At 40.7% G+C, this 288358-nt stretch overlaps 1 protein-coding gene across 4 annotated transcripts; it reads left to right on the top strand.

The window, feature by feature from the left end:
• Window positions 1–2103: 2103 nt before the first annotated feature.
• Window positions 2104–136164, top strand: LOC137260033 (talin-1-like). 4 transcript variants are annotated; one of them, XM_067797716.1, is made up of 58 exons: window positions 2104–2188; window positions 32304–32357; window positions 56404–56637; window positions 57712–57809; window positions 62069–62198; window positions 62866–63015; window positions 63249–63391; window positions 64489–64616; window positions 64735–64798; window positions 66407–66511; window positions 67269–67358; window positions 68083–68148; window positions 68767–68868; window positions 69469–69545; window positions 70197–70377; window positions 74061–74201; window positions 74744–74904; window positions 75398–75545; window positions 76358–76462; window positions 76888–77055; window positions 77976–78191; window positions 79263–79376; window positions 80090–80221; window positions 80826–80954; window positions 81269–81382; window positions 82164–82277; window positions 82567–82701; window positions 83193–83321; window positions 83782–83865; window positions 84333–84560; window positions 85543–85662; window positions 86126–86463; window positions 87673–87856; window positions 90896–91018; window positions 91436–91579; window positions 100267–100428; window positions 102171–102311; window positions 102942–103123; window positions 103688–103922; window positions 105107–105277; window positions 106387–106533; window positions 106989–107087; window positions 107495–107614; window positions 108293–108439; window positions 108820–108986; window positions 109103–109286; window positions 110803–110928; window positions 116629–116745; window positions 117399–117581; window positions 118076–118180; window positions 118304–118409; window positions 120284–120307; window positions 127568–127692; window positions 130235–130360; window positions 131090–131158; window positions 131983–132165; window positions 132557–132682; window positions 133283–136164. In XM_067797716.1, exons 3-58 carry the CDS (start codon window positions 56502–56504, stop codon window positions 133415–133417), a joined length of 7677 nt encoding a protein of 2558 aa, XP_067653817.1. In that variant the 5' UTR covers window positions 2104–2188; window positions 32304–32357; window positions 56404–56501; the 3' UTR covers window positions 133418–136164. The 4 variants fall into 4 exon arrangements, with proteins under 4 accessions (XP_067653817.1, XP_067653820.1, XP_067653818.1 ...); XM_067797719.1 differs by lacking the exon at window positions 120284–120307; XM_067797717.1 differs by lacking the exons at window positions 2104–2188; window positions 32304–32357 and adding an exon at window positions 40556–40639.
• The last annotated feature ends 152194 nt before the right edge of the window (window positions 136165–288358 follow it).

The raw sequence follows: 288358 nt of genomic DNA on the forward strand, positions 1-288358 counted from the left end.
CCCGTTACAGTTTTAAACTACAGTATAAATTCAAAAACGGAGAATCTTACCAAGCCAGTTCTACGGCTCTTTATTTTGGCATCGCCGCGAAAACATACTCAGAAAGACCATAACAAACAAATGAAAAACGGTTACAAATAGTAAATTACGAATGTGAAATATCGAATGTATTTTTCTGTTATTTCTGATCAAAATGAGAAAGCAGTTTCACAACGAATTTCGAAATGCATCGGTTTCAAGTGTTGCTAGGCGATAAATTTTGCCTACAGATGTAGATACATGTGTAATTATATATCATGCTTGTTAAGAATTGACTCTAATGTTTTTGTTGTTTATTTTCGCTTGTAGAAATATTCGAAAAATGTGCACTCCGCCTTTTAAAATTCATAACTACAAAATGCGCAAACGTTGTGTGTTATAAATAAATACGTCAATGATAATAAATAAATATATCAATGGTAATAAACACAATGCCTGCGCTCTAATGTCTAGCATACAGATTCTGTCGATTAACATGCAAAAATCAATTAATTGTTTATGCGAAGTAAAACAACGCTAGCCCCACCCATTTTGATAGCAGCCAATCATGAAACGTTTGTGTGTTAATTGGGCATTTTGCAAATCTGTTTACTGTTTACCAGCGATGTGTCAACGAGATAACTTGAATTTAGGTGATAAACCTTTATCAATAACAATGATAATGAACATCGTTATTATCATGCACACTCAGCTAGGGGAAAATGTACACAGAAATATCTGCGAGTCTTATATTACCTGACCGCTGCTACTACACGGTGTACATATAGAGAATCTCACCCACGTGTCTGTCCGTTACTGTGTAACATCATGTGCTGATAAAGTTATAAATATCCCAAGATAGCCTTAACAGGAAACCAGCAACAGCAGAAAAGAGTATACCGTATACAGGACTCTTTATTTAAATGTTATGTCTTTGATATTGTTTTAACACATTTTAAGGTATTTTAAGAAAATATTGAGAGTTGGGATGACTAATAAGTGCCCACCACTAATGAGTGGTGCTATTAAACTGCTTACTGAAAATTAATAAGTTTCCCTGATGCGAAGAGCTGTTGTTCCTAACTGACGTCACTATTGCGTATTGTCAACCCTGACAAGGCCACACGATCTGTCACCGACATTGCTGCCCCCTGACTCGTTACACCATGTACTTGGTTTCATTCAGTGTGTATTGTCCTGTGCTGCAGCAATCAATTTCAAGTTCATTGCTATCAGCAGGTACACTTGGCAGGCATCGGTGTCGGTACGGATGAAACATATGCCCAATAGTCGTGCACTTGTTCACATCAGGATGAGGTGACTGACACAAGAGTCTTACGCAACTTTAGTCGATGTATGTCAGGGTAGCAAATGTACGGATTATTTTGTAAATGAATGAATGGGTGAATGAATGATAATATAGTTACAAATACGTGACTATATGAAGGAATGACCAAAACATAGAAACAAACAAACAAACAAATACATAAATGAAGGGACGAACGAAAGGACGGATGGATTGGTGATTTGTATATAATTAGTTTTTTTCTGTAGATCGATACGTTTATGTTTGAATTCAGTGCTTATTCATTTTATTTGCAAACAGACGTTGTACATATATCTTAGGAAGGAAATAGAAATATCTTGGCCTTGAGTGGTCAAAAATGTCTATGGACTGATAACAATTAATAGTGAAATACATGGTCGCATCAATTAGGATTGTTTTCATTTTCTTCCTTCCATTATTTCAAACTATTTTGAGTAAAACTTACGTCGGTATGTTATTTATCTTGAAATATTAGTTTTCCGCTATATTTCATTCTGTGTAATCATAATGATTTGTAAAAATGGTTAAGGATTTATACGAAGTGTTTTGGGAATTTCTACCTGAAGCGTGGTTCATAAGTTTTTGAATTATGACTATACCATTTTTCGCTGTGTTATAGTAATTAATTATATGTCAAAGCTGTTTATATGAGTTTGATATAAAATTGTTCGTCTGATTTGTACATATCCGAGATGTTTGGGAGTGTCTTCCCTGCTGAACTCTACACACATGTGGAGAAGTTGATACCAGCTTCAAGCATTTCCGGTCGTGACGTCATAAGATCCGCCATATTGCCCGAGCGAGGGTGTGCCAAAGTTTGGCCGGTTACGAGAAAAGCATCGGGTAAGATTCCTTTAACTGTTATAATTTGATATCGATCATAGTTTCGGTACATTCCTATAAGTTGTCCCTTCGTGTCTAGATTATTTAAAATGCCTGTGCATGTGTGCAATGGACGCAAGCGTTGTTGAAATATGCAGGTGGGGAGCGATTGCTTCCCTTGACAGGCTTGAAGCTCGTATCACCAAGTATGGGCAATTTACAGGGAAAGCTCGACCGATTAGCGCTTTTGTTGAAATCACAATTTTTGTGGCAGGGAAGTCCCACGCTTCGACGTTTTGGTGTTAACATTAAAGATAATTGGCTATGGACTCATTATTAAGAGGTCAAACTCATCTCTCAAATCTGGCCCTCGAAAGATAAGATTTCATCTTTTGACATTTGACTCATGTTGGGTGCCAGATTTTGCATGGCTACTTCCTCCTTCATGGACGCGATCATGTAGGCGTGATATCTATCCATGTATCCTGCGTTGTAAATAATCTATGTGTGCATCTATGTGCTGCTGATCGTGTCACTCGCTTGAATCACAATGTAAACATACTGTCCTGAACAAATTCAGCCTATCAGCAAATAACCAACATAGTTTTTCCCCATTTTAGGCTACCACTCATTCATGACGTAGTAAAGGAGATCTGTTGGTGACAGCCAGATATTTTTCTTTAAGTTTTACCAAATTTCTGTTGGATATTTTGATTTGAGAGAGAATTAGTTATATAATACTTACCCACAAACAATGCAGCCCCAAGTCTCCCCCATTCCCCAACACACACACCCCCATCCCGACCTACACACCAAATAAGATACTAATAGTACGAATTAATGCTCATTATTATTGGTCTACTACTCATTGAATATACCATAGTATTGCACTTCAAGCAGATGGTGGATATCTGACCCAAAAATGAGTTAATCTTCAGTATCACTCTGCAAGGGAGAAGATTCTATGCTTCATTGTATAAGCCTTACCAATTAATTTACCTCATTATCACAGCTAATGAAGCATTATCACAAAATTATCACATCCTAGGCTTGCTGACCATGCAGTTTCTAACCCATAGATTGCAGTCATGGGTCCCCACCCTAAAGGACAAGAGCAATTGTGTGAAGTAGAATATTACAGTTGGCAGTACTGGCATGGCTTAAGTTTGTGTGGTGATGTTAAGAATATCTTCTTTGGTTTTTGTAAAAGCACAGGTGTAATTATATGACAGTTTTGTTTTGTGTCGTGACACGAAATGCTATTTTTCTGAATACATTACATTACAGGATTTGTAATTAGTAGATGTAAAGGAAACTGTGTGTAAGAATCAGATTTACACAGATTTTGTTGCATTTCCCTGTTAGCCATTAGTAGTAATGTCTCCACAGTGATCAACAGCAATAATGTCAGACGTTATCCTGTGCTCACTGAAATTTCAACACAAATTTTTGAGGGTTGTGAGTAAAACTGAGGCAGGTAACCTGGATACCGGTAATATGGATGGGTAATGAGTTGGACCTAGGTACCCATCTCGATTACCTGTGCCCACTTTAAACGTGTGAGTAATATGTAATATATTCTTAATGATCTAAGGTTTGTATTGCCTCTGCCGATTCAGACATAATTATAGTGACTTCTTTTGAATATAATACATGATTATGATATTGAAAAAACTCGAACTTGAATGGTGAAATAACAGACACAGATAACTATTTCTTTATGCTCTGTAGATCAGGGCTGTTATGATACACTCGCATGTTCGGTGAATCGAACCATAGCCCTTCATGAATACAATTCATTATTCATGGTCACCAGAACTGGATATGAATGAATGTTTACAGTTTTTCATCTGGGCATGTTTTATTTGAGCCCTTTTTAAGGTGAAAAAATGCAAGACTGGGATATGTGCTAGCATTGCAGTAGAGCTAGTCATGTTAATTTGCAATGGCTGCATACGGTACTGTTTACTTTAACTATTAATGTACTACATACCTCACTTGTATGAGTATATTCGTGATACATGTCATAGGTGCCACATAGTGTATTCGTTGCATCCCTACTGTAGATACTCTTTTTGAGTAGATTCAGGGTCGGCAACCTCATGCTGGACGTAACCCTTTGAGTCACCTGCAGAAAGGGATGTATGAATCTGTGATGCACATATACACTAGTAATGTATCAGGACATGGATATAACCCTTTGAGTCACCTGCAGAAAGGGATGTATGAATCTGTGATGCACATATACACTAGTAATGTATCAGGACATGAACAGTGCTGCATTCATATTAATATTTGTTATTCTGGTTACATATGGCCATACTGTAGTTCAGCCTTTGCTTATGGTTTGGTGGTTTGATGATGGTTCTGACCTAGGTTGTGGAAGAAGTGCCATGTATCCACTTGTCAGTGTTTTCTAATTGATGCCTGTTCTCATGGTCATGAATACGCAGGACAACTGGAGAAAGAAAGGAAGCTGGATTGGCGACATGGCTATTTTTCTTGGACTGGTCTTTATGGAGAGTTACATATCCGCCACGAGCCTGTATGGGTTTGAAACCATGCATTATGTGATGATTGATTGTTGCTCATACTTTCGACCATTGATTTGCTCTATGGTACCTGGCTGTCTTCATGCTGTTGTGGGGTTGGTGGGGTAGCCTAGTGGTTTCAGTAAGCTCATCAAAGCCACAGTTGCTAAATTGAGAGGCCCATTTCTGGTGTCCCCCATTTGTGATATTGCTGGAATATTTGCTAAATGCAGTGCAAAACCATACTCACTCAAGCATTATGAGTTTTGCTGACTCTCACTGTTATTTAAATTTAGAAACTTTTAACTTAAAACTACTTATTACTGTAGCCATAGCCTGTAGATGATAGAGTCAAGACATTCCATTGGTAGATATTATGCCAACTTTTCAGGCAATTGGGTCACCATCTCACACGTTCAAAATTTCGTCAGAGGGTATCGAGCAGGATGCAGAGGTTCATTCCAAAATCTCCAGGATGGGAGGGTGGTGGTGGTGGTGGTTGTGGGTTGTGGGGAGGGCTCACGGATCACAGACATGGATGAGCAGTTCACATGTCACCTGTTGACTGTCTGTACCTCCAGGGTCGAGACTCCCATTTTTGACTGTCAGTAGCTGATATCTACAACTTATCAATCATAGCCAGGTAGTAGGAAGTCATCAGTGTAAACAAGAACCAGGAAGAGGATGTTCATGTGTGTGTTGGGGAATTTGAAAAATCATTCACCAGCTCAGATTGTTGAACATGGACTGGATTGAAAATTGAAAGTGGTCTTCAGTAACCCATGCATGCTTAAAGAGGTGATGTCGTGGTCAGACTTGTTGACTTAATGATGCATCATCGCATCCCAGTTGCATAGATTGATGCTCATGCTGGTGATCACTGGATTGTCCGGTCCACAGGGATTGGGAAAGTCAGAGGCCATGGGCCATATAGCACATTAGAATGAAAAAATGGCCTATTAAAATTTTGAAGTTTACGATTGATACAAGTGCAGTTGTCCAATTTACTTTTGGAAAATGGCTAATAATCCTGAAAATGGCCCATTTTTCAATAAATTTTCTATCCCAGTCACTGGGTCCAGACTTGATTATTGACAATGCGCTTCCGTATAGCTGGAATATAAAAAAGTGTGGCGTTAAACAACTGTCTAATCTATGAAGAATACCAAATCATTAACTTATTTAATAAAAATGGTATCACACAACAAGTTGTGTAGTATCCTCTGTCACTTGTGCTGTAGGTATGCTTTTGGTATATTTGTGTCCCCTTTCACCTCTACCATATAGTGAGTGAGTGAGTTTAGTTTTATGCCACACACAACAATATTCCAGCTATATGGCGGCTGTCTGTAAATAATCGCATCTGGACCAGACAACCCAGTGATCAACAGCATGAGCATCAATCTAGGCAGTTGGGAACCGATGACATTTGTCGACCAAGTCAGTGAACCTGACTCCCCGATCCTGTAAGTCATGTCTTACGAAAAGCATAGTCACCTTTCATGGCAAGCATGGGTTGCTGAAGGCTTATTCTACCCTGGACCTTCACGAGTCTCTACCATATACTGGGTTGGTGGGTTGGCCTAGTGGTTAAAGTGTCTTCCTCTCACGCTGAAGACCCGGTTTGATTCACCACGTGGGTGCAAATTGTGTGAAGCCTGTGACTGGTGTCCCAGTGGTGGCGATGTGATATTGCAAAAAATGACATAAAACCATGCTCACTTCTCTGCCATATTGCCTGGATGAAGGTACTGACGTAGACAGACAGGTTATGTCATGATAATGGTGTCCACACTGAGCAATATTCCATCCATATGACATCTCTCTGTCAATAATGAAGTCTCTACCAGACAGTCCTGGTCCCAGGGGATCGCCAATTGCCTCTGATGATTCTTACCACTGGATTGACCTACCTCAACAGGTTAAAACTGTTACTGTGACCTGGAGTGTGTGCCATAAATAGAGAATACTGAACTATGTCCCATGTAATAGAAATATCATATATCTGAAATGAGTAAATGGTTTGGTATCTAACGAGCGAAAGCAAGTTAGATACCGATACCATTCACAAGTTTCATAAGTATGGTATTACACGGGATATAGTTAAGTATTTTATTCATCACTCTCCCAGCATTAGCAAAATAAAATTGAGCAAAGTAATACATAATGTGTAATAACTTTGTGAAGTTATTAAACAGTGATATCTTCATCGGTTGAGTAATCAAACAACAATTACACTCATTACTTTCAATAAACAGGGATTAATAGTAATACGGTCACCTGTGTTGCACTGAAGTGCACACTGCAGGCACATGCTCTTAGTGGATACTAAATCCTAGACGTTATTTCCAAGGGGTTCAAATTTAAAAAAAAAAATGGAAGTTTTAATGAAGTAACTTGTCCTGACTAATTTTCCACTTACCCTGATTATTATGACATTATATATCATGACTGTGAAATAGTGACATTATATATCGTGGCTGTGAAATTATGAAAGAATAACTCAACATGGTATTGGATGTTTATTTTTACTGGACTATTTTATCGAAACATGATACATAGTCAATAAAGATAACCCTACTTTATTATCATTGTGAAATGTGATAGATACATCTTAAGCAGATGTGAAATATAAACCAAGTTTATTTGCAGTTTAAAACCATAAGTGGACATGATGCAGTAGCCCTTGGACAAGTAAAATACCATTGATTGCCTTAAATGAAAACTGACTTGTCCCGGACATCTGGTGATGATATTTTTGAACCCCTGTGGTCGAATGTAATGGTCATAGTCATATGACTTATCCCACCAGGTACCCATTTCCTGCTGTATGAACAGAGGTAATTTTGAATAAACTTACTTGATTTAGAAGAGATCACATGCATCATGAACCGAAGTCCAAAAAACTCTCAGACTGAGTCAGGAGTCAAGCTGTCACCCATCCAAGGGCTTCGGTAGACTTAACGTTGTTTAACTTCAACTGATTCATAACCTGCTCTCTCTGCACAAGACCACACACCACCATGTGTGGTTGATGTCCTCAGTGGCTGATAATTGATGGGCAATCCATAGCAATTGTTGTAAGTAATCGTGCTGGAATTAAAAATGTCTAAATACTTGCAAACATAGATCTTGGTGAATAATGTTTGAGTCACTGTGACTTGGCGGACCTGGTCGAGGTGATTTATATTCCACTGAGTCTAGGGTTGGAAAAAAGGCATATTGAGGCTTCAATGGACATATTTATACTACAGTTTTATGCAATACATGAATGCGTGTCCAGAATCCACAAAATAGAGAAAAAGTCTACATTTGGCACCAAGGGATGCACACCAATATTCATTGTTCCAAACTTGTGAATAAAAGCTAGGAAGCAGATAGTTGTTAATGTACTCTTGAATAGCATGTTGATATCCATAAATTTCCCTTTAATGTGGATCACTTCTAATGCCTTTCAAATGTTTTTAGAGATACACTGTCTAAAAGGAACCATTGGTATCAAGGGGTGAAAGTAACCATTGGTGTTCAGGGGGAAAAGTAACCATTAGTGTCAAGGGGCAAAAATAACTGTTGGTATCGAGAGACTACAGTAACCATTGGTCTCAAGGGATAAAAGTAACTGCTGGTGTTGGGGGGCAAATGTATCCCTAGGTGTCAAGGGGCCAAAATAACTGTTAGTGTCAAGGGGCAAAAATAACCATTAGTGTCAAGGGGCAAAAATAACTGTTGGTGTCGAGAGACTACAGTAACCATTGGTCTCAAGGGATAGAAGTAACTTCTGGTGTTGGGGGGCAGAAGTATCCATAGGTGTCAAGGGGCAAAAATAAGTGTTGGTGTCAAGGGGCAAAAAATGACTGTTGGTTGGCGTTGAGGAAAAATTGCCTATGGTATCAATGGGTGAAAGTAACTGTTGGTGTTGGGGGCAAAAACAAGCATTGGTGTCGAGATAATAATGTAACTGTGGGTGTCAAGAACTGAGGGTGTGGAAGTTCTTCAGATCTAATACTGTAACAGATGACTTCAACAACCCTGCCCCCTCCAGTATGGAGACCAGTTATTCCTGGTGGCGTGGCTACATCTGGTGACAGATTACAGCATTGTGTGGTCGTGTGTTTGTCAACATGATGGGGAGTCCATTTCACCAAGTGCAACACCATGTCCTGTTCAGAGTTGCCATCCCTCAGTTCAGATCGTGGTTAATCTTACCTAACTAGACTTGTGTACAAAACTGTTCCTGTTCAGATTTTCTGGTCTCTTGGACTTGCAGAATCAACGCTACATTTAACTGTGCATGGACATATTTTGAATATCAACATTTTATTAGAGTAGCTGGGGATGGTTGAGGTAGTCCTGTGGAGTCAGTCAAGTGATCTGGGTTAGAATCTAATACCAGAGTGGGATGGGATGGGATGATTCTTGTTGATGGGGGCAAATTCAGGTGTAATATTGTTTTGTCAGGTAAGTTCATAAAGACTCACATACTGCGAACAAAATTGCAAAAAAATGTGATAATTTGTTGCCTTGGTGAGGTCAGTGTGACAGTGAGGAGGAGGAAGAGGAGGGACGATGCCACTGACGATGAAATGCTAATTTCAGGATTTCTTCATTTTTGCACTCACAGGCAAGAAGTAAATTTACAATTTTGATGGCTTTCCACATTGTGTTATCTTAATGACAAGTATTGATTAAAACATGTTGCTTAAAACTCGAGGTTTCAATGAATTTCTTCAATGGCCTTTTCTTGGCAATTTTGACAATGGAGCTGCGAATTTCCCGGATAGACTCATTCCAGGTAAAAGGCTAATGTGTCCAGTTTTAGAGATCAGAGGATTAGGAAGAAATGTGTTTGAAATTAAAGAAAACCGTGATCACTTTTTCTCGAAGCTTGTTGCAAATCAATACATTAAGTGCCTGTTGGGAAGAGTGGTTGTAAGGGAGATAACTCTCATCCTCCATGTTGCCCAAAAACTCTATTGCATAACTGGACAGAATTTCCCATCTATCAACTGTCAGACGCACACCTCATTAAACAGATGGTCTCAACGCTTTTGAAATTACATTGGCTAGGTTTATTTAAGCATGATTAGGACCTGTTAGCAAATGGATTGTATTGCAGTATATTGTGATACGTGTTTGCTGTGAGGTATGTAGTAATATATTTGGAGCTACAATGACATCTAGGCATCATTTGGCATCTTATTGACAATCATGGTGACAAATGTAGTATTGTATTGGTGTATGAGAGCCTTCATGGTCAGGTGGACTAAAGATTTGAGGATGTTTAAAGGAGCTGTTTGATTTAATTGAGGCACTCTCATAATGTCATATTAAAAGGGATTTAAGAGCACTCACTCAACTTAGTGTAAGCGGGGTTCTGACTTCATCTCAATGTATTTTGAGATTTTCCTTAGGCTCAGAGATGTCAAATCTTACAGGGCTCCTTTTCAGCATTATTTGAGTCTATAACTAAGGGGTGTATGGGACTGTGGGGTAGCCTGCTGGTTAAAGTGTCCACTCATCGTACTCATCACGCCGAAGTCCTAGGTTTGGTTCCCCATTTGGGTCAATGTGTGAAGCCCGTTTCCCTGCCATGATATTGCTTTAATATTGCTAAAAACAGCGTAGAACCATACTCTCTTTCTTTCTCACTCAGTCACTCACTCAATTTGATTTTCTGAACTCACTTTGAGGCTTCTATTTAAGGATTCTATTATTCCATTAGATTCTTGTGACTTTGACCTGAGGACATGGATCTTATATTTTGTCTAATGCTCTTTTTTTCGTATTAAGTTGAAAAAAATACTTGACTTTTGATTATTCCTGCCCTTTTATGTATGATGTGAATGACTAATGAGCACGAACATTCACCCAAAGGTGCATAGTTTTGTTCGGATGTTATTGGATTCTCCTCACAAGCAGCAGATGCAACACCACAATAAATCAGTTATAAGCCTATCATGTATATTGATCCAAGTTAATTTCCAGCATTTGAACGATGTGTTATCTCTGTCAAGCGTTACAGCAATATCAAAGGTTTGTGGTGTAATGTGCTGCCTCATGGAGGGTTCAAGTCGGCCTGACTGTATGCTTTAACATCCCTGGTGGCATATCGATCATATTGGCTGTTGCATCTTGGGACATCTCCCAAAGAGCAGACGGTGTATGATAACAGCCCGTCATCTCTAGTCTTTGTGTATTGGCCAATGTACAGAGTAAACAACACATGAAATGTGGCATGTGCTGCAAGAGTGTGTTTACTCTACGTGTTTGATTTGTCCTTGATTTGTGTAATGATACAGTAGTCATTGGGTGGTTAAAGTGTTAGCTCATCAGCAGAAGTTCCAAGTTCGAATCCCCACAAGGTTAACCCTATTTCGGATGTCCCTCGTTGTGATATTGATGGAATATTGATAAAAGCAGCATAGAACTAACAAAACTCACTCACACACTCCATCTGACTCTCAGGATGAAGCTACCAGGTAATTTGCAGCTAGAGTTGATCTCTAGAAGATATATTCTGAATAGTAAGGACTAAGTATAATGTTTGTATGTAGGTTCCAGTTTTGTGGAGGTAGATTTGATCTGTTGAAGGTTATATCCTACTTGGCTGAATAGTAAGTATTCTTGTGTGTTGGGACAAAGGTGGTGGTGTTCCGAAACAGATGTGATCTATGTTAGTTCATCTGTGGAAGGTTCTGAATAATGACTAATGGTGTTCTGGTATTCCTGATTTTTGGATATTTGTTTTAACTCTCCACACTAGTTTTAATTGTAACTGTGATATTCAGGTTGTTTTACTGTCCTTTGACGACAGGTTTTTATAATGTGTACATATTTCATTTCAGTATCAAAATATTCTCGTCACGGTATGCTGAAATATTGCCGATATGACGTTAAATATTAACTCACTCTTTTTTCTGTTTTGGGACAGGCAAGGTATTTGGGATAAGATTTGATCTCCTCAAGGTTATATTCTGAATAATGCTTTTATGTTTGATGACAACAGTGTAAGGTACTAGGAGAAAGATTTGATCTCTACAAGGTTATATTCTGAATAATGTTTTTATGTTTGATGACAAGGGTGTAATGTACTAGAAGAAAGATTTGATCTCTTCAAATATATTCTGAATAATGTTTTTATGTTTGAGGACATGTGTGTAAGGTATTAGGAAAAGGGTTTGATCTCTTCAAGGTTATATTCTGAATAATGTTTTTATGTTTGTGGACAAGGGTTCAAGGTATTAGGAAAAAGATTAGATCTATGGAAGGTAATATTCTGAGTAGTGATGTAATACTAATGGTGTGTGTTGGGACACATTTGCAAGGTGTTTGGGACATTTTATCTGTGGAATGTTATATTGTGAATAGCAAGGACTGACTAGTATTCTTATGTCTTCGAATAAAAAGGTTTATTGGGATATCTGGAAGTTATATTCTGTATTGTGACTGAATAGTACTGATATATTTTGGAACTTAGGTGGAATGGTACTGGAAACTATGCTCTATTCGTAAGGATTAGAAAGTGAAAACTGGTGTTTTGGGACAAAGATGGGAGTGTATTTAGGACCAGTTTTTATCCCTGGTATCTTCACTATAGTCATAAGGATTGGAAGTAAAAACTGGTGTCTTAATACAAAGGTATGGAGGCATGTGGTGCAGATTGAGACTGTAGAAGGTTATGTTATGAATATTAATGGCTGGCAAGCGTCGGCGTTCTGGTGTTCAGGATGAAGCAAGCATGGGATTTGCATCTAGATTTGATCTCTGAAAGGTTGTATTGTGAATAGTAATGACAGTCACAGAAGTACTGTGTTAGGTGGGCAGTACCAGGGGGCTCGGAGCAAGGACTCCCTAGAATGTTATATTCTCAGTAGAAATGGTGGATAAATTGACCAGGGCCATTTTCAACATTAGGCTCAGCTGTGCTAAGTTCCACAAAGTGATCATTAATTGATTCATTGTTGAAAGTAGAGCTATGATTCTTTTAGCACTAATGTCTCCGTTGAGGGGGGACTGTGTGTAGGAGAGGGAGGCAGTGAGGGAGGTTTATGTGATGCAGCATCAGTATCGGTGACAAGGAACGATAGTTTTGGAGAGTGTTTGTGCCACTTGACTATATTGATTGATTGTTTGTTGTTTAATGCCACATCAGCAAAATTCCAGCTGTATGGTGGCTATAATTGAGTCAGGACTGGGGAGTCTGGTGATCAACATCATGAGCATCGATCTATGCATTTGGGATATGATGGCATGATATTTCGGTCCTAAGGAAGGAGGGAAGTACTAAAATGTGACAACCAGACAATCCAGTGATCAACATCATGACCATTGATCTACGCATTTATGATGTGATGACAAGATGCTTCGATCACAAGGAATTAGGGCAACTACTATAATGTCATCAACTAAATCATGTTGGTTTGGAGACAACTAACACAGATTCTGTGAAACTTTCTTCTTTGAAAACCTTCATGACATTTTAAACTAACAATGTTTGTTTGTTGTGTCACCCCAAGAGATGAACAGTCAACCCTCCAAAAAATAATAATAATAACTGAAAAATCATTATAATGGAGCTTCATGACTATAGTCTGTTAATAATTGAGTCTGGACCAGAAGGTCTGAAGACAAAATGGAACTGATTCTGAAATAACACGAAAGGACTAGGAGTGGACATTTATGGGCATTGTGTTCATAAGGAGGTTCAACGGTTTCATCACACCTGAAGCAATTTGAGTTCATCATAAAACATTTCAAGAGCATGACACTTGTGTTGTGTCAGACAGTATTAGTTGATTTGTCCAGTAAGTGTGTCAGTGCATACCACCTTGCAGCTGATGACTTTGTTAACTTGCTTCATGCATTCTTTGTGTCAGATCTGATCAACATTCACAGATGCAATTTAATTTGCAGATGCAACCAATTTGGAAGCTGCTTTCTGGCTTGTTTACAAAAGCAGTAAATTTCTAAATGCAAAAAATATTTACTGGCATATATATTTGGAGCGTTTGAATATTTCCCATAATACTTTGCAGATTGACCAAACTGATTGGCTGAAATACTGTCGTGACTGTAGTGATGTGATTAACAAGCCTGCTCACAAATAGCGTGAAAAAACAGCTCCTAGTACACAATTATCCATTTAGGATAGTTGTGATAGTTATCAAATTGAGTATAATAAGGTAATGAGGCTGTAGCGCGGCAAGATGAAGAGAAAGCACCTCGCGCTGACGCGTGACATTTGTTGCAAATGTCGCGAGAATTAGGCAGAAATATCAAGCATTTGTTTTAAAGTTCAGTTTTAATGAGAGTATCCGCTGATAGTGAATCATGTCTGGATGTGTGTCCTTCAGTCCTCAGTACTGGTTTTTGTACTTTGTACTGCTGGTTGCCAGGGAAATACTGTATGATTGAGGAAAAGTGAAATTTTAGAATAAAAGAGCCCTCACACGATTGAATCTTAGCCTTATGAGAATTGCACTGCCAGTGTTTAAATCAGAGCTGTACAAGCAGAGCTAAACAATACACTTTGTTTATTCCAGTACTTAAATGTAGGTTTAAAATAGTGTAATTTGCTGTGTGACAGGCAGCCCTAAAGTACATATAATCACGCTGTTTTTGAATGGGCTTTTGAGCTACATATGTCATATTTGGGATTTCACTTTCTTAGTATGTATGACATATGTTGCATTTGACCACTTTCTAAATGGCATTGTGTAATCATGGCTTTTGAGCTGACTACCAATACAGACCATACACACCGTCACACTTGCAAATCTAGTCACGACTGTTCCGTCAGGTAGACTCCGCTACTAAATACCATTAACTGATCATATGAACGGAACAGCCTTGGAGCTGTGACTTTCACAAGTCTATGATAAAGCAGTTATGATTACCCTACCTCTATTAATGCTTTGTAAAGGAGCACCCAGTTCTTTAAATATGCTAAGAAAATCGTTTATTCATTAAAATAATTTGGGCTCAGATGCAATTCTTCCTTTGAAAATATTCCACCCTTCTTTCACATTTTTGAAATCTGGGTACATACTGTTGACTGTTAAACAGCTTTAGAAGTGACAAATGTTTGGATGTCCCTGTTTTCAGTTCATTTGGAAATGTTTGGGCAAAGACTGCATGTCAACAGTTGATGGAGCTGATTGGTCTGAACTGCTTTACACTACTTTGTCTTATCCATGTGTCAATGCGTGGGATGAGTGGTACTCAGTACTATGAAGTACTCTGGTGCTCGTTGGTGCCAAACATGTCAGAGTTCTTGCACTGATCCTGGTATTATTATTCCCAGTATTTATGGGTGGGGTAGCAGTGTGGTTTAAGTGTTCACTTTTCATGCCTTAAGGTCCAGGGCCTCCTTCCATGAAGCAAGGTTAACATTTACTCCCATTCTTTAACATTGCACTAAGGTTACCTTAGACCTAGGACCTAGGTAACCTTAGTGCAGTGTTAAAGAATGGGAGTTACGGTTAACCTTAGCAAAAGTTGCTTTGTGAAAGGAGGCCCTGGTTTGACTCCGTGTGTGTAGCCCATTTCTGGTGTCCACCTGAGGTCATGTTGCAGGAATATCTCTCTCCCTCCCTCTCTCTCTCACTCACTCCCTCCCTCACTCACTCACTCTATAAGGAAGGAAATCAGCGCTCACCTGCTTGCACGGGCCTCTATTGTTAGTGTTAAAGGAGTAAGGTGCCAGTACAGTGACATGCTTTTGGCCATATGATATTTATGCCCATTCCAGTATTGGTCATTTTCAACTTAACTCAGTCATTTAGGTTGTAAAGTAAACAGTGTTTTCAAAAGTCAGTTTAATGTCAAGGTCAGTCTCAAGGCTGGTATCTTATAACTTGTTCTCGCCACTTTATGGCTCTGATAATGTACATAAGACATAAAACCAAAACGTAACCGGTGGTTCTGGGACTATCTCTTTCATCTTAAAACAGAAACTAAGGTAAGGTCTGTGGAAAAACTTTGCTTGCTTAAGCTTCATCGGTGTTTAAAGAAATTTCAGCGAATATTGAAACCCCTTTGAGGTCATGCATCACAATGATGTTTAACTCTGGTCTAAACCATGGTTCTTAATTGCACAAATGCTGTCGATCACTGGATTGCCTGTTCCAGACTTCATTATGTACCTAATACTATCTGCCACTACATAGCTGGAATATTGTCCACTGTGATGTAAAACTACACTCACCAAATATGGTCCAGTACAAGGATGTTCTATGTATCTGTTCCTCTTTAGCTCAAAGTTAATCATTTTGGGTCCGTCAGTTTATCTTCTACAATTTCAAATGCTACCAATCCCCCCATATATCCCGTCTGGTATTGATACGGCTTGTATTTACTGACATGTGTAATCAAACACCCAACATGCAGCACACTCACACAAGATGATTCCAGGGCTTTGTTGTTGCATACGTATCTGGTGTCTGGCCAGCATTGATTGGCCTTGATCTGCAGGTATGATACTCCACCTGTGGCCAGACAGACAGCACCTCATCTCAACACTCTTCTTAGCTAGGAGGCGAAGTTACATTGTCTAAAGCCAAAAATCATGTAACACACTGCATTGTGTTTTCTGCCACTTTTAGCAGAATTTTCCAGCAGTATCATGACAGGAGACACCAAAATAGGTTCCATACATTGTGCCTGTGTGGTGAATTGGAAGCGGGCTTTCGGACGCTGATTTTCAGTAATCTGTCAGGAGCAGTGGAATAACTAAGTGGATGAGTGTTCCCTAATCGTTCTGAAGGTCCTGCTTTGATTCCACACTGGCAAAAGGCAGCCCATAGTGTCCCTCTTGGTGATATTGCTGGAGTATAATATTTCTAGAAGCGACGTAAACCCAAATCACTCACTAAGTGATCTATTCATATCCTTTCTATGTCAGTTTTCTTTGTTCACTAAACAGAATTTGTTTCCATGCACAGTGATGACTTGGTCTTCTTTACACTGATGATCTTCAGTTACTAGTGAATGTCTAAGGATCTGATCCTTTAATTTTCATGTTTCTTCTTTCATTTTGGTTGTTGCTAAATGTCACATTCAGCAATATTCCAGGTGTATGTTATTGGTCTGTAAATAATCAGAGAGTCCATTGAGCATTGATCTAAGCATTTTTGAAATGATGTCAAACATCCAGTTAGTTGTCTCTTACCACAAGCATTTGATGCTTCCAACCTGGACCTGCAGGAGTGGCACCGAGTGATTTGTTGCCAGTAGAGGTAGCCAAGTGGTTATTCGCTTACCATGCCGAAGGTCTGGTTCGATTCCCCACATGGTTGAATGTGTGAAACCCATTTCTGTTGTCCCCTGCCATGATATTGCAGGAATATTGTTAAAAGCAGTGTAAAACTAACTCACTCACTCACTAAACTCGAGGAGTAAACAAGATTAGTACCATAAAACTAACTTGAAGGATAGCAGGTGCTATTCAACAGCTTTATAAGCTATCGGGTCCTTGTTGGAAGCTGTTGCAACAGCTAGGATGGTGAATATTTAAATAATTCCATAGTGTAATCAACCCGGCATGGTTCTGCCAGTTAATGACCAGCCAACATTGGCGGTAATCGTTTGATTGCAGTGTGGCACTTAATGACTGTATTTACACAAATATTTCATATCAGAGTGTTGTAACATTGTTCTACATGTTGCAGATATTATTCTCAAATATACTCTGATCAATAAGACGTTCAAACCAAAAGAACTACAGTAGAAGCTGTCAAAACTTGCATCTGTCCAATCCGGCAAGTTGTCAACACTGACATATAATCTCAATCCCATCCATGACTGGTACATGTATCATCAGCTCCATGATCCGGCACATTGTCTAAGCTGGATTATTTCTCAGTGAGTCCTGGTTTAGACAGCTTCCACTGTACTTTCAAATGCTGTATTGGCTTAAAAACATAAAATGCCCTTGTAATTAATGTTCAATGAGGAAATTTGTAAATATTTAATGGCCTGCATGAAATTGTACTAGTGACAGAGTCTTGGGCCAGTGTGAAATTTTAAACCTTAACTTTTACAGGTTATCAATGTTGCGTGATCAGCAGAACAAAAGGGCTGTAAATGTTTGCTTGCATATTTAGTAAATTGAAGTGTTTCCGTAAATATATTCAAGTTATTTGTGATCACTGGAATCAAATATTTTATTAATTTTTTTATCAAGGAGTATTCTAACTATTTAAGTTGGGCTTTTCTTTTTATCAAAATGTGACATGAAAAATGGAATGTATCCTATCTCGGCAGGATAGTAATTTTTAATTTGACAGTGATGCGGTCACAGGTCACTGCTACATTAAATTAACACCACATTGTCAAAACATGTAAGGTAAATAGTTTGTTGAATATCAATGAATATCTTGAATAATACATCAACTTCCAGCTTGTTACTGTATATGCTGTCAAATATTTCTATTTGTTGTCCAATATTCATAATATCTATCATGTTTGTATCACGTCACATTGCCCAACAGCACAACCTCAAGAGAGTTTTTAGGAAGCTTGTTTATATCCTGTATTACTCACTGCCATTTAAAGACAGTGGAGGATATATATGTAATGCCAAGCAGTGCCACTAAATTCATATCCAGTGCTCGATATATTGTTTTATCATCCAAAATGTGTTCCGCATGAGATATCATTTGTTTGAGATCAGACAATATCTCCTAGAGAGATCGTTTTGACAGTAGATACTAGATTTTGTACAATGCCCTGACAATGCTATGACGTCATGAAGTTGATGACATCACAATGCTATGACATTGCTGAACTGCAAATCTAATGACAGTCCTGTGTTCAGAGATGTATATTTTTCATTGAAAACTAATGAAGAATGATTTTTGATGATAAATAAAATCTCACCCTCGTGTCTACTGATATCAGTTATATCAACACTCATTGATAAAGGTAAAAATGTTACATTGTCAACTCATGTTGATATATTTGATATCAATAGACACTTGGGTGAGATTCTCTATAAATTTAGGTGACACGGCCAATGAATATAAAAAATGCATGGCTGAAATATTTTCATGATGCGCTGGCGACATGCTTAGGATCATGAATATAATACTCACCATGGTTGATGTAATGAAAAAAATATGACTCAAACGTTACGAGGGCTCCTTTTCAGGCAAAATGGAGTCTTTGGTTGCTGTGAATGTTGTTCTCAAGGGTACAAGTTAGTGTAAGAGGGGCTCTGACTTCATCTCAATGTATTTTGAGATTTTCCTTAGGATCAGAGATCTCAAACCTTACAGGGCTCCTTTTCAGCATTATTTGAGTCTTTAGCTAAGGGGTATATGTGAGACTGTGGGGTAGCCTGCTGGTTAAAGTGTCTACTCATCATGCTCATCACGTCAAAGTCCTAGGTTTGGTTTCCCATATGGGTAGAATGTGTGAAGCCCGTTTCCCTGCCATGATATTGCTGGATTATTGCTAAAAACAGCGTAGAACCATACTCTCTCTCTCTCTCTCTCTCTCTCTCACTCACTCACTCACTCACTCACTCACTCACTCACTCACTCACTCACTCACTCACTCACTCACTCACTCACTCACTCACTCAGTTATATATTCTCCAGACTAAAAGGTAGTCCAGATAAGGATCTGACCTCATAACAATCCATTTCAAGGTTTACCTACGGTCCAAAAGTCATAAATTTGAGGGAAAATGGAGTCTTTTTTCTGTCAGTTATATATTCTAGATACTGAAAGTCAGGAAAGGTTTTGAGTGCATTACGATATATTTGATGGTGGGATTTGTCCACAATTGTGCAATGCTGCCCTGGTTGGTCCTCCTTGACCCTCGTCTATGAATGGTGATCGACTATGGAGATTTATGGATTTCTGCCTGTTCTCTGCTGGAGATGTGGATTGGGATTTGGTTTGATATTAACATGGCCTGTTGTTTGTATCAATATTGTGTACTGTATTCCATCAGTGGGAAGTAGATTAAGACTAAACAGAGCATCGTGTGGTGGCGCCCTGCGTCCTGCAATTGGACCACAGTGTTCCGTACTCCACAGCAGTGGCATAAACATGGAACATTTATAGCAGAGTTCCCATGGTGATATGGGTTGGAATTGGCCAGCATCAGCGTGGTTGTCAGCTGCGACCAAATAGAGTGGTCAGACTTCCTGAATCGGTTGATTACGTGTCATTTTACCTGATGGTGTGGATAGTTTCTGCAATATCTATCGCCAGATTGTCCAGCTCAAATTCAGGTATTTACAGGTGGTTGTTATAAGGCTTGGTGTTGATATAATATGCCACATTTTGTACTTATCCAGAAAATTAGCTTCATAAATTTGAATTCATCCGAGTAGTCATTAGTATTGATATCATACATGAATAATTTAGGGGCATGCCCTTAAGCGGGAAAAGAAAGAATCACTGGCTGAGGCTTGATGGGAAAAGAAAGAATCGTTGGCCAAGGCTTGGCAGGTAAAGAAGAAATCATTGGCTTGGGCTTGGAGTGAAAAGAAGGAATCATTGGTTAGGGCTTGGAGTGAAAAGAAGGTATCATTGGTTAGGGCTTGGAGTGAAAAGAAGGTATCATTGGTTAGGGCTTGGAGTGAAAAGAAGGAATCATTGGTTAGGGCTTGGAGTGAAAAGAAGGTATCATTGGTTAGGGCTTGGAGTGAAAAGAAGGAATCATTGGTTAGGGGTTGGAGTGAAAAGAAGGAATCATTGGTTAGGGCTTGGAGTGAAAAGAAGGTAACATTGGTTAGGGCTTGGAGTGAAAAGAAGGAATCATTGGTTAGGACTTGGAGTGAAAAGAAGGTATCATTGGTTAGGGCTTGGAGTGAAAAGAAGCAATTATTGGTTAGGGCTTGGCGGGAAAAGAAGGAATCATTGGTTAGGGCTTGGAGTGAAAAGAAGGTATCATTGGTTAGGGCTTGGAGTGAAAAGAAGCAATTATTGGTTAGGGCTTGGCGGGAAAAGAAGGAATCATTGGTTAGGGCTTGGAGTGAAAAGAAGCAATTATTGGTTAGGGCTTGGCGGGAAAAGAAGGAATCATTGGTTAGGGCTTGGAGTGAAAAGAAGGTATCATTGGTTAGGGCTTGGAGTGAAAGAAGGAATCATTGGTTAGGGCTTGGAGTGAAAAGAAGGAATTATTGGTTAGGGCTTGGAGTGAAAAGAAGGAATAACTAACAACATTACAACAAGTTTGTGGCAGCATTGTCAAGGAAAAAACATCCAACAACAGCTATCTGAATAACAAACACGAAGATACATTTGATGTTGTGAGATATTTCTTGTATTTAGACCAATTCAAAAAGCAGTTCAGATCAGGTGGTCAGATTCACTGACTTGGTTAACACATGTCATCGTATCCCAACTGTGTAGATGTTCAGGATGTTGCTCACTGGTCCAAAGTCGATGATTACTTACAGACGGCCAGATACAGCAATATTACTGGATGCAGTTTTAAACAACAGTATGTCAATCAAAAGAGTTCTTAGGAAATTGCATCAGACGTAACAGTTTTGCACAGACAGATCAAATTTGGAAATTTCATTCATTCATGTTTTCATAGAAGAATGCTGTGACCTTTAAGAACATCAGAATTAATATTAAACCCATGGATACTGACCAGAACATGTTTCAGGAGGTATTTCCAGTACTAGAGCGTTTCCTGATGTTCCCCAGTCTCTCCTGGCTTGTGACCTTAGTTTAGAGTCATTCCACATATTTTCCTACCATCAACCCCTACATATGAAAATGAACTGTACTAGTTGTGACCATTAACCTGTTTACAGGGCCATTACCATCATTTGAAGAGGGGGTAGTGTGTACTGGAATGCCATTTCTTGCCCTGACATGAGAGATCAGTTGCACACAGCTGACCCCAGGGTCCATAAATAACACTAGCCTCACAACAAGTTAGCACTCTCAAGAGACCTCTGCTGGATCTATCACACAAAGGCTCATTTAGAAAAAAAAAGCCAGAAGTGCATCATATTAAATTTACTGGAAAAATTCAATAGCAGTTAACACATATTTCCTCAATGTTTGAATGTATCTCAAATTAACACCTGCAGGAGGGATAGAAGTTAACAAAGAAAACTTTCATGAAGACTGATGAGGTTTAACAATCCCTCCAAGATATCTGGATTGAAGAATATACATTTTGCAATAAAAATATTTATGATGCATATAAACAGTTGCTTACGTTGCTTGGTCCAGTTGATATAAGTCATGATATGTCATCTTGGTAAATATTTTCAAATTGAGAATTACAACTTCCCAAATTCATGTTTATACAACATGTTTGGTTATAATTAATGTGATGGCTCCATGGAGGCGACTCATATCATAAGAATAAGAATAATCATAGCAAACATCTCCCGTCTTGCTTGCCAAGAACACTGTAGTTTGGGATCTCCCATAATTCTCCAGTGTAGTATAGTTTCAAGTTGGTCACATGTTTACTGTATCAGATAGTAATATCAAATTCTTCATCAGTGATTCAGGGATCGAGAAAGAGAACCATGACAATGGACCATTTTCAGGATTATTTGCCATTTTCTAAATTTAGAGTGGGCCACTGCCTTGCATCAATAGTAAGCTTTCAAATTTTAATGGGCCATTTTCTAATCCCAATGTGTGAAATAGCCCTTGGCCCTGCCTTTCCCAGTCCCTTGTGTTAATGAAATTTGATCAAAACTAGAACAATTTGTTATCTGATAGCTTGAAATTCAGTCAGTGATTTGCTGTAAACTCTTTCACTAAGTCCAGTAAATATTTGTTCATATGTCTGGCTATCTCATGATGGTTTTCTGGGAACTATGGGATCTGGACCATTTAATCCAGTGATTGATGTCATGAGCATGCTTGTTTAGGATACAAAGAAATGCATCAAGAGGAGTTAAAAAATCCCATCACCCCACGCCCGGGACAAGTCAGTTTTCATTTCTCGCAATCAAATAATGGTATCTTGCTTGTCTGTGGGCTACTATACAATTTCCGCTTACAGTTTCAAACTGCAAATAAACATGGATTTCATTTCATATCTGCTCAAAATGTAGTCATCAAATTTTGCTATGATAATAAAATATCGTTATCTTTCTTGGATATTTATCACTTTTCGATAATTAGTCTAGTAAACATTAACATCAAATACCATGTTGATTTATTCTTTCATAATTTCATCACCATGATTATGTCATAAAATCAGGGCAAGTGGAAAATTAGTCAGGGCAAGTTACTTTCTTCAAGCAAGGCACTTGCCCTGTGGCAAGTAGCTTTTATAAAAAATATTTGAACTTCTGCATCAATCAAACCATGATGACAGAACCCAATCTGACCAATGTATATATGTAATTAGTTAGAAGATAGTCACCCATAAAGAACAGGGCTAGAATTAACATTTATCATCCCATGCAACTAACACAATCAGGAGGTCTGGTTATCTGATTTGGTAATGCATATCATGATATATCAATTGTGTAGATTGATGTTGATCACTGGATTGTCTGGTTCAGACTCGGTGTTATCTACATGCTACTGTAACATTGGTGCAATATTGCTGTGTTGAACAATAAACGGAAGTAGTTCATGAATATAGGGTATTTGGATTAAATCCTTGCATAGTCCAGGTGAAAATAACTAGGGCAGCAGTTTTCCATGTGATTACCCAGGAGAATACTGTTGTGTTCGTCCCTCAGTGATCTTATGATCATCCCATTCAGGTGGATCCATTGTGTAAGTGTCTTTGAAGTCTGTCCTGGGCTGGTTACTCAACCGTCTCTCGATACAAAACTGTGACAGGTAAATACACACCTTAACACCTTCATGCCTGACTGGTCCTGTGATCAATGAGGACAGGGTCAGGTGAGGTCACAGTATCAGGTGTCAGTGCCTAGTAATGGATACAGGAAGTGATGTCAGGTGTAAACAAACTGATAGACTGACTATAAGGATAGATACTGCAAAGGAAGGAATGTCAGCAGAGCAGAAGCGGCACTTGACACAGCAGTGGTGGCACTTATCCTTGTGTAAACTTGACTATCTGTGATGAGATGATTATTTATTATAAAGAGAAGCTGTCAGGTTGTAATGGAATTTTGGTGAGTGTCCTGTCCAGCCATCATAGAGATGGGTTTATGGTGCTGGAGTGAGGAGTGAAAGAGGGTGTGATGCAGCATATGCACTTAGTTCATCTCAGACTTTGAGCCACCTGGATCCCTAATGCCCAGCCCATGTCGAGGTGTGAAACAGTAGCCTGAATACAGAATATAGCCCATGTGAACATTTTTCTACAACCTGATTTTCTTGTTGAACCTGCCCTAAAATACCTTCTGTTTTGATTTTTAACTTTCCGTATGATTTTATCCGCAGAATGAGAATTTGACACATTATTTTGCATGATATCACTCACTCACTCACTCACTCACTGATAAAGGCATGTCATTTCCCCTTACTAAACATACATTCTGGTACAGGACCTATGAAGGTCTGGATTAGAATTTGTCTTCAGTAGCCCATGCTTGTCAATATATGTTTTTTAAACATGGACTTTGTACCTAAAGCTGCTTATTGAAGATAAGATGATATTAAAGAAGAATCACTGATCTGATCACTTATGCCAACTCAACTCCTAAGAGGTGACTGATGTGACAGTGTGGCTTGTTGACTCCTTGACACGTCATTGTATCTCAATTGATGCTCTTGCTTTTGATCACTGGATTGTCTGGTTCAGACTTGATTGTTTTTGAATCTCCATATAGCTAGAGTTAAATATAGCTTTAAACAACAACCTAACAAACAAAACATGTCCTTCGTCTGACTCTCTGACAGATACGTGAATCTGGTACAGAAATAGTCGACACTGAACATTTTCAAGTCTGTGACATGCACTGACCAACATGTGACATTCTGCATGCAGCAATATGCACAGGCCATGGCGCCCAGATAGACAGCGCCGGTAATGATACGAGTGGTATTTACCCAGGAATGCAGTAACACTCACCGCTGTGTCCAGTCTCACTGTTCATGTATATAATAAGACATTGTTGTCATTCTTCTGCTACAACATCTCAACATACGGTCCAGCATCACACCAAATATTCATGTTATTCTGAGATCGGCATTCATTGATGTTTTGCTTATTCAGGGAAACTCTGAGAGCAAACAAGAAAGACAAGTTCACTGAAATAACCGAGAAACGTGGAAAAAAGATCTGTAAATTCAGTGCTAAGATTATTTAGCTTGGAGCATTCAGTTTTGTGATTGAGGGCTTAAAATGCCATCACTGTGAAAGCAGACAGATGTTGCTCACTTCGTGTTTCAGATGGTATTTCTAATCTTTCGGGAAGTAGTATTTGTAATTAAGTATCGAAGTCATGGTCTCTTTGTCGTAGACCTACAATATGGAATTTAGCAATGAGGCTCAGCGAGTGAGTTTAGTTTTACGCCGCACTCAGCAATATTGTAGACACCTGGGGGTAGTCTGTACATAATCAAGTTTGGATCAGTCCAGTGATCAACAGCATGAGCATCGACCTACGCAACTGGGTCCAATTTTCTAAGCTCTCTTAGCGCTACGACAGTCGTAAGTCAATGTTAATGGCACTTACGACTATCTTGCTGCTGAGAGAGCTTCGAAAATATCATGTCTGAACCAAGTCAGCATCCTGACCACCTTGTGATGTTAGTTGCCCCTACCAACAAGTATAGGGTAGTGAAGATTAATTCCTGCTTGGATCAGAATAAAACAATACCTGAAACTATCAATGTGTTGCAGATTTGTGCCGTATGAGAGTAGAAGTAGATGAGAATTGTAAGACACTAATGATATAATCCATGTTGTATGTATAATATCATTGTTAGTTTCAGTAGTCATCATTAAAATACAAAACCCTGAAAAACTTCCATAATTCATCAGACCATTCATAGTTTGCATTGACAGCGATGTAAATATCAATATATAAATAAAATATATCTTTAAATGTCGGGTTAATATCCCGGTATTTATGGAAAAGTTGATAATTATTGCAAAACTATAGCAGTTGGCAGTGTTTGCGGTAGGTTTTGTTACAGTGCGTGTGTGCTGAAATGAAATTATATATGTAATCCAAACTTTTGCATGTGAAATTTTCATTTCAGTCAAGAATTAAAATTTTTCAAAATTTTCTTTTTTGAATATGTTGCTGTTTTAGGGTACTTTTAAAATAGGCAAAGTAATTAAGGAGTGTTTTTGATATAATTTTTTTAGTGTGACAAAAAGCAGATTTCTTCGTTAACGCAAACACTTAGTAGGAGGTCTGGTACTGGAAAAGGCAGGGGCCATGGGCCATTTTGCACATAAGAATGAAAAATGGCCCATTACAATTTGGAAGTATACTATTGATACAAAGGCAGCGGCCCATTCTAAATTCAGGAAATGGCTAATAATCCTGAAAATGGCCCATTGTCAAAGTTCTTTCCCAATCCCTGGGAGGTTATTATCAGGGTTTGACACGTTTTTGTATAATACTTGTGTATATGAATCAGCTTATGATATAAATCGCTGGATTGCCTGGGCCCAACTCGAATATTTACCGACCGCCACCATATAGTTGGAATATTGCTCATGTGGCACTAAAAAACAAACAATCTATATAGTAAAATAGCATAGTCGTTAACCTGTAGTAAACATGCTGTGTTTTCACTCCAAAAGCCTGCTACGCGTTGATGTAACCGTACTAAATTTGTAACCCTGAGTGCAGCAGTGTGGCTATACTTATTTGAAACCTTTCAATGACCAATCAGAAGCAACTAACTTGGAACTGATTGAATTGTTGTTTTGCTTGAAAATTGGATATATATTTCTCTTATATATTCTCTCAAGTGTCCATCTCCATTTATGAGGTTGTCTTATATAGGAATGTAGTGAATCCGGTCCTCCATACTCCGTATGTATTTGTATATCTCATGACACAGACCCGGCGATATGGAGGGATACTCCCACCGTCACATATTGTCAACACGTTACCGTGGTAACAAATGGAAATTTACAATTTCCATATTTTCAGAATTCTGTGAAAAGCAATTATGCTCCACTTTGAAGTGAGAGCATGGAGAGCAGGGAAAGAGGGGAGTGATGTCTGCCATAGATCTGGAAAGAAATTTTAGGTATTGTGTTGCCTCATTTTGAAGGAAAATTTGAAAATGAATATAATTTAGAAAACTACTGTAATAATCTGACAGATATATAGAGAATCTCACCCAAGTGTCCACTGATATCAAATATGTCAACACAAGTTGATAAAGTAACAAGTATCCAAGGCTTGCCGAGGAGTAGTCTCCTCAATTTCTCAACAGTACCATGTGTGCATCAGATGAGAAAGAATTTGACTTTGTGTGATGGCGATTAGGTGACTCTTGAGGGTGCGGGTTCGAATCCTGAATGGGACTCAACCTAAAAAAGTACTAGAATTTATACTTTACTAAGAAAGTGAAATCCCAAACATGACATATGTTGGTTTACAAAATGTCTTGCATTTGTTGGTGAATGAAAAACAAATTTAAACTTTAGTGAGGAATGAAACTATTTTTTGATGAATATAACTCGATTGGCATAAAATCTGCTTTGTTAGTCAATAATGATAAAAAATCGTTCAAAATACAGGAAAATATACACAAGGTAGACAGGTCTGCACGAACCTCAAAAACCATCTTTCCTTATCGTTTCCCAATCAGACTTCCATGACTAAAAACAGCAGTATAAACTTGCAGCTATCTTTTAGTATTAACCATCATCACTGAGAACATCCTTGACTGTTCTTCCAGTATTGTTTATCATTGCAATCAACACGATTACCAGAGTCCTCATACTGATATATTCCGATTGTTTATGAATGGCAACAGGATGGTTGACAAAGCGATTGGTAGAACCCCAGATTTGGAAATCCTAAAATTATCCTTTAGTCAGAAGTTAATTGAGAAATACACTTTCATCAACTGAAGGAGCCTAGTATCTGTATTGCACATATTGTCGTTCAGACATTAGTCCTCTCAATGCTACTGTCGAACCCATGTTTATAAATCACTTATTTTATTCTGCTATTTTCATGACATGACATGTTTAAATAAACATAATAGTGCCATTTCAGTAAGACCTGTGATGACATCGAAAATATGACATCAACATTTTTTTTCAGAATTAATTTTGAATTTGTCTTCGTGCAGATATTTGCCAATACAAATATACGAAATTAAGGTAAGATACTTATGAAATCTCAGTGATAAGAATACTGAAATCGATTTGCGCCAAGTTGACAAGTTATTCGGTTCCTAATATAAAACACATCCAACAGTCAATTCAGTAATTCAGGTAAATTCAGGAAAATTTACTTTATTTATGTTTGTCTTGTAATTAACCTCTGTACATTTGAAATTATCTGGAAATATTTTGATAATAATGTTTATTTTTCTGTCTAGTATTAATGAGCTGAATATTTCTTCAGTTGTTCATTATTTAGTGACACACCCACTGTTTGAAATTACGGACCCTCTTATCAACGCCCTATGCTGAAATTAATTCACTTGGGAGACATGTTGTGAGGAGCCAGATTGTACACTTTCACACCTCAAAATACACTTTTTAGCCACCATGAATACACTTTGAAAGCAAGTGGGGTAGACAGGTCTGTTTGTGGTGTCTGAGTGGGTCGGATGGCTGACACTCAGCTGGCCATTATTTACCCCACTCAAATTCCAGAACGTACTCAACCAGAGAAAAGTCTAGAATCTTTACTTAACCGAGAAAATGTTATCCAAAATATAACACATGATATACATGAAACTTTTGGGATGAATGAAGTGGGCCCTTTCCTAGGAAATCATGGAATTGTGTGAAAATAATTTCCTTGATAGTGGTGCTACTGTGTGTGATGTGTTACTCACTGTGGAGGAATCTGCAAAGTATTATGGGAGCCGATCCAGCTGGATATTTATATCTGTGTTTACAGTGCCGGCATAATTAAGACGTGTCCTGATACACCCCCCAAACTCCCCATTCTTCCAATATGTACCAGGTAATGCTATTTCCAGGGTGATCAGGCAGATTAAGTGTGGGACTGATAGACGAGATAATGTGTGTATGGAGCATATAACTGAGGCATCTGACGCTGTGCACAGGGGAGGACTTGGTACATCTGAGGTACTAATGGTTATAGTTTGTTTCTCAGTTCAGGGCTCGTTGTAACCTACGTGCTCTAGGTGCAACTTAAGATAGAAACCTAGTTACACCCACCAAATTCCAGTTTCAACACAGTGTCTTAAAACGTCAGAGGTTTCGGTGCACATAAACATATTTCCCTGATGTAGTACCCATGAAACCATAGCAACACAGAGACACAACTGATCCCTGTTTCCAAGAGCAGTCACAGCTGAGACACGTCTATAAATAACAAAGTTTCAGTGCCATAGCTATTCAAAATTTAGAAGGAAAATGAGCTGACATATTTGTGATTATAATGGTACATTTGTTGTTGATTTATTTCTCAAAAACTGACTTGCCCCTTGTACAAGTTGGTCTCATGACTGGGTTGCATTTTGTCATATTGGGTTGCACCAGTGTAAGAAACAAAACACTAAATCGAACCCTGACAATAGTTTCCCTGCTGCCAAGCCCTCGGACAAAGTAGACTGTCTGATAGTCCCTGAACCACATTATTTTTCCTACTGCCTGGCCCTGCATGCAAAAGAGTCGGTCACACAGTCCCTGAACCCAGGGTTGGCTCAAGAGAGGGTTTCGGAGTGTTTTGACTCGTCAAATTCAGTGAGGACCCCCTCTATTTTACATCTGCCCATCTATTTAACATTGGAGGGGGTCCAGAAACGTTACTTTCATCAATTTGGACCCACTCAAAATTTCACCGAAATCTAACACATTATTTTCGCTACTACCCCTCCCTGCAATGTAGACTGTCTGACAGTCCCTGAACCACATTATTTTCCCTCCCTCCTAGCCCCACCTGCAATGAAAACTGTGTCACAGTCCCTGAACCACATTATTTTCCCAATTGCCCAGCCCTCCCTGCAATGTAGACTGTCTGACAGTCCCTGAACCTCATTATTTTCCCTCCCTCCTAGCCCCACCTGCAATGAAGACTGTGTCACAGTCCCTGAACCACATTATTTTCCCTCCCTCCTAGCCCAACCTGCAATGTAGACTGTGTCACAGTCCCTGAACCACATTATTTTCCCAATTGCCCAGCCCTCCCTGCAATGTAGACTGTCTGACAGTCCCTGAACCTCATTATTTTCCCTCCCTCCTAGCCCTACCTGCAATGAAGACTGTGTCACAGTCCCTGAACCACATTATTTTCCCAATTGCCCAGCCCTCCCTGCAGTGCTAAAGCCCAAAATGAAGCAAGTCTTGATTCCCTTACTGGGGCTCCGTTTCATTTAAATGAGTTTATTTGTTACTGTCAAAATTATATATTCAGAGACTAAGTTGTAGTTTGTAATGGTGAATGTGCTGCCTACGCTTACATTCAAGAAATGAGTGGGAGAGTTCAGTTTTAAGCCGCTTTTAGCAATATTCCTGCAGTATCATGTAGGGAGGCACTAGAAAATCTGCTTCAGTCATTTTATCCATGTGGGGAATCAAACCCAGTTATTTGGTGTGACATATCAGTGGTTTTAACCACTAGGCAACTCCACTGCCTGTCCAGAAATTATTTGAAATAAACTTTTGTCAAGGCATTCTTGCCACAATGATTCTTATACATGTATGCTTCAATATTAAGTTATGATTGTCCACAGGTAATACAGGGTTTGATTTGTTTGACATTAAGCAGGTGCAGCCTAAGATAAATACCTGGTTGCACCAGTCAAATTCCAGTTAGAGTCGTTTTATTACAATAAGTAATGAAAGAAATGTGCTATTAAATTATTTAGATGTTTTATTCAGACGTTCACCCACTCGAAAACAGACTCGTACTTGGTGAAAGTAGTCTATTAACTGGGTTGCATGTTGTGATATGGGGTTGCACTAGTGCAAGTAGCAAAGCAGTATGTCAAGCCTTCATCCCTATAGACACGTGACGGTCCGTGGTAGAAAATGCTTTCAGCAACCCACTCTTGCCATAACGGGACAGACGACCAACGGGATAGGGTGCTCAGACTCGCTGACTTGGTTGACATGTGAATTGTTCCAATGATTAATGCTCATGCTGTAGATCACTGGATTGTCTGGTCCAGACACCATTTTTTACAGACCGCCGTCATATAGCTGGAATATTGCTGAGTGCTGCATAAAACTCACTCACTCACACACTCTCTCAGTTTCATTGCTATAAACTTTGTATCTAAAGTTGACTTAAGGACGTGGGGAAATGCGGTGTCATGAAAAGAATTAGTGCTAAATGAAAGGAACTATCATTGGAAACTGGAACACGTCCCCCCATTTTGAAATATAATGAAGACAATGGAATGACGTCACAAATTTAATATAGGACGAGGATAATTTTAACTGACTCAGTCACTAGTGTTACACACCTGCAGGTGTAACTGTAGGCATGTGTGTCAGTGAGAGAAGGCTGACATGGTAATATGTTGATGAGATTATTACACCTGATTACAGTCGAGTGAATGATCTGGTCAGCACACTTGTGCTATGTTTGTGTGTCTGTGAATATTGCTCGTAGTGGAGCAACACTGCAATGCTTTCATGATTTGTAACAATATACTTATTTAGGTCTCTGTGTGTATTTGTTATTCTGTTTGTTCAGTTGATTTAATTTAGGTATGTATGCTTATTCAGTTATTGTTCCTTTGTAGACGTACATCTCTGTATATAGATTTTACTCATATTATTAGTTCTCTACACATACAAAAGTGTCCTGTGAAGGTCTGGGTTAGAATAGTGTCTTTCAGTAACCCTTGTTTGTTGTGAGAGGCACTCAGCGGGATCAGACAATCAAGCTTGCTCTCTTGGTTGACACATGTCATCAGTTCTCAAATTGGCATATCGAGGCTCATGTTGTTGGTCACTGGGTTGTCTGGTTCAGACTCAATTATTTACAAACCGCCGCCATGTAGCTGGAATATTGCTGAGTGTAGCATCAACCTAAAACTCTCTCACTCGCTTACAAAAGTTACACTAGTGCTATATACTGGTATAATATCTGTATGCAGAGATATATGTTCTCTATGCTTGAATAATATCTGTATAGAGTTAAAATTTCCATATACAGATATTAGTTCTCGGTAGTAATTTGTTACATAAGCTCTGAAAACTTGCATTGGCTTTGTATACTTATATGGTTTCTTGTCTCTTCTATATACATGTAGATATTTATCACTATAATCCCTGGCTGTGAAATACATTTAGAGTTATCTCCCTTCCATCTATTTGCATTCGCAAAACATTGGTAATTTGATAGCCATGAAACGTACATGATTCAATGTTATGTGAGATAAAAGCGTTACTACCACAAAGTTCCAAATGAGTTTGGGTTTCACAGCTGGGTACATAAAAATGTTACTTATAAGTGGGGTACATTGAAAACAATAGAAGAGCACTCAGTCAATCAGAAGCATATGTTTATGTGTGAGGTAAGATAATTGCTGACGTTGTCCATGTGTTTCAGGCCTCAAGCTGCCCATGGACATCTCCTACACACATGGGGCACTGATACTACACTGTAAGTACCACCACTTGCCCACAGCTTAGGATAGTAACATTATCATTGAAAGTTTGTCCTCTGTATATCATGGTATTGTGGAGAGTATTTCCTGTCTTGTAATTGAGATTTGTATCAGAATTTTTTCATGATACTGATGACAATAAATGTGCAGTTTATCATCATATTGAGTGTGCAGGATATAAATCAAAACCTGCTGCCAACACAACAGACAGTTGAAACTGTAGACTTCTCCGTTTTCATATGGATTGCTGCACTGTATGAACTGTGCCTCGCATCCTTGTAGATATTGGCCTGTCTGACTGTTGCTATTTCAGAATTGTCTGACTTGTTGCTATTCCAGAACTGTGTGACAGTTGCTATTTCAGAATTGTCTGACTGTGGCTATTCCATGACTGTCTGACTGTTGCTATTCCAGAAATGACCGAATGTTGCTATTCCAGAACTGAAGTACTTTACATTATTGCTAGTTCAGACCTATAGTATTTGGCAACCTTGGTTGTCTTCATAGAGATGTAGTACTTGAATTTGCTGTTATTCCAGTGCTGTACTATCCGACTGGACTGCTATTCCAAAGCTATAGTATATGTCAATTTCAGAGCTGTAGTATTTGGCTATGTTGCTATTCCAAAACTGCACTCTTTGACTGGGTAGCTATTTTAAAGCTGTAGTATCTACCTGAGTTACTATTCCAGAACTGAAGTATTTGACTGTTTTCCTATTCCAGGGATGTACTATGTGACTGTTGCTATTCCATAGCTGTAGTATCTGACTGGGTTGCTATTCAGTAGCTGTGGTGATTGACTGGGTTGCTATTCCAGAGCTGTAGTATGTGACTGGGTTGCTCTTCCAGAGGTGTTACTAAATGTCCAATTGTGTTGCTATTCCAGATCTGTAGTATTTGGCTGTGTTGCTATTCCAGGGCTGTAGTATCAGATTGTGTTGCTATTCCAGGGCTGTAGTATTTGATTGTGTTGTTATTCCAGAGCTGTAGTATTTGGTCATGTTGCTGTTACAGAACTGTAGTATTCGATGACGTTGCTATTCCAAAGCTGTAGTTTCTGAGCTTAAACATTTTTCTTTGACCATTAATGCATCCTGACACAAAGTACACACCTGATCAGACTAATTTAGAAATACCAGGAGTATTACATATCTGTCTGCAGACGTTCCTCCATGTGTTCAGCTAATAACACAACATTACTGACACAAAGATCCAGTTTGGTGGCCCGAACATGTTTTCTTCAAGTACACATTTTTTGGCGCAGAGTGATGTATTTATGAGTCCAGTAATATCTCCCAACACTGCAACACTGTGTGTGCCTGTGAGTGTTCTGTGTGCTTCGGTGAGTGTTCTGTGATGAACAGAACGTGGAGTCAGTTCTGGGTGCAGGTTCCTATAATAGCCAGGGAGGGGGAGCAGGTGAATCATGGCTGTAGTACGTAGATCCTGTGGTATACAACACTCGCAGGAATCTCCCCTCACTTCTTGGAATATGGTACTTACTGGTTCTGTTGACTTCTAGTTGGTGTGGAGTTTGGATTTAAATCAGTCACAGGTTTGTGTTGTGTTGTTGTCTCACGTAGTAGTAAAGTTTGACTGTATCTGTTCATTATGTGAGATAAACTTGATTATTGTTATCTTCTTGGATGTCTGTCGTGAAACAGGGCTGATTTTGCTGCTGCTGCTGCAGAATAAATAAATGTATATGCCGAGATATGTGAACAAATTGTGATGAATGCGATGTGTTGTGATCCTGTGATCGCCTGCACCAAGCTCAGCTGGAATGAAGGGTTCAAGGTCACACTTGTACTGGCACTCACTTGTTTCAGATTCGTTCAGTTTCTTGGACGTTGACTTATCCAGTGGATCCAAAAACTTTCTTCCAAATTTGTTAATGGTATGGGGGAATTTTCTACTCAAATCTGAGGATGACTTACTATCAGGCAAATAACATGTTCTAGGAGTAGGACATTGTTATCAAAAACAACCTGAAACCCTCTTTCAAATTTAGCTGTACTGAAGTAATGCCAACAGTCATCATCTGTCTCATATTTGTTAATGATACAAGATAAATTCCTACTCAAAGTTGTCATGTGCCATAAAAGTGCTCGTGGTTCAATTCCCACATTGGCACAATGTGTGAAGCCCATTTCTTGTGTCCCCCTACCTTGATATTCCTGGGATATTGCTAAAAGCAGCGTTAAATCATAGTCTCTCACTTTCTCAAATAGGTTGGATGGTAGTCCAGTGATTAAGCACTTGCTTGTCACGTTGAAGATGTACACAAACCACTAGTCCAAAATAAGCTGAATATATTGAGTAGTTGATCAATGGTGGCATGATATTGATGTTGTATTGGTTATATAATATTTGGATTTATTTAAGGATTGACTGTGTATTTCTTTCGTTGCATTGAAGTATGAAACTTAGCGGATTCTTACAAAAGTTTGCACCTTGGTTTTTAGTTTCATACTTCAATGCAACGAAAGAAATACAAAGTCAATCCTTATAATTAAATTCAGGAACAAATACTATACCCTGTCAACATATTTTCTTTAAACGTAATCAAATTCATGGAAACAGATATCTTTGTTACCACCGATTAACATTTTCGGTGTAAGAATTCGGTAATGACGTGACATGACTCACGTGACTCATCTACATAAAATGACATGCCTGCCAAACCATGAGCCAATCAGCATAGAGCACCCCCAAACAGCTGTCAATCAACCAAGCTAACATCGGTCGACGAATCAGAGTGGAACAACTCAACGTGACGCGTCCCGGTATCGGCAAAGTTTCAAGTTCAAACGTTTGAATTACTACCTGCGAACTGAAAGAGACAGTTTGAAAAGTGAGAAATGGAAATGAAGCTCGATGATATGAAGTTAGTGGAACTGAGATTGTAGTATTTGCGCAAGCAGAAAGAGGCTGTGATGTGACTGGGATTGCGATGCCATGAAGTGATGTTCCAACGTGCGCATGCTCTTGTCGAGGCGTTGCAACCTTATTAACGTTCACGGATAATTTTGAGTTGTTTGTTTATGTTAACCACAATGTATCGCTTCAATGTTTACCCAAAGTTCATTAAGGTACCCGAGTGCAAGGGAATTCCCCTGCTGTGTAAAGGGATTCCCCGACATTCCTCAGGTCCGAAAGTAGTCCGGTTCGGTGGGCGTGGCTTATTTTTTTCAGATTCATTGGGAAATGAAATCAAAAGAAATGTTCCCAGTTAACCAATCAGATTGCCAGAATTTTAATGAACACAATAAAAATTTAATTATTACCCAGTATTCAGGATGTGTATCATATTTGCCTCATAGTTGATTCGTTGGAGCCCTAGTATCTATGCCGTGTTTGAGTATTGACAGGGTGCTGTTTCTTGAATAGTGAACAAGACATCATTCACTTCTGATGAGGATAACCAGACAGATATTTGTGTATCACTGGAGCATGCATGTGTGTCAGGGATTCAAGAGTCTCTAAGTTGCATTACAGGAATTTCAACATCTGTGCAAGTCAGTCCTGAAGGGAGATGTGCAAAGATGAATTGTTGCCTGTGGCAGATGTCTAGGGCACATGGTATAGGTGAATGACTTGGTGAAGTGTGAACATCTCATGCCACTATAGTTGACAATATATTCTAATTGTTTTGCTAAGATGCTGAGAGTTGATGGTACTTTGATAGATCTGTAGATCTGGAAATATGAAGGTGCTTTGAAATAATGAAACTGTTTAATATACTGTGCCAGGGTTAAGTAATTCCCTTTATGACAGAAGAAAACATATATTCCTGGTGAAAATATTTGCTCAGTAAATATATTGTGTGTCCTTTCCTACACAATGTGTGTGTGTTTTGTGTGTATTCTATACATTGGTGCCTGCTTGACACATGTAATTATTTCTGCTAACACCCTGGGTGTGTGTATTAGTGTGGATGCTATGAGATGTTCCACACCCTCCTTGCTGAGATCAGTGACTGTACATACCAAGGTGAATCACACCGTATCTTCGGCCTACTACCTGGAGCTCAGTCACAGCCCCACTCGCCTGTACAGACCTCAGGCGTACAGATCTCTGGTGTACAGACCTCAGGCGTACAGATCTCTGGTGTACATTTCATGTCATGTTGCGGGTTGTAGAGTTTTGGTAGTATGTTTGGATGTGGTCCGTTCTGGTCCGTCTGGCACTGGGGTTGGCTGATGATGGGACTGGAAGCTTGGCTTCAGCCAGGTTGTTTATTCTTAGTGGAGTAAAAATAACTCCCAGCTGACTGAAAACAGAGCAGCTGACAACATCACCTCTACACTGCACAATGGCTAGACTAATAACTAGTCTATGAATGTATAGTTTTTGATAGTTAGGAAGACCTGAGAAGCAGAACCTGAGGAAACCTAGATTTGATTCATTTGGGGTTTTAGCATTGCAGGGATGGCTAGGCTGTCATGATATAGCTGCTTCCTCTTCAAAAGTCAGTCAGTCAGTCTGTCTGTCTGTGTGGTGTTCATCTTTGAGAGTAGGAATATGTACCTAAAACTGTATTGATTGACCTTAATGATGCTGTGTAAGAGTGTTTCTGTTTTACAGTCCTTAATTTGAGTGTCATTACCATTAAATATGGAAATCTCAACGTGTAATATTTTCACTAGTGGCATTCTTTACTAAAGTTCTACAAAAAATATTCTCTATGATTCATTTAATAGAAAGCGTGATGATTCTGATCTGTTTAGATAATTGAAAACCCACTTTTGGATCCCATCACACTATATATTGGAGGCACTCTTGATCTCACTACTAGAATTTGGAATGTCGGTGAACTTGACAGGAAGTCCAATTTTGGATGATAACTTTGTTCCTGGGTTAGTTAACCGTAGGACTGCAACGAATAACTATTTTGCGAATATAATATGTATCAAGAATACTGGGTAATGAATGCAAATGCATTGTTGTAGTTATGTTATTGATGCACAATATGGAACGCCCATGTTGATTTGTCACAGCAAGAACCAGTGATCTCATGACATTCAAATTTGGTATGTAATAGTTATAGTGCTGCATTGGCAAACTGACATGACTTGCACTACTGCAAGGCCAGTACATATTCCATTTCTGCATATCTAGCTTTGAAAAAAGGGCATATGTGTTCAAGTAATAAAAGGGTTTAAAAATAGAATAGAAAAATAGAAAATGGAATTCATGAAGGGCTGGGGTTCGATTGACTGAAAATGGGAGTGAATCGAAACAGCATCAGTTAACTTGTCTTGACAAATGAAACATGCATCATGATAATACTCAGGACATGCAGCTCCCAAGTTAGCAGGTTTACTTGATGTTTACTGATTTATTATCAATAAACCAAAATTTAATTGCAACATCAAAAGGTTTTGGAACACTTGTCTTCTAAACAGGCTCATGTATGCATCTGTCTGGGGCCCTTGGGACTCTGAAGAATAAGATTAATTTTGATGCCAAGGTTCAGGGGCATGAGTGAGTTTAGTATTATACTGCACAAAGTGTTATTTAAGCTGTATGGTGACAGAACATGTGTAAGGTTACCATGCTGAGAAAATTACCCAGTGACACTGATCAAGTGGATGGATAAATATTATCTGTCATTATGCAAGAATTGTTCAGCAGTTCTATATTTGGAAGTGCAGTGTGTGATGATGATGATGATGATGATGATGATGATGATGATGACGATGATGTATGAGGAAGTGCAAGTGGACTGACCTGTGTGGTCAAGGGTCAGGAGTTGGCTGAGGGTCGGTGGCAGTGGTCAGGGACAGGTGTAAGGTATTACTGAGCTGTCCGAATTCAGGCAATGTTCTGGTCAAGTCAGGGCCCTGCCCTGTGGAGCAGCTTAATTAGGTGGCAGTGTATCTTCTGTGTACTGGTCAGTCCAATTAGGCCTAGGTGTAACCTGTGTGTTGGTGGTTGTACCCATGTTTAGGTCACTGTACCCTGTGTTTAGGTCTCTGTACCCTGTGTGTAGGTCACTGTACCCTGTGTGTAGGTCACTGTACCCTGTGTGTAGGTCACTGTACCCTGTGTGTAGGTCACTGTACCCTGTGTTTAGGTCAGTACAGTCGCCCTGGTGTACCCTGGTCTATATCTTGACTCCTATAAAAGGTTAATTAGTGTAGGCTACTACTTCCATTGTGTGAGAATAGGTATGTGTTGTGTCATCACAACAAATACTGGATTAATTCTGAAGGCATTTTTAGGAAGAAGTACCTATGCATCCCAGGATATCATTAGAATGCAGCAGGAATTTAGTTATCTCGAACAGTACATATCCTCTCTGTCACGGGTTTGTTTGGTTCAGACTTATTTGGTTACATGTCACTGCGATACAGCTTGACCACTGAATAAGTCAATTTGTGTTCTCCGTCCCTCTGGTCTTCCCTGGGTGAGCTCCTCCTTGTATAAACACACACGCTCATAGTGTACTGCCTTCAACTCATCTGTAACCAGTTAGGTCCATTGATAGAAGATTGACAGTGTTCATTCCATTAGAACGTGTGTAAGTTTGAGTCATCGTCTCGGTCGACAAACCATGGACACCTGGAGTCCCAGATTATCCAGGAATTACAGTTTTGTTATCCTGTGTTGTGATGTTAATCTTGTAGAATGTTATCAGTTCTAGTGACTGTTTTCTGTCAGTGCACTAGGGCTGCAAGAATCTGCTGTGGTAAATGTGATGCTTATTGAGTCGCAAATACATATCAGGCTCTGAAAACAAGTCAGCAGGTTGTTTGATTTTTGTCATTCATTGAAACAGTAGGTGAATAAATTCTTTGACCATGTTCACAACAATGACCAGTAATTAACAAGTAATTAATTAATTAATTAACCAGTAATTACCGTCAGATTGAATCTGTAAACATGCTGGTTATTATCTTGTTTTGCTTTGATATGGTGCATAGCTCAGTTTGATAAAAATGATTCAAGTGAAAACTTTATTTTCAAAAACATTTATGAATTACTGTTTCTGGTGATAGGTAATAATGAATTGAATTCCAAAGGAGAAGTTCACTGAATACAGCAAAGCTGTTGTACACGAGTGAATCATGACAGGAAGTGAGGTTACCATCTAGCTCAGCCCGTGAAGATCTGGATTAGAATGGATCTTCAGCAACCAATTATCGTTGTAAGAGGCCACTAATGGGATCGGGTGATCATACTTGCTCACTTGGTTGACACGCCATCATGGTGCTCATGATTTAGAGACCCGTGAAGGTCCGAGGTAGAACGGGACTTCAGTAACCTATGCTTGCCACAAACGGCGACTATGCTTGTCATTTGAGGCGACTAAAGGGATCGGGTGGTCAGGCTTGCTGACTCCGTTGACAAGTCAACGGTTCCCAATTGCGCAGATCGATGCTCATGTTGTTGATCACTGGATTGTCTGGTCTAGACTCGATTATTTATCGATAGCATCTTGTGATGCATTCTGTGTTGGTGTGTCGAGCTGAGACTTGCTGTAATATATAAGATGTTGTGGACACAGCATCTCCCAGTGCACTTTCTGTGTGTTGCACTGAGGCTGCATCAGGGAGATTTGCTGTAGTGTGAGATGTTGTGGACAGCATCTTGTGGTGTGTTCTGTGTTGGTGTGTCAACCTGAGACTGTCAGGCAGATTTACTGTAGTATATAAGACACAGGATCTTGTAGAGGACTGTCTGTGTTGGGTTGTCATCCTGAGACTGTGTCAGGCAGATTTGCTTTAGTATATACGTAAATGTGGACACATCATATTGTGGGTGACTTACTGTGTTGGTGTGTTGTCAGGAAGACTTGCTGTAGTATGTGATGCGTTGTAGACACAGGATATTGTGGGTGACTTACTGTGTTGGTGTGTTGTCAGGGAGACATGCTGTAGTATGTGATACGTTGTAGACACAGGATATTGTGGAGGACTGACTGATGATGGTCCCTGTATCATTCAACCCTGAAGCTTTCTGATGATACAGTCCCTTTTACACTTTGCCTGAGCTCCTGTTGCATTCTGCCCCGGGGCCCTGTTACATTCTGCCCTGAGTCCTAGTCACATTGTGCCCTGCAGCCCTGACCCAACCATCACACACACACACACAAATCTCCTGACAGCCCACTCAGTGGGGAGGCCCAAGACGGAAACCGAACTGAACACACCAGGAAATGGCCTAGATGGTCTCGCTGTCAGACTTCCTGAATCATCCACACGCCTCGCATATCTCGCTTCATTACACAAATACTAATTAATAACCTCACAGGATAACGGCTGTCCACAAGGTAAGTTCACTGTGTGATGGTGGAACAAAATCACATTTTCACCTCATGTTCTGTTTCTTTTTCTTTTTTCTTTTCTCTGAAAATTGAGGAAAAATTGGTTTTGAATTAATTTCTTTCAGGAAGGTGTTTGTTGGTCAGCAATAGCTGTGAAATATTGTCAGTTTCTTGATGTATTGTTGATCAAAGGTATGACCCAGTTTGGATGAGGAAGGTTATGATGTGAGGTTTGATTCTGTTTAATGTTTGAAAGTTCTGGTTCATCTTTTGTTTGATATGCTGGTATGGACAAAGGTTTGTATGTCAAAGGTCAAAAGCTTCAAACTGTTGTCCGAGGAAGTGTGTACTGACCGTCTGTCCTGATCTGACAAAGTTGATACTGTTGACTAATTCTAGTAACAGAGTAAGCCCTGGATGTCAATGAGTGTCATATAGGCTTACTTATCACCACCAGTACCCTGCTGATTGACCGTTACATTTGTAATTCAGGTTAGCAGACCTTGTCTCCATGTCAAAACATGTGACACTGGTGCTTCACTTCACACGATCCATGGAAGATCAAAGCTTCATGAGGATAAGTGGGCCATTTTGTGTTGAAGTATAATGGAAGCTATCTAAATCAGCACTCTTCGGGACTGATGAAATAATCCAGTTTAGACAATGCGCCGGATTGTAGAGCTGATGATTAATGTACAAGCCACGGACAGGACTGTGATTTTATGCAAGTGTTGACAACTTGCAGGACTGGACAGATGCCGGTTTTGACAGCTTCAACTGTAGTCACTTTGTTTGTAAAATTTACTGTTTGGAACTGGAAACTGAATATCCGTTATTGACAGTCACTTTTCTAATGCAAGAGATTGTTTTTTCATGAGAATTGACCCGAGGTCGAAGTTTCTGGATATTTGGGGTCCGAGTATTCGTGGTCTCAGTATAAATTTAATGTTTACATGGATCCTATTTCAAGGCTCCAGATAAAACTTCAACATCAACATTTACTCCTTATTTTTTCAGTGTGTGAGTACTGGAAAAGCATAAGAGTACATATAGAGTACTGAGTGGGATTTAATGGTGTGTTACTGTGACAAGATGACCGAGTGATGATAGTAAGCACTTCATTCATTATTTGTCCAGCAAGTTGATTACTTTACCGTTTGCAAGTAATTGAGACACAGTCTCGTTTCTGAATGAGACTTGTCATTTGTTTCTGTGCTGCCATGTTTGCATACATATGCACAACAAGACGATTCGCTGTGGTACGATTCCCAAACTGCATCAAGGGAAACCACAGTGTGTTACTCCCGCATAAATGCAAATGTGGGACAATGTTTGAAATCAGATATGTTTTAGATAACAAAGATATGTCTGCAAACTCTTCCATGGCCATACACCATTACTGTGGTATGTTTCTGCTATGTTTTCAAAATGCTTTTCTTCCGTATCTTTCATATTTTTCATCCATATTTACGATATTGTCCTTGTCTTGAGCCCTGCTGTTTGAATATTGAGATGGGAGATTCAGAAAATGAACCTGATGAAATCTAGACTTGCTTCATTTACATGGCTTGACTCATGTTACCATGTGGGAAATCGAGCCTAGGTCTTCAGTGTGATGAGTGAAAATGACATAAGAAGAATTATTGCTATAGAGTCCTGTGCAAGTCTTTGTTGTTTTTCGCTGGTGTTGTTCATTCAGCAGCTTGTCATTGTGATGGAATGTTCTGACAATACAGTTGTAGTGATCTTGGTGATATTATACCCCAGAAACATGTGGAATACAAGTCATAACCCACACTCACTGTTGTTTTATGAGGTGGGAGCATTCTCCATCTGTGTAGGAATGTATGCCATGCTTGTCCTGGATCAGCTAACTATAGGCCCAATTGAGCATAAATGTTCTGTCATCATGCGATGCCAAACCTACTGCTGTGTTGGTCCTTGGATGAAACAAGTGCAGCTGTCAATGCATTGTCTCTCACAAATTGCTATGAAATGTTTTGTTTCAAATGTTTATATAGATCTTGGGTTGCTGAATGATCTAGATTGGTTTGGATTTACAAAATACATGTGTGGCTGTAGTATCCATTTGGCTCAAAGGAGCCGGGGTGGCCAAGTGATTAAAGAGTCCACTTGTCATGTGAAGACCTGGGTTCGATTCCCCATATGCGCACAATATGTGAACCCCATTTCTGGTGTCCCCCAGCCGTGATGCTGCTTGAATATTGCTAAAAGCGGCTCACTCACTTACTCATGTGGCACCAAGACACCAGAAATTGTGGGTTTGAATCCCAATTTTTCCTGTTGTAAGTATGTCATCACAATACCACTGGAACATAGTTGATTGGATGGTTGGGTAGCCTAGTGGTTAAGGCGTTCACTTGTAACACCGTGGACTTGTGTTTTAATCCCCACATGGGTACAGTGTGTGAAGGTTAGTAGTGTCTTTAAAGGTTTTGCTGATAAATTTCTTTCATTCACAGTGAAATCTACTGAAAGCATTATAAAGCAGCAAGTTAGTTTTAGATGTTATGTTTATTTTGTCACACTTTAACTTGGCCACAGGTGTGAATCCTTAGTCTAGTTGACTTCTGTGTGATCTTGTGCACTCAGCTTGTTATCATCATGATGCTAAGACTCGGAGCAATGTTTTGGGCTGGTTTGCTTGAGTGCTTTTTGTACAGACTGCACTTATAGCTCTGAGTTTGTCATGCTTTTTTTCTGAATCGTGTCCAAGGATATTATCCCAAAACCATTCCTGGTGTTCTTGATTCCTTGAGAATTTTTTGACAAAATGATACAGGTCTTATTTCTTTTATCTATTGCTCTGGGTTTTTTTTTTATGTTAAGTTAAAATAGCTTGACCCTTTTTGAATGGTGTTTGTAACTAATGAGCACGAACACTTACCCAAAAACGTTTTGAAAAATGCTCACAGTTTGTTCCTTGTTCATGTATACACCTTGGAGACTCAACATTATGATGTGTAGTTAGACAGCTAGTGACTCTAGTTGTGAGGGAGGTAGCTCCACCCAAAATCCTGCTGCAGGTCCAGATGGATATCTTCATGTCACACGGTCATGTGTCACGTCTGGTCACACGTACATTTAGCTGTACATTTGCATTTCCTTGACAGTGACAGGACAAAGGAAACTAGGATTGTTTATCAGACCTGCATTCATTGTCTTTCATTGTGAAGTATGGTTTCATTTTCAGTGACAGTAAACACATCACAAAATTGTGTTCAGTCTTTCGAGTTCAGAGAGAAACTTTCAAATTGTCTAGACTTGGGTTCAGTCCTTCAAGTGAAGTTATCTTGTTGTGAAATATATTTTCCAAAGAAATATAATACAAACAGAAGGGCAGGGAACAAAACATGGCCCATTAAAATTTTAAATTTTGCTGTTGATACTAGGGCATTCAGAAAATGGCTAATAATCCTGAAAATGGCCCATAGTCAAAGTTTTCTATCCCAGTCCCTGGAAGTCTAAATGATGCTTCATTCCGGACAGTGTTCACGTCAGGAATGAGACTCCAGCTGTTGCTTTGGTTGTTTTTTCCGTATCAGGGAGAAAGACTAAGGCTTTAGTTACAATAGTATTTGTAGACTTCCACAAAGGTAAATATTCAGCAGGTTGACACATCATTGTACCATGGCTGGGAAGATTGATGCTTATGATATCAATCACTGGGTTATGATGTCACCTTTTGATATTTTCCTGACCACCATCTGTACCTGGAATGTTGATAAGCACGAAAGAAACAAACACTTTCATAGGTGTTGGTGACAGCTCACTGCGTTTGGCGATTGTTTGTTTGTTTCTGGTTAACGCTGCATTAAGCAATATTCCAGTTACATGGCAGAGCTCACTTGTGGACAGTGTATGACAGTATTTAGATATGACCAATGTTTCCCACTATTGGCTTGATGCAGACACTCAACACAAACTCAAAACTGACTGACCTTTTCTCCCAATAATGGTGGACACCAGGCACAGTAACAAGTAGCTTCTTTTAAGGTGTTTTGGCATGACACATCTTTGGTTGGAACCTCAACCTGGGCAGGAGCTCAGTCCACATCGGGTTACTCCACAAAGTCCCACAATCTTCCATTCACTTATATTTCTACAAGAAGTAGATGTATTAGCAGGACCATATGTATCATGTTCTGTAGCTCCAGGCCACTGGTCCACGTTTGATGTAGTTGTTGGTGCCAGTGGTGATGTTCACAGCAAGGATGTTGCTGCACAATGAACAGGGGGATGACGGCAACTCTTCTCCTGAAAGAAGCATCAGCTGTAAATGTCAGTTGGTCTATTCATGGGTCGTGATTTGCTTCACATAGCTAGGAACTCATTCTGTCATTACTGTATTTACTGACTTGGAGTGGCGGAGATTTGCTCCCAGGCTTGTTATTAAACAACACATCAGAGTTGGTTCTTTTCAAAACAAAGTTGATTTGGATGAAAGTTAAAATGCATTTTTTCATGTGTTAACAATGAAAGATGCTGGTGACTACAGGTGCTTAAGGAAAAGACAAACTTAAGGGACCTCTGGACCTCTTTTGTCATAACTGCCTGGAGGATGTAGCCTGCGTTATTGACTGTCCCATACTCTCAGAACCTCATTATTTTCCCTTCTTCTAAGCTTCAATGATAAAACTCTTTTTGAAGCAAGTCTAGATTGTTTTTTATCACTTTGTTTCTTTTTACTTATTTTACTTATGCATGGTTGGCATTTTTATTGAAATGTACAATATAATATATATCTAGATAAATTATGTTCACAAGATTATGCAAAGAGCTATGGCAAGAGCAAGCCCAGAGTTCCTCGCCTTCTGAATCTTCCCATCTCGCTTTGATAGGAATTGCTGGTTTCTATTTGAATTAAACATCAGAGTTTTTCCGTGACCAGCAGAATACTGGGTCTGCCAGACCCCCAATTTCTAATTTCCACGATCCTTGTATGAAATACAAGAGTCATATGAAATGATGAATTTTGAACAGTGAGTTTTATTGTGCCTCTCAAGGGACACAGTGTGTTATATTTTCCTGTGTTCATTCTATACATTCTAACAAATAAAGATCCTTACGTAACCAATTCTTGTAATGAGAGACTCGCTGACATGGTTGACACGTCGTCATATCCCAGTTGTGTAGATTGATACTCATGCTGTTGATCACTGGAGTGTTTGGTCTGGAATTGATTATAGACTGCTGCCATATAGATGGAACAAAGCTGAGTGCGGCATTAAACAAAAAACAACCAACCAACCATCTAACCAACCAGCCAAACCAACCAACCAACCATCCATCTAACCAACCAGCCAAACCAACCAACCACCCATCCAACCAACCAACCAACCATCCAACCAACCAACCAGCCAAACCAACCAACCATCTAACCAACCAGCCAAACCAACCAACCACCCATCCATCCAACCAGCCAGCCAAACCAACCAACCAACCAACCATCCATCTAACCAGCCAGCCAAACCAACCAACCACCCATCCATCCAACCAACCAGCCAAACCAACCAGCCAAACCAACCAACCAACCAACCAGCCAGCCAATCAACCAACTAACCTGCTATGCATTCTATTCTGGCCACTTTTCTATGTCATATATAACTGTGTATGTAATCAGAGACCATGTGCTAGTGTATCTGTGACGTGATGTTTTGTGACCCTTGGCTGTTGATGCTGTGTGCTAGTAATGAGATAGTCATTATGCTTTGGCGACTATGCCTGTCGTAAGTGCCGACTAACGGGATCGGGTGGTCAGACTTGCTGACTTGGTTGACACGTCATCGGTTCCCAAATGCACAGATCGATGCTCATGCTGTTGATCACTGGATTGTCTGGTCCAGACTCGATTGTTTACAGACCGCCGCCATATAGCTGGAATATTACTGAGTGCGGTGTAAAACTCAACTCACTCACTCACTCATGATGATTTGGTCAACCCATACTAAATGTATAATGATTTACTCTGAGAGAAATGGACTTTAATTTCCCTGCAGTGGTGAATCACTTGTCAGATATGACAATGTAATGACAGATTTACCCACTGATGCTGTCCAATAAGGGGTTAGTGTGACAGCATTACCCAGTCCAGGACACATAGACCAACTCTAGGCCAGAACACACCGACTAACCCTTAGCCTCCAGAATTGGATTTCAGCAACCTATGCTTGTTGTAAGAGCCGACTAACAGGATCGGGTGGTCAGTCTCACTGACTTGATGGACACGTCATCTTATCCAGATTGTGTACATTAATGCTCATTCAGTTAATCACTTGCCTGTCTTGTCCAAATGTGATTTTTCACAGACCCCTCCTCTTTTGTTGGAATATTGCTGAGTGTGTAGTTAAACAACCAAGCAACTTAGTCTCTAAAGCAAATAGATCTATTTAAGCTGAAAAATAATCCCTAAGACTATCATGTAGGATCAGAAATAAACAAATTTTACAGGAAAAAATGGTTCCTAACTTATACTACTGAATGAAGATTAGCACAGACTTCGTCATTTTCAGAACCTGCTAACCTAGTCTTGCCACATTCCAGATTTTACCACTGGCCCACAAGCTCATGGCTAGTAAGAATCCAGTTGGGCCAGCAAATCTCCACAGTCACTGGCCTGACTGACTAGTAAATTTCTTTGGGTTTATTTGTAAGTATCAGGGATTGGGATAGATAACTTTGAAAATTTTCAGGATTCTTAGTCATTTTCTGAATTTTGAATGTGGTAACTGCCCATGTATCAGTAGTAAACTTCAAACTATTAAAGGACCATTATTTATTCTAATATGCAAAATGGCCCTTGGCTTTCCGATCGTGAATTACTCTGTGGGCTTGTAATATTTGAATCAATCTCTCCCTCTCTTTCTCTCTCTCTCTCTCTCTCTCTCTCACTCACTCACTCACTCACTCACTCACTCGGGCAGTACAGGGCTGGATGCATGGAGAGGGTCAGATAATTGGATTATTATTGTTGGAAATCCAGTCTGGTGGAGGGATGATGGGGGGTGGCAGGTTGACCTGGTGACAGTTAGTGAATAATTGTAGGAGGTGGTGGTTTAAATACCCTGTTTAAGTGGACTTTAATAGATGATTGGGTCGGGGGGGGGGGGGGGTTAAACACCCTGTGTAATTTGAACCAGGTGTGGGGTGGCAGGTTGGCCTGGTGATGATTGATAAATAATTGTAGTTGGGTAGGGATAGGGGTTTATGATTAATACCCTGTTAAAGTAGTTGAATGCTGAGGTGGCTTTGACAACTTGTTGGTCAGTTAGAGGGTGAATTTGACAGAGGTTTGAGCTCTGTTTGGGTGCTGTAGGGTGATACAAGGGTAGAGAAGTTGATGGGATGGGTGGGCATGTACTCAGGAGACAAATTGTTCTTTAACTCAGATACATTGTTAGATGTGATGTCGAGGGTTCATGGAGGCAGGTGCTACATTAGATATCATGGTAACTTGATTTGTGAGTGGAGTGATTAAATCAGCAGTTTTCTGACAATAATGGTCAACCTCTACCAAGCTCATGCCCATAAGTTCTGCTTGTATGTACCACTTCAAGATGCCGTTAAGATGGTCTTGTAGCCTAGTGGTTAAAGCGTTCGCTTGTCACACTGAAGGCCGTGGTTTGATTCCCCACATGGGTACAATGTGTGTAGAACGTATCTGGTGTCTCTTTGCTGTGATGTTGCTGGAATGTTGCTAAAAGTGATGTAAAACCATACTTGCTGACCCACTCAAGATGCTGTTGAAAGATTTTGTCTGTTGCCACTTGAAAGTGATTGCCTTCAGAAAGTACGGTGATAAGTCCAAGTCCAAGTTTATCTTTCTTTTTATCTTTATCCATTATCTTTCCTGTTTCATGTTCACCTGTTTTTGTTTTTTGTCCCTAATGGGTGGTGGTATTATTTGTCCAAACATACATACTGTCACTTTTCATACATGACTATGCAATGCTGGCATGTATTTTTGTAGAACTTTGGTTGAAAATCCTGTTTAAGTACTGATAGGGTGATGAAGTTGGATTGTTGGGATGTGGGTTTGGAAATGGATTTTGGTGACCTATAGGTGGATTGTGGTGATATAGATGTGGATTGTGGTGATCTATAGTTGGGTTCTGGTGATCTAGAGTTGGATTGTGGTGACGTAGAGGTGGATTGCGATGATTTAGAGGTGGATTGTGGTGATCTAGAAGGGTATTGTGGTGATCTAGCCGTGGATTGTGGTGACATAGATGTGGATTGGGGTGACAGAGGTGGATTGGGGTGATCTAGAAATGGACTGTGATTTAAAGGTGCTTTGAGAGGTGGATTGTGGTGACAGTTGGATTGTGGTGACATAGGGGTGGATTGTGGTGACATAGGGGTGGATTGTGGTGATCTATAGTTGGATTGGGTGATCTAGTATTGGATAGAGATGGATTGTGGTGACATAGAGGGCGAGTTATGCTATCAATGTAAACAAATTGTTGCTGGAAACAGTATAAACACCAGAGACCATGCAGTCAGATGCTAGTAAATAGTAGTTCAGCATGCTTTTTGTTTCAACAGATCCTGGCAGTGGGTTAGCCTAATGGTTAATATGGTCGCTCATCACCAAGGAGAAGTGCTATCTCTAACATACATATCGTCAGTGATGGATAATTACAATGTGGATGATCAGTTAATTAAGCTACATAACAATAACTGAAGCACAAGTAGTATCAATTTAATGACAGTAACTATGAATAGATAATTCTACCCCAATTCCTTCGATGGTCCTGTGGACTTGTGCTTGAGCATCTGCCTTCAGACCTGAGAGTTGCAGTTCCAGTGTTCCTAGGGAAAACATTTGCACTTTGAGCTTAATCTTGAACGACATTTTACAATTGACTTCAAACATTCATATATCATTTGAATGTTGATGTTTATGTGGAGTTGGGAGAAGATGATTGCTCAAAGTAAAACCTGTGAAGAGGAGTAAAACCTATCCCTCAAATGGGTTTATTCTGGGAAAACAAGAGGTGATGTAATGTGTAGTGAGAAGCAAACTTCAGTTTATATGTCTGTTTTAGCCTCAGCTAATGATCAATATGTTGGGAGACACCTGTACTGAAATGAATAGACAAGCAAGGACTGGTGGTAGGCTCATGGCTCTGTGTGTGTGTGTGTGTGTGTGTGTTTACATACATGATAGACAGTGGGATGAGGGTTGGGGGTAGACCAGGTATGTCTAGTGGTAGCCTAAGAGCTCTGTGTGTGAATATTAACATACATGATAGACAGTGGGATGAGGGTTGGGGGTAGACCAGCTAGGTTTGGTGGTAGCCTTAAAGCTCTGTGTGTGAGTATTAACATACATGATAGACAGTGGGATGAGGGTTGGGTGTAGACCAGATAGGTTTGGTGGTAGCCTAAGAGCTCTGTGTGTGAGTATTAACATACATGATAGACAGTGGGATGAGGATTGGGTGTAGACCAGCTATGTCTGATGGTAGCCTAAGAGCTCTGTTTGTGATAGGTATACATGATAGACTGTGGTGTGAGGGTTGGATGGTGGTGAGGGTTGGGGTAGATAAGCTACAGCTGATGGTAGCTACATGGCTGCATGTGTTGGTATTAACATACATGATGGACCGTAGGTTATGGGTTGTCAATGAAGTTGGGAAATTTTTGTGAGAGGGGAAGATTTAAGTTGATGACCAAAAGGTTTGGGGGATTTTAATGAAGGTTGGAGGATTGAGGTGTTTGGGGTCAAGTTAGGAGGGTTGCGGTGCTTGGGTGAGGCTTGGAGCATTCAGATGGGTCTGGGGTAGGGGACTGGGATAATTAGGGGTTAAGGGTGGGGCATTGGGTTGGGGAGCGTATGGATTTTGTTTGAGGTGAGGGAGCAGCAGAAGGTGGTTAAGATGGAGATGGAGGTGTGAGGTGGTGTAGTGGGAGGGGTGTTGATGGTCGATGGAGGGTCTGTGTCGGGTAGTAATGGTGTCAGGGTGAGGGGGTGAAGGGCATGAAGGTGTAAGAATTGGTCTCATAGTAGGGTTGAAGGGGTGATCAAACATTGCCTAGGTGAGTGGTTAGACTAGAGGTGTTGACGTGGAGGTGAAGGGTAGGGAGTGGGTGGTCAGGCTGTACAGGGAGGCTGATGGTGTTGATGTGGAGGCTAGGAGGTGCAGCAGGATTGAGTAGTGATGGACTCTGCCTCGTCATGTCACACAAAGGTTCATCATTGACTATGACAGCTGGTTCTAATGACCACTAGCGGAAATAGAAGCACAAGGATTGGGTTATGTTCACATAACCCGCCCATCCATCATCCTCTAAACACTGATAATTCCCGTCTCCTCACATAATTCCCCACAATTCCCACCCTACACGGCTCTTAATAGCCACCAGCAAGCTGCAGTAATTCATCTCAATGGCCAAATTACTAAATTGTTGAAAATTGTCGTATCCTTTGCTTGCTCGACGAGAGTTGATCTTTTGTTTCCTAATCATTTAGACGCCAAATTTATCTCATTACACCAGTAGCATTAGGCTATACGGACTCGCTACTTAAGTCCTGGTAGCAGAGTTGTAGTGGCCGAGCCCCAGGAGAGCGGGTATCAATTTGGAAGAGGATAATAGACAGAACATGATTGTTTTATTCAAATAGGGCAGGATATGTGGTCAGTTGGTTGAACAGAGACAGCCGATCCGCCGACCAGCCCGCATGAGCTGTAATAACCCTTGCTGGTTTAAAAGCTCTATCCATGAATGAAGTCAGTAGAGTGGCCTTGCTCGTACACCACGCTAGTGTTCAGCACTGCTGCATAGAAGATTACTGGGTTATTGCCAAGCTGGTGTATATCGCGTGACTGTGGTTGTCGTGGTGGTTGAGGAGGATGGTGAGGACGACGATGTGGACGGGATGTTCTGAGGCAGGTATGTGGACATATTGTTGGTGCTGGTGGGGTCACTGACCATTCCAGGACGGGATGCTTGATGTGGGAGTGTCGCATTCATGGAGGGAGCTTAGTGCCTGCTGGCAGATCTATGTGTTGGTCAAGTTGTAAGGTGGAGGAGGGACCACATGGTCATTGCCATGATGTCGTCACTTTCTCATATAACAACACTGATTTTGTTATCGACAATTGTACATTTTCATTACTTGACAGAGTTTTATAGGAATTCTCTTGGATGCTGTCACAGGGTTAGAACCAGTCTAAAACAGAGACCATCTGTCTTGATACAAACAAATTTAAGTTTTTTTGAAGCATCAAATATGCACCCGTAGTATCTCTATACAATACGGATGTGTTGAAAAGTGTGTTGATGGATGGAATCTTTTGTTAATGGCTTTTTATTGATTGCAAAGTAATTGTTTAGCTGCTGTGAAGGAAAGGGGTTTCATTATGTGAGCTTAGTTTTTGACAACTTTGAGAGACTTCAGTGAGACTGGCTGTGTGATATGCACTCAGTGGTAGACACAGCATGGCGATCACTGCTGGTGTGGAATATGATGCTTGAATGTGCAATATGGTGACAGTAGACGTGGAGATGATGGGGTGAGATAGTGTGATGAACTGTGATGGTGTTGGGTAAGATGGGCTGTGATGGTGTGTGTGTGTGTAGGGTGCTGATATGATAATTTAGGGTGGGGTGAGGATATGACGAGTAGGAATGCATTTGTGTAAGGTTAGGAATTTCATGATATTGAGTAGGTATGGGATGGCTTATGAAGGGGAAGGAACCACTTTGGTAAGGATGTAAAGTAAGAGTAAAGATGCAGATCTTGGAACTGATAACATTGCAAGATTTAGCTCTGAAAGTTGTACATAAGAGAATTAAGTCATCCATAAAACATGTCGTTTATTCACGCCAATGTGTTGGTGGAATATTGCTGGAATTTAACAATGTGCACGCCTTGCACTGTCCTTGTCCTAGTTTGTGAGTGAGTGAGTGAGTGAATCTATGAGTATGTGAGTGAGTTTATTAAGTTTGTTGGTAATTGAGTTGGTGAGTGAGTGGGATTTGGGAATGTGTGAGAGATTTGGTGAGAGTGCTTTGGTGAGTTTGGTAAGTTGGTGGGTCAGTTGATGAGTGATCAGTGTTCCACTTAGGGCGATATGTATCATCTTAATGAAAAAGAGAACACTCTTCCTCATGCACCGATGAAGCCACATGATTCCCTTTAATCTTACACATCACCCATTCTGTTTGCCCCTCCTTTCTATGACACCCTGCAGCCTTGTGACTGAAGGTTGTCAGTGACTTACAGAGTAGTTATTGATTATGCCGGGCCTGCCTTAAACTGCTTTATTGTTGTAGCCATAATGGACACAAATTATACTCCTCCTGTTCCCTGAGAGTGTATTTGCCTGTACCACTCCGTGTTTGTCAATTATACTGAATATTCCCCTCCAGCGGGCAGCCTGTGGAATAACGCCCGTATTTCCCCACTATTGGGACTCTAGTAATACAAATAATGGTTTTGTCCAAGCTTCAGTGCATTAGCTCATTGTCCTGGATGGTGCTGGAGCTTGTTTGGCTGTCATGTGATATGCCTGCTTAGTATTAGGGAATATGCCCCTGGGTCTTAGTAGGAGTTCCACCATGGTTCCCCTATTGGATGGAGTAGTTAGAATGACGGAGGTGTTAATAAGATATATGCACTTGTCATTGTCGTGGTGTCATCAGTTGAACTGAAGTTGGCGTTTGTTTGTTTGCTTAATGTGAAATCATATGGAAATTTAGAAAAGACTTAAGTGATGGTTGTGTCTCATTTAGATTTACAGTTGGTGTCAGATTGTTTCCTTGCATTGATGATTTGTTTTCAGCTTACATATTTTTGACTTAGCATTATTATTCACTGACCTTGAAAACTGAAAATGTGAAAAAAATTGACACTGACAGACTCAGTAGTTTTTTTATTTTCATTTTACAAATTAAAATAGATCTTCACAATGATTGAAATGCTTAACTAAGCATTATAATGAGGTGTGTGTTTTTAGCTTTAGTTAAAAAATTGAAATATGTAAAGTAAAACAGAAAATTTTATCATCTTGTATTGGGTCATGATATATTTATACAACTGTACTGGATCAGACAGTTTGTATACACTTGTATTAGTCTTTAGATCATGATATATTGATAAAACTGTACTGGATCAGTCAGTTTTGTACTCTTGTATTGGAGCATGATATTTTGATACAACTGTACAGGATCACAAATTGTACACTTGTATTGGACATGTTGATGAGACTGTACAGGGTCAGAACTTGAAGTCAGATAGTTTTGAACTTGAGGAAAGTATGCTTGATGAAATTCTTCACAATCTGTTTCTGTGACCTACTCTGACATTTTTTGATGGAACAAGTCATGGTCTGATAGCTCAAGTGCACGAAAATCTGAAAATGGTTTTTCCAAAAGATTCAATGAATTTTGCATGACATGAGTTTCTGAAGATGAAATTCTTCCAGATCTCATATAATGAGTTGTAAGTTTGAACTGTAGCATCTGTTGATGAAATTCTAATAGCCTTCATTGCTATGTAGTTTATGGTTAAGTTCTGAGGTATGTATTGTGCATGGTAGAGTCTGGACAAGGATGCCCTCAATGTGCATCTTCCTCTGACACCATCAGCAGCTGTTTGATGATGTTAGCATCATTCAGACGTGGAGTAATGTCTGGTTTAACTCTGGTTTAACTGTAAGAAAGTCATCCTTTCAGTGATGTTGATGCAAATCAGGCACCATTGCTTCCAGTGAAGCCATCAACAGGGAAATTTTGTGTCCTGCTTGTGTGTGGAGCATAACTCTCTTTGATGTTGCTGATGATAAAATGATACTGTAATGTTCTTCTGTAACACAATAATGCTGCACGTTATTCAATATTCCAATGTCAGTTTGTCTTTGATGGTCTGAGTGATGCCTACGAGCCAGTGTCACAGTGCAGCTTAATATTATTGGAGACTTTTTGTCTAATTGTAAATGTTATGATTCCTGAAGGAAAGATAGTGGAAGACTGCCGACTTCTTGACCTTGCTGTCAGTACTCCTGCTTGCTATTTGTTGCTTGTCAAAGACAAAATAGAAATGCACACACTCTGAGCAATAACTACTCCCTGGGGTACAGGAACCATTTTGGTGAATAATGAATGCTCCCTTAGCTTTTTGAGAAAATTGCTGAGGCAGTGAAATATGTGACCTCAGTGATAAGTCGAAAGTAGCTGTGAAGACGATGAATACTGACAGTGTTGAGAACTTGGGAGTTGTGGGAGATACCAGTTCAATATTCTTAGAATCTTTTTCTACAGGTTGTTGTGTAATTGTTTCGACAGTTAACAGTTAACTGTACTTGCTGGTCTGTACAGAGCCAAGTGGAGTAGCTAACTGGTTAATGTTATTCCCTCATCACCATGAAGACTTGGGTTCGATTTCCCTGTATGATGCCTGTTTCTCACCAGGTGTCCCGTGCCATGATATTGCTGAAATATTGCAAAATAATGCTGAAATATTCCTAAGAGCAACATAAGACTAAACTTAGGCTCTTGCTACTAACCACAACAGAATTTCATTTCATCAAACTCTGGTGTTTGTCGCAGTGTGTGTGTTGTATTTTGTTTGGAAGCTTGGGTTAGAATTGTGTTGTATTTCGGAATGGATGATTTCAGCGAGCTACTGTGTGTAATTGCGAGGAATTAATTTCGTCAACTTTGCAGAAGAGGATTTTCTGTGTGTATTGAATGTTTGCCAGACTGTTGCATGCCATTGTTGGTGACATCACATGGATCAAGAGGCCGGTTAGGGGTTAAAAAATCCCATTGCCCGATGCCCGCTACAAGTCAGTTTTCATTTCGGACAAATAATGACAACTTACTTTCCTGAAGTCACTTGCCCTGTGGCAAGTGGCATTTAAAAAAAAAATGGAACTCTTGCAGGTGTTAACACTTGTGGACTGGCAATGTGTGCTAAGTTGCAACAATGTCACATGTTTCACAAGGTGTGGAAACATGCACTGTTCCATTTTTGGGCACACAGACTGATGGTCTGTTATTAGAGTGGGTGTGATGGGGTGGGGTGAGGTGACGTGGGGCAGTATTGCTAATTGTTATTTATTACAGGTGGACTGCACCCACAGGATGATGACTGGTCAGTGAGGAGAGAGTGTGGTGAGGTTGGGTGTGTGTGATGAGGTGGGGCGGGATGATATGGGGTAGTGTTGTTAATTAAAGTGATGCGACTGTCACCCAAAGGCTGATGACTGGTCAGTAGGGTATCTTACACTTGTTTTTCCAATGAAGTAGGTGATTATTCTTCAAGAGGAAATTGTCTAGTAACTGGAGACAAAATCAATTATTCTGGCCAACCTGGTAACTTTGACGTGTGTTGACTGTGCGACAGTCCTGCTCTTCATAATAACCTGGCAGCTGTAGAGGGTAGACTCACAATAGGCTGCTGTAAGGGCTAGTTCCCAATAGGCAGCTGTAGAAGGTAGGCCCACAATAGGCAGCTGTAGAGGGTTGGCCCACAGGAGGCAGCTGTAGAGGGTCGGCCCGCAGGAGTCAGCTGTAGAGGATAGGCCCAGATTTGTTAACAGCATCATAATGTCAGAATGTAGTGTTATTATGTGTACCACCATCGCCAGAGCTTACAAGACTCTATTGAATTTTAATTGACACAGGTTTGGATCAAAGTCCAAAGAAGCGTTCTGCCTTTTTTTTGTGAGAAACTGAGCTTGTATATAAAAATGCACTGCACGGCATAGAGTTCTGAATTCATATTTGTGATGTTCCAGAGTTGCTTAGACTGCAGGAAGAGATAACTTGAATCAGCTGTAAGGAATCGAGGACTGACCACAGTAAAGCAGGCGGGGGTTGTCACCTAGCATGCAAGATGGCGACCCTATCGCTCAAGATCAGCGTTGTGGGGAGCAACATCGTCAAGACGATGCAGTTCGAGCCGTCCACCATTGTCTACGATGCTTGTAGAATTATCCGAGAAAGAATCGCTGAAACCATACAAGGAAACCGTAAGTGCTTGGAGATTATTGTGCAGATTCTGGTAAAAGACTGATGAGGAAATGAAGAGGAAGAGGTGTGTTGCTGTTCCAGATACTTGCATGTGAAGCCAACACAAATACCAAGCTTTCCTGACCTGTGACAGTCTGCTTTAGAATTGATCTCCAGTAACCCATGCTTGTCATAAAAGGCCATTAACGGGAGAGAGTAGTCATTGTCATTGACTCAGTTGATACATGTCGATACTGATGATTTTGATCCATGGATTATCTGGTCCAGGTTTGAGTGTTTACAGACCGCTGTCGTATGGCTGGAAAATTGCTGAGAGTGGAGTCAAACTTAACTCACTCACTCACCAACATTTCCTGGTGCCTTATAGTAATGAGCTATATTGTGGTGTTTAACCAAGGAGGCATGATAATTGCTTGACAAGGTCAGATCCATTTGTCTATAGTGTGTTTCTGGTGAGCAAAAAAAACCATATCATTAAGACTGACTCAGTACTGTGGTCATGATCACTGAAGTAGAGGGTTCGATGTCATACAGGGATGATTGCTCATTATATGAATCACTGGATTGTCTGGTCTAGACTTGATTCATTACAGGCCGCCGTCACTTGATCTTGTCACAGAGTGGCTGGAATGATGCCAGTGTGACGTAAAACCCAACCCAACCTATCTCAACTGATTCTACCTGTGTGTTGACCGGTTTAGCTTGAGCTGTAGGTTGCGGGCTCATAGCCAGATATAGCTTTAAAGCCCCTGTCACACTTTTGCTTGTATCACATGCTTATAAGTTCCTTATAAAACATTTTCAGTGTGCAGCCAAATGCTCAAAATTTACGTACTTTTTATTACTTCAGCTTGCATGCCATAAAACGTAAAACCATTGAGATGCTTACAAGGTGTGTATTGTGCTTACGACTGTGCAAGTCACGAGGAATTAAGATACGGAGAAGTGTGACAGGGCCTTCATGGACAGTTCTTGCAGCAGACCGAGGGGTTCAGATTGAGCTGTATGTTGAGGGTACCATATTAGAGGAAGAGTTTGCCCAGTAGGTTGTTTCATAATCTGTTTTATTGCAGATACAGATTTTGGACTGTTTCTCGCTGATGAGGACCCTAAGAAAGGGGTATGGCTAGAGCAGGGCCGCAGTTTGGAATACTACCTTTTGCGGAATGGGGTAGGTGTTGTAACAGTGCCGCAGTCATCTAACTAATATTACCCACAGGTCTTGCCTTTTCAACGGCGATGGGGTAGAGGAGTGTTTAACGTGGCATTTCTTTTTGGGCGCTAAAGACTTGGGTTTGATTCCCTTTGTCGGTATGACATAGGGACCCAGTCTCTTGTGTCCTGCTCCGTGATATTGATAGAATGTTGCTGAAGGTGGCATAGTACCATACTCCTGCTCTCTTATATCTATCAAGAGATTGTTAACCTAGGGACAGTGACATGTTGTTATGTGCAAATTAAACTGTTGAACAAAATGGTCACCAGATCGTCAGCAAATGAAGTGGGAGATTTAGCCCACTCAGCCAGTTTTGCTTCCAGATAAAGTTCAAGTTTGACCACCAGTTGTCATGTGAAATCTTTGAAGGGCATTTAGAAGTGAAATACATAAGAATGAAGATTTTCATGGATATCAACTTCTTTATTATGAGAACACGTTTCGGGGTTAATGCTTACTCCTTCATCAGGTGAATGAGAATGGGGTACAGAGCGATATTTATATATACAGGTAAACAATAACAAGTGGAATGAGTAAACAAAAGCTGGAAGCACTGATAACAATGAAAGAAGCCAGTGGTAAGATTATGTGGGGATTAAGGACGTACATGATTGGGGATTATGGAAGGAAGCCAATGGTGATGACATACACATGATTGGATGAGGATTAAGGATTATGTACATGATAGGGAAGATGATAAAGGATGTACACGGGTGGCTTGGCTATATATTGGCACACTGTTGTGTAAACACTAATGAATTACAATAGATTTAATGTACACAGATAGAAGAGATTAATTTATCAACAAGTCCCAGGCACATTTGTCATGTGTATGAGTGATTTGGTACCTCAATGTGACAATGTGGGTTTGAATCCTGGATGGGACGCAGCCCTAAATAGTCCTAGAGTCAGTACTTCACTGAGAAAGTATGATCCCAGATACGGCTTACATTGTGTCGGAGCACCTTCTGAATGATGGCGTTTATTCGCTTTTTGCTGATCTGATCCAGGCTGGCTGTGCATGGGCCGACTAATACATATACAACTGCTGATGTGAACATTGATTCACAGAGTTTCAGTATCTACATTCTTGCCAGCCTGTTACCACATGGTACATATGCCACATCAGTCAGGGTTAATGTACAGGGTTAATGTACAGGGTTAATCTAACCCTAGGTTCCCAGTCGTACCATTTCTCTGTCATCATAAAAGAAGTTATTTGTTGAACAAGTGTGTGTTGGGATTAATAAATGAAGACAACATGTTTTACTGTGCTTACATCTGGCTTCCATCCCACACTAAGTAGTGTGTCACTATTTGCTGACATCTTTATTTTGTAATGAATGATAATTGACAGTAATAGATATACCCTAAGTTGGTTTATTGATACAGGAAAGCAGGTTACTACAGAGCTGTGTAGATGCATGTTCTCAACTATCAAACAGACGGCCATCTGGTGTCTGCTATCTGCGTCTGCTCTTTGCATCTGCTCTCTGAATCTGCTTAACACATCTGCCATAAATATCTGCAAAAGGAGGAATGTTTCTGTGAAATGCAAGAAACAGGTATTTTGGGGATGGCTCCATGTTTTGAATATTGACTGCTTGTGTAAGGATGTGTGTTCTTGTTGTCTAAGTGCTTTAGCAGTGGTGAAGACATCATAGGAAAATGTCACAAAAAGGTGTATTACAGGAAGTACGGACAGAATTTAATACACATGTAGAACAAAAATGTCACGAATGAAACATGATGATGTTACCAGGAAGCTCAGAAGTGGAACTTTGTCTTTTATGACCATTGATGAATATGAATGGCAAGTGTGGTGTTGATGTCTCATCAGATTATGTTGGGAGTGCCTGCAGTGTCCATACTGAAATGTGGCAGTTTGAGTATTTTGTCAAAATCTGCTAGGATAATTCTGACTTCATGTTCACTTGGACAGAAATGATTTAGATAAATACAAAACTGGATGTTTCAGTATATGCTCTGATAAAAAGGTGCATTATTCTTTTCCAGTTTATGAAGGCTAGCAGTCACATCAGTAAACCAGGGACTACATTGTGTATTTCAGATTGAAAGTAGCACTGAAAGTACATTGATGCCTTTGGTGTCAATCACTGGTTTATCTGGTCCTGATTGGATTTTATCTTCACTGATGTCATTTTATCTGTAATCTTGTCGATTGTGACATTAATAGACAGGCACCAAGAGCAGGAATGGGTTTGCTTGAATTAGGGTGGTATTTTTCAAAGCAAAATGTGCAAAATGGAAAATATTGCAATTTTCATCATATTCCCATCTTCCAAATACTAATGTCAATGTTACTTGAGCAACAGCCATTGGACCACTGTGATAACAAAGGAAAAAATGTATTTTACGAAAAGTAGATCAAGGCTTGTTATCATTTTCGATCCCGGAGATTGATAATCATGAACTGAATTTTGTAATCCACTCACTATTCCACCGATGAACAAGTCTTATACTCTGGTTGAACCTTAAGTTCTTTGTTTTTATGCCACTGCCATATATGGCATGGATATGAGTTCCTTTTGTTGTTAACAGCTCAACTTGAAAACCATTTGATATCTTTTAACAGATATTGACAGATATATGAGACAGATCTTGAAGTGGTGTCTTTTGCTGTTTGCAGTTAATGGCATATATATTTTTCACGATTTCCACTGAAATTATTCAAACTTCAAACATTAAATAACTGTCAGATGATTTGTCCTTTCAAATATATGGGGGGCCAGGGGGATATGTCATCTTGTGATGACTCTTGTTCAGTTTCCTTGCTGAAGGATAAAACCCCAACATTTACATTAGTAAAAATCAATGAATAAAAGATTGGAGCTTGACCAAGAGGCATTAATTGTTTCCTCACCGTACCAAACAAAATATACTGTTAATGGAATGTAAAAGAAATCTCAGTTTCTTGATGAAATGATTTTTTTATTTGCTAGCCAAGGCTGCAAGATAAATCCCAGAGGTTAGAACAAATTAATCACAAGCAATAAAGGAAGACTGAAACTTTGCCAACTCTTTAGAGTAGTACTTCATTCAGCTGGTTTGCTGTCCTAAGTGTTGACCTGTGTGCAGCTTCTGACAGTAGTACTTCATTCAGCTCATTTGTGTTGACCTGTGTACAGCAATGGCGAATCCTACCATGTATTGAGGAAGAAGTATACAACAGTGACATTAATAGAGGATATCCTGGAGGACACATGCTTCCTGACCAACCATTGTTCTAGGCCATTGTTACACGTAAAATATGCTTTGAGTAGATAATATTTTTGACTGTTAGACAAGTGTCTGCAGTTTGCAAGTCTTGGCTGGACTTGCTGTTGTAGCATAGTTTAGACTTTAGTAACAGATACGAACATTTCTATGAATGGAGCTGACAGTGAGTGGAAAAATGGTACTTGTTGATAATGTGGAATGTGTTGTATATCGTTTGTCTCTGTGTGATTGTGTTGTCAGGAGTATATCGCTCATGGAGTAGTCAAAGCTGACATGTTTCATCCAGTACATGGGATGTGGCAACATTATCTGTTAGATACTTCTGTTAACACATACATTGGCTAACTCACCTGACTTGGATTATAAAACATATTGTTGATGTCACAGATTGATTTATCAGTGGATTGCTGTGATTGTGATGGCATTACTTGTAATTATGATGTTGATTCTGTTACTGATGATCTTTGTGTAGTTGATGCTGTTACTGGTAATGGTGATGTAGCTGATGATGTTGACTCTTTTACTGGTGATATTGGTGGTGTAGCTGATGTTGACTCTTTTACTGGTGATATTGGTGGTGTAGCTGATGTTGACTCTTTTACTGGTGATATTGGAGGTGTAGCTGATGTTGACTCTTTTACTGGTGATATTGGTGGTGTAGCTGATGTTGACTCTTTTACTGGTGATATTGGTGGTGTAGCTGATGTTGACTCTTTTACTGGTGATATTGGAGGTGTAGCTGATGTTGACTCTTTTACTGGTGATATTGGTGGTGTAGCTGATGATGTTGACTCTTCTACTGGTGATATTGGTGGTGTAGCTGATGATGATCATTCTGTTACTGATGATGTTGGTGGTGTAACTGACGATGATTGTGATTTAACTAATGGTGTAGGTAGTGTGACTGAGGACAGTGATGATGATGATGATGATGATGATGATGATGATGATCTAACTTGTCGGTGTTGTTGCAGGATCTGCTAGAGTACAAGAAGAAGCAGCGTATCCTGAAAGTGCGGACGCTGGACGGGGCCCTGAAGACCCTGCAGGTGGATGACAGCCACACAGTCGGGCAGCTTATGATCACCATCTGCACCAGGATGGGTGAGTTGCATCTTCTATACATGGACAACCTCTACTCGTGGGGAATGGATGGTCTGGGTGGCTTCGTGACATTTTTGACTGAACAACATTGCACCTTGACTGCACTGGACATTGTCATTTTGTCAAGCTTTGATTTGTCTGGTTTAGACTTGATTATTTACAGTCTGTATGCATCAATCACTCTATCACTCACTCAAACAGTCACTCGAACACTCGATCGCCCAAACACTCAATCACTCTATCACTCAAACACTTGATCACTCACTCGAACACGCAATCACTCTATCACTCATTCACACAACCACTTACTCAAACACTCAATCACTATCACTCACTCACTCAACCACTCACTTGCTCGCTCAAACATGCGATCAGTCTATCACTCACTCACTTGAACACTTGATCATTCTCTAACTCACTCGAAGACTCAACCACTCTTATGACTCACTTGACTCTTGAACTCTTGATCACTCTATCTCTCACTCATTCAAACACTTGCTCACTCACTCGCTCACTTGAACGCATGATCACTATCACTCTCAAACATTTGATCACTTGGTCACTTGCACAACCACTCACTCACTTGAATACTCAATCACTATCACTCACTCGAACACTTGATCACTCTATCACTCACTCACTTACACACCCATACTCACTGTTACAGGTATCACCAACCACGAGGAGTACTCCCTGGTGCGTGACCTGCCAGATGATGAAAAGGAGAAAACGCTGACACTGAAGCGAGACAAGTCCATCGCTAAGGACCAGAAGAAGCTTGAGGAGATGAAGAAGAAGCTCCACACTGATGATGAAAGTAGGTCAAATTGGCAGAGTGGCACATGTAACAGGCTCCTTCACTGTAGGCTGTCACAACTCGTAAACCCTTCTGGTTCATGGTAGGGAGTTCACTATAATAACATCAGAAAGAATAAGAACTCAATGGTCTGGCTTATCCTTGAGGTCTGTTGTGTAGGAATCTTAGAACTCCTAAACCTTATAGCATTTGTCACCATGGATATGACAAGGACTTCTCAACTTGCGTTCCAGTGAACTGGCTAGACCACAGCAAGACACTGAGGGAACAGGGCATCGACCCCAATGAGATACTGCTGCTGAGAAGGAAGTTCTTCTTCTCCGATCAGAACGTCGACGCACGTGACCCCGTCCAGCTCAACCTCCTCTATGTCCAGGTGAGGCTCTAGCTCTGCTCCAGTCATTTGAGAGATCACTAACATCTGTGAAATACATTATAAATATGACTGTATTCTGAAGTAGGTTCTTTCTGTGGCAGTATTTTGCAGTAGACATCCTGTCTTTATTCATATTTAAGACTTAGGCCAGCTAAGTGATTGGGTGTTCACTCATAACATCAAATTCCTTGGTCCCTGCAGGAGTACAATGTGTGAAGCCCATTTGTCGGATTCCTTCACATGATATTGCTGAAACATTGCTACAGATCTGACAAGTGGCTAAAACCTTTGGCTGTGGAGTAGACAGTTACTGGTTTGCATCCCCAAAAAGGTGGTACTTCTTTGTGCCTGGAAGCAGACATTGAAATATGAGTTAGCGACTGGGAGGTTGTATATTCTGTCTAAATGATGCATCCATGTTGAACTGAAGCACACTTTAATTGGCTTGCAGTGAAAAACAAGGGGTAGTTGTTGCCCTCTGGTTAAACATTCTGCTGTTCATACCAAAGGCTAAGGTCCAATTCTCTACATGGGTAGAATGTGTGAAGATCTTTTCTGGTTTTCCCTCCTGTGAATTGCTGGAATTGCTAAAAGTGGCATAAGACCATGCTCACTATAAAATCAAGAAAGTTCTGGACAAGTACAAACAGACACATCCAGTGGTATTGTTCAAGAAAGTTCTGGACAAGTACAAGCAGACACATCCAGTTGTTTTGTTCAAGATAGTTCTGGACAAGTACAAGCAGACACATCCACTGGTACTGTTCAAGAAAGTTCTGGACAAGTACGAGCAGACACATCCAGTGGTATTGTTCAAGATAGTTCTGGACAAGAACAAGCTGACACATCCACTGGTATCGTTTAAGAAAGTTCTGGACAAGTACAAGCAGACACATCCACTGGTACTGTTCAAGAAAGTTCTGGACAAGTACGAGCAGACACATCCAGTGGTTCTCATGTTGTTAAATGTTTATCTTACTGATTCTTGTTGATAGTGAATAATGTATCTCGGGGTAAGGATCTTTCCTAATGTAGACAAGTGCTGATGATATGTGGTATAGATGATGATGTTCACTATGATGGTGTTGTCTCCACAGTCCCGTGACGCCCTGCTGAACGGCACCCACCCTGTGAGTCAGGAAGAGGCAATACAATTTGCAGGGTTGCAGTGTCAGATACAGTTTGGTGACCATGTCGACTCTAAACACCGACCAGGCTTCCTAGAGTGAGTTGTTTTCTACTTTACTTCAATCCAAACACATGATGGGATGTTTGTATATGTAGATGACTGTGGAGGGCATTCAGTGATTACATTTACCTTAATATGCCATTTCTTGTTCCAGCCTGAAAGAATTCCTGCCAAAGGAATATATGAAAATCAAAGGAGTTGAAAAGAAGATTTACGTTGTAAGTAGTATGCTCTTTTGTTTCCGAAGATAGACTTACTGTGAGTAAATTTCTGAAGTAAATTGATTTCACAAAGCCATTTAGAGAGTGGTCAAATGTAACATCTGTCATATTTGGGCTTATACTTTCTTAGTAAAGTACAAATTCTAGTACTTTTTTGGGTGAGTCCCATCTGGGATTCAAACCCGCACCCTCAGAATCAGGCACCTAAGCCGCTCAGCCACCGCGACTTTCACGAAAAAATGGAAGTCAGACAACTGGTAGTCTAGACTGCATACTTTGTGTTCCCCTTTGATAACTGTAAAATGGCACGACTCCCACAGCCAAAAGCTATGATTACACAATGCCATTTAGAAAGTGGTCAAATGGAACATATGTCATATTTGGGATTACACTTTCTTAGTAAAGTGCACATACTAGTACTTTTTGGTTGAGTCCCATCTGCGACTTCCACAAAAATGGAAGTCGGACAACTGGTAGTCTTAAGTAAATTCTTTATCTGTAACCTGAAGAGCGATTGACAGGACTATGAGTACCCCATTGGACTCAGTTCTCATAATACTGTCAATTTGTCTTTAATCATGATCTCGAGGATAAAACATGCTCTGAACTCAAGTTAAGTCAAGTAAGAACTATGTTAGTTTGCCTATGGGATTATCATAACGTAGCTGATGTCTCTTTCCTCCAGCCCAAACCCAACCATTGTCTCCTACACCCATCCTGATTTAGCTTTTGAGACGACCCCTACTACCTGTTTTGTTTTATAGTGATACTGAGACTCTGTGGCAGCTACTTCCTTAATAGTTTCAGCATCAAAGTTATTATGTTTTACAACAGCTATCGTTCATAATGAAGTTAAGTCCAATTTCAAAATGGGGATTTAAGAACTGCCCATTGTAATGCAAAATCATTGCACACTAATTTGCACAAAACCATGGTCTGTTCCAAATAAGTACATTGCTCATTTTTGCACTAATTATTCCTCAGTAAAGTCCTTTTTTCACATTTCCTATCTCCCTACCCTGGATCTGTAGTTAGGCTGAATTTCCTTGTAACAGATATTTCACACTTTTGCATATTGACTGCACAAATTGTAGAGATAAACATGAATTTTTTTTTTTTTTCTATGTCCAATTGTACTATAATGCAACACCACTCCATCATAGGTGAATACGAAGTGAATTCACATACCTTTTTCTGAAGGGTGCATGGAGAGAATCCCACCCAACCATAGGTGAGGAAGACAAAGAGAACCCCATTCTGGTTGACATTCCCACACCACCATAACAGGCACCAACCCACCGACACCCCAACCCCAACGACACCCCCTTCTGACCCCACCGACAACCCCAGCACTCACCGACAATGTCACTACAACCCCACCCCAGCCCCACTGACAACCCACCCCAACCCGACTGGCAACCCCGACAACAACTTCAACGCAAGAAAACCCAAAGACAACCAAACCCCCACCAACAACTTCACCGACAACCCCACCCCATCCCTTCCTACAACCCCACTGAAAACTCCTCTGACCTTACTTTTAAATATGTTTGCATCCCTCATAAACTGTTGACACTGTTTCCTAACCTCACTGTGGTATTTCAGGAGCATAAGAAGTGGGCGGGCATGTCCGAGATTGAGTCCAAGGTCAAGTACACCCACTTGTGTCGTTCTCTCAAGACCTACGGTATCACTTTCTTCCTGGTCAAGGTCAGTGTAACTCAAACACAATTAGTTTGTAATATGTGAATCATAAAGAATCGATTAAATGTAATGATTGTTTCCTGGCTGACATTTTTCACCTGTCACCCGATAGCAAGGTTTCATTATTGAGTGACCAGTCCTCTAAGGCATGGGAATAGACTGTGTGGAGGTATGTCACTTGTTTTAATCTGCGGTTACAGTCTTCAGCAACCCATGATTGCTTTGCCGTAAGAGGCAGCTAACAGGACTTGGTAGTCAAACATGTGTTAGGATAAGTCTCAGTGACACATGCTTGTCAGGCTGTTAATCGCCTGTTATAACAAGCATGTGTTAGGATAAGTCTCAGTGACACATGCTTGTCAGGCTGTTAATCGCCTGTTATAACAAACATGTGTTAGGATAAGTCTCAGTGACACATGCTTGTCAGGCTGTTAATCGCTTGTTATAACAAGCATGTGTTAGGATTAGTCAGGCCGTTAGTCACCTTTTGTCACAAGCGTGGGTTATTGAGACCAATCCTAACTCAGATCACCCCATGTTGCAAGTGATTGTAATTGTGTTGATGTTCACGTTGCAAGTGATTGTAAATGTGTTGATGTTCACGTTGCAAGTGATTGTAATTGTGTTGATGTTCACATTGCAAGTGATTGTAATTGTGTTGATGTTCACGTTGCAAGTGATTGTAATTGTGTTGATGTTCACGTTGCAAGTGATTGCAATTGTGTTGATGGTCATGTTGCAAGTGATTGTGTTGATGTTGCAGGAGAAGATGAGGGGGAAGAATAAGCTGGTCCCGAGGCTGCTGGGCATCACGAAGGACAGTGTGGTGCGAGTGGACGAGAAGACCAAGGAGGTGGGTGTGTCCAGGATTCTAGGGTAGACAGTTTCCTACAAGCACAGAAAAGTGCATCACTGTCAGTCGAATTTTCACCAAAACCTTCAAGCTTGCCAATCTGAATATGTCACTATCCTTGTCATTCAAAGTGACTGAATGGAGTGGGAACTGTGTCATCAGGGCTTCACATGGACATGACAAAGCCTGACATTGGACATTTTTGGTCTTGGAAAGGCCCTTATTGCTGGGATTTGCTCTAAAAAGTCTCTACATTTTGCGTAACATGTCAAGTTATGATTACATTTGGTCATAATGTCAGTCACAGGTTTGTGTAGTTTGACAGTGGGATATTTATGTTTGTGTAAGTTTTTGATGTCATTCAGATTAGTGCTGTGTTAATGGCAGAATTCAAAATGAAAGGACCCCAAAATCATCAGACAGGGAAAACTAAACCAATTTCACAGGCATTGTCACAAAGTATTTTATCCAGTGTATCAGGTCATGTCTAGAGACATGGTAGCAATTAGAGTTACATAGGTACATTTTTGACTTGACACATTCACACGCTAATTTTCCTCACCAAAATGTTCGATTGTTTTGGAATTTTTACTAAATCTATGTCTGCTGCTACTGTAGTTTGGTGTCTGTGATCAGTATACCACCAGATATAAGATCTCATCTACAGACTCCATGGAGTTGTGTCCAGCTGGGTGTCTCCATACTCACTCAGGTTTTGTTTCAGATCATGAAGACCTGGCCGCTGACCACTGTCCGCAGATGGGCAGCCTCTCCAAACAGCTTCACCCTGGTCAGTACACACTGACCACCTGTTGTATCTCATAGCCTTGGAGCAGCAAGCCAATCTTACATAGGCGTCCATCTTTTGTTGGGAGTTATAAGGCTTGAATTTCATAACTTTATTGGAAGCAAATAGGAGTTTGCATCATTGTTATGGCTGGCTGAAATGATTGACAGTCATTAGCTGGAAGAATTATTAAGTTATTGACATTAAAATGGTAGCATCTAAAAAGTATGAAGAAATGAAATACCCATCTTCATGGATGACGGCTTTGTGTTTATTACATAGAACGACTTTTCAATGTTGATACATGCGGAACTTGCTCTGTAATGATGATTACACTTCATGAGTTTATTCTAGTCGCTGCTATCTTTGGTATTACCTATGAAGGAAGGAGGACATGGGGTGGCAAAGGCTGAACAATTATGTAATTAGTACAACTCAGGAAAGATAATCGTTCATTCCCCAATCCTACGTTACTTTTTAAGTCTTTTTGAGAGCTGAAAATGTTTGTGTTTCATAAACATCAGTGTAGGGAGTTGTTATGAGTTTTGATATATTCGCCAGTTAACGCCTGTAGCCAGGTGTTCAAGAGTTGTCCTGTAAAGTTTGTGTTGTGTCCTGCAGGACTTTGGTGACTACTCTGATACCTACTACTCCGTGCAGACAACGGAAGGGGAGCAGATCTCACAGCTCATCGCTGGATACATTGACATCATCCTAAGGAAGGTCAGTCTGTCTAACAGTAGTTGCAGCTGCCCTGACCCAAGGATTCAGTGAATCATTAACACTTTGAGATGTGCGTGACTTGGCTCTCTTGCATGAACTGACAGATAGCAGGGATTGGAAAAGAGAACTTTGATAATGGGCCGTTTTCAGGATTATTAACCATTTCCTGAATTTTGAATGGACCACTGCCCTTGTATCAATGGTAAACTTTCTAACATGCAAAATGACCCAATGCCCCTGCCTTTCCCAATCCCTGTGATAGGCTGAAAACTCATGCATTTGACACTCAGCAATTGTACACAACTTGAAATTATGCAAATTTAATATTGTAAGATCAGTTAGATCATGTAAATAGGGTTATATCAGTGTTTACATATAATAATGAAAAGGTTACCTAGTGATAATTTGAAAATATTCTTGTTGTCCTTCAGGAGAAAGATAGTGCTGAGATGTGCTTAAGGAATGGTGTGGTGATTAAAAGTGGTGTGGAAACATCAGTCGTGTTATGACCAAGTGTGGAACTGCACATTAGAAACATGTTGTCATGTGGGTTACTTAGAGGTGTATCATTTGTCATGGTAACGCTTTATTGATTTTCAGAAAAAAGCAAAGGACCACCTTGGTCTTGATGGAGATGAGAACTCGATGATGATGGAGGACAACGTACTTCCGGCAAAGTGAGTAACTGTGCCTACACCATGCCAGCTTTACTACAGCACCACGCCTACCACCACGCCTACACCACAACACCACCATGACCATACTACAACAGCATGACTACACCACAACACCACCACGGCTACACTACAACACCACGCCTACACCACAGCAGCACCACACCTACATCATAACTGCACCATGCTTACGCAACCCCACAACAGCACCTTGCCTACACAACAGCACCATGCCTTCACCTCTGTTGCATCACAACAGCACCTTTCCTACACCATGCCTACACCACAACAGCACCATGCCTACACCTTGGCTAGATCACAATACCATGTCTACACCTTGGCTACATCACAACAGCAGTATGCCTACACCTTGGCTACATCACAACAGTATGCCTACACCTTGGCTACATCACAACAGCAACAGCTCATCACTTCAAAACCATACATACACTGCACCTAAACTATGTCTAGGTGTTTTACCATGCATACACCACAACTGTACACCACAACTGTACACCATGCCTACACCAGTGTCTAGAGCACCACTGTTCTCTCATGTTATTGCTGTTGCCAGTGTGATGTTAACCATTATCTTTATCCCCCAGCGTAACAGGAATTAATACCACATGCCTGACTGTGTTTCTACTTTACCAGGGCAACCATCATCCAGCACCAGTCGTCCAACGTGTCCCACCCCCAGTCCGGGTCTGTGGCGATCCCTGCGGTGCTGCGTGACGGGGGACAGGGGGAGTCAACGTTTGGGATGGGGAGCATGCAACAGGTTCAGTCCTCGCACGTGACAAATCTCGCACATGCTGGACATGCCGCCCCTCATGTTAGTAGTCGCCTCTCGGGAATGTGTGTGTAACCCAGGCAGCCATGTCTACTGTTATGTATACATGGTAGGGGCTGGAGGGAGCTGACTCACAACCCTTACCATGGATATACTCATCAGTAGATCGGTTGCTCATTTTAACCCTCTGAGTGGATATAAAACTTTCTCTGTTAAATTTTACTGTTGAAATTCAGGCTGTTATTGAGAGAAATCTGTTAGGTTTGCTGTTTTGCAGTCATGGCTGTTCGAAAAATTGTATGATATCAGAGATATGTCTGACATGAAAATCAAGCCCACTCAGAGGGTTAGTCACTTGTACACAGCAAAACTCAGGCTGTCCTTCATTTTGGGAGTATTTGAAGCATATTTATGCATTTTCTTGAAACTGGTTTCCAAAATCTTTTTGTTGACCCTAAAATTGTGACATATCCAACTCATGAAGACATGATTCTATATCTTTGACCTGAGTCTTGTGTGTTGATTACTACTGATTTCATGCATAATGATGAATTAGACAATGTTCTTACAGATCTTCAGAAAAGTATCAACTTTCTTGTGAATATTGAAGTAGATGTGTTGAAAAACTGTGTTCATTTTCTCAGATGCTATGACATTCTTTTCTTCTGTTACGCTTTGTTTTTGAAATATTTTGTGTGTTGTTGCTTTGTTGGAGCAGGCAAAATGTGTTTGACTGAGATAAGTATATGATCATGAAAAGAGAGTTTAAGAATGACAAGTGGTTCCTGAACGTGGGTTAACACGTATCTTAGTGTTGGCTGAAAAGAGAGTTTAAGAATGACAAGTAGTTCCTGAAAGTGGGTTAACACGTATCTTAGTGTTGGCTGAAAATGTTGCTGCATATGTGGGCTAAAACATTGACCCAGAAGTTGAAATGTTGTCATGGACTTTGTTAAAGTTGCACAGAAAGTTGGCTTAAATGCCTTAATTGGGAGTAAGTGTGGTCTCATAGTGTCTGAAATTTTCCTGAGAAGTGGGATGAAAGGTTGTTGTAGATGTGGTCTGGAAGTTCACATTTTTGTCATAGACTTTGTTGGAAAGTTACATTAGGAGTGGCTTCAAGTTGCTCAAGATCTTGTTTGAAGTCTTGCATTTGGTGTAAAGGTTGCCCCCAAGTGAGTTTGAAATTTATCCAAAAGTGGATTTAAAAGTTGGCCCAAAGAGGTTTTAAAAATTATTCATAAGTTGGTTTAAAAGGTGCCTGAAAGTGGGTTTAAGAGTTCCCCCTAAAGTTGGTTTAAAAGGTGCCCAAAAGTGGGTATAAGAGTTCCCCCTAAAGTTGGTTTAAAAGCTCAAAAGTGGGCAAAGATACCCTTCCTGTGAGTAAAAAGGTGTCTTTATGGGCTAAAGAGTTTTCTAAAAGCTGGTTAAACAGATGCCATTGAAATTTTTTGAAAGTTGCCTTAAGGTGGGTTCAAGCAGCCAAGGCTTGACTTCTGTATTGGTAAACACAAGCTTCTGCAAGCTCTCATAGTGATCCAGGACATTAGCTTGCATATATCTATAGCTCTCTCTGTGGTAGGGGGAGTAACTCTGTCTAGCTTTAGCTTCCAGCAGCCTTCAGCACCATGTCTGGTAACCATGGAAACAGTAGCTATGTATTCTCTAGCTGTATGCCTGTGGTGTGAGTAACCTGCATGAATGCAGACATATATGTGACAGCTTCGTAGTTAGATGATGGACTTCTTGAGGGCCCTCTGCACAAAGTTGTTGTAGTGCTATGACTTTTGTAACCCTGTAAGAGTTACGTTGGATGTGGTGCAACAATTGCTTTCTGCAGGTGGGCCAAGATGGGATGTGCCCTTCAGAGGCATGTGCCTTAGAGAGGGAGTGCCCCACAGTGACATATCTTGATTATCCACCATATTAAACAGAGCTTGAAATTAGGAGTGAGTAGCTGAGTTTACTTTTATGCCATTTTTAATAATATTCCAGCAATATCATGGCAGGGGACACACGAAATAGACTTCACATACTGTACCCATGTGAGGAATCGAACCAGGAGTTAGGTATGACAAGCGAGCACTTTCACCATGGCTACCCTACTGCCCTCAATTGACCAGTATCAGGAGTGAATGGCTCCTTACGTTGCTTTATCCTAACTGAAACGTATTGTGAAGAAAGTTCTGAAAATTCAGTATTTGGCTGAACATGAGTCAAGAAGCATTGCCTCTATCTTTAATTCTCAGCCCAGCAGAGCTAAAATAGGTCCCAGTGACCTTGTTTACAGTTTTTCAGTCACATGCTGAGTGTTGATGCTCAGGATATCAATCACTGGATCACCTTAGCCAGTCTCAAACGCCATCATTTAGCTGAAAAACAACAACATTCTGTACTGTTTTAAAATTTGGAATTGTGAAGTAATGACAAGACAGTCAACCTTGATTTAATTCAGGTTAGAGTTGATCTACATGTAATTTGTTGCCTACTCTTCTGATGTGTGTCCTTGTAAGTCTTTCTTGGATACCCATGTTTCGTACCTTCACTCTGAATTGATACCCTCGTTTGGTACCAGTGTTTAATACCCTCATTTGGTACCTTCTTTAGGTTCCTCCCGGCTGTGTGCTTGACCTGTTATGAATGCTGTCTAACAAATGTTAATATGTTCAACTGTAAATCTGTTAACGCTCATGGACCATATGCACAAAATAGATATAGTTCTTCGATGTCATAACTCATCTACAAAACCTCACTTTGTACAGGTGGTGCTGTTGTATGGTAATGCTGAAGGGCCATGTGTACAAACATGTCATAGATTTTACAACATTATTACTTGTGTTTCAACATTCAGCTATGACCACTTTGTACAGATGGTCCTGTATGTGTATCAGTATTCATGGACCATATGCAGAAAGTGGTTATAGCTCTATGACATCATTATCCCCCTACTGCAATAGTTGTAGCTAGAATCACTTTGTGCAGATGGTCCTGTCAGTGTGTTGTTAAAATGTTGAGTGTACTACTACATCAGTGTTCAGAATGCCTGAAAGGGTTGTTGTGTTGGTTTTAACTAAGCAGAAAGTAGCGATGATGTTGTGCAGGAAGTAGCGATGATGTTGTGCATGGTGTTGATCTCGGTCAGCATGTGTGTTGCAAGTACATGTCAAATTCTGTAGAGAAAACATATAACTAATATAGAGCATTTAGAAAAAATGGTTCATTGTTGAACTCCTCCCCATTTGTACAGTCTGGTATCAGGGATTGTTCTAATATTATTTAGTATGATATAGCATTATAAAGACTTTTACGGTCAAAATGGGAAAAACTCAATTTGAACTCAAAGTTGTCTTTGATTTTGGGGAAAAAAGGCAAATTTTGTGTTCAGTTGGAGATTTTACTTGTGTTAGCTCCACTCTTAGATAGATCCCTTGATTTTCTTATTTTATTGTGAACAGTATTTAAGCATTTAAATATTTATTTAAATGTAGATCAAATTTGTGTTCTTTTTAGTGAAACTTTTTTTGTGATTGTAGATTTTGTTAAATTTAATTTTACTTTTCTTCCTTCACAAATGACGGAACTGAGCATTGTCTTCATTATGAGTAATGGATGTCTAGTGTCTACAATATATTTGTTTGTTCAACAGTACATGCTGCTACTTTTGTAAATAGATTGTGTATCCTGTGTGTATCTGGGGTGTACTGACCAGTTGCTGTCCACTGTAGGGTCAGAACGCCCAGCAGCACGGACTCAACCAATCCCAGAAGGCCTTGCTGACCACTATCGAGGAGGGTCTGTCATCTGTCAACATGGCGCAGACCGATTTACAACAGAGAGCACAGGTGCCCAAGCTCGGATCAGATGCGGTATGTACAGCAGTGCTGGTACCTTTTTGGCTAGAACTGGCTGGGGATAAAAGATCAGGTAGAGTTTAGTAATTGCTGCTGAGAGGAGTTTGTCAGTTTGACTCCTGACTTTCTCTGAAAATGTGCCAATGTTGCAGCATGTATATCATGCATGGTATGTTGGTATCTCAGCAATCTTGACGTGCTTGGTTTCTGCATATCTAGGGGTGTATATTTGAAATTCTTATTGATATATAACGGGACAAATTATTATAGACATGATATGCTTAGATAGGAAGTAAACTGTGGCTATGATGAACTCAAAGGAAACACTAATTTTAGTTCATAAACATAGTCCATTATCAGCAATATGAGTGGTATAAAATATGCTGCAAATGTCTTGGACAAAATAAATAAATGTTATGTATGTCAAATTCTTAAAACGCAAAGAGCAGGGGGAAAAAAACAGCATTTTGTTATATCCATCAGTTCGTTGTAATTGTGTTGTGTTATAAACAAGTAAATTTTACGTCATCTATTGATGAGGCTCCTGCTGTTGCTAGGCATCCAAGAAGTGGCGTGAGAACCAGCTGGATCTCAACAGACAGAAGGTTGGCTCCCAACTCTCCGCCATGAATGCCGCCACGGCACAACTTGTCACGCTCACCTCCGGCAAGGAGGATGAGATCGACTACAACGCTGTCGGCTCTGCCGTCCATCAAATGTGAGCACCGACTTAAAACAGTTTCAACTCAACTCAACTCAACTCAACTCAACTCAACTCAACCACAGCCTCACCTGCAACATACACGAATTTGCATATTGACAATGTTCTCTAATATTTTATCAAGGCCATTAGACACTTGATGCAGCCCTTGCCTTGGACAATTTAAAATAATATTCCCAAACTCCAGCGGAACCAAGACCACTCATATTATGAAAAATACGGAATCTCAAAACAAGTAGTAACCAAGGCAAATTGGACATGAAGGAGGAAGTTTTGTTTGGAAAAGAACAAATTAGCATTTTTTGGAAGGCCCTTAGTCCCCTTCCATTTTGACAAGGTGTCTAGAAATGGCTATTTAAAGAACAGAAAAACTGTTGCAAATGAAGGAATGCTCATGTTCCCGCATGATTTAATCACAGATAAGTATTGTCCTCATAGTCTCTGTCTTATCCCTGAAACTGTGATACTTACATTCCCCCTTTATGTCCAGTTCGTCCAACCTGGGCCAGTTCAGCCGGGATGTCAAGATGGTGGCTGCCCTGCAGGAGGAGAACAATGACAAACTGCTAGATGCAGCACGACGCCTCGCTGGTGCCTTCTCTGACCTCCTCAATGCTGCCACGCCCGCAAATGTTGAGGTAAATATACCCAGGATGCACTGCTTCGTACTTTCCTCCATAAATAGGCTCATTGTAGGCGAACTGACTTGAGTATGATCACATTATCCAATATAATCTATAACATCCATGAAGATCAGGGACAGAATTGATCTTCAGTAACTCATACTAGTCATAAGAGGCAACTAACAGGAATGGGTGGTCAGGCTTGCTGGCTCGGTTGACACGTCATCATTTCCGAATTGGATAGATCGATGCTCATGATGTTGATCACTGGATTGTTTGGTCGTGATTAAATTACTTACAGACTGGCACAGTATGGCTGTATTATTGCCCAATACGGTGTAAAACTAAGCAACCATCCACCAAATGTGGGGTCCATTTTTGGTGTCCCCTACCAAGATATTGGTGAAAAATTACTAAAAACGGTGTAAAAGACAACTTCCCCACTCACTCATTGTACAGCATTTGTTGTGTCAGCCTAAATGAATACTGTGTGCATGAAGCGTATTAAAGTCCACTGATTTGTCGTCTTCTTCCGATAGTCTACTAACAGCATTTAACACCTTGCATAAGAATATCGGTCCCAAATAATATTTGTCGTAAATGGTGCCTTACAGGATCAGGTGGTTGATGAATGTTATCCATGTTGTCATCTTGCATTGAACAGATTCATTGTTCTTAATGTCAATCATGGGAATGTCTGGCCCTCACATTATAATTGAGGACTGACATGAGTGAGATATGCTTGAGTGCATTACTAAACAGTAAACAAAGAGGCAGATCTTAGCTCACTTTTCAAAGATGAAGCTAACTGTGTGTGTGTTTTGCAGCCACGTCAGAATCTGCTGGCAGCAGCCAGTAAGATTGGAGAAGCCAGCCAAGAAGTCATGGATGAGGTTGGCGAGACCACCGAAGACCTGGACAAAGTCTTCCAGGTCAGTACACCTTTGACATGCATGCAAAGTACACCCTTAACATGCACATGAAGTACACCCTGGACATACACGTGAAGTACACCCCAGACATACATACAAAGTACACCATGGACATACATACAAAGTACACCATGGACATACACGCGTAGTACACTCTGGACACCTGGGATACCTAGGACAACCACCAGTCCCCATCATCATAAGCATATGGAAATATCAGAGTATAAGTTCTTAATTTTAACAGGGTTTTTTCTAATGAGCATTTTAAGGCATTGCCTTGGAACAGCAGTTACAAGTTCACTTCGATAACCTTCTCTTTACATCTCCATGATAATTTGTGCGAGTGATTAAAGTGCCTGTTGTTTATGTTCGTTCCATAATACAACTGTTAATTTCTGTTGAAAAATATGTGTGTGTTGTTGCAGGACACGCTGTTGTCGCTGGCCAAGGCTGTTGCTAACGCCACAGCGGCGCTGGTGCTGAAAGCGAAGAATGTAGCCTCCAAGACAGAGGACCAGGGTCTACAGAACAGAGTCATCAGTTCTGCCACGCAGTGCGCCCTCGCAACATCCCAGCTGGTGGCCTGCACCAAGGTACATCTCTCATCTTTACACAGCACTCAAATCTCATCTCACATGAAACATGACATCAGGGAACCAGCTGGTCTGTTACATACATGATCTACCCAGGGTGTGACCTGTGAAGGTCCTGGGTAGAATAGGCCTTCTGCAACTGATGCTTGTCATAAAAGGCGAACGGGATCGGGTGGTCAGGCTCACCGACTTGGTTGACATGTGTAATTGGTTCCCAATAGCGCAGATTGATGCTCATGGTGTGGATCACTAAATTGTCTGGTCTAGACTCAGTTATTTACAGACTGCCGCCAGTATAGCTGGAATGTTGCTGAGAGTGGCATAAAACTAAACTCGCTCACTCACTGCCAGGGGTGTAAAGACTGCTGGCTCAATCCCCAGCTGCATCACAAATCCCTACACAAAAGTTGCTAGAAGATAATCCTTGATGATACAGACTGGGACTTGTTTTCAGGGCCAAAATGACGATCCATGGTTGAATTCATCTTCCATAACCCATGCTTGTTGTAAGAGCCGACTAATGGGATGCAGGTGGTCAGGCTTGCTGACTTGGTTGACACATGCCATCATATCCCAATTGGGACATCGAAGCTGATGATGTTACGTTGTGTGAAGCCCATTTGTGGTGTCCCCTGCAGTGATATTGCTGGAATATTGCTAGAAGCAGTGTAAAACCACACTCACTATCTCTTTCACTCACTCACTAAGGTCCAAAACACAAACGCATTTTAACTTGGAGTAAGTAAGGTGTTCTTGATTTGTCTGAATATTAGAGTCGTAGCCCAGTAACACTGGAGACAGTGCTGCCCATTTCAAGCAAACAGAGAGAGAAACACCCCACACATATGCACCCACTTTGCGTGCTGTACAAGTACACTATGAATGACCACAATTTTAATGCCCATTTCTCGTCACTTTAGGTTGTTGCGCCCACTATTGGGAACCCTGCCTGCCAGGAACAACTAATCGAGGCTGCCAAGCTTGTTGCCAAGTCCGTGGAGGGCATCGTGGAAGCTGCACAGTCTGCTTGTAAGGATGATCACCTGCTTCAGGATCTGGGTGGCGCTGCCACAGCCGTCACCAAGGCTCTCAACGACCTCCTGCAACATATCAAGAAGGCTGCTGCACCAGTTAGGGTTAGTATGTGACTCCCAAGAAAATTGTCCCCGTGAAGATTCTCAAGTAGAATTTGTGCTCAAAAGACATAAAATTGGTGTCTGGTTATGTATGGTAATGTGTTTTGAGCTCAAGTCAAATCAGTTGAAGCTAAGTAGCATTGGTCACAAAGAGAGCTTTAATGGGAGACAGTGTTTGGCTGCTTGACTCCTGAGCATTTGTGGACTTCAGTCCTGCCCCACAACAACATGTTTTATGCTGCCCTCAGGCAAGTGAGTTTGTTCATATATGCCTCTGTTTACCCAGCTGTGAATGGGTACCCACTGGGATAAGTCATGTGACTCTGAATCTTCTAACCTCTCACATGCAGCTGGGGTTATAAGGGATGATAATGTGTTAGTCGTCGTTGCTATTATTTGTATTACTGTATTCAGCAATCTCTGCTTATTGTGAGAGGGGACTTAATGTGCCAGGTAGCCCTGACTTTGTCTCCAGTTTCTTTTGATGTAGATGATATTAATCACTAGATAGTCTTCTTCAGTCTTCATCAGTTACAAACTGTTGTCGTATAACAGAGTTATTGTTGAGTACATCTTTAAAGAAGGCAAAATATAACCTTGGATTTTTTAGCCTCAAGATATATGCTATGACTAAACAACTGTCCACTGTTCCAATCTGCCAAATGTCAGGTTGGTCAATCCGCTTTGTTAGACCCTGGGCCCCATTGTACAAATCACACAGAGCCCTACAGTCATTTGAGTGCATGCTAGGGAATGAGAGATTTAAGTTTAAGGTTGTTGACATCTGCCCTTTGGCTCACTTAAGTACAAAAGGGGCACTGGCGTAGCCACATGGTTAAAGAGTTTGTCTTGTGGTAGACCCATGTCTGTTCCCCACATAAGCCCATATCCCCTATTTCTGGCGTCCCGTGGTGTGTGTTATTGCCGGAATGTTGGTAAAAAGTGGCATAAGACCACACTCGCTCACTTTCATGCAAAAGTTTACAGTGCTGATCTGAATATGTAAGTGCCATCTTTCTAACTTCATGTGTGTTTGTTATGATTATATTATGATCCACTGTTGTATTGCAGGCCAGCGAGCAGCATGAGGAGGCAGTGGACCAGATTATCACCGTCACAGACAACCTATTCAGCAGTGTGGGCGACGCCCATGAGATGGTCAAACAGGCCAGACACCTGGCACAGGTGAGTCAGAATCGTCTCAGCGCTCGTCTTGTATGATGAGTATCAGTACCTCTAACCCGATTTAGAACCTTGTCTGTTTGTGACTGTGTTGATGACTTACCGTTGTTATCCTCTGAAAACAAGTGGCACAGACAGAACATTTTAGGGTGTTATCATTTTGCAGGATTTATGTTGACTGTGATGTTTAGCAACATAGAACATGATCTGTCTGGAAAGAATAGATCTGCAGAATGACCTGTCTGAATTTTACCCTCCCTTATTCCACCCCCAGTTTTTGTCGCAGCCCTGTGATGTATAACTGCCCTGTATTCCACAGCCATGTGTTTCATCACAGACATTTTTTATCCTTGCTCTGTTTTTTATTACAACCCTCTATTTTATCCTGGCCCTTTTTTATCCTAACCCTGTGTTTTATTACAACAGTACTTTTTATCTCAGCCCCTTGTTTTATCCCACCCCTATGTTTTATCCTGGCCAGGTGTGTTAGCCCTGCCCAGTGTTTTAGCTCAACTCTGTGCTTCATCCTGCCCTTGTGTTTTATGCCTGCCCTATGTTGTATCCATACCACCCCTGTGTTTTATCCCAGCCTTGTGGTGTATGCCACCCCTCTTTTTGTATCCCTGCCTCATGGTTTATGTCACCCCTCTATTTTATCCTTGCCTCATGGCTTGTGATATGATAAACCTTATGTTAAACCCTACATTGTGTTACAGGCTACGTCACAGCTGGTGAGTGCCATCAGGAACCAGGCGGAGACCAACACAGACTCTGACGTACAGAAGCGGCTCCTAGCAGCAGCCAAACAGCTCGCTGACGCCACAGCCAAACTAGTGGAGGCCGCCAAGGTGAGCAGCCTCAGTTTGTCCAGACAGGAGTCCGGACAGCAGCAGGAAAGACTCTCATCTGATTGCAGTTGTCATAGAACTGATAGGGAGTCAAATGTGTAGAGGTGGTTAACATCTAAACTATCAGAAATTATTTAGGGCCTATATTTTTTCTTGTTTTTCTCTTTGTATGAGGTGAAAGTCACATCAAGGAAATTTTACACATTTGGCTGCATTATTGGCTGAACGTAACAATTTATAATAGTACAGTGGTAGCTGTCTAAACCAGCTCTCATTGGAACCGAAGAAAAAATCTGGTTTAGTCAAGGTGCCAGATTGTAGAGCTGATGATAAATGTACAAATCATGGATGAGACTGAGATTTTATGCAGGTGTTGACAACTTGCCGGATTGGACATGGCAGCTTCCACCGTGTATGTTTCATGTTGTGAAAACAGGATCCAGCATGCCGGTTTTCTAGATCTTGAAAAGCACACTTCCACTTTAGTGACTCATATAGATTGCAAGGAGTAGCCTGATTCAAAGAAGTACCTTGTTGTAGAGGTACCTGCTTGTAAGATGTTTATAACTGTGTTAGACGCTCGCACTCTGTTCTTCACTCTCAGGGCTGTGCCTCCAACCCCAACGACTCGGACCAGCAGCAGATCCTGCGGTCTGCTGCGGAGGAGTTGCGGTCAGCCACCAATGCAGCTGCCAGCAACCAGTTGAAGAGGAAGCTTATCAACAGGCTTGAGGTATGGGATGAGCGTGGCTAGAGTACAGATGGATTTTTGTTATAAATTTGTTCCACCACTAAATATTATCCTGTACTATGTCTGGGTCTAGCTTAGAGTATATTAATCTTTCAGACTCATTTATGATATGATGAATGATCTGTCGTAACAGTAGTCTTTTAATACGCTGGGTAGTTCAATCGTATGATATTAAATCTAATGCATAAAAATTTGGACTTCTGAAGAAATTTGCCAAGCATGACCATTCCCACGTTTTCTGCCCCAGGCACTGTGTTGGATTTGTTAGATGTAGCGTTAACCATGTTGTGTTGCAGAATGCTGCAAACCATGCAGCTGCTGCCGCCACTCAGCTCATCAACTCCTCTTCCCTCGCCAACAAAACGAACCGTAACGCCACCACGGAGGCTCAACTCAGACAGCAGTGTGAGGTGGGTTGACCAGCCAGTAGAACTCTTGTGTGGTATTTACAAGCTTAATGAATCCAGAAGATGTGGGTTAGAAGTGATCTTCAGCAACCCATGCTTGTCGTAAGAGATGACTAATGGGATCTTGTGGTCAGGCTTGCTAACTTGGTTGATATATGTTATTGTATTCCAGAAGCTTAGATTGATGTTCATTATGTTCAGCATGGGATTGTTTGTTCCAAATTCAATTATTCACAGACCTGCTGCCATATAGCTGGAATATTTCCAGTCCAGTGTCAAGCAACAAACACAACAACAATACAACGGTTAATTTTGTATATGACAGTTTATTTCATAGCCTGTAATTGAAAGCCCAGTCATCCAATTTGCTGTGCAGAGTTATGTCCCTTGCGGGTGCCAGATTCTTATTGTCATGGATTGGAATTGGATATTTTATGCTTATCAATACCTTACAAATACACAGTTATGTCCTCTATCCATGTAGGTTTCATCAAAATGTTTGTGATGAAGGCAGAGCATGGAGGTATTAGATAAGAGATAAAGTCAAGTATATCTGAATATTCATTGTTATGGTGTATATGTGGCATGGGTAATGGTAGTCTATGAATAAGAGACAACTTTTAGCTTTTGGACTTGGTGAACAATATCGGGATAGGACTTAGGTATGCTTTGTGGCAATGTTCCTCTGTGAGGATGTGACTGGGGGTGTACTGGGTGAAGGATGTGGCATCAACCTGTTGTTGAAGCATCTGTAGTTATGTAGCTGTTACCTTGTGTGTTATAGGCTGTGAATGAGGAAATACCTCCCCTGGTTCACGCTATCCGGGCGTCACAGCGGAGTCAAGACAGCGCCACTGCACAGCTGTCTCTCATCAACGCCAGCCAGGACTTCATCCAGGTGGGACATGCATCATATATAAGTTACTCACGTCACAAACACGTGTCACACATACGTCAGACTGGCAAACATTACACACTCACATCTCACGTCACACACATTCAGATTGCACATGATTACGTCCAACATATCACACATGCTCATCACAGATTGGCTCGGGTCTACATGTCACAGACATCACACACACACTACACACACATACACTTCACACACATAAACTGTATCCCACATATTTAAGCTGCATCAAAGGTGTGTGGAACATAATTCTATATCTTGTATTATGTTGCAGCCGGCCAGCAGGATGGTGGCTGCCGCCAATGCTGCTGCCCCAACAGTGACAGACCAGGCTGCCGTCCTCAACCTCCACAACAGTGTCAAAGCCATGACATCGGCGCTAGCAGAACTCAGGACAGCCTCATCCAAGGTCAGGATAATGACTTGTGGTTTGTCAAAGTCACTTACTTTATCTAGACTGACAGGCTAAAGTGTACGACATAATGGTTAACCGAAAAAATGTGGTAAAAGACTAACTCTTTCTCTCATTCATAAGTGTTTGACCAAGCTGTTTACTCATCATCAAGTCAAGACTTTATTCATTCGTCCAGGGCTCCAGATAAATTTTTCAACATGAGGAGTATGTACACCTTATGTTTTCAATATAAGAGTATTGGGAAAAGTTAGAGTACAATGGAATTAAATGGTGTGTAAGTAATCGTGTATTCCGTTTCAAATATGCACCACAACATTGCTACTCTTGTGTAAACAGGTCAGTTCTTAACTGAGAAAGTGTAACCCCAAAGTGTAATCTTATATGTGCTATGTTCACTCACATTCATCAGTATTCGACAAGCTTCTTATTTTTCACCAAGTGCAGAAGACTTTATTCCCATGAAATCCTATCCCTGTGTTGTGTAGGCCCAAGAGGCGTGTGGCACTCTGGAGGTGGAGTCAGCCCTGGACCAGGTGCATGGTCTCAACTACCAGTTGGACGAGATCAAGAGAGCCACAAACGAAGGACGCCTCGTACCCCTGCCTGGAGAGACGGTACGTCATCACCTCCGCTGAATGACCATAGCATCACACAGTGATACAGAGTCTTTGTCAGTTCTTGTAGTCAAAATTATGGCTCATAAATTAGGCCCATGTTCATGTTAGTGGAATATTGCTAAAAACATCGTAAAACCATTCACTCACTCATATCCATGTATCAATGATGAAGGCAAAAGGACATAACATTTGCGTATTGAAAACAAACTTATAAGTAAAGGTTTGTTAGAAGTCAAAAACGTTATTTTCTTGTTAGTTTGACTGTACTTCAACATAACTTCAACAAAACATCCATAAAATTTGTTTTAATGTCCCAATTCCAAAGGTGACAATCAAATGTTTGAGGCCCACAAACTGTGTTAAACCACGAGAAACCATGAGAGTCCCACGACAGTACAGTGTAGTGTCTCCTCATGTGTGTATCATTTGATGATGCTCTGTAATTGTCTTCCTACAGGCTCAATCAGCTGCTCTCCAGCTGGGAACGACGTCGAAGACGGTTGGGTCCTCTATGGCACAGCTTCTTACAGCTGCAGCTCAGGTCAGTTATCTCCCCTGTCGTTGGTTGTCTTTCCTTGAAGGTGTCTGACCTTCAAATTGGAATATATTCCTTCAGAAGCCACTGGAGACAGATGAACATTGCTCACCATTACTGAAAACAGCATGCCTGTGAAGATCCAGGTGAAAATTGGTCTAAATTGGTCTTCAGTAACCCATGCTTGTCAGAAAAGGCTACTAACAGGATCTTGTGGTCAGGCTCGCTGACACTTGGTTGACACATGTCATTGTGTCCCAATTGTGAAGATAGAAGCACGTGATGTAATACTGCTGAGTGTAGTGTGAAAAAACAAACCAGCACAACAAACAGTAATACACAAGAGAAATTCAATTACAGACTGCCACCAAATAGCTGTAATACTACCGAGTGTAGTGTGAAGGAACAAACCAAACAATAAAACAAGAAACAGCACCAATGAGATTCATCTGTTGTCTGTGTTTATTGTGCAGGGAAATGAGGACTATGTGGGTATTGCTGCTCGCGACACTGCCAACGCGTTGCGAGTGCTGACATCAGCGGTGCGTGGCGTTGCTGCCACGACCACAGACCGACAGGTGCAACATGCCATCATCGAGTGTGCCCAGGACATCATGGACAAGTCCGTCCTGCTTCTGGAGGAGGCCAAGAGGGTGATGCGGGATCCAAGCAACCCGGAGAACATCCAGAGGCTGAACCAGGTATGTGTTCACTGCAGACAGAGCGTGAAGCAGATGCTAGTTGACAAGAGACAGTAGCCAGGGCCTGAAGCAGATATGTGTAGACAGAAAACAGTAGACAGTCATGACGTCATGAAGCAGATATGAGTAGACAAGAAACTGTAGACAGAACCCGAAGCAGATATGTATAGACAGAAGACAGTAGACAGAGCATGAAGCAGATATGCGTAGACAAGAGACAGTATACAGAGCCCGAAGCAGATATGTGTAGACAGTAGACAGATCCTTAAGCAGATAAGTGTAGACAGCAGGCAGTAGACAGAGCTTGAGGCAGATATGAGTAGACAAGACCGGGCCTGAAGCAGAAATGAGTACACAAGAGACAGTAGACAGGGCCTAAAGCAGATATCTGTAGACAGGAGACAGTAGACCGAGCCTGAAGCAGATTAAGTGTACACAGGAAACAGTAGACAGAGCCTCAAGCAGGTAAGTGTAGACAAGAGACAGTAGACAGATCCTTAAGGAGATATGTGTAGACAAGAGACAGAAGACAGAGCCTGAAGCAGATACGCGTAGACAAGAGACAGAAGACAGAGCGTGAAGCAGATATGTGTAGACAAGAGGCAATAGACAGAGGCTGAGCCATGTACATATTAGACAGGAGACAGTGGCTGAACAAGTTCATGTTGGCTGGATGGTAGACTGTCCCTGAACCATTCATGTCTAGATAGTAGGGGAGGCTGAATGAGGTATATGTTGTCAGTAGACGGTGACTCAGCCAAATCCTGGCTTTAATTTAATCTTAAGGTTCGCTTGTCAGTAGACACAGCTATAAAGTTGTCATTACCTCAAGTTGCAGCATAAGGAAATATCACTAGCCCTGTCTTAAACCTACTAGCCACTGGCCGGCAGACCTGTGTTAATATCAGCTTGACTATATTTAGTACACTTATGTGAACAGGCATGTTGTTTCCAGCCGAGTAATTCTATGCTTTGCTTCCAGGTGTCTAAGAGTGTATCTAATGCTCTCAACAACTGTGTGAACTGTTTGCCGGGCCAGAGAGATGTGGACGCCGCGTTAAGACAGATCACTGCCTCCAGCCAAACTCTCTCCTCGCCTAAGGTTTGTCATGTGTCCTACAGTGATAACTTACCTTCTCCTACACAAAGATAAAATATATAATTCACCTACGTGTTCTGAATTGCATTGTGCTTAAAGAACTCATTCTTTCTGTCTACTTACCAATTTAGCCGCCATCATACTGAATGCAGTGTTACACAAAAAGACAGAAAGAATGTAACACCTTTATATTTTGCTTGGTCGTTTAGAGTGGGTCTTCAACAGCCCATGCATGTTGTAAGAAGAGACTAACGGGATTGGTGGTCAGGCACACTGACTTTGTTGACACATTTCATCCTGCCCCAGTGGCATAGGTCAATGCTCATGATGTTTATCGCCAGATTCTTTGGTCCTGACTCGGTTATTTACAGACCGTTGCCATATAGCTGGAAATTTGCTGAGGGTAGCGTTTAGAACAAACAAACAAACCAAAACTATTGTATTGAAAATGTTACCGTTCATGCAGTTCCCCAGTACCGGCAAGTCGTACCAGGACGTCCAGATCGACATGAACAACGCTGCTGTTGGCTTGAACCAGGCGGCCAGCAACATCGTGACGTCGTCGCGCGGCACCCCCCAGCAGCTGGCAATGTCCTCCTCCCAGTATGGACAGTCCTACCAGGAGTTTGTGGACACTGGACTCACCATGGCCGGACTCTCCAAAGATGTGGAGACGCAGAACCAGATCGTGGGCGGACTGAAGAGTGTGTCCATGGTGTCCAGTAAACTGCTGCTGGCGGCCAAGTCTGTCTCTGCAGACCCCAATGCTCCCAACGCCAAGAACCTGCTGGCTCAGGCAGCAAGGTAGGGACTTAGTTGCATCAGTCGTCCCTCTGTGAAATGATGGAACTAGTTCTGAAAGGCATGCACAGTTGCTGAGACTGCCTACAATGCAGGCAGCTTAAAATGTTCCTTCTGAAAGGCAGCTAAATGGGTTGGGTGCAAAATTTGGTTGATTGTCGTCATTCTAAACGGCACTTCAACCACTGGTAGACCTGCCTACCTGGCTTAGTTAGTCGCATTTAGTTTGATTATACGTCCACATAGCAGATTGCATGCCAATTGAGTTGTAAATGTCAAGAAATAGTTTCATTACACACTGTGGTTTAACTTTCAGCATTAACCATTATTGAGAACGTCCTTGTCTGTCCTAGCAATATATTTGACTGACCAAGCCATTGACAAAAGCCCAGATTCGAAAATAAAAAAAGTATCCTTCGATCAAAGGTTTATTGAAAAATACACTTCCAGGTCAACTTAAAGGTACCACGTGTGTGAATTGTACATGTTGCCATACAAACATTAATATTGCCAATTCGGGAGACATGCTTGGAGGAACCAGGTCATATTGCTTGTGAGATTGTACACTTTCACACCTCAAAATACACTTTTTAGCCACCATGAATACACTTTGAAGGCAAGTGGGGTAGGCAGGTCACTTGTTACAAGTGCACTTGACAAGTGCTGAGACTGTTCTGATCACAGGCAGGTTCCGTTATAAATTGCTCATTGTAATAGGCAACAAAATGGGATGAGAGCAAACCCTCAGCAATGATGCTCATGTCAGCCTCTTGGTTTATATGTTTCAAGTTGTCAGACATAATGAACATAAAAACGACATTGAAATATAATTGATTCCCACATGTGACCTCCCCACTACTTTTGTTCTAGCCATTCTAACCACCTCCCCACTACGGTTGTTCTAGCCATTCTAACCACCTCCCCACTACGGTTGTACTAGCCATTATAACCACCTCCCCACTACGGTTGATCTAGCCATTCTAACCATCTCCCCACTGTGGGTGTTCTAGCCATTATAACCACCACCCCACTACGGTTGTTCTAGCAATTCTGACCACCTCCCCATTATGGTTGGTTTAGCCATTCTAACTATCTCCCCACTATGGCTGTTCTAGCCATTCTAACTGCTTCCCTATTTTGGTTGTTCTAGCCATTCTAACCACCTCCCCACTACAGTTGTTCTAGCCATTCTAACCATCTCCCCACTTCCAGGGCGGTGACTGAGAGCATCAACCACCTCATCAACATCTGCACCGTCTCCGCACCTGGACAGAAGGAGTGTGACAACGCTCTGCGCCAGATAGAGATGATGCACAACCTCCTGGACAATGCCAATGAGCCAATCAGTGATGCCCCATATTTCGAGTGCCTAGATGGAGTTATGGACAAATCAAAGGTGGGTTTCTCAAAATGTAATCACGAGGTTGTCAAGGGTTTTGCAGAAATACTTTTGGCTAGCAAATTTGTAAAAATCTTCCTTGCGCTTGAAATTTATGTATAAGTAATCAACCAAATTCTGAGCTATTTTCATTTTTCATTAATTAAGTAATGAGAAACTTTGTCAAACCCTATTTATCATTGTTGTCCCATATCATTGACTGGATTTTCTGGTCAAAATCTGTTCATTCATGGCACAGCTATGTCATTTAGGTAGAATACTAGTACTAGATGCCAAGCATGATCTCTTCAGTCCCCACACAAGATGGACCATTATGTTTAAGGTCACCATGTCTTATCTGTGTTTGTGAAGCTTTATGTTGTGCACCATCACTCATCACATTTCATGGCATGTCCCAGTGGACAGGTGATGTTCACATAAATGTAGGTGAATATGCAGGTTCAGTTCTTCAGGCAAGCCCAGATCCATGAATATCTGGGTTGGAATTGGTCTACAGTAACACTTCTTGTCACAGTGGCCTATATTGGGATCAGCTGGTCTGGTTGACACATTCATATCCCAAGGGTACCTCCATGTTGTTGATGACTGGAAGATCTGTTCAAGATACGATAGTTTACAGACTGCTGCCATGTTTCTGGAATACTGAGTGCAGCTTTAAACAACAAATAAAATCTCGGCAACCCATGCTGGGTGATTTTTAAGCATTCAACAAGTAAGCTCTGAGCCCCATTGTTGGTCATTATGACCTGAAAGATAATCATGATACTTTATCGGACAATAAATGCATCAATACTTCTTATGGGTATTGTGATGCATATCATTGACCTCAAATTGTTATTTGTCACTAGAAATTGACAGTTAAGTCAATATTTATGCTTATTTGATATCAAAATGAACATTTCAAAAGAAAATAACTGAAGGTAACATATTGTAATGTGTATTGAATCGTATCGTGTCATTCCAAGCTATCGCAATACGTATCGTATCGTGAATTTTCTATGTCGTCGCACCGCTAGTGCCAATACATTTCCCAATTGTACATCATGTGTAGTAGGAGGGTTACGGTGTATGGGTTGTGTTGTTGTTGAAACGTTTCCTCTTCATTTAGATGACCCAGATTTGATCTTCTGTGTCTTTCAATGTGATCCTACTGCAATAACCAGATAATATCCACCCCAAAATCAATAACCCTAATCTATTTGGCTACAATATTGCTGTGTACAGTACAAACTAAAGAAGAGATTCCTCTCTCCATCACCATCATTACATATCTGTGAATCTGTCATTGTTTCCTCATCAGCCAACTGGCGGCCATCTTGAGGTAAGAGTTTATTGTCCATGGCTGTCCTAGATTACACCATCTTCTTCATCCAGTCTCCCTCATTTCATCTACTGGTGTCGTCATTTTGTGTCAATTTCTTTTGTACTTATTATCACGTTTCATTCCTTACAATTTTTCATCATTGTTGTATCAGTGTTGCAATTCCATCCAGGTCTCTGGCCTTGTTTCACTCCTTCTAATCAGTAATGGTAGGTTTAGATTTACATTGCCTTGATAACTCACAGTTCCACTGTCAGCAGTCAGTTGCTGTGGTTAAAGCATTCGCTCATAATGCTGAAGACCGCATGGGTACATTGTGTGAAGCCCATTTCTGTTGTCCCTTGCTGTGATATTGCTGGAATATTGCTAAAAGCGGCTTAAAGCTGAACTCACTGCTGTTAATTTACCACAGTACTGTCTAATCCTCTCATCAAGATCAAGGTTAGAAATGATCTTCAGCAACCCATGCTTAGCATAAGTGGCAGCTAGTTGGATCGGACAGTGAAGATCCTTGACTTGTATGCTCATGAAGTCACTCACTGAATTGTCTGGTCCAGATTTAAATACTTAGAGACAGTTGTGATGCAGCTGAAATATTGCTTAGTGCAGCATCAAGCAGCAAACTGAACTAACAACAGAGTGCAGCTTTAGTGGCGCAGAACTAAAAAAAATCCAGCCACAAATTTGAATTAACAAACAATAGGTTGAAATGATAAAAGTTCAGGTTAGTAGATGATGTAGTTCCTTGGACAGACTAAGATTAATATTAGATTCATGGAGATTCAGAATAGAAAAGTCAGCATGCTTTTAGAAGACTATTTAAAGAAGAGGATCAGAGCCTTGTTTCAGAAAGCTAGGACTGTCTGAAGTCTTCTATTCTGAAACGGGACCCTGGTGATTATCAGTGATATTTGATCCTTGGAGATTCCAGAATAGAAGACTCAGTAGACTTTTAGAAGAAGATACATACAAGGAAAAGATCAGGTTGTTAAAGTGTGAAACCCAGCTCCCTGACATCTTCCCACAAAGTGATGCTCACACTACGAATCACCATTTTCCTGGCTCAGCTCTTCTTTAACTGGAGTTAATTTGATTTCATTTTCTCACACTTTACTTTTTATTTCAAAATTCTTTAAACAGATTTAAGAGAATCTAAGCTGAGTATACTAGAATTGTTCTATAATATTTTACTTTTGTGAGCCCTAAAGCGTTAACAACCACCATTACGGCTATGACAAGGAACCAAAACCAGCTAAGTTGATTTCCATTCCTTGATTACCTTTTTGTATTCAAATGAGTTTGAGAAGTGTTAAGAAGCTAACTGTTAATTAGTATACAATGTTTGTTCAATAGTACTTCAGCCTATCAAACCGTAAAGCCTTATCTTTCAGTATTAGAGCAAGGATCCAAGGCCTTCATGCTTAATTTCAAGCAGTGTAGAGTGATATTTGTCCCCAAGCCTGGTCATTATTGTTTCTATTCAGAACTACCAGTTCACATTCATGATGCATAAACTGTTTCCAGTTTTTAAGCACACGCGTTTATTGGCTGATTTAACTTGACAAGTAAGGGAGCATCTGATTTGTCTGTGTGTCCACACATCTGTATGTCTGTGAGTCTTTGCTGGTCTATATGTTGGTGGTCTGTCGCCGGGCTATAATTGGTCTATAGCTCGTCTGTGACTAGTCTAGCGAATGTCTGCCTCTACCTTTCAGAGTCTGGGAGAAGCAATGACAGGAATCTCGCAGCATGCAAAGAAAGGAGAAATCGATGAGTTCTGTGACTCAGTGCGGAATTTCGCCAACTCAGTATGTGGTTTGACAGAAGCTTCTGGACAGGTACGCTGTAACATTTATATCGCCTTATGTTCCATGGCATTGTTGTTGGTGGGAAGTTCAACAGTTTTTATGTTATTGCAGAGGATTCTCTTAAACCAGTGAAGATCCTGGTTTGAACTGATTTTCAGGAACCCATTCTTGTCATAAGAGGCGAATAACCGGAACAGGTGGTCGGGCTCACTGACACATGTCGTCATATTATAGTTGTGTAGATCGATCGTCATACTGTCGATCTCTGGATTATCTTGTCCAGAATGGATTATTTACAGGTCACGACCATGTAGCTGACTTCTTTATTGTGACAGTGTATTCTGATGATGTGATGCTCACTATATCGATCAGCCTTATGGCTGGAGTATTGCTTTGTTAGGTGCTATGCTTGTTTGTATGACCACTACATAAAGGTATGTGTTGCAGGCTGCCTACCTCGTAGGTATCGCTGACCCTGCCTCAGAGCCTGGAAGGCCCGGCGTTGTCGACCAGTCTCAGTTCTCCCGGGCCAACCAGGCCATTCAGATGGCCTGTCAGAACCTTACTAACCCCGCCAGCTCGCAACAGCAGGTAGGTGGCGCTGTGCTGTGCTATAACTATGTTAAACACTGCTGCAGAATTCAAGCTCCATGCAGGGTTGTGTTAAAGACATGACCCTTTTGCCACTATTGAATCATCAAAAAAATCATTTTTTTCAATGGAATTTCAGTTGAATGAGATGTTTTTCCAAATTATGCAAAGCTCAAAAACAAGCAACAATAAAACATAATTTTCCAGTAATTGTTGTATGTTAATTGACTGGACACTAATTGCACACAGTTATTGAGGGAGACATGTAGAAACCGAACATGATGGCTTTACATATGCAGGGATTTATCTAGACTGCAAAGTTGTCAGTATAAGCTGTTTTAAAGTGATTTTCCCCATTTTATACTGTTGTTTAAATTACTGATGTTATGAGGTTCTTGAGAGGCATTTAGAAGTTTTTACTTTAATTTAAGACAAATGCCAACTGACCAAGTGGCAAGGAATAGCCCAGACTCATTGTGTGAATAATAATGAAGAAGTTGACATCCATAACGTTGTCTTATATACTGATGTTACAGTTATGATGATATGATTATCAATACCACTGTTACTGACTAGGCAAAGTGATAATTGTTGAACTGTTTGCTGTTTGATCCATAAATATGTTCTCCACCCCGTATGAAGATCCGGGTTACACTTGATCGTCACAACCCAGGCTTGTCGTAAAAGGCTACTAACAGGAATTCGTGGTCAGACTTGCTGACTTGGTTGACATCATTGTATCCCAACTCTGTAGATCTATGCTTATGCTGTTGATCACTGGTCCAGCCTTTGTTTGATGATACTGCCATATAGCTGGAATATTGCTGAGGGTGGCGCTAATAAACTAACAAACACACATAAACTGCCTTAAATTTGAGTAAACAATTGTAATAATTCAGAAGTACTTAATTAAGTTTAAGATGAAACGTCATTATTCAGTGATTATTGGTCTGATTTATTTGTGATTCTCAAGTTGTAATGTTTTTTTCTGTAGTAAGCATGAGGCTTGTCTTGGGTAGTCATGTTCCGCCTTGCCTTGTTCATTCTCAACACATTTAACATCAACATGAACACTTCTACAACATGGTTAAGCAGAACATCCCTAGAGTGTGCTCGTCATAAATGGGAGGTAAACTAGGACTGTGCTGGAATGTGCACAAGCTGGTCAGTTTTGTAAATTTGCTAAATGCAATACAAGAAGCATTGTCGCAATGGCGTGCTTGTTTTCTTCCTAACCAGTTAAATACCCTGATTGTTGTTTTGGTCATTATAAGACAAAAGTATTTATGAATCAGCAGAGGCGGAAAGGTAGACTCGTGGTTAAAGCGTTAGCTCATTATGCCAGAGAACCCGGTTTGATTCCCCACATTGGTACAATGTGAGAAACCCGGTGTGTGAAACCCATTGTACCATGACCATGATACTGATTTGCTAAAAGCTGGACAAGATTAAATTCACTCCCTTGCTCATGAATGAATTAGTGAGTGTGGATAAAAATTGTGTTTTTCATGATTTACTGACTCGGTTGCCATGGAGTTCAGTCCTTGGCCCTGCAGTGACAGTTTGTTTCTTTTCATATGAAGATAAGTTTACAGTTATTGGTAAACGAATATACAGTATGCTTTATTTAATTAGCTCATAAACATTCCCTCAGAAATAAAAGGAAAAAGACTGAAGCTATCCCTAGTGGTATGCCTAAAGAGTTATGCAGTTATCTCCTTGGCTGTGATGTCACAGCATTGTTCTTTGTAAACCCCCATAAATGTTTTTCTGTATGATCCACGTATACACATATGTGATAAGTGCGAAGAAATATTGGAGGGTTTTGCCTTCAGTGCAGTGATTGATATTCCCAAGGTGACGAGCCTCTCTTGGATGTTTTGATGACTCGGATATGCCTGACTACAGCATGTCTGTTGTATGCTCTGTAAACTGCTGGACGAAACTAACACTTGCAACACTCCTACATGTTAGTTATAACAATTCAGTTTCATGATTTATAATTAAACACAGGTAATTTATTTGTTATTTCATATATAATAATTGTTTAAAACTTATAATCCAACACTAAAAATTATATGTAAGTTATTCATTGAAACAATTATTTTCTTTTTCATTGATTCATTTTTTCAAAAGTTAGGATTAACTTTTATTTTAAGCAAGTTACTTAACATTCATAGTGTTAATGCTTAGTCAGTGGCAGGTAGTTTTAAGGGGAATCCTGCTATCTTGTAACGGAAATGCATGGTGTGAACTTTCCACTTTGACCTTTGACCTAGGTGAATGTTCAAGCGCAGGTATGTGTTATAGACCTATACTTACCACCTGTGTTAATCTGTATTATTGACATAACCTCAATAATAATAATTGTTTTCATTGGTCAAGAGGGTCAACTCAGATGTTAAGTCAATGCTGATTGGTCCGAAGTTTTCTAAATATGTTTGAGAATTATATGCAGTATTTGATTTGAACCAGTCAGGATTGTGGTCTCTGAGTTGACCCAGCCAATGGGACTGCTCGTTATATGTTTGTTTAACAGTAACCTGGTAACTTTTTGTTTTGTGAAGTACTACGAGTCATGGGCTGTAAGATCAATGGTAAGCTGGCATCCATTTTGCCCGACACATCATGTCCGAGGTCATCGACCATCAATCGCTTCTGTCAGTTCCGCCCACAGTCTTCAGTTGTGTCTTGTCTTATGCATGCTTAAACAAGGCTGGTCCGGCCCCATGCAACATTCCAAATAGAGACCTCACTAGGTATAATCTGTTGGGAATGCTGAGGGACGTCATTTTGTATAAATAGCTTCCTCAATGATGTAAGGCTTGCACTGTAATCTGCAAAGGAATCTTTGAGTTTATGTTCTGTATAAATAGCTTAATTTTTAATCAAAGGTCTGTGATGTAGAGATAGCACTGTTATCTGCAAGGAAGTTTGAGGAATCAATTCTTTATAAATAGCTACAGATTCAAACAAAGGTCACTTCTTAATGTTGCATTGTTAAGTTTTGAAAAGCATTTGAAAGTGATACGCATAAAATTTGGGAATTTATGGATGTCAGCTGCTTTATAATGAGGAACACAACAGCAAGCTGGCTAAGACGCCATGCTAGTGATCCAGTGAGCTTGGCAGTGCGGAGATCAAGCCCACCTGTGTCTGGGAGTGAAAACGTTGGTATCAACTTTGTGTGCAGACTCTTTGTTGTCACAACCCCAAGTGTAGAAGACACAACCCTGTGCACTTGATATGACCCACAGTAAATGACCAGATGGTGTCCACATTATTACGTGCAAACACCTCGTACAGCAATGTGCAGTTGGACAATGTACTCTGACTATGTGTCCCATCCACCCAGCTGCGAACGGGTACCTTATGAGGACGGGAAGGCCACATTAACTCGGTGCGCCTGGTAGGCTGCAAGAGTTTTGTCTTCCAAGGGATCTGACATTTGAATGAACGATCTGCCATTGTGATGAACCTCCAATGATTGAGGGAATGACAAAATGCCTTGCGCAGCTGAACTGGACATCAAAGGAATACAAATATTAGGATAATAACAATAACATCTCAGATGTTACCAAATCAGAGTATACTCTTATTATACTATCTACTTTCTATAATATAGAAAGGAAAATCTTCTTCATAATAAGAAGTTGACATCTATAAATTCTTACTTTTCGTAACATTGTATGCATAACATGGCTGCAGAATGTAGGATTAATATCTATGACAACAGGTACATGTACAGATAGTGTAGGTGATCAAGTGTTAAAACATAAGCAGTAATGTTGTCAGATCTGTTCCTAAGAACAGCGAAGAGAATGTTATAAAGTGCGGGAATAATGATGGACAGTTTGCTGGCAGGGAACATAATGTCAGTAACATTTTTGTTTGCAAGAAATCTCAGAAATTGTGTTCCTCAAAATTTATATGTTATTGATAGTTTTGAAATTATTATCAAGAATGATCCAAAATGGTACAAATACAAGTCAGCCAAGTGCCCCCATTGTACAACTGATCCATTGAATTTTGTAACTTGCTTCAATCTGCTCTCAGGCATCTAATCAGGCCAGACCCATAAAGATCAGGGTTAGAACTGATCTTCAGTAAAACACATTTGTTCTAAGAGGTGACTTACGGGATCAGGTGGTCAGACGCGCTGACATAGTTGACACATTGCCTCGATCAGTGCTCATGCTGTTGATCTCTGGATTGTTTGGTCCAGAGTTATTTACCAACTGCTGCCAAATAGAATGAGGACTATGATTTATGGATATACAATTTCTTTTACTCAGTGAGTGTGACGTTTGGACAGATACTAATGTCGTCATTCTTCATCTACTCAACTTCTAGAATACCTACCAAAGATGCTGCCAAATAGCTGTGATAATGCTATGTGTGGCGTAAATCTGAACTCATTCACTTGCCGGGCCAGCCTGAGGTCATCGTGATGTACTGTGTGCCACATAGTAATCATCAGCGGTTGATTACTCGTGCATATTGTGCACAACTCTTTGGTTTTTAGATGTGCATTATCCTAATGTCTTCTCAGTTGCTGTTTAAGTTCATAGGTCGTGTCGATGTAAAGGCTTTTCATAAACACTGATTTTAGAATTGCTAATATTCTGTATCTGTTATGTGTATATATGTATATTTTATATGCAGCTTAGATGTATTTATGTTGTTTTCTATCACCTGAGGCCTTCTGTGACTATTGTAAATATTAGCAGTTTTCCTGTAGCTAGTGTCTTCCAGTAGTTGTTAAATTGCATTTTAAGCTGTTATATTTTAAATATGGTGAAAAAAGGTGTAACATGACTAAAATAAGTTGATCTTACATTTTATACCTTTGTGTCCAAACAATGTTAGATAATGGCTGGCCATGTTTCAACGATGTAGTGACTATAGTGTTATTTTATGCTTTATCGTTTTAGCAGCAGAGGCACAACATCTTTTTAAATGTGTCACAGGTTATTACCAATACATGAGACGTTAAAAATAAGTTTTTGTTGTACTTAACTCGTCACCAGCTCTGTTTGTTAGTTTTTGATTTTTCACACAAACCCTTTCAAAGGAAATACTCTGGGTCATATTGAAGTCTGTTTATACAGCTGCCATTACTTAAAAATACTAATAATACCGTTGTACTATATTAATATGCAGTTTCTCATTTGGAGAAAAACTCTATAATGGAAGATGATATTGATTTTATAACTTAACTCAATATTGTCCATCAAGTGATCAATGTGTTGGGGGGTGGGGGTCATATCTAACATAATAAGGGGAGTTAATTCCCATACAACTCTATATTATGCACCTGAACTGTGTTATGCATTTTTATATTGGTTATACAATGAATTAACATAAGTGTTTTCTAAATTATTATTTGCAGTGTTACTCAAACTCAGTAATGCAGGATTCCTAGACATTATTGAGAATATGCAGATAGAAATGCCTGTGCCTTGAAGAAAGGACTCCCAGTAATGTACAGAGTAACATCAAGAGCATTATTGACAAATAATGTTTTCCAGTGATGTACTCACATCATGGTAATGTTGACAATAACGTTCTGACCGTAATGGCATCAAATCACACCAAAAAATTACTCCCAGTAATGCACTTTTGGGCAAGTAATGTGTGCAATCAATGTTTTGACAATAATGCCCTGGAGTCAGAGTAATGTAGACAAATAATGTCAGTTACTAACATTACAGGTGTCTGCTTGTACATTAGATCGAGTCTTAATATTTGAAACATTCCTGTATTAGAAAGGTTGACACCCTTACACTGTATTGGATTTCAGCCTTAGCACTCACCTCAGATTAATACTCCAGGAAAACAATTGACATAAGAATGAAGGTTCTGGTATCCCTGGCTATACTTAAGTAGCATAGACTGAAGCATTCTGGGAGACCAACACTAAAAGGAATAATGTCTAAGCTTTGGTTTCCATGAAGTTCTCAATAATGTCTGGTATTTCTGTGTGTTTGCCGTTCCTTTGCAACTCCATGGTACCAGGGTAACAATTCAACCATGGATTGTATTAGTAACATTGTTTGGATGCTCCGGTGGGGATTCTGGTCCCAGGAACATCGTCTCATGAAAGTTGCCTGGTGGCATCTGGTTGTCAGACATGGCTGATTTTATGTCATCGTACCCATCCACGGATTGGTGTTCATGACATCAGTCACTGGATTTTCTGCTCCAGCATTAAATAGTTTGCTGTCATATAGCTGGAATACTGCTGAGTGCTGTAACAACAAACAGACCTGCATGTATTGTCTGAATGAGTTTCTATGGTTACCGTGAATCTCCTGATCTCTTCAGGCTGTTGTGCGTCTCCCATCCAGAGAGCAGGTAACACCACACAGAATGTTCATTGGGTGCACACTTCTCAATTGGCTTTCAACTTTGCCCCTGGAGGTGGAAACCGCAAAACTTGCTCGCCTTCACAATGCTGTCCTGGCCCCCTGCCTCAAAAACCCCACCCCTTCCCCCCCTCTCCATGGTTCAGTTCAGCCACTTGGGTCAGTTCGGTCAGTTCCTTCAAATCTTCCTCACCTTCACAATGACATCCTATCCCCTGCCAACCCCCACCAGATTCCACATGGATGAGTTCAGTCAGTTCCTCTGGGCAAGACCCTTTTAAAGTCTTAATTGGGATTCCAGGTAAACTGGGACAAATGTCTGATTCCAGGGCAGAATGTGTCCATGGCCTTTCATGTTCATTCTGATTCAAGAGCAAACCAGGTACAGTGCCTAAATGAAGACTGCAGGGCAGAATAGGTCCAAACTTCTTCACACTTAGCCCCTGCCCAGATTCTAAGGCAGGAAAGGGGCCAGTATTGTACTCTCTTCTCCTGTGCAAATTCTAGGGCAGAAGAGGTCCCCAGTACCCCATGCTTAGCTCCTGCCCAGATAAGAGCGGAACAGGTCCCCAGTACCCCATGCTTAGCGCGGATTACAGCAGAATAGATCCCCAGATTCTCATGCTTAGCTCCTGCCCAGATAAGAGCAGAATAGGTCCCCAGTATCCCATGCTTAGCGCCTGACTAGGTTACAGCAGAATAGGTCCCCAGAACCTCATGCTTAGTGCGGATTACAGCAGAATAGATCCCCAGATTCTCATGCTTAGCTCCTGCCCAGATAAGAGCAGAACAGGTCCCTAGTACCCCGTGCTTAGCTCCTGCCCAGATAAGAGCAGAATAGGTCCCCAGAACCTCATGCTTAGCGCCTGCCCAGATTAGAGCAGAACAGGTCCCCAGTATCCCATGGTCCAGTTCAGATTACAGCAGAATACGTCCCCAGAACCCCACTCTTGGCTCCTGCCCAGATTAGAGCAGAACAGATCCCCAGTACCCCATGCTCAGCGCCTGCCCAGATTAGAGCAGAACAGATCCCCAGTATCCCATGCTTAGCTCCGGATCAGATTAGAGCAAAACAGGTCCCCAGAACCCCACACTTAGCTCCAGAATGGATAAATGCAGAACAGGATCCAATATCCTATGCTTGTCTACCCCCTCCCGGTTGTTGGTCAAAATAAGTTTTGTAATACCCCACCCTTGGCTACAATGCAGATCCAAAGACAGGAAGTCCTGGGCACGATGGAGCCCAGTGTTCTATGCCTGTAATGGTGGCTGAATGCCTGTAATGGTGGCTGAACCAGTCCTTGACTGGGTGGCTGTCCAGAAGACGATGGTCGAGCCACAGTGTACATGATATGTACTCTTGATGTTTACACCATACCACCCTTTCACCCACGACCATTGCTGTGTATGTGTCCATTTGTTCTGCCAGTGTATGTGTCAGGAACTCCCTTCGAATACATATGTCAAATATGTCATAAACTTCTGTTAATCATTTCTTAGGTCGATCATTAAAAATGTCATGCTAGTTTGCCCACAAAACAAGACCGATAATTCTGACCTATCCACATACAGTTAATGCAATAATCAAATCTTCTGCACCAAATGGTTATCAACTGGTGCCAAACATCAAGCATTTTATATGTCAGTTAGAAATTATGTTGTCAGTTTCAGCTTTGTCTATGTTGCTTACGTTACGCAGCCTCCTGATATAACCCCCTACACCTAGCCCCAGTAGACACCCCTACCTACCATCCCCCCAAGAAACTGCATGACCACCCCCTTTCTTCACCAGGACCTATTTAGCTTCAGTTCTGCAAAAGCATTTAAGTTATAAATATTGTAATATTGTAATATTTTAAGTAAAAGATTGGTTAATGTCAGGTTTCTCTGTGACTATTTTTTAGTTTGTGTTCAGCTCCGTTGATTTGGTCACTGTGAATTGTTGCAGATTTAAAACATTCTCATGTATCTCCTTTGGGAAAACTTATTGGTAATGCTCCTCATGTAAATTAGTTATCGCATACTCTGAAATTTCACTGTTGCTTTATCTGCACTTTGAGAGTTTGGGCACATTTCTTCTTGTTGCTATTTCATGTTTTTCTTCTGTTGGGGCAGTTTTGTGTGTTGGCGAAGGTGCGAGCACGTTTCAGATGAAATTTCATCTTAATCATCTTAAACTGAAGAGTCTCCATCCATTTGTAACTAATTCTGTATATATGCATGACTAAGTATTTTAAATACTGGCTTAAAGTAAACCTGATCTTAGCGCTCAGGCAGTGTGGTGATGGCGCTTCATGATGTGATGATGTACAATTGCAGGTGCTGTCTGCTGCTACTGTCGTCGCCAAGCACACATCTGCACTGTGTAACGCCTGCAGGCTAGCCTCCTCCAAGACAACCAACCCAGTTGCCAAAAGACATTTTGTACAGAGTGCCAAGGATGTGGCTAACAGCACGGCCATGCTAGTCAAGGCCATCAAGGTGAGATTGCTGACGGGGTCGCAGATTGTAGATAGGTATCACAAATTGCAGACAGGACAGAGATCGCTGACAGAGGTCATGGATTGTAGAGGGGGACAGAGAATGTAGACAGAGATCACAGAGAGTAGACAGAGATCACAGATTGTAGAGGGGTACAGAGATTGTAGACAGGGAACACATATTGCAGACAGGTCACAGATTGTAGACAGGACAGAGATCGTTGACAGAGGTCATGGATTGTAGAGGGGGACAGAGATTGTAGACAGAGATCACAGAGTGTAGACAGAGATCACAGATTGTAGAGGGGTACAGAGATTGTAGACAGGGAACACATATTGCAGACAGGTCACAGATTGTAGACAGGACAGAGATCGTTGACAGAGGTCATGGATTGTAGAGGGGGACAGAGATTGTAGACAGAGATCACAGATTGTAGAGGGGTACACAGATTGTAGACATTGAACACATACTGCAGACAGGTCACAGATTGTAGACAGTGTTGGTGTTTGCAGGTTGTAGACAGGGGTCACAGGTTGTAGACAGTGAACACATACTGCAGACAGGTCACAGATTGTAGACAGTGTTGGTGTTTGCAGGTTGTAGACAGGGGTCACAGGTTGTAGACAGTGAACACATACTGCAGACAGGTCACAGATTGTAGACAGGGTTTGCAGGTTGTAGACAGGGGTCACAGGTTGTAGACAGTGAACACATACTGCAGACAGGTCACAGATTGTAGACAGTGTTGGTGTTTGCAGGTTGTAGACAGGGGTCACAGGTTGTAGACAGTGAACACATACTGCAGACAGGTCACAGATTGTAGACAGTGTTGGTGTTTGCAGGTTGTAGAGAGGGGTCACAGGTTGTAGACAGTGAACACATACTGCAGACAGGTCACAGATTGTAGACAGTGTTGGTGTTTGCAGGTTGTAGACAGGGGTCACAGGTTGTAGACAGTGAACACATACTGCAGACAGGTCACAGATTGTAGACAGTGTTGGTGTTTGCAGGTTGTAGACAGGGGTCACAGGTTGTAGACAGTGAACACATACTGCAGACAGGTCACAGATTGTAGACAGTGTTGGTGTTTGCAGGTTGTAGACAGGGGTCACAGGTTGTAGACAGTGAACACATACTGCAGACAGGTCACAGATTGTAGACAGTGTTGGTGTTTGCAGGTTGTAGACAGGGGTCACAGGTTGTAGACAGTGAACACATACTGCAGACAGGTCACAGATTGTAGACAGGGTTTGCAGGTTGTAGACAGGGGTCCCAGGTTGTAGACAGTGAACACATACTGCAGACAGGTCACAGATTGTAGACAGGGTTTGCAGGTTGTAGACAGGGGTCACAGGTTGTAGACAGTGAACACATATTGCAGACAGGTCACAGATTGTAGACAGGGTTTGCAGATTGTAGACAGGGGTCACAGGTTGTAGATGGGGGACTGAGATTGTAGACAGGAGTCACAGATTGTAGTACGGCAACACAGACTGCAGACAGGTCACAGATTGTAGACAGAGGTCACAGGTTGTAGACAGTGGTCACTTTATTGGTGATGTTTATGAAGGGCAATATGACACTATGATGTGTTTGTACAGGCAATATGACACTATGATGTGTTTGTACCGGCATTATGACACTATGATGTGTTTATACAGGCAATATGACACTGTAGTGACACTGTAGCGATATGACCTGTTTGTGAGGACATTTTAAGCTCTTTAACTATATTTTTACAGGCCCTTGACAGTGACTTCACAGATGCAAATCGGCAGCAATGTGCAGAAGCATCTCGGCCTCTCATCAGTGCTGTGGAGGAGCTCACCACCTTTGCATCGTCACCCGAGTTTGCCAGTAAACCCGCCAAGATTAGCCACCAGGTACCCACACATTACAGTCATCCTCATCTTTTAACCAAGGTTGTTTCTTGAAATCATATAGAAACAGGAAGAAGTTTGCCCTAACAATTTCAATGCTGTCCTTGTTTAAATGGACATAGATGTTAGAATAGTAAGGTCTGTAAGAGCTACTCAGAATGCTAGTCAGAATAAGTTTAGAACAACACACTTGATTGACTGTGTGTTGTAATGCAGAGTCATCATAGATTAACTGACTTCATAAAAACAGTATATAAGATGAAAATATTTACCTGCATCCCTTGCCGCATAGAGATCCGTATGATTAAATAATCTTGGGTGTACGGGTATCCTAGCGGTTAATGCATTTGCTTGTCATGCCATAGACTGGGTTTGATTCCCCACATGGGTACAATGTGTGAAGCCATTTTCTGGTGTCCCCACTGTGATACTGTTGGAATGTTGCTAAAAGCGGTATAAAGCTCAACTCATGCTCTCCCTACTTAAATGATGTAGGATAGAGGTGATTGTGAATGTAGAATGCCACAAGGTGATGTCACTAGTCCTTGATTTATAATTGGACTTGCAGATCTATGTGTATTTGAGACCTTGTATGTTGGTGACATGTTAGTGAACTGTGTGTGAATCTCGTAGGCACGTCGTGCCCAGGAGCCCATCACGATGTCAGGCAAGGCGATGATAGACGGCGCGTGTAACATGCTACAGGCCGCCAAGCAGCTGGCCATCAACCCCCGCGACCCACCCACATATCAGCTGTACTCCAACCACTCCAAGAGCGTGTCGGATGCCATCAAGAGGCTTGTGTCTGCCATTAAGTAAGTTCTCAATCTCACTTGCCAAGAGGTTGAAAATTGTAGGGGCTGTTATATTGCCTAGCAGTTTGATTCCTCACATGGGCACAATGTTGAAGCCCATTTCTGGTGTCCTCTGCTGTGATGAAGTCAATTTCTGATGTGATATTGCAGGAATATTGCTAAAACTCACTCCAAATTTGTTGAAAGCAGTCTAAACTTGTCTTGACGATGATTTTGTGATCTGGTTACCTGCATAATACTCCATTTACATTGATCATCGCATAATTCTCTTTGTGGTTAAACGCTACATTTGCGACTATGCTTGTCGTAAGAGGCAACTAACGGGATCAGGTGGTAGGCTTGCTGACTTGGTTGACACATGTCATTGGTTCCCAGTGTTGCAGATCAGTGTACACTGAATTATGCGGTGATATTGCTGATGTAGTCAGTGTGCACACTGGACCAGATAGGAATATGTAAACTCTCTTTGATTTTGTGTTTGTGAAGCAACAGTTAAATAAGATTGATATATGAGCTAATTGCTGTATATACTGATATTCTCCTCACCACATCTCTGACCCACAGGGACACTGCCCCAGGTCAGAAAGAATGCGACACTGCTATTGAGAAACTGAACCACACGATCCGTGATCTCGACCAGGCCTCACTTGCTGCCATCAGCCAGAACCTGGGTCAGCGTAATGACAAAACTCTCAAGGCCTTCCAGGAGCAGATGATCAACAGCGGCCGTGAAATCCTCGACACCATCGAGGCCATCCAGCGAGCTGCCAAGTGTAAACCAGAAAACCTTGGACACCTGGTCAGTAGGCTTCACACCTAGATAGCTTGATATTCCCTTTGACAGGATTTGGCTGTGATAATGACAGGCAAAGGGGGAAGGGTACTCCTACAGAATACCGGATACCTACCACCCACATTGTTTACTGTCATGTCTCCCTTCATCCTAAACCTTACCCCATTTTTTAACCGTGATGCAGAATTCGGCGTATTTGGCACACAAATTATCTCAAGTACGCGGTGAATTTAAAAGCTTTTGTCATTGTGAACTGCTTTATCTTGGTTCTTGATTGTAATTAAACTATCACAGTTGATGTCTTGATGAAAGTTCCATGCTGAAGTTGACTCATAAAAACATGATTCCCTCTCATGATACCAGGCTGTCACGATGATTCTTAAATTTTCATGTGCAGGGGCAACACTGTAACCCTGAACCTAAACCTAATCCTAACCAAAAGTAATCTGCTTTCAAAGATCTCAGAAGGTATCTATCCGGTATTCTGTAGTTTTTCCAGGGAAAGGGATGTGATGTTCCTGACTTGATGTAAAACATTATTTTCTATGATCTTGAAATGATTAACACTACACTGCAGCGGAAGTGTATGATTTTACATAACAAGATCATGGTTTTCACCATTGGTTTGACTTCTGTACACATCAGAATCAGTGTTCATGAATGGTGCTTCAAAGTAACATTAGGTCGAATGTCTGTCTGACTCACTGAAACTTCACAGGACACAGAATAACATTATACAATTAAAGCTGTCTAAGCCGGCACTCATCGGGACTGAAAAAGTAATTCAGTATAGAATGTGCAGGATTGCAGAGCTGATGGTAATTGTACAAGCCACGGACAGGACAGAGAGTTTATGCCACTGTTGACAACTTGCCTGATTGGACAGGTGCCAGTTTTGACAGCTTCCCTTGTAATTGTGAAATGCACGGTCGGACACTGGAGCTGGCAGGCTGTAGACTTCCACCAGACCATTGGCAAATCTGGCGTATTTGTCAGATGGTCAGACTCTAAACATGAACATTGCAGTGTAGTAATCTAATACCTTTGGTGATTGTTCTCCCATGTTTTACTGCAGACTTACGGCTGTCGTAACAGTAAGTTCACTTCATGGAATGAGATGTGCTGTTTACAGACATGTTTTGATGAAAAAGTGATGAAGTTTATCCTCAGCTTTGTCCTCTGTGTCACAGATCAACACCATGTCATCCTACTTTGAACCTCTGGCTGACGGAGCCATTGGCACAGCCTCCAGAACCCTCAACTCCAAACAACAGATGAATGTCCTTGACCTCTCCAAGACAGTTGCCGAGTCAGCACTTCAGTTCCTGTACGCTTGTAAAGAGAGTGGTGGAAATCCAAAGGTAAATGGAGAAAATGTATATGGGGTCTGTTGGTTTAGACAAAGAGGCATAGTAACGAAAGTTTTTTCAAGAATTTACTGTAAGCTCACTGATATGATGCACCCGTGAAGATCTGGATTCGAATTGGTTTTGAGCAACCCATGCTTGTCATAGGGTGTGGCAAGTAGGATCAGGTGAAGAGGCATGCTCACTCAGTTGCTGTGTGATTCTTTCCCAGTGGCGTAGATCAGTGCGCATGGTGGCAATCGGGATTGTCTGATTGACTTGATTATATACAGACAGCCATCATATGGATTGAAAATTGAGTGCTGTGTTGAACAGAAAACTGGGTTAGTGTATGTGTGTATTTGAGGAGGCTCTCTATGTGCTCGTTATCTGCCTTAATTTCCTAATGAGAAGAACATCTGAGTGGGCCAAAGAGTGGGCCTATGGTTCAATCTAGACCCTGTCAGACTGAAATATAGTCCAGCACTGTTGTGTCAAATGCTGATAACACAATATCTCAATTGTCTCGATATAGCACCCTTTTCTCTTGTCTCGGCAAACTTAATCTTAAACTTAATCTTAAACTTAATACTTGCAGGGAAACTCAATATTCTTATTTTTTGGGCAGGTATCCCTCTGAACTGAGGTTGTGTTTGCCCATGTTTACACACTGTACCTCATGAATCAAAGGGATTCGGTAGTGTAGGCTAATTAGGGCTGGTTGAGTTGAAGATATCACTTGTTTGCTATTTGATTAGGATTAATTAAGAAGTACCCAATGTTACGACTGATAACAGATAATAGTTTCAAATCAAAACACACTGACAATCCAATGGTTCTTTCATAGAGATATGTGATAATATGCCCTGGTTGGATGTCTCAAAGTTTGGATAACTTTGTTTTTTTCTTGTTTCTGCATGGATATCGAGACAGTGGTGCTGATTGTATGTCAAAAGGTACTTGCTAATCTGAATTAATGGAGAGAAGTGGGGTGGCCCAGTGGTTTGACCGTTTGCTCATTATACCGAAGACCAGGGTTTGAATTCTCACGTGGGTGTGTGAAGCCCATTTCTGGCATCCACTGCTCACTCACTCACTCACTCACTGTATGTCTGATGCTGCAGGCAATGCAGGCTCATGGCAACGTGGACGGTGCAGCAGAGGACATGAAGGACGTCCTTCAGGACCTACTGCAGACCATCGAGGAGGCCGCCTCCCAGTCTGGTGCTGTCAGCAGCATGATTGACAGCATCAGTAAGTCCATGGCACGGGTAGGTCTTGGTGTAGTTTCTGCCTTATATGGATTTCATGGGACTCATCGCCATGGTGGTTCCGGATTAGAATCGGACTCCATCCACCAACAGCTTTGACAGTTGTTTACAGTATGAATCACTGGATTATGTGCTTTGGTTATTTTTTATCTCAACAGTTTCACTATGGTTTAATTCATGGTCATCAACACACTTATTGGTCTGATCTAGTGATTATGTTAGCTGAATCTATTGATTGCATGATTATGTTGTTGATCACATACCTACATAGGAAAATATTTCTTTAAGAGAACTTGTTTCTTGGAACAATAGCAGCTACAGATTTTAATGAATGTTCTTAAATATTGTATGTGTCCCAGGTTTAGTGTTCGTAGATGTGAATATGTGTTGAGGGTTGGTCCAAGATTGTATTGTATAATGTCCTGCAGTAAGTAATCTCTGAGCTTTGGTTTCAGACTGATGAGATTATCGCCACTGAGGGAACATCGTTTGTGGACTATCAGACCAACATGGTGCGCCTCTGTAAACAGATCGCCAGATCTGCACAGGACATGGTGAGAACAGACCCTCCTGCAGTCTGTCTTGCAGATCCCCCAGCAGACCCTCCTGTAGATCCCCTGCAGATCCTCCTGCAGGTCCCATTGCAGTCTTTCTTGCAGATCCCCCTGCAGACCTTCAGAAGTCCTTGTATATCCGAGAGGGAATATCTGACTTCACGATAAACCTTGGTTTACTTGAGATGCTACTGAGTCTAGATCCAAAATGAGATGTTATGAGAACCAAGTAACCCTTGCATTGCTCGACAATAAGGATGCTTATGTTAGAAGGATTGTTGAACATCTTGTTTCTGGAATTTATCATACAACAGACACTATTAATGATTATAAATTATCGTTCAGCATGAGCCAATCAGAAATACAGTAGTCTTTACACCCCTGAAACGTCTCCTGATGTGCTTCAGATCGGCAAGTCCTCTACCAATGTCCAGGAGCTGGGTCAACTGGCCAACCTGTTGACCCGTGACTACAGTCAGCTCTCTAACAACTCCCGCGGGGCTGCCGCTGCCACAAACAACCTTGATGTACGTTGTGTTGTAGTTTACATTGTCCTGTGATGTTGTAGCTCTCTAGTTTTATAGTGTAGCTCACAATGGTTTAATGTTGCTCCTCACAATTCTGTTTTATTGTAGCTCAGTACAGTTCTGTAGTGTGAGAGCACAGTTCAGTTCTGTAGTGAGAGAGCTCAGTACAGTTCTGTAGTGTGAGAGCTCAGTACAGTTCTGTAGTGTGAGAGCTCAGTACATTTAATAAGTGTGAGAGCTCAGTACAGTTTTGTAGTGTGAGAGCTTAGTACAGTTCTGTAGTGTTGGAGCTCAGTATAGTTCATTCGTGTGAGAGCTCAGTACAGTTAATAAGTGTGAGAGCTCAGTACAGTTAATAAGTGTGAGAGCTCAGTACAGTTAATAAGTGTGAGAGCTCAGTACAGTTCTGTAGCGTGAGAACTCAGTATAGTTCTGTAGTGTGAAAGAGCAGTATGGTTTTGTAGTGTAGTAGCTCAGTATAGTACTGTAGTGTACTACCTCAGTATAGTTCTGGGGTGTGGTAGCTCAGTATAGTTCATTAATGTGGTAGCTCAATATAGTTCTGTAGTGTGGTAGCAAACCATTATTCTGTCCTCCTGTCATTAAGGTGTTGACTAGGACCATTTGATTTTTATGGAAGATGCGTATGCTGGTAACTGTTCCTCTGTATGTCTGCAGATCGGCAACCGTATCCGGACTGCCGTGCAGGACCTGGGACGCAGCTGTGTGGAGGTGGTGCAGGACGCCGGCAACCTCCAGGCCAACCCCACCGACTCTTATGCCAGGAAAGACCTGTCCGAACATGCCAAGAGCATCTCTGAGAAGGTAGGTGTCCAGACGATTTGTGTCAGTCTGTGTATCAGAGATGAGTGAGTGAGTTTTACACCACACTCAGCAATATTACAGCTAAGTCCTGGTGGTCTGTAAACAACAGAATGAGCATCGATCTATGCAATGGGATAAGATGACATGTCAACCAAGTCAGAGAGCCTAACCTGCTCCTCTTAGTCGTATCTTACGACAAGCATGGATCGCTGAAGATAAATTCTCACATGGATCTTTGTGGATCTCAGAGATGATTGATGTGACCTTGGGCCTTTCTGTGAAATTAGTGAGTCTTCCCATCTGTGGGCCTTTGTCTGAAAGTCATTACTGTCTTTTATCTATCTCCCTATAGTCTGACTTTTTTGGCCCTTCTGTTTTAGGTCTCGTTCGTCCTGGCATCTCTCCAGGCCGGATCTCGGGGAACACAGGCCTGCATCAATGCGGCCAGCACTGTCAGTGGCATCATTGGAGACCTCGACACCACTATCATGTTTGCTACAGCTGGAACCCTTAATGCTGATGGCTCCGAGTCCTTTGCTGATCACAGGTGGGTATGCTGTCAACACACCTGGTTAAGGAACCAGGTCAGTTATGTACTACGGCTGTTCACAGAAACAGTTCCCTTGAAAATAAATCTTGAACCATTCATTATCCATGTTCCAGGGAGAGCATCCTGAAGACAGCCAAGGCCCTGGTTGAGGATACAAAGACTCTGGTTGCCGGAGCTGCATCCAATCAGGAGCAGCTGGCGGCAGCAGCTCAGACGGCAGTGAAGACCATCACGAGACTTGCTGATGTTGTGAAGCTTGGCGCCGGATCACTGGGGTCTGAGCAACCAGAAGCACAGGTGAATAATGTTTGACTTTAGGTTTGACAATGATTAGTCTTCTTGACTCTTTCAACACCAGTCAACCAGGGGCATTTACTGCCATGACACCGAGTCAGCAGAGACCCTGAGGTCACAGTTGAAGGCCATGTTTATCAAGGAAAATATCAGCTCATAAATCATTATTGCTACTACATATTGTACATGATTTGAAAGGTATCATCCCACTGTTTATGAATATGGAATGTATTTTTATTATATTATTCAAATAATACAACTACAAAGTAAATATGTTAATATTTGATGAAAATTCAAACTTACATATTTATAATGGCCAGATAAACCACAAAGGGAGCAAACAATGCGGCGATTTTTCTAACATGTCATAGTATTCCCTTACCTTTTACTATTGACATTTTGAATCGGAAAGTTATAATAAAAAGATTTGAAAATAATATGTATGGTCGTCTATTTCCCGATGTCAGTGACTTTCCACTCTGTAATGCTATGCAACACATGGGAAATACCTCCTTTTTGTAGGTTTTGTATGAGTGATGTGAGGCAATTCATTAGATGGCGGGTATCACTTGAAAGCTCTGCGCATCAACATGATAACTGTACCCATGCCAAGAGTAGTTTCACAGTTGTAGGAAGTGATTTTATTGGATTGAGATGGGTTTCTAATGACGTTTTCTTGCCACATTCTGCTATGAGGAGCATGATTAGTCAAAACCAAACACGTGACCTTAGACACCCCATCATATTGCTGCAATGGATACCGACCTCCTAAGCGAAACCCTTTAGATTTAGACGAATGTTTTGGGTAAAATATCTCACTATTCTGAATGTGTTATGCAAAATTCACCATCTACACGTATATTATGGAACTTAGTGGACATATCGTACTAGGTTATGATCAGTGGCAAAAATGCTCCATGCATATATTTTAGCATTAAACAACGTGTCCAAGCGTGATATTCGAGGTGATAAAAGCCGAGATGGAAATAGTAAGTTATAATGTACATTTGACTACTGTCATTGATTTTATTTTTTAGGTTCTTCAACTTGTTTAATTATCATCTCGAAACATTGTTATTTTCCTCTTTCACAACTTTGAAGTGGCCCCGTAGCCAAAGCATGTGTTCGAGAATTACGTTTTTATAAAACCATGTGAAAATAGTTTATAATTCTAATCCTGTTGATAATGTATGGTCATTTGAAATTTGGTAAGTGTTTTCAGATGTTGTGAAAAGTGATAGAGTTGATAAAAGAATCGTATGTCAGTTAGGTTCCAAAAATTATCATATCATTTTGATGCGACTACTACCTGACATGTTTATTGGCCTACAGTGTTCAATGGGTTAAGCAAGAGACTTTCACCCAGCACTGGGTATCATCAGGAAGGATTTAACTCATGTAGTGTCTCCTTAAGCGAGAGACTTTCATCCAGCAGTGTATGGGGATAATATCAAGGTCTATTATAGCTGAATGGTTACAGTTTGGATCCAATTTCGGGCATGTCTATATCTGGCCACAGGTTCTGCTGATCAACGCCGTCAAGGATGTCGCCTCCGCATTGTCAGACCTCATAAGTGCGACCAAGAACGCTTCGGGGAAGAGTGTCAACGACCCCGCCATGCTTCACCTGAAAGACTCGGCAAAGGTAGGTGGTCTGTTTTGTTTGTGTGTCTAGCCCGCATGGCCCACCGCTAACATCAGCTCCATACACGGGTACCCTTACTAGTCAGGACTGGTCGACTAGCTTGCTTCACTCACTAGTATAACTGTGGCCTAGCCCAGTCTACAGGCGGAGTCTACCGGCCTGACAGGGAAACACATGGGGCTTGGTCAGACGCTAAGTCAGTGATGAATGTGGCACAACTTGGAGGGATGGAAACTACGGCTCAACTTATAAAGTGTGTCAGGTGGTATGGTAAATATATTTATTCACTATGTCCGTTCATGTGATCACAGTGAACTACTGTCAGTTCACACATGGTACCGGTGTGTCATTCTGTTTGTTGTTACTGATGACAAGAAGTTGTAGTTCACTGGTTAAAACTTACGTGATTCTCGCTTAGGGTTGATACCCTGCATCTTGCTGTGGTACGATGCTTATAAGCACAGGTGGTCAGGTATCAGGCTGATACATGTCATTGTATCCCAAATTCTCATTGTCTGACCCTCCGTGCTCTGGTCAATCAAGATGATGTCATAAAACTGGATTATGGCAGCTCTGTGCTGAACAAACCAACAAACAGACATTGTACAACTGACTTTTAAAGTGTTTCATTCATTAAATATGGCGGATGTGGAAAGGGAGATAACTATTGTGGAGAGCGAGACTTTGAGAAACTCAGGGACTCAGCTGTGGTTTTGTTCTGTTCAGGTTGTGATTATGATATCATGTTTTGTGAACTTGTTGGTTGGTTGGTAATTCATTTTATGATGTAGGGAAAACAGTACTTTGGATTGTTAAGCACTATGATTGTAGGCAGGATTTCTGAAGGGAAGGTAACTGTTCTGTGTTTTCCGAGGGGCAGATCTAGGAGGAGATCTATAACTTGTATGGTTTCTGAAGGGGGAGACAACTTTTGTGTGGTTGCAGAATAGGGAGTAAACTTGGTGGGTTTGATGGATGAGGCAACGTACATGGTTTATGAATGGGAGTTAATGCAGAGACATTCTTCAACAGTGTGTAAATGAAAACTTACAAGATGAGTTATGTTCATCAGATCAATTATAGTGGGTTAGTGGATCAGTTTGAAAGATGGAATGTCTAATCTCATGATAGTTGTTTGACTGACATTGAACATTGTATCATTGACATGGAAATTCCATTCTTCAGTGATAGAGACAAATTCTTCATACCTGTTATGACAGCTATCAACGTATCAAAAACATTCCATTCTTTACCTTTGAAGACAGATCCATTAACAATTGTGGTAGGAGCCATTCATGTGCCATGTGTTGACCAATCTGTTCAACTACACAAACTTTTCCTGGCACGAGTGTGGGTTCTTGTGACCCAGTGTGATTTCAGATTAACAGTTCAGTGTTTTGTGTTAGGTGCTTGTGTTAGACACAGATGAAGAGAGTCCTTGTGTTTGACACGAAAGAGGACTTTTTTGTCCAATGTTAGCCACCAAGACGAGTGTTGTGTGTTGGGTCTTTGTGTTTGAGAAGTTGTGTTGCAGCTGTAGAGGTTTGTGTGACCAAATTTTTAACTGTAGCCCAGCTGATGCTGAAGCCACCTTTCTGCTAACTCAGTCTAGAACACCTTGAGAAGGATGCTCAGTGCATGGTGATTTCCAATCCCGCATAGGAGTGTTGCAACAAGAAATTTTGAAATGACTGTCTGTTACATCAACCAGTAGTTCCAGCTGTAGACTCTCTATGCCTGTCCCAGAACACCATGTCATACTTTGACCAGAGCCTAGATTTTTGAAGCTCTCTTAGCACTAAGATAGTCATAAGTTAATGTATGGCACTTACACCTATCTTAGCGCTAGGAGAGCTTCGAAAATCTACGCCCAGGACGATTGTTTCTACATGAGGGATAGCTAAATTGCTAGTATGCAGTTTTGGCGTTCACATAATTGAAATCACTGATTTATATTTTCTGGAGATGGACAGCAGCCAGGCTAAGAGGATCACGTTTCATGTACATCCCAAAAAAAGCCCTGCCCGTTCATCAGTGCTAACAAACAAGGTGCCCTATTAGCTGTCAGTAAACATTTTGAAATCGATATAGGTTAAAGGTTTGGACTGCAACACTCCGAAATCCTCTTTCACACAGTATACTTCCAAGGTTTGTAGCTCTGATGCTGAATATGCTGTTTTATTTTAGTTTTCGTATACATGATAAAACTGCTTACAAACTTGCTTATTCAATCTGGAAACATGAAATGTGTAACCCTTCTTACATCTCTCCTAGGTAGGGTTCCGTAAGACTTTATTTTTAGTTTACTCTGTTTATGTTCATTTTTCCTTTCCGTGGTTGTTTCAGAGGTCAAGAGTTATTGACTCTGCCGATGTCAGGTTTTTACGTTCTTTGTTCGCATGAAGTGCGTGTGCGTTGCTACTGGCTGTCCGTACTCTGGTCAGCCGGCTGCTGCACTTCAGTATCTGTGTGTGGAATAGACCTGTCGTTGTTGTGTATGCTACCTGGTTCATCAATTAGATCAGATCATTAACATCATTTGTCTATAACCTATACCAAAGAACTATTCAAAAGTGCCTTGAATCCTTGTTAAATGAATAACTGCACTTGTTTGCCAGTTCAGCACCTGTAGAGTAATCTCCCCTAGGTATTGGATATTAGAGTTTAACCTTTATCCTCCCTTTATGAATGGTTGTCTTTCTTCATATCAGTGAACATCATTGGCTGAAATCAGTGATGCTGCCTATTCATTGGTTTTTAAGATGCACTGGAGCTGACGATTGCATGTTGTTAGAGCACGTAGTCGGACATAACAACTAGCCTAGAGATTGAGTATTCATGTGCCAGATGTGCACTGTTTAACAGAGGGCAGTCACATACTATATCAGAGTAACTAGAGGGTTTACTCAAAGTTGTAACAAATCTCTTTGGAGACCAGGCTAAAGTTTAATGCTTAATGACCATCATTTTGAGTTTGGATCCAGAAATTGGTTTCAGCCCTTCCATTGTATAATATTTTGGAAATCATATCCAAGAAGTATGAAAGTTTTGATTCAGATAGTTATATTTTCATATTGTAGCTCAGTTTTGACAAACAAATTCAAATTGCCGGCAGGTTTGGATAGAAACATTTTAGTTTCAAGTAGAGCATGCGTTGCATCAGCTTTCGTTGGTGTTTGCATGATTCGTGCACTACCTAAAAAATCATCCAAAAACATTTTTATTGTGTATCAGCTACCCAAGAATGTAAGTGTTAAAGTTTGGTTATATTTGTCCATATTTAAAATATTGATATTCCTGTGTTAGGTGAACTTGTGATTTTGTAATATATATTTGGAGCTGTTGGGAATAAAGTATATAGTTGATACAGATTATAATACATATCATTGGTGTAGAGATGTGTTGTGTAATGTCGACCGTTGTGATTCAGTTTCATTTAGAAATAGCATTCATCACTGCTTGAGACTACTTTTTTTACAAAATAATTATTCAGTTATTACAATTTTCCCAATGTATATCTCTAATTGATATCAAAACTGAAAAGTATTCTTGATCAAAATTTCAATTTTATGGTTGTCAATTATACTGTGTATTAGTTTTTGTGTAACAGTTTGTAAGCAGTTGTTCATTCTTAGCCTATGGAATTATTTTTCTGACTATATTGAGCTGAGTATTAATTTGTGTATTGTCATATAGAAATAAACGAACACTGTCCGTGCTTCGATGTCCTTGTTTTTTCTGCTTGTGTGACTAACAAACATAGATAGTGTGTCACACAACCTCACACCTGCTGACAGGCAATAGCAAAGGGATTGGTTGGTCAAAATGGCTGCTGATGGATGTAGCAGAGTGTCAGTGAAACAGGGTCCAGCTACACAATAAGCACCTGTCCATTTGAAACAGGTGACTAAATAGGGATTGGTCAAAATGGCTGCTGATAGGTGTAGCAGGGTATCAGTGATACAGGGTCCAGCTACTCAATAAGCACCTGTCCATTTGAAACAGGTAATGGAATAGGGTTTGGTTGGTCAAAATGGCTGTTGGCATCGATATAGCAGAGTGTCAGGGTCTAGCTGCCATCTTGTCACATGCGATGAAATAGGGATTGGTTGTCAAAATGGCTGCTGACTTGGATGTTCTCGCAGGCTGTTGATCCAGGAGGGATCAAGCTTTACATTACCGAAAGCACCTGTCATGTTATAACAGGTGATTCAATAAGTATTGGTTGGTCGCAATGGCTCCTAACAAGGATTCTCTTAAGATAGTGGTTGAGCTGGGATGGATCAGGCACCTTCTTGGTTGCTGATGTTGGTGTTCTTAAAGGCAATAGTTGACTTTAACACAAGCACCTTTCTTGTTGTAAGAGGCTAAAAATAGGGATTAAATGGTCAAAATGATATTTGTGTTGTCACGGCAATGGCTCAAGAATGGGAGTGATCAAGGTAAACTTCAACACAAGCACCTGTCTGTTGGCTGGTTGGTTGGTCAGCATGGCATCTGAAAAGCTTATTGTACAGGCAATAATTGAACTTGGATGATTCAAGCTATACCTAACCACGAGGACCGTTCTTGTTGTAAGAGGCGATAACATAGTGACTGTTATCATGGACATCTGTCTAGCCACTATTTCATGCCACAAGGGACACTAGAGTTTCATATCTATAGCATGATTTGTTGTGTTTGAGTCACACAATAGATTATTGTTTTCATATATATTCATAATGTGTTGTTACATGGCAATTTTTAAGAGTGAGTGAGTTTAGTTTTACGCCTCACTCAGCAATATTCCAGCTATATGGCAGAGGTTTTTTAAATAATCAAGTCTGCACCAGACAATCCGGTGATCAACCGCATGAACTCACTCACTCGAGTTGCGAACCAACGGGACAGGTTGTTGACCAAGTTCCACCAGACAGTGATTTTCCCACTGGGTATGGGGTGTTCATGAACAACCATATATGGGGCTATGGTAGTGAGGATTGTAGGGGTTATACTGAGGGAAGAAAATAAGGGATCAAACGAAAGTGCAAGCATGGAAAACCTGGAAAAAATATAAAGGTAAAAAAATAAAGGTACACTTGTCCTTACGTGTGACCCCTTATTTTATTCCGTCAGTATATATAGTCCACACCATTCTGACTTACAACAGAACCTTCACATGCTGAAACATCTTTATAAAAGTTGTACATCATTTAGGATTTCTGGGAAAAATGAAGACGCTTCCTGGCCGTGTTTCTTGTGTAGGTTCTCACACCAATCCAGCAATACCGAAACAGTTAGGAATCATGAATATATTCAGAAGATGTTTTTGAAATCCACTACAAAAAAATATCCATAATATTCATGATACCAAACTTTTTTATTTGTATGGTTCAGATTGTTACAATGGAGTGACTTTAATTATATTAAAGATATTTATGTTTATTTTCAGCCCAATGTATGTATTTGTGTTATCATTAAATATGTGATCAAGTATTTGTTTTTGTGTTTAACGTGATAGTAGAAGCTACATAAAATGAAAGCCAAGTGGGAAATATTCAGAAATATTTCAGAGTAATTTGTTTTCTATATCATGAACATTGGGTGTGATGCATTTTATTGTCATCTTCAGGCTTTGTGTTGAGGGAGGGGTTTGTTTTTGTGTGTTGATCACTGAGGGACCTGCTGTGACCACTGTTGATGTTGTCAATGTTGTGCCAGGTGATGGTGACAAATGTGACGTCGCTGCTGAAAACAGTGAAGACCGTTGAGGATGAGGCTGTGAGAGGAACGCGGGCACTGGAGTCGACTGTTGAGGCCATTGGGCAGGAGATCAAGGTAGGTGATGAGTGAGTGAGTTTAGTTTTATGCCGCCCTCAGCAATATTTCAGCAATATGGCAGGTAGGTGATGATGTACACAGGCTAGGAAAATCATGTATTGTAAAATTATCATTTACTTTAGCATCAGCTGACCTCTTAAAGAAGCATAACACACGAAAAAGAAAATATTCTGAAAAAGTGAAGTGATTCCTCTGGATGCTAAAAGGACAGGGAAGCAGAATTTCAAAAGGGGCCACCATATTCAAACAAAAGCATACAGAGATAGATGTCCCAGTATTACGTTACGAACACATATGATTCTTGAAGGCTCCAAGAGTACAGATATTTCATCCAGCTTTAACATGACATGCAAGCATCAAATATGGAGAGTTGGACTCTGCACCCTGAAAAAATGCTTAGGGGAAACACTAAGTATTACACATAGATTGTTCTGCTAAACTCAATATGCACTAACATTGATTGTCTTACACTGCTAGGTGTGGTGGCCTTGTGGTTAAAGTGTTCACTCATCTTGTGAAGGTTTGATTCCCCGCTTGGGCACAATGTGTGTGGAGCCCATTTCTGGAGTCACCCACTATGATGTAGCTGGAACATGCTACAATCGTGGTAAAAACTTACTTACATGTTACCTCTGTCATTGTTCCTCCAGGCCTATGACACTGCAGAGATCTTCAAGAAGGCCAATGCAGAGGATCTCATCCGCTTTACCAAACCCATCACAAACGCTACAGCCAAGGCTGTCGCAGCTGGTAACTCTTGTCGCCAGGAAGACATAATTGCGGCCTCCAACATGGGCAGGAAAGCTATCTCTGATTTGCTGAGTATCTGTAGGGTAAGCCATCTTGAACTGATTATTTGTAGGGTAAGCCATCTTGATCTGAGTATCTCTAGGGTAAGTCATCTTGATGTGAGTATCAGAGGAGTAAGCCATCTTGAACTGATTATCTGTAGGGTAAGCTTTCTTGAATTGATTATCTGTAGGGTAAGCCATCTTGACCTGTTGTGTAGGCCATCTTGAGCTGAGTATTGGGAGGGTAAGCCATCTGTGATTGTAGGGCATGCCATCTTTAATTCTAGGGTATGCCATCTTTTGTTGTAGGTTAAGCCATCTTTAATTCTAGGGTATGCTACCTTGAACTGTAGAGTAAGCCATCTTTAAATCTAGGGTATGCCACCTTGAACTGTAGAGTAAGCCATCTTTAATTCTAGGGTATGCCACCTTGAACTGTAGAGTAAGCCATCTTTTACTTAATAGGTAGGGTAAGTCATCTCAATCAGTTGAGTATCTGCAAGATATAAGCTGATGTTCTTGCGGCAATGTTGCAGGGAGCTGCTGCTACAGCTGAAACAGCCGAAATTCGCCAGCGTGCCATCAACGCTGGCCGAATGTGTGGTGTAGCCTACAGAGAACTTCTTGAAAGCGTCCATCAGGTGCGTTGCCCCACAACATTGGAACTTGGCATCACTAAGATACACATTATGACCTATGGTTTTCAGGACTATAGTGCATGTACCAATTTCCTTCTGTAAATGTTCATGGTTTTGTGTTGTTAGGCTGTGCTTCGACCAACTCCAGAAGCCAAGCAGCAGTTGATGCTGATCTCACGTAAAGTAGCCAATGCTGTCACCGAGCTGGTCCAGTCAGCCGAGGCCATTAAAGGTACGTTTCTGACCAGGTTGGGTCATGTTGAGTTGTGTCAGGGTGTGCTCTGTATTGTGTGAGACATCCATCTCTCAAACATTCTGAAACTTTCAAATGTTTTTAAACTCTACAAGATTTTTGTTTCAGAGAGATATAATTTCAGATATGCATTTTTAAGTAAAACTTGCATTAGAGTTTCACCATTTTTCCCACATAAATAACCGTTTAGCATGGTGAAGTGATACAAAGTTTGAAAGAGTTTCGTGTGAGTATTCTGCAGATAAGATCTACAGTCTTGTCATTAGAACTGAGTGCCTAGCGAATTGTGTCCTCATGCAGTGTGGGTTGTGGCATTACTTGATCTGGAAGCTGTTGTTATTTAGCTGAAATATTGCTGTGGCATAAAACAACATGCAGGTTGAAATCAGCCTTTAAAAGTTATATTTTGGAAATGTCAGTTACATCAGAAATAACTTGGAATATTCAAAGTGTTTTATGTTTTTACTAGTGTTGCAGCACATATTTTGGTCTTCTTAATTTTGATAGAAATTTTGAATATTATTGTCATACATCATATACATATGTATTGCACAATGCAATATAGCTGTCATGTGTCATGAAGAGTGCATCTTATATCATGTCACTTTCATTAATCTATGTTATAAAATGTATATCATATGTCTGTGTTATACAGGTGTATATCATTCATGTGTAGAGTAAAGGTGTATACCATCCATACATCGTATAAAGATGTTTGTCATCCATGTATGTTGTAAAAATGTACATCAAGCATATATGTATAGAGGTGTATGTTATCCATGTATGGTGTTAAGGTATATGTTATCTCTGTATAATATAGATACTTATATCATTTATGTTGTAACGATGTATATCATCCATGTATGTTAAGAAGCTGTACTGTAGGCTATAACATGTAGTTGTCAGTAGTGTACACAGGGCTGGCTCCAGGGTCGTCATAGAGATGTAACTCCTACAAGTCTGTTTAATGAGATTATTCGTAAACAAGCACTGAGATCAAGGTTCTTAGTGGGGCAGTGTTGGAGCTGCATCAAGTGAAGCACTAAGACCCTGTTACCAAGCTATCTCACGGGTTTATAAAGGTATTCCCTAGACAGCAAGATTCTATCCGTGAATTGTTTACAGATTTGGGGGCAATAATTTAAGGATGAAGGATGGTAGAAAAATATTGAAAATGTAATTATTAGTTGTTTCTTTCTACGTTTGAATATGTTGTACAAGTCTTGGTTAGTTTTCATTGGTTGATTTATGTTTTTTGTCACGCAGATGTACCATCATGTATTTTTTTGGCCGAATCTCATTATTTTCAGCAAAGTTGAAAGTGTTCTTCAGTTTGGGATTTTCAACTTTATGAGATTTTTTTATCAGTGATTACACGATGCCATTTAGAAAGTGGTCAAATGCAACATATGTCATATTTGGGATTTCACTTTCTTAGTAAAGTACAAATTCTAGTACTTTTTTCGGTTGAGTCCCATCCGGAAGTCGCGGTGGCTGAGAGGGCTAGGCGGCTGACTTTGTGTGCTGGCGATTAGGTGCCTGACTCTGAGGGTGCGGGTTCGAATCCCAAAAAAGTACTAGAATTTGTACTTTACTAAGAAAGTGAAATCCCAAATATGACATATGTTTTTTTATCAGGTTTAGTGAAATGCTTTAGGTGTAAAATGTGTCATATAATCCAGGGGAAAATGTAAACTTTGAAAGGCATTTCATGTTTTTCTGATAGTGAATACCTTTATATCACCTTGTCGTTGTTGTGTTAATTCTGCAGAGCATATGGCATGTTATTGTATATGTTGATCTTGTGCCACACATTGTCATGGACATGACCTGTTTCTGTCACGGATATGCAGGCCAGTTTCTACCATCGCTACTGGGTGAGGACTCTTCTGTATATTGAGATTGACCACAATGCCCAGGCCATGTAGATATAGTCATAACAAACCCCTCCTTGTAATACTGCCTTCCCTGCCAATATGTCTCTGTAGAGTCAGATCGCCTTCAATATGATACCTCGCTGTGTGAATCTTTGACAATCTCTCCATGTAAGGTCGCTTCAACTTGAGTGATCCTTGACATCCAGGAGACAACATTTGACAGTATATCCGTATAAGGACTTGTCATGTGGAACTTGAGTGAACTTTGCAACCCGATCTAAATGAAGGAGAGAAATTTCGTCAACCTCTCCAAAGAAGGCCTTCTCTTGTGAAACGTGAAGGAATGTTTGCAGCCTAGTCTAAATGGATGAGAGGACATATGACAGTGTCTCCATATAAGGTCATGTCAAGTTGAGTGATCCTTGACAACCTTATCTAAATCCAGGAAAGAAAGTTTGACAGTCTCTCCATATAAGATCATGTCACATGAAAGATGAATGATCCTTGACAGCCTAATCTAAATGAAGGAGAGAACATTCGACAATCTCTTCATGTGAGATCATGCCATGTGAAACTTGATAAACTTAGAGCATCAAAGTGAAGGGTGTATTGATTTTTGAGTCTGATGGCAGCATGTCAAATTGATTTATCTTCATCTGAACTTGGAAAAAATTTAACATCAAAAAGGTATCCCTGATATGGATATCCATTTTTTGGTAAGGTTGCCTTTGAAAACATGCGATATATGCAATATCCACAACAAAATGTGTCTACAGCCTTTTTTATTTGACTTTTGGACTAGTGGTTTAACTCTTTTTAGAAAGTGTCGCAATTATAACATTTGGTTGTATTTGAATTCATGAAATAGATACTTCTTCGTTCACTCACACTGGGAACCTCATCTGCTGATGAGGATGATTGTCTCGTGCTACCAAATATGGAAGGTTGCAGGGTTTTCACACACAGAGATATTTTATTGGAGAACAGATCTGATTTTAATGACATCCATACAGGTTGTAATACCACGGCGACAGATGACAGTGATTGACCATCATTTCATTCTTGGCCTTATAGCTCTGTGGGATTACCAGATACCCACCAGAGCTAATGTCACAGTTCATCGTCCCCATGTCACTGCAAGGTAGCATTTGACATTTTCAAAATTGCTTGAATGTTTACAAAACAGAACTTGAAAAAAAATTTAATTAGCAAAATATTCATTTAGAACAGTACATCCATAAAGAGATGGAATGAAAAATATGATAGATGTGTGGGCAGACAGGTAGCCTAATGGTTAAGGCATTCACTCAAGACGCTGAAGATCTTGTTCCATTCCCCACATGGGTACAATGTGTGGAACCCATTTCTGGTATCCTACTGTTGTGATATTACTGGAATATTGCTAAAAGTGGAGTTAAACAATACTCACTCACAATGTGCCTTCAGAATGATAAGGTGAGCTACAAAACCTGTGACTGAAACTTCAGTTGGTAGGATTTCATGTTTGATTGTTGCTTTGAAATATGGCCATGTTTATCATAGACCCGTTCTTGTGTTTGTATGTCAGGGTCGCATTCCTCAAGGCTATCATACAGTCGTAAGTCTATGTTGAAAGTATGGGAGTTACGATTGCCTTATGGTTACGATTGCTTTGAGGAACAGGGCCCTGACATCCAGAGTGCTCAGGAACAAGGCTGGTCACATCCATCTGCTTAGTGTTATATATCTGCTGAACTCCATGAGATGAAGCTGCTGAAGTCCAGTAGGGGTGAAATGGTACTTTCTTACCATGGTACGGTACATGTTGTGGTACAAAGTCTTCGGTTTGGTCCATTTCAGATCGGTATATGAGATAATGTAGAAAATTGACAAGAGTCAAACCTCAGATGGTTTAATATTGCCAGACAAATTTATTTTATTTCAATGTTTTATGGATCCCCTAGTCATATTTTTTAAGAAGTGAAAAGACAATCCCTTCTAACAAAATAAAATCCTAACATTTTTATTGGCCAAAAATGTAATCTTAAAAGATTTCTTTTAGATTTTTTTTTGCCCAATTTTCACTTCATGAATTGCCAGAAGTAAAGTACTTTTAGTATTTAGAAGGAATATTACTTTGACTAGTGATTGTATTTTGATTTTTTACCTCTCCTGCCTTCAGCTTTTCTGAGGACAAAAATCCGTAAAACAAGGAATAAAATTGGTCTAGCCTAACATGGAAAGAAAATAGCAGTAACGTTTGGTATTTTGGATTGCATTATGGCCTACCGAGCTGAACGCAGTATACTATTTCACCCCTCTGGTCCATATGATATGACTGCTATAGTCCATTACTATATGAATGTCTGCTTGTGTAGGTATATGTTGCAAGGTGACACATATGAATGTTGCACATGAGTCCAGCAGTTTTTGTGTTGCACATCAGTCATATTGTTATGTGTTGCACAATGTATTCAAAGCTTCAAAGAGTTATGCCCCCTGAATGACTCCTTTTCTGATCCGCCTCCAATGATAAACATGCTTTAGTACTTTCATCACCTTCTAACATGTTTAAAGTTGTCACACCTTAAGGAACTAATCTTGTGACATTAACTCATGAGAAGCCATAGCTTAATAACTGACTAGTTCTATTAACAGCAGTGTAGCCATACATTTTCAGTGAAAGAAACTCTTCGGAATCAAAGTCCAGAGTTGTCAAGGGTGGAGTAGGCTAGTGGGTTAGACATCCAGAGTTGTCAAGGGTGGAGTTAGCTGTTGTTGTTGCGTCTCATCAGAAAACCTGGTTCAAAACCTGGTTGTGCACACTGTGTGAAGCTTGTTCTGGGCCTCACAGGGCCTGGATTATAGGAGGGATTAATGGATTCATAATTGGAGAGATTAATGGGTTTATTGTTGGAGGGATTAATGGGTTTATTGTTGGAGGGATTAATGGGTTTATTGTTGGAGGGATTAATGGGTTTATTGTTGGAGGGATTAATGGTTGATTGAAAATTTCTAACTCCGAGTATAGATAAGACACATGTACCTATTTTAAACAAATTTGACTAATTAAAGTTATAATTTCAAAGTTTAAAGTGGAATTGTTTATACAAATTTGTTTGGGTTTGTTTTCGGAACATGTTTCTAATCTTTTAATCATTTTTTGTCACTGTTAGAATGTGTACCTGACTTAAGTGCTTGGTGGCCACACTGCTTATGTAAACTTGTGAAGTGTGGGATGCTTGTATTCTGCCGTGAAGAATTGTACGTGATTTTCATGTTTGACTGAGGCCGTTACATTGTTTGACTGAAGTGGTCAAAGGGTTTGACAGTTAGTGGGTCAGAATGATGTGATTGCCATGTTAGATGTAGCATTACTAACCCTCATTTCATCGAAGAACTGCTTTGTCATTTATGTGTAATGGATGTAATATGATTCATTGTCTTTCCTTGTTCATTGAATCTTTTTTCAGCTGATTATTTGGACAGATAGCTTCAATACCAGCATCCATTTTACAATACATCACTCACTCACTCACTCACTCACTCACTCATTCATAAGTGACCATGGTCCAGAAGTAGCCCTGGACTTCTAGCTGAAATATAGCTAGCACCTGTCTCTCACAACCTGGTCTGTTCATTCACATTTGACCAGGTGGAAGAGTTTGAGATAACACCTGTCACCAGTCACATGTTGTTTGTGTTACAAAATAGTTAACTCTGTTGTTTTGTCTCTACAAGACTCTCGGCCGCGGGTTAGACCGCGCGTACGATACCGAGGTGTGTGGCTTGTCTCTCTCACCTCTCATGTCAACTTGTCTTTCTCTAATGTCTCTCACATGTGTCTCTCACACCTGTAGCACATGTCTTGTATTTGCGCACTGTTATCCTCCAAACTAGGAACCACTTTTAGCTTGCTTTGTACAAATTAAAGCTCTGTGCATTTATTAGAAACTTTAAGAATAAAATAAAGATGTTTCTTTTCATTTTGATCCTGGAATTTACACGTTTATACATATGTGCTTTAAAACAGTCAAAAGACTTAAGATATGGTAAAATTTTAGAAACTAAGAGTTCAAGTCCTGAACTGATTTAAAATGTTAACTTTGACAATGAAGACCAACTGGTTCTTACACTTTTTAGTTGTGACTGCACAGAAACAGTGTTTCTTTTCTGTTTGAATCCATCAGCTAGCCACTACATAGCACATGGGCAACACATCTTAGTCCGTCTGCTCCTTGTTTTTGTTGTGTTTGTAGCTGTGTGTGGTGTGCTGGAGCTTTGTGACAAGATCTGGCCCAAATTACGGAACAGGACTAGCAGCTTTGGTCCTTTGGTTACCATATAATGATACTTGTTAGTTTCAATGACAACTATGAACATATGCTGCTGGTTTCCATGGCAACACAGCATCTTTATTGTTTTTATGGTTTCCATATAAACACCATGAACATGGTGTCAGGTTCCATAACAACACTCAATATATGTAGCTGTATATGTTGCTTGTTTCCATGACAACACTAAATTTATGTTGGCCATTTCCTTGACAACACTCAACACGTTGGTGTTTTCTCACAGACTCAGTAGAGATCCGCTGGTCTTATAACGTGCCAGGTAACGTGCACAGAAGTCGGGGAATGCTCTACTCTGTAACTAACCAGCCTCTTCATTTCAGACACTTAGTCAGATATGTCATCATTATTGTGGAAAAAACACCTGAATGTCTTTTCACGTTAGCCTCTTAGCCCTGCAAAGCAGCTCTTAATTTTTTGTGCTGTTCCACAAAGACCTAACTTTAAGCAGCATCATACACAACCTCTTAGCATTTGCTATAGGTAATGATGCTTGTATCTAGCTTACGACTTCGTAATTCAAAATCTTTTGCGAGAACATCCTAAAGTAGGTAGTAGGGGCTGGGACATAATAGTGCTAAGAGGGGTTTTTTTTTGTGAAAAGGCATCTGTTCAGACAGATAAAACTTTACCCCTGGTTTGAACTCTAACACTTGATTTAGAAATAGATCTTTTTTTTTGGCTTTTTCAATCTGTGATATAAATTTGTATATTTTTGAGAAGTATGAATATGGTGATTAAAAAGGCAAGGTTTCCATATCTTTTTGTCTTGTATATTTATTTTTAAATTTCTGAAGAATTTTGAAAACCCCATTTCTCCCAAATTGCTGCCTAACATTGATCCTTGTAGCATCCTAAACTATGGTTTCCTGTTGTTTACAGAGGCCTTTTGATCTGTCATGGATTAGATGTATGAAAATACATGCCTGTATTTTACCGAGTTCTTTGTAAATTTAAAAACAATTTATGTGGTGATGAAATTTGAGAAATCACTTGGATCAGATAGGATGTTTTCTTTTCAGACAGTGTTAGTGGTTTTCCACAATAATGTGTAGATTATTTTTATTTTATTTATTAAACAAATCAAGACAATTTTTAGATTTTATTTGCAGCATGGAGTGAACTAGGTCCTAGATGATACAACCCTGCAGATACATTAATCCTTGCATACACCTACAACCATTGATGCTTAGTGCCCTCAACACTGTCTGTTGGCAGACACAGTTGGGACAGTGGGTAGTGCGTCGCTTCATCTCACCACAGTGGTTCAAGTCCTATCATGGGACACTTAGGTCTAGTAGTACTCATGTCTCTGCTGTCTCTTGGAGACATCACAGTTCTCAAATCTGCTTTTATTGCTAAATATACATTTTTGGCAGGTCAGTGTTTATTGGTGATCTTTTCTGTTCAGTACCATCTTGACAACATTATGCAATACTGAAGATCTGTTCTTGTAGAGGTGGCTTGGTAGCCTAGAGGTTAAAGCATTGGCTCTTAATGCAGAAGTCTAGCGTTTGATTCCCTACATGGATACAGTGTGTGACTCCCATTTCTGGTGTTCTCCGCCGTGGTATTGCTGGAAAAATACTCACTCACTCTATACTTGTGAAGGGGCAATGGGGGTAGCCTAGTGGGTAAAGTTTAAGCTCGTCACAGCAAAGACCAGGGTTCAGTTCCCACATGGGTATAAGGTCTGTTTCTGATGTCCCCTGTCGTGATATTGCTAGAGTATTGCCAAACGCTGCATAAGACTAATGCACTCACTCATGGATTTTCACAACAAGATTTGGGATGGAAGTAAATGTTGATAGCAGTAAATTCGATGGAAGTATCTTACATAGTGCAATGTGGTGTGGTAACGTATTGGTTGAAGCCCAGAGTTTGAATCCCAACATGGTAGACATTATCTTCAGTAACCCATGCTTGTTGTAAGAGGTGACCAATTGGATTGGACAGACAAGCTTGCTGACTTGGTTTACTCATGTCATCGGTTCCCATTTGCATAAATTGATGCTCATGCTGTTGATCACTGCATTGTCTGGTCCTGACTCTGTTATTGACAAACTGCCACCATATAGCTGGAAAGAATAAAACTAAACTCACTAGCTGTGCAGACTCAATCATCTATACATTATCATGCTCTGATACTGTTTTCTTTGAGTTGTCATTGTTTTCAGATAATTCACTGTTTAGGTGTGATATAACAGTGACATTTGTCATGAATAGGCAGGGCTCACAATAAGTAGGCAGGTGTCACACAAGCGACGTGCATGGCCAGCGTTTAACCCCACTTCGTATAGACAACATTCTCCCTTTTATAGCAGGAACATTCTCCTGGAACATAGAACGTACCCCCTGCTAATCCAGTCATAAATTCCCAGAGACCGAGTCTCTCTCCCCCCCTTCCCCCCTGCATGGAGTGTTGCTACTGGCATGGTCCAAAGATGTTTTACTTTCTCATCCAATTAATGTCTCTCCACTTTGAGTTCATTCTGTTGGTTTAGTTAGTAAATTGTGTCACATGTAACTCCTCAGTTAAAATGTGTGGTTAAACCACTTATAATGACTAAAACTTGTCCTACATTTAACTACCAGTTTTAATGATAACATATTTATTCAACATTTTCATTGCTTATATATTCACCCAGTTGTAATGTTTAAGTTGAATGAATTAACAGTTAGTGATGATACTTAAGTGATGAGTTAGTTTGAATTTCTCAGACCCAGATTTGTGAAGGAATGTGACAAGCTTATGAATCGGATATTGAAAAACAAGAGAATATTGATCATGAATCCTGAGATAAGGAATGTAATTTTCGAAAGTTGATACAGATTTCACATTTCAACCATGGGTTTATGCATGATTAGTAATGCTGTTATCTTTATGTTGTTGTAGTGCTGTTTCAGTGTTGCTCAATTGTTGTTACAGGTACAGACTGGGTGGATCCTGATGATCCTACAGTCATCGCAGAGAATGAGCTTCTCAGTGCTGCCAACTCCATCGAGGCGGCAGCCAAGAAATTGGCCCAGCTGCGACCTCGACCTTCAGCCAAGGTGAGAAAAAAGGCCCTAGTGTTGCCATGACATTTTTTCGTAGACTGTAGTGTCAGTATAGCTCAGCAGTTTGTCATCAGTCCTTGCCAGTCAGTTTGGATTTCAACAAACTTTATCTTGACGAATGGGAATTTTTCTTCATTTTCCAGTTTATTTGTGAAAAGGGCTTGCGTACTGTGTGTAAGAGGTTATTGCACATTGAAGAAGTTGATAATCCATAAAGATATGTAATTCCAACTCTAAATTTTTTCACTTCCTCCAATAAGGTTTGGTTTAGGGATCACATCGTGTCTTATTTCATAAATGATTACTTTGATGCAGAAAATACCAGCACAGGGAACTTCTTATTTGGAGCTTGAAAATTTGGTTTTAGTCTTCTAACACTTATGAAACTGATTGCTGACTGTGATGTTGATGTAGGCTGGGACTGATGTAGTTGTTGCAGTAGCTGCACTGTGTTGTGTGTGTAGTGGAGCGGCAACTGTTGCAGATGCAGTCAGTCGTCCACCATGCTTGGATTCATTGCGATACAGACAACATGGCAAATAACAAACTCCAACATACATTGTGGAAACACAGACGCTGTATGCGGCTGGTTTGTGTCCTCAGTAACACAGAAATCATTTCGTGGTCAGTCTCCATTGATGATGTGGTAACCAAGTATAGCTTATGACATGATTCACTGGCTATTATATCTGAATTTCCTCAATTTTATCTGTCAATATTTTCCCCACAGTATCAAAAATACTTCTCTCATTATGTCAAAGGTATACTTAAGTTTTTTTGACATAATTTTGATATTCCTATCAAAACTGAAGAGGTACATAGATATATTTCAGAATTGAGAAAAGGGCCAATGTCTGACTTTGTTTACATTGTGTTGGTGATGAATAGCGGTTTTCTACAGTTTGGAGTTTGTTATTTGCATTGTTGCTTGGGGCTCACAGCTTCTTGTTTACCATGTTAGACATGTATGTAATGTTATTGTGCAGACACAAACCAGTGTAAACAACATTACAATACAATCGAATTCCAGACGGATTGAAATAAGATGGGATTATGATTATGATTGAAATAAGATGGTATTGTGATTATGATTGAAATAAGATGGGATTATGATAATGACTGAAATTAGGTATGAACATTATGTGTTTCTTCCTGTTCCTGAATGTTAAAAATGGGGATGTCGTCATAGAAAAGTTTTAGGTAATATTAAGAAAAACAACACACCCTTTTATATATGTATATAGATTTTCAGACCCAGCTCTCTTCCAAGTTAGAAAATTTGCAAGTTATGCTTATTATGTCCCAAAGTAAGGACAGTAAATGTTATGATTTCCCCCTACATTTATTTAAGAATAATATAATGAGAATAAGAAGAATAAGAATACATTAAAAATAAATACCTTCCCTATAATTTCTAACACCATAATTGTAATGTGTAGACAAAATGTTCATAATATCATGATATCCTATACAGTAATTGAATGAATTTGTAGAAAGGACTTCCCTTTCTTAAATGTGTGTGCTCTGTTTGTTATTTCTATTGTCCACCTATTGACGGAGTGTTGCACTAGGAGCAGACAACTCTTTCCTGCAGTGTGTGCCTGTCTTTCTGCCCACTAGTGAGTGACGTGTGCACCAGGGGTAGACAACCCTGTCTGTTCTCTGCCAGATATGTTTGATATATTTGGTGGTGAAATTGAAGCCACCAAGTATCAAACATGTCAAGGCAGAGGCGGGTATTTGCATCACCGTGGCATCGCTGCACCATCACCATAGCAACAGCTTCACCAACCGTGTTGTTTGATGAACAGCCAATAGACTGCTTCCTTCTCCTTTATTTCAGTTGAAGTATATCATTATTTATTTTGTTCTAGATCAATGTTCACATTTAGTCTGAAATATTGAACAATATTGAACAATGGATAACAACTTCATATAGTTAGTGAGTATGACGTTTAGATGCAGTTTGCAAAAAGGGCTCTCTTGTACGGTCTTGCTTGACAACGATGCATAAATTTGTGTCGAAATGCTTACGAAAGTTGTTATCCTCAATGTTTGTTCACTATTAAACTGGAACTACTTTGCCTTCATAGGAATCATGTATCATGCAATAACTGTCGTCCAAGAGGGTATACTGAAAAGCAATAGAAATGCAACTCTGTTCTTTTGTCAAGTTTTGAAATAGACAAACATGAACGCTTAGTTCTATGAGATTTCATTTTTCGAAACCTGTGTTTCTTTTGTTGTTCAGTATAGTTCAGGCTATTCTGTAAGCAAACAGCTACAAATTACTAGCTTTGTATTCCCGCACAAATTCTGAAGTTATTTCAGTAATTCAAATTATGTCTGCACACCATAGTCGTGATACTCTCTTACTGACCAGTTGCTTGATTGTACTGAAGGATTTTGTTCAATTGCATTGTTTAGAATTTCACATGGGGAACTACCTCACATCGTTGTTCTTCAGTTTCAGATTTATGTCACCATGGTGACACTTTTAATATATTCCTGATAGAATATTATTTTTAAATTCTAGCAAGCGGATGAGAATCTCAACTTTGAACAGCAGATTCTTACTGCAGCCCAAGCCATCGCCGCGGCAACAGCAGCCTTGGTTAAATCTGCATCTGCAGCTCAGAGGGAGCTGGTAGCCCAGGGCAAGGTAATAAGGGGGGAATAACTCTCAGTGTCATACTGACATCTCAGTCGGATCTGTTGGTTGATTTCATTGTCATACATTTATGTTGTAAATTGTTCCAGTTTTGACAACAATTCCAGAATAATTTGGATCAGTTGTGCAATATTACAGCATGTTAGCGATTGTAGATTGATTGGTAATTGCTTAGCTATCACTATGGTAACTGGGTGATCTTCCATCAGATTGCAGTGATATGTAGCACATGTTGAATTGAGCTATTCTTCAAAAGACACATTTTAAATATTGTATATTCAATATTTCTGATTATTGGTCTTCGTCATTCTGTGATGTCATAATGGTTCTAAGCAAATGGTCTGTAATCACTACTTCAAACCACAATTCATATCAGACTGAAAACCGGACATTTTTTTCTGACAACAAACCTGTCACCTTTCTTTAATCATTTGTTTAGGTCAGGTTTCAATTAAATGCTGTTTATTAATATATTTCCATCACATGTTTGATCTGGAATTACAAAACAAGAAAGACAGAAAGAACACTTTTAATGAATGTAGAGATGGACACAAAGTAGGCCAACGACACACGGTTAGTCATGGAGTGGAGACTGCCTTGAGTGGAGACTGCCTTTTACTGATTACAAAGACTCCCTCTCTGATAGAATGAGTTGGGGATGTGACTCTTGTGGTGTGACTTTGAGTCTTGTCCCGTCTGACTAATGCTGTGTATCTGCAGGTGGGATCTACCTTCCACAGACATGCTATGGACGAAGATGGACAGTGGTCTGAGGGTCTTATCTCGGCAGTAAGTACCAGATGTGTCTACTCTAGGAGAGTAGGATGACGTTACCAAAGCATGGAATAAGAGAGGTTGTGACAGTATCTGTTTGTTTCAGTGAATATTCCGCTGTCAGTCTCGTCGCTTATGGCTAGGAATATTGCAGGGCATGATTTAAGATATGTTACTACTTGCACCAGGTGCAGCCTAAGATATGTTACTACTTGCACCAGATGCAACCTAAGATATAAACCTAGTTGCACCAGCCAAATTCCAGAAGTTTCGGTACTCAGAAACATGTTTCTGTGATGTACCCATGAATGCATAGCAAAACAGAGACAAAGCTGATCCCTGTTAGCAACAGCTGTCAAAGCCTACAGGTGGCTATAAATAGCAATCTTTTGGCGCCACAGCTACTGGTATTCAAAGTGTAGATAAAAAAATGAGCTCACATACTTACTTATAATGTTAGGTTTGTTGTTGATCTATTTCTGACAGTGTCATGATGTCATGAAGTTGACGATGTCAAAATGCTATGACATCGCCCTAATGGCAGTAGTGCGTTCAGAGATGTTCATTTTTTTTATTGAAAACTAATGAAGAATGATTTTGAATGATAAATAAAATCTCAACCTGGTGTCTACTGATATCAATTATATCAACACTCATTGATTAAGGGAACAAATATGTTAAGCGAGCCACGTATATTTGTTACTTCAACTCATTCTTGCTGAAATTGGAAGATTGTTATAAGACTATTTGTTTTTTTCATTTAAAGGTTTTTTCTTGCTGCATTTACTGCAGGCATGTGTTTCTGAGTCTGAATCCTTTTTCTTTCATTTTTTTTCCAGGCTCGGATGGTGGCAGCAGCCACTCACAGTCTCTGTGAGGCGGCCAACGCCATGGTTCAAGGTCATGCCAGTGAGGAGAAACTCATCGCATCTGCCAAGGAGGTCGCGGGGTCAACTGCACAGCTTCTGATGGCCTGCAAGGTCAAGGCTGACCCAGGTTCAGTGGCTATGCAGAGGCTTCAGGTATGTTCCATCAGTTTTGTCACTGAGGACTTAATATCAGCTAACCAGGAATCTTTGGAATGATTAGGAGGTTGAATTGCCCTTTCATTTCCTTATAGTTATAAGACCTCTCTGAAGATGGGTTCATTAGTATGTCACTTGGCTCATTGTCATTGTTTCATAGTCAACATTGTTTGTTTGAATGTGTTATTTACCGTCTGACATGCTGTAGCTGGAAATATCAAAATCATCACTCATCAAACTCATTGAGTAAATCAGCGCTGTGCATCACAGTTGATGGACTCTTGAGTAATAGCCCTTTGAGAGAGTCAAGTAGATTCCACTCATTTGTCACAATGTGATGTTACATTAATGACTTTGAGAGACATAAGACATCTTCGTTCTTCTCCAGTCTGCTGGCAATGCTGTGAAGAAAGCCACAGAGGCGCTTGTGAGGGCAGCTCAGCAGGCTAAAGACTTTGTTGATGAGAGCGCCAGCCTTACTGTCAACAAGAGGATGGTGGGCGGCATTGCACAGGTAGGATTCTCTCAGTAGTGAAAAGTTTGTAGATGCTCAGCCTGTGGACATTTGTGGTTGTGTTTATTGTATAGTCAGACCCTTTCCACTCAACTGGAATCAGACTCTCCCCATCACGTTAGACCTTCCCACAAAATCAAGCCCTTCCCATGACATCAGGTATGATCGAGATCTTACCATGACATCAGGTCCTTGCGCTGACACATCAGGTCCTTCCCATCACATCAGGTTCTTCCCATGACATCAGGCCCTTCTGCTGACAGATCAGGTCCTTGCCATGACATCAGGTCCTTGCCATGATATCAGGTCCTTCTGCTGACACAACAGGTCCTTCCTATGACGTCAAGCCCTTCTGCTGACACATCAGGTCCTTACCATGACACCAGGCCTTACCACTTCAACAAGCTCAGGTCCTTCCCATGATTTCAGATCCTTGGTCTAAGGGTTCTATTTCCAATAACCTTTATTTCACCAAGAGGTACTGACACAATCAGTACTCCTAATCCGGAAATCCAAGTGTTCCTCATCATGTTTCTTAACCAGCGTATCTGAGTATTTCTCTCTAATCCCTATCCTGACCTGAGTCCGTCTGTGTTGCAGGAGATCATGGCCCAGGAGGAGATCCTGCGGAAGGAGCGTGAACTGACAGAGGCCCGCAGGAAGCTGGAGATCATCAGGAAGGAGAGATACAAGGACCGACCTCCAGAGGAGTATGATTCCTCTTCCTCCTTCTAGACCAGCACTGTAGTGCAGACGGATAACAGAGGACAGTGTACATCGTGCAGGGGCAGACAACTCATGCTGTGATCTCAAGATCCAAGCAGACTTTATCTCCAACAGTTGTTTTCTGTCTACACACATTGAGTCAGGCTGGCTTTGTTAGTGTATGCTGATACAAATAGCAAATGTGTGGTTTCAGCGTAGCATGAGTTGTGAATGAGAGGCATTGAGACTGAATGGCTGTGTCCTCAGCTTCTAGATTCTAGCTTAGACAGTGGACAGATAACACTCCAATGTACCAAAACAGACAGAAAGGTCAACAAGGACAAAACATCAGCCACATCCTTTCTGTTTCATGTATTGTAGATCATCAGGATTCAGATACCAAAGGATGTACGATGCCAAATTCAACAGACAGCAGTTTCTTTCCAAATTAAATGTGTTGTTTATGATGTTATTTTCTGCGATAGAAAAACAAATTATCCATTCTTAGAACTTGAACCATATGATACTGTTGGTGATTGTTAATGCTGTAGGTTTTCACTGTATGGGGCCAGCCAGTCTGTACAGGTTCTCTCCTGTGTTTGTTCGTCTCACTGCAGCCAGGGAACAGGGATGTCTTGTAGCAAGGAACAAATGTGGGACAATTTTTACCATGCATAATCTGAAAGTTGTCTCAAAGCCTTATTGAAGTTTGGGTTGGATTGTGGCTGCTTTGAGCTAGCTTCATGAATGTAGTGTGAGTGTAGACTGTATATTTACATGCTGCTGTAGAGGGGGAAGGAAGCTTGAACGATATCTCATAGTCGACCTTGCTTTGTTTTGTTGATATATTTCAATGAGGTGCTAAACAAAACCACATTGGTTTATTCTGCCTGTCGAGGTGTCTCTCTTAGATGACCTGTACATAGCCTGCAGCCATAGTGCTTTAAGTTTCCAACTCATTCGAGAGCTTTCTGCAGACTCCACTCATCTGTTGATTGGGGCACAATGTTGTTAGTTTCCTCCTGATCAGATTACAAACATGAGTCGGATTGATGAATGAAATAATATTTGCAGTAAGACAATTGTAATGTGCTTTGATTATATCACTGTCTGATTTAGAAGTTACTGTATACAAGTCATGTGATTCAATACTGAAAATGTTTACTGAGGTTCTGTGTGACCTTGAGAGTTGACATTTCACCCAAAGTGGGGCTAATCCAGTTTGTCTTTATTGAAACTACAAGATCGAAAAGGAAATTATCGGTGAGAATAAATAAATCTATATTTAATGTTTAATGATATCAAGACAATACTTTTAGTTAAAGCTTAATGTTGAACACGTTTACTGCCTTCTGTGAAACTACAAAAACATGACTTCACACTGAATTGTGTCCGTGGTGCGGCTCATGGTATTACATCCCACGTCGCCAGACAGGTGTAAACACACTATGTTCCACGAGTCTGCTCACAGTGGATGACAGCCTTAGTGGAGCCAGTCAGCTCCGTGGCTTGTGATATCTATTTGACAAGTAACTGTAGACACTGGTAGATATTGAAAGTGATTTTGCTTCCTATTTACAGCTAATCCCATGATACCACAATTTGGATGTGAAATAACGGGAAAATAATGTAGGGGCCACGTTACTGGACATCTCAGTCGATCATTGATCTTTTATCATGTTGTCATATAGCATAATACATAGATCTGTTCGGCTTCTCCAATTTTCTGTCTTCCATGTAAGAAAAGCTATATTTCTTTTGATAATGTTCTTCTGGGGTAGTGCATGGCAAGAAAGATATTTTCTTCTATTGTTTTGACTTTGTATCTGGTTTTTGACTTTCTGTGACAATTTATTTAAGAAACATCCTAAAATATCGCAATTTTTGGATATTTTGTTTTCATTTCATTTGCCAAAATGTTCTGATGATAAATGTTGATAAAATGTATTAAGAATAATTAGCAGATGCTGTAGTGTATGTGGTCGGTTCTTAAAGGGAGGTAACTGTTGCATGACAAGGGGAGGAAACCCTGGTTTTATCAGCTACATGCATATTATACATATCCCAGTATTGCCCCTGTAGGGGACCTGTATGTTACCCTACCTGTTCCTGCGTGTTATTTTGTACACCCTATACAGAACTCCTGGAACTCGGTCTCTATCTTCACTGGATGAGCAGTCCTGGGGCAGATACATACACAACTTGCCTTTACCTGTAGCATAGCAACGCGTCCTGAATAACAGTTGCCAAGATGATTATATTTTACTTATTTGGATTAGAGAAAGTTATTTTTAGAAATCATAATTTCTAATATTTCATGTTATAGTAAGTTTGCTTGTAACACTAAATATGTAAAGATGATTGACAGTATTTTGCAGGGTATTTTGGGGGACGGAGGGGTAGCCTCGTGGTTAAAGCAGTCACCTGGAGGACCTGGTTCTTCACATGGGTAAAGTGTGTGAAGCCCATATCTGGTGTCCACCACTGTGAAATTTCCAAAACAGAATCATATAGCTAAACTGGTATATTATCCCATGGCCTAAAGTTGGTGAATTTATGTGCACTGTTATAGCCTAGGTCTGACATTCCAGTGAAGTTGAGAGTGAGATATGAGGATTACTATACGGCTTATAGCATTATTGTGTATATTTCCCTGTACGTTTGTATATGCATTTATATACATACACTGCACAGGCGCAGTTATCATAAACATGTTTATGGCGAATGTATATTTCATAATTCATAATAATAATAACAATAAATGTCATATCATCCATGACCAGAGTTGAGTTTTGTGTTTCATGCCAAAGTAGGGTGGTTTTTTTTTGTTTAACTCTGTTCGGCAATGTTCTAGCTGTAAGGTAGTAATGGAAACTGGAAAATATTTAAGGAACACTTGAATTTCCTTTGCTCCTAAAGTTGTTTCTGTAAGTGTATATGATCGAGACTGGATCAGACAATCCAGCAATCAAAAGCATGAGCATCATCTATGTGATTAGTGGATACAACGACTTATGAATCCACTGGTGAATCTGACCACCTCTTCCACTAACATGAGTTGCTGAAGACCTAACGAAACCTGTGTCTTCATCATCACAGGGATCATGTTAAAGAAGTACAAGAGTGGTCATTAGGACTGTGTACTGCCAAATAAGTTGCACTGCAATATAGATCTGTTGAATTTCTAACTTCAGAGTAGTGAATTGCAATCGACAGATGAGCACTTTGATCTTAGATATTAATTTTTTGTAAACAATATTGGATCATATTATATGTAAACAGACGCAAGGGAGTTGGATGGTTCAACTCTCTCTACTTTCTTTTACTGTCGTGTGGCAGATGCAACTTTGTATAAACGGGATTTTAATACATTAGGGTTTTCTAGTCTGTGTACATAAATATTTATCAGTAGACTAGTTAAAACATAGGTCACCTGTCCCTCAAGCCTTTAACAAACCCAAGCCATGACTTGCTCAACTGATCGGTAAGCTAACTGTCCAAGTAAAACCTATTGTCTAACGATATATTTGAAGGGGTCGGGGTAAGATAGTGACAACCCACACATCGTGCTTTTTCCAGATAATTGTATTTAGTGGTCTCCAAGTCCAGTATTATTATATGCGCATGGGTTATCTCCCCTAACTTGGCAGCGTGCAGAGTTGCGTCATGTCCGTACTTAGTATAAGCCACACGCATGCGGTTCCCTTTTGGCAAGAACATGACAAGCCGCAAAATCCTGGCAGGACATGTGATGTCTGGCGGAGATGTTTTGAGAGTAATCTCCATCCAGAGCAGACTTGATGAATGGACCCATGATCCCAACAATGAAGGAACTTCTCAAGGAACTGATTTTAACATTTCTTGACATATAAGTGTTTAAAATGGTAATTATGCACTCTTTCTTTATTTCAAGTGGGTTATTATGTTCTTGCCAAACTGATCGGTTGATGAATTTTGATATTCCACAATCCACCCAACTTGGAAATTCTTTTATGTAAATTCTTCTTTTATGACTAAGCAGGTTATATGCACGTAGAAACAGATTACTTAAAAATTTGTATGATCTGGATTGTACTAGGGCTGAGATATACAACAAAATGATGGGTTATCATCGGATTGGTACAAACACAGTGTCACATTTTGAGGGATGTCACTCTATACTCACATCCTAAAAAATACAGATTACAGAAGTAATTTCGGTCTTTTTGATTAATGTTTTCTTACAAAAACTAATTAACCCTAAACAAACGTACTTTGTGCATAATGAACTTTTCTTTTTGCATGTTTTTGACACCTGATATCGAATAATGAAGAACAGTGGATTATTCCCTAGACTCTACATCTGGTTGAAAACATGTTAATTTCAATATAGATTTGTCTACGTCATGACGCCCAAACAATCAGCCATTAATGTTAGCTGAATGTGGATCAGACATGGAACAACATTCACCAATCTTTCTTCAATCGCTTAGTGTCTATGCATCATCGCTGTCAAGTCTGCATCAACGACAACAGTGGACTTACACGTTACTAAATTTGTGAACCAATTTTTTTGACACTACATTAATTTTCTTCTATGGCGTCAAGATGTATAGGTTTAAATCTAATACATTTTGGTATAATCCTGCCAACCGTTAAACAGTGATCACGAAACACACTACAGATCATGTTATTTTCTGTTAAAAATAGCATAACACCAAATAATGCACAGTTACTTCTTCCATTAGTATATTTATTTCCTCAAGAATGACACAGCCATAAATTTCCCTATTGATGTGTATCTGATATGGGTCAACACAAGTAGAAATATCGATCATTGAGCAAGAGTATGACAAGCTCATTTTGGCATAAAACTGATAACCAACACAAAATGTTTACAGTAGGTATCTTCAAGCACATAAAAACACAATTTCCTGCAAAAGAATCACATTGCGTCTTTTTTGCACACTCCCAAAAGTATAAATAAATACAACATATTTTTATTATGTTTCAAAAGTCACACTAATAATTTTCATGAATGACTAAACTTTCAAAAGCAGTTATCTCGAAAGTAGGAATTTGCGGGTTATCACTATCTTCTCCCGACGCATTCATTTTATTCAAATATGTTCTGGATAATGTGTGTTGCTGTGCTGGTCGACATCACACTGTAGGCTCATTGTTTGTATTGTCCATTTGAGATTTGTATAGAATATGTCATACTGTTTTGTACAATGAACTACAAGTATACCCATTATTTAAGAAATGTAATATAGATTAGTTATCATCCTACCCATTTACTACATGAGTACAATTTGTGAAAGGTTCATAATATTTTTGCAATTAGTATATTTACGAATATGTATTGTGCTATGTACTTGGCAAGATGGGTTGTAACCTTACTGTGTATTGTATGTTTATCTAGTCTGTTTACAACTACTAGTTCGAACTGTTGCACACTGATGATTTTATTATGTTTACTATTAATGTATCATTATTTCTGTAAAGACACGAACTTCCGGTTTGGCGTGAATGGCGAGACGTGCTCGTCAGTTAAATCTGCTTTAATCCACAAACATGGCTACAAATCGAAGGGGGAAAGGTAAATAAAAGTCCGACGACGTTCAGCGAGGCGGTTTGAGTGAATGTTTGACCGGGAGAGTGCGGAATAATCAAACAGGGGCTCTCTGTCACCGGACAGTGATTTGGATAGTCAGCCATCACATTCACAAAAAAATGTCAGACACTGAGGAAATCAAACGTTTCACCAACGAACTTCCGACATAATAGGCGGATTAAAGAACGATACTGCCGAATTGAGAGAATCTTGTGACAATCCTCGTGAGTCGTTAAGTTACAATTCAGGTGATTTTCAAGACAACAAGGCTGAGGTAAACAAGCTGAAGTCGGACATGGCCGAGATGAAGTGTCAGTTTGAAAAGAAGCTCCAGGAACAGGAACTGTACCGTCATAAGTGTAACTTGCTTGTCTATGGTATTCCAGACACGCGAGACCTTCCAGAGGCCTGCACCAAGTTGTTCAAAGATCTCGGCATAAACAATGCGGGGTATATTGACCTGGTTAATATTCACAGATTAACCCGTCATAGTACTAACCCAAGAACTGCTAACATGCCCAAAGCAATTGTTGTAAAGTTTGTCAAGATGTCTGACAGACAGGACATATTAAATGGCACATTTACCAAAGGTAAATTGCTGAGAGAGAAAAAAAAGGTCTCAATTCGTACCGACCTACCCGTGCCATACATACAGAGGAAAACTAGCCACAAAAGCTTATGATCTCCGTCACACTCACAAGGTGCAAAAATGGATCCTTGAGAGGGGAATTGATATCATCCTGCAATGCCGACAAAGTAAACAGTTTGCCTGGAAAGATGTCGGACTGGAAGATGAACTTTGAATATACTGAATGACATATCTGGAGAGTTATGCCCAGACTTTTTCCAAAACATCATAGATGCTATTGAAAAGATTGACAATGAGAAAATAATAGTATGTGGAGACTGGAATGTAGTGCAAGATCAATCAGCAGACACCTACAACTACAAACACATTCACAATCCCAATCCTAGACAAAAAGTATTAGACCTAATGGGAAATCTGGATCTTAAAGACTCCTGGTGTGAACATAAGTTTGGTGAGAGGAGATATACATGGCGGCAGCCAACCCCTTTGAAACAAGCCAGTCTTGACTTCTTCTTAATCTCCCATGAAATGCTATCAGCCGTTAGACACTGTGATATATTACCTAGTTTAGGATCTGATCACTCTCTCATAGAATTATCACTTACACTTTCAAATATGCCTCGTGGCCGAGGTTTCTGGAAATTTAAAAATTCCTTGCTGCAGGATAGACAATATGTGGAAGTGATAAAATCCACGATAAAGTCTACACTTGACCAATTACACATAACATATTCAGTTGATGTTCAATTACTGTAGGAAATTCTACTGTCCAAGAGCGGTCGTCGTGGTCGTCGCTCTCGGGCGGTAGTTTAAGATGGTGGACAAGAGACAGGGAGGACATGAGTCGGTGTTAGAGTTGAAGACAGCAGCGGCCGTGTTTTATTACTGTTTTGTCGAAAGATGGTCAAAATGGTAAATACTGTGGTAAAAATGTGTCTCCTGACTGACCATATCAGTCAGGTTTTTATACACAGGGCCATTACGCCACATTGTGCAAGGTCACTGGCCCATGCACATGTACATACGTAAGATTTGCCGACGTAGGGAGGTGTTAATTGACATGTATTGATAGCGTTTGAGAATTAAGGGTCCTGCCCGGAGGGGGGTTTATGATAAGAGGGGATACACCGAATGTTTGCCGAATACATTACATAGACATAGGGCCGGGGATAGAATTTCGGTGCACTTTGGACTTATATTGAAACAAATAGATCGTTTGAATAAATGAAGTTTTAAGGAAACTTATTGAAACGATTTAGTCTATGATACTACTATTAATGATTAGAGGAAAGGCAATTTATTATGCCTCAACTCAAAAGAAAATTATGCTGCATACAGAAAACAAGCTGGAAACACAATTAGCCTCAGACTAGATAAATCAGATACAGACACAGCAAACAATGATATGCTAAAAGAAATTAACTAAATTAGAACTGATTTAGAGGATATCAATGGAAAGGAAAAAAAAGGGATGCTAGTTAGATCAAAAGCAAAGTGGATAGAGCAGGGAGGAAAACCAGCAAAATACTCCGTGAAACATGAAGCCAGAATTTTTAAAAATAAATCCTTTGTACAGTTAGAAAAAGATGATGGAACAGCCCAAAATGATCTTGACACCATGTCAAAAAGAGGTGAAATCTTTCTATGAAAAATTGTATACAAAACAAGATGGAAGTTCAATAACTTTGGATGAACTTTTACAAGATATTACCATATCAAACCTACTGAGCAAAGAACAAAGAACAATAATGCCGAAAACAAGAGCCGAAGTTTTGACAGCCTTAAGAAATATGAAAAAAGACAAAAGTCCAGGTCCTGATGGTTTTACAGCAGAATTTAAAAAATCGTTTGGAATGATCTTGGTGAAGTTTTGATAAGATCTCTAAATTTTGCTTTTCGGACTGGAAATTTATCCGTCTTCCAGAAACAAGAGTTGACAACCTGTATTCCAAAAGGAAATAAGCCTAAACGGTTTTTGAAGAACTGGCGACCCATTTCGCGTCTAAATATATCATATAAGGTTGCTGCTGCAGTCATTGCCAATAGAATCAAGCCTGTTCTCCCACATATCATTAATGAAGACCAAAAGGGCTTCGTCATTGGAAGGTACATAGGAGAAGTGACTAGACTAATCTATGACCTTATGGAACATACCGAAACATATCAGATCCCTGGACTACTCCTTTTGATTGACTTTGAGAAAGCCTTTGACTCAGTTGACGTAAAATATAGACTCAATGTTCTTCTCAATTTCTATCATTTTGGACCAGAGTTGATCAAGCGGGTAAACCTCTTCTGCCATGATATTGAATCTAGTGTATTAATAAATGACTTTCCATCGCCTTTCTTTAAAATAATCCGGAGCTGTTGTCAAGGTGATCCTCTGTCACCTTACATATTTTTGGTTTGTGTAGAAATTTTGGCCTCAATGATAAAAATAATAAGCATATAAGAGGAATAAAAGTTGACAATATTGAATACATTATGTCACAATTTGCTGATGATACCACGATGACACTGGATGGCTCTGAAAAATGTCTTTATGCTGCTTTAAATACATAACAATTCTTTGCAAGATTCTCTAGGCGAAAAATCAATTTTGAAAAATCTAAACTAATTTGCATAAGATCCAAAAAGAGATCAAGACTAAAGTTATGTAAAGACTGGAATTTTGACTGATCCCGCACTGAATTTACACTTTTAGGTATTCACTTTGACACTGATTTAGTAAATGTGGTTGAGAAAAATTATGCAGATAAATTGTCCCAAATTACGAAAGAAATGAATACATGGTCAGCACGATCACTTACTCCATCTGGACGAAACACAGTTTTGAAATCACTTCAGATTCCTAAATTAAATCACCTATTTGCAACACTCCAGGATCCTCCAGACCATGTTTTAGATAAACTTCAAAAGCTATGCTTTAGATTTATATGAAGAGGAAAACCAGACAATGTTAAAAAGGGACATTATTACATTTCTTCCAAAACATGGTGGATTGAAGGTACCAAAAATTATAGAGACAATTGCTGCCCAAAGGCTATTACAGAAATCCTATAAGTGGGATTATCTTTTTCTTAGACAGATAACAGATGAAATGTACCTATGGTCTGCAGATAGTAATTATAACAAAATGTTATTACTTCAAGCTTAACTAATCCGTTTTGGAAGGATGTGTTACTTGCTTGGGCCTGGTTCGTATCTAAGCAAAAAGATACTATTACAAATGAATTTGAAATCCAGTCACAGTCTATCTGGTGAGTGAGTGAGTGAGTTAATAGTTATCGTCACATCGGCAATATCGCAGCCATATCGTGACGAGAGCAATGAAAAATACATGATACATATGAAGAATGTTTGAAACAATCTAAAAACTGTTAACGAAGAACAGCAAAACCACTAGTATATCACAAACATTCATTTAAAAACTAGTAATGATATCTAAAACAGTTTAATTACTGACAACAATACAAAATAAAAACGGGCTATAGATTGCCAACAACTGAAGGTAGATCACCATACTGGGTACCATGGGGACTTACAGTACATTTGCTTCCTGCATGGTCCCCAGCTGGATTTACACCGTCCCTTCAGCCGTTAGCAAATTCGTCATATCTAGCCATACATTAAAATTACACGTATGCTACAAGTAAAACAGTGGAAAGCTTTAATTTACTTCAGATGTTATGGGACTTACGTACCCTCTCAGGAGGACAATAATTTTACAGTACTTTAACCCCCCTTGAGGATACTGCCACCAACGATCTCAGTTACTAATTGAAACTTCCATTCGTAAAATATTTATCTATTTACAGCTCAGATAACAAATCTAACTCTTTTAAAAAAGCAGTAATTAAATGAGAACAATTATCAATAAAAAGATCCTTCAAAGGTCGTGATGAAAAATATTTATCCCTTGTGATGGAATATTCTACACAGTCAAGCAAGACATACCTGACTGTGATTCGTTCATCACAAGGGATACAAAATGGAGGATCCTCACCTTTCAATAGATGCCGATGTGTATACCTGGTGTGGCCAATACGGCATCGTCGTATGACGACCTCCTCAAATCTGGACTGACAACCCAAGTAGGTGTAACCAATATAGGGTTTTATTTCATGTAATTTATTGATACCTACTTGACTGTCCCACTTCTTCTGCATTATATCACGAATATATGATCTGATAACAGCTCTGTAATCAGAGTAGGGAATAAGAAGTGGTGTCACAGATTTATTGAGTGCTTCCTTCGCAGCAAGATCCGCCATTGTGTTCCCACTAATACCAACATGGATGGGTAACCAACAAAAGACGATGTCGTACTGGCCAGTAGCAAGATCATTATATTGTTCAATAATTTCTATTAAAAGTGGATGTTTACATGATACGTTTTTAATAGCCTGAAGGCATGAAAGAGAGTCTGAATAGATTATATACTGTTGATGGTTAGAGTGTCTCTGAATATATTGAAGAGCCGTTAATATGGCGTTTGCTTCAGCCGTGAAAATTGAACTGCTATCGGGAAGATATTGTTTTGGATCCAATGACAGTGGCACAAGCTACTGCGCCACCATCCTTGGACCCATCTGTAAATAAGGATTTGTAATTGCAATATTTATTTTTGATTTGATTATATTCTTGTTTATATTGTAATTCATTAGTTTCTGATTTTTTAAATTTAGTCAGTGTAAGGTCCACTTTTGGCCTCACCAACTGCCAAGGAGGAGAGGAAAACAAACGGGAGGGAGCTACGTTGTCTAGCACTATGCCAGCAGCAGAAAGGAAAGGTTTCACTCTTAGTCCAAGAGGCGGAACAAGGGAAGACTTCACGTTATACAAATCCTCATACAGAGGTTTAAAGACACAGTTAAATGCAGGGTTTGACTCGTTGGAATATAATTTTGTTATATACTGTAAAGATAATTTTATACGGCGTTGTTCAAGAGATGGCTCATCAGCCTCGACATATAGACTGTCAACAGGTGTAGTTCTGAAAGACCCAAGACAAAGTCTTAGACCTTGGTGGTGGGCAGAATCTAAAAGATTTAGGTTACTTTTGCAGGCTCCACCATATACTATGGAGCCATAATCAAGCTTCGAACGGACAAGTGATCTGTATAGGTGTAGGAGGGTAGTCTGATCACCTCCCCACTTTGAATTAGACACAACTTTCAATAAATCAAGTGCCTTCAGGCATTTAGTTTTTAGGGATTTGATATGCGGAAGAAAAGTTAAATGTGAGTCGAAAATCAGACCTAAGAACCTGGCCTCCTTGACTACTTCCATGGGAGTGCCATTTAAGAACAGTTCTGGGTCTTTATGCGGTTTGTATTTACGACAAAAATGTATGCAACTAGTTTTTGATTTTGAAAATTTAAAGCCGTTTTCAAGACACCATTTATCTATTTTGTTCAAACATAACTGCAGTTGGCGTTCAATGGTATGCATATTTTTCCCACGACAAGAAATATTAAAATCATCCACAAAAAGTGATCCATCAATTGAATCATTTAAAACCTTGGATAAACTGTTTATTTTAATGCTTAATAATGTGACAGACAAAACACTACCTTGCGGGACACCCTGATCCTGATTATAATGATCAGACAGTGTTGAACCCACTCTAACTTGAAATTGCCTGTCATTTAAAAAGTTGGATATAAATTGCGGCAAACGGCCTCGTAATCCAAAGTTATGTAAATCTTTCAAAATCCCATGTTTCCATGTCGTGTCATACGTTTTTTCTAAAAAAAAAATATGGACACTGCATGTTGCTTATTGATTATGACATTCTTAACAAAAGATTCCAAACGCACTAGATGATCGATAGTACTTCTGTTTTTACGGAAACCACATTGTATATCTGTTATGAGGCTATTTGTTTCCAAGTACCAAACAAGTCGATTATTTATCATGCGTTCCATGATCTTGCAAACGCAGCTAGTTAGTGAAATGGGCCTATAATTCGAGGGATCAAAATGATCACGTCCAGGCTTGGGGATCGGAACAACTATAGCATCGTGCCATGACGAAGGGAAAGTTCCAGTTGTCCAAATGTCATCAAAAATATGTAAGACTGTCTCCAAACATGATTCAGGTAAGTGTTTCAGGAGTTGATAATGGATGTTATCAGCTCCAGAAGCAGAGTCGTGGGCCTGATCAAGAGCAGTATGAAGCTCATGTATCGAAAATGTTTCATTGTAGTCTTCCCCATTATCTGAATTGAAATTAATAGCTTTCTTTTCTTGCTGTGTTTGATATTTTTGGAATTCCGATAGATAATTAGATGAGGAAGAATGTTTGGCTAACGTCTCTCCAAGCTTATTTGCAATATCTGAGTTAGTGGTTAATAACTGTTTCCCATCTTTTAGATGGTGAATGCTAGATTTAGAGCCCTTACCTTTGATTTTCTGGATCATGTTCCACACCTTTGATATCGGCGTACACGCATTGATTTTTGATACATAGTTTCGCCAAGATTGTCGTTTACTTTGCTGGAAAGTACGCCGTGCTTTAGCATTGATAATTTTAAATTTATCTAAGTTGTGGACCATAGGATGGCGACGGAAATAATGTTCAGCTTTCTTCCGTGCCTTCCTAGCCTGTTTGCAATCATCTGTAAACCATGGTTTTCGGACATGAGGAACTGGAGAGGACTTTGGGATACATTCATCAGCAATTTTATTTAATTTATCTGAAAAGCATTTTATGGCATCAGGAATATCATAAGTTCAGGTTTGAGTTTGTCAGTGCAGAGAACTTCATATAATGGCCAGTTGGCCTTTTTAAAATTCCATCTTGATGATGGAGGAACATCGGATGGCGTCACAGGCTTTAGTATTGTCGGGAAATGGTCACTTCCACAGAGGTCATCATTGACAGACCATTCAAATTCACTCAATAGGTTAGAATCAGTAATAGATAAATCAAGAGATGAATATGTTCCTGTGCCAGGGTGTAAATATGTATTTGAACCATCATTATAAATGCATAGATCATTATTTGTAATGAAATCCTCCAGTAATTTACCTTTCGTGTTGGTATTACTACTGCCCCAGAGAGGATTGTGCCCATTTAAAACACCCATGATTATACAGGGTTTAGGGAGTCCATCATACAGAGCCTGAAGATCAGCTTGCTGAACAGATGATGAAGGGGAAATGTACAAAGAGCAAAGGGTGACTGCAACATGCAAAGTAAGCCTTACTGCAACAGCCTGGAGATTTGTTTTAAGTAGAACAGGGCTGTGAATTACATCATTCCGAACGAGGATTGAAGATCCTCCAATGGCTTTATCACCCGGAGGAGAAAAACAATGATATGCACTATATTGACGTACTTCAAAGTGATCTGTCTGCTTGAGATATGTCTCTTGTAAGCAGAATGCTGATGGTGTAAAATCTTGAACTAAAAGATGTAAATAATTCAAATTTGTCCTGAGTCCTCTGCAGTTCCACTGTACTACGGGTGACGAAGTTATCTCTTCGGGGGATTAACAGGAGAACGACCCCTCGCTCTTCTCGAGGGTGACAAGCTATGTGTCCGCAAATGGCTGGTTTCAGACACATCCATGTCCTCGAGTGATCCAAACTTATTGAACAGTTGGACCTGATTATTTGACCCTTTTGGGGCTCTTCCACTAGGGTTCTGTTTTGCAGATTCAGCTTTAGATTTCGATTTAGTTTTTGTAATTTGTTTCACATTTGTGGCAGATTTGGACAATTGAGTTGAGTGTGATAATGACTGTACCTGAGTTAAAGATGAATCCTTATCACAAGACGCCTGAGACTGAATGATTGTTTGACTTGAAGGAATGGTTTGTGAACAAGAGCTTTGTTGAGAAGGCCTCGCTTGAACTGCTGTAGATATCAAAGTAGGTGCAGACGTCTTTGTCCATGTGTAATCAGTCTGGCAAGCAATTGTTTGAAGAGATGTATGGTTTGTCTTTGGGTCTGAAAGTCGTGTAGACACAGTGGTGGCATACGTAGATCCTGGCTGTTCTTGAGCTAGAACAATCTTTCGTGCTTCCAGAAAACTTACATTACGGTCATGCTTTATTCGAGAGATTCGCGATTGAAGTTTCCATGTAGGACATTCCTTTGACGAGGACGGATGGCTACCGGAGCAGTTGACACACGAAGGATTTGTACATGACTTGCCATCCTCGCATGTTCCACCACATCGATGACAAGCGGCTGGATTACGACATGACTTAGATCCGTGGCCAAACTTCTGACAGCTGTAACATCTCAGAGGATTCGGAATGAAAGCATCTACCCTTAAGTTACAGTATCCAGCCTTAAGTGATTCAGGACGAGCCGGAAGACCAAATGTAAACAAATATGTGTTTGTCTTGACCGTTTCATTTTCTTTCTTCATTGTAAAACGTTTCATGTCAATAACATTTTGTGATTTTAGTTCTGAGACAATTTCAGCTTCAGTCATGTCCGAGAGACACCGTATTGCATCCCGAACAATCCCCTTGCTGCTGTTCAAAGTCCTGTGAGGAGAAACTTGGACAGGAACATTCGCTAAAGATTTGGTGGAAAGAAGAATCTGTGACTGAATGTGTTTCCTGCACTCAATCAAAAGACAGCCAGAACGTAACATTTTAACTTCTTTAACTTCCCCAGCTAAACCTTCGATACCCTTTGCAATGGCAAATGGATTCAGCTTTAGAGGATTGCCATCAGTGGAAGACATGACTAGAAATCTAGACCAGTGATCAGAGTTCATTTTTTGTGTTGAAGGATCGTCATCTTCGGAAGAGAGTGAATCTTCTGGTTCATGAGTACGTTTTTTGTAAGGGGGTGCCATGTTAATAGTAGTTATGTTTCATCCATCTGGCTCCCCACCCACCACGGAGTGTCAACAAGGACGATGCCTTACATCTGTGGATCTCCAACAGATGGCACCAAGGATACCAGGTGGATATACTCAAGTAGAAACATATCTAAAAAAGATATATCCTACTAGATTGGCCCATGAGCCACCGCCTTCTGGCATAGGACTCTAGGCAATGTAATTCTGTGACACGATAGAACATACAAAGTCAAAATGGTCAAAATTGTCCTAACCCTTTTCCAGTAATCTTAAATAATATCCATGCACAGGGCACGGCGTGAGCAGCCGATTGATAGAATCGGGCCGATTCTACCACCCGTCTAGGTGAAGTAAGGGCCGAAGTGGTGTGTTGGGCAACAGGAACACGGTTCAGGCTCCTACTGCCCTCAACCACCAGACTACCGTCCTCCACCGACACGGGACGCAATCCACGGCAAACAGGTTGCCCAATTTGGTCGCTCCTTGCGACCAGCAATGGGGTGCTATGGACCTATTTGACCCGGGTCCACACGGGGGTTCGAACGGCTCTTTGTGTTACCCAGCACCCACCACGAGGAGGTGGCCGTTGACGGGTGCCAGTCTATCTGGTGTAATGATGACATATTGATAGATAACAAACCTGTTCTGTATAAATACTGGTATACCAAGGGAGCTGTATTCGTATCTGACATCTTGACAGCAAAATCGTAATTTCTATCCCTTGATGACGTTATGCATCTGTACAAATTAAGTTCCTGATCTACGAATGAGTGAGTGAGTGAGTTAACATTTTACGTCACATCGGCAATATCTCGGCCATATCGTGACGAGAACATTGAAATGAAATATGTGCATGTGGTAAAATCTGTCAACAAAGGACAGTAAAACAACCAGAATGTCACAATTTGAATTAAAACTAGCATGGAAAGTTAAAACTAATATCACTTTTTAGACAATACCATATAAAAACACTTTAGATCGCCAACAACAGAAGGTAGATCACCAGTTTGACCTACGAAGGGGTCAAACAAGCAATTACTACTTACATGTTAAAGGCAAATATTTCATATTTCACCACCATGAGCACACACCGACACACCCTTTTAATCTATAATAAAAACTAGGGCAGCTTGAATCTAATCCTTCTACCAAAGGACTAGGAACTATTTAACATTATCTCATGAAAATGCACTTATAGCACTGATCTAAGAAGGTTACAATACAGACTTATTCACAATATTCTACCTACAAAACAGCTTTTGTTTAAGATCAAGTACATAGCTATAGACTCTCCCGTTTGTAGTTTTTGTAGCTATAAAATTGTAACAATTACCCATCTCTTTTGGGACTGTGAAATTATTCAAAATATCTGGAAAAACCTCCAGTCATGGCTCTTAACTGACTTGCATACTCCGTTGTATTTCACAAAACAGAATGTCTTGCTTGGGATCCAAGAGAAAAATAATAATCCAATAAATGCCACACTACGTGTTGTGAAACAAGTTATCCTAAAACACAGTAGAAATTCTACTGTACCCTACATCAGTCATGTGAAAAGGCAGATAATTAAGTACTATGACATTACAAAATATGTTTATTCCTCCATCTACACACACACACAAACACAAACACAAACACACACACACACACACACACACACACACACACACACAGAGAGAGAGAGAGAGAGAGAGAGAGAGAGAGAGATACACACACATTAGCATGTTTTGGTATGGCGCTGCACGAATGGTGCCATCGACCTTCCGCTCTCCGGGCGGGCGCTCTAACCACAACACCACGGAGGCGGTGTATACTTAAAGAGTGATGCCAACGAGTACACGCAAGTCTATCGCAACAGATAGTCAATTTATGACTGTGTATTTTTAAATTTCAGGAAATGAAATTATTGTTTGTTTTGTGTTTAACACCAAGTTCAGCCATATTTTAGCTGTGTGACCAGACAATCCAGTGATCATGAGCATGAGTATCGATCTACGTAACTGGGATACAATCTCTCAACCAGGTCAGCGGGCCTGATCACCCGATCCCGTTAGTCGGGACAATTTCTCAAATTGTCAGACATTTGATGATTTACGAACTAGTCATTGTTTCTGTCCATCGTGACTGACGCAAACCAACGATGCAACGACAACGGAATCACCGGCCTTTGTAACTTCTCTATGCTGCAATAAACAAACAAACAAACAAACAAACAATAAATAAATAAATAAATAAATAAATAAATAAATAAATAAATAAATAAATAAATAAATAAATAAATAAACAAATAAATAAATAAATAAATTTTCAGGGCAGGAAGTCTCTGATTACTTATGTCACGTTTGTTTTGTGTATAAACGACTCCTGAATCAAGGCATGACATTTCAATACATCCTGGGTGGCGATGTCAATGACTTCGACATTTTATAAAAGTCTGTCACGGGTAGCGATGTTGTATGTCAACTCTGCTGCATATATACTGATGATAAAATTTGAGGCAACACCTGATTGAACGTGATGTAAATGAAACCATTCAAATGAATACATTGAATGAATAACAGTTTTCAGTGGTCTACATATTCGTCTCACCAGTTCAGAAAACAATATGCACGTGCATTAAAGGTCACATGCAACGTAAAACACAACTTTGCAGATTCTGGTACCTTCCGGTGGGCACTAACCGAAACAAATCATAAAAAATGCCAATTCAACCTATAAAGTTGAAAAAAACGCGATGAAAAAAAAGCCCGCGAAATCGGAGTTTAAACGTTTCACTAAATTCCCCCCAGCGCTGGGGGGAAAACTGGTTTCAGCAGCTGTGCTGCGCTGCGTCCATAACACATGCGCAGTGAATAGGTTCGCGGAGCTTGAAACAGTATGCATGCCCAGCGTCTGAGGTCGTGAGCAGTAGTCTAGTCTTGGTTGTGTACACAAACAAGTAAATAATCTACTCGTTACGTAAAACAACTTGTTGATTGTTGTAAGCAGTCTCTGTCACAGAGAAAGCTCAGTGTCTGGTTTATTCACACCTATATGTCTGTCTGCCTGTCTGCTAAAGACAACATGCAATACACAGCTTCAATCATTGACCACGTGCAATTTGAACTTAACACCTATCAGACTATACGACATAAAGAAAATAAGTTGATTTATAACTCGCGCTCCCGAGTCCCGTGTCTGCCACATTATGTAATTAGGCACGTGTGATACACATGACATGTTTTTATGTCTGTGGGTTGCAAACAAACTACATTCATTTTTTTCGGATGACTGGATCTGACGGAAACTAGTGCAAACTCTTGTCAGATTCAAGTCCTGCTTTGTACTTGGACGAAAGACAGATTCCAGCCACGCAGTGGTTTACCATCTCTACTGACATGACTTTTTTATTGGATCGAGCGCAAATTCAGAGAACATGTATTTTCCAAACCCAACATCTCTATATACATTCTTCATGGATAACGACTTCTTTTAGTGTATATAATTTTGTTTGACAACAGTATATGAATCCACACTGAAACGACGCATCAAGTACACAAAAAGAAGTTGTTATCCATAAAGAATCTTACTTTCTTGTGACTGACTATACTTCTGAAATGCCCATCAAACAGATCATCTTTCTGTACACACAATGAACCCTAAGCATGTCAGCAAATGAAACAGCCAATCGGAAGCCGCCGTTACACTTGAGTGCACATCCACACGCTATGACTGGGTTCGGTCTCCAACGGGCTTCGTTTCGGGGGAAGTAAGCCCAAGTACAAAATATTGCACATTTGAATCGCGATTGTACGCTTATAGTTTTGTTTATTTGTTTTTTTAAAAGCATCAATGTATATTATATGTCATGAATAAGTGATAAATGTGTTTTAATTATGTTTGATTTTTTGGTTGCATGTGACCTTTAAGTGTTTTGCCCGTGCTTGCAACTGAAATGGGTGCATGTACATATTTATCAGAACATTGTTTCGAGAGTAGTGCTGTGTGAGTTGACGATTCAGTAAAATGGCTCACAACCAGTTATCTGAGGCCACAAAATGGCAAAATGAGAGAAGGTGAGATGTCCTTGCGACTGATTACAAGACGTGTTAACATCTGTCACAGCGTCATCAGCAAGTTCGTGAAAGAAACACCACAAGACAGGTGAAGTCAAGGTTGTCGCTGGACGAGGTTGACTCAAAAAGGCCGATTTGATAGATGATAGATCTAGACGTCTGCTAAGATCCGGGTTTGATTCCCCACGTGGGTACAGTGTGTGAAACCCATTTCGGGTGTCCCCCGCTAGGGTGTTGCTGGAATATTGATAAAAAGCAACGTAAAACTAAGCTAACGCACTCACTCACTCACTCACACTATCAAATACACATGTATAACGTAAAGCTCACTTCTGCGTCTCTGTTTGCCTGCCACTAAAACGATTTAAAGGCTAATCCCATGTTTATAGGTGGGATTTCAGCATTATCATTCGTGACTTGATTACATGCCACTGATCACTAATTGGCTGTTTTCAAAATTTAGTTCAATGGATAAATATCCAATATTTACATTTACATGCATACATACAGTAAACGATACCGCGAATGTCAACATGGCGAGATTTAAGACGTACATTATTATTGCCGGTCATTTCAGCAATTGTATTTCACCCAAAAACAGCATGTTAGACAAAGTAACAGCAGTGGAGGAGATATAATTGTCTTTTTGCTATTCAGGACAAAATAAAACTGAGAAGTTTTGGGTGACGTTTGTTTTCAATTTATTTTTGTATATTGTGCGTTTAGTCACTGCAGAATGGGTGCATGTGAAACCCAACCTTGTTAAATCTTGCAATAATCAGCTGCACACTTCCATTCTCCTTTTGTTTGACGACATGGTATTTCAGTAACACTGCTTGTGTTCTGTGGCAGTGCGCCTGAGAAGACGGCCGAGCATCTCTGTATGTCTGTGACGTCATCAGCAGCGTGACGTCACTGTCATTGTACAAATGGCGCCACGTTAGCTGGGTGAACCTGAGCTCAGTCTGAGGTCACAGAGTGCAGCGACATGTAAACAAACAGTTTGTTGTTGTCTGTTTCACAATTCGCGATATTCACAGAATAGAATTAACACAGAATTATGTCAAGACAGGCGACGTTTCCGTACAATCACTCATAGTTTATGTTTACACTCACTGCACATTTTTTTTACCTGATCATGCGAGGTTCCAAACACAAAACATGACAAAAAGTCTGAAAATAATTTCATCAACTTTTATTTCTATTCAGAAAAAAAGGAAATCAAGTGAATTGTGACACACGACTACATGAAAGGCACACACCACGTCGGTGTCAGTAACGACATGTGCTCCGTCTCTGTCTATACCAACACCGACTTCAGTGTGCACCACGTGACACCAGGAGATCCACCACTCGTTGATGTCCCCAGAGTCTCGCATAGTCGGCCGCTGTCCACCCATAGTTGGTCCTGGCGTTGACGTCCACCACGTTGAGGTCCAGGATCAGCTTCACGATCTCCAGGTCTCCACGTTTAGAGGCGAAATGAAGGACGTTGCTACCGCGCCTGTCCACCAGTGACACATCAGCCCCTCTACCCACCAGGAACTCCACCACGTCACTGTGTCCACTCTCTGCTGCCTCCATCACCGGTGTCCTGCTGTTCTGTCCTCTATAGTTGATGTTCACGTGACCCGCTGCCAGGATCCGTTTCACTCTCTCCAGGTCACCGCGACTGCTGTCGTCGTAGAGGTCGCGGCCTGCTGCTGCTGATGGAGTCGCTGTAACACAAAGTAAACTGTGTACCCCAGACATCTTTGTCACACATCTACAATGTTTACATCATGTTGATAAGTGTCTCAGACATTGCTACGTCATTTAAACAATTCCATCATGGCTGACAACAATCCAACTTGACACGAATGTCAGCATGTGGTTTCTGGAATTAACGATGGTGTGTTTGACATGTAACTTTCTGTTAGAGTCAGATGTTGTAGCATTATTTTGTGTACGACTTGAGTGTTGACGTTTGTTTAACTTTACCAGGTGATAGTGTCAGTACATCCGTTGCTGCTGGGTTTTCCAACCTACCGTGGTGATCAGAGTCTTGTGTAGTCACTGGCGTCGGTGGAACTGTCGTGCTGGGTGTCAGATCCTGACTAGCGTCAGGCCGAACCAGGGGACATTTTGTTCAGAAGACGATACAAAGCACATAAACATTTTGGTTTCGCCTTTCTAGATATGTTTTGCCTTTCAATACTATGCATGATTAAATTCTAAGTACATATCTTATGGACAAAGTATTAACCATATATCATTCAATTTCATTGAAATAACTCTTAAAAGCACGAAAAACGTTACACATCCTAATATTTATTTTTACAGTTTGAAATTCTGCCCATCGATAGCGGGTGATATTCATCCCTCAAGTCAAAATCACCACTGACATATACATAAGTGAGGTAAATAAAGGGAGAATTAAAAACTGAGCTTCCTGCCTGCTGGGTTTTCCTACCTACTCTGTAGGTCTTGTGCCGTCACAGGTGCTGGTGAAACTATGTATTTCTGGCTCGGGTCATGCGAGGCTGAAACAAGGAGAATTTTAATGAGAAAAGTATACATAGCACAAAAATATTTAAATTATTACTACTGGCCTCAGGTTCTGCTTTCCACAAATGTTTTGCCTTTCAATAGTAAGTATTGATAAATTCAGTTATAACAGAGGTGTTGAATGTATGGTTTGCTATCATGCAGATTTCATTTCCTAAATATATTTTCACAGTTTGCTTCAGTAAATGTAATAAGGTTTGTATTGTGCATTGACGGTGTGATGAGAGTTGAGATCGCCCCCTTTGTCCAAGTGTTGTAATTGAATAAATGCATATTTTCCTACAACATAAATTTTAAATTTTAAATTATCTCTGCTCTGGGCAAACAATTTCAATTCAACTTACCGACCACTATTTAACTAATCACATCACATTTATCAACTTAATTATGTATAGCTCCTCAGTGTATTATCTCGGCAGTGTGCATATTGTTGCCATTTGATAAATAAACAGCGAAGAACAGGAATTATGAAATGTAATTCTGTCTTAATACGTCTTGCACGACTCTGTACACGGTATTTTAGACACATTCTAATGTGAAGCAGATTAAAACTTCAGTGTTTTTCAGGCAGTGTGAAGGGCAACACGTCAACTTGAGTCAGTGTTTGTGCAACACAGTTGTAATTTGTGTCAGGCATATTCTGTAAAGCTCTCACAACATGGCTGAATACCGAGTGGCAGCGACAGAGCACACGCCTACTAACTTAGGCAGAAGCTCCTGAAGTCTTCCGTGAAAGAGGTAAATGTCTCCAGGTCAAAGGTTAACGGTAAGAGAGAGCTCATAATTTGATAAAATATAACAGGACTATCAGGTGAAACGCTGCGTTGTTATGTTTCCCCAGACCTTCCATCGTCCCCCGTCAGGGACAGGCTAAACACAGGTCTGGGTGTAAACATTGTGTGAAGCAAACACTTGGTTCCTACCAACATTCATACTGCTTTACAGCAGTCATACAATATACATTTACACTATTTCATCTAGTTTCATAAGTCAGTTTAAAGTGATAAGATGAGAACTTACCCACCAGTAACGTACGTCCTAACAAGAGCGACACCTCACTGCTATTTGAGAAATGCTTTGACTGGCGACGCCACGAAGCAGAGCTGCCAGCTATGACGTCAGTGTGACGTGTTAGGTTTGGAGCACGACAACGTTTGGCGCTCGCCTGCTTGGACTGATCAACAACTCTATGAGTAAATATTTCCAATCGTCCAATGATTGCTCTCTAGTTTCGTTTAGCATGTTACAACACAGTTCGCGTTACCTGTGGCATGACATGGACAACAATTGTATATTAGCATGTCGGACACTACCTTACATTGCACTAATTCACCGACTGTTTGTATCGCTTAATTCCTTATTTATGTGTTTAAAAAGTATATAAGTCCCCTTTCAAAATAGGTCATATCTGGATGTTAGTAGACCTCAAAGACTTAGGTGTAAATAACTGAGATCACTCTGTCAAACAAGGAGGTACTTGCATTGAGCGTATACTACTAAATATACCCTTGAAAGACAAACTGCTGTTTTCTGAACCAGTTTGTACCACAACTCCATAAACGGTGAAGAAAAGGGATGGTGGGATAGCCTTGTGGTTCATGTGTTTGCTCTTTAGGCTGAAGACATTGGTTCGATTGCCTTCATGGTTACAGTGTGTGAAGCTCACTTATGGTGTGCCCTAATATTGCCGGAGTATTACTAAAGGTGTCCGAAAAATGAACAAATTCGATCTGAAGAACATCATGAATTTCATATGTTGGTTTTTCACTTTTGCAATGCTGAAGGAAGACATGCTATGGTCAAGCAAAATTGCTTCACAGTTGATACAAATTACCTACATTACATATGCCATATTTAGTTGTTCTATATGGAAAGCATCTATCTTTTCGATATACATACATTGATCAAAAATGGTAATGTGTTGATAGGAGTGCAGCAACATGTTACAACAACTGATGCTTCAGTTCAAGATCGGAGCTTTATGAATAGTGGTTAACACATAGATGTGAGTTCTCTTGCAAGGAAAGCTTGCTCACAATATTGTCCATAAAGCCTCCAGTTGTATTAAAAACAATGCACACAATTATGCACCTAAAACAGTCTTTTGCACATTCCATCCAAATATTAAGAATGAAACTGTGTCTTTGAAATTGAAAACTGAAAGCAAAACTCTGCAGTCAAATATCATGCGTATAAACAACACCCAACCTTTAGCCTTGAGCCGTTGAACACTTTGTGTTCTAATCACAGCTTCATGTAGGGCACCAGATAAATATACATAAACATTACATACAGTGTCGAATGGAATTTAATGGAATATCTATGTATCTATAATATTGTTTTGTGTATCTGCTACGTTTTCTAAATGACTTCCTACAAAGTCTGTACATATGCTAATATGTCCCTTATCTGGAGCCAGTTTCAGTGATGAACAGGCTGAATACAACTTTGGAGTTTCGTTTCAATATGCTAAATATAAGCATATATTCATTTTCATCATCACTGTGAAACGTCTTTATTAGACGTTTTCAGTGGACAATGAACATATGTCATTTGTGATACGTGTTGAGTGAGAGTGATGTACATGTATTTTGGGAGTTTGTGAAACCATGATCTGTGTTCACTGAAATCAAAATCTGTTTCCTGGAATTTTAACACAGTGTTAACACAATTGGTCCTTTGTGTTTTAACCATAACATTACTGCCAGCAACACCCAACATGATACATTATAATGTAAAGTTGTAGCTAAAGGGATAAAAAGGGGTATACAACAGTAACCTGTGACAATTTTATGTGCCTGTAATGGATTCTAAAATGTAGTTTGTAACAGTTATTCTTGTCATCCACCCATATCATGACTGTCTCACTCAGAGCTGGAGGAAATACTTGAACACCAGCCACTGGTAAAGTGATGCCTGCAGACATCAAGACCACTTTTAAGTGGTTCACCACTATTACGAAATGCAGTGAACAAAAATATTATTAATACAGTAGGTATAGGGTGAAAAAAAGAATGCCGCTGTTGAGCCGATGCAGGGCTAATGTTGGGCCAATGAAGTATCCAACATGTCGATCGGATGAGCAAAACTTCATCGGCCCGATGCAGTTGGCCGAAGTCGGCCCGATGCTGGCTTGCTCCATGGTGGGTGAGGAGCTCGGATGACGAACCAATATACCAGTACTCATGGATTACGAAACCCCTAACAAAAAAAACAAAAACAAACGTCAACTGGAAAATGATGATCAGCATCGACCCTCTATACAAATTGATCACTGGCCACGTTTTTTGATTATCGAGACACTTTAAATCCCTTTGCAATTTCAAAAGGCATCTCTGGCATTGCAGGTGAGGTGAAAGATATCAAACGTTTGCGATCAGGTTCACTGTCGATTGAATGTAGCAGAAAACAACAAGCTACCAACCTGTTATCAAGTGATGTGTTTGTCGGAGTCCCGGTATTAGTTTCTGCCCACAGAACACTGAATACAAGCAAAGGTATAGTTCGAGACCGTGGGCGTCTTCTAGGACACATGACTGAGGAGTATCTTTCGTCAAACGTTTCACAACACGGAAAAATAATGAGACTGTGCAAACCAACACATATCTGTTTTCATTTTCAGCTCCAACACCTCCAAAGTCGATCTAAGCAGGTTACTGCAATCTGAATGTTGACTTATATATTCCAAACCCTCTGTGCTGCTTTAAGTGTCAAAAGTACGGACATGGTGTTAATACTTGCACATTGTCTGTTACATGTGCTCACTGTGCCGAGAATACACATGTAACCGAAGATTGTGACAGTATTCACAAAACAATGTGCAAACTGTCGAGGAAATCGTTCATCCTTTTCGAAAGAATGTCCCATTTGGAAATTGCAAATGGAAATTATCAAAATAAAATTTTCCAGGAACGTCAGTTTTGCTGAAGCAAGACAGATTGTACAATCTACTGAGCACACTGAAACGTATGCCTCTGTCACAAAGACATCTGAAACCTTATCAAAACGAACAACTACGCCAGTACTAACTTCGTCAAGCTGTCAGACTGACCTGACATGAGTAAATTCAGATATTCCTAAGTCTATCTCTCCTGATCTTCCACAGTCTATCTCAGAACAGTCTACTCAGACAGATACAGCACAGTCTACACAAAACGCCATATCTCCGTCAACTACAAATCCTTCACAGTCTGACAGAAACGATAAACAAACTGTAAAATCGAAATTCAAGACAAGGCCAGGGACGTCGAAATCAAATCGAGCACAAAGCGTCAGATAATAAAATGGTTTAACAAGTTTCGATCACATCCATCCCAGATACATAGCTTTTCGCCCTCTGAAAAAGCTCGGGGTAGATACCCAATCAACATTGGAATCCTTCGTTAAAAATGCTACACTAAATAAACAACATGCTGTATCAATTTTCTTTGATCTCGAGAAAGCTTATGATACGACGTGGAAGCATTGCATTTTGAAGAATTTACATGATTTTGGGTTGAGAGGCGGTTTGCCTCTTTTTATATCAGAGTTTTCAAAAGACAGGCAATTTCAAGTCCGAGTGGGTTCTACCCTGTCTGATCAGGTTGTCCCTCAAGGCAGTATTTTGTCTGTCACTTTCTTTAGCATTAAAATCAACAGTTTATTCAAGGTTTTAAATGATTCACTTTTCTGGATGATCTCCTGTCGTGGTAAAAATATGCATATTATTGAAAGGCAACTGCAGTTGTGTTTAAACAAAATAAATAAATGGTGTCTTGAAAACGGCTTTAAATTTTCTAAATCCAAAACTAATTGTATACACTTTTGTAGAAAATATAAGCCACATAAGGACCCTGAACTATCTTTAAATGGCACTCCCATCTAGGTTGTAAAGGAGGCCAAGTTCTTGGGATTAATTTTCGATTCTCATTTAACCTTTTTACCGCACATTAAATCCCTTAAAGCTAAACGCCTGAAGGTACTAGATTTGTTGAAAATTGTTTCCAACTCAAAGTGGGGAGAGGATCAAACTATCCACTTACACCTATATCGATCACTGGTGCGTTCGAAACTCGATTATGGCTCCATCGTATATGGTGGAGCCTGCAAAAACAACCTTAAACTTCTTGATTCTGTCCACCACCAAGGCCTGAGACTTTGTCTTCGGTCGTTCAGAACCTCACGTATTGACACTCTCTATGCTGAGGCCGATGAACCATCTCTTACTCAACGTCGTATAAATTGTCTTTACAATGCATTATTAAATTATATTCTAATGAATCTAATCCTGCATATAACTGTGTGTTTAATCCACTTTATGAGAATTTATACAAGAAGTCTTCTCTTGTTCCACCTCTAGGGCACAGAATTAAACCCTTTCTTTCTTCGGCCGGCATTAAGCTGGAAAACATAGCTCCCTCCCGTCTTCTTTCTTCTCCTCCTTGGCAGTTGGTTAGGCCACAAGTTGACCTAACATTAACTTCATTTAAAATATCAGAAACTAATGAATTACAATATAAACAAATATATAATCATTTAAAAAGTAAATATAGCAATTACAAACCCTTATTTACAGATGATTCCAAGGACGGTGGTGCGGTAGCTTGTGCCACTGTCATTGGTTCCAGAACAATATCTTCTAGAATTCCAGGTAAGAGCTCTATTTTTACAGCTGAAGCTATCGCCATACTAACAGCTCTTAAATATATAAGAAGACGCCCTAAACATAAACAGTATATAATCTATTCCGACTCTCTTTCTTGCCTTCAGGCTATTAAAAATATTTCTTGTAAACTTCCACTTTTAATAGCAATTATTGAATTGTATAATAATCTTGCTACTGGCCAATACGACATCGTCTTCTGTTGGTTACCAAGCCATGTAGGCATATCTGGTAACACAATGGCCGATCTTGCTGCCAAGGCAGCACTCAACAAATCTGTGACACCACTTCTTATTCCATACACTGATTACAAAGCTAGCATTAGAACTTACATCCGTGATCTGATGCAGAAGAAGTGGGACACCCAAGTAGGTATAAATAAATTGCGTGAACAAAAACCGTATATTGGTTGCACCTACTTGGGTCGTCAGTCCAGATTTGAAGAGGTTATTTTACGACGATGTCGTATTGGCCATACACGATATACTCATGTATACTTGTTAAAAGGTGAGGATCCTCCGTTTTGTATCCCTTGTGATGAGAGAGTCACGGTCAAACATATCCTGTTTGACTGTGTTGAATTCCGTCACAAGGGATATATATTTCAATGTAAAAACAATTAAGGATCTTTTTAACACTGTTAATTCTCATTTAATCGTTGGTTTTTTAAAGGAAATTCATTTCTTGGTTGAATTCTGAGTAGCATGTGCTGTAAATAGATGTATTTTAATGATTGGTAGTTTATATTTGGTAACTAGAATTGGCTCTACCCTCAAAGGGGGTTCAAGTATTGTAAAATTATTGTCCTCCTGAGAGGGTACCTGAGTCCAAAAACATTCAAAGTAAATTTAAATCTACCAGGTTTTTAATCGTAGTATTCTTGTTGTTTTAATTTTGGTTAGCATTTTGTACACTCGCCAGCAGCTGAAGGGATGATGTAAATCCAGCTAGGGTCCATGTAGGTAGGAAACGAACTGTAAGTCCCCATGGTCAATAGTATGGTGATCTGTTGTTAGCGATCTATAGCCTGGTTTTTTTATATTGTACTGTCTAAATAGTGACATTAGTTTTAACTTTTCATGCTAGTTTAAATTGAAATTGTGATATTCTAGTTGTTTTACTGTCCTTCGTTGACAGATTTTTACAATATGCATATATTTCATTTAAGTGTTGATTTCAGTGTTCTCGTCACGATATGGCTGAGATATTGCCGATGTGACGTTAAATATTAACTCACTCACTCACTCACTCACTATACATTCAAACCCACATAGTTCAGCATGCAATTACAGCCTTCATTCTGTTCCTATCTAGTGCCGTATTTTATCAGAGCCATCCTAGCAAGTTAACATTGTCATTTAGCTGTGTTATTGTCTTCTTTGTAAAGCCCAAAATGTACATTCCGACATCTTTAGGTATAGCATTACAGTATTACAGGTATTCCACGTTATTGATAAACTCCGTATATATCGAAACCGCTCGTTCTCCATAGTATCATCAGTCGGAACACATTACCGTAGTCACCCAAATAATTCATGATAAAACAGATTAACATTACTCTAGCTGAAACTGTACCTTCTCCCCTGTAGTTACACATATTACTTACTTATGTCACGTACCGTATTGTATTGATAAAACATTTGCTAACATTGTAGTTAGAGTGCGTCTGGCAATACCGGAGTTAAATGGCTTATGTCCAATCTGAGCACTACATGCCGTTTACCGTATTTGCTCAATGCATGTATTTTGATAGCTGAAAACTACTGACATGAATCTTGAGGTTTTACCGTAGTGAATGCATCAAGCGCGACCTACGAGGGGATGTCAGTAAGCTTTGAGCCTTGCATAGAAAAACACAAAATATTGATATGAACCACATTTATTTTTCAACATAGTCCCCTTGTGAGTCAAGACAGTTGTTCCATCTTTTCTGCCAGTCGCTGGTGCCATGTCTGTAGAAGGCGCCATTTTGGTCCTCAAACGAAGCCTCAGTAGCAGCAATAAGCTCATTATCATCCTGAAATCTACGACCACGCAAGTGTTTCTTGAGATGTGGGAACAGATGATAATCACTTGGTGCCAGGTTTGTAGAGTAGGGGGGATGCGGCAAGATTTCGTACCCGCATTCCTGGACAGCAGCGGCTGCAACGCGAGAGGTGTGTACTGGAGCATTGTCTTGATGTAGAAGAATATCACGTCTGATCTTGCCCCAGCGCTTCTCCTTCATTGACTGTCTCACTTAGCGCACTTAGTTAGCGGAACATTCCCCATTCATTGTTCTTCCTTTTGGTAAGTATTCTATGTGGATGACGCCTTTGCTATCCCAGAAGACTGTCGCCATTACCTTCTGGACTGATCTGGGTGAGTGTGTGAGTTAATATTTAACGTCACATCGGCAATATTGCAGCCACATCGTGACGAGAATGATTAATTATAAAAAATACAAATGAATTGATAGCATATACATTGTAAAACCCTGTCAACGAAGGACAGTAAAACTACCTAGAATATCACAGAGTAGAAGGTAGAACTAGTGAAGAGACCTACAACAATGTACCTATAGAGGACAGTACAATATAAAAATGCGCTATAGGCTGCCAACAACTGAAGGGACATCACCATACTAAGGACCATGCATATGGGGACTTACAGTACCTTAGCTACCTGCAGGGACCCTAGTTGGATTTACATCATCCCCTCTGCCGTTAGCAATTTAGACACATCTAACCAAAAATTAAAAATACACATATACTACGATTAAAGACGGCGAAAAGTTTAAATTTACTGTGAATGTTTTGGACTTACGTACCCTCTCAGGAGGACAACAATGTTACGGTACTTCAACCCCCTTTGAGGGTACAGTGAGTGAGTGAGTTAATACTTAACGTCACATCGGCAATATCTCAGCCATATCGTGACGAGAACATTCAACAATGAAAAAGAGCATATATAAATCGTAAAAACCCGTCAACGAAGGACAGTAAAACAACTAGAATATCACAATTTCAATTTCAATTAGCATGGAAAGTTAAAACTAATAGCACTATTTAGACAATACAATATAAAAACAGACTATAGATCGCCAACAACAGAAGGTAGATCACCAAACTAGGAACCATGGGGACTTACAGTACCTTTGCTACCTGCATGGTCCCTAGTTGGATTTACACCATCCCTTCAGCTGCTGGCGATTGTATGTAAAGTTAGCCGAAAAGTTTGAGGGTACAGCCACCAACGATTCAAGTTACTAATTCAAACTACCAATCATTAAAATGCATCTATTTACACAACATAATTTTCAAAATTCCACCAAAAAATCAATTTCTTTTAAAAAACCAATAATTAAATGACAACTAACAGTGCTAAAAAGGTCCTTGATTGTTTTGACATTGAAAAGTTTATCCCTTGTGATGGAGAATTCAACACAGCGAAGCAGAATATGCTTGACCGTGACTCTCTCATCACAAGGGATACAAAACGGAGGATCCTCACCTTTTAGAAGGTATGCATGAGTGTATCTTGTATGGCCAATACGACATCGTCGCAAAATGACTTCTTCAAATCTGGACTGACAACCCAAGTATGTATAACCAATGTAGGGTTTTATTTCATGTAGTTTATTTATACCTACTTGGGTGTCCCACTTCTTCTGCATCAGATCACGAGTGTAAGCTCTAATGCTAGCTTTGTAGTCAGAATAAGAAATACGAAGTGGTGTCACAGATTTGTTAAGTGCTGCCTTAGCAGCAAGATCGGCCATTGCGTTACCGGAAATGCCAACGTGGCTGGGTAACCAACAGAAGACGATGTCGTATTGGCCAGTAGCAAGATCATTATATAATTCAATAATTTCTATTAAAAGTGGATGTTTACAAGAAATATTTTTAACAGCCTGAAGGCAAGAAAGAGAGTCGGAATAGATTATATATTGTTTATGTTTATGGCGTCTTTGAATATATTTAAGAGCTGTTAATATGGCGTTAGCCTCAGCGGTAAAAATAGAACTGTTGTCTGGTAATCTAGAAGATATTGTTCTGGATCCAATGACAGTGGCACAAGCTACTGCGCCACCGTCCTTGGACCCATCTGTAAATAAGGATTTATAACTGCTATATTTATGTTTCAATTCATTATATTCTTGTTTATACTGTAATTCATTAGTTTCTGATTTTTAAATGTAGTCAGTGTTAGGTCCACTTGGGGCCTAACCAACTGCCAAGGAGGAGAAGAAAGAAGACGGGAAGGAGCTATATTTTCCAGCTCAATGCCGGCAGCAGCAAGAAATGGTTTAATTCTTAAACCAAGAGGCGGTACAAGCGAAGATTTCATATCGTATAAGTCCTCACACAGAGGACTGAAAACACAGTTATATGCAGGGTTTGACTCACTGGAATATAATTTTGTTACATACTGTAAAGCTAATTTGATATGTCGCTGCTCAAGAGATGGCTCATCAGCCTCAACGTACAGGCTGTCAACAGGTGAAGTTCGAAAGGAGCCCAGACAAAGTCTTAGACCTTGATGGTGAACAGAATCTAAAAGTTTCAGGTTGCTTTTACAGGCTCCACCATATACAATGGAGGCATAATCAAGTTTTGATCGGATCAGTGATCGATAAAGTTGCAGGAGGGTAGCTTGGTCCCCTCCCCATTTAGAATTTGAAACGACTTTCAACAAGTCAAGTGCCTTCAGGCATTTAGTTTTGAGGGATTTGATATGTGGTAGAAACGTTAAATGTGAGTCAAAAATTAATCCCAAAAACTTGGCCTCCTTTACAACTTTTATGGGAGTGCCATCTAGAGATAGTTCTGGGTCCTTATGTGGCTTATATGTTCTGCAAAAATGTATACAATTAGTTTTGGACTTCGAAAATTTGAAGCCTTTTTCAAGACACCATTTATTTATTTTGTTTAAACACTACTGCAGTTGCCGTTCAATAGTATGCATAGTTTTACCTCGGCAAGAAATATTAAAATCATCCACGAAAAGCGATCCATCAATTGAATCGTTTAAAACTTTTGATAAACTGTTGATCTTGATGCTAAAAAGAGTGACAGATAAAATACTGCCTTGTGGAACACCCTGATCCTGACTGTAATGATCAGACAGGGTAGAACCCACACGGACCTGGAATTGTCTGTCATTTAAAAAGTTGGCAATAAATTGAGGCAAACGACCTCGCAAACCAAAGTCATGTAAATCCCTCAAAATACCATGTTTCCAGGTTGTGTCATATGCTTTTTCAAGATCAAAAAGATAGACACAGCATGTTGTTTATTAATTAGTGCGGTTTTAACAAATGATTCTAAACGCACTAAGTGATCGACAGTACTTCTGTTTTTACGGAAACCACACTGCATATCTGTGATAAGATTATTTGTTTCCAAGTACCAAACAAGTCGATTATTTATCATGCGTTCCATGGTCTTGCAAACACAGCTAGTTAGTGAAATAGGTCGATAATTGGACGGATCCGTATGATCACGTCCAGGTTTAGGTATTGGTACTACTATGGCGTCACGCCATGACGGAGGAAAGTTACCAGATGTCCAAATATCATAAAAAATATTGAGAAGCGTTTCTAGGCAGGATTCCGGTAAGTGCTTCAGGAGTTGATAATGTATGTTATCAGCTCCAGTAGCAGTGTCATGAGCTTGATCAAGAGCAGTATGGAGTTCATGAATAGAAAACGTTTCATTATAATCTTCACCATTATCAGAATTGAAATTAATAGTTTTCTTTTCTTCTTGTTTTTGATATTGCTGGAATTGTGGTACATAATTAGAAGAGGAAGAGTGCTTAGCAAGGGTTTCACCTAGTTTATTAGCAATATCTGATTTATCAGTAAGCAATTGATCTCCATGTTTAAGATGATGGACAGTAGATTTAGTACCTTTACCTTTGATTTTCTGGACCATGTTCCATACCTTGGACATGGGTGTCCGAGAATTTTTTTTGGACACATAATTTTGCCAAGATTGGCGTTTGTTTTGTTTAAAAGTACGCCGTGCTTTAGCATTTAAAATTTTACATTTATTTAAATTATGCACCATAGGATGGCGACGGAAATAATGTTCAGCTTTCTTCCTTGCCTTCCTAGCTTGTTTGCACTCATCGTTGAACCATGGTTTTCTTATGTGTGGAACTACAGAGGAATTTGGTATACACGCATCAGCTATGGAATTCAATTCATCAGAAAAAGTTTTAATAGCATCGGGAACGTCAATAAAACGTTCGGGTTTAAGTTTTTCAGCACACAGTGTTTCATATAAAGCCCAGTTAGCCTTTTTAAAATTCCGCCTTGATGATGGAGGAACATCAGATGGAGTTACAGCTTTTAATATAGTAGGAAAATGGTCACTTCCACACAGGTCATCGTGGACTGACCATTCGAATTCATTTAATAGTTCGGAATTTGTCAATGACAAGTCGAGAGCAGAATACCCAGAGTGGGTTGTGCCCATTTAAATCTCCCATTATAATACAGGACTTCGGGAGCTGGTCATATAGAGCTTGAAGATCAGTTTTGGCAAACGTTGAAGACGGCGAAATATAGAGAGAGCACAGTGTAAATGCTACATGTAAAGTAATTCTCACTGCAACAGCCTGCATATTAGTATTAAGTCATACAGGGCTTTGAATAACGTTTTGTCTGACTAGAATGGATGATCCACCAGTGGCTCTATCACCCGGAGGTGAAAAACAATGATATGTATTAAAATGACGAAGGTCAAATGTATCTGTTTGTTTTAAATATGTCTCTTGGAAACATAACGCTGAAGGTGTAAAATCTTCGACTATTAGCTGTAATTCATGTAAATTAGACCTCAGTCCTCTGCAGTTCCACTGTACAATATTATTGGAATAAACTATCTTTTGGGGGGATTTATTGGGGATCTACCCCGCACTCTTTTGGGGGGCGACAAGCTATGTGCCCTTGTTTGGATGTTTTCGGAAACATCCATATCTTCCAAGGATCCGAACTTATCAAAAAGTTGGATTTTGTTACAAGACCCCTTTGAGGCTCTTCCACTTTTACCCTTTTGTGAAGATTCACATCTAGATTTAAGCTTGTTTTTCTCAGTTTCTTTCACATTGGATTGAGACGTCCGTTTTGCATTTGTCTGAGATAATTTCTCCTGTGTACAAGGTACATCCTGAACACCCATGGGCTCCGGAAGTACGTCAACAGTTTGAGTGGATGATTCAGGTAGCAAAGTCTGAGGAGTGTCAGTATTAATCCATGTTAAGTTGGTTTGACAGCAAACAGAAGACTTGATTATATTCACGGTTGGCGAAGGCGATGTTCGGGTAACAGAAGCATAAGTTTCTGTTAAGTCTGATCTTTGGACAAGGTTTTTTGCATCTGCAAAGCTAATGTTTTGAGTATATTTGATTTTGTTGATTTCCATGTTCCGTTTCCAAACTGGACAGTCTTTTGAGAAAGACGAGTGACTTCTGGCGCAGTTAACGCATTTCTTAAAGTTGTTGGTACAATCTTCTGTTGTATGTGTCTGCTCACCACAGTGAGCACACGTGACAAACAATGTACAACTATTCACTCCATGTCCAAATGTTTGGCACTTAAAACACCTTAATGGGTCAGGAACATAGGTATCAACAGCGATGTTACAGTATCCAGCTTTCACAGATTTTGGAGCAGTTGGCGAGGAAAAAGAAAACAAGTATGTATTTGTTGGAACAGTTTCTTTATTTTTCCGGGTTGTAAACCTTTTGACATGCATGACACCTTGATCTTTCATCTCTGTCCCAATATCTAATTCTGTCATGTCCGCAAACAACTGATCACGATCTCGAATTATGCCTTTGCTAGTGTTGAGCGTCCGGTGAGCTGAGACTGATACAGGAATTCCTACCAACATTTCAGTTGTCATCAGGTTTGTAGCTTGCTGTCGTTTACTACATTCAATGAGAAGAGCTCCTGAACGCAAGCGTCTAACATTTTTGACATCACCCGCAATGCCTTGAATAGTCTTCGATACTGCAAACGGGTTCAACTTTAGTGGTGTCTTATCATGAGTCTCGATCACTATAAAGCGTGGCCAGTAGTCAATTGATTGGGTCGGTCTGTGTTCATTATCATCTTCATCAGGGTCCAGTGGACGTTTTGCTTTTTTAATGGGGGTTTCGTAAGCCATAGTTGGTTTTAAATGGTTCATCATCCGAGCTCCCCACCCACCACGGAGTATCACAAGGACAATGCTAAAGCAAGCGGGCCTCCAGCTTGCAGCACCAAGGATACCCGGATGATATACTCCAGTAGAAAAATCAAAAGATTAATATTTCCACCAGATTGGCCCATGAGCCACCGCCTTCTGGGCATAGGACTCTAGGCAAAAACATATATAAAATGATGAATTTCAAATTACAATCTCCAAAGAGCCAAGCATAAAAAATGAAATTACCAGTTTCATAAATTTTGAGCATGAAATAGTTGTAGCTCAGGGCTTGGCGTGACCAGCCGATTGATAGAACTGGGCCAGTTCTACCACCCGTCTAGGTGAAGTAAGGGCCAAAGTGGTGTGTTGAGCAATAGGAACATTGGTCCTGCTCCCATTGCCCTCAACCACCAGGATCGCCTCCTCCACCGACAAAGGGCCGCAACCCACGGCAAACGGGTTGGTGGACCAAATATCCCCCCGGGTCCACTACGGGGGTGTCGGCGAGCTCTTGGCGTTACCCAGCACCCACCACGAGGAGGTGGCTCGCCACGGGTGCATTTGAGGGTACAGCCACCAACAATTCAAGTTACTAATCTAAACTACCAATAAATAAAATGCAACTATCTACAGAACATAATAATAATCAGAATTCATTCACGAAATCAATTTCTTTTAAAAATCCACTAATTAAATGAGCACTAACTGTGTTAAAAGGATCTGAAATTGTTTTTACATTAAAATATTTATCCCTTGTGATGGAGAATTCAACACAGTCAAGCAGGATATGCTTGTCCCTGGTTCTCTCATCACAAGGGATGCAAAATGGAGGATCCTCACCTTTAAGCAAATATTTATGGGTATATATTGTGTGGCCAATACGACATCGTCGTAAAATAACCTCTTAAAATCTGGACTGACGACCCAAGCAGGTGCAACCAATATGCAGTTTTATTTCATGTAATTTATTTATACCTACTTGGGTGTCCCACTTTTTCTGCATCAGGTCACGGACATACGTTCTAATGCTAGCTTTGTAATCTGAGTATGGAATATGAAGTGGTGTCATAGATTTGTTGAGTGCTGCCTTGGCAGCAAGATCAGCCATCATGTTACCAGAAATGCCTACATGGCTGGGTAACCAACAAAAGACGATGTCATATTGGCCAGTAGCCAGATTATTATACAATTCAATAATATCAATTAAAAGTGGATGTTTACATGATAAATTTTTAATCGCCTGAAGACAAGAAAGAGAGTCTGAACAGATTATATATGGTTTACGTTTAGGATGTTTTTTGAATATGTTTAACAGCTGCTAATGTGGTGTTAGCTTCAGGAGTGGAAATAGAGCGATTATTCGGTAATCTAGAAAATATTGTTCAAGCTACTGTGCCACCATCCTTGGACCCATCTGTGTAAACAAAGATTTGTAATTGCTATATTTACTTTTTAATTGATTATATTCCTGTTTATATTGTAATTCGTTAGTTTCTGACTTTTTAAATGAAGTTAATGTTAGGTCAACTTGTGGCCTAACCAACTGCCAAGGGGGAGAGGAAAGAAGACGGAAAGGAGCTATATTGTTCAGCTCAATACCAGCAGCAGCAATCAACGGCTTTATTCGGGACGGGAATGAGCTATGTTTTAAGGCTCAATGCCAGCCAAAGAAAGAAAGGGTTTAATTCTGTGTCCGGTGGAACAAGATAAGACTTTTTGTTGTACAAGTCCTTGTAGAGAGGATTGAAAACACAGTTATATTCAGGGTTAGATACATTAGAGTATAGCTTTGTTATATATTGTAAAGATAATTTTATACGGCGTTGTGTAAGGGATGGTTCATCGGCTTCAACATATAGACTGTCAATAGGAGAAGTTCTGAAGGATTCAAGACAAAGTCTTAGACCTTGATGGTGAACAGAATCTAATAATTTTAAGGTTGCTGTTGCAGGCTTCACCATATACGATGGAGTCATAATCAAGTTTATAACGGACAAGTGATCGATATAGATGGAAGAGGGTAACTTGATCACCTCCCCATTAGAATTTGATATCACTTTCAAGAAATCAAGTGCTTTTAGGCATTTAGTTTTCAGAGATTTAATATGGGCCAGAAACGTTAGGTGTGAGTCAAATATTAATCCCAAAAACTTGACCTCCAATGGGAGTGCCATATAGAGATAGTTCAGGGTCTTTATGTGGTTTGTATTTACGACAAAAATGTATGCAATTAGTTTTCGATTTAGAAAATTTAAAGTCGTTTTCAAAACACTGTTTTTCTATTTTCTTCAAACACAGCTGCCGTTGCCGTTCAATAGTATGCATATTTTTACCTCGGCAAGAAATACTAAAAACATCCACAAATAACGGTCCATCAATTGAATCGTTTAAAACTTTGGATAAACTATTTATCTTTATACTAAAAAGTGTGACTGACAACATACTGCCTTGTGGAACACCCTGATCTTGATTGTAATGATCAGACAGGGTAGAACTCACTCGGACTTGAAATTGTCTGTTATTTAAAAATTTGTCTATGAATTCAGGCAAATGACCTCGCGAACCGAAATCATGTAAATCCCTCAAAATTCCATATTTCCAGGTTGTGTCATATGCCCTCTCCAGATCAAGAGAGATAGACACAGCATGTTGTTTATTAATCAGCGCGTTTTTCACAAATGATTCTAAACGTACTAAGTGATCGACAGTACTTCTGCTTTTCCAGAAACCACACTGTATATCTGTTATAAACAAGTCGATTATTTATGATGCGTTCCATGGTCTTGCATACAAAGCTAGTTAATGAAATGGGACGATAATTGGATGGATCCGTATGATCATGTCCAGGTTTAGGTATTCTGGTAAGTGTTTCAAGAGTTGATAATGTATGTCCCAAGACAGACTGCGGAAGACCAGGACAGACAGACTGAGGAACATCTGAATTTACCCACGCTAGGTCAGTCCGACATGAGCCTGACGAAGCGCAGCTGCTCCCTCCGACAAGGCCTTAGATGCTTTTGCGACAGAGGCATATGTTTCAGTGTGCCCAGTAGTTTGTACAATCTCTCTTGCTTCAGCAAAACTGTCGTTCCTGGAAAATTTAATTTTGTCAATGTCCATCTGCCTTTCCCAAATGGGACATTCTTTCGAAAAGGGTGACTGATTTCCTGAAATCAGGAATGATTTCCTGCTGACCTTTTGTGAACACCGTCACAATCCTCGGTCACATGTGTATTCTCAGCACAGTGAGCACATGCAACAGACAGCGTGCAAGCATTAACACCATGTCCGTACTTTTGACACCCAAAGCTGCACAGAGGATTTGTAATATATAAGTCAACACTGAGACTGCAGCAACCCCCCCTGACAGACTGTGGAGGTGTTGGAGCTGAAAATGAAAACAGACATGTTTTGGCTCCGACAGTCTCACCATTTCTCCGTGCCGCGAAACGCTTGACGAAAGATACTCCTCGATCTTTCATCGCGGACATTATATCGAGCTCAGTCATGTCTGCCAGAAGACGCCCACGCTCTTGAACCATACCTTTGCTTGTATTCAGTGTTCTGTGGGCAGAAACTAATACCGGGACTCCGACAAACACACCAGTTGACAACAGGTTGGTATCTTGTTGCCTTCTGCTACATTCAATAAGCAGTGAACCTCATCGCAAACGTTTGACATCTTTCACCTCACGTGCAACGCCAGAGATGCCCTCCGAAACCTCAAAGGGATTTCATTTCAAAGGAGTCTTGTCAAGTGTCTCAACATTTAAAACACGCGGCCAGCGATCGATTTGCATAGAGGGTCGACGCTGATTGTCATTTTCTAGCTGACTCCTGGTTTTTCTGTCAGGGGCTCGGCAATCCATGACCACTGGCACATTGGCCCGTTATCCCAGTTCCCCACCCACCACGGAGTATCACAAAGACAATGCCAAATGAAGCGGGCCCCCAGCTTGCACCACCAAGGATACTCGGATGATATACTCAAGCAAAAGAATGAAAAGATTGATAATTCCACCAGATTGGCCCATGAGCCACCGCCTTCTGGCATAGGACTCTAGGCAAAGTTCAGAACAACATATTTCAAATTACAAATGTTTTACACAATAATGCCAAGACCAAAGTACACCAATTCCAAATGATATTTGTGCAATGATAACTACAAGTATAATCCATGCACAGTGCTTGGCATGACCAGCCGATTGGTTGAACCGGGCCCATTTAACATCCCGTCTAGGTGAAGTCAGGGCCGAAGTGGTGTATTAGGCAATAGGAACATAGTTGCAGGCCCCCATTGCTCTCAACCACCAGGAACCCTTCCTCCACCGAGACAGGGCCGCAGCCCACGGCAAACGGGTTGGTGGACGAAATATCCCCCCGGGCCCACGACGGGGGTGAACGGCTCTCAGCGATACCCAGCAACTGATCTGGAGGTATCGCTTTTTGGTCCTGGGAGAAGTGAGATGTTTCCATTCCATGGATTCTTGTTTGCTCTAAGGATCATAGTGGTGGATCCACGTTTCATCACAGGTTACTAGCCTAAAGTGAAAATCTACTGGATTCTTGTTGCATCTGGTTAGCATGGAATTGCTTATGGTGACCCTTGTTTGCTTCACTTCATCTGTAAGCATTCTTGGCAGCCATCTTGCGCACACCTTAGACATGACGAGATGTTCATGAAGAATTGTCTCGATGGATCCGTGTGAAATGCCTGTGGTCTCCTCTAACTCGTGGAGTGTGATTCGACGATTTTCCAACACAAGTCTATGCACTCTGTCAATGTTTTCCTGACTAGTGCTTGTTCTTGGGCGACCTGGACGGTCTCATCTTCAAGACTCTCTCTACCATGCGTAAATTTATTAACCCATCGTTTGATGGTAGCAGATGAAGGAGAAGACTTCGTATAAACTGCTGAAGTCCTTTCTTCAACGTTCTTCGCCGAGTTTCCTTCAAGAATTAAAAACTTAATTACTGCTCTATACTCAATTTTATTCATTTTCACTGCCGTGAGGGGGTCTCTTTCTGTCAATGTGAGCTGTTCAATAACTTCTGAGAGTAGGATACCAAAACTTATATATCACATCAGCTACATCCCAAGGTTCAATGCCGTACCAAGGGTTCTGACACCTGAGTATGAAAAATGCTCAAGGTTCCAAACGTATTGACATCCCCTCGTACCATAACAGACATTAATCCAAACCGTAGTTAATGCAATATGCACTACATACCGTAATTATCGTGAACCCATTACCATAGTTAGAACATTAGACGCTACACCCCTAATAGTCATAAATCATTACAGTAGGTATCACGTTATCCGCAAGATTAGGTTATGTTGTATTATTTATATTATGTTTCTGTAAGCAGTTACCATACATACTCTGTTATACCACACACTGCTTAAATTACTTGACGTATACTGAAAGTGTATTAGAATATTGATTATTATGAATATTATTTGTGTGTCATTATTATGTATGAATTGGTGTATTGTGAATGTCATCTCAGACACTTGCTTGAATAAACCCAAGGAACTCACAGCTCTCTCTTTTCTTGTTGCAAAGTTCGCTCCCAATAGCTAATTCCCCAAATCGAGGCTTGACAGCCCCTTTAGCCCGGTAAAGTTAAAGGTTGCCCTAAACTAAGGCACGAACAAACTGTCTTAAATTGATCACTTAACCATGAATGTTGTTTTGTTTTCGTTTGTAGCATATGAAGGTAGCTGAGTTAGCCTCAGCAAAGCTGATGCCACCCTGACACATGCAAAGACTGCCGCGGCAGTAAAACAACTATATCCGTTACAATGCTTGTGATTTAGAGGGTACACATTAAACCGTAAAGCACACTGCCCGCGCCCTGTTCACGCATAAGGTACACACTTGGCATTGTTACGAGTGTGTATTTGTTACGAGTGTGTATTTGTTACGAGTGTGTATTTGTTACGAGTGTGTATTTTCGGAATAATTTGTTACTAATTAAATAATAGTTATTATGGGTCACATTTCCTGCAGAGAATTATGTAAGAGGCACGCCTGTAAGGCAGTACTTTGGAGTTATCTGCCCTTGGCTTTCTATTTGTTTACTTTCGGGAGATTATTCTGCAGCTTTCCACGTTAGTCCTATGTGCTCGAACTTTCAGGAAATGACTGAATTTATATATAAATGCTAGTTGTCATGTTGAACACGGACACGGACACGGACACGGACACACATTACCGGAGTAAACATTACCAATCCCTGCCAACGCTTGATCTTCATAGCTCACCATCAACCTGCTCACGGTGTTATATTCTGCATAACTGTTTCCCTCTCGCACTAAGACTTTGGTGAGATTGCTATATATTTTGTGACCCATTGCCTTAGACTTTGTCTCATTTGTATTGCATTTGACATCGGCATTGTGAAATTGACTTGTGACGTTTGTGGAGCTTGCTCTCTTTTAATAATACAATGTAACAGCATGCAATAAGTGACCGAAAATGGTGTGCATTGTCATGCAATGACATGGTATCACATGACTTCTTTACGTCTAGGTCAAGTATTGTTGGTGCAAGTGTTTACGTCAACTGTGGGGCATGTTTAAGCATGGTCATGCATTACCACACTCACTTCACACACATGTGAAGCAGTCGTGGCATTATTTGGTCCCGCCATGTCCGGCTTGACGCCAGGCTGTGAAACTAGCAGGTATCAGCACCAACTTCATGCATTGCTGTGGACCTACAAGATGCTGAACACAAGAGAATAGTCTTCTAATGCAGGAAAGAACAAGTGTCTATTCACAAGGAGAGACTACAGACATCATCATATATTTCTGCGCCTTGTTCCTGGAAATTGTGGAGAAGATAGCCCCTCATCTTGAGAAGAAGCCCACACTTACGAGAGAACTGCTGGAGGTGGGACCCAAGCTGTCAATCAATTTTCACTTCCAAACCAACGGGTTATTCTTATGCAAGTCAGTGCAGCTTCAGAAGTTAGTATAATCTGCAAGTTCTTCCTAGAGGTGTGCAAAACCATCATTAAGGTCCTCAAGGGCCATTGTGGACACAAAATTCGTACAAGTGACAGGGTGGTTGTAAACTCATATACACACTGGTGACTGGGTATTCATGTCAAACAGTCTTGCAAGAACGTTTGTCTTACATATCCTTTTGTCGCTCACATGGTGTGACATCTCACTTGATGAGGGGCTCATGCTTCGAAATCAGTTACTGATTTCCTAGCTGCCAAAGGCATCCAGGTTTTACCATGGCCCGGTAATTCACCGGATATGAATCCCATTGAGACAGTCTGGGACATCGTCGGTAAGAACGTCACCAGAGACTCTCCAACATCAGGTGATGGGCTGTGGACATTAGTCCCAAAACACTGGTATAGTTTACCAAAATCTACCTTGTACAAGCTGTACCGTATTATGCCAAAAAGATCAAGGGCTGTAGTCACTACAAAAGGTGGGGCAACATGTTACTGATTATATTTCATAAATATATCGTTATTACCAACCTCTCGTTCATATTTTTCTTTAAACGCATGTTTACTCCGTTATATCTGACGAGTCCACAGTCTTATGGGACGAAACTGTTAGGTGTTTCTGTGGAGCATAAGTTATAATATTGAATATAAAGACGTATTTATCTTTGGCCTCATACCATATCGCATTGCTGGCGTTTGTCTGAGTTATGAGTTTACCTGGGAAATATGGTTTAACTCATAACTACATTTGGTTAACTCTGGTCTCAGATACGAACTGGTGAAGAGGCACCTTTGTTAGTCGAAGATGAAGTTCCCTTGATAAAAGATGATTTGAAATGACAGCGGAAATCGCAGCTCTCTATGGCTAATGTCTCTCTTGTATGTAATGCGAACATAGGACAATTTATTGTATAATAAATTGTTCTGAAATTAGACAAAACGTCTCCAAAGTGCATATGTATTGAAGAACCAGCCGTTACTTGGCAACTGCAGTCAGTATGTATGGAACTGGGAATCATATTCATGTAGGGTTAATCATTAGACCACTTACGCCGTCTGTCTCTGATGTAAAGTGAACTCCCGTATTTACCTTTAGTCTCAGATCTTAGTCTTTTTCGCCACCATTTGTATCAGGTCTAAGATGGACGTGAAACAACGGATAATGTGGACTTGTGTAGCATATTCGGAAAACATAAATGATGAGAAAGAATGCCATGACTAATACACACACAGATAATAGATGAACAGTTGAATCATGAATCATATTAGGTGAGTACATGAGCGATCATATTAAAAATACTGGATATTACCTTCTACGCAAGCCTCTTTTCCAGATCGAGTCTTCAAATATCGTTGACCTAAGTTGCACATACCAGATGGAACCTCGAAAAGGGAGAAAGAAGAATCAGGTAATGTTGTCCTCTCTACTTCATCTAATAATATAATTTTGAATATATACGAATATTATTATGACCCATCTTACCCTTCTAGTGATTTGATTGACATTACAGGTACTACTTTTATCACCAACGCCATCCATCATTTTCATTCGGAGGTTATCACACCTTCTGATAGCATGTAAAACGAGAACACTTCTGTGGAATTCAATACAATTTATTTGTGTGTGTGTGTGAGAGAGAGAGAGAGAGAGAGGGGTGGGTGGGGTGGGGTGGAGAGAGTGTGTGTGTGTTGTTACTAGCATTATTTGTAATCCTATAATAACTGAAGGTTCTGTAATAAAAGCGGAAATATAACAATCCAAGTAAGTAAACGAATACATCGTATTAGGTGTCTATCGTGATATTGTAAATATGGCGTCGCCCGCAAACGTTAACAAAGGGTCTTGTACTATTACAAATAGTACGTCCAGCTTCCCACAAGCGTATACTTATATCAGTATAGTAGGCATAGATCTACATATCTTCTTTATATGTATATGGATATCAGTGTATGTTTTAAGAACCCAGAACATATTTTATTCAGCAATTCAATCCCTGTGCAAATTAAATCTAATGATTTTGTTAAAAAGTACGGACAACTGGTTGAAACAGTTTTGAAATATTATCGGGCTAATGAATACCTTCAGTGTTCATGTTGTCCGGATTGCACGGGGAGTTTCTAACACTAAACACGTAAAGATGAGCGGTGCTCTTGTATCGCGATCACTGTCAGTGTCAGTGTCAGTCAAAGCCATTTGGGTCCTCCCGCACAAAACAAGTGCCAAGCCTCCCGTGGTTTCTCATGTAGGGACAAAAGCACTTCGCAGAGTCTAAACACAATAGACTTGAAATCGTCTTCATTCAAGGCAGGGTGTTTTCAGGCCCACGTTTTAGTGGAGTTGTTAACAGAAACATTGAATCTCGACAAGTGAAATTTCCAAGTCGAGATCAGAAGGCTTCACTGACATCCAAAGCCAAGCGTTGCAGTATTATATATACAGTAACATTAAGCTCAACTCTTTGAGACTTACATTTCCCTGTTATTCACATTCGGCTTCTGCTGTTGTGTGTTCTGCTCCTTATTAAATGCTACATATTAACTTCATGATTGTCAACACTTCTCAACTTGACGACTACAGTAGCCCGACACTGATGGCTGGCTGACGTTCAGGCGAGATTTAGGTCACGCTGCTCATTTTAAATGTTTACACTTCACAAATATTTTGATGAATTTCATTGCTGCACTTGAAAACAAATTCTCAAATGAAAAGAATTAAATTAGGATTCTAACTTGATTCTAACCCTGAATCTGATTATTTTCTTGAAGAGTTATAGGAAACACAGTCCTTCTACACAGCAGACGTTTTCCTGGAGTGAAGTGGTTGACATTCCAATCACCAGTATGATGTATTAATCTGCGTTGTATCATTATATAGAGGAAGCAAAATCTTGCTTTATTTTAACGATATTTTCACTTTTTAGAATGTGGGTAATAAATAGTATACAAAGCTCGTTCCCCTGTCATATCAAGTTTAGGTCTTTCGTGAATGTCCTTTGTTTATGTCCCAACTGAGATTGTTAGTGACTGTACCCTCAAAAGGGGTTGAAGTATTGTAAAATTATTGTCCTCCTCAAAGGGTATGTAAGTCCCAAAATATTCGATGTAAATTGAAGTGTACCAGGTTTTTAATCGTAGTTAATTCATGTTATTTTAATTTTGGCTAGCATTTTGTACATTATCCAGCGGCTGAAGGGATGGTGTAAATCCAGCTTGGGTCCATGCAGGTAGCAAAGGTACTGTAAGTCCCCATGGTCCCAAATATGGTGATCTACCTTCAGTCGTTGGCATCTATAGCCCGTGTTTTATATTATGTTGTCTGCTTTAATTACTAGAACGTTTTACTTTTCCATGGTAGTTTTATGCCCATATCTGTGATACCCTAGTATTTTTACTGTCCATCGTGACCGGTTTCATTCTTCAGAATGGTTTCATTTTTCTCATACAAATTGTTTTCGTCACGATATGGCTGAGATATTGCCGATGTGACGTTAGATTTAACTCACTCACTCACTCGTTTATGTCCCTCGTGTGTAACAGAGGTCGCTCGATGTCGGCCACCGTGAGGGGCATCTGCTACCCAAATCCGCTGGCGATATCTCTCCCAGAGCCGTGAAATGGTGCTTTGGTGAACATTCATACCTCGGGCACCTTGAGACTGGTCAGCTTCAAGGAGACCAATGGTGATATGACGGCAGATTCACTTTAGATGTGTCAATTTTGCGTTCGTCAACAATATTCCAAATACAGTGAATAATTGACAGACAACGATCAATCTTTTATACCCGCTATTGAAACTATCTGATCCCGAATTTTCACGTGCATTGCGTTGTATATTCTGTAACACTACTCGCCGAAATTAAGAATCATGCCTTTGAATACGGGCTTTTCTATGGATGGTGCGTTTTGTTGTAGTGTTTGAAAACATGAGCACCATAGGACTCATCCACAGAGCAAATCTTTTGTAAAATGAATCACGTTTTAATTCTTGAAATGTCAGTTTTCACGATGCGGTGTATGTGTGTGTGTAGGGTGTGTACATAATAATTACAAATAAAAACAAGATGTACTGTAAGCAAATATGTCTGATTTGAGTGAGTTCAGTTGTATAGGGGGTAGAAAATTTGGCCTAACAATGGGTACTAGTTATATACCCCTTCTTGATTTTTTCACATACATTTCCGAAGGTGTATACAAACAGGATATTTAAAACAAGAAGTTTGTTAAAGCAGTTTAACTTTTTTGATGATTTGACTTTCTTCAAATACCCAGATAGATTTAGCCGATACATCTGATAATGGCCAGACCAACCTCTCCCTTCCATCCCTTTTTCATCCTGAGTAAGATATATGTGTTTCATGTCTCGATGTATTCAGAAACTGTTTTGCATCTCCACCAAATTTTGAACATGGGGCGTTTGGTCGGGAATAAGTTTAACAAAGACAAAATTATTTCCATAATGTTTTTGATTTTCATTTGTTGTAATCCTTATTCTGATTTAAAGATAAGCAAATTTCTATGATGATGTGGTAGGTTTCAGGTTTTGGAATAAAAAAATGACTGACAGGCCGGTAAGAAAATTTGAAGAGTCGGACGGCCAATGTAAAAGAAACAAAAACAAAAGAATAACATTCACACAACATTACAAATGATGCCCAAATAATTCCAACATGCATCAGGAACTACATGTTTGATACATGTGTTTACTGAGTACCCATTTAGGACTAGCCTTTGGAAGCATTTACTTACGTGTGAGTGGCTCCATGCAAGATTGACATGTCCCTCCTTTTTCTCGATCGTTGATTCATCTATTGATAAACGACAGGTTAAAGTCTCAGCATCGTATTCAATATTCACACATTGACCATGTTCTGCACATTTAAGTTGGCACAGCTTGATACCAATGTTATTGATAACATAGCCGTCCATCTTCTTAGGTGTAGACTGCTTCGTGCTTCCTGTTGAAATGACAAACATCAGCAGAACCGTTAATGTCAGGAGTAGTTTCACACGGTCGCTCACATACCTCGGTGCCATGTCCGAGAGCTATTGAAATCACCACTCGTGAGATGATGCACGGCTACCAGGATGTTCAGAATCACGGTGAATGCAAAGACTAATTTCACCAATGTCTGGAGGCTATCACCAAGTAGATAATGAACCCAAAGTTATGAACGCATACGTCTACAGACTACCACCTCAAACACAGTGAGCAAAAAATTGAACACCTATCTCTAGAGTCTAAACAGTCAGACAGTCAGTACAAGAAACCTGGCTTGAAGTATACGGCAAACACAAGAACACAGAAGGCTGCAGCGATTGTCATGAATATGCAGAGAGTACGTGTCAATTGTTCGTCTCAGCCAAAGGGCTTCACAACACCTGATTGGTCACACAACACGGTATCGATGTGCTGCACAACGAGATATCAACATAATGACATCATTTGTTTCAGAAGGGTTCCCCAAAAAGAACAGTAATAGCATGTCAAACTTGGTCTCGCCAGGATAATGCCAACGGATATTTTCGGTATCTGTTGGGGTCATACACATATGAGTGAAAATTGTTGTCGTGTAATAATGGATGGGACTGATTACGACTTCACCAGCACCGAAACGCAGGCGTCTTGCAATCATTGACTCAGACAGCATCCAGGAAAATCTCGAATGAACTGTTTTACCCTTTGTCAGTTGACAACTGTGCTTGCAAAATGCCCCGCGAACATTATATTTATTGTTCAAAAGTTTAACTGAAATTTCCCCAAATTCCACACGAGTTTTTTTGTCATTTTTCAAACTAAGTTCATATTTGTTGACAACAATACGATGACTGGGAACTATATGACGTAACTCAGTCAAATGAGTGATCAGTAGAAAACTGCGTCACCGAGCTTGTGACGTCACGTATTACTACGCACATATTTGTGGCGTCATAGATATGCGGCCTTATCTCAGGAAATTTACTTTCATGATCTGTATCCAAATCTGTTTTAAATTTTAAAGTAAGAATGTCATTGAGTGTTTTGTGATAGTTAATATCCTGCATTGGGAATAAACATTGTATTTAGCGAGTCAAGGCAATATTCCCGAATATGTTCCCGTAGCTGGATGTAGATATGCAGCTGCATCACCATTAAAAATACATAAATTATTATCTGAAATGAATTTTTCAGTAATTTTCCCTTTAGGATTTGTGTTTATACCTGCCCAGAGCGGGTTGTGGCCATTTAGGTCACACATGATTATAAATGACTTTGGAAGCTGATCACAGAGATTTTGAAGATCCGATTGTTGAATGCTAGAAAAGGGAGGTATGTATAAACTGCGTAGTGTCAACGCAATATGCATGGTTAGGTGAACAGCAACAGCTTGAAGATTTGTATTAGTGGGGCAGGGCTATGTATTATGCCCTGGCATACCAAAACGGATGCACCTCCTGTTGCTTTATCTCCTGGAGGAGAGAAAGAGTGATAATTGCTGTATTGTCTTAAATCAAAAGTATCTGTATTTGTAAGATAGGACTCTTGAGGACATAATGCTGACGGTTTTAAGTCCTGTAGTACTAAATGGATCTCGTTGAAGTTATTCCTCAGTCCTCTGCAATTCCATTGTATGAGATTTCGATTTTGACTCATGGGGGTTTGATTGGGGATCTCTCCCGCGGACGTGTTGAGGAAGAACCCATATCTTTGTTCTGTGAAGATGGAGATACCTCCATTTCAAGGGGTTCGAACGAGTTATGAACTTGCACAGTGACATGCTCTTCAATAGATATAGGTTTCCCTCCAGAGGAGGGGATTTTAGAAGAGTTTATATGGTTAAGGCGTTTTCGCTGTGCTTTTGACATTTCAGTATGTTCCGCAACATCAACATTTGTTTCTGTAGACTCAGGTTCTGACTGACTCAAAGTTTGAGAAGCAGACAGCTGAGTCGCTGACAGTTGGCGATATTTCAGATCGAATCTGGCTTCTAACTTGCTTTTTAGCTTCAATAAAGGAAATATTACTCTGATGTTTCAACTTGAGGATTTTTTATTGTGTCTGTCACTTGGGGTAAGATTTTGGTGACCATACATGATTACCGCCGCGATTTGCACATTACGACCTTTATTGCAGGTAGGATCATGGAGATCTTCATGGCACCGGTGACAACGTTGTGCATTACGACTGGATGCAGAACCGTGTCCAAACTTTTTACAGTTATAACACCGGAGTAGATCTGGGATATATAGCTCCACTCCGATAACCAGCTTTTATGGATTTAGGCACAGGCACTTAACGCAAATGTAAACATGTAGGTGTTGCTTGGTTAAGTGGTACCATTCTGTTTCTTCACAGAAAAGCGCTTGACTGAAGTAACATTTTTGACTTTTCAGTTCAGAAACTATTTCCTCTTCAGACACGTCCGCAAAGAACCGATCTCTGTCTCTAACAATGCCTCTGCGAGAATTCAGTGTTTTGTGTGGCGAGAAGACAACATTAATACTTGCAAGTTGTGCTGTTGTAGCAAACTGATTGACTGCTGCTGACGCAAACACTCCACAAGAAGTAAACCCCCACGGAGACGTGACACATTCTTTACTTCTCCACATATAGACTGAATTGTTTTTGATATCACAACGGATTGAGTTGAAGTGGTTCTCCATTTGTAGATGCAATGACTATAAACCTAGACCAAGTTTCTTGTTGCAGTGAGACTGGAACCTTCATGACTTGAAAGATGATCAGCCTCTAGACGTCTCTTTTTGTCATTTCTGTTTGAACCAGAATTTGTAAGAGATATGAAGGATATAGTAAAGTTAAACACCACTGCTCCCCACCCGCCAGCGAGTGACAACAAGGACAGTGTTTCATTGCAGCGGATATCCGGCATGCAAACACTAGGGATACAGCGGTGTTATATTCCGATAAATACAACATAAATAGCTATATTTGTCTACCGCATATAATGTTATGCTGGTTCAACTTTAACAAAACCTAGGAGAATTACAGAATTGCAACGAATGTAGAGGTCAACATCACCGGATTGGATGAACCACCGCTTTCTGGCATAGGCCTCTAGGCAATTTAATATGTGCATAATCTTTACATTTCAAATCAAAAGAACCAATGTCCGATAAGTTAAATGTGCAAAAATAAATTCTATGAACAAGGTATGGCGTGACCAGCCGATTGATAGAACTGGGCCTGTTCTACCACCTGTCTAGGTAAAGTCAGGGCCGAAGTGGTGTGTTATGCAACAGGAACACGGTTCCAGGCCCCTTTTGCTCGGAACCACCAGGATCCCTTCCTCCACCGACACAGGGCCGCAACCCACGGCAAACGGGTTGGTGGACCAAATACCCGAACCCCGGGTCCACAACGGGGGTGAATGGCTCCTAGCTTTACCCAGCACGCACCACGAGGAGGTGGCCGTTCACGGGTGCCAAATTAGGACAAGATAGTCAAAGATACAAATTTATAACTAGTAACTAAATCGTAAATACTTTAATTAAAAAAACCCCAATGTAACATAAAGCTGGGGTGTAGATCGCTAAGAACTTCCAGTGAGTTTCAATACCACAAATGGGACGTTAATTGTGCAAATGGACCGTCGCTAAAACACGATCCTGTCGTGAACGACACATGCTCAGCCACTTGTCGCCAACTACACAAGATGCCTTTTAGATTTCAAATAGTTCTTGACAACATCTACAATATAAATATTTAAAGAGGAATTCGTGAAAGCGTTTCCAGTGAACACATTTATGTCAATTTACACATCAACACAAACGTCAAAATGCTAATTTTGATTAATTACGGACGAACGTCATATAGCTGAAATGTTGCTGAGTACAGCATTATGATCTGTTTCTGTGCATTATATTTCAAAAAGTTATTGATTGACAACATCTACAATTTGAATATTTACAGAGGAACACAGTTATGTCACTTTACACAACATAACAGAATACAATGTGAATTTTCTAATGATGTATTGCATTTTTCAAACAGCGCATTAACGGCGTAAGTAGTGTATTGATTCATATGCATTAACCCTGCATGAATATGATTCCCAGTTCCATACATACTGATTGCAGTTGCCAAGTAACGGCTGGTTCTTCAATACAGGTGCAGTTGAGACGGGTTATGTGTCATTGTTTGATAACTTGTAACGTCGTATGAGACCAGACCCGTAAAGATTCCGGTTAGAACTGATCTTCAGTAATCGATGCTTGTCTCCATCCTTTAAAATACGAGTTAGAACTGATCTTCATTAACCCATGATTATCTCCCCGTAAAGAACCTGGTTAGAAGTGATCTTCAGTAGCCCCTGCATAAGTGGCGACTAATGGTATCGGCAGGTCAGGTTCGCTGATAAATGCCATTGGTTCCCAGTTGCGCTGATCGGTGTCGATTAATTATGGACCCACGCCAGATAGCTGGTATATTGCTGGTTACAGCGTGACACTAACCTCACTCACTCACTCACTCACTCACTCACGGATGGTGAGGTGATCAGAAGAAATGTTGATCAGTGGTGAAAGATATTACTGACTTGTTGTGGATAGCTCTGGGGTGTTCGAAATAGAAACGCACTAGTCGAAGGGGCGGGGCTAAGGAGCTGCCTGCTGGGATATTTTAGTGGTCAGATATATCTGTAGTTCAGAAATTTATGTTGTTGGTCCCTTGATTTTGTAAGGTAATGATATGTGTCTGGTACAGTCTTTGTCACTATACGGATAACTAAATGTTCTACGGTGCCGTTACCTTAGAAGGACCATGTCCAGGTGATCTAAGATTAAGGCACCCATGAAGAGCCACCTCCTCTTGGTGGGTGCTGGGTAATGCTAAGTGCTCTTCTCCCGTGTGGACCCGGGATAGAATGTGTCCACAGCACCCCATTGCTTGTCGTAAGAGGCGACTAAATTGGGCAACCTGTTGGCCGTGGGTTGCGTCCCGTGTCGGTGGAGGACGGGAACCTGGTGGTTGAGGGCATTTGGGCTTTTAACTACTTTCCATTTGCCTAACACACCACTTTGGCCCTTACTTCACCTAGACGGGTGGTTGAATTGGCCCGATTCAACCAATCGGCTGGTCATGCCAAGCCCTGTGCATGAATTATATATATATGTCATTGCACAAATTTTATTTGGACTTTTAATTTCGGTCTTGGCTGAATTATTCATCGACTTTTCTGGTTTTGGAATGTATTTGAAGTTCTGAATTTTGCCTAGAGTCTTATGCCCAGAAGGCGGTGGCTCATGGGCCAATCTGGTGGATTAATTCTTTGTAATTCTTCTTCTGGAGTATATCATCCGGGTATCCTTGGTGCTGTAAGCTGGAGGCCCGCTTGCTTTAGCATTGTCCTTGGGATACTCCGTGGTGGGTGGGGAGCTCGGATGATGAACCATATTACACTAACTATGGCGTATGAAACCCCAACCAAAAAAAAACAAAACGTCCACTTGATATTGACCCTGTTGATACTGACCATAGACCGTCTGCATCGATTGAATATTGGCCGCGTTTAGTTGTTATTGAGACTCCTGAGAAGACACCGTTAAAGTTGAACCCCTTTGCTGTATCCAAGGGTATTCAAGGTGTTGCAGGAGAGGTGAGAAACATTAGACGCTTGCGTTCGGGTGCCCTGCTAGTCGAATGCGGGAAAAAGCAACAAGCAACGAACCTGATGAACATGAAATCTTTCGTGGGCATTCCCGTCACGGTCTCTGCTCACAAGACCTTGAATACTAGTAAAGGTATCATCAGAGATCGTGATCGATTGTTTGCTGATATGTCCGAAATTGACATAGGATCAGAAATGAAAGATCAAGGTGTGCTTCATGTGAAGCGCTTTTCAACCCGAAAAAACAATGAAACATTCCAAACTAATACCTATCTGTTTACTTTTTCATGTCCAAATGCTCCTAAATCAGTGAAGGCAGGCTATTGTAACATACAAGTTGATACCTACATCCCCAACCCGCTCAGGTGTTTTAAATGCCAGAAATATGGACATGGCGTGAATACTTGCACATTGTCTGTTGTGTGTGCTCACTGTGGTGAGAAGACACACACAACAGAAGATTGTGACAGTGATTATAAAAAATGCACCAATTGCTCAGGCGACCATTCTTCATTTTCTAAGCAATGTCCTATTTGGAAAGAGCTAATGGAAATCAATAAAATCAAATTTACTCAAAATATCTCTTTTTCCGAGGCCAAAAAACTGGTAAAGATATCTGATCTTCCACAAACTTATGCTACATTAGCAAAAACATCATCGGGATCTAAATCTAACACTACATCAACCACAGGCTGCAAAACTACCTTGACTTGGGTAAATTGCGATTCTCCACAGCTTTTGTACCCTGCTATATCATCACAGACTGAGGAATCACTTCCTAGTACCTCAAAGTCTTCTTCTGATCACAAATCATCATCTCAGTCAAACTCAAAGTCTCAATCCACAGCTGATAGTCAACAAACTGCGAAAAATAAACCGAAGCCAAAGCCTGACGCTTCAAAACAACAAAGTGGCAGAGCTCCTAAAGGGTCACAGAACAAAATTCAATTGTTCAATAAATACGGGTCTCTTGAAGACATGGACGTTTCTGAAAACGTCCATTCTAGGGCACATAGCTTGTCGCCCTCCAAAAGAGTGCGGGGTAGATCCCCAATAAATCCCCCTAAAAGATAGTTTATTCCAATAATATTGTACAGTGGAACTGCAGACGATTAAGGACTAATTTACATGAATTACAGCTATTAGTCCAAGATTTTATACCTTCAGCGATATGTCTCCAAGAGACATATTTAAAACAAACAGATACATTTAATTTTCGTCAGTTTAATACATATCATTGTTTTGCACCTCCGGGTGATAGGGCCACTGGCGGATCATCCATTCTAGTGAAACAAAACGTTATTCAAAGCCCTGTTTCACTTAATACTAATATGCAGGCTGTTGCAGTGAGAATTACGTTACATGTAGCGTTTACGCTATGCTCTCTTTATATTTCTCCGTCTTCGACGTTTGCTAAAACTGATCTTCAAGCTCTATATGATCAGCTCCCGAAGCCCTGTATTATAATGGGAGATTTAAATGGGCACAACCCACTCTGGGGTAGTGTAACTACAAACACTAAAGGGAAATTGTTGGAGGACTTTTGTTCTGATAATGATTTATGTATTTATAATGATGGTTCCAACACATATTTACACCCTGGTACAGGGACCTATTCTGCTCTTGACTTGTCACTGACAACTTCCGAACTACTAAATGAATTCGAATGGTCAGTCCAGGATGACCTCTGTGGAAGTGACCATTTTCCTACTATGTTAAAAGCTGTAACTCCAACCGATGTTCCTCCATCATCAAGATGAAATTTTAAAAAGGCTAACTGGGCTTTGTATGAAACAATGTGTGCTGAAAAACTTAAACCTGAACGTTTTATTGACGTTGCCGATGCTATTAAATGCTTTTCGGATGAACTGAATTCCATAGCTGATGAGTGTATACCAAAGTCCTCTGTAGTTCCACACATAAGAAAACCATGGTTCAACGATGAGTGCAAACAAGCTAGGAAGGCAAGGAAAAAAGCAGAACATTATTTCCGTCGCCATCCTATGGTGCATAATTTAAATAAATGTAAAATTTTAAATGCTAAAGCACGGCGTACTTTTAAACAGAACAAACGCCAATCTTGGCAAAATTATGTATCTAAAATAAATTCTCGGACACCCATGTCCAAGGTATGGAACATGGTCCAGAAAATCAAAGGTAAAGGTACTAAATCTACTGTCCATCATCTTAAACATGAAGATCAATTACTTACTGATAAATCAGATATCGCAAATAAACTGGGCGAAACCCTTGCTAAACACTCTTCCTCTTCTAATTATGTACCAAAATTCCAGCAATATCAAAAACAAGAAGAAAAGAAAACTATTAATTTCAATTCTGATAATGGTGAAGATTATAATGAAACGTTTTCTATTCATGAACTCAATACTGCTCTTGATCAAGCTCATGACACTGCTACTGGAGCTGATAACATACATTATCAACTCCTGAAGCACTTACCGGAATCCTGCTTAGAAACTCTTCTCAATATTTTTGATGATATTTGGACATTGGGCAACTTTCCTCCGTCATGGCGTGACGCCATAGTAGTACCAATACCTAAACCTGGACGTGATCATACGGATCCGTCCAATTATCGACCTATTTCACTAACTAGCTGTGTTTGCAAGACCATGGAACGCATGATAAATAATCGACTTGTTTGGTACTTGGAAACAAATAATCTTATCACAGATATACAGTGTGGTTTCCGTAAAAACAGAAGTACTGGCGATCACTTAGTGCGTTTAGAATCATTTGTGAAAAACGCACTAATTAATAAACAACATGCTGTGTCTATCTTTTTTGATCTTGAAAAAGCATATGACACAACCTGGAAACAAGGTATTTTGAGGGATTTACATGACTTTGGTTTGCGAGGTCGTTTGCCTCAATTTATTGCCAACTTTTTAAATGACAGAGAATTCCAGGTCCGTGTGGGTTCTACCCTGTCTGATCATTACAGTCAGGATCAGGGTGTTCCACAAGGCAGTATTTTATCTGTCACTCTTTTTAGCATCAAGATCAACAGTTTATCAAAAGTTTTAAATGATTCAATTGATGGATCGCTTTCGTGGATGATTTTAATCTTTCTTGCCGAGGTAAAAATATGCATACTATTGAACGGCAACTGCAGTTGTGTTTAAACAAAATAAATAAATGGTGTCTTGAAAACGGCTTCAAATTTTCGAAGTCCAAAACTAATTGTATACATTTTTGCAGAACATATAAGCCACATAAGGACGCTGAACTATCTCTAGATGGCACTCCCATCAAAGTTGTAAAGGAGGCCAAGTTCTTGGGATTAATTTTTGACTCACATTTTACGTTTCTACCACATATCAAATCCCTCAAAACTAAATGCCTGAAGGCACTTGACTTGTTGAAAGTCGTTTCAAATTCTAAATGGGGAGGGGACCAAGCTACCCTCCTGCAACTTTATCGATCACTGATCCGGTCAAAACTTCATTATGGCTCCATTGTCTATGGTGGAGCCTGTAAAAGCAACCTGAAACTTTTAGATTCTGTTCACCATCAAGGTCTAAGACTTTGTCTTGGCTCCTTTCGAACTTCACCTGTTGACAGCCTGTACGTTGAGGCTGATGAGCCATCTCTTGAGCAGCGACGTATCAAATTAGCTTTACAGTATGTAACAAAATTATATTCCAGTGAGGGAAACCCTGCATATAACTGTGTTTTCAGTCCTCTGTGTGAGGACTTATACAATATGAAATCTTCGCTTGTACCGCCTCTTGGTTTAAGAATTAAACCATTTCTTGCTGCTGCCGGCATTGAGCTGGAAAATATAGCTCCTTCCCGTCTTCTCTCTTCTCCTCCTTGGCAGTTGGTTAGGCCCCAAGTGGACCTAACACTGACCACATTAAAAAAATCAGAAACTAATGAATTACAGTATAAACAAGAATATAATGAATTGAAACATAAATATAGCAGTTATAAATCCTTATTTACAGATGGGTCCAAGGACGGTGGTGCAGTAGCTTGTGCCACTGTCATTGGATCCAGAACAATATCTTCTAGATTACCAGACAACAGTTCTATTTTTACCGCTGAGGCTAACGCCATATTAACAGCTCTTAAATATATTCAAAGACGCCATAAACATAAACAATACATAATCTATTCCGACTCTCTTTCTTGCCTTCAGGCTATTAAAAATCTTTCTTGTAAACATCCACTTTTAATAGAAATTATTGAATTATATAATGATCTTGCTACTGGCCAATACGACATCGTCTTCTGTTGGTTACCCAGCCACGTTGGCATTTCTGGTAACGCAATGGCCGATCTTGCTGCTAAGGCAGCACTTAACAAATCTGTGACACCACTTCGTATTCCTTCTTCTGACTACAAAGCTAGCATTAGAGCTTACACTCGTGATCTGATGCAGAAGAAGTGGGACACCCAAGTAGGTATAAATAAACTACATGAAATAAAACCCTACATTGGTTATACATACTTGGGTTGTCAGTGCAGATTTGAAGAAGTCATTTTGCGACGATGTCGTATTGGCCATACAAGATACACTCATGCATACCTTTTAAAAGGTGAGGTATCCCTTGTGATGAGAGAGTCACGGTCAAGCATATTCTGCTTGACTGTGTTGAATTCTCCATCACAAGGGATAATTTTTTCAATGTCAAAACTATCAAGGACCTTTTTAGCACTGTTAGTTGTCATTTAATCATTGGTTTTTTAAAAGAAATTGATTTTTTGGTGGAATTTTGAAAATTATGTTGTGTAAATAGATGCATTTTAATGATTGGTAGTTTGAATTAGTAACTTGAATCGTTGGTGGCTGTACCCTCAAAGGGGGTTGAAGTATTGTAAAATTATTGTCCTCCTGAGAGGGTACGTAAGTCCACAAACATTCACAGTAAATTTAAGTCTACCAGGATTGTAATCGTAGCATTCATGTTCTTTTCATTTAGGCTAACTTTTCATACAATCGCCAGCAGCTGAAGGGATGGTGTAAATCCAACTAGGGACCATGCAGGTAGCAAAGGTACTGTAAGTCCCCATGGTTCCTAGTGTGGTGATCTACCTTCTGTTGTTGGCGATCTATAGTCTGTTTTTATATTGTATTGTCTAAATAGTGCTATTAGTTTTAACTTTCCATGCTAGTTTTAATTGAAATTGTGATATTCTAGCTGTTTTACTGTCCTTCGTTGACGGGTTTTTATGATTTATATATGCTCTTTTTCATTGTTGAATTTCTCGTCACGATATGGCTGAGATATTGCCGATGTGACGTTAAGTATTAACTCACTCACTCACAGCCCAACTGTATATGCGCCTAAAAGAGCAGTAGAATTGGGTATGGCAAATAAAGATATGAATAGTATCATAAGGGAATGAACCAGTCAAAGTGTAGATTAATGACCAAATCTACATCTAGCTCAGTCACTTAAGGGTGAAGTGTGAGTGAGTGAGTGAATTAATATTTAACGTCACATCGGCAATATTTCAGCCATATCGTGACGAGAACATTTTGATACTGAATGAAACACGTATACATTATAAACACCTGCTGTCAAAGAACAGTAAAAAAACTAGAATATGACAGTTACAATTAAAACTAATGTGGAGAGTAAAAACAAATAGAACTATTTGGACAATACAATATAGAATACGGGCTGTAAGATCTCCAACAACTGAAAGTAGATCACCATACTAGGGACCATGAGGACCTACAGTACTTTTACTACCTGCATGGACCCCAGGTGGATTTACACCATCACCTCAAGTATTAATCTAGACGACCAATGATAAAATATGTATTGTAAACCAAAAGTCACTGTGTCCTGTAATCTGATTGGTTGAAAAACATGATGAAATGGTATTAGATTCTGCAAGACTATTTACTGCGTACTGACACGTAGAAACCTCGCAAACAATTGTTTTGGTGCGTCATCAACAGTGGTGACGTCATTCAAATCATATTGTGAAGTAAAGTTAGAATGACGTCACAAATGAGCAACTCCAGATGCTACCATGGGAACCAGTTGAAACGGCCAGCTGATGACACTTCACTGCTGTACTCGTTCTCGATGTAAACCCTTTGGTTTACTTTTGACGCCGTCGGTTCCAAATGCATTCCCGTGCTTCAAATACTCAATAACACCCGGAAATTGGCCAACACATGATGTTTATCTCCTAATTAATTCTGATAACAAATCTAATTCCTTAAAAAATGCAATAATTAAGTGAGAGCTGGTATTAGTAAAATGATCCTTCAGAGTTTGTGAATTAAAATACTGATCCCTTGTAATGGAATACTCACCACAGTCAAGCAGGATATGCTTGACAGTGATTCTTTCATCACAAGGGATGCAGAACGGAGGATCCTCACCTTTCAAAAGGTATTCATGAGTATATCTCGCATGGCCAATACGACATCGCTGCAAAACGACCTCATCAAATCTGGACTGACAACCCATGTGGCTATACCCAATATATGGTTTAATAGCATTAATTTTTTTTACACCTACTTGGGTGTCCCACTTCTTCTGCATCAGATCACGGATATACGATCTAATGGTAGCTTTATAATCAGTGTGGGGAATACGAAGTGGTGTCACAGATTTGTTGAGTGCTGCCTTAGCAGCAAGATCGGCCAATGCGTTACCAGAAATGCCTACGTGGCTGGGTAACAAACAGAACACAGTGTCGTACTGGCCAGTAGCAAGATTATTATACAATTCAATAATTTCAACTAAGAATGGATGTTTACAAGAAATATATTTAACAGCCTTGTTTATACTGCAATTCATTCGTTTCTGATTTTTTAAATGTAGTTAATGTTAGGTCCACTTGGGGTCTAACCAATTTCCAATATTCCAGCTGAATGCCGACTGAAGAAAGAAATAGTTTAATTCTAAAACCAAGAGGTGGAACAAGAGAAGATTTCTTTTTGTATAAATCCTCATACAGAGGACTGAAAACAATTAAAAGTGGATGTTTACAACAAATATATTTAACAGCCTTGTTTATATTGGAATTTATTAGTTTCTGATTTTTTAAATGTAGTTAATGTTAGGTCCACTTGGGGCCTAACCAATTGCCATTGTTCCAGCTGAATGCCGACTGAAGAAAGAAATAGTTTAATTCTTAAACCAAGAGGTGGAACATGAGAAGATTTCTTTTTGTATAAATCCTTATACAGAGGACTGAAAACACAGTTATATGCAGGGTTTCCCTCACAGGAATACAAGTTTGTTACATACTGTAAAGCTAAAGTTTATACGTCGCTGCTCAAGAGATGGTTCATCAACCTCAACGTGCAGGCTGTCAACAGGTGAAGTGCGAAAGGAGCCAAGACAAAGTCTTAGACGGTGAACAGAATCTAAAAGTTTTAGGTTGCTTTTACAGGCTCCACCATATACAATGGAGCCATAATGAAGTTTTGACCGGATCAGTGATCGATAAATTTGCAGGAGGGAAGCTTGATCCCTTCCCCACTTAGATTTTCAAACGACTTTCACCAAGTCAAGTGCCTTCAGGAAATTCGTTTTGAGGGATTTGATATGTGGCAGAAACGTAAAATGTGAGTCAAAAATGATTTTATAACTTTTATGGGAGATCCGGCACCCGTGGCGAGCCACCTCCTCGTGGTGGGTGCTGGGTAACGCCAAGAGCTCGCCGACACCCCCGTAGTGGACCCGGGGGGATATTTGGTCCACCAACCCGTTTGCCGTGGGTTGCGGCCCTGTGTCGGTGGAGGAAGGGATCCTGGTGGTTGAGAGCATGGGAGCAGGACTATTGCTCCTATTGCTCAACACACCACTTTGGCCCTGACTTCACCTAGACGGGTGGTTGAATGGGCCCGGTTCAACCAATCGGCTGGTCATGCTAAGCCCTGTACATGTAAATGTTGTTCACAAATTTGAGAAAATATGTAATTTTTTGTCTTGGCTTCATGATGATTCATTTGTATTTCGATTGTACAATTCAAATTTCGTAACTTGCCTAGAGTCCTATGTCCAGAAGGCAGTGGCTCATGGGCCAATCAAGTGGAATAAATACTTTTGTGTTATTCTGCTTGAGTATACCATCCGGGTATCCTTGGTGCTGCAGGCAGGAAACCCGCCTGCTTTTAGCATTGTCCTTGTGATACTCCGTGGCGGGTGGGGAGCTCGGATGATGAAACAATATAAACTTACCATGGCTTACGAAACTCCCCTAAAAAACAAAACAAAACGTCCTCTTGATACTACTGATCCTGATGTTGAAGACCAAGGACTGTCCACATCCATTGACTACTGGCCACGGTTTATTGTAATTGAGACCACTGACAACACTCCGTTAAAGCTGAACCCTTTTGCGGTATCAAAAGGCATACAGGGCATTGCAGGTGATGTTAGAAACGTTAGACGTTTACGAACAGGTTCTTTGCTTGTTGAGTGTAATAGGAGGCAACAGGCAACCAATCTCCTTTCAACAAAATCATTTGTAGGCATTCCAGTGTCAGTCTCTCCTCACCGTACTCTTAACACTAGTAAGGGTATTGTGAGAGACCGTGATAGACTATTTGCGGATATGCTGGAAATTGACATCGCTGCAGAGATGAAGGACCAAGGTGTGTTATTTGTGAAACGTTTCACAACCCGAAGAAACAACCAGATCCAACAAACCAACACCTATTTATTTTCATTTTCCACTCCAACGGCTCCAAAATCAATAAAGGCCGGCTACTGTCACATCAAAGTGGAAACGTTTATTCCTAATCCACTCAGATGTTTCAAGTGTCAAAAGTATGGTCACGGTGTAAATTCCTGCACATTGTCTGTTGTGTGTGCTCACTGCGGTGAGAAGACCCACACAACAGAAGATTGTGACAGTAATTACAAGAAATGCACCAATTGTTCAGGAGACCATTCGTCTTTCTCAAAAGAGTGTCCGATTTGGAAGTACCAGATGGAAATAAACAAACTAAAATTTACTCAAAATATCAGCTTTGCCGAAGCGAAACAACTTGTTCAAAGATGCGATCCACAAGAAACATATGCTTCTAAAACAAAACCATCATCTGAACCATCCTCTAAGGCTTCTACGTCTTCTTCAGCTGCTCAAACAAACTTGACTTGGGTGCACACTGATTCCCCAGAGGTTTTTTCACCCGCTATTTTTACTCAGACCGCTGAGCTACTTCCTCGCATGTCGCAAAGTCAATCAGGGCCAGCTTCGGATTCATCATCACAGCCACCTGCAAGGTCTCAATCTTTGTCAAATGTCCAACAAATTCCTAAAGGAAAAACTAAACCTATGCCTGATTCTTCAAAAAAGCAAAGTGGCAGAGCCCCAAAAGGGTCTGAAAACAGAATTAAGCTTTATAATAAATACGGATCACTTGAGGACATGGACGTGTCCGAAAACGTCCAATCAAGGGCACACAGCTTGTCTCCCTCAAAAAAAGTACGGGGTAGATCCCCAATCAACCCGCCCAAACGATAATCCATTGCAAAAATATTGTACAGTGGAACTGTAGAGGCCTAAGGACCAATTTCAACGAGTTACAGCTACTTGTCCAGGATTTTGCACCATCCGCTTTCTGTCTCCAGGAAACCTATCTGAAGGAGACAGACGCTTTTGATCTACGTCAGTTCACTTCATATAATTGTTTTTCACCTCCAGGTGATAGGGCCACTGGAGGGTCTTCAATTCTTGTAAAACAGGATGTTATCCATAGCCCTGTAACACTCACAACTAGTCTCCAAGCTGTTGCAGTGAGACTAACTCTTCACGTTACCTTTACACTATGCTCTTTATATATTTCACCTTCTTCAGCACTCCAGCAGTCTGACCTTCAAGCTCTCTATGACCAACTTCCTAAACCTTGTATTTTAATGGGTGATCTCAATGGACATAACCCGATTTGGGGTGGTACAAACACAAACTCTAAAGGTAAAATACTGGAAGATTTCATAGCTAATAATGACTTGTGTATATACAATGATGATTCAAGCACTTATCTGCACCCTGCAACTGGCACCTACTCTTCTCTGGATCTGTCTCTTGCAGACCCTTCTCTACTAAATGAATTTGAGTGGTCAGTCCACAATGACCTCTGTGGAAGTGACCACTTTCCAACTATCTTAACAGCAACTAATCCATCTGATTCTCCATCTTATACAAGATGGAATTTTTCCAAGGCAGACTGGTCGTTATTTAAAACGTTATGCACATCTAAACTACGGCCGCAGTGTTTCAGTGAAGTAACTGATCCTATTCGGCTTTTTTCTGACACTTTAAATGAAATAGCTGATGAGTGTATACCTAGGTCTTCTACTGCTCCACATGTACGGAAACCATGGTTCAATTCCGATTGTAGGCAAGCCAGAAAAGCGAGGAAAAAGGCGGAAAATTATTTCCGCTATCATCCAACTGTCCACAACTTGAATAAGTTTAAAATCCTCAATGCGAAAGCCCGTCGTACCTTCAAACACAACAAACGGCAATCTTGGAGGAACTACGTTTCCAGGATTAATTCGCGCACGCCAATGTCCAAGGTATGGAACATGGTTCAAAGAATTAAAGGTAAAGGTTCTAAATCTTCAGTTCACCATCTCAAAGATGGTGATAATTTAATTACTGACAAGTCTCATATTGCAAATAAAATTGGCGAAACACTTGCCAAAAATTCTTCATCGGCAAATTATGTCCCTGAGTTTCAGAGATATCAGAAACAACAGGAAAAGAAAAAACTTAATTTCGAATCAAATAATGGTGAAGATTATAATGAAGTTTTCTCATTACATGAGTTATATACAGCTCTTGACCAAGCTCATGACACTGCAGCAGGTGATGACAATATTCATTATCAGCTACTGAAACATTTGCCTGAACCATGTCTGGTCACACTTTTAGATATATTTGACAAAATATGGACGTCTGGAGCATTTCCTCCTTCGTGGCGTAATGCCATTGTAGTCCCAATACCAAAACCTGGCAGGGACCATACAGATCCGTCGAATTACAGACCGATATCTCTCACTAGCTGTGTCTGTAAAACCATGGAACGTATGGTGAATAATAGATTAGTTTGGTATCTTGAAACCAATAATCTCATTACAAATATTCAGTGTGGTTTCAGGAAAAATCGCAGTACCATTGATCATTTGGTACGCTTAGAATCCTTCGTGAAAAATGCAATCATAAATAAACAACATGCTGTATCAATTTTCTTTGATCTTGAGAAAGCTTATGATACGACCTGGAAGCATGGTATTTTGAGGGATTTACATGAATTTGGATTGAGAGGTCGTTTGCCTCTTTTTATATCAGAGTTTTTAAAAGACAGGCAATTTCAAGTCCGAGTAGGTTCTACCCTGTCTGATCATTATAATCAGGATCAGGGTGTCCCTGAAGGTAGTATTTTGTCTGTCACTTTGTTTAGTATTAAGATCAACAGTTTATCCAAGGTTTTAAATGATTCAATTGATGGATCATTATTTGTGGATGATTTTAATATTTCTTGTCGTGGTAAAAATATGCACACTATTGAAAGACAACTGCAGTTATGTTTGAACAAAATAAATAAATGGTGTCTCGAAAATGGCTTCAAATTTTCTAAATCCAAAACTAATTGCATACATTTTTGTAGAAAATATAAGCCGCATAAGGACCCTGAACTATCTTTAAATGGCACTCCCATCAAGGTTGTAAAGGAGGCCAAGTTCCTGGGTTTAATTTTCGATTCTCATTTAACCTTCTTGCCACACATTAAATCCCTTAAAGCTAAATGTCTGAAGGCACTAGATTTGTTAAAGGTTGTTTCAAATTCAAAGTGGGGAGGGGATCAAGTTACCCTCCTTCACTTATACAGATCATTGGTACGATCTAAACTTGATTATGGCTCCATTGTGTATGGTGGAGCCTGTAAAAGCAACCTCAAACTATTAGATTCTGTCCATCACCAAGGTCTAAGACTTTGTCTTGGATCTTTTAGAACCTCACCTGTTGCCAGTCTCTATGTTGAGGCTGATGAATCATCTCTTTCACAACGCCGTATAAAATTGTCTTTACAATACATTACTAAACTATATTCTAATAAATCTAACCCAGCCTATGACTGTGTGTTCAATCCGCTTTATGAAAATTTGTATGACAAGAGGTCTTCTCTTGTTCCACCTCTAGGACACAGAATTAAACCCTTTCTTTCTTCGGCCAGAATTGAGTTGGAAAACATAGCTCCCTCCCGTCTCCTTTCTTCTCCTCCTTGGCAGTTGGTTAGGCCACAAGTTGACCTAACATTTAAAAAATCAGAAACTAATGAATTACAATATAAACAAGAATATAATCAATTAAAACATAAATATAGCAATTACAAACCCTTATTTACAGATGGATCCAAGGACGGTGGTGCAGTAGCTTGTGCCACTGTCATTGGATCGAGAACAATATCTTCTAGACTTCCCGATAACAGCTCTATTTTTACTGCAGAAGCAAACGCCATATTAACTGCTCTTCAATATATTCAAAGACACCCTAAACATAAACAGTATATAATCTATTCAGACTCTCTCTCTTGCCTTCAGGCTATTAAAAATATTTCTTGTAAACATCCAATTTTGATAGAAATTATTGAATTGTACAATAATCTTGCTACTGGCCAGTGCGACATTGTTCTTTGTTGGTTACCTAGTCACGTTGGCATTTCTGGTAACACAATGGCCGATCTAGCTGCTAAAGCAGCACTCAGCAAATCTGTGAACCACTTCTTATTCCATACTCAGATTATAAAGCTGCAATAAGATCTTATATCCGTGATCTGATGCAGAAGAAGTGGGACACCCAAGTGGGTATAAATAAATTACATGAAATAAAACCTTATATCGGTTATACTTACTTGGGTTGTCAGTCCAGATTTGAGGAGGTCATTATGCGACGATGTCGCATTGGCCATACGAGGTATACTCACGAGTATTTATTAAAAGGCGAAGATCCTCCGTTTTGTATCCCTTGTGATGAAAGAATCACAGTCAAGCATGTCCTGCTTGACTGTGTTGAATACTCCAGCACAAGGGATAAATATTTTAATTCACGAACTTTGAAGGATCTTTTTAATTCTGTTAGCTCTCATTTAATTATTGCATTTTTAAAAGAATTAGATTTGCTAAATGAATTGTAAATAGATGAATATTTTATGCTTGGAAGTTTGAATTAGTAACTTAGAGTGTTAGTGGCTGTATCCTCGAGGGGGGTTAAAGCACTGTAAAATTATTGTCCTCCTGAGAGGATACGTAAGTCCCAAAACATTTGAAGTCAAATTTGATCTTCCATTTTGTCTTAGCCGTAGCATATGTGTCATTTTAATTTGTGGCTAATCATGCTTACAATCACCATCAACTGAGGGGATGATGTAAATCCAGCTAGGGACCATGCAGGTAGCAGAAGTACTGTAAGTCCCCATGGCCCCTAGTATGGTGATCTACCTTCAGTTGTTGGTGATCTATATAGCCTGTTTTTATATTGTATTGTCAGAATAGGAATATTAGTTTTAACTTTTCACGCTAGTTTTATTTCTTATTGTGATATTCTAGTTGTTTTACTGTCCTTCGTCGACAGGTTTTTATCATATACATAGATTCCTTTTTTAAGAATGCTCTCGTCACGATATGGCTGCAATACTGCCGATGTGACGTTAAATGTTAACTCACTCACTCACTCACTTTATGGGAGATCCATTTAGAAACAGTTCAGGATCTTTTTGTGGTTTATATTTTCTACAAAAGTGTATACAATTAGTTTGGGATTTAGAAAATGTAAAGCCGTTTTCAAGACACCATTTATCTATTTTGTTTAAACATAACTGCAGTTGGCGTGCAATGGTATGTATATTTTTCCCAAGACAAGAAATATTAAAATCATCCACAAAAAGTGATCCATCAATTGAATCATTTAAAACCTTTGACAAACTGTTGATTTTAATACTAAATAATGTGACAGACAAAATACTGCCTTGTGGGACACCTTGATCCTGACTGTAATGATCAGACAGTGTCGAACCCACTCTAACTTGAAATTGCTTGTCTCTTAAAAAGTTGGATATAAATTGCGACAAACGGCCTCGCAATCCAAAGTCATGTAATTTTTTCAAAATCCCATGTTTCCATGTCGTGTCATACGCTTTTTCTAAATAAAAAAATATGGACACTGCATGTTGCTTATTAATTATGGCATTCTTAACAAAAGATTCCAAACGCACTAGATGATCGATAGTACTTCTGTTTTTACGGAAACCACAGTGTATATCTGTTATGAGGTTATTTGTTTCCAAGTACCAAACAAGTCGATTATTTATCATGCGTTCCATGATCTTGCAAACACAACTAGTTAATGAAATGGGCCTATAATTGGAAGGATCAGTATGATCACGCCCGGATTTGGGGATGGGAACAACTATAGCATCACGCCATGACGCAGGTAAAATTCCAGTTGTCCAAATGTCATCGAAAATATGTAAGAGTGTCTCCAAACATGATTCCGGTAAGTGTTTCAGGAGTTGATAATGGATGTTATCAGCTCCAGAAGCAGTGTCGTGAGCCTGATCAAGAGCAGTATAGAGCTCATCAATAGAAAATATATCATTGTAATCTTCCCCATTATCTGAATTGAAATTAATAAATTTCTTTTCTTGCTGTTTTTGGCACTTTTGGAATTTAGGGTCATAACTGGACGCAGAAGAATGTTTTGCTAAGGTTTCAGAAAGTTTATTTGCAATTTCGTTTCTACCAGTTAACAACTGGTTTCCGTCTTTAAGATGGTGAATGCTACATTTGGTACCCTTCCCCTTGATTTTTTTTATCATATTCCAGACCTTATATATTGGCGTACGCGAACTAATGTTTGATAAATAATTTTGCCAAGATTGGCGTTTACTTTGTTTAAAAGTACGCCGTGCTTTTGCATTTAAAATTTTAAATCAAGTCAAATTATGCACCATGGGGTGTCTACGGAAATAGTGCTCTGCCTTTTTCCGTTCTCTTCTAGCTTGTTTGCATGTATCGTTAAACCATAGTTTTCGAATATGTGGAATTGAAGAAGACCTTGGTATACACTCGTCAGCAATGAGAGTTACTTCATCAGAGAAACTTTTTATGGCATCAGGAACATTATTGAAAGTTTCCGGTGTAAGTTTGTCAACACACAGCGTTTCATATAAAGACAAGTTTGCCTTTTTGAAATTCCATCTCGATGATGGAGAAACATCAGATGGGGTTACAGGTGTCAGTAGTGTTGGGAAATGGTCACTACCACTGAGGTCATCATGGACTGACCATTCGATTAAAAATTCATAAATCGTTATTTGAAATAAACTCCTGCAGTAATTTACCTTTGGTGTTTGTGGTTGAACCACCCCAGAGTGGGCTGTGGCATTTAGATCACCCATAATAATACAGGGTTTAGGAAGTTCATTGTAAAGGGCTTGTATATCAGCTAGTTGAAGAGTTGAAGACGGTGACATATACAGACAGCATATTGTAAAAGCAACATGCAACGTAAGTCGCACTGCAACAGCCTGGGGATTAGTTTTGAGCATAACATGACTGCGAATAACATTATGTTTAACAAGGATGGAAGATCCTCCATTTGCCCTCACTCCCGGTGGTGAAAAAGTGTGATATGCATTGAATTGACGCAAGTAAAAAATATCAGTTTCTTTTAGATAAGTCTCCTGTAAACATATAGCTGACGGTGTAAACTCTTGCACTAATAGCTGTAAATCAGTAAAATTGGTCCTCAGTCCCCTGCAATTCCACTGTGTTAAGGAAGGATTAGTCATTTAAGGGACAGTAACTGGTGACAGTGCTCTTCCTTTCTTTTTGGGCGAGTGACCATTGGCGTTGTCATTAATGTTCACATGGTGGGATACTTCTGTATCCATATCCTCGAGCAACCCATATTTGTTGTACTGTATGGGATTGTTCAGTGCCTTTGACACTCGATCGGTTTGATTTTGCTTTTTAGAAGTTTCATTTTTATGTTTTTCGACGACTTTCGCAGAGGTAGATACTGATCTTGATTTTGGAACCGGAACTGTGTTTTCTGGATTAGAAACTGGTTTTGGTGTTTCACCATGTGTCCATGTAAGATCTGTTTGACACTCTACAGATGTCGTGCTGACAGTTCTTAAGGTTTTAGTGACTGACGCATACGATTGCCCTGTTGTATTGGCAGAAGTAACTGACTTTGCCTGTTTCATTGCATCCAAGTAACTGACTTTCTGCTCACATTTACTTTTTTGTACAAAGGACTGATATTTGAATTCAGTACAGTTAGTTGAGGAGGACATATGGTTTCCATCACAGTTAGAGCATTTTAAAGGACGAGTACACGTATTTCCGTCATGATCTATTTCACCACATCTGACACAAGTGATTGTACCCTTGCATGAATTCTGACCATGTCCGAATTTCTGACACTTAAAACAACGAGTAGGTCGTGGGATGTACAAGTCTACAGGTATGGAAATGCAGCCAACTTTGATAGAACTGGGTAGAGTCGTGATATCAAAAGTCAAGAGATAGGTATTGGATGGATACACACGACCATCTTTGCGGTATGTAAATCGTGTGGCGTCAGTCACACCTTGACTTCGGAGTTCTGACACAATTTCCTCAATGGATTCATCAGCAAGACTGCGATCACGGTCTCTTATGATACCTTTGCTGAAGTTAAGTGTCTTGTGTGCCGAGCAGGTTACGGGAATATCTGCTAACTTTGTTGAAGTCATCAAATTTATAGCTTGGGCTTTTCGAGCACATTCTATAAGAAGAGCTCCAGAACGCATGTTTTAAACATTTGTTAACTCACCAGCCGTTTTTCTAAAAGAAATGGTGAATATGAAGCTAAAGCACGTTCACCTCTAGCTTCCATGACAAGGTATCGAGGCCAAGTATCTCTTTCAGAATAAAGAAGTTTTGTGACAATTTCATCGTCAGAAGAATCTAATTCAGAATCAGATTCTGAAAGTTGCCGTTTTGGTTATTTTGGAGTTTGTTTCCCCATATTGAAATGTTGTATGGTTCAGCAAACCTGCTCCCCGCCCACCACGGAGCGCCAACAAGGGCGATGTCACACGTGAACGGAAATCCAGCAAACTAACACCAAAGGGATACAAGTTTGTTATACTCCAGCAGATCTAGATCAACCAGATTGACCCATTAGCCACCGCCTTCTGGGTATATGCTCTAGGTAAGCATCTCATATATTATCCGAAACTGTGTCAACAGAGATCATTCCACAAGTAAGGATAAGAGCATAAAACGTTAAACACAGGGCTCGACGTGACCAGCCGATTGATTGAATCGGGCCCATTCAACCACTCGTGAAGTCAGGGCCAAAGTAGTGTGTTGGGCAACAGGAACACGGTTGTAGGTTCCCATTGCCCTCAACCACCAGGATCCCCTCCTCCACCGACACAGGGTCGCAAACCACGGCCAACAGGTTGGTGGACCAAATATGCTCCTGGGTCCACTACGGGGGTGTCGGCGAGCTCTCGGTGTTACCCAGCACCCACGGCTCGCCACGGGTGCCCATGATAAAATAACGAAAGTAATATCCGTACATGGAACTGAGAACAGAGTACACAAATCACTGAGTAAGATTTGCTTGTTTGGTTATTTAAAGTCAAACTCGTCTATATCCCAGCGCTCTGTAAATATTCGGAGTTGAAACATGCAATCTAGTGATCAGTAGCATCAGTACTGATCTCCGCAACTGGGATACGATAACATGTGTCAAGCAAGTTGGCGAACATGATCACCCGATCCCACTGGTCGCCTTTAGGACAAGCATGGGTTGCTGAAGACTGATTCTAAAACGGATCTTCAGGGGTTCTCGCACGGTTCAAGAGTCACCACTGTACTGTCACCTGTTTCAAGTTTGCAAAGTAGCAATAGATATTGACGACGAAGGTGTGGAAAATAGAGAAGTACAAACCCTGATCTGAACTTTTGACATACTGGATAGTGTTTACAAGGGCCTGTCATGAAACCACCATAACGTCATGTACATTTCAGATTCAGCAGTGACAAATGCATTTTTTAATTCATCGTGTATTTCAGAATAAAATCAGAAATGGTCTTTTTCAGCAATACCAAGTGTAGAGATACTACCAAACGAAATGTATGTGGTGTAAAACCAAACACTGTGCTTGTTTGAAATGCAAATACAGAACAATCAATTTTATCCACTGTGTAACATTTTCTCAAACTGACAGCGGAATCACCGCCCTTTCTATCTTCTCTATGCTGCAATAAATAAATAAATAAATAAATAAATAAATAAATAAATAAATAAATAAATAAATAAATAAATAAATAAATAAATAAATAAATAAATAAATAAATACTGGGTGTCGATGTCAGTGAGTGCGTCATTTTATGAAAGTATGTCATGGATAGCGAGGTTGTATTTCAACATTGTTGTATATAGACTGATGGTAAAATTTGAGGCAACACCTCATTGAACTCGATGTAAATAAAACCATTCAAATTAATATATTGAATGAACAACAGCTTTCAGTGGCCTACACATTCGCCTCACCAATTCAGAAAACGTGTTTTCCTCTTGCCTCCTGGTGAAATGGATGCATGTACACATTTACCAATACATTGTTTTGAGAGTAGTATTATGTGAGTTGACGATTTAGTAAAATGGCTCACAACCAGTTATCTGAGGCCACAAAATGGCAAAATGAGAGAAGGTGACATATCCCTGCGACTGATTACAAGACAAGTTCGTGATAGAAACGCCACGAGACAGGTGAAGTCAAGGATGTCGCTGGTGAAGGTTGACTCAAAAAGGCCGAGTTGCTGGATTAGACGGCAGCTACGATCCGGGTTTGATTCCCCACGTGGGTACAGTGTGTGAAACCCATTTGTGGTGTCCCCCGCCAGGGTGTTGCTGGAATATTGATAAAAGCGACGTAAAACTAAGCTAACCCACTCACTCACTCACTCACACTACCAAATACACATGTATAACGTAAAGCTCACTTCGGCGTCTCTGTTTGCTTGCCGCTAAGGCGATTTAAAGGCTTATCCCATGTTTATAGGTGAGATTTTAGCATAATCATTGGCGACTTGACAAACCAAACATGCCACTGAACACTAACTGGCTGTTTTCAAAATTGAGTTCAATGGATAAATATCCAACATTTGATTTACATGCATTTATACCGTAAACGATGCCGCAATGACGAATTCATCATGTGTCAAAATGGCGTGCATAATTACAGCCGGTCATTTCAGCAATTGTATTTCACCTAAACACAGTATGTTAGATTGAGTAACAGAAGTGGAGGAGATATATTTGTCCTTCTGGTATACAGGAATAAATAAAACTGAGAGGTTTTGGGTGATACTTGTTTTCAGTTTAAATATGGTTAAATCTTGCAATAATCAGCTACACACTTCCATTCTCCCTTTGTTAAGCAACTGCGACGACATGGTATTTGAGTAACCAAATTAACACAGAATTATGTAAAGACGGTCGACGTTTACGTACAATCACTCATAGTTTATGTTTACACTCACTTCACAATTTTCTTACCTGATCCTGCGAGGTTCCAAACACAAATCATGACAAAATGTCTGAAAATACATTCAACAACTTTTATTTACATTAAAAAAAGAAGGAAATCCCCTGTACTGTGACACACAACGACGTGAACGGCACACACCACGTCAGTGTCTGTAACGACATCTGCTCCGTCTCTGTCCACATGCACACCAACACTGACTTCAGTGTGCACCACGTGACACCAGGAGATCCAACACTCGCTGATGTCCCCAGCGTCTGGCGTAGTCGACCGCTGTCAGCCCATTGTTGGCCCTGGCGTTGACGTTAACCCCGTCCAGGGAGAGGATCAGCTTCACGGTCTCCAGGTCTCCACTAACACAGGCCCAGTGAAGGACGTTGTTACCGTAACTCTTCACCAGCGACACATCAGCCCCTCTGCCCACCAGGAACTCCACCACGTCTCTGTGTCCCTTCCATGCTGCCATCATCACCGGCGTCGAGTTGTGCCACCTGCCCTTTCCTGTATAGTTGATGTCCACGTGCCCTGCTGCCAGGATCCTCTTTACTCTCTCCAGGTCACCATCCCTGCTGGCATTGTAGAGGTCGTGGCCTTTTGCTGGTGATAGAGTCGCTGTAACACAAAGTAAACTATGTACACCAGGCATCTTTGTCACACATGTACAATCTTTACATCATGTTGATACGTGACTTGGACATTGCTACGTCATTTAAACAATTCCTTCATGGCTGATAACAACCATGACGGGAATGTCAACATGTCGTTCTGCAAGTAAGGATGGACTGTTTAATACAAAACTGTCTGTTAAAGTCAGAAGTAGTTGCATTATTTTGTGTATGACGTAGGAGTGTTGATGCTTGTTGAACTTTACCAGGTGACAGTGTCAGTACAACTGTTGCAGCTGGGTTTTCCACCTACCATGGTGATCAGAGTCTTGTGTCGTCACTGGCGTCGGTGGAACCGTCTTGCTGGGTGTCAGATCCTCACTCGCGTCAGTCGTGGAGGCTGACACAGGGAATACGTTGTTCAGAAGACTATACATAGCACATAACCATTTCTGTTTTCGCCTTTCTAGATATGGTTTTCTTTCAATATTATGTATGATTAAGTTCTAAATACATATCTTATTGAAAAAGTATTAAGCATGTGTCGTTCAGTTTCATTAAGATAACTCGTAATAGCACGAAAAGAAGTGACACTTCCTAATATTAATTGTTACAGTTTGAAATTCTGTGATTGACAGCGTCGATCGATACCGGTGAGATTCATCCCTCGAGTCAAAATCACTACGGGCATATGCATCAGTGTGGTAAATGTAGGGAGAATTGAAAACTGAGCTTCCTGCCTGCTGGGTTTTCGCACCTACCCTGTAGGTCTTGGGTCGTCACGGGCACTGGTGGAGCAGTGTATTTCGGGCTCCGGTCAGTCGAGGCTGAAACAGGGAATATTTTAATCAGAAAACTATACATAGTACAAAAATAGTTAAAGTATTATGACTACTGGTTTCCGCTTTCCACAAATGTTTTGCCTTTCACTATTTTGTATGGACGAAGTCCAAAACCATCTGTTATAACAGAGGGGCACCCGTGAACGGCCACCTCCTCGTGGTGGGTGCTGGGTAACGCTGAGAGCCGTTCACCCCCGTTGTGGACCCGGGGGCATATTTGGTCCACCAACCCGTTTGCCGTGGGTTGCGGCCCTGTGTCGGTGGAGGACGGGAGTCTGGGGTTGAGGGCACTGGGAGCCTGCAACCACGTTCCCTTTGCTCAACACACCCCTTTGACCCTTACTTCACCTAGACGGGTGGTGGAACTGGCCCGGTTCTATCAATCGGCTGGTCACGCCATGCCCTGTGCATGGACAACATTCTTCTGCAATTATTGCTCATTATTGTTTTTTCTGAAAAACAGAATGATTGTATGTCAAATTATATTATACATATTTGCCTAGAGTCCTATGCCAGAAGGCGGTGGCTCATGGGCCAATCTGGTGAATCTGACCTCTGAATAATGTATGTCTCCACTTTCGTGTCTAGGGCCGAACCAGTCTGACATTAAATTGGTAGATAAATGCATCTGTTCATGTCATATTCTCTGGAGTATAACATCCCTGTATCCTTGGTGTCAGCATCACGGAGATCCGGTGCTATATGACACTGTCCTTGTTGACATTCCGTGGTGGATGGGGAGCAGGGGTGCTGAATCATTTTCCTTTCATTATGGCATTACAACAATCTGGTTCAAACAGAAGTGAAAAGAAAAGGCGTTTGGATGAACTTGACCAAAACACAGGAAATATGTCTACTACTGGTGACTCATGGGCTAGATTCCTAGTTATTGAAGGAAAAGATAATATGCCTATCAAATTGAATCCTTTTGCCATTTCTAAAGCCATTTCTGGAATGTGTGGTGAAGTTGCGAACGTAACTCGTCTTCGTAGTGGCTCGCTTCTGATTGAGTGTGCACGGACACAGCAATCTCTGAATCTTTTGTCAGTCAAAATGTTTGCAAACATTGAGGTTGCTGTATCTGTGCACAGAACTTTAAATTCCTGTCGCGGCATTGTTCGCGACAGAGCTTGTTGTCTGTCTGACATGAGTGAAGAAGACATTGCTTTGGAGTTAAAAGACCAAGCTGTTACAGCCGTGAAACGCTTTACAGTTAAAAGAGACGGGGTTACCGTTAAAACTAATACGTATCTCTTGACGTTTGCTCGCGCTACTATTCCATCATCAATCAAAGCTGGATATTTGAACATCGGAGTGGAGGTGTATGTACAAAGTCCACTACGTTGTTATAAATGTCAAAAGTTTGGCCATGGTTCGCAAACATGTCGTAACTCAGTGGTGTGCCACCGTTGTGGAGACCACCATGATGATACTGACTGTGAGAAGGATTATAAATGTGCAAATTGTAACGGCTCGCATCCCGCTTCTTCCAGATCATGCCCTGCATGGCAAAAAGAATCTCAAATCATGAAACTTAAGTGTGAAAAGAATATTTCATACTTTGAGGCTAAAAAGCTTTTCACAAACCAAGACCACACCTCCAATGAATATTACTTTTTCTGCCGCAGTTACACGCTCTGTGGCAACATCAACTATTGCTTGTCAGACTGACTTGACTTGGGTCAAGTCAGAACAACCTGCTGTGTCAGCTAACCCATCCACGACTGTAGTCACTCAGTTGCCGCCCCAGGTTACTGTCATTAAATCTACATCTGGGTGCCAAACAGAGAGTCTGCCTGGCACATCATCTGAACCGCCTTCTTCCCAAACTTCAAACGCCAGTACCATGAAAAGGAAAGAAAAGAAATTAAACAGAAAACGAACCCCAACCAACCCTTCCCCTCCAGAGGTTCCTACTGAAAACTCATTTGGGCCTTTCGATATGGAGGTTACCCTGTCTACGCAAGACAGACGGGGGAATACTTCCACGTCACGTTCACGAGAACGATCTCCAATTGAGGCACCATGACTCAGTTGTCTACTTTAATGCAGTGGAATTGTAGAGGACTGAATAATAACTTCAATGAGATCCACTTGTTGATACAAGATTGTAAACCGTCAGCGTTATGTCTTCAAGAGACTTATCTAAAAAATACTGATAACTTTAATCTAAGACAGTATACAGATTATCACTCCTTTTCTCCTCCGGGAGATAATTAACTGGAGGTGCTACCATTTTGGTACGCCAGGGTATTATTCATAGCCCTGTATCTCTTAAAACTAATCTTCAGACCGTCGCTGTCCGTCTGTCCCTGCACATTGAATTGACTCTATGCAGTTTGTATATCCCTCCTTCTTCTGATGTTCGACAATCGGAACTTCAAAATCTATATGATCAGCTCCCTAAGCCATGTCTAATTATGGGTGACCTCAACGGACACAACCCGCTTTGGGGGAGTGACCGCACTAGTTCTAAAGGTAAAATCCTTGAGGACTTCATATCCGATAATCATTTATGTCTTTTCAATGATGATTCAGCCACTTATTTACATCCAGCTACGGGAACATATTCTTCCCTGGATCTGTCAATTGCTGATTCCAGCTTATACAATGAATTTGAGTGAGTGTTCCACGATGACCTATGTGGGAGTGATCATTTCCCCACCATTCTCAAAACGATCAGCCCAGGTGATGATCCACCTATATCACGACGGAACTTTGCCAAGGCTGATTGGTCATTATATAAGACTCTATGTGCTGATCACTTAAAACATGATGTCTTAGCGAACAGCGAAGATCCTATACAGTAATTTTCAGATATACTAAACACCATTGCTGACCAAGCTATACCAAAGTCCACTGCAATTCCACATATTCGTAAACCATGGTTTAATAATGAATGTCAACAGGCCAGAAAGCTTAGGAAGAAAGCAGAAAAATATTTCCGCAAACATCCTACAGTCCATAATTTAGACAATGTTAAAATATCAAATGCCAAGGCTCGACGCGCCTTCAAACAGAATAAGCGTCAGTCTTGGAGGAACTATATTTCCAAAATAAACTCACGTACACCTATGTCCAAGGTGTGGAATATGGTGCAAAGGATGAAGGGCAAAGGTTCTAAATCTACAGTTCACCATCTGAAGGATGGTGATAGTCTTTTAACTGATAAAACTGACATTGCAAATAAACTTGGTGAAACTTTAGCCCAACATTCATCTTCATCAAATTATATTCCTGAGTTTCAAAGACTTCAGAAACAACAGGAAAAGAAGAAAATCAATTTTACCTCACACAATGGTGAAGATTATAACGAATTATTTTCACTACATGAGCTCCATACCGCCCTTGAGCAGGCTCATGATACAGCAACAGGAGCTGATGATATCCAATACCAGCTCTTGAAGCATTTGCCCCAGTCGTGTTTAGAAACGCTGCTAAATGTATTTGATACCATATGGACTTCGGGGAATTTCCCAAATTCCTGGCGTAATGCCATTGTAGTTCCCATTCCAAAGCCTGGCCGGGATCATTCTGATCCGTCTAACTACAGACCAATCTCATTAACGAGTTGTGTCTGTAAAACCATGGAACGGATGGTAAACAATAGATTAACATGGTATCTTGAAACCAATAATCTTATCACAAATATTCAATGTGGTTTCAGGAAAAACCGTAGCACCATTGATCATTTGGTACGTTTAGAATCCTTTGTTAAAAATGCTATAGTCAATAAGCAACATGCTGTATCAATTTTCTTTGATCTTGAGAAAGCATATGATACTACCTGGAAGCATGGCATTTTGAAGGATCTACATGATCTTGGTTTGAGAGGGCGTTTGCCTCATTTTATATCACAGTTTTCACAAGACCGGCAATTTCAAGTCCGAGTGGGTACAACCCTGTCTGACCATTATAATCAGGATCAGGGTGTTCCACAAGGCAGTATCTTGTCTGTCACACTTTTTAGTATAAAGATAAATAGTGTATCGAAAGTTTTAAACGATTCCATTGATGGATCGTTATTTGTGAATGATTTTAATGATTTCTTGTCGTGGGAAAAATATGCATACTATTGAACGGCAACTACAGTTGTGTTTAAACAAAATAGATAAATGGTGTCTTGAAAATGGCTTCAAATTTTCTAAATCAAAAACCAATTGTATACACTTCTGTCGTAAATACAGACCCCATAAAGAACCAGAATTATTTCTAAGTGGTGCCGCAGTCAAAGTTGTAAAGGAGGCCAAGTTCTTGGGACTTATTTTCCATTCACATTTGACCTTTTTGCTGCATATTAAATCCCTTGAAGCCAAGTGTTTCAAGGCACTCGATTTATTAAAGGTTGCTTCTAATTCAAAATGGGGAGGGGATCAGACTACCCTCCTTCACTTATATAGATCACTCGTTCGATCTAAACTTGATTGTGGTTCCATTGTATATGGTGGAGCCTGTAAAAGCAACCTAAAACTACTTGATTCTGTCCATCATCAAGGCCTAAGGCTTTGTCCTGGGCCTTTTAGAACTTCACCTATCGACAGCCTCTATGTTGAGGCTGATGAACCATCTCTTGAGCAGCGCTGTATTAAGTTAGCTTTACAGTACATTACTAAATTATACTCTAATGAATCTAACCCTGCCTTTAACTGTGTTTTCAATTCCCTTTATGAGGATTTATACAACAAACAATCTTCTCTTGTTCCACCTCTAGGACATAGAATTAAACCCTTTCTTTCTTCGGCCGGCATTGAGCTGGAAAACATAGCTCCCTCCGGTCTTCTTTCCTCTCCTCCTTGGCAGTTGGTCAGGCCCCAAGTGGACCTAACATTGGCCACATTTAAAAAATCAGAAACTAATGAATTACAATATAAACAAGAATATAATCAACTAAAACATAAATATAGCAATTATAAATCCAAATTTACAGATGGGTCCAAGGATGGTGGCGCAGTGGCCTGTGCCACTGTCACTGGATCCAGAACAATATCTTCTAGATTACCAGACAACAGTTTTTTTTTACAGCTGAAGCTAACGCCATATTAACGGCTCTCAAATATATTGAAAGACATCCTAAACATAAACAGTACATAATCTATTCAGACTCTCTTTCGTGCCTTCAGGCTATTAAAAACCTATCATGTAAACATCCACTTTTAATAGAAATTCTTGAACTTTATAACTATCTTGCTACTGGCCAATACGACATCGTCTTCTGTTGGTTACCCAGTCATGTTGGAATCTCTGGTAACACTTTGGCTGACCTTGCTGCCAAGGTAGCACTCAACAAATCTGTGACACCACTTCTTATTCCATACACTGATTACAAAGCTAACATTAGAAGTTACATCCGTGATCTGATGCAGAAGAAGTGGGACACCCAAGTAGGTATAAATAAATTACACGAAATTAAACCGTATATTGGTTACACCTACTTGGGCCGTCAGTCCAGATTTGAAGAGGTTATTTTAAGGCGATGTCGTATTGGCCACACTAGATATACTCATTCATATCTTTTAAAAGGTGAGGATCCTCCATTTTGTATCCCTTGTGATGAGAGAGTCACGGTCAAGCATATTCTGCTTGACTTTGTTGAATTCTCCATCACAAGGGATAAATATTTCAATGTCAAAACTGTAAAGGATCTTTTTACAAACATTAATTCTCATTTAATTATAGGTTTTTTAAAAGGAATCGATTTTTGGTTGAATTTTGAATAACATGTTCTGTAAATAGATGTATTTTAATTATTGGTTGTTTAGATTTGTAACTAGAATTGTTAGTGGCTGTACCCTCAAAGGGGGTTGAAGTATTGTAAAATTATTGTCCTCCTGAGAGGGTATGTAAGTCCACAAACAGTGAAAGTAAATTCTAAATTTCCATGTTTTTAATCGTAGAATAAGTGTCTTTTTATTGTATGGCTAGATTTCACAAATTGCTGACGGCTGAGGGAATGATGTAAATCCAACTAGGGTCCATGCAGGTAGCAAAAGTACTGTAAGTCCCCATGGTCCTTAGTATGGTGATCTACCTTCAGTTGTTAGCAATCTATAGCCCATTTTTACATTGTGTTGTCCTGTATAGATAAATTGTTTTAGGTATAGTTACTAGTTTTATATTCTATTCTGTGATATCCTAGTTGTTTTACTGTCCTTCGCTGACAGATTTTATAATAGACATATATTTCATTTTAGTATTAAATGTTCTCGTCACGATATGGCTGAGATATTGCCGATGTGACGTTAAATAGTAACTCACTCACTCACTTATAACAGAGGTATTAAATATATGGTTTGATTTGATGGATATTTCGTTTGCTAAATACATTTTCACAGTCTTATTCAGTAAATTGATTAATGTGAAGAGTGACAGAGGTAAATATCATCAGGTCAAAGGTTAACGGTAAGAATGAGTACATTATTTGATTAAATATAGCAAGTCTATCAGGTGAAACGCTGCGTTGTTATGTTTCGCCAGACCTTCCATCGTCCGTCGTTGGTGACAGGCTAAACACAGGTCTGGGTGTAAACATTGTGTGAAGCAAACACTTGGCTCATACAACATTCATACTGCTTCACAGCAGTCATACAATATACATTTACACTGTTGCATCTAACTTCATAAATCCGTTTAAAATCACAAAATGACAACGTACTCATCAATAATGTACGTCCTAACAAGAGCAACACCTCACTGCTAGTTGAGAAACGCTTTGACTGGCGACGCCACGAAGCAGAGCTGCCAGCTATGACGTCATTGTGACGTGTTAGGTTAGGAGCACGACAACGTTTGGCGCTCGCCTGCTTGGACTGATCAACAGCTCTGTATGTAAATGATTCCAATCGTCCGATGTTTGCTCTCTACTTTTGTTTTAGCTTTATGTTAGCACCATGTTACAAAGCAGTTCGCGTTACCTGTGGCATGACATGGACATCAACTGTATATTAGCATACCGGACACTTCCCTAAATAGCACTCGCTCACCGACTGTTTGTATCGCTTAATTCCTTATTTATTTTTTTGTGAAATAGAGACACACAGATACAGTTCACCCTGCTTGCAATGTATGCTGTGCTACGTGTAGACAGCTTTACCCCAACTCAGTCTATGTGTGAAATAGAGATACACAGATGCAGTGCACCCTGCTTATAATGTAAGTTTAAACGTGTAAACGGACATTCCGAACTCAGTCTGGTCCCCTGAATATCACGGAGGAATCAAGTGAGATTGTGCGCGCGCATGTGACCTTCAGTTTTTAAAGCTAGTTAGTGGGCACACTAAGAACGGAAATTCTTACGCCCAGGTTGGTTAGGGATTCCTCAAACTTCAACTTCCTGGTAAGTCTCGTTTAATTTTTAAAATTCGATTTCGTTAAAGTCTACGTCACTACGTAATCACGTGGGATTTTAAAGCAGTGAGTCCATGAACATAACAAGAATAAACATCAAAGAATGTGTTCATTGTTCACTTCACGATGTTTACTCAGATAACTTGAAACATCTTTACAAGTTAACAGTTTCATAGTGTAAATATAACACTTGATAGCATAAATACTCAGCTTATGAGTCAGTCAGTGTCACACTGTGAATATGAGCGAGCCTGCTCAAACCTTGACAATAAACTTTCAGCGAAACAGTCATTAGTACTTGACTGTTCAAGCTGAACTTTGCAAAACATAGAAAATGTACTGTCACTACCCCAGCCTGCACTGTTCAGAATGGTAGACACAGGTACCACCTGCTGCACTGTTCAGAATGGTAGACACAGGTACCACCTGCTGCACTGTCCAAAATGGTAGACACAGGTACCCCCTGCTGCACTGTTCAGAATGGTAGACACAGGTAACCCTTGCAACACTGTTCAGAATGGTAGACACAGGTACCCCCTGCTGCACTGTTCAGAATGGTAGACACAGGTACCCCCTGCTGCACTGTTCAGAATGGTAGACACAGGTACCACCTGCTGCACTGTTCAGAATGGTAGACACAGGTACCACCTGCTGCACTGTCCAAAATGGTAGACACAGGTAACCCCTGCTGCACTGTTCAGAATGGTAGACACAGGTACACCCTGCTGCACTTTTCAGAATGGTAGACACAGGTACCCCCTACTGCACTGTTCAGAATGGTAGACACAGGTACCCCCTGCAGCACTGTTCAGAATGGTAGACACAGGTAACCCCTGCAGCACTGTTCAGAATGGTAAACACAGGTACCACCTGCTGCACTTTTCAGAATGGTAGACACAGGTAAGCCCTGCAGCACTGTTAAGAATGGTAGACACAGGAACCACCTGCTGCACTGTTCAGAATGGTTGACACAGGTACCCCCTGCTGCGCTGAAGGAGAGGTGGAAGCTGCCCGTGTACTGTGAGCTCCATACAGTTCTGTGTTCACACCTGCTACAGACAGTACCAGACGTATCCACTTGGAAACAGTGTACTGTGAGCTCCATACAGTTCTGTGTTCACACCTGCTGCAGACAATACCAGACGTATCCACTTGGAAACAGTGTACTGTGAGCTCCATACAGTTCTGTGTTCACACCTGCTACAGACAGTACCAGACGTATCCACTTGGAAACAGTGTACTGTGAGCTCCATACAGTTCTGTGTTCACACCTGCTACAGACAATACCAGACGCATCCACTTGGAAACAGTGTACTGTGAGCTCCATACAGTTCCGTGTTCACACCTGCTGCAGACAGTACCAGACGTATCCACTTGGAAAAAGTGTACCGTGAGCTCCATACAGTTCTGTGTTCACACCTGCTGCAGACAGTACCAGACGTATTCACTTGGAAACAGTGTACTGTGAGCTCCATACAGTTCTGTGTTCACACTTGCTGCAGACAATACCAGACGTATCCACTTGGAAACAGTGTACTGTGAGCTCCATTCAGTTCTGTGTTCACACCTGCTGCAGACAATACCAGACATATCCACTTGGAAACAGTGTACTGTGAGCTCCATACAGTTCTGTGTTCACACCTGCTACAGACAATACCAGACGTATCCACTTGGAAACAGTGTACTTTGAGCTCCATACAGTTCTGTGTTCACACCTGCTGCAGACAATACCAGACGTATCCACCTGGAAACAGTGTACTTTGAGCTCCATTCAGTTCTGTGTTCACACCTGCTGCAGACAATACCAAACGTATCCACCTGGAAACAGTGTACCGTGAGCTCCATACAGTTCTGTGTTCACACCTGCTGCAGACAATACCAGACGTATTCACCTGAAAACAGTGTGCTGTGAGCTCCATACAGTTCTGTGTTCACACCTGCTGCAGACAATACCAGACGTATTCACCTGGAAAAAGTGTCCTCACTAACAGGTCTGAATGGTTTCTGGTAACTGAAAAATAGCTCACTTGTACCCTTCCTTAGGATTGCAGTGGCATTAATGTAACCTTGCAAACATTTTAAAACACACAAACTTGAGTCTGCTTCATATGTCTTCAGCACAACAGGTTTCTGGTGAAACCCAGCTCTGGACTGCTTTAACAGTTTATTGATATGCACGCTAGACAAGATTGAATTTCAATGAATCCACAGTCAACGAATGCAGAGATTGGCATCTCTATCCAGTTACAATAATGGCTAATAACATGACTAGTTTAAGTGTCAATTGTTTCAATGAGATTGACTCATAACAAGGAAACGTTTTCAAATGCAACAGTACAATATTAAGATCCCAGACCTCCACACATTTCGGTAATGCTGGTTTACACTCAAATACCCCTTTCAATAGTCTTTTAACAATGGGGTGTTTACCAAAAGCTGAACCATCTAGCATGATAATCACAGATGAAAGTACAATTCTGGCTGTATTAAAGAACGAATAAACTCAACTTTTTGGTACTCCTTTTACCACTGCATATGAATGACTTCTGGTTAGTCATAAACAGAACACCATGTTTTTTTTCTTCTTTTTTCCTTTTTAAATAAAAACCTTGTGGTTAATTAATACCAAGCACTTAAACGTTGCTAAAAATCCGCCTCTTTCTCTCTCGCCCGCAAACGAAACCACAGACAGGTTACGTAACTCTGTTGCCAGAGCCCTGCAGTGACGTCACAGAAGGAACGATTTTCAGATAGTTGTATAGAAAATATGTAGGAAGCTTGTCATTTTGTTGATTTCTCGACGTCACCAATGACGTGCCGAATTGCTGTGTTGCCGGCAGTTGATCCTGGGTGTCGGGTGATGGTGTCACTATGCACAGACTTCCGCGGACCATGTATTTGTGCTTAAACTGGTTATTTGTGCGTGCGAAACGAGCCTTGTGGAAGCCAGTGCTATACACTAAATCGGATGATTCGCCCCCATAACACGCTTCCAGGATAGATATTGGAGTTCAAGTTTCAATATAAAATCAAGACTGCTTACTACACATTGCTGACCAAAAGCATTTGGTATGAATATTACGCCTTCTTCCTCGGAAGCGATGTTGTGGTCGAAGTGACAATATCATCATAAGTAATATTACATCGACCCCCGCTTCGCTTCCAAGAGTGAAATTGTTATGTTTTAAGCAATGTCATGTAAAATACTAATGTCTATCAATAAAATACATATTTTACTACCAGTGAAAAGTAATTTTGAGTCGGTGAAAACAAACTTAAATAGCATTTATCCTCAGACAGGGCTCTGCCATTTTTGAAAATCATGATTTCACGAGTTAAAGTCCGTTAGAATTACTGAGATTATGGTTTGCTTTCATCAAGTTATAAAATCAGAAGTACTTTTAACTAGTAGTTAAATCTGTGTTTGAATCATGGTCAAAAACCTTGTTCGAAGAATGTATCCATCAATATCCACAAAAACGATTGATATATAATTCATCTGCAGATTTTCCAAGTGATGTTTGGTTTAACAGTTTACTATAGGAAAACGTGATGTATCGTTTCAGGTTTTTCACACTGCTATATAGTCTCATTGGTCACCCAAGATAGCACATCTGGCAACTAATTGCATAATGTGCGTCATTCTTTCTAAAAAGTAATTTTGTTAGCCAGTAATGAACAGTATTGGTGGTTAATCGTTTGAAAGAAGGGTGTTGTTTTCACATAGACACAGACACGACAGAGTGTATTCAGTATAGATTAGTAAATGTCCATACATAAACACTACCTTTTGACAAATCCCCAATTCAAATCCGCATAAAAGTAATTAATTAATCAGCGTGTTATCGGTTAATCCTTTGATCGATCCAGACACAAGAAATGCCAAATGAGGACCTTTGTCTGGTAATCTGAGTGGTATTATCACTAATTATACCTGTTATAAATTCATTACCTGAGCACCAAGTGAATGATGACAAATAGCATGTAGTTTTATACACAACCTGGAGACACCAAGTGATTTGCACAGAATCGTCTATGAAAACAAGGGCTGTAACTCAGAAACTGGGCAAAGCGGGAGACAAAACTAAATGATAGCAGATTGAGAGAACATATAGCTTTCATTTTTCACAACAGCTGTCGCATAAACCCGCATATCTATACCTACTATTATGCCAAGGAGACGCGCCGCTCTGATTGGTTGATATTTCGTTTGCAGCTGAAGAATTGTGCACTGTTGTCATAAAGGTCGATTAAGGTAATTAAAGATCGAAATGAGCAGTTTTAATGATGGTGTTTCATTTATAAGGATGTCAATGAGTGATTTATGCATTTTCACCCTCTAAGGTATACGTGATAACAGCATTGTACCCTACTTTCCGAGGAAAGATAGTTAACCCCTACAATGAAAGGGGCCACATCCTGAGGAATTACAGACAACATCCCAGTCTTTAACTGTTTTTGTGTTGTGGTTCACCAAGCACGGAGGACATGCTGGATAGTGTCCTCTGAAAGTCCAGTCTTATGGCGCTGTCACCTGACAATAGGCAGATTAGGAGTCAGAGAGACTTGTGTGGAAAGTGAAGTTCCCCCGGGTAACATGGTAGGTGCAGGACACTGTGATGGGCTGGAAACAGTTGAGGAATCAGCATCCTGATAACGACTGGATACAACACCAGGGTCGGCCAGTTGGGTACCACCGTCACTGCCGTCGCCCCCTCCCTCTCCAGCTTCTGAAGAGTCTGTGGTATCACTCTGAAAGGAGGAACACAATATGGTTTCAGTGATTTCATTGGTTGAATCAGACAGATAACAGCACATGAACCTGTATCTGGTTTAAACGACAAATTGATGATTATGTCTTGTGGCAAACATATCAATATTATTCGAGACTCTCAGCATATTAAGAGCTCAGGAGAGCATTTGTGAATTAAGTTTCCACCCTGTAGACTTTCTGATTTGTCTTGACTCTTGATCAGCTTGATGGTTATTTTTCCCTGCTATATGACCAAGACTGATCCAAATATCACCTTCAATACACCACTCCCAAATGTCTTTCCTGATTGAATTACATTCATTAGAACGAGAGGTGCCCATATTGTTAAAATATGATACAGCTGTCATATTATCAGACACAATTCTCACATGCCTAATTTCCAAATCTGACTGAAATGCCTTCAATGGTAATAAAACTGTTCTAAGCTCCAAGTAATTCAAGTGGTGATTTTCTCCATTTCAGTCCAGTTATCACCTGCTCTAACAGAGTCTAGTACCGCTCCCCAGCCTATTTTGCTAGAGTCAGTATACATGACTAGGACAGGTTCACTCCTCTGAATGACATTATATGAATCCATCACACCGTCAATCCACCACTCAAGTTCAGTTCTACAGCCTAGAGTCTAATAAAATTTTACCTTCATAACATCCCGCGCTACTTTCCAGTGACAACGTTTTAGACGTAATAAAGTGGTCCACACACAACCCCAGGAAAGCTGCTAGTGAGGTAGCCAGTAACCTGTGCAAGCTCTCTGATAGTTATTCTATCTCTGAGTAACAGCTGGCTACATGCCATCTTGACACGCTCTGCTTTAATGTGTGTCAGCTTCACAGTCATGTTAACTGAATCAATTTCAAATCACAAGAATTCAATAGTTTGCTTTGGATGGAACAGATTTCCCTGGGTGAATTGAAAACCCAATTTTGTTAAAATATCTGCAGTTTCTAAGACATTATTGATACAGTCAACTTTCAGATGCACCTTGCAGGTACATGCCATCAATGTAAACTGTTGATAAGTGACCTCTGTGTCTCAAATGTGAAAACACTAGCTTCATAAGTTTAGTACATTTCCTTGGACAACATGCTAAACCATTTGGGAAGCAAACAGACTGATAAAATTGCCCTCTCCACTCAATTTTAAGGTAGTTTTGATGTCCAGTGGCAATCGGACAGGAATAGTAGGCATCTTTCAAATCAATTGACGCCATGCAACAATTTTGTGACCAGTTTCAAAACCGACTGCAGTGTTTCCATTTTAAAATGATAATTCTTGACATTTTATTCAATGGTTTCAAATTGAGAATCATGCGTTAACTTCCATCTCGCTTTCCTCTTAAATGATGTTGGGTATAAAATCACCTGTTTCTTTACCAGTGATTATAAAATTTATAACCTTCTTGTAAAGAATTTTTTTTTTATTTCAGTTCCAATAATACAGTCTTCAAATTCCGAGAACCGCAAATATGATGGATTACCAACTCATTGAGGGTTCAAATTATCAAATTCAGCATGCATGCCAGTTACTGTGTCAAGGATCTCTGGGTCATTTGACAACATTTCATATTGATCAACATAATTTGCAAGTAGGCCGCCCACAAATTTCGAAAAAATTGCTTCAACAGAGCATTTCAGATCATTGATATCTTAATGACTGCTAAGGACACTCACCTTATCACCAGGTGTGTCTACTGTTGATTGTCATCTTTGGTGGAACTTCTGTGGACGTTTCCGATGTGGGGGTTTCCGTCCTTGACGAAAATCCCGTTGTTTATTGTGCGACGAGTAGTCTCCCTTATACTGTGACTTGGACATGTACTGCGCTTTGGAGACTTTTGATCCCAGTCTGTTTGTTTCAACAACGTCCTTCATTTCCTTCTCCAGATCGTCTCCAAAATATAAAGCAGTGATAGGGTGATCAGAATTACACAGACTTTTAATATTGGTGTGAAGCAGGTCTCATTAGTTCTCTTCTCCTCAAAGACATATTGAACCGAGCCCAGCATAGTCATAGCATCAGTCACAGGAGTTATAAGCATGTCCATGGCCATTTCTTCAGGTTTCAGTTTGGAGTATAACTCATTCAAGCAATGGGACAAGTTTGCCCCTACTGATTCACAAGTTGTTTTTTCATATTCTGCATGCGAATGTCTTGGCGCTTAAGATTTTTTTAGAGTCATTTCCATGCAGGTCCATTCACTCTTGGGGTTCGTATGAATTCTGCATTGCCTGGTCGGATATATTTGTTCATTTTCTCCTTCAGGATTTTCTGATCGAGACGTTTGTCCCACTGCTTGTTAATCACACTAGCCACTCTGACATTCACATCTGGCCCCGTCTGAACACATTTAAGCTCCTGGTCCAGTTCAGCGAGATTTGCTAGGTTTGACAGGGATTTCATCAGGCCGAGATCCATATTTTACGAGCGCTTCAGCGTCGTCGCCAGATTCACGCCTGGAGCATGCACTAGTGCGTGGATATGTGCGCTATATAAATATCCTAATCTATCTAAATATATGTTTTAGATGACATAAATTCGAATTTAACCTCACAATTATTCTATGAAGATATGTTTATGCATTTATTTATTTTATTAGAAAGTTGATAGATAATATGTACAATGACTGAATAAAGTCATGCATGTGTAATGTAATATTAAAGTACACATGCCCCAGAATACAAAACCTCAGACAGAATTACACCACTGTACAGTGCATATATTATGTAATGTGGAAAAAAATACTGACTTTATTAAGATATTTTAATGTTTTGCAACAAAACATGAAGAGTTAGATCTACAAAGAAAATAAAATGAACTTTGCCATGTCTATAATAATAATCTGATCATTGTGAAGACACAATGTATGTAGACACTGCAGGAAAATGTAAACCATTTGATCCTGACAACACTTAACAGTGCCATTTATTATGCTGGAGACTGAAATATATTATCAATATGAACAGATGTATTGTTTACTTGTGTAATGAAAATAGAATTTGTAAAGTGCCCTTGAATATGTACTGTACCTAATGGTAGTTCTTCTTCAGTGTCTAAAATAGTGCATTTAATAAATAAGTAGTTTAATATTATTTTCCTCTATTCAAAATTAAGAAAGCAAAACATTTTTATTCATACCCTTAGTTCAGGATACTTAAAATACAGTCAATCTAGAAATTGGCAGTATTTTTATGCATTATTTATCCATACAGTGATTTTATATTTCATGCATCAAAAACCGTTACAGATATTTTTAAAAAAAAGATTTTAGTTATGCCCATGTTTATCGTTTTTGAAAACTGGCTACGTGAAGGCGACGATAAATTAATTCGTCCTTTACTGTTATTTTACAATCACTTTACCTCTCCCTGTACCTGCTAAATATTTGTGTTGTCAAAAATCTTAATCCTATCTTGTACAACCCATGATATTTACATAACAAGACTTTCAGTGTTTTATATTTCATGCACCGCATCAGCTCCCCGCCATAGTGAATTACATGAATGCAGCTTTGTCGACCGTAATGCAAAAGCGATTTGAGTATATACACCGTGAAAATACACTACAGTTTTAAATGTGTGATACTGAGACATCTAGTGCCCCACTTAAATTACCGATTGCAAAACATCACGAAAACGACAAAACATGAGAGCTGATTCCCCCTCCTCGCTTCGAAATGCCATGTCACCATCCATTCTTGCAATGTCACCATTCATTCTTGCAATGTCAGCAGTCATGACTATCCCAGGTGTACCATAGAATCATAGAATACTTTTGTCAGGACATAACACTTGATATATCATCGTAAGAGGGAAAAGATATACCGTCAATGCACCGGCGTGAACGCTACCAGTGAAGGTGAAAGTTACACTGGTCAACTGTCTCTAAGTGTAATAGTAACACGTACGACAGACATGCGCTGTCATTTTAAGGTTGGGCCGTCCGGATCAGCGCACCTAGCGGATTAGTGAAGGGAAGATAAATTCAAAAATATCCCCCATTCCCCTTGCGTTTTAGAAGTAAACTACAACTGGTCTTTGTCGCCAATACTAACTCTCTAGATAAAATGTAAGGAAAGCTAATTGATTTGAAAACGAACGTAGTGCTCGAAAGACTGCGCTTGTTTTGGGCGTCTTATCTAACTTGAATGAATGAAAACGATTAAAATGTATAAAAATACATAGTGATTACTTATATCTCATATTTATGTATAAACGGATCCTGAATCAAGGGAAGAGTTCTCGCAAAATCATGTGTACCCTTGTCTGTGGAGCCGCCATCTTGTAAGAAATAGGTCAACGGAAGTGATGTTATGCGTCATCATTCTTGTACATCTCAGACATCTTTTAGGTGAAGGTCTCGGCATCAAGAGGCTCGGTGTGAAGTACATACCACGAAACAGTGCACTCTGGTTATCATGTATGTTGTAGTTATGTGCGCGTGTATACTCGCTACGCACCTGCGACATATAGAACGATCAAGAAAGTAATGACTTGTTTTCTTTTCTTTGCCAAAGGGTATCTAAATGTTTTGTCTGGTTATATTGCTCCCTGGACGAAATTTCTCCTCAACAAACGGTGATAACATAAGCAGTGTATATTGCATTTATGTTCAGATACAGTAGCCATAAGTTGCCCGCCTTTTCAGTATACCATTGTCGTAGTCAGTCATGTCATGATTATTTTGTACTAAAACTAACTGAAAGTAAACCATGGGTTTGTGGTCGCACATGCTACCTTTGTACAGCGTTTACCATGGCATCACCCAATAGTTATAACCTAATGATTTATTTTAACAGATTCAAGACAAACATACCTCTGCAATTACCCTGTTTATTAGTAAAGTAATTTAAGTACATAATATCCCAGCGGTAACCTCCCTCCAGCTATTGGAGAACTACTTGGTTTGGTGTCAACCATTAAAGTGTAATTCTAAACTAAGTTCTACCAGGGCATTCTCAAAATGTTGGCATTCAGAGACAACACAGGACATAATCTGGTGTAGGGTTTCATTAAATTTGAAGTTCAGATTTCTGCCATACTGAGATTGCTTTCCGTTTTTCTGACCTGACAACATCAGGTCTTCTTGTCAGTGGGGCTTGAGCGATGTTATTCAAAGTAAGTTGAAATACTCAGAATAGGGGTAATATCTTGGTCGTGGAGGTCGATAAACCACTTCGAGTCTAAACTCATGTCCACTTCCTAACAGAATTAGTTTACCCAGAAATACAGAGATAATTCAGTATGAACACAGAAGAGTTGAAATTCAAAATTCAAAGGCTGTGTGCCTACAACATCAGTGTGAAATATGAGAGAATTACTATCCGATATGGTCACCAGGGCCACAAAATTGACATATATCCCGGTTGGTGACAGGCACAAGAAATGACAAATGTCCCAGGTGGTGACAGGCACAAGAAGTGACAAATGTCCCGGTTGGTGACAGGCACAAGAAGTGACAAATGAAGAGGGTCATTGTTTATGGACAGACATATTCTTATTGAGATAGTTTCGACGTTTCGGCGTCGTTCCTATCATCGTTATCAAGGACATGATACACAGCATCTACAGCAAGGAGAGCAACAGACACATGGAAATCTAGAAATCATATGTCCACAGACACTGCAAGCCCTGATTTGGCGTCACCTCTTAACTCAACGTTCACATGCCTTGTAAGCCCTTGCTTGGCTGCATGTCCAACAAACTCAGTGCAGGACATGCACCAGTGACATGTCCCTTTCGCCTTATGATCAAATGCACAATAAACTCCGCATTGCACGTATCTACAATACCCAATATCTTATATGTACCCAACATACATACCCAATAAAATATATGTCCTATCAACAATATGTTCGCAATAAAACCCTGTACAGACGTGATGTCGCCATCATTTTAAAATGCCCTGCAATGGCCTAGCCTTTGTGTTCACAAATTCTATTGGTACATAAGCATTTGAAATATGGGCAGTTTAAAACTGTCATATTCGGAAATGAATGGATTCAGATACATACTCAGTACATATGCAATATGGTTGTAAGAAAATTGGATAACTTCTAACGAAATGGTAATGTTGTTCGCATATCTTTGGGTTGGAATATCAATATTTTAACCAAGCAACAAATCACTGCTAAAAGCCTTACCTGCCGTTGTCACAGTCGTGAATGCCCCCTGCGACAGGGATGATGTTGTCAGCGGACTCTCATTACCACCAGTCTCTTTCGTTTCTTTCCTCATCCCACAACAACTGATATTCAGTGTCATCAAGTCCTCGGTAAGACCTGTAATTTGTTGCTTTGTAGCAAGGAGTTGTTCATTGGTGAGATTCAGGTCAAGTATCATAATCCCCGAATCAAGCAGATCAGCTGACGTCTTATTCAGCTGCAGTTGTAAAGCAAGGACGCTTTCGTTCATCTCGCCTCGCAATGTGTTAACACTATTTCTGTCAATGCCCCTTCCTCGTTGAACATCTCTCAGCTCTCGAGTTATTATTTTCAGGCGTGTCTTTGTATTCTGTAGGCTGGCTTTAAGGCTGTTAATCTCAGCGGACGCCAGTCTCACACGTCCAGCCAATGTATCCCGCTCGGTCTTAGCTTGCTCAGTTACATCTGTCAATGATTCAATTTTCTTCTCCATCTGTGCCACACGATCAGCCAGGTTTGGACTACTGCGACCAGCCTGTCCACCAAACACCGCAAGAAAAAAGATAAAGACCGAGATTTTCATTATTCCAGTGTACTGTGCAGAACGCAGCTAGGAAGACGACTGCCCCGTCGCCGACTAAACGTCTATTATATAGCTCGGTGTTTGGTGCAACGCCAGCTCGGGGAACCAACCACACGCTACGCCAGTAGTGTGCGTACACGTGATGTCTTAACAACTAACATGGCGGTTAACTACATGAGAATACTGAGATGAATATCCAGTGCCAGATACTCAGTAATCCAGACACTATTCTGCATATTGTCTCTATTAAATCAACATAAAATTGACTTTCAATGCTTTATACAACCCCAAACGTTTGTCATCCTTGGGTTGTTCGCGTCATCGCTGCTGTTCCTGCAGAAGTACTACGGACGCTATGCTCCATAATCCAGTACAATGTGTCAGTTTAAGACTGAACACTATGCTCCATAATCCAGTACAAGAAGTCAGTGTCAGGCTCCACACTATGCTCCATACTCCAGTTAAGGGAGACAGCTTCAGACTGACTGCACTCCATGCTCCATAACGCAGTACAAGGAGTCAGTGCAAGGCTGCACACATATGAGGGGAAAGGAATTAATATTGGCAAATTTGCCTGTTTGCCAATCTCCAAACCCAGTCCAATGTAAAATTTTCCAATTAGGTATCGAAGGAAAAGAGATGTTGTTTAAACCAATAACATGACTGCAAACGCGGATGGTGTACACATTTTATATTTCGTTGTACATTGTGCTGTTCCTTTGAATGTTATACACTCTCTGCACTGAGTTTAGTGTCACTCACCCAGTGTGTTCTAACTAATGGCAATACAATACTAAACAAAGTACCTCTAAGTAGGTTATTAAAGTCACATTCATCTAGTAATCACTTACTAATGGTTATGCAATGCTTAACAAAGTACCACTAAATACGTTACAACCGTCTCACGCACTCACTTTTTCAGTGCTGCACTCCTCACTTCTCAAAATCTGCTTCACTTCGTCAATGCTTCCTTGCCCGCTTACTTAAAACACAACACTACTCTTTTACCCGAGCCTGTATTTTACACTTAATGATGCGTTATTTAATTAAGCTCACTTAGACAGATACATGTTTGTTAAAACACAGCATCGTGCCATCACTTCACTTAGAAACATTCATTATCAGCAGTGACACATTCCTAAATACATCATTACTCAAGTCTCTAACGCTTCATTACTCTATTACTTACGATAGTAGGTTACTCACTCACTTAAGTCACAATATCATTCACTCGCGACTTTAATCCGTTGGAATCCTCATATTAAAAGCACAATGTTAATAACTTAATACACAGCCCCGCCATCTGACAACGCTCAACAATCCTCACTGACTTTGGAATTTACGTTTTCTACAGAGAATTCAGGCAGAACGGGAAACACCACACTGCATGCCACTAACTCTGTACTGTAGTCTGAGTTTAGTAACAGAAACCACATCTTGCCAAGGTACATGTTACCAAACATGTTGTAAGAACATGTAATCTGGCTGTTCTTACAATATGTTTTGTGGATCAAATGCGCCAAGCTACACGTGCTAACATGTTGATGTTGGCACATTGCGGGTTTCTCTCACCAGGCCGAATTGTGCAAGACGTTTTTTTATGTATTGTAGAGTTAGGTCGCCTAGCCGTGCCATGATTCTCATTTTCTGGGATCGGATTGGAACTTTACATTTATTCAGAGTTGCAAATATAGCATGAGCTATATGGATAGACTTTAGCACTGTCTGTGACTGACATATCGTCTTGATTAACAATACCTGAGTGTAACGTGTCAGTGAAATGAAGATTTACAAACAATAACTGAAGTTGACAGACATGTTGAAACGGAAACTCAGGTTGACTGGTAGTCTTCAGGTTTAAACGTAAATTGAGGTTGACTGAAATGTCAGTCTCGAGACTGAACTGTAAAGTGAGGTACAGTGACATGTAACCTGGGGTAGACCGACATGTCAGTCTCGAGGTTAAACTGTAAAGTGAGGTTGACTGACATGTCAGTCTCGAGGTTAAACTGTAAAGTGAGGTTGACTGACATGTCAGTCTCGAGGTTAAACTGTAAAGTGAGGTAGACAGACATATCAGTCTCGAGGTTGAACTGTAAAATGTCTAACAATTACTGTAGAGGCCAAAATACTTCACTCTAGCTGCCTCAACTGATTAACTAAGAATTTAGTTAATATTTCCAGTTTAGTTAATATTTCCATAATTTCACAATGCACCATTTTACTGCCATATTCATTAGTAGTAATGGTTAAAAGTTTATTTCCACTTCATAATTTTGCAAGTTGCATTTCAGTTTTGACATGGTGATCATTTTATGTCAACTTAAATGGGACGGGAGATAATTTCATATAGAGCTGACAGAATGAGTACGTGGTTTGTGCTGCAAGCGCATGTTGACCCAGACATGACACATGTGAGGTCTAAGGTAATGGTAAGCCACGTATTATTCACCTATTAGGCATGTTCATTGGGGAAAGGTGTTTGTAAAGGCATCATCTTAACTTGTACAAAGCATAATGATAATATTTTTTCATAATTTAGGTTTTATTGCTCTTTTGGACTTGACTTGTTGAAATTGGCTTTGACTTCAAAATTTGGCCTGAAGTTGGTGTTCAAGATGTTTGAAATATTAGGCTTGCTATCTGTGCAATGTAAGTTACTGGTTTTGCACACTTTATTTATGAAAGTGTTCAACATTTTGTGCTGTAATCTACATTGTCCTAGGTATATGATATGATGTCAAGATGTTGTGGTTGTGTGACTTGAGGGAAGGAACATAATAGCCACGTACTGAATTATATTCTTTTTGTTTTGTTACAGTCAATCTAATGTTTAAATTTAGTCTAGTGATCAGGAATAAAGGAAGAACAAGAACACTATTGTGCTATAAACAATCACTTGAGACTAAGGTGTCAGCGTCCAAGTTGAAATTTGAAAAAAAGACTGTTTTGCGCTGAGATTGAAAATAAGTGAGTGAGTGAGTTGAGTTTTACGCCGCTCTCGGCAGTATTCCAGTTATATGGCGGTGGTCTGTAAATAATCGAGTCTGGACCAGACAATCCAGTGATCAACAGCATGAGCATCGTTCTACGTAACTGGGATACAATCTATTAACCAAGTCAGCGGGCCTGATCACTCGATCCCGTTAGTCGCTAGGACTCCTATACATCAACGTAAGACTTGCGACTGGCGAAGAGCAACGATCCCTTTGAGGAGTGGGGCCCTGGGAGCTATTTCTAACTTCACTTTGTAAATTCGTAGTTTCTGAAAAACGCATGCCATCAAATTTCCCAAGAACGCCCTGACAAATCTGTTATGTACGTAAAGCTGCGTTTCAGTTTTGACGAGCCCAATGTTACAACTGTCGATATTCACCATACCACAGACAACAGAAACGTTTTGTTATTCTTTGTTTGTCAAACATGATAGATTGCCTTCAATTTCACATAACAGTGGAATTTCTGCCACGACAATATTCCAAGATGTTATTACTGCGGCTACGTAAATACGATGCGAATATTTATAAAAAGTATTTGACTTTCTTCAAATAGTAGTCCTTTAGAATAATTTGGATATACCAACTTCGTACAGCAGTTCCATTTCATTTTGGTACACTCTGAAATTACTACTTCATGACGCGCATAGAAATAGCCGTAGCATCGAATTGAGAACAAAGTACACATATCACTACGTAAGATTTGAACATAAATATTTGGTTATTTAAAGCCACACTCGTCTATATTCCAGCTATAGGGCAGTGGTCTCTAAATATTCGGGCTTGGGAAGATGCAATCCAGTGATCAATAGCATCAGTACTGATCTACGCAACTGGGATACGATGACATGTGTCAAGCAAGTCGGCGAACATCACCCAATCCCGTTGGTCACCAAGACGGATTCTAAACCGGATCTTCACACGTCCACGTACTGTATAAGAGTCACAACTGTCACCTGTTTCAAGTCTGCAAGCCACCAGTAGATATCGACGACGACGATAGTGTGGAGAATAGAAACGTACAAACGCCGAACTTTCGACAGATTGGATAGTGTTTACAAAGGCCTGTCATGAAACCACCATAACGTCATGTATATTTCACATTCAGCTGTGACAAATGCATTATTGAATTCTCCGTGTATTTAGTATAAAATAACAAATGGTCTTTGTCAGCAATACAAAGTACAGAGATGTTACCAAACGAAATATATTTGGTGTCAAAACAAACACTGTGCTGGTAGGACTGCGCTTGTTTGACATGCAAACACAGAACAATCACATGTTTTTACGTTTTTAGACTGTGTAACATCTTCTCAAATTGCCAGACATTAGATGATGTACGAAATTGTCATTGTTTCTGTCCATCGTGACTGACGCAAACCAACAATGCAACGACAGCGGAATCACCGGCCTTTGTAACTTCTCTATGCTGCAATAAACAAACGAACAAATAAATAAATAAATGAATAAATAGATTTTCAGGGTAGGAAGTCTTTGATTACTTATGTCACGTTTATTTCGTGTACAAACGACTCCTGAATCAAGGCATGACCCTTCAATGCATCTTGGGTGACGATGTCAATGACTTCGCCATTTTATAAAAGTCTGTCATGCGTAGCGATGTTGTATGTCAACTCTGTTGTACAGATGATAAAATTTGTATACTGATGATAAAATTTGAGGCAACACCTGATTGAACGTGATGTAAATGAAACCATTCAAATTAATACATAGAATGAATAATAGTTTTCAGTGGCCTACATATTGGTCTCACCAGTTCAGAAAACAATATGTACGTGCATTGGGTGTTTTGCTCGTGCTTGCAGCTGAAATGGATGCATGTGCATATTTATCAAAACATTGTTTCGAGAGTAGTACTGTGTGAGTTGACGATTCAGTAAAATGGCTCACAACCAGTTATCTGAGGCCACAAAATGGCAAAATGAAAGAAGGCGAGATCTCCTGGCGACTGATTACAAGACGTGTTAACATCTGTCACAGCGTCATCAGCAAGTTCGTGAAAGAAACACCACAAGACAGGTGAAGTCAAGGTTGTCGCTGGACGAGGTTGACTCAAACAGGCCGATTTAATGGATGATAGATCTAGACGGCTGCTCAGATCCGGGTTTGATTCCTTACGTAGGTACAGTGTGTGAAACCCATTTCGGGTGTCCCCCGCTAGGGTGGTGCTGGAATATTGATAAAAGCTACGTAAAACTAAGCTAACTCACTCACTCACTCACTCACACTATCAAATACACATGTATAACGGAAAGCTCACTTCTGCGTCTCTGTTTGCCTGCCACTAAGACGATTTAAAGGTTTATCCCATGTTTATAGGTGAGATTTCAGGATAATGATTGGCGACTTGGTCGCATGCCACTGATCACTAATTGGCTGTTTTCAAAATTTAGTTCAATGGATAAATATCCAATATTTAGATTTACATGCATACATACAGTAAACGATACCGCGAATGTCAACATGGCGAGCTTTACGACGTACCTAATTATTGTCGGTCATTTCAGCAATTGTATTTCACCTAAAAACAGCATATTAGACGAAGTAATAGAAGTGGAGGAGATAAATAATTGTCTTTGTGGTGTTTAGGAAAAAATAAAACTGAGAGGGTTTGGATGATGCTTGTTTTCAAATTATTTTTGTATATTGTGCGTTTAATCACTGCAGAATGGGTGCATGTGACACCAACATTGTTAAATCTTGCAATAATCAGCTGCACACTTTTATTCTCCTTTTGTTAACAGCGACGACAAGGTATTTCAGAAACACTGCTTGTGTTCTGTGGCAGTGCGCCTGAGAAGACGGCCGAGCACCTCTGTATGTCTGTGACATCATCACCAGTGTGACGTCACTGTCATTTTACAAATGGCGCCACGTCAGCTGGGTAAACCTCGGCTCAGTCTGAGGTCACAGAGTGCAGCGACGTGTAAACAAACAGATTGTTGGTGTCTGTTTCACAATTCGTGAGATTCTCAGAATAAAATTAACACAGAATTACGTCAAGACGGGCGGTGTTTACGTACAATCACTCATCGTTTATGTTTACACTCACTTCACAAATTTCTTACCTGATCATGCGAGGTTCCAAACACAAAACATGACAAAAAGTCTGAAATAAATTCATCAACTTTTATTTATATTCAAAAAAAAAGGAAATCACGACTACATGAACGGCATGTCCGTATGTAATGGCGCATGATATTTCCTTCCGTCCTAATTTCGTTATCCATCTTTGGAGTTTTAATACCTATTTGCATTTGAAAGGTCTTTCTAAGGGGCCTCTAGCGATGCATACCATGCACATCTGCAATGCTGTGCATAGCTACCCGTATGTAATGCCGCATGTTATTTCCGTGTCAACGGATATTAAGTTCGTTGATAATTTTTGTACCGTTTTTGCGATAATAAACGTCCATAATGCATATGAATGCCCTTTCAATTCCGCTTCTAACGACGTATAACATGTTCATATACAATGCTGGAGACGCTACAGACGTCCGTATATACCGCAGCCTTTCAATGGCGCATTTGCTCATGCATTGCCTTGTTGCATCTTTTTGTGCTTCTAACTGCAGTATTCTGGTCTGCAGCATGCAACTTTTGGTATCATTAGAAAGCTCTTCTGGCAGCGGCAACGATGGTGTAAACATATTTCATCTATTCTGAAAATTATAAAGTATATTGCACAATTTGTTCAAAAAAATAGTTTTTGCTGTACTTTTTTGAAAATACTATATAACTTCTTTTCTAAAAGTGAGATGTCAAAAGTCAGTTGGTATTGCCAGAAAGCACATGCAAAATGTAGTTGTTTAAGTTGTGTAAAATGTGCAGTACGTCAGGTGAAAGTTTAACTATCGAACGTATATAAGGGGAACCTGAACCAGCTTGGCCACTGGTCGGAAAATGCCTACGTTCCCCGGGCAATACGAGACGGGGACAGCGATGCGGAAATTGCGACGCTGTCCTCTAAGTCTGCCCAAGAGCTTGTAAAGATGGAAGGCCCAAGGTTGTAAAGATGGAAGGCCCAAGGTTGTACACAGGGGGATAAGTCCTCCACCATGATCGAGCACTTGGTTGACGTGGTGGGTAGCGTGGGTCATGGTACGCGACGTTGCCCATACTATTCATCATTAGTTCTACCGAAGACGCTCGATCTAGAAGCGTCCACGGTGTAGTAGAACTGAAACATATCGAGTCTTGACAAGGGGCTCAAAGACGAGTTTGCTGGAAGCAGAACGAATGTAGGAGGCGAAGGGACGATCCCGAGAGGTGTGCCGATGGCTGCGTAGGCACACCCGTTCGACAGGAGGCTCAAAGGCGATTTGGTGGTAAAGTGTGCAAGATTTCCCTAAGGTCTGACATATATGAAGTGAACGCTCTATTGTTGTAGTGTCTACAGCTATTTACGTGAGGTATCTACTAAATTGGTAGATGCGACGACATGACTTGCCAGACGGACATTGACGTGTTCTGACCTATTGTTATGCATGTTTATGTAAAGTGTAGTATGTGTTGTTCATCACGTGTAGCAGCTCAACTGCCAACAGCATCTGAAGAACCACGTCGACTTCACAGCAATCAGACTTTTCATGATTTGTATTATATGTTTGTTTTAACATATTAACCCCAAACCAATGTTAACACTAACCCCAAACCAATCTAACATAAAATTAACGTGAAAGGTATCAATAGAGAGAAGGTTAAAACTAAACTTAAACACTTTTAAATAAGTCGTGACAAAAAACTAACAATACTAATAAAAAGAAAAGCTCCAAGAAAACAAACCAGAAATAAAAAATAAGAATAGGTGAAATTGGGTAGGTGAGATGTAACCCTTGACACAAGTGAAATTCTATACATGCATCAAGTTCTACAAAGTCAGTCGGTCGGCCGAGGCACTGAAAGTATGTTTCCAGGTGAAGGTGACATATTTATATACTGATGGAAAAGAATAAGGGAACGCTTAGATTTATTTAGAGAAATAAGACATGTTATCATGAAGTCTCAGACCTCTTGACCAAATACTTATTAAAAACAATGCTCAAAAACACAACCATACAGTGCCATTTGCACGTGCAAAACATGCTAAAGTGGGTATAAAGATCTTGAAGCTCGGTAGCATCCTTCACTTAAGGAAGAGTAAAGGTTACAGAAAGGCCTACAACAATGCCAAGACAGCACCTAACCAACCAGCAGAAATGGCAAGCGATCGGGAAAATACAGGGTGGGATGTCAATTTGCCAAACTGCTAGGGACATGCAAAAGTCAAACAGCGTTATTTCACGTTTGTGGAACTTGTTCCGTCAAACTGGTGACGTGAAAATGAGACCTGGTCGTGGTCCAAGTCCAAAAACAACTGCTTGTGAAGATCGACACATACGGCTCCTTGCATTGCGGGATCACTTTAAATCCTCTTCCAAAATCAACATTGACTTCAGGGCTATCACTCATGTAAGAATAAGCGACCGAACTGTAAGGAATCGGCTGAAATCAGCAGGGTTACAAGCATGACGTCCCGTATTCGGAGTCAACATGACACGCCAACACAAGCGTCTACGACTGGCATGGGCTAGACGTCATGGCGTCCGTCAATTACGTCACTGGAGGTATACAATGTTCAGTGACGAATCACGCTTTAACTTAGATTTAGCAGATGGTCGAATTCGTGTCTGGAGACGTCGAAATGAGCGATTTCTTCCATGTACTGTCAGCCAACATGACATGATCGTTACGGTGGGGGGTCTGTTATGGTGTGGGGAGGGATCACCTACGACGGTAGGACTGAACTTCTTCGTGTAGATGGACGCCTCACAGGTGTTCGTTACCGTGATGAGGTATTGAGGACGATAGTTGTTCCCTTTCAACGTCCAGTTGGTCGAAACTTCGAGTTCCAACAAGACAATGCTCGCCCACATACAGCCCGAGTTTCGATGGAGTTCCTTCAACACCACAACGTCACAGTGCTTCCCTGGCCGGCCACGAGTCCGGACCTTAGTCCAATTGAGCATCTTTGGGATGTCATAGGCCGTCGAGTCAGGGGTAGGGACGTCCAGCCACAAACACTGGACGCTTTGTTCATTGCTCTCCAAGAAGAGTGGCGTGCTGTTCCAAGGGCGGTAATCCGGAACTTAATCCAGAGTGTACCCCGCCGATGCCAGTCTGTTATCCGCAGGCATGGGGGACACACCAGATACTGACTTTTGCTATCCACAATGTCTTGTATTTGTAAAATCGCGCTTTAATTACACTGACAGTAAATACATATATCCCTATACATTTCAGCGTTCCCTTATTCGTATCTATCAGTATATATTTGTGTTAACATATTTGAGTTATCTGTCCACGGCAATTGTATGGGTACTGAATTCGTGAGCTATGGTTATCATGGTGCATGTAAAATTGAAAGAACAAGCTAACACCGTTTCTCTCTAATCTAAAAGAGTAACCTCAAATCAAAATAATAACATAAAATTAAAACGTGAAGTCTACGTCCTTCTCTCTACACTACATCACTTACCCAAACCGAAATAACCTAAATGACATAACTTTAAAGCTAAAAATCATTAATACCGAGGCGCTTAAAACTTAATATAAACACCGACAATCAGCTACTGAACTAATAGTACTTGTAACTGAAAGAAGGTTAATTCCCAAACCAATCCAACATAAAATTAACTTGAAAAGTATCAGTACAGAGAAGGTTAAGACGAAACTTAAACACTACCAAGGTCATGACAAAAACCTAACAACAGTAATAAAAATAAAAGCGCCAAGAAAACAAACAAGAAATAAAAAAAGAGTTAAATTGGGTAGGTGAGATGTAACCCTTGACACAAGTGAAATCGTATACATGCATCAAGGTCTACTAAGTCAGTCGGTCGGCCGAGGCATTGAAAGTATGTTTCCAGGTGAAGGTGACATATCTTCAATGCCTACAAACTAACCTGGAACAAAAAATTCTGTTTCCGAGGGTAAAACCAAGCAACATGATGGTCTGCCTACAAGTGGAAGGTGGAGGAGGCGAACCGGTGATGTTGAACTTGAAGGTGATGTTGCGACGCCATCTGGAAGCCACCCTATAGGACCACAGCCAGCACATGAGGATGGAACCTGCACTGCTAGCAAAGGATGGCGTCCACTTGACATCAAAAGCCAATGGGCTGTTCTGTAAGTGTATGTGTAGGTATGTTTAAACACTCACTCACTCATTCGCGCACTCACTCACTCACTCCTTGTGATATCAAATTTTAGCTGTATAGGATCCACATGCACATGCCTTGGCTTTGGGTGGCTTTAAGGGTGGAAAAACACGACGACAGCCATTTCAGTCGTGAAAGCCAAGACACAGGGCCTCCGATCCATAGTAAAATCAAAAAGCCCTGGGATCGATGTACGAATCATAAGAAGTACCTGCAGTGTAAAAAGCTGCCGTAAATCGAGTTAAATCAGGCTTACAAGCGTCCCAACGACGAACCTGTTGACGACAGGTCATTTCAGATGACCCCAGAAATCGCCTTTACGTCGATGTGCAACATGTGAATGGGCCGTGAATGTTCAGCGCCCATGTGGCCGTTAAATAACGGCACCCAACGTGTCTTGTTCCTTGATATAGGCCACGGTCCCTATTATGGTGATCTACCTTCAGTCGTTGGTGGTCTATAGCCCGTGTTTTATATTGTATTGTCTGCTTTTATTACTAGAATTTTTACTTTTCCATGCTAGTGTAATACCCATATCTGTGATACCATAGCATTTTACTGTCCATCTTGACAGGTTTCATTCTTCAAAATGTTTTCATTTTTCTCACGTAAATTGTTTTCGTCACGATATGAGATATTGCCGATGTGACGTTAAGTTTTAACACATTCACTCGTTTATGTTATGTGCCGCAGTGGTCGCATCTGCAACCAAAATATCTCTCCCAGAGCGATCTCTCCCAGAGGCGTGACATGATGGTTTTGTGAACGTTCATGCGTCGGGCACGTTGAGACTGGTCAGCTTCAAGAAGACCAATGGTGATTTGACGGTTGGATTAACTTTAGACGTGGCAATTTCGCGTTCGTCAAAAATATTCCAAATACAGTAAATAATCGACAGATAGCGGTCAACCTTTTATACCCATTATTGAGGCTATCTGATCCCGAACTTTCACACGAATTGCGTTGTATATCCTGTGACACTACACGCCGAAATTAACAATCACACCGTTAAATACGGGTATTTTACGGATGGTGCGTTTTCTTGTGACGTTTCAAGACATAAGCACCATAGGACTCATTTATATAGGAGTCAGTCTCTTATAACAGTATACATAATAATGAAAGAAGAAGCATGATATACTGTAAGCAAATATCTCTGATTTGAGGTCAGTTGTATGGGGGACAACATAACAGTGGGTACTAGTTATATACCCCTCCTTGATGTTTTCACATACAATTCTGAAGGTGTATACAAACTGCAATTTGAAAACAAGAAGTTTGTTAAAGCAGTTTAACTTTATTGATGATTTGACTTCGTTCAAATAGCCAAATCTGTTTACCCAAGAAACCTTGATAATGGCCAGAACAACCACTTCCTTCCACCGCTTTATCACACTGAGTAAAAGTTATCAGTTTCATGTCTTTTGTGTTTCACATGTCCACCAAATTCTGAACATGGGTCGCTTGGTCGGGAATAAGTTTAAAAAAAGACAAAATTATATCAATAATGTTTTTGATTTTCATCTGTTGTTAACGTTATTAACATTCTGATTTAAAGATAAGCAAATTGATATGACGATGTGGTAGGTTTCAGGTTCGAGTTTGGCCATTTTGGAATAAAAAGGTATGACTGACAGGTCGGCAAAAACATTAGAATGGTCGGGTGTGCAATGAAAAAAAATACCCACAAAAGGAGGCTCAAATAATTCTAAAATGCATCAGGAACTACATATTTCAAACATGTGCTTATTGAGTACCCATTTAGGACAGGCCTTTGGAAACGTTTACTCACGTGGGAGTGGCTCCATGCAAGATTGGCATTTCCTTCCTTCCTAGCGATCGTTGTTTCATCTGATAATAAACGGCAGGTTAAAGTCTCAGCCTTGTATTCAATGTTCACACATTGACCATGTTCAGCACATTTAAGCTGGCACAGCTTGATACCAATGTTCATGATAACATAACCGTCCGTCTTCTTAGGTGTAGACTGCTTCGTGCTTCCTGTTGAAATCACAAACACAAGCAAAACCGTTAATGTCAGCAGTAGTTTCACATGGGCGCTCCTCAGTGCCATGTCCGAGAGCTATTGAAATCACCACTCGTGAGATGCTGCACGACTACCACGAGGTTCAAGAATCACGGTGATTGCAAAGACTATTTTCACTAATGTCTGGAGGCTATCACCAAGTATATAGTGAACCCAAAGTTATGAACGCATGTGTCTACAGACTACCACTTAGTAAACAGGGAGCAAAAGATTTCATCATATATCTCTAGAAGCTCCCACCGGGTAGACAGTCAGTACAAGAAATCTAGCTTGAAGTATAGGCAAACACAAGAAGGCTGCAACGAATGTCATGAATATGTACAGAGTACGTGTCAGTTGTTCCTCTTACCCAAAAGGCTTCTGAATACCTGATTGGTCACACAACACGGTATCGATGTGCTGTACGACGAGATATCAACATAATGACATCATTTGTCTCTGAAGGGTTTCCCAAGAGGAAAAGTAATAACATGTCAAACTAGGTATCGTTTTAGAGAAAATAGTATCGATGTTTTGACATAACCATAAGATTCCCGCGTCTTTGTCTTTATCGATAAATGAAACCATAGACCGTCTCTTGTTCTTCCACAGTCTTAATCAGTATCAGAGAGAACCAAGCGGACTGGGTGAAAGGATCACTGTCTTGGTTGGAGCACATCATAATATCCCAAATCCGTTGATGGATGGTCATTATACACAAGACTCAATCATTGCATGTCATCATCTTGGAGTCTGAATATTTCTGCTTGCACCGTTAAATTATAAACACTACACCCCTTTGTCATCCTTAAATGACTGAAGTAGCTGTAGTTATGGTCACTAATCTAAACTCAGTCTGGATCATTCACTTATGGATACAGTTGATATCGTTGTTGGCCATACCTCATTCTACTCTGCTTCTAGGAGCATATTCAGTTGGGCTAACTTTCCTTACATCACCAATGTACCTGGACATGGTCCTGCTAATTTAACGGCTCCTAAGAAAATTTAGCTACCCGTATAGTGACAAAGACTCCACCAGACACGTATCAATACCTTAAACAATCGAGGTACCCACAATATAAATTTCTGAACTACGAATGCATACGTCCACTAAATAACCCCAAGTGAGATCGTTCCTTTGGCCCGCCACTTTGAACCGGGAGCTACCCTTCAGACCAGAGCTACTCCTGCCCCCAACAAGAAGTTATCCACAAGTTAGTTATATCTTTGACCAACTATTACCATTATCCCAGATCATCTGTCCATCCGTAAATGAGTAGTGAAGGTAGGTTTACGCTGTACTCAGAATATTTCAGGGTCCATAATTAATCAAAATTCGCATTTTACTATTTGAAATCTAAAACACTACTTATGTAGTCGTCGGTCATGTGTCCTTCATTATGGGATCACATTTTAGCAATGGTCCAGTTCCATAATTTCCGTCCAAATTATTACTTAATGGGAATTCTTAGCGATCCACAGTCTAGTTATATATTGCATCGTTCTCTTTAATCACACAAGTTTGCTGAGCCATGCTGTCCACCCCATTTAAATAATGAGCTGACCCAGAGTCACTATAGAGTATGGTAACAACACACTCCGTGTTAAGTTTCATAAAATATAGTGAGTGAGTGAGTTAATATTTAACGTCACATCGGCAATATCTCAGCCATATCGTGACGAGAACTTTAAATACAGAAGTGAAATATATGGATACTATAAAAACCTGTCAACGAAGGACAGTAAAACAACTAGAATATCACAATAAGAAATAAAACTAGCGTGAAAAGTTAAAACTAATATTCCTATTCAGACAAAACAATATAAAAACAGGCTATATAGATCACCAACAACTGAAGGTAGATCACCATACTAGGGGCCATGGGGACTTACAGTACTTCTGCTACCTACATGGTCCCTAGCTGGATTTACATCATCCCCTCAGCTGCTGGTGATTGTATGCAAGATTAGCCACAAATTAAAATGACACATATTCTACGGCTAAGACAAAATGGAAGATCAAATTTGACTTCAAATGTTTTGGGACTTACGTACCCTCTCAGGAGGACAATAATTTTACAGTGCTTTAACCCCCCTCGAGGATACAGCCACTAACACTCTAAGTTACTAATTCAAACTTCCAAGCATAAAATATTTTTCTATTTACAATTCATTTAGCAAATCTAATTCTTTTAAAAATGCAATAATTAAATGAGATCTAACAGAATTAAAAAGATCCTTCAAAGTTCGTGAATTAAAATATTTATCCCTTGTGATGGAATATTCAACACAGTCAAGCAGGACATGCTTGACTGTGATTCTTTCATCACAAGGGATACAAAACGGAGGATCTTCACCTTTTAATAGATAACCGTGAGTATACCTCGTATGGCCAATGCGACATCGTCGCATAATGACCTCCTCAAATCTGGACTGACAACCCAAGTAAGTATAACCGATATAAGGTTTTATTTCATGTAATTTATTTATACCTACTTGAGTGTCCCACCTCTTCTGCACCAGATCGCGGATATGCGTTCTAATGCAAGCTTTGTAATCTGAATATGGAAGAAGAAGTGGTGTCACAGATTTGGTGAGTGCTGCCTTGGCAGCAAGATCGGCCATCACATTCCCAGAAATACCTACGTGACTGGGTAACCAACAAAAGACGATGTCGTATTGGCCAGTAGCAAGAGTATTATACAGTTCCATAATTTCTATTAAAAGTGGATGTTTACAGGAAATATTTTTAATAGCTTGAAGGCAAGAAAGAGAGTCGGAATATATTATATACTGTTTACGTTTCTTGTGTCTTTGAATATATTTAAGAGCTGTTAATATGGCGTTAGCTTCTGCTGTAAAAATAGAACTATTGTCTGGTAATCTAGAAGATATTGTTCTGGATCCAGTGACAGTGGCACAAGCAACTGCGCCACCGTCCTTGGACCCATCTGTAAATAAGGATTTGTAATTGTTATATGTATGTTTCAATTGATTATATTCTTGTTTATACTGTAATTCATTCGTTTCTGATTTTTTAAATATCGTTAATGTTAGGTCAACTTGTGGCCTAACCAACTGCCAAGGGGGAGAGGAAAGAAGACGGAAAGGAGCTATATTGTCCAGCGTAATACCAGCAGCAGCAATAAACGGCTTTATTCTGAGCCCAAGAGGTGGAACAAGAGAGGACTTTTTGCTATATAAATCCTCATAAAGAGGATTGAAGACACAGTTATATGCAGGGTTAGATTCGTTAGAGTATAGTTTTGTGACATATTGTAAAGATAATTTGATACGGCGTTGTGCAAGAGATGGTTCATCGGCCTCAACGTAAAGACTGTCAATTGGTGAAGTTCTGAAGGACCCAAGACAGAGTCTTAGACCTTGGTGATGGACAGAATCAAGAAGTTTAAGATTGCTTCTGCAGGCTCCACCATATACGATGGAGCCATAATCAAGTTTAGACCGTACAAGTGATCGATATAGATGGAGAAGGGTAGCTTGATCCCCTCCCCATTTCGAATTTGACACCACTTTCAATAGGTCAAGCGCCTTCAGGCATTTAGTTTTAAGTGATTTAATATGCGGTAAAAACGTTAAGTGTGAATCAATGATTAGACCCAAGAATTTGGCTTCCTTCACAACTTTAATGGGCGTCCCATCTAGAGACAGTTCAGGGTCTTTATGTGGTTTGTATTTTCGACAAAAATGTATGCAGGTAGTTTTCGATTTAGAAAATTTAAAGCCGTTTTCAAGACACCATTTATTAATCCTGTTTAAACACAACTGCAATTGCCGTTCAATGGTATGCATATTTTTACCACGACAAGAAATATTAAAATCATCCACAAATAACGATCCATCAATTGAATCGTTTAAAACTTTAGATAAACTGTTGATCTTGATGCTAAAAAGAGTGACTGACAAAATACTGCCTTGTGGAACACCCTGATCCTGATTGTAATGATCAGACAGGGTAGAGCCCACACGGACCTGGAATTGTCTGTTATTTAAAAACTTGGCAATAAATTCAGGCAAACGACCTCGCAACCCGAAGTCATGTAAATCTTTTAAAATGCCATATTTCCAAGTAGTGTCATATGCTTTTTCAAGATCAAAAAAGATAGACACAGCGTGTTGTTTGTTAATGAGTGCGTTTTTTACAAATGATTCTAAACGCACTAAGTGATCGACAGTACTTCTGTTTTTCCGGAAACCACATTGTATATCTGTGATAAGGTTATTAGTTTCCAAGTACCAAACAAGTCGATTATTTATCATGCGTTCCATGGTCTTGCAAACACAGCTTGTTAATGAAATCGGACGATAATTGGATGGATCCGTATGATCACGTCCAGGTTTAGGTATTGGTACTACTATGGCGTCACGCCATGACGGAGGAAAGTTACCCGATGTCCAAATATCATCAAAAATATTTAGGAGAGTTTCTAGGCAGGATTCTGGTAAGTGCTTCAGGAGTTGATAATGTATGTTATCAGCTCCAGTAGCAGTGTCATGAGCCTGATCAAGAGCAGTATGGAGTTCATGAATAGAAAACGTTTCATTATAATCTTCCCCATTATCCGAATTGAAATTAATAGTTTTCTTTTCTTCTTGTTTTTGATATTGCTGGAATTTTGGTACATAATTGGAAGAGGAAGCGTGTTTAGCAAGGGTTTCACCTAGTTTATTAGCAATATCTGATTTATCAGTAAGTAATTGATCTTCATGTTTAAGATGATGGACAGTAGATTTAGTACCTTTACCTTTGATTTTCTGGACCATGTTCCATACCTTGGACATGGGTGTCCGAGAATTTATTTTGGACACATAATTTTGCCAAGTTTGGCGTTTATTCTGTTTAAAAGTACGCCGTGCTTTAGCATTTAAAATTTTAAATTTATTTAAATTATGCACCATAGGATGGCGACGGAAATAATGTTCTGCCTTTTTCCTTGCCTTCCTAGCTTGTTTGCACTCATCGTTGAACCATGGTTTTCTTATGTGTGGAACTACAGAGGAATTTGGTATACACTCATCAGCTATGGAATTCAGTTGATCAGAAAAAGATTTAATAGCATCAGGAACGTCAATAAAACGTTCAGGTGTAAGTTTTTCAGCACACAGTGTTTCATATAAAGGCCAGTTAGCCTTTTTAAAATTCTTGATGATGGAGGAACATCAGATGGAGTTACAGCTTTTAATATAGTAGGAAAATGGTCACTTCCACAGAGGTCATCGTGGACGGACCATTCGAATTCATTTAATAGTTCGGAATTTGTCAATGACAAGTCGAGAGCAGAATAAGTCCCTGTACCAGGGTGTAAATATGTGTTGGAACCATCATTATAAATACATAAGTCATTGTCAGAACAAAAGTCCTCCAACAATTTGCCTCTAGTGTTTGTATTAACACTACCCCAGAGTGGGTTGTGCCCATTTAAATCACCCATTATAATACAGGGCTTCGGGAGCTGATCATATAGAGCTTGAAGATCGGTTTTGGCAAAAGCCGAAGACGGTGAAATATAAAGACAGCATAGCGTAAACGCTACATGTAAAGTAATTCTCACTGCAACAGCCTGCATATTAGTATTAAGTGAAACAGGGCTTTGAATAACGTTTTGTTTGACTAGAATCGATGATCCGCCAGTGGCCCGATCACCCGGAGGTGCAAAACAGTGATATGCATTAAACTGACGAAGGACAAATGTATCTGTTTGCTTTAAATATGTCTCTTGGAGACATAACGCTGAAGGTGTGAAATCTTGGACTAATAGCTGTAATTCATGTAAATTAGTCCTCAATCCTCTGCAGTTCCACTGTACAATATTATTGGAATAAACTATCTTTTGGGGGGATTTATTGGGGATCTACCCCGCACTCTTTTGGAGGGCGACAAGCTATGTGCCCTAGAATGGACGTTTTCAGAAACGTCCATGTCTTCAAGAGACCCATATTTATTGTACAACTGAATTTTATTTTGTGACCCTTTAGGAGCTCTGCCACTTTGTTGTTTTGAAGCATCAGGCTTAGGCTTAGGTTTGCCTTTTGCAGTTTGTTGTCTATCAGCTGTCGATTGAGACTCAGTGCGTGACTGTGAAGATAATTTATGATCAGAAGAAGACTTTGATGTTCCAGGAAGTGATTCCTCAGTCTGTGATGACATAGCTGGGTATAAAGGTTGTGGAGAGTCACAATTGACCCAAGTCAAGGTAGTTTGGCAGCTTGTAGATGATTTTGTTATTTTAGGGCTGCGCACAGACGATGTCTTTGCTACTGTAGCATAACTTTCTGTAAGGTCAGATCGCTTCACCAGTTTCTTTGCTTCCGAAAAAGAGATGTTTTGGGTAAACTTTATTCTGTTTATTGCCATTTGCTCTTTCCAGATTGGACACTGTTTCGAAGAAGAAGAATGCTCGCCTGAGCAGTTGGTGCATTTTTTAAAATCACTGTCACAATCTTCTGTTGTGTGTGTCTTCTCACCACAGTGAGCACACACAACAGACAATGTGCAGGTATTTACACCGTGTCCATATTTCTGGCATTTAAAACATCTGAGTGGGTTGGGGATGTACGTTTCAACTTGGATATTGCAGTAACCTGCCTTCACTGATTTGGGAGCATTTGGCGATGAAAAAGAAAACAGATAAGTATTCGTTTGGAATGTTTCATTGTTTTTTCGGGTTGAAAAACGCTTCACATACAGCACACCTTGATCTTTCATTTCACATGCTATATCAAGTTCGGTCATGTCAGCAAACAATCGATCCCGATCTCTGATGATACCTTTACTCGTGTTCAAGGTCTTGTGAGCAGAGACCGTGACCGGAATACCCACAAAAGATTCAATACTCATCAAGTTGGTTGCTTGTTGTTTCTTGCTGCACTCAATTAGTAAGGCACCCGAACGTAAGCGTCTAATGTTCTTAACATCTCCTGCAATACCTTGAATACCCTTTGACACTGCGAAAGGGTTCAACTTCAATGGTGTCTTTTCCGGAGTCTCAATAACGAGGAAACGTGGCCAATACTCAATCGATAGAGACGGTCTATGATCAGCATCAACAGGATCAATTTCAAGTGGACGTTTAGTTTTTTTGGTTGGTATTTCACAAGCCATGATTGGTGTCATATGGTTCATCATCCGAGCTCCCCACCCGCCACGGAGTATCACAAGGACAGTGCTAAAGCAAGCGGGCCTCCACCTTGCAGCACCAAGGATACCCGGATGATATACTCCAGTAGAAGAATTATAAGAAATTAATCTACCAGATTGGCCCATGAGCCATCGCCTTCTGGCATAAGACTCTAGGCAAAGTTCATATTATCATAATTTACAATCAAACAAGTTACAAATCACCAGTATTGCCACAGCCGAAATTTAAAACAATTCCAAATCAAATTTGTGCAATGGTAGATAGACAGTCCATGCACAGGGCTTGGCATGACCAGCCGATTGGTTGAATCGGGCCAATTCAACCACCCGTCTAGGTGAAGTAAGGGCCAAAGTGGTGTGTTGGGCAAATGAAACGCAGTTAAAAGCCCAACTGCCCTCAACCACCAGGTTCCCGTCCTCCACCGACACGGGACGCAACCCACGGCAAACAGGTTGCCCAATTTAGTCGCCTCTTACGACAAGCAATGGGGTGCTGTGGACACATTCTGTCCCGGGTCCACACGGGATCATAAAATATAGAGTCCACCCTTAGATGATACTTCTAGAAAGTAAAATACACTCTCACACTCTCACACACTACAGGAAATAAAAAAAAAATAAATAAAAAATAAAAGAAAAAATGATATTAACAAACTGGTACACATATGTAAACTCAAACATTTTGTAGGGTTGTAAATTGTTTCTGGAATGTTTTAGAAGATCATGCTTGACCGAATGCAACCAAAAATGAATTTGAACAGTTTTATCAATCAGGATTGTCATGATGTGCGTGGATGTCATGGAACACGAATATCAGGCACAGTGATTGTTTCTCACGTGCAACATGTGACTATAAAAGACTCAAATGAATCTCACAATTACATCCACGATCTTTGCAAGTACTTTACACGAAAATGGGACGTCTCAACGCTACCGATCAAAATCAGGCAATTGGACGATTGCAAGTTAGAGAATCAAAAAGTGAGGTGGCAAAGATCTTCAACATTCATCCCAGCACAATAACTCGATTGTGGGATCGATTTCATCAAACAAATTCAATAAATGACCGACCAAGATCAGAAAGACCTAGAGTCACCACACCTGCCCAAGATCGGTACATCCGGGTAACACATCTACGTGACCGCCATCATACCAACCGGGATACATCACTAGAACAATCTGGAGCCTGAAGAGTGTCCAATCAGACAATCAGGAACCGTCTCCGAGAAATAAGAATACATGCCAAACGTCCAAAAGTTGCCCCTTCCTTGACACGACTACATCGACGTCGACGAGTAATACGGTGTAACACGGTGCTTACATGCGACCTGGCAAACTGGAGGCGCAGATGGTTTAGCGATGAACCCGTTATCTCATTAGGTGACGTGATGGTAGAGGCTGTGTCTACTGATGACGCCATGAACGTTTTGGTCCCAACTGCATCAGGCAGATGGACAGATTCCTTGGTAAAAGTGATAAGGTGTGGGGAAGGATCTCATACACCCGCAGATCAGCACTTGTGTTTGTCCAGGGCAATCTCAAGGTCAATCGATACATCGACCAGATACTCCGTTCGCACGTCCTTTACCTTGTTGACCATCAATGACAGCTCTTCTAACATAACAGGACAACGCCAGGCCCCACACAGCACGTGCCACCGTGGACTACCTGTCCAGTAACAATATGAATACCCACCCCTGGCCCTCCAGATCCCTGGATCTAAACCCAATGGAACATCTTTGGGATCAGATCGATGGACGGGTACGTCAAACGTCATAACCCATCACAGAATCTTCAACAGTTGTTCCACATGTTGCATGAGGAATGGAGAAGGACTCCACAACAAAACACCCAACGACTTATTGAATCTGTACCCAGGAGGTGTCAGGTGGTGGTAGCAGCCTGAGGTGGTCATACAAGGTACTGACTTCAACACCACCTGGTGGACAAAAAGTAATGACTGCGATGACTGTTATTCCCATGAAATATGGGCAAGATACTAATGCATTGCTCCACATAATTTTATTCATGTACCTTTGTTTTCCGCTGATCTACACGTCCTTGAATAACACCATTTTTTCATTGACATTTGGGTTCTGCATTTCTTTTCTTTTTTCCTTTTCTGTTTTTTTTGGGCGAGTGTACTTAATACTTAAGTTCTGTGTTCTAGCTATTCTATGTTTCAGCTTTTAGGCATCAAATAACTTCAGATAGATAAACCATCATTAAAACATCAGGCTCTTGGTGAAATATGGTTCATATGTAATAGAACCAGGGAGCAGGGAGACCATTATGCGTGAATGCTCGAAGTTATGAACTATATTTTATCAAAAACTTGATGTTTTAGTAAGGTTTGATATATCTATCTCCTGCCGACTGTAACTGTTACATGCTTTTTAGATTCAAATCTTACGATATGAAGCTGAAATGTAAAATTAGAAGTACTATAGAATATTTTCATTTAACGTTTTTTTTTTAAAAAAAAAAAACCCTTGGGGTAAAGAATTAAATATTACATTGTTAGTAGTTGAGATTAGTAACTGAGATTGTTAGTGGCTGTACCCTCAAAGGGGGTTGAAGTAATGTAAAATTAGTGTCCTCCTGAGATGTTACGTAAGTCCTGATACATTCAAAGTAAATTTAAACTTACCAGGATTTTAAACGTAGTATTTTTTTTTCTTTTTTTTTTTAATTTTGGCTAAATAATTCTTACAATCGTCAGCGACTGAAGGGATGGTGTACATCCAGTTAGGGTCCGATGTGACGTTTAATATTAACTCATTCACTCACTTGGGGTAAGGGAGAAATTACTCCTCCTTACATGGTCTGTGCTGAGAGGAGAAGGAAACTATTAGAATAACTGGTGACTATCACACCAGAACGGTATGCTTTTGGACCAAGTTGACTTCAGTCATATCCTCAGAGTTATCTAATATATGGTTTCGTGTCATATTTAATGCTTCTAAAATATCGCCAGATAATTATAAATGAACTTCAGCAATAAAGATATATGTGTACCACTTTGATTTAGAAGTATCATCTAAAGGTAGAATCTATAAATCAATTGAACATACCACTGACTGTGTTGTTACTATACTCTGACACAGGGACAAATAATGGATGAAATACGGGTGGACAGCATGGCTCAAAAATGTGTGTACTCACCGAGTCTGACTTCTGTTAGGTCTTTTGTCTTTTGGGAGTGAGCCTGTCATATTGCAATATTTCAGCCATATCAAGACTTTTACGGTTGTGTATTCAAAGGCAATAAGGAAAAGAAAACAACTACATAGTCACAGATACAAATTTAAAAATAGTAACTAAATCGTAAATACTTTAATTAAAAAAGACAAAGCAATAAAAAACTAAACTGTACATCACCAAGTCTCCCATTGAATATTAATTCTCCAAATGCGACGGGAAGTATGAAAATGGACTGTTGCCCAAATGTGATCCTATCTTGAAGGACACATATCAGCCAGCTGTCGACGACTACACAGAAGTGTTTTAGATTTCAAATAGTTCTTGACAACATCTACAATATGGATATTTAAAGAGAAAATCGTGAAACCGTTTCAAATGAACACATTTATGTCAATTCACACATCAACACAGAAAGCAAAATGTGTATTTTGATTAATTACGGACCCCGCCATATAGCTGAAATATTGTTGAGTACAGGGTGATGATCTGTGTCTGTGTATTATATTTCAAATAGTTACTGACAACATCTACAATTCGAATATTTAAAGAGGTTATATCAATTGACACAACCAAACAGAAAATATGAAAATTTTCTAACGATGTCTTGTATTTTCCAAACAGCACATTAATAACAAAAGTGGTCTAATGATTCATACGCTTTAACCTCACATGAATATGATTCCCAGTTCCATACATACTAATTGCAGTTGCGGCACCCGTGAAGAGCCACCTCCTCGTGGTGGGTGCTGGGTAATGCTAAGTGCTCTTCTCCCGTGTGGACCCGGGACAGAACGTGTCCACAGCACCCCATTGCTGGTCGTAAGAGGCGACCAAATTGGGCAACCTGTTTGCCGTGGGTTGCGTCCCGTGTCGGTGGAGGACGGTAGTCTGGTGGTTGAGGGCAGTAGGAAGCTGACCCATTTTGCCCCTATTGCTCAACACACCACTTCGGCCCTTACTTCACCTAGACGGGTGGTAGAATCGGCCCGATTCTATCTATCGGCTGGTCACGCCAAGCCCTGTGTGTGGACTTTTATTTATTTATCATCACACAAATTTTATTTGAAAATGTTAACCTTTGGTCTTGGCAAAATTGTTCCCATAAGATGTTTACAGTTTAAACTATGATGTTATGCACTTTTGCCTAGAGTCTTATGCCAGAAGGCGGTGGCTCATGGGCAAATCTGGTGGATTTGTTAATTGTAACACTTCTGCTGGAGTATATCATCCGGGTATCCTTGGTGCTGCAAGTTGGAGACCTACTTGTTTTTAGCATTGTCCTTGTGATACTCCGTGGTGGGTGGGGAGCTCGGATGATGAAATCTAAAACACAAACCATGGCTTACGAAACCCCAAACAAAAAGACTAAACGTCCTCTTGAAATTGACCTTGTTGACAACGACCTCAGACTGTCCAAACCAATTGATTACTGGCCACGATTTGTTGTCATGGAGACAAATGATTTGACACCATTAAAACTGAACCCTTTTGCTGTGTCTAAAGGTATCCAAGGCATTGCCGGCGATGTGAAGAGTATTAGAAGATTGCGTTCTGGTGCACTGTTGATCGAATGTGCCAAAAGACAACAGTCAACTAACCTTTTAAACACCAAAACTTTTGTTGGCATTTCCGTTACGGTCTCCGCTCACAAGACCCTCAATATGAGCAAGGGAATTGTTCGAGATCGTGAGCGATTGCTGGCCGACATGTCAGAACTAGATATCGTCTCCGAGATGAAGGATCAGGGTGTACTTAATGTAAAACGTTTCTCATCCCGACAAAATGGCACAACCATTCAAACTAACACCTATCTGTTTTCTTTTTCGCTACCTAATGCACCAAAATCACCAAAGGTAGGTTATTGTAACCTCAATGTTGAGACATACATTCCAAACCCTCTTAGGTGTTTCAAATGCCAAAAGTTTGGGCACGGTGTAAATACTTGCACATTGTCTGTTGTGTGTGCTCACTGCAGTGAAAAGACACACACAACAGAAGATTGTGACAGTAATGTCAAAAAATGCACTAACTGTAACGGGGAACACTCATCATTCTCAAAAGACTGTCCTGTTTGGAAAGAGCAAATAGAGATCAATAAAATAAAATTCACTCAAAATATCTCTTTTTCCGAGGCCAAAAAACTGGTAAATAGACCTGATCTTCAAGACAGTTATGCTGCAGTCGCAAAAACATCATCTGGGTCTAGCTCTAAAACAACATCAACTACAGGCTGCCAGACTACCTTGACTTGGGTAAATTGCGATTCTCCACAGCTTTTATACCCTGCTATATCATCACAGACTGACGAATCACTTCCTAGTACATCAAAGTCTTCTTCTGATCACAAATTATCATCTCAGTCACACTCAAAGTCTCAATCGATAGCTGATAGTCAACAAACGGTGAAAAGTAAACCGAAGCCGAAGCCTGATGCTTCAAAACAACAAAGTGGCAGAGCTCCTTAAGGGTCACAGAACAAAATTCAATTGTTCAATAAATACGGATCTCTTGGACATGGACATTTCTGAAAACGTCCATTCTAGGGCACATAGCTTGTCGCCCTCCAAAAGAGTGCGGGGTAGATCCCCAATAAATCCCCCCAAAAGATAGTTTATCCCAATAATATTGTACAGTGGAACTGCAGAGGATTGAGGACAAATTTACATGAATTACAGCTATTAGTCCAAGATTTTACACCTTCAGCGATATATCTCCAAGAGACATATTTAAAACAAACAGATACATTTGACTTTCGTCATTTTAATGCATATCATTCTTTTTCACCTCCGGGTGATAGAGCCACTGGTGGGTCATCCGTTCTAGTCAGACAAAACGTTATTCAAAGCCCTGTTTCACTAAATACTAATATGCAGGCTGTTGCTGTGAGAATTACTTTACATGTAGCGTTTACGCTATGCTCGGTCTATATTTCGCCATCTTCGACGTTTGCCAAAACTGATCTGCAAGCTCTATATGACCAACTCCCGAAACCCTGTATGATAATGGGAGATTTAAATGGGCACAACCCACTCTGGGGTAGTGTAAATATAAACACTAAAGGGAAATTGTTGGAGGACTTTTGTTCTGACAATGATTTATGTATTTATAATGATGGTTCCAGCACATATTTACATCCTGGTACAGGGACCTACTCTGCTCTCGACTTGTCATTGACAAATTCTGAACTATTAAATGAATTCGAATGGTCAGTCCACGATGACCTCTGTGGAAGTGACCATTTTCCTACTATATTAAAAGCTGTAACTCCATCTGATGTTCCTCCATCATCAAGACGAAATTTTAAAAAGGCTAACTGGGCTTTATATGAAACACTGTGTTCTGAAAAACTTACAGCTGAAAGTTTTATTGACGTTCCCGATGCTATTAAATGCTTTTCTGATGAACTGAATTCCATAGCTGATGAGTGTATACCAAGGTCCTCTACAGTTCCACACATAAGAAAACCATGGTTCAACGATGAGTGCAAACAAGCTAGGAAGGCAAGGAAAAAAGCAGAACATTATTTCCGTCGCCATCCTATGGTGCATAATTTAAATAAATTTAAGATTTTAAATGCTAAAGCACGGCGTACATTTAAACAGAACAAACGCCAATCTTGGCAAAATTATGTATCCAAAATAAATTCTCGGACACCTATGTCCAAGGTATGGAACATGGTCCAGAAAATCAAAGGTAAAGGTACTGAATCTAGTGTCCATCATCTTAAACAGGGACATCAGTTGCTTACTGATAAATCAGATATTGCTAATAAACTGGGTGAAACCCTTGCTAAACATTCTTCCTCTTCAAATTATGTACCAAAATTCCAGCAATATCAAAAACAACAAGAAAAGAAAACTATTAATTTCAATTCTGATAATGGGGAAGATTATAATGAAACGTTTTCTATTCATGAACTCCATACTGCTCTTGATCAAGCTCATGACACTGCTACTGGAGCTGATAACATACATTATCAACTCCTGAAGCACTTACCAGAATCCTGCCTAGAAACTCTCCTAAATATTTTTGATGATATTTGGACATCGGGTAACTTTCCTCCATCATGGCGTGACGCCATAGTAGTACCAATACCTAAACCTGGACGTGATCATACCGATCCATCCAATTATCGGCCGATTTCGTTAACTAGCTGTGTTTGCAAGACCATGGAACGCATGATAAATAATCGACTTGTTTGGTACTTGGAAACAAATAACCTTATAACTGATATACAGTGTGGTTTCCGTAAAAACAGAAGTACTGTCACTCATTTAGTGCGTTTAGAATCATTTGTTAAAAATGCGCTAATTAATAAACAACATGCTGTGTCTATCTTTTTCGATCTCGAAAAAGCATATGACACAACCTGGAAATATGGTATTTTAAGAGACTTACATGACTTCGGCTTGCGAGGTCGTTTACCTCAATTTATAGCCAACTTTTTAAATGACAGACAGTTTCAAGTTCGAGTGGGTTCTACCCTGTCTGATCATTACAATCAGGATCAGGGTGTTCCACAAGGCAGTATTTTGTCTGTCACACTTTTTAGCATAAAGATAAATAGTTTATCAAAAGTTTTAAACGATTCAATAGATGGATCGCTTTTCGTGGATGATTTTAATATTTCTTGCCGAGGTAAAAATATGCGTACTATTGAACGGCAACTGCAGTTGTGTTTAAACAAAATAAATAAATGGTGTCTTGAAAACGGCTTCAAATTTTCGAAGTCCAAAACAAATTGTATACATTTTTGCAGAACATATAAGCCACATAAGGACCCAGAACTATCTCTAGATGGCACTCCCATCAAAGTTGTAAAGGAGGCCAAGTTCCTGGGAGTAATTTTTGACTCACATTTAACGTTTCTACCACATATCAAATCCCTCAAAACTAAATGCCTGAAGGCACTTGACTTGTTGAAAGTCGTTTCAAATTCTAAATGGGGAGGGGACCAAGCTACCCTCCTGCAACTTTATCGATCACTGATCCGGTCAAAATTTGATTATGGCTCCATTGTCTATGGTGGAGCCTGTAAAAGCAACCTGAAACTTTTAGATTCTGTTCACCATCAAGGTCTAAGACTTTGTCTTGGCTCCTTTCGAACTTCACCTGTTGACAGCCTGTACGTTGAGGCCGACGAGCCATCACTTGAGCAGCGACGTATCAAATTAGCTTTACAGTATGTAAGAAAATTATATTCCAGTGAGTCAAACCCTGCATATAACTGTGTTTTCAGTCCTCTGTGTGAGGATTTATACAATATGAAATCTTCACTTGTACCGCCTCTTGGTTTAAGAATTAAACCATTCCTTGCTGCTGCGGGCATTGAGCTGGAAAATATAGCTCCTTCCCGCCTTCTTTCTTCTCCTCCTTGGCAGTTGGTTAGGCCCCAAGTGGACCTAACATTGACCACATTTAAATAATCAGAAACTAATGAATTCCAGTATAAACAAGAATATAATCAATTGAAACATAAATATAGCACTTATAAATCCTTATTTACAGATGGGTCCAAGGACGGTGGTGCAGTAGCTTGTGCCACTGTCATTGGATCCAGAACAATATCTTCTAGATTACCAGATAACAGTTCTATTTTTACAGCAGAAGCTAACGCCATATTAACAGCTCTTAAATATATTCAAAGACGCCATAAACATAAACAATGTATTATCTATTCCGACTCTCTTTCTTGCCTTCAGGCGATTAAAAATCTTTCTTGTAAACATCCACTTTTAATTGAAATATTTGAATTATATAATGATCTTGCTACTGGCCAGTACGACATCGTCTTCTGTTGGTTACCCAGCCACGTAGGCATTTCCGGTAACGCAATGGCCGATCTTGCTGCTAAGGCAGCACTCAACAAATCTGTGACACCACTTCTTATTCCTTATTCTGACTACAAAGCTAGCATTAGAGCTTACACTCGTGATCTGATGCAGAAGAAGTGGGACACCCAAGTAGGTATAAATAAACTACATGAAGTAAAACCCTACATTGGTTATACATACTTGGGTTGTCAGTCCAGATTTGAGGAAGTCATTTTGCGACGATGTCGTATTGGCCATACACGATACACTCATGCATACCTTTTAAAAGGTGAGGATCCTCCATTTTGTATCCCTTGTGATGAGAGAGTCACGGTCAAACATATTCTGCTTGACTATGTTGAATTCTCCATCACAAGGGATAAGTATTTTACAGTAAAAACAATGAAGGATCTTTTTACAAACATTAATTCTCATTTAATTATAGGATTTTTAAAAGAACTTGATTTTTTGGTTGAATTTTCAATAACATGTTCTGTAAATAGATGTATTTTAATTATTGGTTGTTTAGATTTGTAACTAGAATTGTTGGTGGCTGTACCCTCAAAGGGGGTTGAAGTATTGTAAAATTATTGTCCTCCTGAGAGGGTACGTAAGTCCACAAACAGTGAAAGTAAATTCTAAATTTCCAGGTTTTTAATCGTAGAATAAATGTCTTTTTATTGTATGGCTAGATTTCACAAATTGCTGATGGCTGAGGGAATGATGTAAATCCAGCTAGGGTCCATGCAGGTAGCAAAAGTACTGTAAGTCCCCATGGTACCTAGTATGGTGATCTACCTTCAGCTGTTAGCAATATATAGCCCATTTTTACATTGTATTGTCCTGTATAGATAAATTGTTTTAGGTATAGTTACTAGTTTTATATTCTAATCTGTGATATCCTAGTTGTTTTACTGTCCTTCGCTGACAGATTTTATAATAGATATATATTTCATTTTAGTATTAAATGTTCTCGTCACGATATGGCTGAGATATTGCCGATGTGACGTTAAATATTAACTCACTCACTCACTCACTGATTGCAGTTGCCAAGTAACGCCTGGTTTTTCAATACCGGTGCACTTTGAAGAAGTATTGTCGAATTTCAGAACTTTTGCAAACAAAAACTTCTAATCTAGGTTAATTCCCGTTCTCACGCTAGAAGTGACTTGTAATAACAACATGCATGTATGTAGTAACAATTTGTAGTATCGACATGTAGATTTGAAAATCGTACCCAAACGAATCGATACGACTTGGGATCTCGCAATAATCTCGTAGTTTTCACGAAAAATGGCGTCATCAAGCGACGAGGAGGCGCTGGCGTTGATTGCCGTACATTTGGTAAATGAAAAGAAGAAAAGAAAATCCAAATCCGTCTGGGTTAGGCAATGGATACTACGCAGGCCTACCGTCCACGCGTGTCGTTCCCTTGTACGGGAACTGGAGCAAGAAGACCCTCCCTTTCATTTTTGGGTTGAATTAATTGAAGATAAAATTGAAAAGCAGTCAACTCCATTGAGGAACTACATATGGACAGGGGAGAAGCAAGCAATTACCTTGTGTTTCTTCTCAAGTGGTACGTTTACTTATGTCTTGGTTGAAAAAAATAATAACATGTTCAAAGAGCTTTGTTGTAAATAGGGTATAATATATTTTATTATAATACTATTTGTTAAGGGAGATAATCTACCTACCTCCTACTTTCAATATTGAAGTGCCATGAAATATCCATCAACATTTTTTAGGTAAAATGATAATAGGAGGGCCTGATGATTTATACCTCTTCGCGGTGGGCCTAGATAGTAGAATGGTATTCCCTGAACTGAACGTTTTTATTCCCTGAACTGAACGTATAACGTATAGCCGAAGCTGGTTTTTCATTGGTTTACTAACAGCCTAGAAGAATTTAATCTTTCATATCCGCAGCCCAGTCAGCCCTCTCGGCCGCGCAACGCACGTCGGTTCCTATTGTTCAGTATGTGTTGTGTTTTATGTGGACGGGAGTAGGGCTGACTAGGAGAATGTAATCAGTCAGCCCTCTCGGCCGCGGGACGCACGTTGGTTCCTATTGTTCAGTATGTGTTTTATGTGGACGGGAGTAGGGCTGACTAGGAGAATGTAATCAGTCTGCCCTCTCGGCCGCGGAACGCACGTCGGTTCCTATTGTTCAGTATGTGTTGTGTTTTATGTGGACGGGAGTAGGTCTGACTAGGAGAATGTAATCAGTCAGCCCTCTCGGCCGCGGAACGCACGTTGGTTCCTATTGTTCAGTATGTGTTGTGTTTTATGTGGACGGGAGTAGGGCTGACTAGGAGAATGTAATCAGTCAGCCCTCTCGGCCGCGGAACGCACGTCGGTTCCTATTGTTCAGTATGTGTTGTGTTTTATGTGGACGGGAGTAGGGCTGACTAGGAGAATGTAATCAGTCAGCCCTCTCGGCCGCGGGACGCACGTCGGTTCCTATTGTTCAGTATGTGTTGTGTTTTATGTGGACGGGAGTAGGGCTGACTAGGAGAATGTAATCAGTCAGGCCTCTCGGCCGCGGGACGCACGTCGGTTCCTATTGTTCAGTATGTGTTGTGTTTTATGTGGACGGGAGTAGGGCTGACTAGGAGAATGTAATCAGTCAGCCCTCTCGGCCGCGGAACGCACGTCGGTTCCTATTGTTCAGTATGTGTTGTGTTTTATGTGGACGGGAGTAGGGCTGACTAGGAGAATGTAATCAGTCAGCCCTCTCGGCCGCGGAACGCACGTCGGTTCCTATTGTTCAGTATGTGTTGTGTTTTATGTGGACGGGAGTAGGGCTGACTAGGAGAATGTAATCAGTCAGCCCTCTCGGCCGCGGAACGCACGTCGGTTCCTATTGTTCAGTATGTGTTGTGTTTTATGTGGACGGGAGTAGGGCTGACTAGGAGAATGTAATCAGTCAGCCCTCTCGGCCGCGGAACGCACGTCGGTTCCTATTGTTCAGTATGTGTTGTGTTTTATGTGGACGGGAGTAGGGCTGACTAGGAGAATGTAATCAGTCAGCCCTCTCGGCCGCGGAACGCCCGTCGGTTCCTATTGTTCAGTATGTGTTGTGTTTTATGTGGACGGGAGTAGGGCTGACTAGGAGAATGTAATCAGTCAGCCCTCTCGGCCGCGGAACGCACGTCGGTTCCTATTGTTCAGTATGTGTTGTGTTTTATGTGGACGGGAGTAGGGCTGACTAGGAGAATGTAATCAGTCAGCCCTCTCGGCCGCGGAACGCCCGTCGGTTCCTATTGTTCAGTATGTGTTGTGTTTTATGTGGACGGGAGTAGGGCTGACTAGGAGAATGTAATCAGTCAGGCCTCTCGGCCGCGGAACGCACGTCGGTTCCTATTGTTCAGTATGTGTTGTGTTTTATGTGGACGGGAGTAGGGCTGACTAGGAGAATGTAATCAGTCAGCCCTCTCGGCCGCGGAACGCACGTCGGTTCCTATTGTTCAGTATGTGTTGTGTTTTATGTGGACGGGAGTAGGGCTGACTAGGAGAATGTAATCAGTCAGCCCTCTCGGCCGCGGAACGCACGTCGGTTCCTATTGTTCAGTATGTGTTGTGTTTTATGTGGACGGGAGTAGGGCTGACTAGGAGAATGTAATCAGTCAGCCCTCTCGGCCGCGGAACGCACGTCGGTTCCTATTGTTCAGTATGTGTTGTGTTTTATGTGGACGGGAGTAGGGCTGATTAGGAGAATGTAATCAGTCAGCCCTCTCGGCCGCGGAACGCACGTCGGTTCCTATTGTTCAGTATGTGTTGTGTTTTATGTGGACGGGAGTAGGGCTGACTAGGAGAATGTAATCAGTCAGCCCTCTCGGCCGCGGAACGCACGTCGGTTCCTATTGTTCAGTATGTGTTGTGTTTTATGTGGACGGGAGTAGGGCTGACTAGGAGAATGTAATCAGTCAGCCCTCTCGGCCGCGGAACGCCCGTCGGTTCCTATTGTTCAGTATGTGTTGTGTTTTATGTGGACGGGAGTAGGGCTGACTAGGAGAATGTAATCAGTCAGCCCTCTCGGCCGCGGAACGCACGTCGGTTCCTATTGTTCAGTATGTGTTGTGTTTTATGTGGACGGGAGTAGGGCTGACTAGGAGAATGTAATCAGTCAGCCCTCTCGGCCGCGGAACGCCCGTCGGTTCCTATTGTTCAGTATGTGTTGTGTTTTATGTGGACGGGAGTAGGGCTGACTAGGAGAATGTAATCAGTCAGCCCTCTCGGCCGCGGAACGCACGTCGGTTCCTATTGTTCAGTATGTGTTGTGTTTTATGTGGACGGGATTAGGGCTGACTAGGAGAATGTAATCAGTCAGCCCTCTCGGACGCGGAACGCACGTCGGTTCCTATTGTTCAGTATGTGTTGTGTTTTATGTGGACGGGAGTAGGGCTGACTAGGAGAATGTAATCAGTCAGCCCTCTCGGCCGCGGAACGCACGTCGGTTCCTATTGTTCAGTATGTGTTGTGTTTTATGTGGACGGGAGTAGGGCTGACTAGGAGAATGTAATCAGTCAGCCCTCTCGGCCGCGGAACGCACGTCGGTTCCTATTGTTCAGTATGTGTTGTGTTTTATGTGGACGGGAGTAGGGCTGATTAGGAGAATGTAATCAGTCAGCCCTCTCGGCCGCGGGACGCACGTCGGTTCCTATTGTTCAGTATGTGTTGTGTTTTATGTGGACGGGAGTAGGGCTGACTAGGAGAATGTAATCAGTCAGCCCTCTCGGCCGCGGAACGCACGTCGGTTCCTATTGTTCAGTATGTGTTGTGTTTTATGTGGACGGGAGTAGGGCTGACTAGGAGAATGTAATCAGTCAGCCCTCTCGGCCGCGGAACGCACGTCGGTTCCTATTGTTCAGTATGTGTTGTGTTTTATGTGGACGGGAGTAGGGCTGACTAGGAGAATGTAATCAGTCAGCCCTCTCGGCCGCGGAACGCACGTCGGTTCCTATTGTTCAGTATGTGTTGTGTTTTACGTGGACGGGAGTAGGGCTGACTAGGAGAATGTAATCAGTGAGGCCTCTCGGCCGCGGAACGCACGTCGGTTCCTATTGTTCAGTATGTGTTGTGTTTTATGTGGACGGGAGTAGGGCTGACTAGGAGAATGTAATCAGTCAGCCCTCTCGGCCGCGGAACGCACGTCGGTTCCTATTGTTCAGTATGTGTTGTGTTTTATGTGGACGGGAGTAGGGCTGACTAGGAGAATGTAATCAGTCAGCCCTCTCGGCCGCGGAACGCACGTCGGTTCCTATTGTTCAGTATGTGTTGTGTTTTATGTGGACGGGAGTAAGGCTGACTAGGAGAATGTAATCAGTCAGCCCTCTCGGCCGCGGAACGCACGTCGGTTCCTATTGTTCAGTATGTGTTGTGTTTTATGTGGACGGGAGTAGGGCTGACTAGGAGAATGTAATCAGTCAGCCCTCTCGGCCGCGGAACGCACGTCGGTTCCTTTTGTTCAGTATGTGTTGTGTTTTATGTGGACGGGAGTAGGGCTGACTAGGAGAATGTAATCAGTCAGCCCTCTCGGCCGCGGAACGCACGTCGGTTCCTATTGTTCAGTATGTGTTGTGTTTTATGTGGACGGGAGTAGGGCTGACTAGGAGAATGTAATCAGTCAGCCCTCTCGGCCGCGGAACGCACGTCGGTTCCTATTGTTCAGTATGTGTTGTGTTTTATGTGGACGGGAGTAGGGCTGACTAGGAGAATGTAATCAGTCAGCCCTCTCGGCCGCGGAACGCCCGTCGGTTCCTATTGTTCAGTATGTGTTGTGTTTTATGTGGACGGGAGTAGGGCTGACTAGGAGAATGTAATCAGTCAGCCCTCTCGGCCGCGGAACGCACGTCGGTTCCTATTGTTCAGTATGTGTTGTGTTTTATGTGGACGGGAGTAGGGCTGACTAGGAGAATGTAATCAGTCAGCCCTCTCGGCCGCGGAACGCACGTCGGTTCCTATTGTTCAGTATGTGTTGTGTTTTATGTGGACGGGAGTAGGGCTGACTAGGAGAATGTAATCAGTCAGCCCTCTCGGCCGCGGAACGCACGTCGGTTCCTATTGTTCAGTATGTGTTGTGTTTTATGTGGACGGGAGTAGGGCTGACTAGGAGAATGTAATCAGTCAGCCCTCTCGGCCGCGGAACGCACGTCGGTTCCTATTGTTCAGTATGTGTTGTGTTTTATGTGGACGGGAGTAGGGCTGATTAGGAGAATGTAATCAGTCAGCCCTCTCGGCCGCGGGACGCACGTCGGTTCCTATTGTTCAGTATGTGTTGTGTTTTATGTGGACGGGAGTAGGGCTGACTAGGAGAATGTAATCAGTCAGCCCTCTCGGCCGCGGAACGCACGTCGGTTCCTATTGTTCAGTATGTGTTGTGTTTTATGTGGACGGGAGTAGGGCTGACTAGGAGAATGTAATCAGTCAGCCCTCTCGGCCGCGGAACGCACGTCGGTTCCTATTGTTCAGTATGTGTTGTGTTTTATGTGGACGGGAGTAGGGCTGACTAGGAGAATGTAATCAGTCAGCCCTCTCGGCCGCGGAACGCACGTCGGTTCCTATTGTTCAGTATGTGTTGTGTTTTATGTGGACGGGAGTAGGGCTGACTAGGAGAATGTAATCAGTCAGCCCTCTCGGCCGCGGAACGCACGTCGGTTCCTATTGTTCAGTATGTGTTGTGTTTTATGTGGACGGGAGTAGGGCTGACTAGGAGAATGTAATCAGTCAGCCCTCTCGGCCGCGGAACGCACGTCGGTTCCTATTGTTCAGTATGTGTTGTGTTTTATGTGGACGGGAGTAGGGCTGACTAGGAGAATGTAATCAGTCAGCCCTCTCGGCCGCGGAACGCACGTCGGTTCCTATTGTTCAGTATGTGTTGTGTTTTATGTGGACGGGAGTAGGGCTGACTAGGAGAATGTAATCAGTCAGCCCTCTCGGCCGCGGAACGCACGTCGGTTCCTATTGTTCAGTATGTGTTGTGTTTTATGTGGACGGGAGTAAGGCTGACTAGGAGAATGTAATCAGTCAGCCCTCTCGGCCGCGGAACGCACGTCGGTTCCTATTGTTCAGTATGTGTTGTGTTTTATGTGGACGGGAGTAGGGCTGACTAGGAGAATGTAATCAGTCAGCCCTCTCGGCCGCGGAACGCACGTCGGTTCCTTTTGTTCAGTATGTGTTGTGTTTTATGTGGACGGGAGTAGGGCTGACTAGGAGAATGTAATCAGTCAGCCCTCTCGGCCGCGGAACGCACGTCGGTTCCTATTGTTCAGTATGTGTTGTGTTTTATGTGGACGGGAGTAGGGCTGACTAGGAGAATGTAATCAGTCAGCCCTCTCGGCCGCGGAACGCACGTCGGTTCCTATTGTTCAGTATGCGTTGTGTTTTACGTGGACGGGAGCAGGGCTGACTAGGAGAATGTAATCAGTCAGCCCTCTCGGCCGCGGAACGCACGTCGGTTCCTATTGTTCAGTATGTGTTGTGTTTTATGTGGACGGGAGTAGGGCTGACTAGGAGAATGTAATCAGTCAGGCCTCTCGGCCGCGGGACGCACGCCGGTTCCTATTGTTCAGTATGTGTTGTGTTTTACGTGGACGGGAGTAGGGCTGACTAGGAGAATGTAATCAGTCAGCCCTCTCGGCCGCGGAACGCACGTTGGTTCCTATTGTTCAGTATGTGTTGTGTTTTATGTGGACGGGAGTAGGACTGACTAGGAGAATGTAATCAGTCAGCCCTCTCGGCCGCGGGACGCACGTCGGTTCCTATTGTTCAGTATGTGTTGTGTTTTATGTGGACGGGAGTAGGGCTGACTAGGAGAATGTAATCAGTCAGCCTTCCTCCAGTAGTCAGTGAGTTAACATTTAACGTCACATCGGCAGTATTGCAGCCATATCATGACGAAAGCATTCTTAAAAGAGGAATCTATGTATATGATAAAAACCTGTCGACGAAGGACAGTAAAACAACTAGAATATCACAATAAGAAATAAAACTAGCGTGAAAAGTTAAAACTAACATTCCTATTCAGACAATACAATATAAAAACAGGCTATATAGATCACCAACAACTGAAGGTAGATCACCAACAACTGAAGGTAGATCACCATACTAGGGGCCATGGGGACTTACAATACTTCTGCTACCTGCATGGTCCCTAGCTGGATTTACATCATCCCCTCAGCTGCTGGTGATTGTAAGCAAGATTAGCCACAAATTAAAATGACACATATTCTACGGCTAAGACAAAATAGAAGATCAAATTTGACTTCAAATGTTTTGGGACTTACGTACCCTCTCAGGAGGACAATAATTTTACACTGTTTTAACCCCCCTCGAGGATACAGCCACTAACACTCTAAGTTACTAATTCAAACTTCCAAGCATAAAATACTTATCTATTTACAATTCATTTAGCAAATATCTAATTCTTTTAAAAATGCAATAATTAAATGAAAGCTAACAGAATTAAAAAGATCCTTCAAAGTTCGTGAATTAAAATATTTATCCCTTGTGATGGAATATTCAATACAGTCAAGCAGGACATGCTTGACTGTGATTCTTTCATCACAAGGGATACAAAACGGATGATCTTCACCTTTTAATAGATACTCGTGAGTATACCTCGTATGGCCAATGCGACATCGTCGCATAATGACCTCCTCAAATCTGGACTGACAACCCAAGTAAGTATAACCGATATACGGTTTTATTTCATGTAATTTATTTATACCTACTTGGGTGTCCCACTTCTTCTGCATCAGATCACGGATATAAGATCTTATTGCAGCTTTATAATCTGAGTATGGAATAAGAAGTGGTGTCACAGATTTGTTGAGTGCTGCTTTAGCAGCAAGATCGGCCAATGCGTTACCAGAAATGCCCACGTGACTAGGTAACCAACAAAGGACGACGTCGCACTGGCCAGTAGCAAGATTATTGTACAATTCAATAATTTCTATTAAAAGTGGAGGTTTACAAGAAATATTTTTAATCGCCTGAAGGCAAGAAAGAGAGTCGGAATAGTTTATATACTGTTCATGTTTAGGGTGTCTTTGAATATATTTAAGAGCTGTTGATATGGCGTTTGCTTCTGCAGTAAAAATAGAAGTATTATCTGGAAGTCTAGAAGATGTTGTTCTCGATCCAATGACAGTGGCACAAGCTACTGCACCACCGTCCTTGGAACCATCTGTAAATAAGGATCTATAGTTGCTATATTTATGTTTTAATTGATTACATTCTTGCTTATATTGTAATTCATTAGTCTCTGACTTTTTAAATGTGGTCAGTGTTAGGTTTACTTGAGGCCTGACCAACTGCCAAGGAGGAGAAGAAAGAAGACAGGAGGGAGCTATGTTTTCCAGCTGAATGCCGGCTGCAGAAAGACAGGGTTTAATTCTATATCCTAGAGGAGGGACAAGAGAAGACTTTTTGTTGTATAAATCCTCATAAAGGGGATTGAAAACACAGTTATATGCAGGGTTAGAATGATTAGAGTATAATTTAGTAATGTACTGTAAAGCTAACTTTATACGGCGCTGCACAAGAGAAGGTTCATCAGCCTCAACATAGAGACTGTCAATAGGTGAAGTTCTAAAAGATCCAAGACAAAGTCTTAGACCTTGATGATGGACAGGATCAAGAAGTTTAAGACTGCTTTTGCAGGCTCCACCATAGACGATTGAGCCATAATCACGTTTAGAATGAACTAGTGATCGATAGAGATGGAGAAGGGTAGCTTGATCTCCTCCCCATTTAGAATTTGAAACCACTTTCAACAAGTCAAGTGCTTTCAGGCATTTAGTTTTAAGTGATTTAATATGTGGTAAAAACGTTAAATGCGAATCAAAGATAAGACCCAAGAACTTGGCTTCCTTCAAAACTTTAATGGGCGTCCCATCTACAGATAGTTCAGGGTCTTTATCTGGTTTGTATTTTCGACAAAAATGTATGCAGGTAGTTTTGGATTTAGAAAATTTATAGCCGTATAATCTTGTTTAAACACAACTGCAATTGCCGCTCAATGGTATGCATATTTTTACCACGACAAGAAATATTAAAATCATCCACAAATAACGATCCATGAATGGAATCGTTTAAAACTTTAGATAAACTGTTGATCTTGATGCTAAAAAGAGTGACTGACAAAATACTGCCTTGTGGAACACCCTGATCCTGATTGTAATGATCAGACAGGGTAGAACCCACACGGACCTGGCATTGTCTGTCATTTAAAAAGTTGGCAATAAAGTCAGGCAAACGACCTCGCAAGCCAAAGTCATGTAAATCTCTCAAAATGCCATATTTCCAGGTGGTGTCATGTGCTTTTTCAAGATCAAAAAAGATAGACACAGCATGTTGTTTATTAATTAGTGCATTTTTAACAAATGATTCTAAACGCACTAAATGATCGACAGTACTTCTGTTTTTACGGAAACCACACTGTATATCAAATATAAGATTATTTGTTTCCAAGTACCAAACTAGTCGATTATTTATCATGCGTTCCATGGTCTTGCAAACACAGCTAGTTAACGAAATCGGCCGATAATTGGATGGATCGGTATGATCACGTCCAGGTTTAGGTATTGGTACTACTATAGCGTCATGCCATGAAGAAGGAAATTTACCTGAAGTCCAAATATTATCAAAAATTGATAAGAGCGTCTCTAAACAGGATTCCGGTAAATGTTTCAGGAGTTGATAATGTATGTTATCAGCTCCAGTAGCAGTGTCATGAGCTTGATCAAGAGCAGTATGGAGTTCATGAATAGAAAATATTTCATTATAATCTTCCCCATTATCAGAATTGAAATTAATAGTTTTCTTTTCATGTTGTTTTGATACTGCTGGAACTTAGGTAAATAGTTAGAAGAGGACGAGTGTTTAGCAAGGGTTTCACCCAGTTTATTTGCGATATCTGATTTATCCGTAAGTAACTGATCTCCATGTTTAAGATGATGGACAGTAGATTTAGTACCTTTACCTTTAATTTTCTGGACCATGTTTCATACCCTGGACATGAGTGTCCGAGAATTTATTTTGGAGACATAATTTTGTAAAGATTGGCGTTTGTTCTGTTTAAAAGTACGCCTCGCTTTAGCATTTAAAATTTTAAATTTATTTAAATTATGCAGCATAGGATGGCGACGGAAATAATGTTCTGCTTTCTTCTTTGCCTTCCTAGCTTGTTTGCAGTCATCGTTGAACCATGGTTTTCTTTAGTGTGGAACTACAGAGGACTTTGGTATACACTCATCAGCTATGGAATTCAGTTCATCAGAAAAGCATTTAATAGCATCGGGAACGTCAATAAAACGTTCAGGTTTAAGTTTTTCAGAACACAGTGTTTCATATAAAGCCCAGATAGCTTTTTAAAAATTCCATCTTGATGATGGAGGAACATCAGATAGAGTTACAGCTTTTAATACAGTAGGAAAATGGTCACTTCCACAGAGGTCATCGTGGACTGACCATTGGAATTCATTTAGTAGTTCTGAATTTGTCAATGACAAGTCGAGAGCAGAGTAGGTCCCTGTCCCAGGGTGTAAATATGTGTTGGAACCATCATTATAAATACATAAATCATTGTCAGAACAAAAGTCCTCCAACAATTTCCCTTTAGTGTTTATATTTACACTACCCCAGAGTGGGTTATGCACATTTAAATCTCCCATTATAATACAGGGCTTCGGGAGTTGGTCTTATAGAGCCTGAAGATCAGTTTTGGCAAACGTCTAAGATGGCGAAATATAGAGAGAGCATAGCGTAAACGCTACATGTAAAGTAATTCTCACAGCAACAGCCTGCATATTAGTATTAAGTGAAACAGGGCTTTGAATAACGTTTTGTCTGACTAGAATGGATGATCCGCCAGTGGCTCTATCACTCGGAGGTGAAAAACAATTATATGCATTAAAATGACGAAGGTCAAATGTATCTGTTTGTTTTAAATATGTCTCTTGGAGACATATCGCTGAAGGTGTAAAATCTTGGACTAATAGCTGTAATTCATGTAAATTAGTCCTCAATCCTCTGCAGTTCCACTGTACAATATTATTGGAATAAACTATCTTTTGGGGGGATTTATTGGGGATCTACCCCGCACTCTTTTGGAGGGCGACAAGCTATGTGCCCTAGAATGGACGTTTTCAGAAACGTCCATGTCTTCAAGAGACCCATATTTATTAAACAATTGAATTTTGTTCTGTGACCCTTTAGAAGCTCTGCCACTTTGTTGTTTTGAAGCATCAGGCATAGGCTTCGGTTTACCTTTCACAGTTTGTTGACTATCAGCTGTCGATTGAGACTTTGAACTTGACTGAGATGATGATGATGATTTGTGATCAAAAGTGATTCCTCAGTCTGAGATGACATAGCAGGGTACAAAAGCTGTGGAGAATCGCAATGTATCCAAGTCAAGGTAGTTTGGCATCCTGTGGATGATTTTGTTATGTTAGAGGTAGACTCCGATGATGCTTTTGCTATTGTAGCATAACTTTCTGGAAGATCAGACCTTTTTACTAGTTTTTTTGCCTCAGAAAAGGAGATATTTTGAGTAAACTTTATTCTGTTTATCTCCATTTGTTCTTTCCAAATAGGACACTGTTTTGAAGAAGATGAATGGTCGCCTGAACAGTTGGTGCATGTTTTGAAATCACTGTCACAATCTTCTGTTGTGTATGATTTCTCACCACAGTGAGCACACACAACAGGCAATGTGCAAGTATCCACGCCATGTCCATATTTTTGGCATTTAAAACATCTGAGCGGGTTGGGGATGTAGGTATCAACTTGTATGTTACAATAGCCTGCCTTCACCGATTTAGGAGCATTTGGACATGAAAAAGTAAACAGGTATTAGTTTGGAATGTTTCATTGTTTTTCCGGGTTGAAAATCGCTTCACATACAGCACACCTTGATCTTTCATTTCACATGCTATATCAAGGTCGGTCATGTCAGCAAACAATAGAACCCGATCTCTGATGATACCTTTACTCGTGTTCAAGGTCTTGTGAGCAGAGACCATGACTGGAATGCCCACAAAATATTCAATACTCATCAGATTGGATGCTTGCTGTTTCTTGCTGCTCTCAACTACTAGCGCACCCGAACGTAATTGCCGAATGTTCTTAACATCCCCAGCAATACCTTGAATGCCTTTAGATACTGCGAAAGGGTTCAGCTTTAATGGTGTCTTGTCCGGAGTCTCAATAACAAGGAAACGTGGCCAATACTCAATCGATAGAGACAGTCTGTGGTCAGTATGAAGAGGATCGATTTCAAGCGGACGCTTTGTTTTTTTATGGGGTACTTCATAAGCCATGGTTGGTGTCATATGGTCCATCATCCGAGCTCCCCTACCACCACGGAGTATCACAAGGACAATGCTAAAGCAAGCGGGCCTCCAGTTTGCAGCACCAAGGGTACCCGGATGATATACTCCAGCAGAAGAATTATAAATAATTAAACTACCAGATTGGTAATTCACAATAAAAAACTTACATATCACAAGTAGTGCCAAAGCGAAATTCAAAACAATTCCAAATGAAATCTGTGCAACGATATATCCATGCACAGGGCTTGGCGTGACCAGCCGGTTGGTTGAATCGGGCCCATTCAACCACCCGTCTAGGTGAAGTAAGGGCCAAAGTGGTGTGTTGGGCAAATGAAACGCAGTTAAAAGCCCATCTGCCCTCAACCACCAGGATCCCGTCCTCCACCGACACGGGACGCAACCCACGGCAAACAGGTTGCCTAATTTAGTCGCCTCTTACGACAAGCGATGGGGTGCTGTGGACACATTCTGTCCCGGGTCCACACGGGAGAAGAGCACTTAGCGTTACGCAGCACCCACCACGAGGAGGTGGCTCTTCATGGGTGCCCCTTCCTCCGGTAGTCAAACCAAACACACTGGAGATGAGACTTGCCCCAGGGGAAGGCACAGAACCCTACCAAGAATATCTTTGTCAAATCGTGTAAACTCCTCACTACTTGAGTGTGCAAAGTCGACTGGATAGCCTGATAATCCACGCATACATGGCAAGTCGCTTAAGCTGCAATGGGACAATGCCATGCCCATGTATGCTTGTCTGACGGAGCAAAATCTCCGAGATTAACTTCGGCGGATAAAACATCTCATGACCCGTGAGCCAGTTCAATAAACAACTGGTGCACGTCAGGAACCTTTGCAAGAGCAAAATGCTCAAGTAGAAGCTGACCCAAAACTTCTGATGGACGTCCGTGTCAACCTCGTTCCTCTTGCTGACGGAAACTCTTCCGACAATGACTCAGTTGGTCCCGAAATTTAGGACCCTCACTGTTCCTCTTCTTCAGTTGCAGACCTTACCGAAAATCCTGTTTATATTTTGTTTACTTCTATTTATGAGGAAATTTTTGATTTACCTTTAGAGAAACGAAGGGCGATTAGGCAACTGAACGTGTCTTTTCCCTAAAACGAAATTGATTTACTTCATGATATTGTCTCTCTAAACCTTTCTGCGGACCGTTCATTACATGAAGTATGCCGCCGTTTGAACCTTGGAGGAACTTCACACAGTTTTCAAAGACAAAACATCTAATGATACCAACACAAGACCAAAGGAAAAATGGTTTCTCGTCAAACTTACTGAAACTAGAAGAAATATTTCCTGGCTAGAGCTATGCCTGAAGTTAAGATCATCAGGGAGTCCCATGCCACAACGGCAAAAGGCAATTTGGAGAAAATTGAAATTATAGTACAAGACAATAAAAGAAAAGGTACTTCTCCAAATTGTCGATTCCCTTAAGGCTAAAATAAATATTGGACTGAAAGGAAGAAAAAATGGGAAACGAAAAACAAATTCATCAAACAAAATAAACTCTTTAGAAACAATGAAAAACAATTCTACAGGCAACTTAAAAAGAGTGGTGAAGGCTGTCTTGTGGACACAGGTGATGTTCCTCCATGGTTCTCCAAAGGTCGCACAATACTGCTTCCCCGAAAGAGAGTCTTGACTGATCCAACAAACTTCTGCCCTATCGCATGTCTATATACGCAATAAAAACTTATTCACACAATGTTTGACAACCGTTGTGTCAGTTTACTGCTCTTCCAATGAGATAATTTACATGGAGCAGAAAGGGACGAGAAAAGGATGTTGCGGGTGCAAGGATCAATTTACGTTTTAGGCCAAAATCCTTTTCTGTAAGTTGATCCTTGCACCCGCAACATCCTTTTGTGTATCACCACAACCTCTCCATGTGCTGGATTGACCATAAAAAAGCATATGACTCTGTCCCACAAGAATGGATTCTGAAGTCTCTTCAGTGCGTTGCCCTCCCTGAGTGACTACTTGATGAGTTTGTCGTAAGAGGCGACTAACGGGATCGGGTGGTCAGGCTTGCTGACTTGGTTGACTCATGTCAAATCGGTTCCCAATTGTGCAAATCGATGCTCATGTTGCTGATCACTGGATTGTGTGGTCCAGACTCGATTATTTACAGACCACCGCCATATAGCTGGAATATGTTTGAGCACAGTGTAATACTATACTCACTCACTCACTCACTTTAATGAGTTGCTGGTCGACCCAACTTGAGATGTACTCGCAAGGGCAGGTGCAAACTTCAGAATCTATTCCAGTGAGAAATGGAATATTTCACGGGGACTCCTTCAGTCCTTTACATTGTTGTCTGTCTCCAAATCCTTTGAGTTTTCTGCTCAATAGGGAGGAGGGTTGCCATCTTGGGCCTCCTCAGCACAAATCCCAAACACCTCTTACTCATCTCCTGTACATGGATGACATCGAGCTCCTTGCCGAACGAGATACCAATTTGAAAGATCAGATTCTCCTTGTCGAGTCCTTTTCTATTCCTACTGGCATGACATTTGGACTCGACAAATGTAATACTCTTTATCTGAAACGTGGCAAGGTAACTAATGATGGATGGTAAAGTTATTGAGCATCTTGTGGAAGATCAGGCATACACATATCTTGGAATGCAGTGTGTGGAACAGAACAGCAATCCAACCGACTCTTTCGCCTGGATGAAGTCGGCTGGTCCCAAATGTGAAACTGAGGGCTTCCTTTTGGCTGCTTGGGACCAGTCACTTCCCACTCGCAATCTCCAGAATGTGATTCTTAACCAAATCGTGAATATGAAATGTCGACTGTGCAATGAATTCACAGACTCTGTCCAACACTTTGTCAGCAAATGCCTTTCCTTGGCACAAACTGCATATCTTAGAAGACATGGCTCGCTGCTTTTACTATCATGTCTGTGGCTTTGACTCCGAGGTCCATCCATGGTACGACCCTGAACATGTCCAGAGCGTCCTGGAAAATGATGCTTTCGAACTTCTCTGGAATAGGCCAATATACAACCTGAGACGAATTCCAGCCAACAAACCTGATCTTGTCCTTTTTGATAAAACAAATGATATTATGTATATCATTGAATTTTCTGTCCCTTTTGACAGCAACGGGATTGGAAAGATTCAGGAAAAGCATGATAAATATGCGGACCTCGCCTTTGAAATGTCTCGATTGCATCCCAAGTACACTGTCGTCAGACTCCCCATTGTTCTCGGTGCCCTTGGTTTGGTACCTCCTGATCTCTTGGCGCAGATCAGGAGAGTGCCCGAGGTCTCCACCGGGAGCACAACCCTTCTGACAGTCTGGATAATGCAGAGGGCTGCAGTGTTGGAGAGCCTTCATATTCTCCGGAAAATACTTGGTGGGTTCGACTAGGCAGTGTTTCCTGGGACAAGTCTCATTCGCTGTCTTGACTACGTGTTGAGGGGGCGAGAGCCTTGAGTTGATGATGAACATTACCAGCCTGACTGTGCCAGGATCACCCGAACCTTCGCTGCTGCATTCTATCTTAATTGGTAAAATAATAATATGATTATAGTGACGAATGGAAAAACAGCTTCACAAATTTTGAGCATTAAACTTATGCCTTTATAAGTGTTGTTCACCTATGATATATGCAAAACCTTTGTCACCTGGTGACAGCTACAAGTCAATAGAGTATTTGTACCACATGCCAAGAAGTACAATCTGTCAGTTCATTCCTGAAGTCTGCCGGGCCATCTATGAAGCACTCCATTAAGACTATGTGAAGGTAACACTAATATGTATACTGATGCACTAATTGCGGCATATATAGTCGTTGATTACATGATTAGTGGGTTTGAAGGATATACACCTTCAAGGCATTATTTCCAACCTTCACTAACCCATCCCATCCGAAAAATAAAACAAAACAAAACAAAAAAAGTATTTAACATGATTCTGCATAATAAATATATTTTATTTCAGCACATCAGATGACATCTCTTTCTGAGAAAACAACAATATTCTGGTGCACAGTTATACTGGTTAACGAGCAGACAAGAATCTATCATTCCAGTTATACTGAAATTTTAGTGTCATATAACATATTGGTCATCTGACATAACTATGTTATATACCACTAATTTAACATTTGAATCTAGTTCATGAACATACCACGACCTAATGAAACTTACATTATATATGTCACTTGTGAAATCCTTTCTGGCTGTGTACATTCGAATCATATCCAATTGGCAATGAAGGAATTGTGAGTTCATTAAACAGTTAATTAAACTATCACACAGGTACCTTTTCTATCAAGAGAGTAAATATTTCTGTTTCGTTAAAAGAACAATTTCAATGAGAAATGTTACTTCAGAATTGAATGTTATTATAAAAAGATGTTGAAGTAATAATTCACTGGTAAATAGACATATGTATTACATCAGTAAGCCAAGAAATGTAAAGAGAGTATTAATGGATATAGTTTTAATTATGTATGGGATTTTGTACAAACAATATTCAAGTAATGCATTTCTTGGAAAATTTGGTAAAACCCTACATATGCCATTGTTTACAGTAGTTTGAATGATGAATGACGAATGTCACTTAACATGTCAGTAAATCTTTGATTTTAGATGATGAAATACTGAATCAATAGTTTATGATTGGAAGTATTCTCGTTTTATTTTCAAACTGATTGGCATTTTCTTTCACCAGGAATCTTTATTATCTCTACACCTACCTACTTGCCAAAGAGAATGTTACAGTCTGGTTATCTTTCCTGTTTGTCCTTCTTTCTTTCATTGATCTGGGTTAAAGTCTGTGTCATCAATTTGTCCACATCAACATTATCAATGCTTTGTCTCCTCTTCTTGTAAGGCGTGGCCACAGGTGACGTTAAACACAACTCATTGTTCTCAGTGGCTGACTGCAATATAACATAAATTCAAATGAAAAAAAAAATATTTATCTACATCAGTGTTACACGAAACACGTATGCATCATATTTCATATTTCTCATCAACGTTTTGGGTACCGAATTCAGATGAAGAATGGCTTAAAATTCAAGAAGAAATAACTCATTAAGCCCTGGAGCCGCTCCACTGCTCAACACCTGGCACCCCTCGCTGACTGCCTGATTGTTGCGACGAGGCTAATTAGTGCTAATCATGCCTGATTTCCCTGGCAGGTCTCGGATATGACAGGAAACTGTCTAGTCTCACAAACAAGTACTGATTATTTAATTGTGTCGTAAAGATGGAAAAGAGGCCTATGTGAATACATATATTACAGCATTTCATGTAATTTATTACCTGTGTCTCTCATACCCCTTTGCCAGTGTGTGCTGTATTTTTATCAACACCTACGCGGTCTTTGTACGTACGAGATGAACAAATATACAAATTCCTCCTGTCTCTCTCATCGTATGGACTGAATTATAATATATTATTTATAGTAGAGTTTAAACAGAGGGGGGAACTTGAGTAGTATAGGGAATGACAGTTCTAAAACACTTTCAAGAAAAGTCTCTACAAAGCCTTATTTACTAAATAAGGCGTTGGTTGGGACCTTAGCTCTTGCTACTATTACCCCTACTACAAAAAAGTTGGCGGTAATTACTGTGCATACTTGCTACTATTACCGTGTGTTGGTAGGAGGTAACACTGTGCCGTACGGTACGATCAATAATTCTTCTCTTACAAACCCCCTACCCGGCCCATCCCTCAAGTAGTATAAGTTAGGTTCGTCGGCTTTCATATCCACTTTATCTATGTTGTAAGTTTTGACTGACCATATAGCATCGGTGGCCCGCTTACGGTTATCACCCTCGTGTTCCCCCGGCTGGTATAGATACCTCACTAGGGCCCTATCTGGTATCTGTTTCTCCTTCCCACGCAATGGAGCGGCCGACTCTGCAACTATTGATTTTAGTTTGATAGCGTCTGCCGGTTTCTTACCGGTGAGACGGGTGACTTCATGGTTGATTGCCGACACCACCTTGGGTAACCTCGTGACCCATTCAGTCGATCGTTTTCCAGGGGTGGCCATCTCCCTAGCATACTGATGGCCGAACAAGCGCTCAGCCAAAGTCCTATTAAATCTCTCAACTATGGCTTGGCTGCGATGGGCTCCGGCCGTGCCACGCCTGACCTTTGTATCGTGTTTGGCTAGCAGTTGTGACACGGCACCCATGAACTCCCGTCCGGGGTCAACTTGCAGCTCTGTTGGCCACGTCAGCGGACTGCGTTTGTATATGCGTTCGAATCCTCTAGCTACCTGGGCCGAATCTTTCGTGGTCAAGGGTTCGGCTTCCTTGTAACGACTGGCTACGCCCACTACGGTTAAGGCATACTTGTACCTCTTGTCGTGGGGTAGGAACAGTAGGTCTGCCTGGTGAACGCTATTAGGTATGTTAATACCGAACCTCCTTCTAGGCACGTAGCGTGGTGCCAGCAAATAGATCTGCCACAGGGCTTGTTTTTCAAGCCACGCTTTGGCTTCCTCCGGGGGTACTCGCGCTATTTTAGCTAGCTTATCTACTGCGCTAGCTCCTTTCCAGTACCCACGCGGGCTGTAGTAAATAGCCTCAAATTTTTTCATGTCCATACGCGTATGTGTTTATCCCATCAATAGCTATCCAACGTTTCGTGTCCATAGGCGACAGGGACGTCTTGTTTATAGTCAGTCCGTATATCTTATGTCCATCACTTCTAAGTGTGTTCATTTTATGCCTAAAGGTACGGGTCTTGAACAGGGCTTCCTTGAATCTGGCGTGTTTGATGTGTTGTTTCACCACATACTTCTTAACCCCCTTAGCCTTCCGGATCTCACTATTGTCGGCTTTCAGTATGGAGTACATCTTAGGTCTCAAACCTATGTACTCGGCTATGGGCGTGCCAGCACACTCGTCCTTCATCTTACCTAGGACCTTTTTATTTACCGTACTGTGTATGGCATGGGTCTTAGGGTAGTCGCTGGTGTCGTATAAATCGAGGTGTTTTTTCATGTCCTCGTACACGTCCTCGGTTCGAATCTCCATCAGCAGGGAATCCGTGTCAGTGTACAGCACTGCACACCTGTCGCCGTACTGTTTCTTGAGCTCGTTGTAGTAAAAGTCGTACATCAGGTGTTTGGATAAATCGAGGATGCTCATCCCCACGTAAACAGGCCGGTTGAATTTTATGTGGCTTTTCTTCATGTGTAGGGCAACCAGGTTGTCTGTGAATATCTTACTACGGTTGAATGCCGGACTGGCTATCAATCTCCTGAGCTTGTCTTCCTCACTCGACCGAACCAGCTTCACGGTCACGCGTTTCCTCAGGTTCTCCATAGTCTTACCAAACACCGAGTTGTTCATGAGCTTGTAGAGATTTTTCTCAAAATCACTGGTGGCTTTTTTTCGTAGGTCTGTGTTCATTCTGATGTAGAGCTCCATCCATGGGCTCTGGTCGAACATGAGCACCCTGTGTATTTTGGTCAGCCTCATACCCAACGATAGGTACAGCTGTAGGTTGCGATAGTGAACGATGTACTTGGTCTTATTCATTAAGTTAGGCACGAGTTTTTCAACGTCTGTCACACGCCCACCTAACAAGTTATGTTGGTACTCAGACATCCAGTCTGGGTTAACCCTCATACGTTCGGGGCCAGGGGGTAGCTGTTGTGTGATGCGTGTAATTCCTTGGTATACTCTAAGTCAACCTCGAGGATATACCCTTTGTTCGAATCTGGTGCAACCTCTATAACATCAACGTGGGGTACCCATTCGAATCCCCCTGTAGGTAGATACTGGCTCATGGCCCAGCCGTACAGGTTGTTTGCGTCGAGGTAGAGAATGTGATTGGTTGGTTTGTTAGGATCGTAACCTTTCACGTATTGATTATTTGCTTTCGCGTATCGTTTGGATGCCATGGAAATCCCACCTCGCAAGCCTTTCTCAATGAATAGGTGCATGTCGTAATCTGTGAGCAATTCCAAATTAACTCCGGTCTTTTTAAGCAAGGCGTCCCACGACAGACCTGGGCTGGTGTAATACCATGCGGGGTCGAGTTCATACTGCTTGAAACACGTCCGCCTAAACGTCTCAAACACGTCGGCTAACAGCAGTACATCTATCCTCAAGTACAGGTCGTGATAATCACCCAGGTTCTTACACCCCAGTTTATTCCATACGTTAGTCGCGTGCGAGTAATCATCTCGTGAGACGGACGCCTCATTCAGCTTGCTATAAAAGCAGTCAATGGGGGTAGTCTGGTCTCGGTGAACTTGGCCCAACTATCCATGTACTCATAGGGGTACACACCCTTCCTCATAAGCAGGGGTCTAGTCTCGGCGTCTGTGTATCGATCGGTGATAGGGAAGGTATTGTTGGCCTTGACCAGACTGTCGAGTGACGACAGGAGGAACTGAAACGAGTCAATGAACCTAAGTCCGTTTAAGCTGAAGGAGATGTATCTCTCCATGTTGTTGGGGATGCACGTTATATTACCATCGATTTTCGCGATGGCCTGCATGATCAAGTGTGAGTCGTACCCTCTCAAGTTGTGAAAGACAACGGGGATGTTTATGTTCTTAGGGTTGATTTTAAGCTTGAGGTTGCACGCGCTGTGAGCGGCGCCTCTATACTTACCAGTTATGTGGCAGTGATCTCTCACCGAATCACCGTTAAGTGGTGAGTCACACACGTGACAGTTAGTGCTACTAGCGTGAGCTAGCCTGTCGACTCGGGTCATACGCATGGGAGCGATTTTATACAATGCATTCCTAATAATTTTTTCTTCCTCCTGCAAACACTTTAGAAACCTTTCAGCCGCGTCAGGGCCCCTATACACTACCGGAGCTTTCGTTTCCCCGTCACAACGGACGACAATGTATCCAAACGAACAGGCTTTATGCTCTTGTGTGTCCCCACCCACAACTAAGGCTTCGAAGTCGGCGTATATGATATAAGGCACAGACATTTGGTTCTTGTGGTTACTGAATTTTAGGATTTTGTTATCTTCCTTAGGCATGTCGACTCGTATAGCCGTCTGCCCCACACCTTGGCAATCCTCCCGGTGGGATTCTAATAAATCAGCTCGACTGAAACCGTGTAGGCATCGTACACAAAAGTGTTTTTCCCCATCGTGTTTCGACTGGTCGTGCAACAACCGGCTGAGATGTTTTATCCACGTGTAGTGATACTTTTCACCTCGTTGGATCATGAATATATTGATAACGCGACCCACGGGTCCACCCAATCTGTGTACTATTGTTTTGTTACCTTCGTGTCCAAAGACATTTATAGCCAGATTATTCTGTTTTTCTACTTTAGTGATCTGGGATATGGGGGTGGGTTCATCTATACCATCCCAGTTGAGCCCATCATCCTGAGGATAATTAGAAGGCCTGTTCGGATTAGTGTCAGCTGGAAATAAGGCTGACCTGATAGCTAACCTCAGGCAATCGTTTCCTCTATTCTTAACGTTTACTATGGCATGTTTGTTCCTATAGTATGGTGGCAAGACTAGGTATGACCCGCCTCTGAACGGCACGTAGTTAGCTATGTCTAGATAGACATTATCGATTTTATCTACAGCCCACCCGGACCCCAAGTGTGTGTAGCGTTCTAGGTATTCTCGTATCTGCTGAAAACTGGTATCGATTGATGTGTCAATGGTCTCTGTATGTGTGGCGACCTCTTGTTGACCTCGGAAGTAAGGCTGAACATACTCAGTGGTACTCCCAACCTGCTTATCGAGCGACATTTTCACTGTGATCTGAAACTTGATACTTCCTAGGTTATTTAGTTCCTGGTTGACCTTATCAGCTATCAGAGGCTTGATATCTGTAATGTCTATGTTTCTATCAACGTGCATGCGCCAACCTCTCAAATAGTTGCCTACAGCGCGCTCAGTGCGCACGAACTGTAGGTCAATAGCTCTATTCTGTCGTAATAATTCTACAAGCTGTGGTTTTCTCATACGAGAATACCCGCCTAAACCCAAATCGTGTGCCTCGGCTTTCAGTTGTTTTACAGTGGGAGGTTTTGCTACGGGGGCATGTGATAACAATGCGGTTAACCCGGCTCTCCCCAGGTTTGAATAACCCGTGTATCCAAGCTGTTTTGCTTGAGCTTTTAATTGTGTTACCGTAGGAGGGGCTTCTAAACCTAGTAATCTCAACAATGCTGACTTCCGCATTCGAGAATACCCGATCACACCTCTCTGTTTTGCGACCCGCTTCAGCTCGCGCACAGTAGTCATAGTGTTTACACCTAAGAGAACCAATGTCTAATTGGTTCACAGTAAAGGGAGGTAACCCTTAAGTGGCTGTTTCACGCACTGTTGGATATATTGTAAAACATTTAATTGGAGTCTATCTTGAGCAGTCGCCTACGTTCTTTTATGTAGCCTTTTTTATTCTCGTAGATGAGTTGATGTCTGACTACGTTCGCTCCGTGAGCTTTACATAGACAGTAGTGCCCTTTAACCCCGATACCACACACAGAACACGTGTAGTTAGGACTTCCCATATGGAAACAACAGAACCCCTGATTCCTGCATTTCCTACCACAGGCCTCGGTCTTCCCCATAAGTATGTATTCGCATCGGTATGGAGCGGGTCTCATGTTTACTTATATAGGTATTTTAATTTAATTGCTTAGCAACCAACGCAGTAGCTGCTATACCCAACACTATGAAGACCAGTTCACGATTCATTTGTCCCTTGGATGGTGTGTAGTACTGAGCGAGTGTGGGTTTATTGAGCGGTTCCAATCGTTTACCAGTTAGTAGGTAGTATTCTTTCATTGCTTCATCGACATCGTTGAATGTTTGAACGGCATGGTTTTCACGCGTGAGTTGTTCATTAATAAAATCGATCCTCTGGAGGCGTTTTTTAACGTACTCGGCCTGTGCCCTTTGTAATTTCTCAGTAGCGAGATCGTGCCGCTTCCTTTCTTCCTGTATTGCGTGATCATCTCGTAGTTTCGAGAAGAGGAAATTACTCCCGGAAAATGCCAGGGCATTCACTAACGCCCCACCGGCCATCATAGCTATCGTGGCCATCCTATATTTATTTCATTATATTTTCAGGTATTATCCCTTGTTTTACTAGGATGTCTTTTGTGGCCATCGCCATACCAAGGTTCATTATAAGCATACCCATATCCTGCAGGTTGAAATCTAGCTTGATAGTTGGTTGTTTAAGCACCATTTTAGTCAACCGAGCGTACCCTACGGCTAGACTGGCGACCACTGTGGCGTGGTATGCGTCGTTGACGAACGTTTTCCCCTCAGACATTATGTATATGATATAAAATATTAAAATTATAACATGATATGCGGGTCGACTGTGGGGGTGGGGGGCTCACTGTTGGGTGGTGGCTCACTGTGGGAGGGTACCCCCACGTATAACCACGAGATAGCCAAGGCAGCAGTTACGCCTACAGCCAACAACAGTCGGGTTGGGTTGGTCACTTTATGTTGGTTACACCACCGTTTTTTACCGGCAGCTACTCTCTTAGGATTCTTCTGTCTGGTTACTGTTGGGGGTACCCCCACTGGGGTCACTTCCCTCACTGGTTCCTGTGAAGGGGTCTCCACCGTCACCTCGGGAGGGGTTTCCCTCAGTACCTCCACTGGTTCCTGTGCAGCATCCATCTATACTATTATTATTCTTTCTCTCAAATTGACAATGCTTTGCCGTGATAATCGCCGCCGTCACTGGAGCCAACAACATACCATATTTGTGGTACAGCCCGCAGCTGATAGAGCTCACGGCGTGTTCGATAAAAGGGTCTTTCTCGAGGTCCTCCCACAGGTAAAGTCGGCGCTCTGGTGGAATGGGAAGGAAGTATGACACAATACCGGTGTATATCTGGGTCATAGCCGATCCTATTGTCTTTGTCATTTCTGCTCCGAGCCGGGACTCGTATCTAGCGTACAGCTTATCGATTTCTTCGGCTGACATTTTGTGAATTTTATCCGGAGTGTAGTCTCCAAAGTAATGTTTGGCTTTGCCGCCAACAGCCAACGCCACCAGTTTCTCTCGCTTATCATCAGTGGGGCCTGCCGGCGGCGTGGGGGAGACCCCCAACTGTTCGAGCAATTCCTCACACTCCATCTTATAATATAACAAGTAAGATTTAGTTTTTTATCTATATAATACCCGATGCAGACAAAACACAGAGAAATGAAGGTTAAGTTGCACACGACAAACACTTCAAATATCATAGCTATATGCTTAGCTTTGCTTAGCTTTGCTTAGCTTTGCTTAGCTTTGCTTAGCATACTATATAAGCCACGGGTTGGTCGGTTTTGAGCACGAGCTTAGCGTGTTTAGTTTCAGCGAGCTGTTTCTTCACCCGTTCCCGTTCTAATTTGCTCATCACATCGTTCTCTCTCAAACACTCCTCGAACGAATCCCTGTCCTTGCAGTGAAATAAGGCCACCCATCGCGTCTGCTCCCTGAGGTCTTTCAACACCGAGTTGAACTTCTGCGTTAGCACCCAGACGCTGTGATTTGCATGCCGGCCGGAGAAGGCCAGGTACGATAGCATGTCTCTCTTTTTTGTTATCTCGCGATTAGCGCTGCAGTCGTCCAGTATGAACAGCGTCGGTTCCCCTTTAAATTTCTCGTGAAGAGCTTTCAACCAGTCCTGCAGGCGTGTTCCAGGGTCGATTTTGTGTACGTCCGGGTCCGTCATCACCCAAGGTCGCGCGTATGTTTTATTCATGCTCAGAGTAGGGCACATGATAACGATGTTATCGAACACATCCTTGTAGTAACCCTCCAACATATCCAACACGAAAACGGTCTTCCCACAGCCAGTCTGCCCGCACACTATGGCGCAGTGTGGGTCAGTGGGTAGTTGTGGGTACCCCCGGGTACCCCCACTAGTAGATGGCTTGCACGAATCTCCCATTGTCTATATTAAGTTGCGCGTCCATAATAACGTACAGATATAATTTCAACTTACCAGCGGGTTGAGCCTTCTTAGTAATCTGGATGGTTATCCCTTCGCTGCCGTTATCTATACGACGCCCGCTACCGTGCAGTTTATCATCATCCGTGGATCGCATGTCCAACCATAGGGCGTACTTGGTGGTCAGGTATTCACCGATCTGCACGGAGCCGAGGTCCAGGTCCTTTGTTATATAATCCCCCACTGGTAGCTTTTTTATCTCATCCCACTGCTGGTGTGGTCTCATACCATGACTGAACAGCTGTTTGGGCACGCCCTCGATGGTCACTTCCACCTTTTCAATCACGGGGTTGAAAAACTTCTCGCTGTCCCTCCGGAATGGATCGTAATACTCCACGGGGATGACCAGGATACCTTTCATCGATCGCGCCGGCACGTTCAGGTTGATATTCCACACAGTGTCGCTCTTATCTCGCACGATTGATCTATGCCTCAGTACGCGATCGTACAGTATAGCCATCTTCCCAGAGTACTGGCTTCGAACCTGCCTGGCCAGCTCCGGGCTAGTGACCATGTCGAACTCCAGAGAGATGTTGTCTATGGCATAACTGGCCTCATCACCGTTCGGCGTACGCACTACTTTGCTATAGTCGTTAAACGTGAGCTCGTATTCGAGCCTATCACCCAGCGCGGCCTGGTAAAACGGCGCGTGTCCCGTGAGCAACTCGAAGTCTAGCGGCACGCAGAATCGATTCCCGTATGCTCGAGCGATGGCCTTTTCACCGTCCGATAGCTTGTCTTGCTGGTCTTGTGTGAAGACATACCCTATGCGCGCCCGGGTTGATTTGCTGATGCCCTGGTACACATCATTGACTCGTTCTCCCTCGCTTTTCCAGAGATCCCTGTAGCAGTGAAACACGTCGCTGTCGTCGATGCTCAGCACCTCGTTACCGCTGATCTTGACGGTCGTTTTCTTGATGATGGCTCGACCCACGTTCCGCACTAGCTCGCGTTTATCGTTGCTGGAGGTCAACGTGATATTGAACGCTAGTCGAACAGTGCCTGGTACAATGAGGTCATTCTCACCAAGGTTTGGAAATCTAACCAGCAGAGTTTGATTCTGATCTATCTTGCTGGGATTGTTGGTGATGGTCACCGACTGACGCACGGCTCTGGCTCCTAATGGCTCTCTCAATCTTCTGAAAGGATCTAATTTTCTGCCGTACATTGTTATATAAATAAAATATATTTTAATACTAAATAATGGATGAAGACATACCTATGGAGGAGATGCGGGGCGCTAGTGCCCAGGCATCTGATGTGCAGGAGACCTCATTTACTAGTTCGCCATTGAGCCAAGAACTTTTGGAAACAACGGTAGATGATTATTACGAAGGATTAAGAAGCTCTAAAAACTACGTTGAACCACAGGGTCGATACTATAAAAAAATTTTTATTGATAATAAGGGTGTTCTACGCCTTACATCTAAACCAGAGGTTGACCTCTTTGACAATCGCACTAAAAAACCACTGGCCTTGTCAACTCTAGCCAGATACCATGGTGGTGTCAAATTTATCCGTGAAAATCTAAATATGCATGATTACGGTGGTGCAATACCTAAGGCCGTTGTTGAAGATCTGCAAGCTACCAGATCCAACCTCACCACTAGAGATGAAATGACACCACAGCGTGCTACAGAAGCCTCGGACAGCATAGAAAAACTGTTGAGCACCTACTGGGACAAACCGTTACCGGGGTTTGACTTTCCGGTAAGGGAACTGCACGGCTTAGACAAAGCCGTGAAACGCGTGCGTGGAGAACTCGTGAACAACATGGGGAAACTGAACGAAATCGACGAGCACATCGCTAGGGAAAAAACCAAACTCAACGAAACTGAAAACGATGATATGAAGCGTCGTATCAAGGCACGACTACTCGACTTAGAAGACGAGAGACGTACACGATTGGAATCCGCTTCCTCGAATCGTGAACAGCTTCGATCCCAGATCAGTCGCATTCGGGAAACAATCGATAGAATACTGAACGAGGATACAACTTTAGCCAACAGGATTCGGATATTGTTCCGGGAGCAAGGGATCACCATCGCCAGCATTCTGACTGCATTGGGTTTCATCATATCAACCTTGGTGGTGTCACTGGTGGGGGGAACCCCCACACCTGCCGGCGGCGGTGGTGTTAAAGACTGGATAAAAAAACTCGGGGAAGGCCTAGCTAAACTGGCTGGTAAAGCCGCCGAAGCCCTTCCCGGCATCCTGGGTAGCATCGTCTCGTGGTTGTTGAGCGCTCTGGCTAAAACTGCCACGTGGCTCAGTCAAAACCTGTGGGCAGCCATCGTCGCCGTGGCGGGTCTGGTGTACGTAGCGGCTAAGAAATCATTAACCAAATAAGTCCCAAAGCTACCCCACCAACCACCAGGGCCGTTTTACTATCAATATGCTGCTGAGCCTGAATATGAGGGTGTGTGTGGGGTACCTCCACATGAACTATTTTGTTGTTATAACCCACCACTTTTTTTACTCTCAGTTGCATATCACTCGGAGCCATGTACAGCCCCACGCCGAACACGTAATTGACTTTCGATCTGGCGTATTCTAACACGTTTTGGTAATGGTCGATGGCCCGCGGGAGATCAACTGGAGAATTGATAGCATCCTCAACGTTGGAAACGAACTGTGTCTGAGCGTCGAAAGCAGTTCCCTTACCGATGATGTTGGAACGCGTCATCGACTGCGCACCCAACAGCGCCCACACGTACGTTCGAATCGAGTCGTTCAACCTGACTACCCCGGCACGAGTGAATCCTTTCGACGTGTCCAGCATGAACATTTTCCACCCGTCTGCGGTTGACTGCTCCACTTTCTGGATTGTGAAAGCAACACCACCTTCAAAGTCCATACGATCATCCCTCCATTCATTACTCGATAAAGCAAAGTCCTGCCTAAGTATACCTCGTTTCACTAAATCATCACTTGCATCTTTCACTGGTTTTGGTCCATATTTGGTAGGTTTAGGAACAATATCATCTAATGCATGGAACAAATTCTCAGTACTAAACATTTTTCGTTTCATAAAGTTTGTTAGTAAATCTTTCTTAAATGCTTTTACTGAGAGCCCATCGCTGTAAGGAATACCCAACCCGTGATTCAGCCCCGGCAAACGCCAATCCGTCTTCGGGCTTATTTCGAATTCATTGCAAATACGTTCGTAGACCCGTCTATCGTACGGGTTGTTTGTTGCGTCCCACGCTTTGTCCTGTGGGAGGGGGGCGCTGATCTCTTTAAGGATACGTCTGACCTGGTAGTACACGTGGAACAATGTCACACCACACCCCGTTGTAGCGCACCACACAGCAAAGTTTAATTGATTCTGCCAGAACTGCATAGGGTTGTTGAACCAAGCGTGGACTGCCTTGATGTTAGTCACCGAAAGCTTATACTTATCGAACACATCTAAAAGCTGGGCATTGAAATACAACCCAGGAGCAACCACGATCTTCATGGGGGAGAAATCTACGTCCAGTTTAGGGTAAAACAACATTTTAAAACTCTTATATAATGAGCATATATACTCTAACATGTACATAACACTTCCAGGAATAACGAGCGGTGAGGCCGTTCAGCTGACGCACGTGATCGATAACACGTCAGGCCAACTCGAAGTCGCACTCTGCGATATCACCTACCTACCGCAATGGACTAACATCAACGCCAGCAACAATAAGCTGTTCGTCAGTGGAACTCGCAGCCAGATAACTGACGGCTACTACGGCGTGTGCTCTCTAAACGACGAGGTCTTCAAACCCCTGGGAGCCGAACTCAAGATGAATGACTCAAACGGTACAGTGGTGTTAATCAACAACGGAAGAACCTCCTTGAGGCTCGGCCGACCATTAGCGAGGATACTCGGTATGTCTCCTGACGAGATAAAACCAACAACAACCGTCACAGGCACGAAGTTACCCGATCTAGTACCGTACCGAGAGCTGTACATTCATCTCGGTCAGGTGAGCACAACGTACAACATTCAAGGAGGTCACCCTTCCACTATATTGAGAGCAGTGCCGGTGAAAACTGAGAAATACAACGACGGTAGAACCGAGTCGTTTTCACCACGGCAGTATAAGAGATTAACCCAGGGCAACATACCTGAGCTGACAATATCGGTGTTAGATATAAATCATAATCCTGTAAATATAGGATACCTCAGCTTAACGCTTCATGTAAAATGACCAGCGCACAAGGGCCCGGAGTGAAAAAATGCGTCAATATCGGGATCTCCGACCTCGGAGACACGCGCGGTTTCGACGCTCCCGGAGTAGATGGTACATCGTACGCCTTTCAACTGAAAAACAACATTTACAAACGCGTTGAAGTCACCTCCGGTGGAGCTCTAAGTGATATAATAGATACCACAAGAGCAAAAGTCAACACTAAGTACGCCCTTGTCAACACCGGTAATAATAACTGGATAATATACCCATCGTTCGGGGGTAAACTGTTTGACTTAGACGATGTTGAGAGCACTACCGTCGTCCAAAACAAACCATATATGCTCGTCTTCACCGAAGATGACAAGTGGGTGTTGTTACCCGATAACGACGACTGGTTTCTCAATATTAGACTCGTCTCTCCCTACGTGTTCACGGATAACAAAGACAACCACCTAAACAAAGTCGTGAACAATGGAACCCTGCTCGTGGCTTACGTCCCAACTCAGAGACGTAGCATAGTCGTCAGCCCACTCAACACTATGGCAGCCCACATGCTAACGAGTAAACCGACCATACAAAACGTGAAATTGCAGTTGGTGTCTGAATTCGAAGGCGTGGTCACTATACTAGAGGATCTACCGGCAAACTCAACACTGATCATCAAAGTCTACCTAGGGGAACCATCGGGGAATGATGTCGAGATAGTGAAGGGGATCAAACTCGGGTGGGTGAAACGACACCAGTATCAAGTTTGCAACGTTTACGTGCGGGTGGGTTCCAACTCCAACACCAGTCTGCAGGGTGTCAACGTGATCGTGGAAAACAAGATATCACTAACCAATATCTTCCTGCCTGCCAACATACACTTCATGGGTATGAAGTTCACCCCTGAACTATTATCAAAAAACCAGTTGGAAATTATATCGTAATAGTATAATAATGACCAGTCATCGACCCAACACTACGCTTAACGACCTAGGAGATACGGAGGGATTCAATCAGCCTGGTGAGGAAGACGCCTTATATATCCTGCACTTCAAAGACAACGTGTACAGACTGGTGCCGTTATCAGATTTAAAAGAGCCCAAATGGTTGATCAACTTAACACTCGCCTCACCTTATATCACAATAAACACAGATACGGGGTATATCACTAAGATTAGGAACAACGGTATCTGGGCCGGGGATTTCATTCCGGATAGTATATTCATAATAACTACTGATACCGAAAAAAATAGGTTAAAGACTGCAGTAAAAAATAAATTAGCATTTATCAATTATTCTTTTAACATATATCTTGATATATCCTCCCCTTTCACACTCATCATAGAAGTCTTCTTTAGTGATTTAGACAATGAAAACACCTCAAGAGTACACCAAATTTTACCCGGGGTGTCAATACACTGGTTTGACGAACACAAAGGCCAATATTGTCGCATTGTTATGCAACGGGATACCCACGGGGGTTCTATAAACCGCTTAATAAACCTCAGTGGGTTTTTTATTACAACAGGAAAGTCTATTAGCCTCTCACCTATTACTCTGAATAGTAGTCTAGAACTTATAGACTTCAAATTAATTTATAGAATATTAACTGAAACCCAATTAAAATATCTTTCAAAATATATATTATAGATGGGTCTGTACCCAGTCGTAGAGGAAGTAGCGAAGACGTTGGAAACCGTAGATGGGTTCCGCTTGAGGCAGTTATGTGATGTGAAACGTCAACTAGAACAAGACCGTGACACGCGGAAAGCACTATGTAAGAAGTACAATAGAGCTTTCAATATCGTGGACGGGGCTGACACTACCCTTATGGCAACCAGCATGGGACTAGGGGCGGCAGGCGTTGGGTTGTTGGCTACCATCGTGGCTGCACCTATAGTGCTAGGTTTTGAAATAACAGCTGGGATAGCGGGGGTGTTAGGGTTGGTGCTTAAGTTGGTATCACGCAGACTTCATCGTAAGGCATTGAAACACGACGAGATCAGGGTTCTGGCCGAAGCAAAGCTGAACACAGTGAGTGAGCGTATTTCCACGGCACTCACTGATAGTAAGATCTCAGAAGAGGAGTTTCGTTCAATCCTCTCTGAACTCACAAAATATAACGGAATGAAACAAGATATTCGATCCAAGTCTCGTAAGTCTGCTATCAGCGAGGACGAGAAAAAAAAGTACATAGAACAGGGGATACAAAAAGCCCAACAAGCCTTTATTATGAACACCAAAGAGATCATAGGCGGTTCACGTTAAACTGTTTCATCGAGGTAAACGTGACATAGGTCGGGTAAGAGAAGAATTATTGATCGTACCGTACGGCACAGTGTTACCTCCTACCAACACACGGTAATAGTAGCAAGTAGGCACAGTAATTACCGCCAACTTTTTTGTAGTAGGGGTAATAGTAGCAAGAGCTAAGGTCCCAACCAACGCCTTATTTAGTAAATAAGGCTTTGTAGAGACTTTTCTTGAAAGTGTTTTAGAACTGTCATTCCCTATACTACTACTTGCATTATAATCGTCTACATTTTTTGCCAATACAATGCTCGTGCTTACTGACTATTTCAAGGAAAGTATCAATAGGTGTGTAAGTAACATGGAGCATATAGAAATTTATAGTTTGTCACTTTGTTCATCTTAACGTAACGCTGCAAACATACATCACCATTCATACACATACATACTGCATGATACATTTATCATTACTCGGTGCTACAGAAAGCTTCCCGTCATGTGATGGGATAAAATATCTCGAATGTAACGCATTATATCTCACTTACTCATTATATTGGCTGATACTTTGACCAAACGTATCGTGAGAACCTGTCATATAGGAAGGGCAAGGTGATGGGGCGTGGCCTAAATTTCTGAAGGGCACGTTTGGTCACTCAGATTGGATACGTTGATTTTTATTGTATTGTTAACCAGTGGATATGTTGTGTTTTGGTTGTATATTCTCACTATCATGTAACAATTTGTGTATTGTCTGATATCGTGTCGCTATCAAGGTTCACCAGACTGCACCCATGTGTGCATATACAGTACAGAGAATGAAGCGTACGTAGCACCATCAAGTGGGTTGTCCGACAAAATAACAACACATGTTTATTTTACGCTTGTCCCGGGACAGTCCGTTCAATAAGCGACGTATAAATTCTACCAGAGACTGTTGTTTCAAGACCAAAAGTAGCGCTAAATAATCTTATTACTCTAGTCTG

This window comes from Haliotis asinina, chromosome 13, assembly GCF_037392515.1.
Source record: "Haliotis asinina isolate JCU_RB_2024 chromosome 13, JCU_Hal_asi_v2, whole genome shotgun sequence".
Classification (NCBI taxonomy): domain Eukaryota; kingdom Metazoa; phylum Mollusca; class Gastropoda; order Lepetellida; family Haliotidae; genus Haliotis; species Haliotis asinina.

What these genes read in the sequence shown, in the direction of transcription:
- LOC137260033 (XM_067797716.1), top strand. Translation starts at nt 56,502, where the DNA reads ATGGCGACCCTATCGCTCAAGATCAGCGTTGTGGGGAGCAACATCGTC. An exon ending in AGGCCAGACACCTGGCACAG is followed by an intron (nt 79,377 to 80,089) that starts GTGAGTCAGAAT and finishes ATTGTGTTACAG; the next exon opens with GCTACGTCACAGCTGGTGAG. An exon ending in AGCTTATCAACAGGCTTGAG is followed by an intron (nt 80,955 to 81,268) that starts GTATGGGATGAG and finishes GTTGTGTTGCAG; the next exon opens with AATGCTGCAAACCATGCAGC.